At 36.6% G+C, this 288,358-nt stretch overlaps 2 protein-coding genes and 1 long non-coding RNA gene across 6 annotated transcripts; 1 reads left to right on the forward strand and 2 right to left on the reverse strand.

Annotated features, from left to right (window-relative positions):
- The first annotated feature begins 62,609 nt into the window (after positions 1-62,609).
- On the forward strand, positions 62,610-163,941 carry LOC132679257 (uncharacterized). The gene is made up of 3 exons (XR_009610047.2): positions 62,610-62,805; positions 63,784-63,850; positions 163,864-163,941. It is a non-coding gene; the product is annotated as an uncharacterized LOC132679257 (long non-coding RNA).
- POLR1F (RNA polymerase I subunit F) lies at positions 138,171-168,829 on the reverse strand. The gene is made up of 4 exons (XM_060632665.3): positions 168,530-168,829; positions 142,731-142,872; positions 139,539-139,747; positions 138,171-138,646 (listed from the first exon to the last, which is right to left on the reverse strand). Exons 1-4 carry the CDS (start codon positions 168,781-168,783, stop codon positions 138,250-138,252), a joined length of 1,002 nt encoding a protein of 333 aa, XP_060488648.1. The 5' UTR covers positions 168,784-168,829; the 3' UTR covers positions 138,171-138,249.
- A 13,940-nt stretch (positions 168,830-182,769) lies between these two features.
- Positions 182,770-232,760, reverse strand: TMEM196 (transmembrane protein 196). 4 transcript variants are annotated; one of them, XM_060632667.3, is made up of 5 exons: positions 232,614-232,760; positions 191,867-191,923; positions 187,546-187,800; positions 186,307-186,380; positions 182,770-183,153 (listed from the first exon to the last, which is right to left on the reverse strand). In XM_060632667.3, exons 1-5 carry the CDS (start codon positions 232,758-232,760, stop codon positions 183,147-183,149), a joined length of 540 nt encoding a protein of 179 aa, XP_060488650.1. In that variant the 3' UTR covers positions 182,770-183,146. The 4 variants fall into 4 exon arrangements, with proteins under 4 accessions (XP_060488650.1, XP_060488649.1, XP_060488652.1 ...); XM_060632666.3 differs by having other exon boundaries at positions 232,596-232,760; XM_060632669.3 differs by lacking the exon at positions 186,307-186,380.
- Positions 232,761-288,358: the final 55,598 nt, after the last annotated feature.

The raw sequence follows: 288,358 nt of genomic DNA on the forward strand, positions 1-288,358 counted from the left end.
ACTGAAAGAGGCAGTTGGGTGTGCAGAGGACTGGTAATTTGGAATGCTTTAACTGGGCTTTAAAAGGTGAGCCACATATCAATCACACTTGCTAAGTTATGAGTGTGGTGCCTTCATGATACTGCAGGTGTATGCTCAGGGAATTAAATAAACAATCCTTTAATTGAACAGGTCCAAGATTAGTGCCAACAGCAAGGGACACAATCTTACTCAACAGCAGGATTTCGATTACCAAGGTAGAAGCAGACGTATCTGGTGGTCTTTGCAGCCACCTGTAGTTATGCTCTATTAGCGCACATAGTGTTGGCTTTTTCTTTCTTTTCTTTTATTATTTTTTAAAGGTTTTATTTCAGTATACTTAACATACAGTGTTATATTAATTTCAGGTGTACAATATGGTGATTCAACAGTTCTATACACTACTCAGTGCTCATTATGATAAGTGTACTCTTTATTTCCCATCACGTATTTCATGCATCCCCCACCCAGCTCCCCTCTGGTAACCATCAGTTTGTTCTCTATTGTTAAGAGTCTGTTTCTTGGTTTGTCTCTCTCTCTCTTTTATCCTCCCTTTGTTCATTTATTTTATTTTTAAGTTCCACATATAAGTGAAATTGTATTTGTCTTTCTTTGACTTATTTTGCTTATACACCCTAGCTCCATCTATGTTGTTGCAAATTGAAAGATGTCATTACTTTTTAAGGCTGAATAATTTTACATTGTGTATATATACCATATCTTCTTTATCCATTCATCAGTCAATGGACATTTGGGCAGCTTCCAATTCTTGGCTGTTGTAAATAATGCTGCAATAAACATAGGGGTGCGTATATCCCTTTGAATTCATGTTTTTGTATATTGGGGTAAATACCCAGTAGTGCCATTACTGGAATATAGGGTAGTTCTACCTTTAACTTTTGAGGAACCTCTATACTATTTTCTACAGTGGCTGCACCAGTTTGCATTCCCACCAGCAGTGTCTAAGGGTCTCTTTTTTCCACATCCTTGGAGTATTGGCCTTTTCTAGTTAGAAATTTTATTTTGTGACTTAAACTCATGAAGTCTTCTATTCTGATTTGTGGAGAACAATGTTAGAAAGGAGAGAAGAAGGGAAGGGGAGCAAAAAGAGAAGAAGACAGAGGATGATGAGTAAGAGGAGTAAGAAAATGAGAAGGAAAAAAGTAAACAAAACAGCCTATACAATGAAAGAATCTATGTATCAAGAAATATACATTCAAATATAACATAGAACGTGACAGTATCAATTACATCAATAAATGCATTTGGATTAACACATCTATTAAAAGATTAAGACTCTTGGGGTTCCTGGGTGACTCAGTCGGTTGTGTCCAACTTCAGCTCAGGTCATGATCTTGCGGTCGGTGGGTTCGAGCCCTGCGTCGGTCTCTGTGCTGACAACTCAGAGCTTGGAGCCTGTTTCAGATTCTGTGTCTCCCTCTCTCTCTGACCCTCCCCGTTCATGCTCTGTCTCTCTCTGTCTCAAAAATAAATAAACGTTAAAAAAATATTAAGACTCTTGGTTGTCCAAAAATCAGCATTTAACACTATGCTTATATGAAAGACACACATAAACCAGAGATTAGATAGACTTAAAATAGAGAACAATAATGTATTAGGCATATGTATGTGAATTGAGGTAGAGCTCACTAAATTGATAACTGTATAGAATTCAGTACAAAGAAATGAAAAGGCACAAAGAAGGACATTAAAAAAATTTTTTTAATGTTTATTTTTGAGACAGGGAGACAGAGCACTAGTGGGGGAGGGAGAGAGAAAGAGGGAGACACAGAATCCAAAGCAGGCTCCAGGCTTTGAGCTGTCAGCACAGAGAGCCCCATGTGGGGCTTAAACCCATGAACTGTGAGATAATGACCTGAGCTAAAGTCGGACGCTTAACCAACTAAGCCACCCAGGAGCACCCAAAGAAGAACATTTTTAATGCCTAGGCTTCAGTTCAAAATGAAGAGAAAATAGAAATATTTATCTAACAATATCCTAGCAAATCTCGTTAAGCAGAAACAAAAGAAGATATACTGAAAAACACACAAATACACTAATAAAGGAAGATTTTTAATAAATCACTCTTTCAAAGGCAGATTTAAAAAAAAAATTTTTTTTTGACAGAAAGAGAAAGAGATAGAGTGTGAGTGGGGGAGGGGAAGAGAAAGAGGGAGACACAGAATCTGAAGCAGGCTCCAGGCTCCAAGCTGTCAGCACACAGCCCAACATGGGGTTCGGGCCCATGAACTGTGAGATCATGACCTGAGCCGAAGTCAGACACTTAATCGACTGAGCCACCCAGGCGCCCCTCAAAGGCAGATAAAGTGGACCAAAAAAAGGTATTGAAGACCTAAGCAACAAAATCAGTAAGATGATTCTATAGATAAATATAAATACTGAACCTGTTAATAGAGAATATATCCTATTCTCACTAAAACCTCAACAAATTTGAAAATAATAGAAATAACACAAATGTGTTCTGACTATAAAACAATAAATCTACAAATTATTAATAGAGGATTTTAACTTGCTTCACCTGGATATGGAAAGAAAAACACATTGTCAATTCTTAAAGGATTTCTAAGTCAATATTTGAAAAACAAGTGATGAAAATATGACATTAGAATTTGGGAAATATAGCTAAAATAATTATCAGTGAAAAATTATTATTTGAGATAACTATGTCAATAAAAATGATGAAAGAAAATGAATAATTAAACTCCTACTTCAATATCTAGAAAAATAATAACTGAACCAAAAGAAAGTGCAAATATGTAATAAAGGTAAAAACAGAAGTTAGCAAGTTAGAAAATGAATAAAAAACAGAAAAACAACAAAATATAAAAACCATTCACAAACTAAGAGGGAAAAAACCCCAAATACAAAAAATTAGCAATCACAAAAGAGACATAATTATCAAAAGAGAGTTAATTCATACCATATCTTCCTTATCCATTGGTCTATTGAAGGACACTTAGGTTGCTTCCATATTTTGGCTTTTGTAAATAAACCTGCAATAAACATAGATGTACATCTATCTATTCAGATTAGTGTTTTAGGTTTTTTTTTGGGGGGGGGGCGGTGGTAAACATCCAGTAATGGAATTATTGGATTATATAATATTTCTGTTTTTAGTTTTTGAAGAACCTCCATACTGTTTTCCACAGTGACTATGCCAATTTACATTCCCAACAACAGTACACAAAGGTTCCTTTCCCTGCACATTATTTCTAACAATTGTTATTTCTTGTCTTATTGATTTTAGCCATTCTGACAGGTATAAGGTAATATCTCACACATACATGCAAACAATGAAATATTATACAGCCATTAAAAAGCTTGAGATCTTGCCACTTGTGATTCTATGGGTGGATCTACAGGGTATTATGCCAAGTGAAATGATTCAAACTGAGAAAGGCAAATACTATATGACTTCACTCTTGTGTAATCTAAAAAGCAAAACAGATGAATAAACAAAAAGCAGAATGAGACCTATAAATACAGAGAATAAACTGATGATTGCTGGAGGGAAGGGGGTTGGGGAATGGACAAAATGGGTGAAGGGGAGAAGAAGATTCAGGCTTCCATTTATGGAATGAATAAATCATGGGTATAAAAGGCACAACGTAAAGAATATAGTAAATGATACTGTAACAGCATTACATGGTGATAAACGGTAGCTACAGTTGTGGTGAACATAGGGTAATGTATAGAGAAATGGAATCACATGTTGTGTACCTGAAACTCATATAACATTTTGTGTCAACTCCACTGAAATATTTTTTTAAAAGAGAGTTAAATAAATATTAAGAGACCTCTTTGTGTAACTCTATTTGAAAATCCAGATAAATTGACATTTTTCAGATATATCAAAATCAACCCCTGTAGAGTTAGCCATTCTAAAATACATCAATGAAATGGAAGAAATAGAGAACATATTTAAACAGTCCACACAATGAAAATACCAGACCCATGTGGTTTCCCTGGAGAATTATACAAAACTTTAAGCCTTCAGATACTCTCAATGCTACTAAACAATTTCAGAGCACAGGAAGAGAAGAAATGCTTTCAAATTAATTTCATGAAGCAAATATCATATCAATCAAACCTGATAATGAAAAAAATGAAAACAATATGCCAATGTTGCTTATGCATATCAATGCAAAGAGTCTTAAATGGTAATAAAGTTTAACAGCATTTCAAAAAGTAGTATGTCATGACCAAATAGAATTTATTTTAGAAGTTAACAGGTGGCTCAGTATTAGGAAATCCATCAATATAATCAATTATATGATCATCTCCAAATATGAAGAAAAGGCATGTAAATAATTTATCCATTCACATCTTCATGAACACATGGTTGTTTTCAGCACTTGGGTGAATAATGATGTAATGAATATGGGACTACAGATATCTCTGCAGGTCAGTGATTTAATTTCCTTTGGGTATATACCCCCAAGTGGGATTCCTGCTTCATAGGGTGATTCTATTTGTTGTTTTTTTTGGTAGCTGCCATACTGTTTTCCATAGTGCCTGCACATTCCCACCAGTGGTGTTCCCAACAAGGGATTCCTTTTATCCCCACTCTCACCAACACTTGTAATCTCTTGCCTTTTGATAATAAACATCCTAAGAGGTGAAGAGCTAGCTTATTGTGGTTTTGGTTTCCATTCCCCTGACGAGTAGTGAACTTGAACACTTTTTCATATATCTGTTGGCCATTTGTATGTCTTCTTTGGAAAAATGTCTATTCAGCTTCTTTACCATTTTTAAATCAGGTTACCTGATTTGTTTGTTTGTTTGCTATTGCATCATATGAGTTCCTTAGATATTTTGGAGATTAACCCTTTATTAGATATATGGTTTGCAAATAATCCGTAGGTTGTCTTTTCACTTTGATGATTAACTCCTTTGCTGTATAGAAGCTTTTTAGTTTGATGTGGTCCAGTGTATTTATTTATGTTTTTGTTGCCTTTACTTTTGGTGTCATATCTCAAAGATCATTGCTAATACCAAATGTGGATGAGTTTTCTCCCTATGTTTCCTAGTTAAGAGTTTTTAATCCATATTGAGTCCATTTGACTTTATGATATAAGGTTCCAGTTTCATTCTTTCACATGTATGTCCAGTTTTCTCAACACCATTTGTTGAGGAGGCTATCCTTTCCCTATTGTGTGTTATTGGTGCCTTTGTCAGAAATTAGTTGATTGCATATGCATGGGTTTAATTTTTGGGCTCCCTATTGTGTTGTAGTGATGTATTTGTCTTTTTTTTTTTAAATGACAGTACCATACTGTTTTGAATACCAAAGCTTTGAAATGTATTTGAAATCAGGAAATATGATCCCTCCAGCTTTTTTCTTCTTTCTCAAGACTGCTTTGACTATTTGAGGTCTTTTGCAGTTGTTTACACATGAATTTTAGCTTTTTTTTTTCTTTCTGTGAAAATCACCATTGGAATTTGGGGAATTGCGCTAGATCTGTACATTGCTTTGGGTAGTATGCACATTTTAATATTAACTCTTCTCATTCATGAGCAAGAGATATTTTTCTGTTTGTTTGCATCTCCTTCAGTCTTTCATCCGTGTCTTAGTTTTACATATGTAAATTTAGAATATGCTATAGGTAGCAACACAAATCCTAAGGGAGAAGAGTAAACTTGTTAATAAGTGCTGCCAGAATAAATGAACAGCCTTGTAGAGAAAGACACAATTGGATTTATTCTTTATTTCATATGTCAAGGTCAATATGATATGGATTAGAAATATAAATTTAAGGAACAGACCCATACAAGCAATAGAAAATTAAATCATGGGAAAATTCCCCTATATTCCAGGTATGCAGAAAACTTTCCCAACTATCACTAGAATTCATTGATATAAAGGGAAAATGTGATATATTGGAATACATAAAAATTTTTTTCATTGAGAAAAACAGGAAGTATAATAAAATACACATGTCAAACTGTTGAAAATATTTTCAAATAAACTTACAGGCTCTATTAGTTTCTTATTATTGATGTAACAAATCATCGCAAAATTAATGGCATAAAACAATATAAATGTATTATAGTTCTGGAGGTCAGAATTCTAAAATGGTCTTCACTGGATGGCTTTATTTCTTTGGGATACCATAGGAGAGAATCCATCCTCTTGTCTTTTCCAGATTCTAGAGGCCATCAGCATTCCTTGGTTTATGACCCTTTCCTTTCCTTCATCTTCAAAAAGCAGCAGTATAGCTGCTTTCGTTATGCATTTTCAATTTTTAAACTATGTCTGTTACAACAGCTCCTGGGCATCTTTATAAAAAATAAATACAATGACCTATTTTTCTAAATCAACAAAACTTTGAAAGCTCTTAAAGCTTTGTCTACAAATGAAGCATGATGTTTAGAAATATAGCATGGACTTTTTCGTGGCACGTTCTATGTAATTACTTTACCTTGTGTCTACACAGGCTCGACCAGGGCTAGAAATTAGGGGTAAAGAAGGCCCTACATTCAGTTACAGAAAACTTATCTGACCATTTATTTCAGTTGCAACTGCTATTTTGAATTCTTGAAAGGAAATGTACTAGCCAAATTTTCTTGTCTTGGTCTCTTGATGGGAAGGAGTACTGAATATTTTGAATGATGTTACAATTTTCATAGCTGTAAGTCTGTACTATGGAATGAACCATATAAAGTTTATTACTATAAATGTAAATATAATTTTATAAAAAGCACAGGCTATTCCATTCTCTAACTGCCATAATTAATCCCTTAGTTTGGTTTGGCCAAGGGGAAGTTTTCTACCTTGGTCCCTTAGATCTTTTTTTTTTTTCATCATCCTCATTTTGCACAATTCAATGATTGTGTTCTACACCTCAGTCTTTGTTGGAATCATAATTTTAATTTTTTTATTAATCACAGAACAGCCAATTACTTTTTGTACAGTAGGTCAGGGTAAGACATATGTCAACCAAAATATTTATAATTATATTGCTTTCACCATTAGTATTGTTCTAAAACTTCCCTTGCACATGCCCGCACATGCAAGAACTATGGGTCTCTCGAGCGCATGCTACGCAAAAGCCTTTCCTCTCTGAACTCTCTTTGCGCTGAGTAGTGATGCTGAGACTAATAATATGGACTGTTTCGTTTTTATTTTTTGTAAAAAAAGGTGATAAAATATATTGAGTACTTTTTAAAAAGATTCCTCCATTGTTCAGAAGTTTTTGATTCTATATGACTTTCAAATGCCTCTGTTAGTCAAATGCTGAGAGTTTTATGTATTAGATTCTGCAATACGAACTTGTATGGGTGCCAAAGAACTGACTAAAATATGCTTATATATGTACATATTCAAAATTCCTTTTGCTAGTGAAGTATTCTTCCAAACCTTAGTGGGAATAAGTATTTATGAGAGTTCAGATTTAAGATCAACACATAACTCATCAGAGTATAATATGCAAAATCAAATTAGAAATAGAGTAAAATTTGGCCTTCAAGGCTTTGCTTCTGCATAATTTAGTGGATAAACTTATCTAAAGAAGAGTTTCATTGAAGGAGGGTACATCAGGTGAGGGTTTTGTTTTGTTCTGTTTTGTTTTTTTGGCTATGAATAAAAAGGGGTAGTCAGACAGACAAATGTCAGATCTTCAAGCCAGAAAGTCCAGGGGAGAAAAGAGTCTTTGCAAATGGACTTTATGCTTTCTGTACTCATTCACAAAGCCAACATGTGGTGCAAAATGAAGGAAACTGTAGACAGTGAACTTTGGTATTCTACCCTGTTGAGATGAATGCAACACCCTATCTTCTCAGTAAAATTAACTCATTAACATTCAGATTTTCAGTAGTTATATTTCTCATTTCAAATTTAAAATTTCTCTTTGGGTATTATCTTGACAGCAAAAAAATATATCCGGATGTTGTAGACTTGATTACTCTTGTTCATGTGACAATTTTTCTCTTCCAAATTAATAAATGACCATTTTACTTTGATATAGGTCTCTCTTGAATTGCTGAAATTGAGTATACCCCCAAAGAGGCAGATATAGTATATATGTGCTGATAAAATCAAGACGTAGGACTTTGTTAAATTCAGTCAACAAAAATTTATTGAGTGCATACCACATATCACATTGTTCTAAGTGCTTAGGACATATCAGAAAACAAAGCAGACAAAATTCCTACCCTCAGATTCTAGCTCAGACTCTAGCAGTAATCTGTGAACATCTGTGAGGTGTCCTACTGACAGTTTGCTATTCTTTCTTCTGCTGGGCTGGCTTAAACCTAATTACAATATCTGCCTTTCAAGTGAGTAACATTTATACTAGATAACTCCAGGAGGAAGTGTGTCATCTCTCTCTCATTTTAAGAAATACTTTATTATAAGGCACTTAAAACATTCTTTTTCTCACAAAGTTTGCAGTTTTCTCATTTCCAGGAAACATTTTTTCTTGGAAATTCAAATTCCCTACCCATACATTCTGAATCCTTATCTCTTTCTAATCAGAACCATCATCTCTCTGTGGGATTAAATGTTCAGCTGTGAAAGCATTGTTGAATTCTTCCTCTCTATCTATTTAAGTGATAAATTGGCTCTTAATGCAGCAATATTCCTCTGAAAATTCACTTTGGATTTTTGTGCAAAAATAAAGCATAGCTTTCAATGGAAAAAAATAATTATTTCCTAGATTTTATACACATAGGGAACTCTCTTTATGGCCAAGAAGTATTAGATGAATTCATCCATGGCTGTGATATGTGATGTATCAGTCTCTTGAAAGGCATCAGCAAGTATTTCCATCAAAAGCGTCTCCAGTGCAGATCTCCATTTAGCACAAAATCCTTCCACAAAGTCAGCAACTTACTAATTATATTACATGATATTTTAGAACTGAGACACACTGATTAAACATATTTTTTAAAAAAGCTGAGAGTTGGACAATTGACCTCATGTATATCTGTGTATTTATGAAAAAGTTCCAGAAAAGTAGCAATATGGTTGTGCTTTTATATTTAGTGTCAGCCTTTTCTTTTTCCATGTCCTGCCCATTTTTTCCTTTAAGTCTTTCTGTGGTCTTCTCTGTCTTACACATCTTTAATATACTACTTCAGACCTTTCTCATCATGGGACTAGTGCACTGCAACAGTTTGCCTAACTCACTGTTATTCAAATGGCTGATAGAATGTAATAAGTAAGTATAGAAATTGAACTTAAGCATTTAGAAGCTATTATAGCATTTGGATGTTTTTGAGAATTCTAAGCATGCAATGATTGGATATGTCTCATTGAATAGGTTGTGGACAATTTAGGTGTTGTTGAACTCTTTATGGTGAGTGGCATGTGACACAACTTGAATACTAGTGATGTGTAGTATGACCACATATTGGTCTGCAACCTACTGGAAATTAAAAACAAAACAAAAAACTCGTGAAGCAAAAATGGTTGGAAAAGGACTCACCTAATTGCTTGCTCTGTCTTCCTCTTCTGCTCAAGAACTTACGAATGGCTCGCAGTAAAGCCCTAGCCCTTGTCATGTCACTCAAGATCTTCCATTATCTTTTCCTTTCTCCAGTCTATCCATTCATCACTCTCTCTCTCTCTCTGTCTTTGACACACACACACACACACACACACACACACACACACACACACACACTGTAAGCAACAGAAATGCCAAGTTGCTTGTGTGCCATGGGAGGCCATATGTTGTTTACACTTTTATGTCTTTGCTTAAACATGTGTCTCCTCTGGTATGAAACCTTCCCTGAATACACAGACTGGTTTTATTGTACTCTTCTCTCCTTGTGTAATTCTCAGAATATACACTTATGATCAAGCATACCCCACTGAAGCAGCACTGTTTGTCTCCTCTCAAGAAGGTGAGCTTTTTCAGAAGATGTTATGTCCTATTCCTTAATATTAAACCCCTGTCTGTCAAAATAGACATTCAATGCAAGAGTGTTAGGTTGATGAATGATTAATGTGTATTAGGCAAGAGTCAAGATTCCTGGGTTTGAGCTCTCCATCTGTAGTAGGCATAAATGCTTCATTGGGTAGACTTGCAAGTTTATTTTTCTTTTCAGGAACATTTCACAGACAAGAAATTGGACACAGTGATTTTTAGTATCACGTCAATAAAATTTGAGTCTCTGTTTTTTGAGAATTCTGTACTGTATACACTTTCAAACCATAAAAATATTTTATTCTTTATTCTTTCTTCAGACCTCCCCTAATCCCTCAGACCTGCAGAACCATTTAGCAAGTGGAGAAATCTTCAGTTATTGTTATAGAAGCCTTTCAATCATATTAACTCTACTTTTCAGCATCGTTGTTTTCCCCTGAAGAGTTCATCTTATCCATACACTCAATTCAAAGTAAAAATGAATTATTAATGAAATTCCTTTCCAAATGAACATTGCAGGAATTTGGATAAGCTCGAAAAATATTGGAAATTTTACAATCCTTTTTGTTTTAAAAGCCACACAGGTAGTAAACCTATATTAGACTTTTAATAGAAATTCTAGCAGTTTGAGGGGCAGTGAAATATATACATATAAAATAAAAAGGCTTCCACATAGATATATAAAGTTATATAAGTGATAGACCAATTAAAATTATAAATGTGTTGGGAGTAATGCAGCAGACCACCCCCCTTTTTAACCTCATCTCCCTTCACCGCACACACACACACTCAGAGACACCCTTCCCTACCAATGACCACCCAGACACGGTAATGGTTACCTAAGGGTAATTCAGTAACATGACACATTCAAGTACTTTGGGTCACACACAGTGTGAGATCATTATTCAATACCCTTATACATTAAATCTTTAAAACACTCCTTGGATTTGATCCAAGAATTATCTCATCAACACCTAACACCCCAGCCACAGATAAAGAAGCAGGGGGGTGGAATATCACACCGAAACATGAAGAAGACTTCCTAACTATTCAGTGACCACAGTTAGCCCCTAGTCCACACACTTGGTGAGTCCTCACATACCTCAGGAGCCCAGCCACTGCACATGTGCACACATCTCCACGAAGGACTTTCAGCCCGTGATAGGTGGTGGAAACGGAATGTGGGACGAGTGAGTATGAAAGGAGAATGAGATGAGAGGAAGCAATTGAGAGAACGCCCAGAGCCACTTGTGAGCAAAAGGGCCAGGATGAAGAAGGCAGAGCAGGCCTGCTTGTTAATACAGGTAGCTGGGTTTTTTTGAGAAGGAAAATAGAAAGGATTCTTGTTAAGCCTTTCAAGATCTAGAGGTCCACAAAAGCAGATTTACCTTAGAAGATATTTAGCCATAAGAATGTTACCAATAGGAGAGAAGCAAAATTTTTGGCAGGCTCAAAGCGTGTGTGTTGCTCTTTCTTTAAAGAAATACTCTTCTTCTTCAAAGGATATAGACTTAACTTTTTACTTAAATAACTCTAGACTAGTGAGGAAAAAAAATCACTTATAAACTAGAAAGAGTTTTGAAAGATGATCTATTGTTATGACTGGTATTCTTTTAATTCTTTTATGACTTTCAATGATGTACTTACATTTTTATGGCTTTTAGGAATATTTGTTAACTGTTGGTGACTGAGAACCGGGGCTAAAATGACAGACAAGATGACTCACCTTGATGTCTTTTATAGTTTGCTGAGAAATATGGGCAAAAAAGCAATCACAGTAAACTGTTACAAGTGTTATGATAGCAAGGTAGTAAGTGTTGTGAAAGGTGTAGCAGGAACTCCTGACTCAGTCTAAGGGTGACAGGAAAATTAAAATAAGTGACATTTTTTTTCTCAAATAATGGAGGATGAATAGGAGTCCACCCTGTGATAAATGAGAAAAAATGTTTTCTTTTATTTTCTTTTTTCTTTTTTTTAAGTTTATTTATTTATTTTGAGAGAGAGAGAGAGCGAGCAGGGATGGGTAGAGGGAGAGAGAGGATCCCAAGCAGGCTCTGCGCTACCAGCTTACAGCCCGATGTGGAGCTCAAATTCACCAACTGTGAGATCATGACCCAAGCTGATCATGGGTCAGCTTAACTGACTGAGCCACCCAGTGGCTGAGCCACCTTAACTGACTGAGCCACCCAGTGCCCCATTTTTTTTATTTTTAAAAGGTAACTGACTAAAGACAAGAAGAAAGAAAGGATGCATGGGAGAGAAAACACATACACATGTGAAAGACGTTTATTTATCATTGCTAGTATATAGATGGCAAGATGGGGAGTTGTGTAAGGTGAGCCTTGAGAGGAAGGCAAAGAAGCTGATCAAGTCAAAGAAGCCGTTAACCATATAATTTATCATGTTAACTGGGATACTTTTGAGAATGAGAGAGGACACTATTAGTAATTATGCCAGGACATAGACATGACTGTACACATATGATCTTTTAATTGAAAAGATGTAGAAAAGGGGCACCTGGGTGGCTCAGTCAGTTCAGCGTCTGACTTCAGCTCAGGTCATGATCTCACAATTCATGCGTGCAAGCCCCGTGTTGGGTCCTGTGCTGACAGCTCTGGGTCTGGAGCCTACTTCAGATCTGTCTCCCTCTCTCTCCCTGCTCCTCCCCCACTTGTGTGTGCACACACATGTGCACACTCTCTCTCTTTCAAAAAATAAATAAGTAAACATTGAAATTTTTTAAAGAAGAAAAAGCTGTAGAAAGAATTTTAAGAAGGATGGCATGCTGACATTGCATTTTTAAATATTCAATATTAATGTAGAATGGTTTGGGAGTAATAAGGATGGGCATAGGGAGACCAACTCAGAAGTTGTCAGATTAACTAGGATGATTGATGATCATGACCTGAACCAGGATAATTTTGGTCACTAGGAGTGGAGTAGATACACCTTGATTTAGGGGAAGTATAATCAACAAAATTTACTGGAATCAAAATGGTGAAGGGAGTGGGCTGAAGAAGAAGTAGAGATCCAGAATTATTTCCAAATTATGACTTCAGCTACTGAGTCCATGGTGATGACTTTTATCAAGATAAGGAACATTATAGGTGTACCCTGATTTGAGGAGATGGCATTAGAAGGTGTTTAGTTTGTATCCTATTGAGTTTGAGGGGCCTGGGAAATTTTTAGTTCTAAACTATCCAGTAGACAGATTTGTACATCAGGAGATATAAAAGCAGGGTTCACTGACAGATGTAGTTCTTTTAAAGAAGAGAATGTAAAGGAGATAAAAAGACCATGGACCAAGTTGTGTTCTTCAACATTTAATAGTCGAGTATAAAAAAGAATGATTGGCCAAAGAGGCTGAGAAAGAGAAACCAAGGAGATAGGAGACTGCAAACTTCTGAATGAGATGTCAAGGAAAATAAGAGTTGAAAGTAAAATAAGTATACAACGAATTCAATCACAAATAGATCATAGACTTGCCATGTGTTTTATCTCTTTCTTTTTTTATCTTTTGCTATATTTTAGCATATAGACTGTTTATTTGATTTCTTTTGCATTGACTTGTCCGAAATCTGTTGTGATTTTAATTCTATTAATGATAACCTAAGCATTATATGAAGATGTACGTAACCTCTAATTATGTAATTTAAAAAGACGTAATAATTTTAACCCTATTTTGTAAACAAACATTACAACTCTTTTGCTCACATTTCTTCTTTCTTCCTGATTTTTCCCCTTGATTTAACCTAGAATTGCAGATCCTATATATCTGCTTTCTAAATTATCTACTATTAATATTTCTCCTTTCTCTTTGCATTCTATTTTGATGGTATGATGACAGTTACTCAGACATCAGATCAAATTCTCTTTCACAAATAATTATTTCACTTCCGTTTGCCTTCTGGAATCTGACAGATCTAGATATAAATACCAGCTCGAGCTTATATTAATAGTATGAGCTTAAGCTGGTGTTTTTTGAAAATGGAAAATTTCTGGCACAAGTTAGTGTTCAGAATGTGTTTATTTTCTCCCTTTCACTTTATTTCTGATCTTTAGCTTTCTGTAATATTCACTGTCCATTTCTACTGTGACTCCCCAATTTTGGGTTTCTGCTCCTGATTGAGTCATTTGACCACATAGAAGACTTTGGCAGGATAAAAGTACTATATTAGTGCATTTTCCAAAACCTTGTAAATCTGAGGATGTCTTTATAACATAATAAAATCATTGGGTCATAATCCTCTCCACTGTCAAATCTTTAAAGATATTTTTTCATTGCTGTATGGAATTTTATTGTCACAAAACAGAAATATGAGACTGGTTTGATTTTGCTTCTTTGAAAGTAACCTCTTTTCTTCTTTCTGGACGCTAGCAGACTTCTTTAATCTTGAAATTTAATGTTTTTACAGTTTGTGTGTGTGTGTGTGTGTGTGTGTGTGTGTGTGTATGTGTGCGCGCGCGCATGCACTATTAAACTTCATACCCTGGTTTTGCTTGAACAGTTTTGCCATCTCTAGGGCTTCAAGTCAGATCTTTTTGTGATCTGGATATTTTTCTTTACCCATACAGTAGATTGTTGTTTCTAACCTATTTGTGTTGTTTTCAGAATCATCTATAACTTCGTGTAGCCACACCCTAGCTATTTTGTGTAGCCACACTCTAAGCCTAGCATGGGTGATGGTCCAGTGAGGCTGAAGAAAAGACTCAGAGACAGTGATCCAGACATATGTTTGTTGGGGGAACTTACATTCAGGGAGTCCAGGAGCGCTGATTGGACATAGCATTCACTGCTGGAATCTACATGCAGCAAGCTCTTATAGTGCCTTAGCCTACAGCTATGGGTAGCCCTGCCCCTCCTTACAAGGCCAGTGTTCCAAGGAGATCAAGGTCTGCAATTGGAATACTCTTGTTACAAGGAGGAAGTTCTGGGTTGGCCACCCCCAGAGCTGCTGACTTTGAATGCGGAACAGTGTGTTCTACACATTCTCCTCAATGGGAATATAGAAGGAGGATGGGATCTCTATATTCTCAAAATAGTGATTAACAGGGACATTCAGGGTGTGTGTGCAGAACTAGCTATCCAGCAGGTACCATACAGTTTTATAACCTGGATTTTTATGTTTTGCTTTCTATTAGTTTACTTTCCATTATATTCTATTTCTTTATGTAATTTGTTCTCATTTTGGTAGTCTTCCCAGATTTTGCCTTCTTTATTGATGCTTATTTGGAAATATTGTGCAATTATTATTATTTCCAAATGTCATTTCATCTTCTACTTTTTAAAATTTCATTGATCTTTTTAGTGATGAAGAGGAGAAAGAATAGTTTCTAAGTTTTCTATGAAGTATGAGACAAGATATCTGCTGAGAATGAAGGTAGGCAAGCATAAACAGAGGATTTGAGATTAGAGAAGTAGTGATATAGTTCTAGAGGAGAATGGAAAGGAAATTAACCAAGACAAGAAAAAGAAGATCCGGGAAAAACAGTACATTTGGCTAAAATTGAGAACAGTAAATTTGTGGTTTCTGCCCTCAGGGAACATAAAATCCATTTGTGGAAAATGAGAAGTATCAGACCATCACAACCCAAACAGTGTACCCTGATACATAACTATGAATAAGCAATACAGATAAATTGATGGCTCTTTTTTCCCTTTTATGTTAATTAGACATTCCCAAATATACAAGAGAAACATTTTCTTCCTCTTCTATCAAAAAATGTCAAAAGAATAACAAGCATGATCACTGGATCTTCCACTTTTGGGCAAATGTTTTTGTTTTTTTTTAATAAATTTACTGTTCATGTGGGGCTGAGAAATACCTAAGTTTATTTAATTTCTTACATATTTTGTTTTAGTATTTTAAAAAAAAAAAAAACGTCTATTTATTTTAGACACAGATGGGAGAGAGGGTGAATCTTAAACAGGCTCTCCCCTTAGTGTGGAGCTTGACACAGGGCTAGATCCCATGACCCTGGGATCATGACTTGAGCCAAAATCAACAGTTGGATACTCAACTGACTGAGCCACCCAGACTCAGTATGTATATATATACACACAGTTGACCTTTGAATAACGTGAGTTTGAATTGTGTGGGTCCACTTATATGTGAATTTTTTTAAATGTGGTATAATACCGTAAATATGTTTTCTCTTCCTCATGATTTTCTGAATAACATCTTTTTCTCTAGCTTACTTTATTGTAAGAATACAGTATATAATACATATAACAAACAAAATATGTGTTAATCAACTGTTTATGCTACAGGTAAGGTGTCTGGTCAACAGTGGGATATTAGTAGTTAAGTTTTAGGGGAGTAAGAAGTTAAATGTGAATTTTTAATTGTTTAAGGGGTTATTACTCCTGACCCCATGTTGTTCCAGGGTCAACTGTGTGTGTGTGTGTGTGTGTGTGTGTGTGTGTAAAGAGAAGAAATCTACTCTCTTTCCTTATAAGGACATTAATGCTGTCAGGTCATGGGTTCACCTAATGACCTCGTTTAAGTTTAATTACTTCCTTAGAGTCTCCATCTCCAGACACAGCCATCTTCCTGGATGTTAGGTCTTCGACATATGAATTTTAGGGAGGCACAAACATTCAGTACGTAACACCATCCATGGGATGGAATTACTGTAAAAACATTTTAGCTTTATTTAAAAGTAGTCCCCCTCCAAATGCACCATTTTGGAGCTATTTAAATAACTTCTAAATATTTTAAGAGTCACAGTTTCAAGCAGTGTTAGCCTTTCCTGGTGCTCAGGACCTCTTTGAAACTGACTTGAGTCTCAACTTTATCCTACCCCCTTCCCATGATTGGCCAGGGAGGTGGTAGAGGGGGAGGTACAGGGTGAAAATCCAAGATTACATGGTACAAGTGGCTCCCTCTAATCCTTTTAAATGACCAAAAACTATCCTCTGGGTAGGCCAAAAACTAGTTTACAAGATCTGAATCCTTTTCCCAAAAATATCCATTATGATTTCAGTTAGAATAAAGGTATTTCATCTGAAGCACTCTCATCTTTGAATAAGTATTCAATCTTGTTAGGTTCCTTGGAGAATGCAACCACCTTTTTCCTAAGGATGATCTTTACTAGATTTTACATGCTTGAAACATTTAACCTTGCTACTTGCCTTATGCCTTTGCTTTCTGAGTGTTATATCAAATAGTCATCCTAATGTGTAAGTAAATGCATACTTCTGTTTCACCTGAAATAATTTTAGCAAAACTGCCATGAGTCTTGACAGTTTTTATAACTCAATTGTTACCGATGTTGCTACTAACAAATTATCCTAATATTCCAATTGTCACCAAAACCCAATTAATTGAATAGCACTTTTTTTTCACTTTCCCAGTTATATATCTGAGAGAGTTTTCTATTCATGCAGTTTTTTGAGGTGAGGAAGTAATTTACTGGACAGTTTTATATTTTCATTTGTTTAATTCAATTTAAGACAAAACATATTTTTGGAATGGATTATTGCAAAGCAATTGTGTCAAAAATAAAGTATCTAATAACCTCTTCACCGCCTATGCAACAGCTCACTATTAAAACATTTGTCCAGGGTATTAATATGACATACAGATTGATGTTTATTGCTCCAGAGTAAAAAGCCCTGCCTGTTGTTTTTCCAGAAACTCTGTTTCGTCTCAATCCACGCTTGGATTTGCTCTCCAATATGATTTCCATTCCTTGGGTCCAGGCCTCCTAGATACCCCATCCATGATCCGCCCACTTCTTGTCTTATACACATCAAACAATGCAGGAATCGTTGGAGTATATTATTTTTAAAAACAGGTCTGGTACTTTCTTGGCTCTTTTGTAACTGTTATTATTGGAATTTTTACAATTTTATGGAATTCAATGGGACCCTACAATTTCCATGAGTGTAGGATTTCTTCTTTCCTGTGTTTTTATGCCACAAAACTGAGTTTCAAAGAGAAACACGAGAAACACTCTTCTTTCTGCAAGGACTAAAAGGGCCTCAGCAAATTCCTAATCTAATTAACATCTTTAACAACTCAGACAATAAATTGAGTGCAACTGTTCTTGAAGCTCTGTGCCACCTTGTTAAGCTCCTTTCTGAGACTGCTATAAATCAAAGGAGAAATGCTAGGGTCATTGCACATGTTTGTTGCTTGTTCCAATGTGAAAGGCTGATTGCTTTACCAACTGCTCATTTAGACTGGATATTTTTTTAGACGTGTTTAGCATTTCAGGTTTGGAAAAGAGGCCCCTCTGAATGCACAGGATTATACGTTGGCTCCAGTTCCTTAGACCAAAACCGAATAACTTCATTACTTAATATAGATTATGCACATTTTTCAAAGAGAATAATGGACAAATTAAAACATGGAAAAAGGGACACACAACCACCCTTCACTACTTGATCAGAAATGATGGCATGCCATTGAACTTCTATAATTCCTTTTTTATCATGAATTCCTGTGGAGATTTTGTTGGAAACTGAGTTCACTCTGTGGTTGCGATAATGGCATCTCTCTAAAAGCACTGTGTTATCATTAATATTAAGTCAATGTTTTATTTCAAACTGGACCTTTATACAACTGAGATGTGGATAGAAAGGCAAGTATTATTTTATCATTTGAATGTAAATTTAGTCTGTTTGAGCACATCCCATCTGTCAGATATCTGAGTATCGTTGTGGACTTTTCTCAGTGAGTTTTTGCCCCTGTCCAGTTCACTCATAGAGTACCTGTATAGACCACAATATATACATGACCAACACCCTGGGATTTTAACAATGTCTTTTTTTTTAAAGCAAGGTTTTTTAGGAACCTCAAATTAAAGAATCCCTCAAGGACAGATCTTGACTGGGTATAAAACGAAAGAAGACTAATTATTTTAATGTTTAATTCAAAAAGAGTTTTAATTATTGTCACACAATATTCAACTGTCAAGTCATGTTAAAATTAAAAAGACTAGAGAATTGTACTTCACTGTGTCAATAAAATAACAAGGAAAGCCTTCTGGTCTATTCACAGAAGGGGAAATAATATAATAAAGAAAAAATTAAAAAAACATCTTAGCTCATTAGTTACTAAGAAAAGATGAATAATAATACCCATGAACAATCATTTAATACCTATTTATTATAAAAATATATATATAGTAATACACACTGCCAGTAAAGTTGGTGCTTTCATATACTGTTAATGGTATTAACAAGGGACATAATTTTTTGGAAACTGATTTCACAATATATAAAATTAATACTAATATGCATAAATCCCATAAATGATTATCTGTCAAAATAGAGATATTTGGAAACATTATTTATAATTACCAAAAATTGATAATGTGACAGGGTCCAATGGTAACCAAACTGTTAGTTAAATTATGACACATCAACTACATGCATTTCATTCAACAAATTAGGTGATGGTTATAATGTCATACACCTGTGTGGAAAAAAAGCTTATTGAACTAATATAAGTGGAGAAAAAAGCAGGGTGAAATTTTGTGCACACTATAATTACAGATATTTATAAATATACATATAAAAAGAGGGGAAATAATACTCTTAAATAATGGTAGCTGCTGTTTGTGGGTAGTGTTTTATGGACATTTTTCCTTTCTCCTTTCCAAACTTTTTAGTAATATGGTTATAGAATATTATTTTATGGTATTTTTTTAAAAGCATGGTAAATTTTTTTAGCCATTATTTGTAGATAGTAAACAAAGCCTCAATGCAAACAACTATTTGGGAAATGGCCTCTGCCCAGCTTCCCAATATTCAGTAAGGAGGCATTTATTGCTGAACTACAGTGAGGGAGAGAAAAATATCAAAGATAAAAGAGGCCAAGAGTACCTGCACTTCGGAAGTTGGTAATGTGTCAGGAAAGTAAATTGTGAATAATTTCTGGGATTTGACAGATTGACCCAATTGTCTGTTTCCACATCTTCCAGAAGGAGGTTAGAAAAGCTTTTGTAAAAATTTATTTTCACGAAGTGTCTTGTAGTGTATGGATTGAAATTTGTGGAAAGTCTGATTCTTAAAATGATGGGAAAGTCATCCAAGAGGCGGGCTGACAAAGACCACAGCTGAGTTTTTGTTTTTGTTTTTTGTTTATTTCAGGGTAATATCACGGACCTTCCAAATTAGCATTTTCCCTTCGGGGTTAGACTTGAGACATGGCACCATCAACATCTGTGTTGTCCAGATGAGTTTCTTGTTTATTGATCAGTTTTGATGCAGGGTTATTTCTGTATTTAAGGATAGCAGTTATCTGCAGTTTCAGGAGAAAGCCTGGGATTTGCTCTCCCAGATGCATCATATCTCTAGGTTATAGGAACAACTTGGAGAGTTTAGCCACTCAAGGGGGAATAAAGGATTAAGCTTGACTTTCTTTATGGAATCAACATTTGGTTGAATATTTGTTGTTTGCAGTCATGCATGACTACCTAAATGAACAAAGTGAATGCATAATTGAATCACATTTTTATTCTCCTTATGGGCTGTCTAATTTTTCAAAACACATTTTTTCTAGGTGTTAGTGGGGAGGCTTGAAGTACTGTTTTCATCACACTTTTAAGGGCAAGATGGATGGTCTGACCAATGTGAAGATCCGGTTCTCGGAAGTGCGAGGTACTTTATTTCTGTACCAAATGAGAGATCAACCGATGATCTGTTTCAAGGAGATCCCTCCTTTCCCAAACAGGAGGGCTAATGCTTCTGTGGAAGTATTTTTTACTTACACACAGTATCTCTGACCTTCTAAATCAGAACAACAGGTAAACCAGATTGATTCTTCAGTTTCTCAGCTAGATAAATACTATTTAAAGCTGAGAGTTTGGAGGCAAAAGCTACGAGGATCCTTAAGAACTGGAGAGGTAAGGTGGTCGGCCTCACCGGAGACTGAATTTACCAGTGGCCAGGGGCAACTGGTGAGACTGACGGCTTCTCACACTGGGAGGACCTAGGGAATCTTCATCTGAATAACAAGTTATATGCAAGAACTGGGTTAGGCCTAAAGGGTTGTTTAGTTTTTGAAGAGAAAGACTGAGAAATTTAGTCTTTACAAAACTACCTCTGTGGAGCACTAAGAGTTTTTACCTATATTTGTCTATAGTTTTTGTCATGAACTACTCTTCTGTGTCACGTGGACACAATCAAATGACACTGTGATTTCCTTTTCCTCATGGTTCCTTTCACAGCTACAGACAGATATCATGAGAGTCATGAATTTGTGCGACTCCTTAATTTAATGGTCTCCTTACCACCTCAAAGCAGTAGTTGTCCTGAAAGAAACTTCTCTCCCCTCTTCTCAAGAGTGTGAAGTGCTTGGTTTTTTTTTCTAACTTACAGTTTTTCAATTTAGAATTCTTATTTTAATGGCCCTTAATTCCTTATTTATGCTGGGTTTCCCTGTACAGCATTTTACATTGTTAAAAAAAAAAAAAGTCATCTAGTTGTGTTAGTCTCACTTGCTTTCCTTCAGGCTATCTTTATTATACTTTGCTGGACCTGTTTAAAACCTTTTATGCCTTTATTAATCAGGCCACTTTCCACCTTGGATTTGTGATTTCTAACTTGTCTATTTAGGTGAGAGGATTCAATATCCCTGATATCATTTTACCAATAAAAACCTCAATTGGGGCTTTGATTGCTTTTGTGCAAGAAAAATTATAGGAGCAAACAATTTTGTTTCTTCTTGCTCTCATTAGTATGTTTAATGGTTAACCTCAAAGAAATAGCAAAATAAAGGTAGTAGTTTAAAAAAAAACAGATGCAATTGAATCTTTTTACCTATCCACCGTTATTTATTTATTTTTTTTCTGCAGCCACCTTGTTCATCTATTTCTTTAACACAAACTGTTGTGCTTAACACGTGATAGGTTCTCAATAAATGTAGTGGATTGGAATGAAATAAATCTATCTGCGTATTATTGATATGTAAAAACATGTACTAATTTTCAGAAGATAAATCAAGATTTTCAGATTTTCCTTCTCAAATTATACTCAAACATGTGATCTAATGAGATTCTGGGACTGCAGTCAACAATGAATTTGGTTGTAAAATATATAATACATTGGTCATCACTAAGCAAATTGCTCAGACACTAAATCATTTATAAATATACACAGCAACAACTGTGTTTATCTCTTGTTTCCATGAATTGGTCATGCAAACAAAAGATCTGCCTGCACTGTTTTGTTTCTTAACATACAAACTTGAAGTCTTGAGTCTTCCAATTATGCCTAATGGGAGTTCTTAAAACTTATAAGGTCCATGAGTAAATTGTCAAAAATCTAATCTAGTAAAGACCTAAAATAGCTATGTTTTAAAAGATTGGATTGTCCAGACACACACACACACACACACACACACACACACACGCTCATATTCTACTATTCCATTTATACAAAATGTCTACAGAAGTTAGAGACACAGAAAGTAGACTAGTGGTTGCCTGGGGCTGTGGGTAGGGACAGGAATTAACTATAAACGGGCACAGGGATCTTATTAGGGGAGTGGAAATGTTTTACAACAGTATCATGATGATGGTTACATAACTTGGCAAATTTACGAAAGTTTTTCACATACACATTTGCAAAGAATGGCTTGATTAAAATGTTTTCAAATATGTTATTTCAGTGATTGTGCGATAAAATATACTCTGTTTAAGCTTCTTATATAATTTATAATTTTCTTTTTATCCATACAGTATGATAGAAACAAGTTCTGGACATATGCTATGGCTTCCTACATACATTTGGGGATACACAACTTATCCTCCAATTTTAACCACTTTACCAGAATACTCAGAAAATGACAGTGACCCAGATATTCTCTGGAAGGAGATGTAAAATATGCTGGCACACCATTCATGTTTATCTTTATCACAGCTCTATATCCCCAGAACCTACTGTAGTGTAGTGTAATGGTATATGTTTGTAAATATCTTTTGAATGAATAAATGGAGAACTGTATGAATGTATAGTTCCACAACAAAGTTGCTGATTCTATAGCAGAATATCCTATAAATGTGGGAGGCTGTTTTAAGTAATTCACAACCTGCTATTTGTTTTGGTACTTTACAGTTGCTTAAGGTTAACACAAATATTTTCAACCAAACATCGCTTTATCGGTATGCTACTATTATGAAATATTATTTTCTTTACCTCTCAACTATTGGCTATTCCCCCCCATGGTAGAGGGTTAAAAATAAGCACAATGTTCCATAAACTTGCTAGAGTACAATGAAAAACCATTTTACAATCATAGAAATCACAGGTAATTGCATGTTCTGGTTTATTCATAAAACTATGTTGGAAAGACCTACTTACAATTCAACTTCTGGCAGTGGATCTTTTCAAGTAACAAAATCAATAAAAGTCAGGGTGCATTAAGGAATTTATGGATCAAACAGAAGCCTTTTGGCATAAAAAATAAATTAATTCTTTATAACCTGAGTTTGACTTATGATAGTCAATGCTATTGAATTAAAATGATATATTTAACTCAGTCACAGAGTGATAATTTCATAGTTCCTTTCTTTCCGCCAGCTCTTCCTGCATAGGTGTTAGAGGTAATTAACTGCCATTTTCCCCAGTAACTCAGAAACTGCAGTGAATCAAAAACCTCTTCAAGAGTGATTGTAGAAATGGCAACACTTAGTTTACTATGTAGCTCATCCTTATGCCAGTTGTTTACTATTGGGAGCAGTTACCCCAGAGTTTATTGCACATAACTATTAGACAGTTGGTCTCTCTCACTGGATACCAACTTTAAATGCACTGATGCACATACACATACATACATCTGTGCCCCTACGTATACCCACATACAAACATGAATCTACATTGACACACCAAGAAGCTACATAGTATTTATGGCAATTGTAGTTGTAAGTATGATTGATTAAAATTTCAGTGTTATGTTCAAACTAAGAGCCACTGCTTTCGAACAGAAAATTGTTTTTCCTTGCTCCATCCTTTAAAAATGGATATCCTGTGGGAAAATTATGGTTCAGATTCATACATGGCCATAGGTCAATAATAACAAAGAATTCATCTCTCATTTTATGTATGGTACTGTGGAGAAAACTTAGGGATAATCATAATTAGTAGTTAGTGACTCAGAGATACTCAAACTTGTACCTGTCTCACAGCTGAGATCTCTAGTAAGTACACCTATCACAATGAATCCATTTGAAAGTTTACTTCTGGAAGTATTTCCATAATTGGAAGCTCCGTGCTCAGCTCATTAGCATACTGTCTGGGCAGGCTTCTAGGAAACAGTTGGTAGTTGCTTTCTGTACCTTTGATCCTGTGGCAGAGGTAAAGAGTCTCTGAAACCAAGATCCAGCCTCCCATTTGCAATCAAAGCCTGCCCTGGAGGCCAAATGTGTGTAGTTCAGCTGCCAGAACCACAGAGGACTTGCCATGTGTTTTTCACCTTGGCAATTGCTATCAGCAGAGTTTCCACTGGGTGCTGTGCTTTCATTTAAGAGGTTGATGATAAGGGACTGTACTACTACCGTGACCAAAGTCACCACATCCCTAAGCAGGGCTTTCTTATGGCAGAGGAACTCCAGCACGATAGAATGTGTTCCTCCTTCTGCCCCTGATGGACTGAAGTATACCTGGGAGAGCATGTCAAGCCCAGAAGACAACTTTTCAACACATTGCATTTTTAGGACCTGGAGAAATCATTAGTTAAATTACTGCATTGAGATAGTGTCTGTCTTCCCCAGTACAGTGGATGTTCCAGGAGGATAAGGGACATTTTTTTTCTTTTTGTTTGCTAGAGTATACACAAGAGTCTTTAGCATAGTGCTTAGTACATGTAGGAAGTTGATACTTACTGAAATTTTTAAACAAATTTTGTAAGATACATTCATGTGAATAGTCACATAACTGACATTGTTGTTACAAACTCTTTCCCTGTTATTATTCTTGAATCCCACTCACGTGAAAAGAGCCTGATGACTGCTATGTAGATTTGGTGGTATTTTTATTCTCAACAATTACCAACCTGTTTCTGGAACTTTTAAAATAGTGTCTCTAACGAAGGCCTATTTCCAAAGTGGTTTATCTGTTGCACTCAGTGTGAAAGCATTTCTTCTTTCTGAGATCATTGGGGGCAGTTAAGACCTAACTTTTGTTCAACATACCTGTGAGTCCTCGGCTTTAGTTCTATGCATTTTCAGTTACCTAACCACTTGAGACTGATGTCAGCCATATCTCAGTTTATACTTTAGAGTAAGCACCCCATGCCTGCAGTTTGCAGGAGCCGGAACTCTCTGAAGCACCGTGTTCACATAGAGTAGTGGTCCTTATTTTCCTCTCTGAGTGGTCCCTGGCTAAAATGGAAAAATTTATCACAATGTGAGCATCAGGTCTAGGATGCGCATTCCCTCATGGGAACAGATTTCTACTTGTCTTGACTTCTGCCCAGGTGAACATTGGCCCTCAATCTGAAGATTGTTAGTCTGAGGATTTATTTGGCACTTGTGAAATACTGACAGGGTCCCCTGCACTGAATAAAACATAGGAGGCAACATGCTTTACTTTCCCACTGGCTTAGTGTTGAGGTAATTATGGTTCTGGGTTTTGTGCATGTTTGGAATTTAAAACTGTTGCTTTGTCAGTGTGTTGATTTTATGGTCAGTCTCAAGAGTAAGTAGATTTCAAAAACATAGCCAGTTAAGAGGAGAGTTGGCTGACTGTTAGATAGAAGTATCTGGATAATAGTAGTATGTGTCCCACAAGATGGTTCTGAAAGGAGAGCTATAATTGACTTAAGCCAGTTTTTGCTGCCTGTTCTTTTAAACATGTGGTTGGAAAGCCTCTTCTGGTCTCTTAGCTCAAATGCTCAAACATATTCTGTAACAGTCATGCAGCCCTAGTCCAACACAAAGAAAGTATTGTACTTCATCACTTGCCTGGGTTTTTCTACAAGATCAAAAGTGAAAGCTATTTCCATTTGAATTGGAAATATGCGGTAAACGTTTTCTTGATATAACTTTAAAGATTTCTCTGTGCATTGTGAGGAAGGAAAAAAGCAAAATTGGATTGTATCCCCTTAAGGCTGAAAAAAATGGAACAAGAATTTTTTTTTTTTCTGGTAATGTCACAGGCTAATATCAAAAATACTATCAAGCTGTTCTACTGCATAAGGGACAGTACTTAGAGATGGGAAATAGGATTTAGGAATATAGTTAAATCTTATAGACTGAGAGTTTGTGGTACTTTCAACAAGGGTTTGGGTTAAGTTTAACTTAGAGTGATTTATAAAAGAAAGAGTTAAAAAATCACCTCATTAGGTAAAGACATTTTCAGAGGGTGTTTATGTGATGTAAGAGGAAGTGACTCTAACGTCTCTTAAATGTGTTAGAAGTGCCATTTTCATAACAGCAATTCATATGAAAAAGCCAAATATTCCTAATAAGGAATTAATTAAACTTTTGTTGTACAATTAGAATTTGTGACTAAACAAAAGTAACAGAAACCATTGTTTTACCTCAAAGTGTTGTGTAAATGATTATTAGCACCAGCACTTTGCATCTTCTGTCTTGCACACCTTTGCTTCCCCTGTTGATTTACAGCTCCCAGCAACAACCCCAGGCATAAGATGAGGGCCATCTCCCTGGTGTAGTCATTTCTTTTTTATTATAGTGGGCTCAGAGTATGCCGATCGGCCATTAGGAAAGGAGAGCAGAGAAGGAGTCATGAGGATTTACAACTGCATTATTCTGCCATCTCCCTCATAGATTTAGGACCAGTTGGATGGTCAGATCTGCATCTGAGAGAGTCCCGGGAGGTTGACCACTGTTGCTACAGGTAGGGATCCAGTGAGAGAGAAAAAGGACACGACTACGGAGATGAATATGGAGGGCTCAGATCCAAGGAAGCCATCTAGATACCTGGGAATCCTCAGTGTGTATCCCTGACATGGGCAGCAGAGTAAAGGAGGCAGAGAAGTTGCTGAGAGAAAATAAGAAAGGGCTGGATCTGGTGCTTGGAAAGAGGTAGGCTCACAGCATTTGCAGAGGGAAGAACAGAGTGAGCCAGACACATTCAGAGCTGGGAGAGGCCACCATAGGGCCTATGCCTCGACCTAAACCTTTTATTCATCTTGGCCTAGGATCCATGTCCATTTTGAAGGAGGCCAGGGGTAAAGTCCTGCAGGGTCATGTGCCTGGGCACATTTGGTTGGGCCCAAATAGAGTAGAAAGTCAGGGAAAGCTGCCCCCTCTACTAGAACAGAGCAGCTCAAAGCAGTACATTTTTTTTTTGCTCCTGATGTGCAGAGGAGAACCTGTAGGCAGGAGCTGGTCCATAATTCTCTGTTCTACTGAGGACATAGTATTAGGGGCTAGGCTTTCTGAAGTTCCTCACTTGAAGAGCATGCAGTGGAATGTAGGACAGATGTACCCGGGAAAATATTGTACTGTTGTTTATGGCTGAGGACCTAGCAAAGGGCTTTTCAGTGAAGACAGGCAAAGTATTGCTCTTTGGGCTCTGATTGGCCTCATGAATAGTCTTCTGTAAGTGCTATAAACTCATCAGCATCTGTAGATATTGGCACCTGCTCTTCCTTATACCCCTGTGCATGAAATTCTTGAAAATTGCTTTGACAGTGTGGAATTTATCCTCTTCACATCAAGAAGAACCTCTTGAATATTTTCAAAAAAGTCCCATTTTTTTTTTAGATGTGGATTTCTTCGTTAATCCAAGGATGAAGGAGTTGGCCTGCAAGGGACAGGACAATGTGAAGGCACCTTGAAAGACTTCAAGCTGCTTCCTTGAGTGATTCTCAGGGATCTGCTTTCCATCGACAGGGTCCAGGCCAGGCAATATCACAGGGATGTGAGATGATGTAATCTCAACCTGAGCAGAGCAGAGATTCAGCCTCCTCCTAGGTTTTAATGTTATCATTAATTGTGGTGACAGGTTAGGAAGCTCCACCAGGCCTAAATGTTGTTGAGGCTCCATATATGGGAAGCTACTGAGAATACACAGGAGCAGGCTTTAATGGTATAAGTAATGTTCTGTAAGACTTTCTCTGATGACTCAGGGACATAAAATGCACTGATTATACCCTGATGTAGGTACTGGTGTAGGTACCTTGATACCCTGATGTAGGTACTTGGTGTCCATGAGGTCACCATGAACACCTTTGCAGAGACAGAGAGCTCCCAGGAATAATGGGACAGGCTCCACCATTCCCAGAGGCTGATCTAGATTGGAGCTGGGGAGGATGACTGAGGTTGGGACCGTGTGTTTGGAGAACTCAGTAAAACGACTTGGAGGGTATGGTTAACTGAGGGTCCTCTTTTCGCCCTAGTATTTTCAGCCTGAATTGTCACTTCCACTGTTATTTAAAACCAAGGGGTCTTTTAATAGGGGATTCTCTCTCAAGCATTTGCCTGTGACAGGGTGAACAATTTAGCTCATCTCTGTGTTGAAAATCAAAATCTGAGATTCTCAACCTTAGGGACAGAACTGGAGGAATATATATGTGATGAGACCTAATCGAGTATTCCAGTGTCAGACCAATGCCCATGGCTTGTTTGAAATCTAAATCAGAAGCACATTCCAAGAATCAGAAATTTTGTTAAGAAATATAAAGTGGAAAGGCAATATAGCACAGGGATTAAGGGCAGGGGCTCTGAAAGTGAAGTACCAGGGTTTTAATCCCAGATCCAAAATTTAAAATTGTGGTATCTTCAAATTAGATAGCCATGCTGTGCCTCAGTTGCTTTTTCTGTAAAAATGAGGACAATAGTAACATATCCATATCCACATATCCACAAAGTTGAACACATTATTTGACTTTTTCACTCTGAGTTCAAGTCTGAATCTAAGAACCTTGGGCTCTAGATGTAACACTAGACTCCTGGGTACATCTACAAGTCTATGTAAAGGCAGAGGGAATAAAGTGAGATACCAACCTAAGTGACACCAGTGTGTATCCTCTTATACCAGTTATTTATGAAATGAAGTGGTTCTGCATTTGGGGAGGGCTCTTTGAACTCAACAGGAAGGGTCCAGTGTTTAGTCTTCATGGAATTCTATATTGTCTGGGTTTTCCACCTCTCTGTTGGAATGTTATGCTGTTGTCTATTACTTAACCAAAATGTTTTTGCCAAACCCAGATCATTTGGAAAATAAAAGCAACGCTCCAGACAGATATTAAGACAGGAGTTTTCCAACTGGTTTTGAAAGGAAGAACTACGTTTCACTTTACATTTCTCAGAGGGCTCAAATAATGCATTTGTGGGGTGGGGAGGTGGGGATAGAGGGTTATTTGGTGGGAGAGGAACCGATGAGGAAAATTGATAGTAGTGTTGTCCCCAAGATGGTGGGAAGGTGGATGTAGGAGGAGATTTAAAGGGAGAGGTTCAGGGGCACCTGGGTGCCCCAGTCACTTAAGAGTCCAACTCTTGATTTTGTTCAAGTCATGATTTTGAGATTCATGAGTTTGAGCCCATCGTTGGGCTCCATGCTGACAGTGCAGAGCTGATTGGGATTTTTTCTCTCTCTGTCTCTCTCTCTGCCCCTCCCCTAATTGAGCTCTCTCTCTGTGTCTCTCAAAATAAATAAATAAGCTTTTAAAAAATACTAAAAAAGAAAAAAAAGGAGAGATTCAGAAGAGGTCCCATTCCATCAACACTGGAAATCTTGGTAGCTTTTTCAGGAGTTGAATGGGAAATGAAAAGTGGGGAGTGGCAGTATCACTTAGCCTGGAAAATTGCTATTAGATTTCTGTCCATTGGAAGGGCAGACATTCTTTGTCAAAGGTGTGCCCTACATTCCTAAGTCAGAGCACACTAGATGAAATTAATTATTTGAGTCAGTGAGAGTTGAGACCTTTGGGTAGTGGGTAGAATGTCATATGGATTTACCAATCTGAGGTTTATTCACTTATCTTTGATTTATTGTTTAGTGTTGTATAATTAAATTCTAAGAGCCTCTGAGTGTAGAGAAATGGAGGCACGTGAAGTCTGGAACCTAGAAGTATTGTGCATTATTGTTGTATTTCTATAGGTATAGTTTTATTTTAAATGTGGCAGAAAAGCTTGCTACTCGTTCATTTTCCTAAGGTGAGTCTTTGTAAAGTGAAGACCCCTTTCTAATGCCAGTGAAGCTAGATTCCAATATTATGGCTTTTTACATGAGAAGTTCTTAAAATGGGTTTCTAAGCTAGTGATTCTAAATAATTCTGCCGTCTAAACTGACTGTCTAAATAAAATATTCATAACCCAAGCCAATGGATCAATAATGATAAAAAAACAAACAAACAACAACAGAGGTCCCAAACTGGTGACCCTGTGGACCTATCCAGTTTTATAAAGTTTTTAAATAGTTGTGACTTTTAAAGAAATAAGATTTCCCTGAAAATCCAGTTCTCAGCTCCTTTTGAAGGATCTCTAAAAGCTAAAGTTGAACACATTCCTCAGTGGCAGCAAGGATTCTTAGCCTTCACTGCAGTGTCCCTGACCCACTTCACTTTTCTCATCCACCTTGTCTAGACCCTGATGGCACTTGAATCCGAGACATCTGACTTGGGATTATCTTCATGATACTTACCAAAAGGATATTTTTAAAACATAAGCTGAAGAGTCAAAAGTAAGTGAAGTACTGATGCATGCTACAAAATGGATGAGCCTTGAAAACATTATGCTATGTAAAAGAAGCGATAAAAGACAAAAAATGAAACCTAACTAAATAAAAATAAATAGAATAAAACATGTGAAACAAGACACTTTTCAGAAGCAGGAATCTTCAGGAAATTCTCTCTTCCCTTTAAGCTTTTCTTTCACTGTTCTCATCACTTAATGTGAGATTTTGAGAAGGGGATTTTGCCTTTGGCATCAGACCCCAAACTTAATGACAGACAAGCAGATGAGATAGTACTGACTGAAAGTATGTGCGTAGATATTTCTTATGGTGTTCAGCCTTCCTAACTGTTGCTTTTGTCTTGTTGCAGCAGTGACTGTTTGCCAGCTGGCAGGGCCATACCACATATGAACAACCACATATGAACTACAAGAGGTAGTTCTTGTGGTGGCTGTGTTGGGAAAGCTTATGCACAGCAACTCCAGAGAAACAATCATGTCTGTGCTTTAAGTAATCAACTACTTTGTTACGCTGTACTTGCTTCCAGAATGTTTAATCCGAAGTTGTGGAATCCAATTATTTTATATAAGACAGATAAGACGACCAAGACTGCAGAATGGTTAAGTGTTCAGGGTAATACAACTAGAAATAAAAATTGAATAGTCAATTCAGATGAATGAGTGGTTTGAATAATATGGATTTTTGCTTTTGTTTCCCTCCTGCCATTCCCCCTACCCACCCTCCTCCTTCTTCTTAGTCTTCCTCTCTCCCTCTCTCTCTCTCTCTTCTCTCGCTCCCTTTCCCTCTCTCTCTCTCTCTCTCTCTCTCTCTGGCATTTAATGGTTATTGTTAATCAACTTGTGTCCATACTCTTCCATGAACTGAGGGAGAATGGTTAAACTAGCCTAATGATTATCTGGAAATTAATCTTTGATTAGAAGATTTAGAAAAATGATGTAGTCTTTCTTACAGTCTTAAAAGACTATGTCTTTAAAATAAAAGCTTCTGATTAAGTACATTGTCCTTCTATTTCTAAGTAACAATCATTTAGAAACAATTCATGAGCTAGAGGATTATATAAAATTTTGGGAAACATATATTGTATATATTGATGATGATAAAAATTAAGTGTAGAAATAGTTATGGAAAAATTGAATAATTTAGTGGAAAAACAGAAACCTATATCATGCAAATTATTCACAAATTAAATACATAAAAGATACTTTAGGAAAGAATATGCAGTTTCTTCCTTTTACAAATATGCAATTTTTCTGAGTTCTCATTTTTTCAAACTTGACTATAGTGCTTTAGAATTCTTAAGACCTAGGCACATACATTTTGTCATTTTATTTTTACAACCTTCTGTAAAAAGACCAAGAAATTATTGTTCCCATTTTAGAGGTGCAGAAACTGAATCTGAATGAGATGTTTGAATCCCTTTCTGGAGGTCACACAACCAATTAGCAGTGGAGCCAGCTGTGGAACTCTTTATTCTGCCTTTCAGTCCAGAACTCTTTCCACTGCATTACCCAGGCCTTCAATTTGCAGTAGAATCTTTTCCAAAGTAACACAGAAATTAAATGTCTAGTCCCAAAGGTGCTACAATGCTAAAATATGAGATGTGATTTAAATTAATTGTCACGTTCTGTGGTAAAGAAAAGAAAATATTATTCAAGTCTAACCTTCGAGACGAATTCATATGAATTCAGCCAAATACTTGGAGAAAATTCCACAAAACTATTCCATGGAAGGTGAATCAAATTTAGCCAAAACCATCAGCAATGTCCTACTACTGTTTAAAGTAGAAGCCATTCCCTTGTGGTACTGCTTTGTATGCCGTTTCTCAGAATATATTTTTGTATCATCCTGACATGTGGAGAAATTGCTAAGCTCTTTCTAGATACTTCCACTTTTTAATTGCTTGAGCAAATGGATAAAAACAAGTTTTGCAGCAGTCAGACTAACAGTCTCCTTGGATTTCCTGGTTCTCATGTCTTTTATGGATTGACTGGTAAAAACTGAGCAGTGAATATAAAAAGTATTGCAGCTATTCTATTTTTTAAGATCTTAAGACCTATGTTGTCTAGTAGAACGGGTAGAAGTTTGTCCTCAAGATCAGATGGTTTCCAATTTTCCATTGTTCAGCCCTGTGGATAAATTGCTTCATCTCCTTAAGCCTCATTCATTCATTTATTCATTTCAAAATATTTGTCGACTCCATAACAAATGCTGTGAAACATGTTACAGGCCAAAGATATGTCAGTAAACAATGAAGACAAAGATTCCTGTCCTCATGGGGCTTTTATTTTAGTGACTCAGTATCATTGACTGTAAAATGGGGATAATTCTATTTTCTCCATTCAATAATTCCTGGGGTATTATAAAATTAGCCCTGGCCTAGAAGTGTACCTGTGCACATTAGGTGATCTAGTCTTTGCCTTAAACAGGTTGGAGAACGGATTTAATGAATAACAGTTTCAATTCCAATATACCCTCCTATGTAATTAAGCTGTGATCCTTAGTGGAAGTGAAAATAAATGACAAAAAAACAAATAGGACCGAGCAAAGGGAAACATATCAAAAATGAAAAATGCTAATTTATCATACACCTCTCTCTAATTTCTTTAACTTTTTATTTTGAAATAATTTCCAACTTTAGAAAACTTTCAAAAATAGTACAGAGGGTTTTAGTATACCCTTCACCTTCTGTGATTTAGTATACCCTTCACCTTCACAAGATTCCAGTAATGTTAATACCTTGAATAACTATGATACAACTGGCAAAACCAAGCAATTAACACCGGTAAAGTGCATTAATTTAACCACAGAGTGTAGAGTACAGCCCAGTTTTTGATCTTTGTTTTTTATGGGGGTTTGTGTTTGTTTGGTTTGTTGTTTTTGTTGTTTTGCAAATATTCTTTTGTTCCAGGCTCACATCCAGGATATTGCGCTGCATTTAGTTGTCCTGCTTCCTGAGTCTGTTGTCTCTTGTCTGTTTCTGTCTGTGTCAGTTCATTAGCCTTTCCTTGTGCCTCATGCGCTTGACATATTTGAAGAACACTGGTCAGGTAGAATGTCCCTAAATTTGGTTTTGTTTGATGTTTTTTCTCATGGTCAGATTGAGACTAGTTTGGCAAGAATAGCATGGAAGTCATGTGGTTTTTTCGGTCTACAATATGAGGGGCTTCAAGATGTCTTAGTACTGGTGACGTTAACCTTGATCCTTTGGTTAAGGTGATTTGTGCTAGGCATTATCTTTGTAATTAATAAATATCTTGTGGGTGGGGCACCTGGGTGGCTCAGTGGGTTGAGTGTCCAACTTTAGCTCAGGTCATAATCTCATGGTTAGTGAGTTCAAGCCCTGCATCAGGCTCACTGCTGTCAGTATGGAGCCTGCTTCAGATCCTCTGCCCCACCCCACATCCCCCATCCCTCCCCTGCTCATGCTCTCTCTCAAAAATAAATAAACCTTTAAAATATATAGATAGATAAATAAATATGCATATATCTTGGGGAAGATACTTTGAGACTATGCAAATATCCTGTTTCTCCCCAAGACTTTGTTCAGTAATCTAGGCATGCATTGGTAGATTTTGCTTGCAATAGTTTTTATTGTGTTCTAATAGAGATATTTCTATTTGCTTCATGCCTTATGCATTTATAATTGTTATTTTTCCATAAGGAAGAGCTATCTCTTCTCTTTCATTTGTTTTTTCAACTTTCACGGACTTGTGGATCTTTGTTTTATACCAAGGCTCTAATTCAATAATATTTTATTTATTTTTTACTCAAATTGTTCCATTTGTGACCATTAGGGACTTTTTTTGGCTTAACCCCTGTGTCCTTTCCACATGTGCTCAACCAGCTCTGAAAACTTCCTTACTTTCCAGCACAACAAGATGCCTCTCTTTACCTTTAAGGAGAGGCTGTCAGACCCTTTGAGAACATACCCTGTGTAAGGCTTTTATATCTTTTTAAAATGCTAAAACCAGAAAAAGATTATCCTTCAAGACTCTGTCCAGCAATAGTAATGTCAATGGATGTCATTGCTCCAACACTGTGCCAAGACTTAACTGTTTTCAGACTAAACTAGTCATATTAAAGAATCTGTTTTTCTCTATTCCCCTATTTATATAAAGGTGATGGTTTAAGTACATCAATATACTATTGAAATGACTTCTAAACTCTCTTCTCCTCCCTGGCTTGGTGATGGTATCACAGCATACAATGTGCAGTGATGTGTATTTTGGTACATAAAATGAATGAGGAGAATTTTATTCACTTGACATTACTCACCAACACTCCTTAGTTCTGCTGGATCTAGGAGTGTGGGGTCAAGCCAAATTAAATGCTGTTTCCAGAAATCTTTTAGGTGGACTTGTTGGCTCTGTTTTACATTTTTAAGAAAATGAGAAAAACACACCCACTCTGTAGAAGGGAGGCTTTAGTGTAATTTGTCTGTAGTGTCTATCTTCTAGAACTAAGGTTAGCAAACTATGGCCCTTGGGCCAACTTAAGTTAGTTGCCTGGTTTTGTTTGTTTGTTTGTTGTTTGTTGTTTTTATTTTTTGTCACCTACAAGTTGTTACATTCTCAAGTAGCTGGATTTTATAGTTATATGAATCCCTACATAATATCCTCAGTTTTTTTTCTCTTGGCCCTCAAATCTTTCCTGACCTCTGTTCTAGAAGTCATTCCTCTTGGCTTTGCACATGCTCTCCCCTCTGCCAAAAACAGTCTTCTCTACTTTGCCCACTTGACTGATTCCGACTTGTCCTTTGAATCTCAACTCCAGGATTCTCTATCCTGTAATCCTTCCCTACCCTACCATGTAGAGTTAGGTGTCTGTCTTTGGATTACCCATACTATGAGCCAGTAGTATTAGGGCACACCTCTTCTCTAATTCAGTAGTGTGCTGGGGCTGATAGGAACCAATTGTCTACATATTTTCCCAGCTTCATATTCAGTCACATCATACTGGTATCTTGAAATTGACCATGCTGGGAGTATTTACACTATGGAAACTGGCAAACTTCACAAACCAGTAATTTCCTCTCCCTGCTGCCCTCCAGAGAGCAAGGTGGTTAACTTTACTAGCACTCTACTACTTATCACAATGGTTTTTGTGTGCTTGGTTTTGGTTTGTTTCTTTTTTTTTTTCTTTTATTTTTTTGACTTTGCCATTGGAATCGGAGCTACTTAAGGATTAAGTCTGAATTTCATTCATCTTTCAGAGTGCCTTATATACAGTGGGCTATTCATGCTTTTTGAATTAATGAAAAAACGAATTAGTGAAAGTTGTGTACATAAGAGAAAAACTTTTTTCCATGATCATTTCTAAATCTAAGGAATAAGTTAATGCAGTGGCCTAAAACTAATGTACATCAAAGATGTTTGCTCAAAGTAACCACTTTCAGACCCTCAATAAAAAGTAAAGAATGGGAAAAGTTAGGGAATAGAAAGTGACTGGATAATAAGATAATAGAATTTCCCAATTGAAAGCATTCTTAAAAATCTTAAGTTCCACAATGCCGGTGGCATTCTGGAATAAGTCTTGAGGCTTTTTGATTCATGTCCCAGGCTCTTTCCACTACACTAGACGCCAGCAATTAGACCAGATTTGTCAAAAGGGAACCCCCATCTCCTACATCCATATTTTCTTTATTCTTATGTTGACCTCCACTTAATCTCTCCTTCCATTCTTTAACTTACAAAAATAGGCTGGTAGAGAGAGAAGGCTCTTGCAGAGAGTCTGCAATAATGCTAAAACTAGGAAACTAGATTCCTTTCTCCCCTACAATTATTGGTGGAAAATGGAAAATGGATGAGAGAGAAAGCAAGGAAAAAAAGTCTTTGTAAAAATTAAACATGCAGAAATGTAATAGCCTACATTCACATTCTGGGGCATCATAACTTCAAAAATCTCACTTCTTCTGAACAGTGGGCCCTTAACTTGGTACAAAAATAATGCACGTATACCAAGATGCATTCTATATTACTCAGGGTTCTAGGTTCTTTTAGTTTGTCTCTATGGCTTCTAAATCAGGAAAAAAATGAACGTATTTCAAAGGGCAAAGTGATTCCCTGCACATCCTAGTCAACTCCTTTCTGGGATTCCTAGGGTCCAGGTGATACTTCAGTTCAATGACTATGAATGTAAAATCAGTTCTCTAATGTCTTCTTCCTGTTTCTTTCAAATGAAACTAAGAGGGGCGCCTGGGTGGCTCAGTCAGTTAAGTGGTCGACTTCGGCTCAGGTCCTGATCTTGCGGCCCATGAGTTTGAGCCCCACATCAGGCTCTGTGCTGACAGCTTGGAGCATGGAGCCTGCTTCAGATTCTGTGTCTCCCTCTCTCTCTCTGCCCCTTCCCCATTCGCGCTCTGTCTTTCAAAAATGAATAAATGTTAAAAAAATTAGAAAAAAACAAAGCTAAGAAAATATTTCATGGGTATAATATGGTACATGTACTTTAAAGTAGAGAAAGTGAGGCACATAAATTATATCCTGTCACAATTATCCTTGGTTACAGAGGCAAACCTAAAGGGAAGAGGCTATTTCTAAAAATTAAAGATTCCTGAAAAGGCAGTAGAAGAAACTGGAAATCAGTGTTCCTATGCCCAAACTCAGTATTAGTCCTTCAACAAAGGTTTTATGGACATACAATTGTTTCTCACTGTGTTTCGTGCAAAAAAACTTTACAGAATTTGAAATTCTTGTTTTATAAATACAATAGATCTATCATATATATATATATATATATATATATATATATATATATATATATATCACACAGTCTGCTCCTTCACCTTTGTTGAAGGATTGAGTTTAGACATAGGAACACTGATTTCCAGTTTCTTCTACTGCCTTTTCAGGAATCTTTAATTTATAGAAATAGCCTCTTCCCTTTAGGTTTGCCTCTATGACCAAGGATAATTGTGACAGGACATAATTTATGCGCCTCACTTTCTCTACTTTAAAGTACCTGTACTATATTACACCCATGAAAGTGGGTGAGAGTACCAGAAAGGTACTCTCTTATTCTCCCCACCATTGAGAATCATTGCAAATGATCAGTTGGCCTGTGGTGAGTAATCATTTTTCATTGCCTCATTGCATTCAAAATAATAAAGCCAAATGCGTAGATTGTCTTTATGTTTGCATGACTTATTCAGTATTACAGAAAGCAGCTGGAATATGAATTGTTCAGGGTTAAAGTAAATTGCTTTCCAGTTTTAAGTACAGAATCTTTTTCATAGTCCCAATACTCATAAGTGCTACTAAAACTATTTCACAAGTGCAGTCCCAAAATCTTCAAGCAGTTCAATAGTCCATGCTGTCTCAAAGCAAAAGAGAGAAAGTCCAAGTGATGATGTTGCCAAGGCAAGAGGGTTGTATTTGGCTCCTCTACTTGAAGGACAATCTAGCTACTGTGAAAAGCCTGGGAATTTGACTTCTGTTATAATTGGATCAGATCTTTCCAGCAGCTCCTTCAAGGGGATATTAGTTTCATATGGAACCTGTAGTTCTTCCAATTTGAGGCTTTGATCGTACAAATAAATGTTGAAGTGCTGATTCTGATCCTGTCATGCTAGTAGAATTTGTGACTGGATTCGTATTTAACTGTATAAAAGACACAAGGGAGTGGGCAAATAACTAAGTGGGCCATTTACTTAGGAGGCATGGTGCTGGTCTGAAGATGATGAAAAGATTATCTACGTTTAAGGTTTTCAGGAGATTTGCTTTTATTGCTAAATTAATAACCACCCTGTATTATCATAAAATGTGAAGTTGCTACAGACATATGAGCAATCAGACTGCAGATTTCTTAGGAAATGTTCTGTAGTGTTAACAACATTTTGGAGATATCTCTGCCATCGTTATTCTTAATTCACCATGTGGTTAAAGATGATGCATCTGAAAAGTATGTGGAATCTTCTTTCAAAATGTATTATTTTTGATGACTATGCTACTGGATATAAGCATCCCACTAAGGATATATTCAAAATTAAATATGACATGTCACTTTTTTTAAAAATAAGCTTTTTTTTATTATAGAGTACTTTTAGATTTATAGAAATGTTGTGAAGATAGCAGCTTTTATACACCCAGTTTCCCCTATTGTTAACATCTTACATTAGTATGATACTTTTGCTACAACCAATTAATCAGTAGGATTCATTATTATTAACCGAGGTCCATATGTCATTCACATTTTTCTTAGATTTTATCTAATGTCCTTTTTCTGTACCAGAATACCATCCAGGATACCGTATTAGTTTTCATGTCTCCTTAGTCTCCTCTTGGCTCTGACAGTTTCCCAGACTTTCCCTGTTTTTGATGGGCTTGATGGTTTAGAGGAGTATTGGTAAGGTGTTGTGTGGAATATCCCTCATTTGGTTTATGTGATGTCTCTTGTGATCAGACTGGAGTTAAGGATTTTTGGGAGGAGGACTGCAAAGGTAAGCCTAGCTAGATGAAGGAGTATATGTCACATTTCTCCATTGTAAAGTTACTTTTCCCCCTCTCTATTCATACTGTACTCTTTGGAAGGAAGTCACCAAATGCAACCTACACATAAGGAGTGGATAATTATGATCCACCCCTTTGGGTGGGAGTGTAACATAAAGTATTTGGAATTTTTCTGCAGAGGAGATTTGTCTATTCTTTCTCATTCATTTCTCTATTCAGTCATTTGTTTCTATCACTAGAAATATTTAGTGGATATTTACTTTATTGCCAATACAGTATTATTTATTTTGTGGCTCAAATTGTGTCAGCTTTGGCCATTGGGAGCTCTTTTGTCTCTTGGACATACCTCCTCTCCTCCCAACTCAACATTATTTTCTTCTGTTCCAGTGTTTTCTTACACTACAAGATCTGTGGATACAAGCTCATCTTGTATATTACATGACTGAGTCCTAGAATCAGCCATTTGGGATTTAAATATCAAAATCAAATTTTAGTCAAGAATTTAACAGTCTGTGACCATTTCTTATCTTCATTGCTCATCTATGTAAACTGTGTTAGTAATGAAAATAGAATCTTCTATTTGGTTGCTAATAGGTTATTTCAGAAATGCAAGTGACTTGGTGGCTTTTAAAATTATAATTAAAGATGTATTACTCTAATCACCTCTGTTCAAACTTGAAGGGCATTAAGTTAAATATGTCTAATTTGACTAACTTAATGAAATATCATCTGATCAAATCATGGCCTTAAGAAATCATTCTTGGCTGAGAGAGGAGAGTCAAATTACTGTATGGAATATTTAGCAATGTGCCTCCTGGCACAAAAGGCTCGCTGTTCTGAAAAAGAAGAGTTCCAAAACAATGATCAAGCAACTGCTAACTAAGATTTAAGAATATGGCAGAGGAAAAAAAAAAAGGAAGAAAAAAAAGGAAAGAAAGAAAGAAACAAAGAAAGGAAGGAAGGAACGAAGGAAGGAAGAAAGGAAGGAAGAAAGAGGAAGAGAGAAAGAAAGAAAGAAAGTCAAGACTTCGTTCAAGGCTGTGAACTCATTCATTACTTGATTGAAAATACAAAACTAAAACTAAAAATAATATTCTGAAATTTCACTTGAGAATACATTAATAGAAGAATCCTAAACAGTTCTAAAGAAATAAAAGAGAAAGTTTTGTATCCATTTAAAATTCAATTTAAAAGAAAAAAAATGTTTTTTTTAATTATGATACACTACAATCTTGGGGTGACAGGCAGAAGGAGGGAATGTTGGGGAAGAAGCCATAAACAGAAAATCCCTTTTACTCACTTCTCTTCAATGTAGTCCTGTGGGCTTTCTTTAGAACATTAGGTACTAGTCATTAATTTCTGCTGGTAGTCCCATGTGGGTGAATCATCTCCTGGGAACACACTTGTCATGGTTTAAAAGAAGGTATTTGGTGCTTGTTAAGATTCTTTAACGTTCTTTCTGTTTTACTGGTTTTCTTTTAAAGGTCAGCTTCCTTTATACCTTTAGAATTTTGTTATGCTAGACTCTGTCATAGCTGTAGCACTTATGTTTTCATTTGAAGGGCTGAGTCAGCAGCATCATTATAAGAAACTACTGTCTTTTCCCCAATTCTTCCTTTTGAATATTTTTTTAAGGAACAATAAGTTAACTAAATCAATTATTTTTTTTACTCTTTTTCAGTAAAATCTGTTCCATTTTTTTAGTTATTTAAAATAAGTTTGTTATTTAGTGTGTGTTTTTAATTCTGACTTCCTCTCATGTAATGTAACAGCTTGAGCCAAAGAGAACACTTTATTTTTTGAAAATGTTTTAGTATTTTATAGAACAAGAAGAATTCATTGGCTAGAGACCATCTGTGGAATACTATCCAAAATCTACTGACAGCTTTTACTTTTCATTATCTATTCTTCCATGCCGCTACCCATTTATTCATCCATCTACCTGCTGTCTCTCAAAAATCCTATGTGGATTATTACACTAATGAAATGCCAAGTAGTACACTTGTTATGCAATTCCCTTATAAGTGGAACAAGAAGCTTACTTTCTAATGGGAGGCTGCAGAAGCATTTTTCCAAAAGGTAGAAGTATTATATACCAGATGAGTGTTAAAAAAAATTAAATACTACAGACAGGTGAAATCATAGAGTTTTTCTTGAAATGGCAACAGTTTTATCAGGCCATACATAAAAGCATAAAGTGGCATTTGAGCTGATCAAATACCATTGATTGAAAGAGTGGGTTGGATATTAAAAGGGTGAGAAAGAAGAATGGATTTAGGAATGAATGCATTCATTCATATATTTAGAAAGTGTCCCATAAATATTTGAGTACAAGGCACTTTGCTAGTCTGAGGCACAAAGTAAGAGCATTATTTGAGGAAAAGCTGATGATCCAGCTTCTACAAAGAATCAGATTTGTGTTAGAGTGCAATCTGCGACTAGAATTAGAAGTTGGGGACTGGTCATGTAAGAAGTTGAATGCCAGAGCCAAGAGGAATCCAAACATTAATTAGTGGATTTAATTGATTCGAGCAAGAGACGATGGCGAGTCCTCCACTTCAAAGAGGGATGAAGGAATTGGGGATATCAGGGGTTTTTTATGAAAATATTTATGAGAGTTGCTGTAGAAAATAGGTAGGAAATTAATAAGAGAAGAATAAGAGATTCCTTAGCATTTAGTAGAGATCTGGTAATATCTATTTCTCTTTGAAACAAGGAGTCCAGTTTTATCCATTCCTAGCCATATAATGGAAGCAGAGAAAATAAAGAGTGAAAGTGGCTTAAAGTTGAAGAGTGGTAGGCGTAGAAAAAAATGAAGATCAGCTTTAGAAATTCAACAAGGTGATTATGGGAAGAAAAGGTAGGTGGGCTCAAGGAGCTTACAATTTTAATAAGGTGGTGGTTTTTGAGAGAGAGAGAGTCTTATAGATGTGTATGGTATGTTGTGATGGTTAATTTTATGTACCAACTTCACTAGGTTATGATGCCCAGATGTTTGGTCAAACAGTAGTCTAAATTCTGTGGAGACGTATTTTTAGATATGACTAACATTTAAGTCCGTTAACTTTAAGTAAAGCAGATTACCCTCCATATTGTGGACAGGCCTCATCTAATCAATTGAAAGCCTTAAGACAAAATAACTAAGGTCCCCTAAGGAAGAGGGAATTCTGCCTCTAGATTGCCTTCAGACTTGAGATGCAACATTTACTCTCCCTGGATCTTCAGTCTGCTGCCCTCTGTAGCTTTTGGACTTGCCAGCACCACAGTTGACAGAGCAATTTCTTAAATTTCTCTTTCTCCCTCTTTTTTTCTGTCTCTCCTTGTGTGTGTATCTCTGTATAAACATACACAAACACACAGAGAGACCCACAAAATGCATACACATGTGTATATATGTATATCCTGTTGGTTTCGTTTCTCTGGAGAACCCTAATACAGGGTTACACATACATTTCCCAGTTCTGACTGTGGAGGAGACCTAAAAACAATCCAGTAGGAAGAAGCATTGTTAGCACTTACATCTTGGTTTCTAATTATTCTCCAGTAACAGGTACTGGGTCCTTGGGAAAATGGCTGATTCCAGGATTGAAGCTTGGAAAATATGAGATGAGCCTGGAAAATCTTGCAGTGCGAGAATATGAGTGATCTAAAAATAGATCGGGGATGGGCATGTTGAAAGGACGCATGAACAACCTGAGAGAATCTACCATGGCTAGATTTGGGATGATTTGAGCAACAAAATTCATAGAATAAAATAGGAATCCATGAGTATATACTGATATAAATGAATACATGAATAAAGAAATGGGAAAAGGGTCTTCCATTAAACAGAGCTCCAACTAATAAGTGTAGAAGGAAAGATGGAAATATAAAATCACAATTGGCATAGCAATCATTTTTGCCAGAAAGAATCAATGGTTTCTAAAATAATGAGTGTAAGTGTAATAAAAACAGGATATTTGAATAGTCTCAGTTTCTTCTACAGAATACTTACCAATTACAAATGGAAAAAAAGAAAGAAAGAAAATGTTACAGTTTCAGGTGAAACTTTACAGGTACAGGTGAAGAACTGTTGAAGGTTAACATCACCAGTAATGATATTTGGAGGCTTCAGATGTTTCCTGATACTATACACTAAGAAGCTGCAACATCATTTCTGTGGGATTTTTAACAATAATGCATATGGATTTTTTTCAGATGTATTGAGGTATAATTTTCATAAATAACTTATGTTAGTCTTTAGGCTTACACATATTCATGTTATAGTAAACTTACATGCTGTGCAATCATCAGGATCTAAGTTTAGGACATTTCTATTACCACAAAATACTACCTCATGAGAAGCAGCAGTTAATCCTCGCTCCGATCCCAGCTCCAAGCAACAACTGGTCTGCTTTTTGTCCTTATAGTTTTGCTTTTTCTAGAAACGTTATATATGTAGGATCATATATTATGTCTCCCGTATCTGGTTTCTTTCACCTAGAATTACAGCTTTAGATGTGCTGTGTCTTTTGTAGTTTGTTTCTTTTTATTGCTGACTAACATCTCATTATATGGATATCCCAGATTTTCTTATTCATTCACCAACTGAAGGACATTTCGTTTGAATCATTATTGTGCAAAACTGATTCTGTAAACATTCACATGCACGTATTTGTATGAAAATAGGTTTTCATTTTTCCTGAAAATACCTAGAAGTGGAAATGCTGCAAATATATGTAAGCAATTGCTAATCTGTCTTCCACAGTTGCTGTTATTTTAAATTCCCCCCAGCAATCTCTGAGAGTTCCAGTTGCTCCACATCCTTACCAGTACAGGTATTGTCAGGTGTTTGTTTGTTTTGTTTTGTTTTTTGTTGTTGTTTTGTTTTTCTTTTAATTAAGGCATTCTAGTAGATGTATAGCAGTATCTCATTTTGGAATTAGTGTGCATTTCCCTAATAACAAATGATGCTTAGCATCTTTTCATGTACTTACTTGTTTTATGTATCCTCATTGGGGAAATTATCTGTTAAAATATTTTCCCATGGGGCGCCTGGGTGGCGCAGTCGGTTAAGCGTCCGACTTCAGCCAGGTCACGATCTCGCGGTCCGTGAGTTCGAGCCCCGCGTCAGGCTCTGGGCTGATGGCTCGGAGCCTGGAGCCTGTTTCCGATTCTGTGTCTCCCTCTCTCTCTGCCCCTCCCCCGCTCATGCTCTGTCTCTCTCTGTCCCAAAAATAAATAAAAAAAAAAAAAAAAAATATTTTCCCAAATTTGTATTGGTTGAGATTCTTTTTCATGTTTTTATTACTTTTTATTTTTTTTTTGTTTACCTTCTTATTATTGAGTTATATGATTTTTTAAAATATATTCTGGATAGAATCCTTCATCAGGTATATATCTTTAAATACTTTCTCCTAGTACAGGGCTTGCCTTTTTGTTTTCTTAACAGTGCCTTTTGAAGAACAAAAGTTTGTAATTTTAGTGGAGTCCAATTTATAAAGCCTTTTTTCTTTATTGCCTTATGTTCTTTTTTGTCATAAGAAATATTTGTTGAATCAAATTCAAAAAGATTTTCTCCTCTTTTCTTCTAGAAATTATATCTGCTTAGTTATTATCTTACATCTATGATCCATTTCAAGTTTATCTCTGTGTATCATATCAGCTAATAATAGAGGACCATTTACCCATATACAAATATCCAATTGTTCCATCACTATTTGTTTAAAAAAAATGATTTCTGTTGAATTACCTTGGCACTTTGTATGATAATGGTATTCTTTCTCCCTTAAATGCTTCATAGAATTCTACATTGATATCTTCTGCGCCTTGGGTTTTGTTTTACATTTCTGAGGGTTGTTGGGTTTTTAAAATAATAATAATAATAAATAGACTACATTTTTAGTACTGTTTTACATTTATAGAAAAATTGAGCAGATAATACAGTTTCATATACCCAGCCCTATTCCTCACAGCAATCCCCAAGGCAAAGTTTCCCTGTACTTGCCATCTTGCATTCGTGAAGTCCATTGGTTATAATTAGCAAACCAATACGGACATGTCATTATTAACTAAACTCCATATTTTATATTAAGATCAATCTTTGTATTGTGAAGACACAAGTGCATAATATGAAATTTGACAAATGCATAACAACATAAATTTGCCATTAGAGTTTTATATAGGATAATTTAACCACCCTAAAAATCACCTGTGCTCCACCTAGTTCTCTCTTACCTCCCTCCCTGTTAACTGCGACCACCACTGATCTAAAAAGATCTGTAAACCTGATCATGTGTTTTTTTTAGAAAAGACAGTAATAATTGTCTCTATAATTTTGTCTTTTCCAAAATGCCATATAATTGAAATCATACAACTTTTAGTATTTTTAGACTGGCTTCTTTCATTTAGCAATATGAACTTAAATTTATTATATTTCTTTTTATGGCTTGACAACTCATTTCTTTTTATTGCTGAACAATATTCCATTTTACAAATACACTGTGGTCTGTTTATCCATTCACCTATCGTACAGCATCTTGATCGCTTTTAGTTTTTAGTCATTAGGACTAAAACTGCTATAAACATTTTAGTGCAGGCTTCTGTGTGCACATAAATTTTTAACTCAACTAGGTAAATACATAGCAGCATAGTTATTAGCAAGACTATGTTTACCTGCGTAAGAAATTGTCTTTTTTTTTTTTAAGTAGCTTCACATCCATCATAGAGCCCCATGCAGGGGTGAACTCATGACCCTGAGATCAAAACCTGAGCCTGACGCTTAACTGACAGCCACTTAGGCACCCGTCAACTGTGTGCTAAAGCAGTGGTACCATTTTGCATTCCCACCAGCAATGAATGAGCATTCCTACTGCTCAGCATACTCACAAGCATTTGTTATTATCAGTGTTTTGGATTTTAGTTATTCCAATAAATGTGTAGTAGTATCTCACTATTAGTTTAATTTGCAGTGGTTTTTTAAATTTATTTTGACAGAGAGAGAGCAGGGGGAGGGAACACAGAGAGAGAGGGGGAGAGAGAATCCCAAGTCCACTCCGCACTGTCACCCCCACATGGGGCTCAAACCCTTGAACCGCCAGATCATGACCTGAGCCAAAATCAAGAGTCAGTCCCTTAAATGACTGAGCCACCCAAGTGCCCCTTAATTTGCAGTTTCTTAATGACATGTGATATGGAACATCTTTTCATGTGCTTATCTGCCTTCTTTGCTGAGGTTTATTCAGATATTTTCTCCCTTTGTATTGGGTTGGTTGTTTATATATTGTTATATATTGTTGGGTTTTAAGAGGTCTTATGTATTTTGTATACAAGTCCTTTATCTAATATATATTTTGCAAATGCTTTCACCAGGTATGTGACTTATGTCTTCATTCTCCTAACAGTGAGCAAAAGCTTTAAGGTTAAGAAAATCCAACATACCAAAAGTTTCTTCCATAGACAGTGCTTTTTGTATCTAAAAATTCATCACCAAACCCATGGTCACTTGGATTTTTTCCTGTTATCTTCCAGAAGTTTTATAGTTTCACATTTTATATTTCAGTTTAAGATCCATTTGAGTTAATTTTTTCAAAATATTTATGTCTCTACCTATATGTTTTTTTCATATGGATGTGCAACTATTCCAGCACCATTTGTTAAAAGACTGTTCTTTATGGGATTGCCTTTGCTCCGTTGTATGTGCCTGTTCCTGGGTTTTCTGTCCATTTCATTCATCTATTTGTCTAGTATTTAACAAATACCACACCTCCTTGATTACTGTAGCTTTATAGTAATTCTTGAAGTAGGTGGTGTCAGTCTTCTGACTTTATTCTCCTGCATTATGTTAGCTACCCTGGATCTATTTTCTTTAGAATGTGTTTGTCGGTATCCACAGAATAACTTGGGGTTTTGATTGGGATTGCATTAAATCTGTAGATCATGTTGGGAAGAATTAGCTTCTTAACATTTCTATCTATAATAAATATTTCTAGACTATTTCTCCATTTATTTAAATCTTTCATTAAGTTTCCAAGTTTTTCTCGGAATAGATTGTTTTTCTCACATAGATTGTGTATATAACTCATGTTTTTCTCATACAGATTGTATATATAATTCATTAGATGTATACATAAGTATTTCATATTTTTGGTGCTAATGTAAATGGAATTATGTTTTTTTTCAACTTTTTTTTTTTTTTTTTTTTTTTTTTGGGACAGAGAGAGAGACAGAGCATGAACGGGGGAGGGGCAGAGAGAGAGGGAGACACAGAATCGGAAGCAGGCTCCAGGCTCCGAGCCATCAGCCCAGAGCCTGACGCGGGGCTCGAACTCACGGACCGCGAGATCGTGACCTGGCTGAAGTCGGACGCTTAACCGACTGCGCCACCCAGGCGCCCCATTGGAATTATGTTTTTATTTCAAATTCTAGTTGTTCACTGATAGTATACAGGGGGGAGCCATTGACTTCTGTATATTAACCTTTCTCCCTCCTCTTGAATGAGTCCACCAACTTTGCCAATAAAGCTGCTAATATTTGCCATCAGCTTTGAACAGAGTCGGCTCTCGGCTGCCACCCATAAAGCTGCAGATTTTGCTCTCTGAGCTAGAGTAGTGGAGTAAGGTGGGATTGGGAACATCCCTACACAAGGCTACAGAATTGCCATTGGTTTTCCCCATTGTAGCAGTAATTTTTAAAGAGTAAACACATTGCATTTTGTTGTGTCTTTGATCACTTTGAAGTACCTGAAATACTTCATTTTTTTTTCTGTTTTATCCAGTTTTATAGTTGCTTTCTGTGGTGGATAATTGGTTCATCTCCTCACACAGATATTATTAAAAGTCCACAACCTGAATTTAATTCTGAGGAAATATCAGACAAGTCCAAATATCATCCCTCCTGCCTTAAATACACTTGATACCCCAAAATGATGTTAGTTGACTTCTTCCAAAATAAAGAACAAGTCTAATACCTCCACATGAAGCAGAAATGTTAAAATAAAATAAGTTTTCTAATGATACTTATATTCAGTGATATTTCTTGTACAAACAGAGGAGAAGGGATGACAGCATAGACTGGGAACCAGATAAGATGTTGGGAAATTTGACACGAACTAATCTAGCCCATAGAATTACCAGATCATATATGATGGCAGTATTTTCCATGATTTCATAAATAAGCACTGAATGCCCTAGCAGAGAAATTAAGTAGTTTCTAGATCTTCATAATCTGTTTCTGATGATGTTGGAATGATTTTTGGGAAATGCAGCTTTATCCAAACTTACCCATCACACTTTGTATCTCGCCTTGAGGAAATATAATATCTATTTGGTCTCTGATGACTCTAACTCATTAGATTTAGCTGTGTCACTTAGGCAACTGGCTTAGGGAATTGCCTTGTATAACAAAACGTGGAAGCCATAAAAACAAAAAGCCTAATTCTTTCTGCCAAACAAGCACCGGGACTAGGAAAGCCTAATAATTTCCTATAGAATTTTCTTGGAAATGGAGGATAAGGAGTTCTGATTAAATCCACATTTGATATAGCTGCCTAGAAATAGCATGTAAATCCCACAAGGCTTCCAAGGAACAGAAGCTGTCCTCACACATTTCAGTTAATCACTAAATTAAGTGGCCATATGCAAATCAAAGGACTAAATAATAGCAGCAAAGAACCATTCACAAATTCAAAAATTACAATTTATTTCTGCAAGAAGTTTCTATTAAGTCCACTAGTCACAAAGAATAAATAAATATGAGCTTGAACTTTGCAGGTATATTTGATTTTATACTTGAAGTCCATAATAATGTCTGGGATCACCTATTTGGACACTGATACGAACAACTGACTACATATGTTTGTTTGTGTGTACATTTGTTAGTGCTAATCTTTGGTAATAACCTTAGATGCATGTGTGATTACTGATTCTTACAAATGTATGTGTTGTTGATATTTTGATTCTTCTTTACTTTCCTTGGTATGCTACATGGATTCCATAGCTCACTATTATAGACCCTCACTGGCAAATTTCCTCAATTCACTACCTTTTTCTCCCTCGGTCACACTTGACTGTCCATAATCCAATCCTGAATGGGCCCAAACATCCATTTTCCATATACTGAATGTGTACATCTGGGCAATGATGGAAATGATCACACATCTTGCAGGTTGGTGTCACTTGCCAATTTATGGCCACAATCTCAAATGGGTATGTAACTGCAATGTTTTCAAGTAAGCTCATTCTCTTACTATACTACCATGCTAATATTGCACCTTTCCTTCCATCCTCCTACCATTCTCACATATACCTGGTGTCTTTTACCCATATTAATGATCTTTCCTCAAAATTATGTTCCACTCAAAGCATCCTTATCTTATTTGATATGGCAACTCCTTCTTGTCAGTTATCAGGCTAATAACTTTGTGGTCACCCTTGACTCCCCTCCTCTCACACTCTGTCTCTGGTGCATCAGCAGGTCCTCTTTATTCAAAAGAGTTTCAGAATCTAAGCACTTCTCAACTCCTCCACTGTTGCCTGTATGATCTGATCTATAATCTTGATTATTGCAATATCTTCCCAATAGGTCATGAACCTTGGTTTAATTGTCTTGGCTCTAGTTGCCATGAATTAAAATAATGTCTTCCCCATAGTAGATACTCAATAAGTATTTGATAAATTAAAAAAGTTTGATTGAATGATGCATCAAAATTCAAACATAATTTGAAATTATGATCTCTCAGCAGAAATTGACACTCTTTTATTTTCTCTGTCAACAGGTTTCCAAAATTCCTCCAGGCAGTCTATGTTCTCATTACTTTCTACTTTGCATGTTATTTCTTCAACCCAGCTTCAAGTGTCAGAGATCCTCTTGACTCAGGACCAGTTTCCTTGTCTTTTCTTTCCATATTCTCTTATCCTCATGACAGACTTCTCATCCCTACAGCATCAGCTTAAGTGTCATTCAAAGAAGGTTTCTCTTGATGACCCTCAGTCTCTCTCTCCTCCTTCCATTTTCTATTATCCTGATTGTCTCCCTATAACTTATTTTATTCATTTGACCCTTCATATTTTTCTCTGAAATCACACTTTGAATCAGTTTTGAAGATTAAGTCAGATATGTGTATAATCTCTTAAATTTTCTCATAATTTGTTGAAAATTGTTACACTGTAGTAGAACACAGCCATAATTATTTAGAAACTTCTCTCTGAAAGTATGGACAATCTACATATTCAATGCAATCCCTATCAAAGTAACACCAGCATTCTTCACAGAGCTAGAACAAATAATCCTAAAATTTGTATGGAACCAGAAAAGACCCTGAATAGCCAAAGCAATCTTGAAAAAGAAAACCAAAGAAGGAGGCATCACAATTCCGGACTACAAAGCCGTAATCATCAAGACAGTGTGGTACTGACACAAGAACAGACAGTCAGATCAATGGAACAGAATAGAGAACCCAGAAATGGACCCACAAACGTATGGCCAACTAATCTTTGACAAAGCAGGAAAGAATATCCAATGGAATAAAGACAGTCTCTTCAGCAAGTGGTGCTGGGAAAACTGGACAGCGACATGCAGAAGAATAAACCTGGACCACTTTCTTACACCATACGTGAAAATAAACTCGAAACGGATGAAAGACCTAAATGTAAGACAGGAAGTCATCAAAATCCTCGAGGAGAAAGCAGGCAAAAACCTCTTTGATCTTGCCCACAGCAACTTCTTACTCAACACATCTCGGGAGGCAAAGGAAACAAAAGCAAAAATGAACTACTGGGACCTCATCAAAATAAAAAGCTTCTGCACCGTGAAGGAAACAATCAGCAAAACTAAAAGGCAACCGACAGAATGGGAGAAGATATTTGCAAAGGACAATATTCTTTTTAAAAATTTTTTAATGTTTATTTATTTTTGTGAAGAGACCGAGTGTGAGCAGGGCAGGAGCAGAGAGAGAGAGAGACACAGAATGCAAAACAGGCTCCAGGCTCTGATTTGTTTGCACAGAGCCTGTTGCAGGGCTTCAAACCATGAGCCGGGAGATCATGACCTGAGCCGAAGTTGGATGCTGAACGGACTGAGCCACCCAGGTGCCCCTGGATAATGTTCTTTTTCATTCATTTTGCATGCAGTGAAAAAGTTGCCAAGGATAGAGGAAAAGAAGTGTTATTTTTCAAAGTGCATGTTTTTATTACTTCCCACTTGTTCTGAAAATTATATTTCACCAAAGCATCTTAAAAATATTTATTCATAGAAATTTCAATCAAGGTAAATATAAACATGTATACTGTTGTTACCAACCACTGTTATTTTCATGACACAGATGAAGCACAACATACATAGTAGCTAATTGCTCTATTGTTTTTAGAAGGCATGTGACAGGCTCGCCATCCCTTGTGCATTTCCCATTTAGTCCATGCAGCACCATCATGAACACATTAGAGCCATGGAATAGAGAGAAACAATCTGCCTCCAAATGCTCTTCAGGATTCTCAACCAAGTTTGTAGTTCATGGCCAGTTTGAACATAAAATGACTGAGCCATAGTTAACAGTGTAAGTTGATTCCAATAACAACAGTCTGTATGCACTAAAAAGAGACATAGGAAGTGGCCTGGGTAATTTGTGGCACTGTCACTCTTTCTCCATTTTCTTTTAAACCTGATAAACTCCTTGTTGAAATTATGGAAACTAAAAAGGCAGGAAGCAGAAATGAAAGTCACTAATTATGAATAAGAGATAAATAACACCTAAAATAGGAAGGAAAGCTGGGTTTATCACAGAAAATTGTTTGGGAGGGTACCAGACTTAGATATATTCACATTCTTGTAATTCAGCACTTAACTTTGTGCAATATATTCAGTCACCAGTATATATTATACTCAAATGCATTATCAAATTATAAACTGAATGATCAGAATAATAGTTAAAAGCATGTCTTTCTCCCGAGTCCATGTGGCAGGCTTCAAATATTTTGAAAATAAAAAAAAATAATTACATGATTTTTGAAAACCCCAGTTCTTTAAAAAGAATATAGGCTTGCAGATAGCAAAATATAATCCATTATAATATAATAGCTATTCAAGATACTATTAATTTTCTCAATATCTTTGGTCTTCATTTTTCTATTGAAATATGGTAATAACAAAGTGTAATCCACAGAGCTATTATGAAAAACCAACTTTGTGACATGTACAAATAGCAATAGTACAAGTATCAATTTTTAAATAAATTTTCCTAATTGACATACATTGATTCTAAAGTCTGTCACATATATCAATTTCTGGATTATTCAGTTATATTACCATTTCCCCTCATTGTCTGAGACATTAATACAATGATGTGTGTGAACTTAGCTCTCCCATTTTAGTGATTTGTAAATTTTAGCAATTAAAGTAACTGATGTTGATCCAGTGTTCCATTATTCCTATTTTCCTAGTTCTCTGGAAGATATTTCGAATCCTTGTAAAAATCCCAGTGATGTGATCATTAATTTGATTATTTTCAAAAATATATGAAGTCTTTAATTGACACTTTTTAATTGCTGTGCCAAGCTTGAGGCAAACTGAAGAGGAAATAAATTATAAAGGAGATAAATAATTGATTCAACTTTTGAGTTAAAAAAATGTTTAGTTTGTAAAACAGCCAGACCGCAGCCACCGTTATTAACACCACTACTTGGTAGCTGAGCAGCATTTTTAAAAGTATATAGTGCCTTAGACTGATGCTTTTCAAATTCAATGTGCATATATAACATCTGGGAGTTTGTTACAATGCAGATTCCAATTAAGTAGGTGTAGACCAGGAGCTGAGAATCTGCTTTTCTAAGCTCCTGAGTGATGCCATAATTTGGGGCTTCAAATTACACTGATTTGCAAGGATTTGGAACCCTTTGCCTGTGGAATGAAATCTGAGCACAAAAGGAAATCATACAATTGAACTTCATTTATCATTTAAAAAAGATTTGGACCATGCAAAAACATCATCTCTAAGAAGACTTTATGTTTTTAGAAGTCAAAGGAAAGAATGAATAGATACATATGGAATAAACTTATCCAGTATATTGGAAGTAATGTAGGATTTGATGCCAGAGATCTGGCTTTGAATTCATCTGGGCCACTCACTAATTGTGTGATCCTAGACAAAACTACCTAAATAACTGTGATTCTCAGTTTACTTATTCATAAAATAAATTCAATAACAACATACTTGTGAGATTGTTATGAGCATTACATGAGAAAACATGATGAAAAATAAAAGTATTTGTTTCTCTTTTTCAACATACATTGCTTTTTTTAAAAAAGTTATTTATATTTTACACTATATATTACACTTCATGTTAGCACTACTTACAATATGAATATGCCAAACGTTTTTCTATTTTAAATAATTATATAAATGTTAATCATGTCATTGTAAATACTAAATAATGTCCATTTTATTTAATGGTGTCTTTGAAAGAAATCAAAAGATGTAGTTATGTAATTATTCCCATGCTAGTGGACAAGTATCTTTTTATAACACAATGACTGAAACACACTATCAAAAAATTATGAATTGTCTATTTGTACACATGTACACAAAATGAGAAGACCTGAATTCAAGGCTCAGCTCAGCTATTAATTTATGTTTCCTTGGGAAAGCCACTTAATTTCTATGGATCTTGGTTTCCTACTCTAAAAAATCATACTGGATTACAACTAAAATCTCTTCCATCTCTAAGATTCTAATTTCCATGCTATTAAAGTTCCTGCAGCTTTGCTGGCTAAAAGTTTAACCACATGTATGTATACACCATGGCACAATGGTGAGACTATTCTTTGAACAGTCAAGTATAAAATCAGCTCTTTAAATTCAACACTCACCACATGAATATATTTATATTCAGTTGTCTTTGATGTTGATAATATCACTTATATGAATCTCAGCAGTGACTGGTTGAATGTATGACTCTTGATTTAAGCTCAGGTCATGATTTCAGGGTCGTGAGATCGATCCCCAGGTCGTACTCCATGCTGGACGTGGAGCCTGCTTGAGTCTCTCTTTCTCTCCTTCTGCCCCACCCCCGCTCATGCTTGCTCCCTCTCTAAAAATAAAAATAATAAAACATTAGAATAAAATCAAATAACAAATATTGTTGAGTATTTGATAGCTACTTTTCCAGGCTTTTTTTTTTTTTAAACAAAACTTGAGTTGTTAAATCCTCATTATAACCTTGTGAAGTAGGTGCTTTTATTATCTTCATTTTACAGTTGAGGAAACTAAGGCACAGGGAGATTAACTTGCCATGGTCACACATGTTTTTGATACCCATGACTTGGCTCTGGAGGTCACATTCTTTCTTTTTTTTAATTTTTTTTAACATTTTATTTATTTTTGAGAGGCAGACAGAGCATGAGTGGGGGAGGGGCAGAGAGAGAGGGAGACACAGAATCCGAAGCAGGCCCCAGGCTCTGAGCTGTCAGCACAGAGCTGATGCGAGGCTCGAACCCACAAACTGCGAGATCATGACCTGAACCAAAGTTGGAGGCTTAACCAACTGAGCCACCCAGACGCCCCTGGAGCTCACATTCTTAACCAGTATGATAAGCAACCTGTGTCACCATAACCATAAGTGTTTCTTAATTCATAATTTATTTAGTCTGTCAGGTAGGAGCATTGAATCAACTTTTTATTAGTTGATTTATGTATATGAGGATCCCATAAAATCATTCAGTCAACCACGTTAAAGATTGCCCTCCCTAACATTTTAACCAAGCGTATTATTTTGTATCAGTATCCTGTGTAGTCACTCATTTGACAGACTTTTGGTACCTGTTTTACCCCACCACCCATTGCCCTCGCTGCACTATTCTTCCCTCAGGTAAGAGAAAAACACGCTTAAGGGACCCTAGAAATTAAGATCATCAGAAAGTAACTCATTCTTTTTTTGTAGCACATTGGAAACTGTTAAAGGAGAGGGGTTTTCTTCTGGGTAGTATTGCAACACATTATGCAGTTTCTAGGGAAAATAGCTCACTGCATTTTTTTGGTGACAAGTCAAGTACATATAAATTCAAGTCCAGGTTAAGTAGTTATGCTTTTTGAAGATTTTATATCTGGTGTGGTCTGCTCAGTGTCACCAGGTTTCCACAGCAATATAGCTGTAACATTCCTTCTGAGAGAACTTGCATCGGGCACATTGGAGCAGATTTATGTCATCGACCCCCTCAAGGTATTAATCATTCTTTGAGGTCATTTTCAGCTATCAAAGTAAGTGCATTAGAAAAAATTGCAAAGACTGCTTTCAAGCTAAAACTGTTTTGGGGGTGGAAAACAAAAGTTGAAAATTCACAAAACAAATTTCTTGGCAGAGAGAGTATGAAGATTGGGATTCAAATGAGAGCGTTGCCATTCATTAGCACACTTACAAAAGTTTGTCTTATGAAACCCAGAACACACTTAGAGGAAAATAAACAGATTTATCAACCTACTTACAATTTTATGAGGTACAATGTTGAAAAGTTTCCACTGTCTGTGTGAAATCCTGACAAGATAACTCAGGCATGGCTTGACTGATGTGACTTTTCTGTCTGGTGCTGGAAAACGTATCAACAGCCAGATACACTTCTCATTTGAGACCAGGCCATGTTCTAAAGAACTGTTTATATTTTGAAGATTTTATCTTTGTAGAAGTCAGACAACAAGTTTTGGTACATGTATGGGAGCTGGTTGTTACCTACCTATATATCTGTAGTCAAACTGAGGAGAGTGCTGACATTCAGTCAGGACTATTTCATTGTCAACTGCCTCAGACTTAGCTGACAGAGGAATTTCATCTCCATGGAAAAGCCCAGAGATCTAAACTATATCTGAATCTGGACTTGCAGTGTAGGGAGAAGACGCAGATATTTAAAGGTGATGTAAAATGTATATAGATTATAATGAGTCCATGGAAAACAGACTCATAAAGAGTCTATTTGTATGTGCATATGAGTGAGTATTTTGCACTTATGTGTGCGTAATGTCATTAAGAACTAGATATAGAACTTTAAAAAGGAACCACCAACTGAAAGCATCTTTTCCAAACCATTCTCTCCCACCACTCTCCTCTCCAGCCCTAAGTGAGATCTTATAGCTTGAGAATTTTCTAAGCACAATTGATTCCAAAGCTCACATAAGAGGGAGAGGGTTGGCATCCTTGGTGAAGCTGTTCACTTTAGGGCAATAATGCCTGGCTTCTGAAACAGACATTTAAGATGATTGGGGATGCAATCCAACTATTTTGAAGCAATTGTGTTCTTGATGTTTCTTGTTTTCCAACAGCAGTAGTTTGAACAATAGGCTTTTTTTTCTACTCTAAAAATATTTAAGGGTAGTTTATTCTACACTTCCTTGAAACATTCGCTAGTGTCTTAAAGTCTTAAGGAGATTTTGTCCAACCTTTTGAGGCCTACCCAATTTATAAGCATAGTATAATATATCTCAAAAAAAAAAAAAAAGATTCAGGCAGTAAAAGAGGGAGTTGAATACTTTTAGGAACTGCAATTCCTTTTTAGTAACAACAAATGTTGACTAGATTTTGTAGGTTGAAGAGCGATTTAATGAATAATTTCCCAAGTCTGCCTGGGAGTTTACATGTCTTCTTCCTGGCCTTAACCAACCCCTTATCCCACAAAACTTCTGTCCAAATGTCTAGTATCTCATCTCACACTCTTTAGACATAATGCTTTATTTGTCCATTTTCTCCCATGTATATAAAAATCCAACATAAGACTTTAAATCAACAATTATATAAGAACATATTTGTTAGATTCAGTCCCTATTAGGTAATGTACCAGGCAACCCTTAGGTCAAATGAGAAATGATGAAATCTATTAAGTATAGCCTTGGTTACTCCAATATCACAGTGGTGGGATTACATAGGAGAGAAGGAACATTCCAGACAGGAAGATAACTCAACTTCAAGCCTCTATTTCCCACTGACTGACAATCATGACTATCTCCTACTACCTCAAACATTCTCTACAACTGCATTTATATCAATGTAGAAGGGAACACTTGGGTTAAAATCACAACATAGTTTGAAGAGGTCTGTCTCTTTAGACTTAGCCTAACTGTTGTCCAGAATGCTGATTTGGTTTCTCACCGGCTTCTATAGACTGAATGTTCATGTCCCTCCGGAATTCATGTGTTAAATCCTGATACCTAATATGAGAGTATTAGGACATGGGGCCTTTGGGAGGTGATTAGAGCATGAGGGTAGGACCCTCGTGAATGGGATTGGTGTCCTTCTAAAACAGGCTTCAGAGAGCTCTCTTGCCCTCTTTTCATCATGTGAGGTTTCAGTGACAAGGCAGCCAGCTGTGAACCAGGAAGTTGGCTCTCACCAGATATGAGGTCTGCCAGGGCCTTGATCTTGGACTTTCCAGCCTCCAAAAGTATGAGAAATCAATTTTTCTTGTTTCTAAGCCACACAGTCTATGGTATCCTGTTATCAATCCAAATGAACTAACACTCTGGCTTGTGGCCTACTTTTATTATCTGAAGTGTTCAGTAGTAGCTCTCTTTGATGTTTGAAGAAGGTGATATAGTACTTCATAATTGTGTGTGTGTGTGCGGCGGGGAGGAGATATGAGTGTTCCAAATCTAATCATGTAATAGCTATCATTTGATTTCTGCAGAGTCTTTTCTTTATGATAGATAGGAGAAGCAGAGTAATAAAATCCATAGAAAATTAGACTGTCATTTTTTAGCAAATAATGTACTTTTAAAAATCTATGATAACACGAAAAGGCATCACCAATTTACTAACATCTTTTTTAAAAGTCTACTTTTAAAAAGTCCACCACAAAGGTACACATCAATTAGAAAAAATGCATTAAACTACAGAAATGTTAAAATGTGAAAATAAGTATTGCTTATAATTATACAAATACAGTAGTTTTTCTCTTTTTCCTTTATGTATCAAATTACTTTACCAGACACATTATTAAAATCTACTGATTCATAAATACTTGACTGCCACCCATTTATGGTATAACAATACTTTATTATACTGGGTGGTCAGTCGTACAAAAACTTAGAGAAGAGAGTTCTAAAATGGAAAATAATTGTGCTCTCCCTCTATCTAAACTTGTTCTTGGAACAGTTCTGCTTTGAGAACTATAATAATGCTAAGGTTCACGAACCTTCTCTCTGTCTCCTCAGAAACTTATCCAGATCAGCATTTCCCCATCTTTCATGGAATAAAAGGTGGGGATATGGTCAGTTTTTCTGAGACATGTTGCCAAAACTGTAAGGTTATATCAACAATAGAGTGGATATAAGAATGAACCATCCTTTCTAGTAAGCTGGGAGGAAAAGAGACCCAGTTTCATTTAGAGGATTGCTTTGAACATTTTCTCCGTGTTCTGAAGTGACCTAAAGTGCTTCTACTGCCACACCCAGTCCCACAAGGATTTTAATTGGCATGCCTGATAATATTGTCTTAAATTTTGTAGGGAAGGCCTCCCACCACTAACTGTTTCTATAGAGCATTATTGAACTCTTGGGGAATTTTTCCTCCAAAGAAAGCATGGAATTCCTCTCCAAAATATTTATTTCTCTAGGACTCCAAATGGAAGTGTCTGGAATAAAAGAGATTGAGAATGAGAGAGCAAGAGAGCAGGAGAAAGACGGGGAGTGGAGGAAGGAAGGAGAGAGAAAGGGATTCTTGGCAGATTATTCTTGGAGTTTTGCACATTTGCATTCAGTTGAGAATATATTTGACTTTTGCCAAGTGAGATTTGGAAGATGCTAACAAAAAACTTCAGAAGTGTGACTGAAACGTCTACTGATCACTTTCCCTATCTTTGGAAATATACTTATTTTCAAATTACCCAATAATAAGGAAGTAAATGGCTTTTTTTTTTTTTTTTGCTGTTTGTTATCTAATAAGTGGGCATCATTGAACCTAAAATCATCTTTTTTTCTCAAACTTTTCGGTTGCATCTAAACTCCAGGCTGCAATAAGAGACAACTCACCATTTTGATTCTGCCAAGATTCTTTTTTTAAAATAGTAATTTTCCAAAGGAACACCCAAATTAAAGTCTAAGGTGTCCAGAATAACTGAGCCACGTCAAGATGAGATGTCCTCTGTTCTGCCATTCAGATGGATGACATACTACCTGTAAGTCTACCTTTACCAAAAGAAACTAATCTATATTTCTTTTAATTAGCTTGTTCTTATGTAAAACTTCACTGTTGGATACTTTTAGGGAATAGATATAATTCTTATTATATCCTTCAAATGATCTCGAATGACCCACATCCTTTGTTATGCCTCCTACGGAGATAATCAACAAAGAGTCAATTTTGGCTGATAGACACTGATGCCAGGGAGACCAATCAAAATGAAGACCAGAGTCAAGATCCTTATTCCTTTCCTGCCATCACTTCCAAAGTAGCCTTTTTCATGCATCCAGGTAATGCTTGGGCTCTCAATCCAAGATTAAAAACATCTGCTAGAGGACTTGTCAAACAGTCTTGGAACACTTAGTCGAATTCACAGGAACTCCATCTGGGACTGGTGATACTTACTTCTTTCATATCTTTAATTGTTTCTAGCACCTCCATAGATCAAAGTTCTCTCCATAATCCTTTCTTTCCATCATAGCATATTTACCTATTTTATATCAAAATATATAATCTTTACCATCTGGTTTCATAGAGGAATATAAATCTTTATCAAAGTAGATTAACATTAAGTAACTTTTTTTTTCTGGCTCTGTGTGCCTGTATTTCTTTCTTATGTGCAAATTTAAGAAAATCATCCTCTCTTCCATGTTAGACTTTAAACGTAGAAACAAGATTCCTGGGCTTTTCTAACCATGGAGTATTTTTACATGTTGCCTTGTGCTTGAATTTAGAAGTTCAAAGGAAGTCAGTGTTTTGTTATCTTTCATCTTCTGTAATAGAATGATATATATTGCTCTTATAACACATATCACATGATCTTGATTATAATTTTGCACATTAGCAAGTCTACACCATGTCACAAAACTATAAACATCAAAAAGACATCATTAGTTTTTAACAGTTTTTAGTATTTGGTTCAGTGACTAGTTCATAGTAAGTACTCAGTAAATTATTATATTAATATTACAATAAATTATTATGTTATTATGTAATCAGTATTACATTAAAATGTTGATTTTCATGTTAAAATGGAAATAGTAAATCACCTAAATGATGTAAAGTCTTAAATAATAGAATACTAAAATTATTACACATATATAGAAATATCATGTAATGATCTGATTCATACAGCTCCTAGAAAACATTACCTCTCTCTTATACTCTGTTCCTACAATACTTCATATTTTCCTGCTATTTGTCTAATGTACTCTTTTGTCTTTCACACAATGTAGTAGCTTTTTGCTTCTACTCACCCCACACTTTCTATCATGCACACTGTCTAGGTTTTTAATATAAGTAACACATTATTTACAAGAGATTAAAGTAGATGGTTAAATCTTAAAACATTTGTGCTGTTCATTTCTTTTCTATAGCTAAATATTATTTTTTATTTCAAGTTGCTGATTGGCTGTCAGTGAGTCACTCTTGAAAACACAGAATTCTCATTCATTACTATCAGTAAGATAAATTCACATTCTAATTCCCAACACTGAAAAGTAGGCATGGACTGAAGAAACACTCTTAAGTGAGATCTTACTATAAAAAGTTTTTTGGAATTTGGTAGACTTAGTCTTTTTATCCATTTTGGATAGTTACTAATTCTCTAATCCTAGTGTTAAGGGTAACATCTCAATCATGTTACTCTTATCCAGGACTAAATAAATGTTTCTTTCTAAGGCAAAGATCTCTTCCAGAGAGCACACCATAAATTCTAAATATGCCTCATCTTCTTCTATTACATATGCCACTGAAAATTATGAAAAATGAGCTAATTTTAAGACACAGTTCTGAAAAGATAGCATTTCTTATAAAAGCATCTATGCTATTGAACTTCAAAGAGTGAAATATTGTAGAAGGAAATGTCAAGGCAGTGTTGGGGAAATCTGTAGAGAGGAAAGAAAAGAAATATCTAAGATCATGTGAATATGTCAATTTTTATTGAAATTATAGCTCAAGAAACTTGAGGATTTTGCTGTAATGTCATATTTACATTGATAAAGTGGAACATTTATGTTTGGACATTTACAAACACATAGTTATCTAAAAAATAAAAATAATTTTAAAATATTTACGATGGTACTCTTTTAACCCTGAATTAATTGTGGCTGTGTAAAGTGCCTCGCAAAAGAGAAGGAGCCTTAAAGTGGGAATCCAAAGACATGTTTTAATTCAATATCTGGTACTAACTAGATAATATGATCATAGACAATATATTTAATTTCTCTGGTACTCATATGTAAAATTAAAGGAGTGGACTATATGATTTTTAAAGTTCCTTCAAATATTGAAATCATACGATCCAATATAGAAAACATTTAGATAATAATCTACCCAAGCCAAATGTCATATAAAACTCTGTCATGTCACTCCCACCCTCACCTGTAAAAGCTGAGTGAGGAACCTAAAATTCACCTTTATGAGGTTGTAACGAGGCATCCCAATACTCCCCCAACTAGTGATGCCAGGGAAAGCCAAGTAGAGAGCTGGACTTTCATCCATGCTGGCCCGTAATAAGCCTTCATTCTAACCCTCAGTGTCAGTGGAGACCAACTGTTTAACCTGGACTTCCACCCCTACCCAGAAGGTGGGATGCCCAGAAGGAATCCCTTCCCCTCTTTCTTGGGTAGCGTCAGAAGAGCCCTAGTGGAAAGTCAGGACTTTCACAATAGCTAAGCCCATGCAGCAGTAATGAGGAGCTTTGTTTCTTGTGTCAGTGGAGGACAGGTGGGAAATTGGATTTAACCACCACCTAACAATATTGCTGAACTGCTACCCCTATCCCCACCAGAACGGTGTCAGAGAAAGCTAGCTAAAACAGAAGATTTAAATAAGATCCAGAGTCTCAAAACATAATGCAAAAATGGCCTGGTTATAATAGAAATTCATTCATCAAATCAAGAACCAGGAAGATGCAAAGAAATAATCAAAAGATAACACCACGGTGACCTAGATGTTAGTATTATAGGACAAGTACCTTAAAAGAGCCATTATAAAAATGCCTCAGTGAGCAACTAAAAACATGCTTGAAACAAGTGAAAAATTAGAAAGTCTTAGCAAGTAATCGATTATGTAAAGAAGAACCAAATGGAAATTTTATGACTGAAAAATACAATGACCAAAATTAAAAAGCTCAAAGACATAGGGAAATAGGTTCTACTTACATAAATGGGTTAGAAAAAAGCTTAAGGAGGAAAGCCGCCACCAGGGGGCGAAAGTACCCGAGGTTAGCTAGCGAGATCTTGTAATGAGATCAAGAGTAACTCGTATCACCTGCAGGAAATTACCTACCATCTGGCGCCAATGTACCTTGATCACAAACTCCACTTGCGTCCCAGACCCTTTGCTTACACTCAAAAGTTAATGATTACTGTCTGACTGTTTTCTTCACGTTCACCACAAGGGTAATATCTTGTGAGCTCAATAAAAACGGAGACGAAACCCCTGTTCGAGGCTCTTGTCTCCTCCCAGACATTAGTCTTTTTCGTTTTAAGTTTGCGTCCACTCTTTTTCTGGAGAGAACCCCAGACTCATAATCTGTGACAGGTGGTGATCCGAACGTGATAGAAGGCAACGTGAAGGCGAAGTGATTGGAAGAAAAGCCAACGTGGCTAAAAAGCAGAGGTAACTCAGGGATGGCAGAATGCCGTGGAATGACTGGAGCTCTAAAGAAGAAAAGGTGCACAATCTCTTCTGACGAGGTAAGAGAAAAGCGAAACTCTTAGGATTTGCTGCCGTAGAGCTTTTGAGAGAATCATTATGGGATATTCCTTGTCCCCAGGGCAGAAACAATACATTGGTAAAGCAGTCCTTAAATTATTAATGACTATCCAGCAACACTGCCCTTGGTTTCCTGAGCAAGGAAACTTCGACCTACACATTTGGGAACAAATAGGTAAAACACTAAGGGCACGCCAGACAGAAGGCACCAATGTACCGCCTGAGGTTATTTTTATATGGCCTATTGTCCCTAGACCATTCTCTCCCTGAGTGAGGATGTTTATGAAGATACAGGCCCATGCAAAGTAAATAAAGTTTTCAAGGAACCCAAGCCTCCTTATTACCAGCCAACCCCTTTAGCACACCTCCTTCCAGAGAACGCCAACTCCCCCCTTTGTCATTGGGAAAAATCTAACCTTTAAAGCAACAAGATTCACTCTGAAGATTTCCTTACCCCCATGCTACAACCTATTAAGAATGCCCTTATGCAGGGTGCCTGGGTGGCTCAGTCAGTTAAGTATCTGACTTAACCTTAGGCCATGATCTTACAGCTCATGGGTTCGAACCCTGTGTGGGACTCTGCTGACAGCTGGGAGCCGGGAGCCTGCTTGGGATTCTGTGTCTTCTTCCTCTCTTTCTCAAAAATCTTAAAGAAAAACAACAGCAAAAAGAATGCCCTCACGATGTTTACAGACCCCTCGGGGAAAACTCACAAGGCTTCTTGCCTTTGGAAAACTGGGAAAATATATTTTACACTAGACTGGGCTCTACCCAACATTCAGAACTGTGAACCATATTATTAGCTATAGAAATGCTTAAACCCTTAAACATTGCCTCTAACGTGTCAAGGAGCAAAGACCACCCCTTGAGATTTGCAGATGATTTCCTTATTTTAAAGAAGAAAAGCAAATATCAGGCCATCCCTATAATAATAATACTCTCAATTCATTGCTTTCCAGTCTAGCTTGTGGTGTAGAAGAGAAAAACAAGAATTCAGCAGACTTCAGAGAACTGTACCTAACTCAGGTAAGCCAACTAGAACATGTTATATGTTTGAATGCCATCTTTCTTGTATGATGAGAAACATTCAGTCAAACAGTTCTTTTCAAAGTAATCCATATGGGGTGCCTGGGTGGCTCAGTCGGTTAAGTGCCTGACTTCGGATCAGGTCATGATGTCATGGTTTGTGATTTTGAACCCTAAGTCTCTGTGCTAACAGCTCAGAGCCTGGAGCCTGCTTCTTAATCTGTGTCTCCCTCTTTCTCTGCCCTTCCCTTGTTCATGCTCTCTCTCTCTGTCTCTCTCTCTGTCTCTCTCTCTCTCTGTCTCTCTCAAAAAAAAATAAGTAAAACCTTAAAACAATTTGCAAAACAATCCTTATGAAATTTATAAATTTGTCCATTCTTATTTGGTTTATATAGATTACAGTTCTCTGCATATTATTATGTATAAACTGATTATCATCGTCAAAACAGTCCTCTGTGTCCACTCACCAGAACACTGCCTTCATAGAAACTTTCTGTGGTACCTTGTTACAGTACAAATTGTCTTTATCTTTATATCATTCCTCAGAGCATGCCTCTCTCATTTTCCCACTTCATGTAATACCTTGGGTATCTTTATCATTGCAAGCCTATTATTCTAACTCCTAATTATCTGGATCATAACATTTGGATTCCCTGAGTATATGTTTTTACGTATTATTAGTAACATGTATATTATGTGTTTTTTTTAACATTTATTTTTGAGAGACAGAGTGAGACAGAACATAACTGGGGGAGGGGCAGAGAGAGGCAGAGACAGAGACCCTGAGCTGTCAGCACAGAGCCTGATGTGGGGCTTGAACTCAGGAACCGTGAGATCATGACCTGAGCCGAAGTCAGACGCTTAACCGACAGAGCCACCCAGGCGCCCCATGTTATGTTAATAACATCAGCCAACTTGCTTCCTTCCCTCATTCCTCTCCCCCCTCACCTTCCCTCTTTCCTTCCTCACTCTCCCTCCTTTTCATCCTTCCTCCTTTTTTCCTGTCTTCTTTCCTTTATTCCTTCTTTCTTTTCTGTGACATGTTCATATGTCTTCTTGGACCCAAGTTTATACCATGTAAAACCTTTCTCCATCATAACTTCCTCATTTCAAAGATATTTCAGCATGAATCTGTAGACTACACTTCAGATTACAGAGTAAACAAAAGTGTCTAAAACTTGATAATCAGGTGCTGCTGATTGTGTTAGACTCTCCTTCATATCTGCATTCTTTGTTACCACATGTTCAGAGGTTCAAGGTTCAAGACTGAATTTTTATGGCAACGAGGATCTGTGTGTGTGTTTTTCTTTTCATTTTGGAATTGGCTGGTAGAAGATTTACTGGTGAGAACACCAACTTAGATAAAATAAAAATCAACCCAGGGGGCCGTATATCACATGTTTGGAGACTGAATGTTAACACTTTGGCAATTTCTTGCCCCTGCCCAAGTACTATTATACTCTTTTGAGTGCTTTTATTAACTATTTCTCCATTTTCCTTTTTGCTACTATTCAGATTCATCCCTGTTCTGATTATAAATAAAATAGGTTGCTTCTTGACATATGTAATTACTCAGACTGCAACCTGAGAAGGAATTTCTTTCAAGAGGAATCAGATGTATCTCAACTAATGAGTCATTAAGTTTCATGTCTTTTGCCAAGTACACATTACCTTTTATTCAGTATGATGTACTGAATCCAGAAACTTCCCTGAATGCCAAAATACTGTTTGTCTGCCTCCATACTCTGTCTCCGGGGATCCACACAGTTGTTGCCTCACCTCAGCTCTGATCCACATGCCTGCTATTTCCATCCCAGCCATCTCTGTGAGCTGCCAATCACCGTGCATTTGGCCATAAGTCTTGGGCCTTTTGAGTTTGTACAGCTAAATATCCAGAGACTGGGCTCACTCCACCCAACACTTTTGGATTTTGATTCCGGCATTATTTTTCACACAGACTTCCAGAAAAGAAGAGTGGCTTTACCAAATCCCCTTGCCACCTGGCTCTTTCAACTTCTCTTTCGCATTTTCCCAGCCACAGTGTAGCAGCCAACCTAAGGGGAGGTAGCAAAATATCCTTGGGGGTGCATTGAGTTTCACAATAAATTTGTGCTGCCTGACTGCTGGTTAGGGGCCTTATTTACTGAAAATTTCACAATTTTGCATTCGTTTCTAAGCCCTCTTAAGAAGAGCTTTAGAATTTCAGTGGTCGAGATGATAGAATGATGACAGGTTGGCATGAAGTAGCCTTTGCCAGTTGAATAAAAAGCTTAAGGACTTTGGAGAAATTATCTAGGAATAGCCAGACATCACTTCCTTTGGGAAATCTGAGTAGTTCAGTTGAATGACTATGAACTACTGAAGGTAGCCTGTTTGCTTCTCACAGTGGCATTCTTTTTTTCTTCTCAAAGTTTGGAGTGAAAAGTCTTTGGAATTAGCAGATTACTGAGTTTCATTACCTCACTTTTGATGATGCTTATTGATGGGATATGAAAATACCAGTCAATTTGACCAAAAATATTTTTTAAAAATACCACTTGATCATTGATAATTTGTCTCTTGTGCCTCATGAATTAATAACAGGAGCGCCTGGGGTGCCTGGGTGGCTCGGTCGGTTAAGCAGCCAACTTAGGCTCAGGTCATGATCTCACGGTCCATGGGTTCAAGCCCCGCGTCGGGCTCTGTGCTGACTGCTCAGAGCCTGGAGCCTGTTTCAGATTCTGTGTCTCCCTCTCTCTCTGCCCCTCCCCTGTTCATGCTCTGCCTCTGTCTCAAAAATAAATAAACGTTAAAAAATTAAAATAACAGGAGCGCCTGAGTGGCTCAGTTGATCGAGAGTTCAAGTCTTGGTTTCGGCTCATGTCAGATTCTGCTCCAGAGTCTCTGTCTCTATCTCTGCCCCTCCCCTGCTCACATGCGCTCATGCACTTTCTCTATCTCTCTCTCTCTCTCCCTCCCTCCCTCCCTCCCTCCCTCCCTCTCTCTCTCTCTCTCAAAATAAATAGTAAAATAATAATAATAATAATAATTAATTTCTTGACTCCATCCCTCTAAAATGGGAAACCTAGTGTTAAAACTGTTACCATTCATGTAGAGGGTAGTTTTGCTGCCTATTTAACAGGTGTTTAAATCATCACAGATACCAAATGGAATTAGCCTTGAAACATCCTCTCCTTACAAGCTAAGAAATCAGAATTACAGGACACTACTCTCAGTGGTACACATTTGACACAATTTTCTCATCTTCATCTGGACCAAAATATACTCTGCATTTTTTCTTGTGGATACAGGAAGCTAAGGCTGCAGACTATCTCAAGATGACATCTGGAAGGTTTCTGAGTATTGATGGAGTTGTCATAGGGTTCTAGTATTTGGCTCTCAGGTTTTTGTGTCCAGGATTTCAGGATACCCATTCTACAGAGAGATCTTGAGAAAGTTGGAAGTGATTATATATGTACCAGAAATACATTTGTAAGTAAATTTCAGGTATATGTATTTATCTTGGAACATCTTTCCAATAATAAAAAAGATCATTTCTACCATACAAGATACCCCACTTCTAATATCAAAGCATTTAGAAGTCAAATAAGCAAGCAGAAATCAAGCAATGTGAGATCATACAAAAGGGCTAGAGTGGAATTGAAGGCTTCTTCATTAAGCCCTTTGAGCACTGTTGATCCCCAGATTACTTCCTTCTGAGGACAGAATATGTTACTTGAATATTCCATACAGATTCATTTTCCCTCACACACTCATTTATTCTCTGACTCTCTTGTTCTTTGTCTTTTTTTTCTTCATTTCTAAAATTGTTCTTAAAGCCACTCATATGATTTTTTTTTCCCTCTGGCAATCTCTCTTTGTCTCCTTTTCCATTATAACTGCTTTTCCTTTTCATTGCAATAACACCTTTCTTCATCTCAACATACTTTAATACTATGCAACAACTCACAAGAGTATAGATTTTTTAAAAAGATTAATACTATTGATAAAACTAGATATATTTTTTTTTTTGCCTTAAAGAATTTTGAACAAGGAGTCCTATCCATTCATGGTGTACACATTCTATTTAGCTTTTCTCAAAATTGCTGAAATTTTCTTTGGGAGTCCATCTGTCTTTTAGGATTTTAACCTTATACGTCTAAACATATCTCCCCAAATGACTCTTTCACAAGAGTCATTGAATTTAGAAGAGTCAATGAAACCACATGGGAGAATAAACTGCCTTTGGCTCCCTGAGCCATGACCAACAATTATATCAAAGAAGGATTAGATTAGAGGGACAATGTAGTGTGCCGTTCAGAAAGTTGGGTTCTCTTGGCAGAGATTTGGATTTGAACTACAGTTCCACTGTGGAACTAGGGTCAGTTCCTTCTCTTAGCTTTAGTTTTCTAATCTGTAAAAGGTGGAAAGCTTTAGTTTTCTTCTCTATAGAAAGCTCTCTCTCCCTGTCTCACACCACCACTAGGGTTGCTATAAGGCTTCAATGAGAAAAACTGAAATGCTGACCACAGTGCTTGGCAAGAGCCTGGTCATCAATAAGTGTTGGCCAACATGTTAACATCTGAATCGGGTAAGGATGCTGGGATGAATTATCTGCTACCAACTCAGCATCGTAACTACACCTTTCTAATGTCTGGGAAATTGAATTCCCCAAACTCTCCTTCCTTATTGCAAACTGGGTAAGATTTCCCTTTTCCCTTTGAGAGGAAGTTGCATGATGTTTAGACAGCAGAAGAGAAGTTAAATATATTACTGTATGGATGTGGTGGCGGCCAGACTTGTAGGCAGGCATGAGAATCACGGCAGCTTTTCAGTGAGCACATAAGAGCTACCCATATCATTATTTTAGATGGCAGAGGTCTTTACCAATTTCCCGGACTTTGCAGCTTCAGTGCCCTTGATTTTCCATGGCAACTCTCTGATCTTCTCTTCCCTGATCCTCCATCATTTATACAAAATGTAATTTCTAAGTAAACCTTTTGTTTTTGGAAGAGTTATACCAGTGGGTCTGTTTTCCTGACTGATCCCAGGCTAATGGAGCTGGCTCTGGTCAGATTCAGGGAGATGGTGGAAAGTGGGACTCACCTGAATCAGGACCACTGCCCCTGTACTCCTTTGAGAAGGCTTATTTATAGATTCTTTGAATAACATTATTCTTTCCCATTAGACTGTGGCATCAAGTCTAGTGATTGGTGCATAGTAAGAACACAGTAAATATTTCTTGAAAGCTGGCCTGTATGTATGACTGCTTCTGTTTGACCACTCCTTCCGCTTCTTCTCAAGTGTGTTCTTTCCTCCTGTTCGATCACTGTGTGGTTGAATAAGAACCACAATATTAGAGTCACATTTCATTATTCCTTGTTCATTGTTCATATCACATCTAATCAAAATTTTTCTAGAGTTTTTCAAGTGGAAACTGACAGAAGGGTCTCTTACTGTATTATAATAGATTGGAAGCCACCAGGAACTGTTGTTTCACTAGTATGATGTTCATCTGGGAGAAAGAAATGTGTATGGAAATAGGAGACACGTGGAATGGTGACAGGATCTTGTCAGTTTTCAAATCCCCCAGCTGCCTAGCTGAAGATGGCATATTCCTCATATACAGTTTGGTTGTGAAGGACGACACATCACCTTTCTTGTCTGAGCAAGTGTGGATTGAGTTTCTGTCATTGTGCCAAACGATCTATCTGCTTATATCCTAATAATTTTGTCATGCACTCACTCCTGCCTTCACCTTTGGCTATGCTCTCCTCCATTTTGGGGAAGAGAGAAATGATAGAGTTGAGTTAGAAAAGAAACTATGGACACCAGTAAAGAGAAGCAGGAAGAGTATTCCTGAGTGGTCTTTAAAGACCAAGCTATGAGAGAACAAAATTAAGATTAATTTTTTATAGATTTTTATATATCTTATAGATTTCTTAAAATGTTTATTTTATTTATTTTGAGAGAGAGAGCATGAGCATGGGAGGGGCAGAGAGAGAAGGAGAGAGTGCATCCCACGCAGGCTTCACACCATCAGCTCAGAGCCCAACATGGGGCTCAGTCTCACAAACTGCGAGATCGTGACCTGAGCCAATCAATACCAAGAGCTGGAGGCTTAATTGACTGAACCACCTGAGTGCCCCAAGATTTTTTTAAGTTTACAAATAAATGCATTCTGTTCTGGCAAAAATAACCAAACCAAAAGCTAGTGTTAGCACAGCCATTCACTTTCCCATTGTGATAGTTACTCAATAACTGTCTATGCTAACTTAATAACTCCATCAAATCACATGCTTGCCATGTTCTATCACATATTTTCTACTGACTAGCCATTATACTTCACTAATCTATAATCTCTAGCAAATCACAGATCATATTTTGTCTGCACATTTCCAATATTCAGCATATTGCTTACCCCACAGTAGGTGATGAGTAATTTTACACTGAATGAATGAAATGTATTTACACAAAGTAGATAACAAAGCAATATCTCTGTCTTGACACACTTTTTTACAAAGATCAACCAGCACATTCATTCAAAGAAAGGTACACATTATAGTTTTATGTGGAATGTGGACAGTTTTTTGACATTTTGTTTATATGGAAAAAAATATATATACATGTGTGTATGATGTAAATACATATAATTTCCATGCATCACCTCAAAATGTTTTCTACATTTTAGAGTGAAAAAAATTGGAAATACTCTGAGGTAATTCTTTGGTGTCTCTTCCCTATCTTTCTCCCTCTCTTTCTTAGTACCAGATCATATTATATAGGTGCTGTAGATAGTAAGATCTACAAACATTCAGTACTTCCCTAAGACAGATGCTGGAGTCTAGTGGTAGAGAGTAGAGATATTCACACTGAAAACTACCTATCCTCTAACATGCTTAGAGTTATTAGAGATAAATATTATTTTATCATCAAATGACCAAAGGTTCCAATAGCAATAGTGAGTTTGTGACTTACGGTAAAATTGACTAAGTTTTCAGCCGTCAAAATATTGAAAGATGGTATAAAAATTAAACATCTTAATGTGGAAAAGAATACCTAGAGTAAATGCTCTGGAATGAGAATAATGATAATAATGTCTAATGTTTGTAGAGCTTACTGCATGCCATGAACTCTGATAAATATATTACATATCATATCTATATTACTTTAGATCTATGATAGTCACATGAGGTAGATAAGTTATTGTCTCTTTTGCAAATAAAGAAAATTATGCTAAAAGTTGATAATTAGCTTTCCCAAGATACTGTCACTAACATGTGGTACAGCCAACATTCAAGGCCAAAGGTGTCGATCTGGAGAGCCAGGATTCTTTTATAAAACCAAGAGGCAATGTTCAAAAATATACATGACAAAGAAAAATCACACTGTTAGCATTGATAATATGGACCCTAAGAAGCTGTGTTGAACAGAGTGTAGAAACCTAGTGATGGAGATCTGCATTTAGGAGAGTTGAGAATGAAGTTTAAGTATATTAGGGAAGATTGTAGTAGTTAAAGGCAAAGGCTCACAATGTCAGAAGTGGACAAGTCGTCAATATTTAACTAAAGTATGGCATAAATACACTATTATAGAATGGATGATGATCTTCATCAAGTCACTGCAGAGTTTTCAAAGGTTAGATTAAAAATATTTTTATCCACTTTGAAATATTTACAAATGTCTAAGATAAATAAATTAGAAATCTACAGACTAGCAACAAGGTTTCTCCTAGACACAGAGACTCCATTTAAGCTCTAAGGACTGAAAGTCTGGAAGAGATAGTTCATTGAGGAAAATTAGAGTTTTCTTATCAAAGACAGTGATACTGGGCAGGAAAACTAAGAGCAGATAATTACTTCATGTAGCATTTGGAATTACAGATGTCTGAATTTTGTCTACAGTATTTAGCTGGAATTTCAACTTGACGCATGCTCCTCAAGGGCCTTGACTCCACTACTTTTTTCTTTAGTCCCTTGACTTTGCATGTGCCTTGTCACTGCTGGCTGTAGACTCAGCCTTCATATAAGAGGTCAGGTGTCATGGTACCAGACTGGGCATCATCCATTCCAGGCAGGATTCCTTTTCTTTGATTTGGCTAACTCCTCAAATATCAACTGAATTTGTTCTAAATCAAGAGTAAGTGACTGTAGGACCCATTCAGTTCTCAAATGCTGTTACTCTTCCGTGGTCCTCATTCCTTAAGTTGTAAAATTCCTTTCCTTTAGCACTTCTCCCCACAACCATCCTGAGTTGGTACTTCCTTTTCCTAACATAATAGCATGTGAACTTGTGATCTCTGGTAAGTAAGTTTTATTATGGTTAAAACATTTACTTACTTGAACATTTATATGTCAGCCCAGTTCTGAATTATTTAAGTGCTATGAACATTGTACACTGTGACAAATATGTATTAAAGCCTCTGTATATGGTTGTTTAATTGACTAGAAGCTGCCAAGCCACTTCACTCTTGCAGAGGAGAAAAATCTGTCTCTACGAATGGTTTTTATCATTAGAAATCCATTAGTACAGTTTTTTTTTTTTAATTTTTTGTTAACGTTTATTTATTTTTCAGACAGAGAGAGACACAGCATGAATGGGGGAGGGGCAGAGAGAGAGGGAGACACAGAATCGGAAGCAGGCTCCAGGCTCTGAGCCATCAGCCCGGGGCTCGACGCGGGGCTCGACCCCGCGGACCGTGAGATCGTGACCTGAGCCGAAGTCGGACGCTTAACCGACTGAGCCACCCAGGCGCCCCTCCATTTGTACAGTTTTACAGAGGAGTACATTGGAATGAAGGTCAGCTGGGATTCTTGTCTAGAATCCTCTGATTCTAAATCTAATTTTCTTCCATCTATATAACATAACTATTTTCTATAAAATGTATGCTTGAAGTTAGCAGTCCAGGGGCGCCTGGATGCCTCAGTCAGTTGAGCATCTGACTTCGGCTCAGGTCATGATTTCGCAGCTCTTGAGTTTGAGCCCCGCATGGGACTCTGTGCTGACAGCTCAGAGCCTGGAGCCTGCTTTGGGTTCTGTGTTTCCTTCTCTCTCTGCCTCTCCCCTCCTTGCTCGTTCTCTCTCTCTCGCTCGCTCTCTCAAAAAGAAATAAATATTTTAAAAAATTAAAAAAAAAAGAAACGAACAGTCCTGTGAGCTGATTGTTCTTCCAAATGCCTATCCATTTATTCACCTTTCGTGTTGTGTACATACTGTGTGTTAGGCCCTATGCTGGGCATATGCGATATAAAAAAAGAAGCCAGTGATTGCTCTAAGCTGGCTTATGAGGCTGTGCTAGGGTACATGAGGGCAACAAAATAGCATTAACAATCTAGTGTGAGGAGTAAAATGATGAGCGAGGATATAATGTAGGAAATACAATTAGAAGCATTTAATCCAGACCAAATGGGACAAGAAAAGTTTTTTTAGGTAATGATAAAGCTAAGGTTTACAGAGCATAGAAGCCAGTCAGACACAGAAGGAAAGAAAGGACATTTTAGGCAAGTGAAGCAGCATACACAAAAGCAAAAAGAAATGAAGATGCCTGACCCCTTTGGAGAATAGCAAATGGTTCAGCTTGGCTGGGACCAGAGACAAAGAGAAGACTCTACATAAGAATTCTTCTTTTGTAAAATAATAAATAGGTTTACATTATACTTAAAAGGGTCCTGCAATTAATCACAAAGTGAAAAAATGGTTTAAAAAAAGGGTGTGACAATAATATAAAACCTGAAAGAACAGGATCAATCTCAGAAGGAAGGAAAATGAGAGAGAAGCGATGAAAATATCTTGACCTTTGGTTGCTGGGAAGCAGAGGAAGGTCTCTCTGTGGTCCCCCCAGCACAAATCAAGTCAGCCAAGGTGAAAGTCACCTGAAGAAACAGACATAAGTCACTGTGTGCGTTTATTTTCCCTACCACAATCCAGAAGGAGGACCAAATCAATTCAGAATCTGTGGCTTTGCCTGCATGAGTGATAGCAGGTCGTTTTCAGTGGGCCAAGTCCGGCCCTGTATTTATTCAGAGCTGAAATGTAGTGAGGGAACAGCAAGTTGGTTGACTTCCAGAATTATGAAATAAAACATTTGGCCACAAAATTAACAAAATGAACAAATGTCTTTTGAGGTTTGTTGTGGTAGCTGCATTTTGCATCAGGCCTACTTTGGGATGTATAGGATTTTCCTCTTCTACATCAATTTGCCTCAGCCAATAAAAATCATTAATGTCAGAATATATACAATATTGTGTATTATGAAATCCTCAGTCTTTTCCCTGAACTACAAGAGAAATCGATATGTGGGTCACTGTAAAGGAGATTTGCTTTCAACACTGGTCATCTCGCCAGGTAGGTAAGTCTCTAAAATTTTTTTAATTCCCCAAAGCCAATATTAATACACACTCTGAAGTTCTGTTCGCTTAAATCTTTCATGTTCCTCTGTCAGCTGAGGTTGAAATTGGCTACACAGCTAGACTTAATTAGGTTGTATTCTCTTAGCTCTGGATTTTATTACTATTCAATAAATGCCTGATAAAATGGGACGGGCCCACTCCCTCTATCAAAATCTTAAACTTGGAAAGGATTACATCAAGTCATCTTCAGTATTCTTTGTATTCTGTTGTGAATTCTAAAACATAACTCTAAAACACAATTTTTAATAGGACAATAAGTTACCATTTTATAATAGTGAAAGCAACTTCTTTTATTATAGTAGAAATATCATTGTGCTTAAGATCAGAAAACCAATTTTTTTCTCCTATATCTGGAACCAACTACACCCTTGATGCTGAACAAGTCAAACCTTCCCATTCCTCAAATTCTTCCCGTGTAAAATAAGGTATATGGACTAGGTAGCCTCTACGATTCTCTCCTATGATTCACTGAATATTTAAACAAACATAGTTCATTCAAGGCTTCTATTAAAAAATCTGGAGACAAAACATCTATTACATGATATTCACAGCATCAAATCACTTTGAATGGGTTTCATAGTCATTCTAATAATGATAGCCAGTAATATCATGATACAACATTTATCAAATGTCTACATGCTCACATCACCATACTAGACTCTAAGATATTCCAAATAAACTAAACAGATGCGGTCCTGGCTGGACTCGTAGGAGCACAATAGATAAAAAGGGAAAATGGTTTCCCACATGAAACTGCTCCCTCAAAGGAACCATTCTTCAAGCTTTTCCTTCAACATGATTCATGATGTGTAGTATTCTGTTCACTTCCAGGTTAAGAATGAATAACTAAGAACAGAGCTGACAAATTAAGTCAGTCAGTGCCACCTGCAGTTGGAACATTGACATAAATCCTACCACTTTTTATAGGTAAATTTAATGGAAACTTTTCAGAAGAAAATCAATGAAACTATCAAATATTAGGTCCTTATTAGTTAAGGCTTTTAAAAGAAGAGGGGTGGGAGTATAAAATGAAAATCAGTACCTTAGTGCATTTATACTCTAGGTGAGAAGATAGTATGTATGACTACAAATTAAAATTCACTCCAAAAATTTGTCACCATTTTTAATAGTAATGGAAGCTTACACCCATAGAAATACATATCCGTGAACAGAGGACCTAATGATTGGCATGAACAGAAAATGATCTGTGACCTGAATATAGGATAACTGCTATGAGCTTTCTAAAACTCCTCTGTGGCTTGAGTGAGGAACAAACGTGGGATATCTTTGCATTTATTGTTGTCTTCTTCAAACTCTTTCATCAGTGTCTTATTATCTTAGTATAGTTTAGTGTAGTGGTCTTTTGCCGGCTGGTTAAATTCATTCATAAGTATGCTTGTTGGTGTTATTATAAATGAAATTGTTTTCTTAATTTCAGATAGTTCATTGATAGTATATAGAAATGCTGCTTAATTTTTTATACTGATTTTGTGTCTTGCAATACAAATAAGTTTATTGGTTCTAGCAGTTTTTTGGTGGAGTCTTGAGGATTTTTTATAAAAAAAATAAGATACCATGTTGTATGCAAACAAAAATGATTTTGCTTCTTCCTTTCTGATTTGCATGACTTTTATTTCTCTTTACTTTTTTTTCTTGTTTAAAAGTGGTGAGAGTAGGTACTCTTGTGTTGTTACTGATCTTAGAGAAAAAGCTGTCAGCACTTAAACATTGAGTATGATGTTAGCTGTGTGCGTATCATATATGGGCTTTATTACGTTGAGGTACATTTCCTCTTACCCAGTTAAGAGTTTTTAATCATGAAAGGATGTTGAATTTTTGTAAATGCTTTTTATGTACCTATTTAGGTGATCATGAGGTTTTTATTGTTTATTAAGGTGGTATATCACATTTATCGATTTGCATATGTTTAATCATTTTTTAGGACCAAGAATAAATTCCTCTTGATCATGGTGTATTGATCCTTTTAATTTGCCATTGAATTTAATTTGCTAAATTTTTTTTTGAAGATTATTGCATCTATGTTCATCAAGGATATTCACCTGTAATTTTGATTTCTTGTAGTGTCCTTGTGTGGCTTTAGTATCAGGGTAATGCTAGTCTCACAAAGTGAGTTTGGAAGTGTTTCCTCCTCTTTATTTTTTTTTTTAAAGGGTTTGAGAAGCATTAGTATCTATTTTTAAGCGTTTGGTAGAATTGCTAGTGAAGCCATCTGGTCCCATGCTTTGTATGATGAGAGGTATTAAATTATGAATTAAATCTCCTTAACAATAACTTAGCTATAGAGATTTTCTGTTTGTTCCTTAGTCTTGGTAGGTTATATGCTTCTTGGAATTTATTACTTTCTTCTAGACTGTCCAATTTTTTCTTAAACTTGTCCATAGTAGCCTCTTATCTTTCATATTGGTGTCAGTTGTAATGTCTTCTTTTAATTTATCATTTTGTTTATTTCTGTCCTCTTTTTTTTTTTGCATGAGTATAGCTAAAAGTATGTCAATTTTGTTTATCTTAAAAAAAAATCACTGGTTTCCTTGATTTTTTTTTTTCTGTTGTCTTTCTAGTCTCTACTTCATTTATTTCAGCTTTTTATTATGTCCTGCTAAGTTTGGGTTTAGTTTGTTCTGTTTCATTTGCTTGAGGTATAAAGTTAGTTTGTATATTTGAGATTTTTCTTTTTTCTTAATGTAATCATTTATTGCCATAAACTTTCCTTTTGTAAGGATGCAGTTTTTGCTGCATCCCATAGGATTTGGTATGCTGTGTTTTTGTTTTTGTTTCAACATATTTTCTGATAGCTCTTTTGATTTCTTCTTTGACCCATTGGTTGTTCAGGAATGTGTTGTTTGATTTCTACATTTTTGTTGAATTTTTCAGGTTTCCTTCTTTATTGATTTCTAGTTTCATGTCATTGTGATCAGAAAGTATGCTTGACATGGAGTGCCTGAGTGGCTCAGTTGGTTAAGTGTCCGACTTTGGCTCAGGTCCTGATCTCAAGCTCTTGAGTTCAAGCCCTGCATCAAGCTCTGTGCTAACATCTCAGAGCTTAGAGCCTGCTTCAGATTCTGTGTCTCCCTCTCTCTCTGCCCTCCCCCTGCTCAAGCTTTCTCTAAAATGTTAAAAAAACATTTTTTTAAAGAAAACATGCTTGATGTGATTTCAATATTCTATTTTTTAAGACCTGCTTTGTGGTGGAACATATGATCTGTTCTGGAGAATGTTCTTTGTGTATATGAGAAGAACATGTATTTTGCTGTGTGAGGGTGGCATGTTCTGTATGTGTCTGATAGCTCCATCTTGTCTAGCGTGTTTTTCATGTTTGCTGTTACTTATTAGTTTTATCTATGACTGATCAAGTATTGGGAAAATTGAATATCCACATGCAAAAGAATGAAACTGGACCCTTTCATTCAAAAGAATGAAACTGAAACCTTACACAAAAAATAACCCAAAGTTTATTAAGGACTTTAATATAAGACCTGAAACCAAGAAACTCCTAAAAGAAAACAGGGGAAAAGTTACTGACATTGGTCTTGGCAATAATTTATTGGCTATGACACTAAAAGCCCAAGAAACAAAAGCAGGAATAGACAAATAGAACAACAACAAACTAAAAAGCTCTCTACAAAAATGAAAATCATCAACAAAATGAAAAGGCAACTTACTGAGTGGTATAAAATAATTTCAAACCATATATGTGATAAGAGGTTATCATCCAAAATATAAAAGGACCTCCTACAAGTCAATTGTAAGAAAAGAAGCACAAAACACAAATAACCCAGTTTAAAAATAGAAGAACCTGAATATACATTTTTCAAAAGAAGGCATAAAAATGCTCAACAGAGCTATGAAAGGTGCTCAGCATCATTAATCATTAGGGAAATGCAAATTAAAACCACAAAGAGAAATTACCTCACATCTATCAGAATGGCTATCACCAAAAAAAGAGAGAGATAACCAGTGTAACAAGTGTTGGTGAGGATATGGAGGAAAGGGAATCCATGTGCACAATTGATGGGTTGATGTAGCCACCATGTTAAAAAGCATGGAGGTTCCTCGAATTTTTTTAAAGCAAAACTTCCATATCTCTATACCAGCAATCTCACATCTGGGTATATTCCAAAAAGATATGAAATCAGGGTCTTCAGGACATCTCTGCATGCCTATGTTCATTGCAGCATTATTCACAATAGCTAAAACATAAAAGCAACCTAAATGTCCATTAACAAAAGAATGGATAAAAAAAAAACGTGGTAGATGCTTACAATGCAATATTATTCACTCTTTAAAAAAGGAAAATTTGCCATTTGTGACAACATGGATAAACCTGGAGGATGCTATACTAAGTGAAATAAGCCAGTCACAGAAGGTTAAATAATACATGATACCACTTATATAAGGAATCTAAAATAGACTCCTAGACACAGAATAGAATAATAGATGCCTATGTCTGTGGGGAGGGGGAACAAAGAAATATTAGCCCAAGTGTGGAAAATTTTAGTTATACAAGAAAAGTCCTAGAGATCTATTGTACAGCATATTGCCTGTAGTTAATGATACTGTATTATATACTTTATCATTTGCCAAGAAAGCATATTTTATGTATTCTTACCACAAAAAAGTCTACATGATACATGATTTTTCTAATGTTTTATTTATTTATTTCTGAGAGACAGAGACAGAGTACGAGTGGGGAAGGGGCAGAGAGAAAGGGAGACCCAAAATCTGAAGCAGGCTCCAGTCTCTGAGCTGTCAGCACAGAGCCCAATGCGGTACTTGAACCCACAAACCTTGAGATCATGACAGAACCAAAGCCAAACACTTAACGAACTGAGTTTAAGGATAGTCTGTAAAGACAGAACAGATCAGTAGTTATAAAAGGCTGGCATTGTGAAGAGGGTTGACTACAAGGAGCACAAGTGATTATTTGGTGGGGAGAGAACTGTTTTATATCTTGATTATGGTGGTAGTTAATATTATTGTATACATTTAACAAAACTCATAGAATTGTATTCCACAAAGGGTGATTTTCATTGTCTAAAAATTCTTTCTCAGTAAACAATACACCCACACACACACACGTGTGTGTGTGTGTGTGTATGTATATATATGTATATATATAGACACATATATATGAAATATATACATATATACATATATTCCATATATGGAAATGAAGAGGGAGTCAAAATGGTTTACTAGGGAAATAACCAGCAAACAGAACGAAGGCAGTATTGGAGGAGATGAGGAACAAAAATATATAAGACACAAAGAAAACAAGTATAATATCATATCATCAAAACTGAATCAGGAAGAAATAGAAAATCTAAACAGACTTATAACAAAAATGAATCAGTAAGTAATCAAAAACCTTAAAACAAAGAAAAGAACATAATCAGATGACCTCACTGATTAAAGCTACCAAACGTGGAGAAAACTTAACACCAATTCTAACGAAAATGTTCAAAAAAAAAGAAAAAAGGAACACTTCCTAACATTCTATCAGGCTAGCATTATGCTGATACCAAAGCCAGACAACAACACTACAAAAACAAAGGAAAAACAATAGATCGATAACCCTTATTAAAATAAATGCAAAAGTCCTCAACAAAATACTAGCAAACCAAATCCAACACCACATTAAAATATTTATACACCATGGTCATCTGCGATTTACCCCAGGAATGCAGCAGTGGTTTGCCACAAGAAAATCAGTCAATGAAATGCAGCACATTAATAGAACAAAGGAATAACAACAAAAATGGTCATCTCAAAAAATTGTTGACCAGATCCAACAACCTTTCATAATAAAAACACTCAGAAAACTAGGAATAGAAAGGAAATTTCACAACATAATAAGTGACACTCACAAAAAAAAAAAAAAATCCACAACTATTCTTACACACAATGGTGAATGACTGAAAGCTTTCTCCCTAAGATCAGGAGTAAGACAAGGATGCCTTCTTTCACCAATGCTATTGAACATTGTATTGAAAGTCCTAGCAAGAGTAATTAGGCAAAAAAAAAAAAAAAAAAAGAAAAGAAAAAAAATAGAAAGTATCCAAATAGAAAGGAAGAAATAAAACTATCTCTATTTGCAGATGATGAGATTCAACATATAGAAAATCCTAAAGAATCAAAACCAAAAACCAAAACCCTACTGGGACTAATAAACAAAATCAGCAAAATTACAGGTTACAAAGTCGACATGAAAAAAAGATGTTGTGTTTCTTACACCAGTAATAAACAACCTGAAATAAAGAAAACAATTCTATTTACAGTAGCATTCAAAAGAATAAAATATCTAGGAATAAATTTAACCAAGAAATTAAAAGACTCGCATGCTAAGAACTATAGAACACAGCTGAAAAAAAATTGAAAGACCTAAATAAATGGAAAAATATTCTGTGCACATGGATTGGAAGACTTAATATTTTTAAGATGGCAAAGTAATCTACAGACTTGAAACAGTTCCTATCAAAATTCCATTTCCCTTTTTTGCAGAAATGGAGAACCTGGTCCAAAAATTCACATGGAATTTTAAGAGGCTGCAGGTAGCCCAAACAACATCAAAAGAAAGAAACAAAGTTGAAGGATTCACATTTCCTGGTTTCAAAATTTATTACAAAGAGTATTCAAAACAGTGTGGTATTTGCATAAGGATACAAATTTTGACAAATGGAATAGAATTAGAACTCAGAAATAAACCCAAACATTTATGGACAATTGATTTTTGACAAGGGTGCCAAGACCATTCAATGGGGAAAGAATAGTTCTTTATTTTTTTTAATGTTTATTTTTGAGTGAGAGAGAGCCTGTGCATGCAAGCATGCGTGCCCATGGGGGAGGGGTAGAGGGGAAGGGAGACAGAGGCTCTGACGTTGACTCTGCACTGACAGCAGAGAGCCTGATGTGGGGCTTGAACACCAGAACTATGAGATCATGACCTGAGCCAAAGTCAGACACTCAATTGACTGAGCCACCCAGGTGCCCCAAGAATAGTTCTTTAACATATGTAACATAACATGCTAAGACAACTGGGTAGCCATATGCAAAAGAATTAAGTTGGATTCCTATAGGTTCAACAGAAAGGATTACTCAAGACTCCACAAGTCAAGAGAGATGAGAGGGAGGCTAAGAGAAGTCTCCCCAAGGTGCTCTCAAGCTCCCGTATTTATTAGGCATATATTCTAGGGAAAACATTGTGCCATATGTCCATGGCTACATGCCAGTAAAAACATATAGAAAGCATGGGAAAAAAACCAAGGTGTTCCCAAGACTACAAAAGAGTAGTTGCCTAAAGCAGGGTGGAGAACAAAATAAGATATTCCATAAATACCTGGTCTAAGGAATTCCTGAGCACAGGCAGGACCTAACTCCTAAATACACATTAACTAGATACCGGTTAGCTGTTTTGAACATAGCCAGAAAGCAGTGTAATGTGTTTACTATAATCTCCTTCATCAGGACATAGCTATTGTTTTCCCACAGGTTCCTATCTCACTTCATACAAAAAAAAAAAACCAACAACTCCAGGGTGCCTGGGTGAGTCAGTGGGTTGAGTGTCCCATTCTTGACTTTGGCTCAAGTCATGATCCCAAGGTCATGGAATCATGCCCTGTGTCAGGCTCTGTGCTGGTTGTGGAGCCTGCTTGAGATTCTCTCTCTCTCAAAAAATAAATAAATAAAAAATAACTGCAAATGGATCAATAAATCTAAGAACTAAAACTATAAAACTATTAGAAGAAAAAAACAGCTAATTCTTGATGACCTCATGATTGGCAATGGATCCTCAGATTTGACAGAGAAAACACAAGCAACAAAAGAAAAAAAAAAGACAAGTTGGACTTCATAAACATTAAAAATCTGTGCATCAAGTGATATTAGGAAAATGAAAGGAAACCTACAGAATGGGAGAAGACATTTGCCAATCATATATCCGATAAAAGTTTAATATCCAGAATATATAAAGAACCACTAAACTTCTACAACACTGAGTCTAATAAATGAACAAAGTACTTGAATAGATATTTCCCCAAGGAAGATATACAGATGGTCAATAGCACATAAAAAATAGTCTCAACGTGATTAGTTATTAGGTAAATGCAAATCAAAGCCACAATGAGTTAGCACTTCACAACTACTAAGATGGCTGTAATTTTTTTTCTTAAGGAAGACAACAAATATTGGCAAGGATGTGAGGAGATTGGAACCCTCATACATTGTTGGTGAAAATGTAAAATGGTCAGTTTGGCAGTTCCTCAAAAAGCTCAACATAGCATTATCATGTAACTCAGCAATTCCGCTTCTAAATATATACATAAAAGAATGGAAAACAGGAATTCAGACTGATTCTTTGATACCAGTGTTCATTGTAGCATTTTTCACAGTAGCCAAAAGGTGGGAACAACTCAAGTGCCCATCGATGGGAATAAATATAATACGGTATATACATGCAATGGAATCTTATTCAGCCATAAAAAAGAATGATATTCTGATACATGCCATAATGTACGTGAGTCTTGAAAACATTATGCTAAGTAAAAGAAGCCAGACGCAAAATGTCACGTATTATATGATGCATTTTATATGAAATATCCATAATAGGCAAATCCATAGAGACAGCACATTAGTGATTGCCCAGGGGCAGAAAGAACAGAGAATGGAGAATGACTACTTGATGGGTGCAGGGTGTTCTGAGGTGATAAAAAGTTTTGAAACTGGGAAAGAAGGTAGTTGCACATTCTGAATGCACTAAATGACAATGAATTGTACACTACTTTAAAATGGGTAATTGTATTTTCGTTTAGTTTACTTCAATAAAAAAATAAGTTGTTAGGCTAAACATATAAATGGTTGGTTTGTTACCATGCAACAATTACAAGAAGAAAAACAACTTTTGAGTTCTGAGATAATCACTTTAAATGTCATCTTTCTCTTTCCAAATTTGTATTTGTCTTCCATTACTGCCTTAACCTTGGCTCTGTGTATGGGCTGAGGATGATGTGGGGGCTACAGAAAGTATCCTTTTCCTTGTTTATTTGCTTTATCCAATGCTCAAAAGTTGGAATATTTTGAAGAGATAGATAAGTCTGGGTGGGGGTTCTGAAGCATTTTGGTGTGAGTCATGAGCAGCACTCAAGAGGTCTTCGGGAGATGTGAGATGTGAACCACTTGGTGCTACTTAAACATGCTTTCTTTATTTTCATGCATAATTGTCATTTGATCTGTGTTGCTGCCCAATCATAGCTCCTGTCATTAATCTATTCGGTAACAAACAAGAGAAATAAGGCAGATGTCATAGAGATATAATTTCATGACTGCCAAATACATAAAAATCCATAAGGTCCAAGTAGCCTTAGCTTCGAGGGATATTATCTGTGTTTGCTCTGAGTCAAAAGCAGCATTGAGTAATTGAAAGGAGACTGCTGTATCCCAGCTAGGAATTATTTAATGTCAGTAAACAGACTTTGTTTCAGTAAGCCAAATCTTTCACATGATAATCCTGAAGCAATTTAGTAGCACAACCATATTTACAAAATAATGGAATATAATTCAATAAATATTTTTCAATATAAATTATGTTATCACAATTAATATGTGCGTAAAATAAAATGAAAAAAATTAATACATGTATACAAAATACAAATAAAGCGGTAGACTATGTCATGACTTCTGCTTTTGAAGAAAAAACACAGTTGCATGAAAATTAGATACCATCTCAAGACACTGTGTCATAAAGTCTTCACAGGATTGGAATAGATTGTTTTGCTTTTCTCTGGGGGTCATTGAATGAAATATTTGTTTAATGTTTGTTTTTCATTATACCTGAATAGTAATTCAGATTATTCCTATAGTTTTCAAAATTTTAGTACCCCAAAATTTCAGCATTCACCAAAGCCCTACCTCACTATTGATCAATGTATGTAATAGAATTAATCTAGTTAGAAGTGCATCGGGTAAAAAGGTCTCATATTTAAAGCAATACTCCACCCTGTGGTAGAATATGAAAAATGCATAGAAATTTTTTCAAGAACTAAGAAATGATTGCAAAATTGTTGACTCAGAAGCAGGCCTTTTTTCTTTCTTTTGACTTTTTCTGTTTGAGAAAATGCTAGAAGGTTTATACGTATTTTAAATAATCATTTCTCAAGTAATAATTACACAAAAGCAAAATTTCCATTTAATTTGGAGCAAACAGACCTTTGAAAAGAAAAAAACACCATATTGACCTATTTTAATATTCATATGTTGCTAAAAATACATTTGAAATATAAGATAGAAGTGCTAGGTTGGTTATCTGTAATAAAAAAACAAGACAGACTTTTTAGAATCTCAGAAAAGTCAAAAATTAAAAACTAAAATTAATATATGTATGCATATGCCTATATAAATGATTTATAAATTATAGTTACACCATAAGAAAAAGCACATTTAATAGGAGCATTGTTTATGGTAAAAAGAAAGCCAGTGTTTAAAAAAAATTGGCAAAATATTATCCTGAAATCTCAATAGCCAATACAGTTTTTAACTTAAAATCAGGTGATCTTAATCATTTTGAAGTTTAATAGAGGTATTTGAGTAAAAGTATTGATATTTTTAAGGGCGCACTTCTTTAATATAGCAAATTTTTTCTGTCTTTGCTTTTTAAGGGAGAAAATCTCTAAGTGTAAAGAAATTGATGTTTCAAAGAGCCGGCATTAATTGTGGGCCAACCATTGCCAGCCAATTGACCAAGTCCTTTTCTTACACTATCCCTAAACCTATAGTTTTCCTAAAACATAAATCTTATTGTCCCCATTTGAGAGATGAAGAAACAGGTTCAGAATTAAGTAATCTGCCCAAAGATTTGGGCCTAATTCTGCCACATTTCAAGCCCCTACCCTCCTTGAATAATTTTTCTGTTTGGCAAGGCCAGGGTAAAGTGGTTCATTTATAAAACAAAACAGATTTCACAAATTATGTGAAAAGGGCTCATTTTTTTTCTTACAAACCATGAGATACAGGATTAAGTTTATATAAAATAAATGAGTATAACATACTGCTATTGTAAAAGAAATTTTTAAAAGCTTTAAAGACAATGTCCGAGTCTGTATATGCCTGTATATATAAGTTCACATTGCAAGAGTTAGAAGACAAAATATCACTTTAGGTTAGGATAAATTAGTCTTCTATTAAAATGTAAAGTCTGTTTTTAAGTATCCTTATGAAAACAAAGGTGAACAAATTGAGGAAGTCCAACAGGAAGTATTCATGGGCTGAAAATACTTGATTACTATAGTCTGAGTTAGCAGTCTGTCGCTCAGCTAATCCAAATGGAATATCCTGAAAGCACTTAAGAGGAAAAGCTTAAGGGTGGAGACATAACTTTACTTAGGGAATAAGCTAACAACATATTTATCAGAATTTTCAAGCATATCAAAATTATCATATGGAGTGAAGGATAGCTCTCCTTTGGGGAAAGCATCATGATTCCTTGATTTCCCCCAATGTGGTTATTTTTGGAAAACTGAAAGAATTGTGCTTTGAAGATGTTCTAAACAGTTAGTAAGAAAAAAAATCCAAATTTACTTGTCATCTCTGTTTTAAAATGGCTTTCCAGGCAGGAAGAGTCTACTTAGAAATGAGGAAGCTACAATCAGCAATCTTGGAGCCTTCTCAGTCTTTAAAGAACTGGTGACCAAACCTTCTTTTAATTAACAATTCATTAATATAAAATACAATAGGAATGATATTTTATTAGGAAAACTATCCATACCCACAAGCCACTTGGATTTATAACATCAAAATCAACCCTTAAAATTCCTACTAAAGGAAAATGTAAATGTCATTTTGTAAGAGTTCAAATTAAATATAAGAAGTTGATTGAATTGTTTTGAAAGATGTTTTTTTAACTCGAGTGAATATTCTCCAAAATCTAGATAAATTTACAACTACATTGCACTATTTTAGAAGTGATTTCAGAGCTTGGACCCATAAAATTAAGTAGTAGACTTTAACAACATATCTTTGAGCACACATGGTGGAGAAAACGTTTACAAAAAGGGGGAGAAACTACACAATTTTATATATTTTATACGCAAACACAAACATGTATTCCTTCTCTCACTGAGAGAATTTCTATGATATGAAAAGAGAAACAATAAAACTTTTAAGGAGAGGATATTGAATTCTGCTTCCAACCATAGCATTTTTATAACACTAATGTTTTTATTAAGTAATTTGAAATGGACTTTTTTTAGTACACAGCCTTGAGTTTTAATACATAGAAAGATTTATGTAAATAACTCTACAATCCAAACACAGAAAAGTTCCATAACCCCCCTGCCTAAAACATATCTTGCTATTTGTAGTCAAGCTATCTCCTCATGGCTCAATCTGGCAACCACTGACCCTGTCCTTTTTTCTATAGTTTCACCTTTTTCAAAATGTCATATAAATAAAAGCACACAATATGTAACTATTTCATACTGCTCTCATTTACTCAACACACTGCCATTGACATTTCTCTGTATTGTTGCATGTATTGATGATTCATTCCTTTTTATGGCTGAGTAGTTACCACTGTAGAAATGGACTGCAGTTGGTTTGATTGACTTGCTTCTGAGGTACAGTTGGACTATTTTCAGTTCTTTGTACTTATGGTAGAGCTGCTATAAATATTCATGTACTATTTTTTAACATAAAAGTTTTCTTCTTAATTTTTAAATTCCAGTATAATTAATATATAGTGTTTTATTTGTTTCAAGTGTACAATACAGCAGTTCAACAATTCTATGCATTACTCGGCGCATAGAAATATCATAGTAACAGTAATCTTCATCCCCTTTACTTCACCCATCCCACCCCACCTCCCTTTTGGTAACCACTAGTTTGTTCTCCGTGTTTAAGAGTCTGTTTTTTTGTTTCTCTTTTTTTCTTTGTTCTTTTGTTTCTTAAATTCCACATATGAGTGAAGCCATATGGTATTTCTTTCTGAGTGACTAATTGACTTACTTCACTTAGTGTTAAACCCCCTAGATCCGCCCATGTTGTTGAAAATGGCAAGATTTAATTCTTTATAATGGCTGAGTAATATTATATTATCGATTCATGTATCAGTGTATACTTGGGCTTCTTCCATAATTTGGGTATTGTAAACAATGCTATAATAAACATAGGGGAGCATATATCTTTTTAAATTATTGTTTTCTTATTCTTTGGGTAAATACCCGGTAGTAAAATTACTAGATCATACAGTAATTCTATTTCTAATTTTTTGAGGAACTTCCATACTGTTTTCCACAGTGGTTACACCAGTTTGCATTCCTACCAACAGTGCACAAGAGTGCACTTTTTTTTTTGAACGCATCCTTGCCAACATTTGTTGTGTTTTTTTACATAGCCATTCTGACAGGTATGAAGTAATATTTTGCTATGGTTTAGTTTGATGATGAGTTATGTTGAACATCTTTTTCATGTGTCTGTGGGCCATCTGTATATGTACTTTGGAGAAATATCTGTTCATGTATTCTGCCCATTTTTATTTGGATTATTTTCTTTTTTGGTGTTGAGTTGTGTAAGTTTTTTTTCTTTAATTTTGGATATTAACCCCTTACCATATTCATCATTTGCAAATATCATCTCCTATTTGATAGGTTGTCTTTTTATTTTGCTGGTTGTTTCATTTGCTGTGCACAAGCTGTTAATTTTGATGTAGTCCCAGTAGTTTATTTTTGCTTTTGTTTCCCTTGCCTCAGGAGACATATCAAGAAAGATGTCTATATGGCTGATGCCAGAGAAATTGCTGATCTCTTTTCTATGATTTTTATGGTTTCAGGTCTCACATTTGGGTTTTTAATCCATTTTGAGTTTACTTTTGTATATGGTGTAAGAAAGTGATATAGTTTCATTGCATATAGTTGTCCAGTTTTTCCAGCATCATTTGTTGAAGAGATTGCCTTCCCTATTGCATCTTCTTAGCTCTTTGTAGTAGATTAATTGACCATATAAGTGAGGGTTTATGTATGGGATCTCTATTGTATTCTAATGACATATAAGTCTATTTTTATTCCAGTACCATACTATTTTAATTACTACAGCTTTGTAATAGATCTTAAAAACTGAGATTGAGATACTTCCAACTTTGTTCTTCTTTTTCAAGATTGCTTTGGCTGTTCAGGGTCTTTTGTGGTTCCATACAAATTTTAAGATTATTTTTTCTACTTCTGTGGAAAAGACTGTTGGTAATTTTTTAAGTGTTTGTTTATTTTGAGAGAGAGTACATGCAGAAGGAAGGAGAGAGAGTGAGAGGAGAGAGAGAGTCCCAAGCAGGCTCCACATGGTCAGTGCAAGGCCTGATGCAGGGCTTGATCCCACAGACCATGAGATCATGACTTGAGCCTAAATCAAAAGTCAGACACTTAATCAACTGAGCCACCCAGGTGCCCCAAGACTGTTGGTATTTTGATAGCGATTGCATTAAGTCTATGGATTACTTTGGGTATCATGAACATTTTAACAATATTCTCCCACTCCACGGGCATGGAATATCTTTACATTTGTTTGTGTCATCTTCAAATTCTTTCATAAATGTTTCATAGTTTTCAGAGTGTAGTCCTTTCAATTCCTTGCTTAAGTTTATTCTTAGGCATTTTTGGTGCAATTTTAAATGGGATTGTTTTCTTAATTTCTTTTTCTGCTACTTCATTATTAGTGTATAGAAAAGCAACAAATTTATGTGCATGGATTTTGTGTCCTGCAACCTTACTGTATTCATTTATCAGTTCTAGTAATTGTTTGGTGTTGTCTTTAGAGTTGACCATATATAGTATAAGGTCATCTGCAAATAGTGAAAGTTTTACATCTTCCTTACCAATTGTGGTGTCTTTTATTTCTTTCTGTTGTCTGAAATCTGTGGCTAGGACTTAAGGTACTTACTACACTGAATAAAAGTGGTGAAAGTAGACATCCTTGTTTTCTTCCTGATCTTAAGGGAAAAGCTCTTGCTTTTCACCATTGAGTATGAAGTTAACTGTGGGTTTTTCATATATGACCCTTATTATGTTGAGGTGTGTTGCCTGTAAACCTACTTTGCTGAGGGTTTTTATCATGAATTGATGATGTGTGTTGTCACATGTTTTCTTGCATATATTGAAATGATGATATGGTTTTTATTCTCTCTCTCTTTGACGTGACCTTTCACATTGATTTGTGAATATTGAACCATCTCAGGAATAAATCCTACTTAATCATGGTGAATGATTTTTTAATGTATTGTGAATTCAGTTTGCTAATATTTTGTTGAGGATTTTTGCATTTATGTTCTTAGCGATATTGGACTGCAGTTCTCTTTTTTTTTTTTGTAGTGCATTTATCTAGTTTTGTATCAGATAAATGCAGCCCTCATAGAATGATTTGGAAGCTTTCTTTCCTCTTCTACATTTTGGAATAATTTGAGAAAAATGGGTTAACTCTTCTTTAAATGTTTGGTACAATTCACTTGTAAAGCTGTCTGGTCCTGGACTTTTGTTTATTGTGAATTTTAAAATTTTGACTCAATTTCATTGCCAATAATCAGTCTATTCTATTTCTATTTCTATTTATTCCTGAATCACTTTTGGGAGGTTATATGTTTCTAGGAATTTATCCATTTCTGCTAGATTTTCTAATTTGTTGGCATGTAATTTTTCATAATATTCTCAATAACCCTTTGTATTTCTGTAGTGTTGTTATTTCTCCTCTTTCATTTCTGATTGTATTTATTTCAGTCATTTTTTTTTTGGATGAGTTTGGCTAGTTTATCAATTTTGTTGATCCTTTCAAAGGACCAGTTCCCGGTTTCATTGATGCATTCTATTGATGATTTTTTTTTTTTTTTTTTTTTTTTTTTTTTTTTTTTTGCTTCTATTTCATTTGTTTCTGCTCTAATCTTTATCATTTTCTTCATGCTACAGTTTTGGTTTTGGTTTTGGTTTTGTTTGTTCTTCTTATTTAGCTCCTTTAGGTGTAATGTTAGGTTGTTTATTTGAGATTTTTTTGCTTCTTGATGTAGGCCTGTATTGCTATAAACTTCCCTTTTAAAACTGCTTTTGCTGCATCCCAAAAATTTTGGACCATTCGGTTTTCATTTTCATTTGTGTCTTTCATCTATATTTGTACTTTTAATTTCCTCTTGATGTCTTAGATGACCCAGTCATAGTTTGGTAACATGTTATTTAACCTCCATGTATTTGTGTTCTTTCCAGATTTTTTCTTGTGGTGGATTTCTAGTTCATAGTGCTGTGGCTGGAAAAGATGCATGGTGTGATTATATTTTTTAATTTTTTGAGACTTCTTTTGTAGCCTAACATGTGATCTGTTCTGCAGAATGTGCCCTGTGGACTTGAAAATAATGTGCATTCTGACATTTTAGGGTGGAATGTTTTGACTTTATCTGTTAGATCCATTTGGTCCAATTTTCATGCAAAACCACTGTTTCCTTGTTGATTTTCTGTTTGGATGATCTATCCATTGATGTTAGTGAAGTGTTAAAGTCCCCTACTATTATTGTATTACTATTGACTACTTCCTTTATGTTTGTTATTAGTTGCTTTATGTATTCAGATGCTTCCATGTTGGGCGCATAATCATTTATAATTCTTGGGGCACCTGGTTGGCTCAGTTGGTTAAGTGTTCGACTTCAGCTTAGGTCATGATCTCACAGTCCCTGGGTACAAGCCCAGCATTGGGCTCTGTGCTGACAGCTCAGAGTCTGGAGCTTGCTTCACATTCTGTGTCTCCCTCTCTCTCTCTGCCCCTCTCCCACTTGTGCTCTGTCTCTATCTCTCAAAAATAAACATTAAAAATTATTTAAAAAGATTTATAAGTCATACATCTTTTTGGATTCTTCCCTTAATGATTATACAGTGTCCTTTGTCTCTTGTTACTATCTTTGTATTAAAGTCTATTTTGTCCCATATGAATGCTACCCATGCTTTCTTTTCACTTCATTTGCATAATAAATGCTTTCCATCCCTTTACTTTTAGTCTGATTGTGTTTTTTGGTCTGAAATGAGTCTCATGGAGTCAATATATGGATAGGTCTTGCTTTTTTAAACATTCCATCACCCTTTGTCTTTTGATTGGAGCATTTAGACTATTTTCACTCAAAGTAGTTATTGACAGGTATGTACTTATAGCCATTATTTTGCTTGTTTGATGATTGTTTTATACTTGTCTCTGTTCCTTATTTCTCCTGGTCTCTTCTCTCACAGTTGCTAGTTTTCTTTAGAGGTATACTTGTATACTTTCTCTTTATTTTTTGCGTATCTATTATTGGTTTTTGATTTATGGTTGCTATTAGGTTTATATGTCTTATGCATATAGTGGTCTGTATTAAGTAGATGGTTGCTTAAATTTGAACCTATTGTAGAAGAACTAAATTTTTATTCTTCTCCCCCCATGTTTTAGGTAACACATTCTTTTATTTTGTGAATCCCTTGACTGATTTTTATAGATGTACTTATTCTTACTGCTTTTGTGTTGCCTATTTTTCTTACTCCAGCCATAGTCTTTCCTTTCCACGCACAGAATCCCTTTTAACATTACATGTAAGGCTTGTCTGGTGGCCATGAATTCCTTTAACTTTTGTATGTATGAGAAACTATTTATTCTTCTATTCTGAATGACAGCCTTGCTGCATAGAGTATTTTCGGTTGCAGGGTTTTTTTTTCTTTCAGCACTTTTAATATATCATTCACTCCATTTTGGCCTGCAGTTTATCCTTGGGTTGATTTTGTTTGGGGAATCTTGAGCCTCCTGAACCTGGATTCCTGTATCCTTCCCTAGATTCAGGAAGTTTTCAGCTATTATGTTTTTAGATAAATTCTATGCCTCCTTTTCCCTCTCTTCTCCTTCTGGGATCCTTATAATGCAAATGTTACTATGTTTGATGGTGGCACTGAGATCCCTTAATCTATTCTCATTTTTATTAATGTTTCTTCTTTCTCCTCTTCAGCTTGTTTGTTTTCCATTACTGTTCTCCAGGTCTCTGATCAATTCTTCTGCTTTCTCTAGTCTACTATTTATTCTCATTTATTTTTAACTTCATTTATTGAGTTCTTCATCTCTCTTTTTTATGTTTTCTATCTCTTTTCAGGGTCTAGCTGAGATCTTCCACTTTTATCAAGTTCAGTGAGTTTCTTTATGACCATTAATTTAAATTCTCTATTGGTTATATTACTTATCTTTGTTTCATTTAGCTCTGCTGCTGTGATTTTGTCCTGTGTTTTCATTTGGGACATATTCCTCTGTCTCCTCATTTTGTCTCTCTGTGTCTGTTTCTCTGTGTTAGGAAAGTCAGCTATGTCTTCTCTTGAAAGCAGTGGCCTTATGAAAAAGAGGTCCTGGAGTAACCTGCAGAGCAATGTCCCCTGTTCACCATAATCTGGCACTTAAGGGGTACATCTCCTTTATGTATTGTGTGCACACTAGTGTTGTTGCTTAGCCATGCTTTCCTTCAGTCCAGTTGTCTGCAATGGCTCTTTTTGCCTATTGTAGGCAGAGTTTTGTCCCTGTGTTGTTATTGGGCCAGTCTTGGCTGCCTTGGGCTTGAGTTGGGTGAGACCAAGAATTTGCTAGAGATGTGGTTTCACAGAATTGCAGGGTACTCTCCCTCTGTTGTCCTTGAGAAACCTTCAATGGTGGACATTGCCTACAATAAACCAGATGTCTGCCCCCAGTGCACTGATGAAGTTCAGTGGAACTGGTGTGTGTGTGGTTATCTTCCCCTTTTCTTGGGGCAAGAGTTACTTTGGAGTGGTTCTGACTCCTTTTGGTGCTGCTTGTACACTGCCATGCTTATGGTATTGCTTTGGATAAACACCTGCAGAAGGCATGTTGGAGGGCGTGGGTTCACAGAACATGGGGGCAAACCAAGCAGTGTTAGCAAGGATTGCTCTGGGCTCTTTGTGAAAGGGACCTGGAGCAGCTTTAGTGAACTTCTGAGGACAGGTTGGAAGAGGTGGTTCCACAGAAAAGTGGTGGGCGGGGGCATGGTGTTAGCCAACTAGGTGGAGAGTGGACACACTATGCTGGTTCCTATAGGTGTCTGTGTATCTAGGCTGGAGGGCAGGGTAGGGAAATGGCACCTTCCAGTTCTTTGGTTCTTGGAGAAGTGTCCCAAAGATCCCTGCCCCTCCTGCCCATGCTCTAAGATTAGTAAACAAATCTCCCTCCCATATACGCCTGAGTTTTCAGACTCCTCCTTCTGTGCTGTATCTCAGTAGGGATGTTGTTAATACTGTCTCTCTCTTTAAGGGTGGTGACTCAGTTTTCTATTGCTCTACAGCTCTCCCAGAGCCAAGCCCACTGATTTTTAAAGTTCCTGGTGTTAAACCCCTCTAATTATAAGAACTCACTAAATTGAGCCCCTCTGGTTTTCAAAGGCAAATATGAGGACTTATCTTCCCAGTGTGGGTCACCTGTGCCTGGGGTGACTGGTGTGAGGTTTGCTCCTTTCCCTTCTCTCTGCCTGTGGTTTTCCTCCCTCCCACGGACAATCTCACCGTCAGTTTAGTTCCTGACAGTATCTCTGTCCAATTTACCCTTTCCATGCAGCCTTTTCTCTACATCTCTATATTTCTTAGCTGTGGAGTCTGTTCTACCACTCTTTAGGTCATTTTCTGGGTTTATTTATACAGATGTGAGTGTTATTTAGGTGTATCAATGGGAGAAAGTAAGCTTAGGGTCCTCCCACTCTGCCACTTTCCCCAGAAGTCTCTAACACAAAAGTTTTAATATTTCTAGGATAAAAACTAGGAATTGGATTACTGAGTCATATTTTGAATGCATTTTTAAGTTTAGAGGAAACTGACCATCTGTTTTCTAGAGTAGCTATACATTTTTTATTTTTACCAGCAATCTATGAGATATTTAGTTGTTCTGAATCCTTCCTAGCATTGTCAATTTGTTTTATTTTACATTGCTTGTTTATTTTAGCTATTCTAATAGGTGTGTTTTAGCAGTTCATTGTGCACAAAGTTGGCGTTTCCCCACACTAATACAATGTTGAATATCTTTTTCATATGCTAATTTGCCATTCCTATATCTCCTTTGGTGAAATGTCTGTTCAAAATATTTGCCCCTTTCCCTTTTTAATGGATTTTTAAAAAATTTTCTGTTGAGTTTGAGAGTTCCTTATATATTTAGGATATAAATCCTTTGGTGGTTATATAATTTGAAAATAGAACCAATCTTCATTATTTGCAGATTCTATGTCTGCACATTTGATTACTTGCCAAAATTTATTTGTATCTCTCATATCACTACATACCATCTAGCTATGGTCATTCACAGACATCCACAGAATGGTCAAAACTTTTAATTGCCTGACATGCATGTTCCCAGCTGAATTTGAATATGGCCAGACCCTTCCTTCTTATTTCAGCTATAAAAAAAGGGTTTCTTTCTTGGTCTATTTAGTGCCACATTTTAACATTTTGTCTCTTTTGTTGGTAATTTCACTGTTTAGAATAGCCCCCATTCATTGTGATGAAGTCTATCTAATGTTCCTTAGCATAAGAAAGTTGTGATGTGTGTTATGGAGAAAATATGTATGTTAGATAAAATTCACTCTAGAAAGAGTTATAGTGCCATTGGCCATGAGTTTAGTGTTAATGACTCAAAAATATTTATTGAATAAGATGTATTTAAAGAGAAACATACATAGAATAAGGGTATATATTAATCAGTCAATGAAAATATTGTGACCAGAGACTCATAGCAAACTAATTCTGTATTTCCTCTAGGAATAATTTGTTTAGTATTCATTAATTCAGTGTTCATAGTACTTTATAGAGAAAACTACTGTGAATAATGAGAATCACCTGTACTTTCTTCCAGTTTGTAGTTTGTCTTGTCCATTCTGTCATTAGTATCTTTAACGAAGCAAAAGTTTTAAATTTTTATAAGATTTAATTTACATTGTTTTCTTTATGGATCATATTTATACATATATTTAAAGTTTAAAACCAAAGACAAAATCTTTAAAGTAACTGAAGAGAAATTAAAAAAAACAAAATTTCACCTGTAGATAATGACAATAATTACAATGGTCTTCTCATCAAAAACCATGCAAGCAGGAAGAAATTGGTGTGAAATAAAGTGTTAAGAGAAAAAACACCACCAACCTAGGACTCTGTATCCAGCAAGGTTGTCTTCAAAAGTGTAGAAGATATAAAGAATTTCTCAAACAAAAATTGAGAGGATTCATCAAAAACAGACCCATTCTGTAAGACAGGTTGTAAGGAGTTGTTCAGGAAATAGAAAAATTATATAGGACAAACACTGAATTTGCATAGGAAAGAACATTGAAGAAATAAATGAGTAATATAAAATGTTTTATATTTGATTGGAGCAGTAACTACTTTCTTAAATAAGAATATTTTTTGATGTTTATTTTTGAGACAGAGAGAGAGAGAGAGAAAGAGAGAGAGCAAGAGTGCAGGAGGGACAGAGTATCCAAAGTGGGCTCTGTGCCGACAGCAGCCTGATGCAGGGCTCAGACTCCTGAACCACGAGATCATGACCCAAGCTGAAGTCTGCTGCTCATCCGACTGAGCCACCCAAGGGCCCCTCTTAAATAAGAATATTAATAATATACTGGCTGGTTAGAGCATAAGTCAGAAGATTAACAAAACATCTAAAGGAATGAGAGCAAACTAGGACTACCTGCATGACACAAGAAGTATAGTTACTTGACAGCAGACATAGATTAGTTAACAATTTATATTGCAAATACTACAGAAATCACTAATTTTATTTAAAAGGTATAATTGATACTTTAAGAGAAGATATAGAGGTTTCATATGAAATAATTAAAACTGGACAAGGCAGAAAATATAAATTTAAAAAAGGAACAAATGCAGTGAATAAACAGATGATCTAAATATGCCAACTAAAAGAGGCATATTGTCAGAGTGAATAAACAACAAGAACCAATTTTATGCTATCTATAAGAAACAATGATAAAGATATATTTTCTTCTCTATATGCAATGGAAATACCAATCAGAAGAAACTGAGAGTGGATATATTAATATCAAAAAAACTTCAGAACAAAGAAAATTATCAGAGCCAAAAAGGGAGTTCGTATATTGACCAAAGCATCAATTCACCAAGAAAGTATAGCAAGCCTAAATATGTATGTAACAAACAATAGAGCTACAAAACATGTGAAGTCAAAATTGATAGAACTAAAAAGGAAAACAGACAAATCCCTATTTATAACTGGAGTCTTCAACACCCCTCCCTCAATAATTAATAGCACAACTAGACAGACATCAGCAAGATTAGAGGCACTCAACAATATCCTCAACCAACAGAGATTAATAACATTTATAGAACACTCTCCCCAACAAGACAATACATTTTTTTTTCAAGTGGCCATGGCACATGTATCAAGATAAACAATAGCATGAGATAGAAAAAAATACAGATAGGTTTAAAGAAAAGGAAAGGAGAAAGGCACATCATGCTACCACTAATCAGAAGAAAATGAAAGTAGCTCTGCGAATTTTAGACAGCACAGAGAGACTTCAGAACAAGGTCAGTCATCAGGAAAAAAGAAGGATATTAAATAAAGGAGTCAATGCCCTAAAAAGAGATAACAATCCTAAACATGTGCACCAAACAAAAGATCTTCAGTATAAATGAAGGAAACTGAGAGGAGAAATAAATAAATCCACTGTTATAGTTGGAAGTTTCAATATCCCTCCATCATCGACAGATAAATCAGAGGCAGAAAATCAATATAAATTTAGATGTCCTAAACAACACTATCGATCAACTTGATCTAACTGACATTTATAAAACATTCCATCAAACAACAACAGAATACACATTCTTCTCAAAATCACACGAACCTTCACAAAGATAGACCACATGATGGACCATTAAACAACTACGAATAATCAACAGTTCAAAAGGAAGCCTCAAGAAAAGTCAAAAATAGAAAAAATATTTGACATCTAGTAATGAATGGATAAAGAAGATGGGTGTGTATATATAATACACCATATACAATGGAGTATTAATCGGTAATCAAAAAGAATGAAATGTTGCCATTTGCAACAATGTGGATGGAACTAGAATGTATTATGCTAAGAAATAAGTCAGAGAAAGACAAATATCTTATGATTTCACTAATCTGTAGAATTTAAGAAACAAAACAGATGAACACAGGGGAAAGGAAAAAAAATGGAATAAGAGAAAGAGAGAGAGGGAAGCAAACCATAAGAACTGTTAAATACTGAGAACAAACTGAGGGTTGCTGGAGGGAAGGTGGTGGGGGATGGGCTAAATGGGTGATGGACATTAAAGAGGGCACTTGTTGGGATAAGCACTGGGTGTTATATGTAAGTGATGAATCACTAAATTCTATTCCTGAAACCTATACTACACTATATGTTAACTAACTTGAATTTAAATTAAAAAAAAAAAAGAATACTTTGAATTACTGAAGTAGAAAATATGACCTTTTAAAATGGGTGGGATGCAGTGAATACAGTGCTTGGAGGGAAATTTATAGCATTAATCACTTATACCCCAAAAGAAGAAAGATCTAAAATCAATCTAAGCATCCACCTCAGAGAAATAAAGAAAGAAGAATGATTTAAGACTAAATTAAACAGAAGAAAATAAAGAACAAAAATTAGAGCAGAAATCAATGAAATTGACAAATAAAAAGAGAAAAGTCAATGAAAACAAAAGCTGATTCCTTAATATAACCAATAAAATTAGTAAACCTCTAATGAAGAAAAAAAAGACCCAAATTATCAATATTAGAAATAAAAGAATGGTCATTACTATTAACCTCATGGGTATTAAAATTATAATAAAGAAATACTATGAACAACTCTACAAATTTGTCGACAAATTTGTAGTTTAAGTGAATAGTTTAAATGAACAAATTACTTGAAAAACACAAACTAAGGAAACTCACTCAAGGAGAGATAACTGTAATAGCCCTAAACATATTTCTGAAAATTAATAATTAATAACCTTCAAAAGGAAAACACCAAAGCCACTTTGCTTCACTGGTGGATTTTATCAAACATTTAAGGAGCAAAAAGTACTAATTTTCCATAATATTTTCAGAAAAAAACAGAGGGCAAACTTCTTAATTTATTCTATGAGGCCAATATTACTCTATTTCAAAAACCACATAAAGACATTAAATGATAGAAAAACTACAGGCTGATGTATCTCATGAACATAGAAATAAAAATATTCAACCAAACATTATCAAATTGAATTCAGTAATATAAAAAAATTATACACCATGACCAAATGGGATTTATTAAACATATGCAAGATTGTCTCAACATTCAAAATTCAATTAATGTAGTCTGCCTTATCGAAAGGCTGAATAAAAACTATAGCATATTAATTGATGGAGGGCAAAGCATTTGAAAACATCTGCTGATTCATGATAAAAACTTTCAACAAACTAAGAGTAGAGGAATTTTCCTAACTTAGTAAAAATATCTAATACCTTTTTGAAACAGGCTTGAAAGAGGTTTATTCTATAAAAATCTAACACCATAGCTATTGGTAAAAGACTGGATGCTTTTGCCCAGGAGTTGGAAAAAGACAAGGATGTCATTTCATACCATTTATATTCAACATCACACTAGAATCCCTATTTAATGCAATAAAGGAAGAAAGGGAAATACGAATATGCATATTAAAATGCATATTAAATGGAAATACAAAGTGTGCATATTAAAAGGAACAAAGAAAAAATGTTTCTAATTGCACATGAAATCATGGTCTGTGTAGGAAAACCAATGAACTTACACAATAATTCCTATGACAAATGAGTGAATACAGAATACAAAGTCAATATACAAAAGTCACAGAATACAGAGTCAATATACAAGTCAATTTCTTATCTATATACCATCAATGAACAAATGGAAGTTAAAATTAAATATTATATTTATACAGCACCAAAAATGAAACACTTAGGTATAAATCTATCAAATTATGAATAGCATCTGCATGCAGAAACCACAAACCACTGAAGGAAGAAACTGAAGATCTAAATAAATTGAGAGATATTTTATGCTTACAGATTTGAAAATGCAATGTAACTAGGATGTGAATCTTCTCAACTTGATCTTTAGAATTAATGGAATCCCAACAAAATTCTCAGCACATTATTTTGAAGATATGGACAATCTTTCACTAAAGTCTTTGTGGAAAGGCAAATGACCTAGAATAGTGAATACAGTATTGAAAAACAAGAACAAAGTTTGCAAACTCACACTACTCAATTTTGTGACATATGGCAAAGCTCCAGAAATTAAGACAACAAGGTATCATTGAAAGAATACATACATAGATGGAAGATAATGGAACATAACAGAGAGCCCCAAAGAGATGCATGCCTATTGAGTCAACTGATTTTTGGCCAAGGTGTGAGGCAATTCAAAGGGGAAAAAATAATTTTTTCAACAAATGGTGCTGAAATAATTAGATGTTCATAAGTAAAAAAATACATACCTAATCACAGACTTTACACCTTACATAAAATTAACTCAAAATAGAACATAGAAGCATCAAATACAAAATTATGATTCCTATAGGAGAAATTAAAGGAAAAACTATTTGAGTTTCAATTTGGTGATGAAATTTCAGACGTATTACCAAAAACATCATGAAAGAGAAAGTGTTGGATTTTTTAAAGCTAAAATTTCTACTTTTTGATAAACACTTGGGAATGAAAATAAGAACCACAGATTGAGAAAAAAATATATTTGCAAAACATATATGTAATCAAGGAATTTTATCTGTATGCAAAGGCAAACAACAAAATTCCAAAACCTTAAAACTCAACAATAAGGAAATAAAACCTCTCAATTAACAAATTGGCCAAAATAAAAGCAGACACCTCTCCAAATATATATATACAAATGGCAGCTAAGTGCATGAAAAAAATGCTAAATTTATTTATCATACGACTGGAAGTTTGTACCCTTCAGCCACCATGGTAACTACACTGAATAATACTGTGTTATATATTTGAAAGTTGTTAAGAGAGTAAATCTTAAAAGTTCTCATCACAAGAAGAAAAAATTCTATGTGTGATGTTAGATGTTAACCATCCTTATTGTGGTAATTATTTTGGAATATATCTAAATATCAACCATTAAGTTGTACATCTAAATCTAATACAATATGTCAATTCTATCTCAGTAAAAAATGATGCTCAACATCATCTGTCGGTAGGGAAATTACAAATTAAAACAAGATGAGATACCACTACATAACTATTAGAATGACTAAAACAAAACAAAACAAAAACCCGATGTTACTAACTGCTGGAGAGGATGCAAAGCAACAGGAACTCTTATTCACTGCTGATGTGAATGTAAATTCAAATAGCTATTTTGGAAGACAGTTTGGAAGTTTCTTGAAAAATTAAAAATAGTCTTATCATAAAACCCAGCAATTGCTTTCCTAGGAATTTACTCAACTGGTTTGAAATGTTGTAGCAGCATAATTGCCAAAAATGGAAGCAAGCAAGGTGTCCTTTAAAGGGTGAAAGGATAAACAAACTGATGTATCCATACAGGGGTGAATATTAAATGTATGTTGTTAAATGAAAGAAACCAGGGTATGTATTGTCTAATTCCAGTTATGTGGCTTTCAAGAAAAGGCAAAATTATAGAGATGGCATAAAGATCTGAGGTTTAGTGGTAGGGGGAGGGTTGAATACAACACTCACGGGGGAGTGTATCTATTTTATATGATACCATAATGGTGGATACATGAAACTATGTGGAAACTCAAAGAACTTTACGGCAAAAATGGAGAAATTCATGCATATTTGTTTAAAAATTCATCTGGGAGTTCAGAGGGGTCCTAAGGTAGAATGCAGAATGTGACAAAACAATCTAAGTATTACAAATACATGAAACAACTTCACGGAAGGGAGTGGAGGGAAAAGTGCTGACCTATGTGACTTTGACAGTGAGATGAGCCTGTAACATTACATACAGATGAAGCTACACATAAGCACAATACTCTGGTTGATAAAGTTGTTTTCCACAGGAATGTCAGTTAACAACTCTGAAAATACTATATATGCTATATCTGTATGCAGAAATTGAACAATTAAATGTACAGTGATTCAGGTTTCTCGTTGGAGAGGGAGGGTATAAAGCAAGGGAGAGGGTTAGAATCATGGTGATAGGTTAGAGTTGGAGACATGAGTAAGAACCCATGTTTACCCTAATATAGTACAGACGTAAGTATTTGTAGACACATACACCTCTGTGGGTTAGTATACACACATGTGTTTCCTGGATGTGTCACCTGAGAAGGCCTAAATGGAACAACAGCCCAGCAGCAGTGAGCACACCTGGCACCCAGGTCCTGGTTTCTAATACCATTCTGTAATAAGTAAAAGAAATGAAAGCACCTCAATGGCCAAAGCTAGAATACTTTAACAACAAAATAATTAAAGGAATATAGAATTACAAACCGAAGTATTAAATCAATCTCCATAAGTCCATATTGTCGTAATTAATGATTAAGTAAATAAATAGAGAATAGATTTCCTCTGCAGAAGAATTTGAAATAAGAATTACACCCTTTTTTTTGAAAAAAAAATTTTTTTAATGTTTATTTATTTTTGAGACAGGGAGAGACAGAGCATGAATGGGGGAGGGGCAGAGAGAGAGGGAGACACAGAATCTGAAACAGGCTCCAGGCTCTGAGCTGTCAGCACAGAGCCCTACGCGGGGCTCAAAATCACGGACCGCGAGATCATGACCTGAGCTGAATTCAGATGCTTAACCGACTGAGCCACCCAGGCGCCCCAAGAATTACACCTTTAAAGATGTGGAGCAATTAGAAAAGTCCTAATCGAAAGGGACACATGCACCCTGATGTTTATAGCAGCATTATTTACAATGACCACATTATGGAAACAGCCCATGTGCATGGATGGATGAATGGATAAAGAAGATGTGGTATATATATACAACGGAATTTTACTCAGCCATAAAGAAGAATGAAATCTTGCCATTTGCAACAACATGACTGAAGCTGGAAAGTATTATGCTAAATGAAATGAGTCAGAGAAAGACAAATACCATATGATTTCACTAGTGGAATTTTTGAAAAAATACTTATTTTTGAGGGAGAGAGAGACAGAGGGAGAGTGGTGGGAGGGCAGAAAGAGGAAACAGAATCTGAAGCAGGCTCCAGGTTCTGAACTGGCAGCACAGAGCCTGACATGGGACTTGAACTCACGAACTGCAACATCATGACCTGAGCCAAAGTCTGACGCTTAACTGACTGAGCCATGCAGGTACCCCTCGGGTGGAATTTAGGAAACAAAACAAATGAGCAAAGGAACAAAAAGGAGAGAGACACAGTGAGAAACAGACTCTTAACTAGAAAGAACAAACTGATGGTTTCCAAAGGAGAAGTGGTTGAGGGGATGGGTTAAATAGGTGATGGGGATTACTGAGTGCACTTGTGATGTGCTCCATTTGTTGTATGGACGTGTTGAATCGCTATACTGTACACCTGAAACTAATATTATACTATGCTAACTAATTGGAATTTAAATAAAAGATTTAAAAAAAGAGGTGGAGTATAACTCCCTATTCTTTAAATGTGAGCTGTATGTAATTTAGACTTCCGTCTTAAGAGAAAAGTTGGAAAGCAGGAGCAGGCTGGGGTGAGAGAGAGAGAGAGAGAGAGAGAGAGAAGTCCCTTTACAGTGGAGAACCTTAAAAAACACCATGTCAGGTGATGAAGGTCAATATCAACAGTGGTAAGTGGTGTTGATAGTATGTACCCTTGACATGATAAGAACAGTACTTTACCCCTTCTTCACAAAAAATCCATAATTCTGGTCTAATCATGAGAAACATATCGGAAAAGTCCTGAGGGATATTTTAGAAAATACCTGACTAGTACTGCTCAAAACTGTCAATGTCATTAAAAATAAGGAAACTGTAAAAAAAACTTCACAATCAAGAGGAGACTAATGGACATGATGATTATCCCAAATGGAATACTGGAACAGAAAAAGAGTGTTAGGTAAAAACTAAGAAAATCTGAATAAAGTATGGATTTTTAGTTAATAATATGTCACTACTGGTTCATTAATTGTGACAAATGTGCCATACTAATGCCAAGTGTTAATTGTAGTAGAGAGTGGATTTGGGTACACTGGAAGGCTCTATTATCTTTACAACTTTGCTGTAAATCTGAATCTGTTCTAAAATAAAATGTTCATTAATTAAAAAAAAAAACGGGGACACCTGGATGACTTAGTCAGTAAAGCATCCAGCTCTTGATTTCAACTCAGGCCATGATCTCCTGGTTTATGGGTTCAAACCCCACATCAGGTATGTCTCTGACAGTACACAGAGCCTGCTTGGAATTCTCTTTCTCCTTTCTCTGCCCCTTCCTCCACGCACACATGCACTTTCTCCCCCTGCCCCCCCCATATATATCTGTATCTGTCTATCCCTATCTATCTATCTATCTATCTATCTATCTCTCTCTCTCTCCCCCAAAATAAACTTTAAAAAAATTAAAAAAAAACTTTTTATTTATTTTTTTTAATTTTTTTTACTCTAAAGATTTATTTATTTATTTTTTTATTAAGCCATTGTGTTTTATTTTATTTTATTTTTTTTAATATATGAAATTTATTGTCAAATTGGTTTCCATACAACACCCAGTGCTCATCCCAAAAGGTGCCCTCCTCAATCCCCAAAGGTGCCCTCCTCAATACCCATCAATCCTCAGTTTGTTCTCAGTTTTTAACAGTCTCTTATGCTTTGGCTCTCTCCCACTCTAACCTCTTTTTTTTTTTTTTTCCTTCCCCTCCCCCATGGGTTTCTGTTAAGTTTCTCAGGATCCACATAAGAGTGAAACCATATGGTATCTGTCTTTCTCTGTATGGCTTATTTCACTTAGCATCACACTCTCCAGTTCCATCCACGTGGCTACAAAAGGCCATATTTCATTCTTTCTCATTGCCACGTAGTATTCCATTGTGTATATAAACCACAATTTCTTTATCCATTCATCAGTTGATGGACATTTAGGCTCTTTCCATAATTTGGCTATTGTTGAGAGTGCTGCTATAAACATTGGGGTACAAGTGCCCCTATGCATCAGTACTCCTGTATCCCTTGGATAAATTCCTAGCAGTGCTATTGCTGGGTCATAGGGTAGGTCTATTTTTTTTTTTTAATTTTTTTTTCAACGTTTTTTATTTATTTTTGGGACAGAGAGAGACAGAGCATGAACGGGGGAGGGGCAGAGAGAGAGGGAGACACAGAATCGGAAACAGGCTCCAGGCTCTGAGCTGTCAGCACAGAGCCTGACGCGGGGCTCAAACTCACGGACCGCGAGATCGTGACCTGGCTGAAGTCGGATGCTTAACCAACTGCGCCACCCAGGCGCCCGGGTGGTCTATTTTTAATTTTCTGAGGAACCTCCACACTGCTTTCCAGAGCGGCTGCACCAATTTGCATTCCCACCAACAGTGCAAGAGGGTTCCCGTTTCTCCACATCCTCTCCAGCATCTATAGTCTCCTGATTTGTTCATTTTGGCCACTCTGACTGGCGTGAGGTGATATCTGAGTGTGGTTTTGATTTGTATTTCCCTGATAAGGAGCGACATTGAACATCTTTTCTTGTGCCTGTTGGCCATCCGGATGTCTTCTTTAGAGAAGTGTCTATTCATGTTTTCTGCCCATTTCTTCACTGGGTTATTTGTTTTTCAGGTGTGGAGTTTGGTGAGCTCTTTATAGATTTTGGATACTAGCCCTTTGTCCGATATGTCATTTGCAAATATCTTTTCCCATTCCGTTGGTTGCCTTTTAGTTTTGTTGGTTGTTTCCTTTGCTGTGCAGAAGCTTTTTATCTTCATAAGGTCCCAGTAATTCACTTTTGCTTTTAATTCCCTTGCCTTTGGGGATGTGCCGAGTAAGAGATTGCTACGGCTGAGGTCAGAGAGGTCTTTTCCTGCTTTCTCCTCTAAGGTTTTGATGGTTTCCTGTCTCACATTCAGGTCCTTTATCCATTTTGAGTTTATTTTTGTGAATGGTGTGAGAAAGTGGTCTAGTTTCAACCTTCTGCATGTTGCTGTCCAGTTCTCCCAGCACCATTTGTTAAAGAGACTGTCTTTTTTCCATTGGATGTTCTTCCCTGCTTTGTCAAAGATGAGTTGGCCATACATTTGTGGGTCTAGTTCTGGGGTTTCTATTCTATTCCACTGGTCTATGTGTCTGTTTTTGTGCCAATACCATGCTGTCTTGATGATGACAGCTTTGTAGTAGAAGCTAAAGTCTGGGATTGTGATGCCTCCTGCTTTGGTCTTCTTCTTCAAAATTACTTTGGCTATTCGGGGCCTTTTGTGGTTCCATATGAATTTTAGGATTGCTTGTTCTGGCTTCGAGAAGAATGCTGGTGCAATTTTGATTGGGATTGCATTGAATGTGTAGATAGCTTTGGGTAGTATTGACATTTTGACAATATTTATTCTTCCAATCCATGAGCAAGGAATGTCTTTCCATTTCTTTATATCTTCTTCAATTACCTTCATAAGCTTTCTATAGTTTTCAGCATACAGATCTTTTACATCTTTGGTTAGATTTATCCCTAGGTATTTTATGCTTCTTGGTGCAATTGTGAATAGGATCAGTTTCTTTATTTGTCTTTCTGTTGCTTCATTGTTAGTGTATAAGAATGCAACTGATTTCTGTACATTGATTTTGTATCCTGCAACTTTGCTGAATTCATGTATCAGTTCTAGCAGACTTCTGGTGGAGTCTATCGGATTTTCCATGTATAATATCATGTCGTCTGCAAAAAGCGAAAGCTTGACTTCATCTTTGCCAATTTTGATGCCTTTGATTTCCTTTTGTTGTCTGATTGCTGATGCTAGAACTTCCAGCACTATGTTAAACAGCAGCGGTGAGAGTGGGCATCCCTGTTGTGTTCCTGATCTCAGGGAAAAAGCTCTCAGTTTTTCCCCGTTGAGGATGATGTTAGCTGTGGGCTTTTCATAAATGGCTTTTATGATGTTTAAGTATGTTCCTTCTATCCCGACTTTCTCAAGGGTTTTTATTAAGAATGTTGAACCAGCCCTGCATCCCAGGAATGAATCCCACTTGATCATGGTGAATAATTCTTTTTATATGCCGTTGAATTCGATTTGCTAGTATCTTATTGAGAATTTTTGCATCCATATTCATCAGGGATATTGGCCTGTAGTTCTCTTGTTTTACTGGGTCTCTGTCTGGTTTAGGAATCAAAGTCATACTGGCTTCATAGAATGAGTCTGGAAGTTTTCCTTCCCTTTCTATTTCTTGGAATAGCTTGAGAAGGATAGGTATTATCTCTGCTTTAAACGTCTGGTAGAACTCCCCTGGGAAGCCATCTGGTCCTGGACTCTTATTTGTTGGGAGATTTTTGATAACCGATTCAATTTCTTCGCTGGTTATGGGTCTGTTCAAGCTTTCTATTTCCTCCTGATTGAGTTTTGGAAGAGTGTGGGTGTTTAGAAATTTGTCCATTTCTTCCAGGTTGTCCAACTTGTTGGCATATAATTTTTCATAGTATTCCCTGATAACTGTTTGTATCCTTGAGGGATTGGTTGTAATAATTCCATTTTCATTCATGATTTTATCTATTTGGGTCATCTCCCTTTTCTTTTTGAGAAGCCTGGCTAGAGGTTTATCAATTTTGTTTATTTTTTCAAAAAACCAACTCTTGGTTTCGTTGATCTGCTCTACAGTTTTTTTAGATTCTATATTGTTTATTTCTGCTCTGATCTTTATTATTTCTCTTCTTCTGCTGGGTTTAGGCTGCCTTTGCTGTTCTGCTTCTATTTCCTTTAGGTGTGCTGTTAGATTTTGTATTTGGGATTTTTCTTGTTTCTTGAGATAGGCCTGGATTGCAATGTATTTTCCTCTCAGGACTGCCTTCGCTGCGTCCCGAAGCGTTTGGATTGTTGTATTTTCATTTTCGTTTGTTTCCATATATTTTTTAATTTCTTCTCTAATTGCCTGGTTGACCCACTCATTCGTTAGTAGGGTGTTCTTTAACCTCCATGCTTTTGGAGGTTTTCCAGACTTTTTTCCTGTGGTTGATTTCAAGCTTCATAGCATTGTGGTCTGAAAGTATGGTCTGAAAGTATGGTCTGAAAGCATGGTATAATTTCAATTCTTGTAAACTTATGAAGGGCTGTTTTGTCACCCAGTATATGATCTATCTTGGAGAATGTTCCATGTGCACTCGAGAAGAAAGTGTATTCTGTTGCTTTGGGATGCAGAGTTCTAAATATATCTGTCAAGTCCATCTGATCCAATGTAATATTCAGGGCCCTTGTTTCTTTATTGACCGTGTGTCTAGATGATCTATCCATTGTTGTAAGTGGGGTGTTAAAGTCCCCTGCAATTACCACATTCTTATCAATAAGGTTGCCTATGTTTATGAGTAATTGTTTTATATATTTGGGGGCTCTGGTATTCGGCGCATAGACATTTATAATTGTTAGCTCCTCCTGATGGATAGACCCTGTAATTATTATATAATGCCCTTCTTCATCTCTTGTTACAGCCTTTAATTTAAAGTCTAGTTTGTCTGATATAAGTATGGCTTTCTTTTGGCTTCCAGTAGCATGATAAATAGTTCTCCATCCCCTCACTCTCAATCTAAAGGTGTCCTCAGGTCTAAAATGAGTCTCTTGTAGACAGCAAATAGATGGGTCTTGTTTTTTTATCCATTCTGATACCCTATGTCTTTTGGTTGGCGCATTTAATCCATTTACATTCAGTGTTATTATAGAAAGATACGGGTTTAGAGTCATTGTGATGTCTGTATGTTATATGTTTGTAGTGATGTCTCTGGTACTTTGTCTCACAGGATCCCCCTTAGGATCTCTTGTAGGGTTGGTTTAGTGGTGACAAATTCCTTCAGTTTTTGTTTGTTTGGGAAGACCTTTATCTCTCCTTCTATTCTAAATGACAGACATGCTGGATAAAGGATTCTCGGCTGCATATTTTTTCTGTTTAGCACACTGAAGATATCGTGCCAATCTTTTCTGGCCTGCCAAGTTTCAAAAGAGAGATCAGTCACAAGTCTTATAGGTCTCCCTTTATATGTGAGGGCACGTTTATCCCTTGCTGCTTTCAGAATTTTCTCTTTATCCTTGTATTTTGCCAGTTTCACTATGATATGTCGTGCAGAAGATCTATTCAAGGTACGTCTGAAGGGAGTTCTCTGTGCCTCTTGGATTTCAATGGCTTTTTCCTTCCCCAGTTCAGGGAAGTTCTCAGCTATAATTTCTTCAAGTACCCCTTCAGCACCTTTCCCTCTCTCTTCCTCCTCTGGGATACCAATTATGCGTAGATTATTTCTTTTTAGTGTATCACTTAGTTCTCTAATTTTCCCCTCATACTCCTGGATTTTTTTATCTCTCTTTCACCTTCCTCTTTTTCCATAACTTTATCTTCTAGTTCACCTATTCTCTCCTCTGCCTCTTCAAGCCGAGCTGTCGTTGTTTCCATTTTGTTTTGCATTTCATTTAAAGCGCTTTTCAGCTCCTGGTGACTGTTCCTTAGTCCCTTGATCTCTGTAGCAAGAGATTCTCTGCTGTCCTCTATACTGTTTTCAAGCCCAGCGATTAATTTTATGACTATTATTCTAAATTCACTTTCTTTTATATTATTTAAATCCTTTTTGATCAGTTCATTAGCTGTTGTTATTTCCTAGAGATTCTTCTGAGGGGAATTCTTCCGTTTGGTCATTTTGGATAGTCCCTGGAGTGGTGAGGACCTGCAGGGCACTTTCCCTGTGCTGTGGTGTATAACTGGAGTTGGTGGGCGGGGCCGCAGTCCGACTTGATGTCTGCCCCCAGCCTACCGCTGGGGCCACAGTCAGACTGGTGTGTGCCTTCTCTTCCCCTCTCCTAGGGGTGGGATTCACTGTGGGGTGGCGTGGCCCGTCTGGGCTACTTGCACACTGCCAGGCTTGTGGTGCTGGGGATCTGGAGTATTAGCTGGGGTGGGTAGGCAAGTTGCATGGGGGCAGGAGGGGCAGGCTTAGCTCGCTTCTCCTTCGGTGATCCACTTCAGGAGGGGCCCTGTGGCAGCGGGAGGGAGTCAGATCCGCTGCCGAAGGTTTGGCTCCGCAGAAGCACAGAGTTGGGTGTTTGCACGGAGCAAGCAAGTTCCCTGGCAGGAACTGGTTCTCTTTGGGATTTTGGCTGGGGGATGGGCGGGGGAGATGGCGCTGGCGAGCGCCTTTGTTCCCCACCAAACTGAGCTCTGTCGTCCCGGGGTTCAGCAGCTCTCCCTCCCTTTGTCCTCCAGCCTTCCCGCTTTCTGAGCAGAGCTGTTAACTTATGACCTCCCAGAAGCTAAGTCGTGCTTGCTGTCCGAACACACTCAGTCCGGCCCCTCCGCTTTTGCCAGCCAGACTCGGGGGCTCTGCTTGGCCAGGGAGCCGCCCCTCCGCCCCGGCTCCCTCCCGCCAGTCCGTGGAGCGTGCACCGCCACGCCGCCCTTCCTACCCTCTTCCGTGGGCCTCTCGTCTGCGCTTGGCTCCGGAGACTCCGTTCTGCTAATCCTCTGGCGGTTTTCTGGGTTCTTTAGGCAGGTGTAGGTGGAATCTAAGTGATCAGCAGGACGCGCGGTGAGCCCAGAGTCCTCCTACGCCGCCATCTTCCCTCTCCCCTAAATCAAAAAAAAAAACTTTTTAAATCAACTGGCCATATTCATGTGAGTCTATTTCTGGTCTCTTATTTTCCATTGATTTTGCATCTACCCCTTTAATACCATAGTCTGATTATTGTTGTGATATATTAAATATTTAAATGGGGTAGTGTCAGTTCTCTAACAATTTTTTTCCTTTTCTATTTTTTTTCTATTTATCTTATACAGAGTTTAGAATCTGTCTATAGTTTCAAAACTATTATACTAGGATTTTGATTGGGTTTACATCAAACTATAAATCAATTTGGAAACGCAAGAATTTTATTTTTTTAATGTTTATTTATTTTTGAGAGACAGCACAAGCAGGGGAGGGGCAGAGAGAGAGGGAGGCACAGAATCCAAAGCAGGTTCCAGACTCTGAGCTGTCAGCACAGAGCCCATCGTGGGGCTTGAACCCATGAACAACAAGATCATGGCCTGAGCTGAAGTCAGATGCCTAAGCAACTGAGCTACCCAGGTTCCCCAAGAGTTTAATTTTTAATTCTTCATTATTAGTGTATAGAAGTATGATTGAATTTTTTTGTGTTAGCCTTATATCCTTTAACATAGTAAACTAAAATATTACTTATTTTCTTTTTGGGATAAATATGTAGGGATTTTCAGGGTGCCTGGGTGGCTCAGTTGGTTGAGTCCGACTCTTGATTTTGACTCAGGTTATGATCCCAGAGTCATGGATCAAGCCCCAAGTCAGGCTCTGTGCTGAGCGTGAAACCTGCTTAAGATTCTCTCTCTGTCTGTCTGTCTCTCTCTCTGTCTGTCTCTCTCTCTCTCTATCCCCTCTCTCCCTGTGCCCCTCCCATGCCTGCCCTTTGTCTCTCTCCCTATCTCTCTCTCTCTTAAAATATAAAATCAATCAATTTATTTAGGGAATTTTGGTGTCAATCATGATATTTCAAATAGGGACCATTTTATTTCTTGCTTTCTAATTTGGATTGCTTTTATTTCTCTTTCTTGCATATCATTGCACTGATAAGGACTTCTAGTACTATATTGATTAGGAGTGGTCGGAATGAACATCTTTGACTTTACACAAACCTAGGAGGAAACCATTCTTTCATAGGATGTTAGCTGTGGATGTTTTCTGGATTCCATTAATCAGAAAAAAAGAAGTTCTTGTTTGCTTGCTGAGAATTTTTTTTTTTTTAATAATCAATGGATGTTGAATCTTGCCAAATGAATTTTCTGCAACAACCCACGTGCGGGTTTTCATGTGGATATAATTTTCAATTCCTTTGGGTAAATACCAAAGAGGATGAATACTGTACTGTATTGTAAAAGTATGTTTAGTTTAATAAGAAATTTTCTTTTCTAATATATGTATTCCATGCTTTAAGTTTCCCTTTAAGAATTCGTTTTACTGCATCCCACAAATTTTGACAAGCTGTTTTTGTTTTCATTTGGTTCAAGATATTTTTCAATGTCTCCTGAAATTTCTTCTATGGCCCATGGGTTATTTATAAGTGTGTTGTTTAATATATGTTTCCATATATTTTGGGATTTTTCAGTTATCTTTCTGTTACTGATTTATAGTTTAATTCCTTAGTGGTCTGAGAGCAGGCATTATATGATTTCTATTCTTTTAAATTGTTATGGTGTATTTTATGGCCCAGATTGTGGTCTAGCTTGGTGAATTTTCCTATGTAACCCTGATAAAAATGTGTATTTTGATGTTGGATGAAATAGTCTGTAGATGTCCATTGTATACAGCTGATTGATAGTGTTGTTGAGTTCAATTATGTCCTTGTTGATTTTCTGACTGTTGGGTCTGTCCCTTTCTAATAAGTTATGTTGAAGTCTCCAACTATGATAGTGAATTCATCTATTTCTCTTTGCAGTTCGATCAGTTTTTGCTTCATGTACTTTATGCACTGTGGTTAGGCACATACACATTAAGTTATATCTTCTTGGAGGAGTGACTCCTTTTTCATGTAATGTCCTTCTTTATCCCTGATAATATTCCTTGTTTAGAGTCTGCTTTGCCTAAAATTGATTTAGCTACTTCTGCTTTTTTTTTTTTTTAATTGAAGTGTAGCTGACAGACAATGTTACATTGGTTTCAGGTGTATGACATAGTGATTCAACAAGTTTGTACATTATGCCATGCTCACGGTAAGTGTAACTGTTATCTGTCACCATACAAGGTATTATAATATCACTGACTATATTCCCTATGCTGTGTCTTATTTCCATGACTTATGTATTCCATAACTAGAAGGCTATATCGCCCACTTGCTTCCACCCATTTTGCCTATCCTCCACACCCCCAGGCATCCATTTATATTTAATTAATATGTGTCTTTATATCTAAGGTGGGTTTCTTACAGACAGTTAGTTGGGTCTTGTGTTTTCATCCAGTTGGACCATCTCTTTTTTACATTTAGACCATTGAAGTTCAAAGTGATTAGTGATATAGTTGGATTTATATTGACCATATTTGTTACTGGTTTCTATTTGTTTGTCCTTGTTCTTTGTCCCTATTTTTATCTTCTATTTCTGCCTTTGGTGCTCATAACTGAGATTTTTATATGATTCCATTTTTTCTCCTTTCTTAGCCTATCAGTTAAAATTCTTTCCTTCTTTTTTTAGTGGTTACTCTAGAGTTTGCAATATACATTTACAACTAAATATAGTCCACTTCAAGTAACAGTATATACTATTTCATGAATAGTATGAATGCCTTATAACAAAATAATTCTGAATTCTACTTTTTATTCCTCGTATCACTGTTTTTATTCATTTTACCTATATAAAGGATACTTAAGTGTGTATATATACATAAACAATAACAAAATATTAGCAACAATGTATTTGATTAGGTATGCTCATGTATTACATATGTATAAAATACTTATATATACTTACAAGTTTTATATATATATATATATATATATATATATATATATATATATATACACACACACACACACACACATACATACACACACACCTGTGTGTGTGTGTATGTATGTGTGTGTGTGTGTGTGTATAACATAAGCATTCCTAATCAAGTACATTGTTGCCACTATTATTCTGTGGTTTTTAAAAAACTTTTTATTTAAATTCTAGTTAACATACAGTATAATGTTAGTTTCAGGTATATAATAGTATACAATATAGTGATTTGATACTTCCATACATCACCCGGTGCTCCCCACAAGCACATTTCTTAATCCCAATCAGCTATTTAACCCATCCCCCACCCACCCACCATCCCCCTCATTTTGTTGTCTGTAGTTAAGAGTCTGTTTTTTGGTTTGCTTCTCTTTTTCCACTTGATCATTTGTTTTGTTTCTTAAATTCCATATTTGGTTAAAATCGTATGGTATTTATCTTTCTCTGATTGACTTATTTTGCTTACTGTAATAATCAAATACATTGTTGCCATTATTATTTTGAACAAACTCTTGTCAGATCAATTAAGAATAAGTAAGTGCTCTTTATGTATATGTGAGTGTTTGGCCTATATTACTTTCCTTCTCCTCTGAAGAACTTCTTTTAACATTTCTTGCAAGGCAGGTCAACTGGAAATAAATTCCCCCAATTTTTGTTTGTCTGAGAAAGTCTTTTTGTCTCCCTCCTTCACCTTTGAAAGATAATTTCACAGAGTATAGAATTCTAATTTGGTGGTCTTATTCTCTCAACGTTTCAAATATTACCCTCCACTCTCTTCTTATTTGCATGGTTTCTGAGGAGAAATTAATGATATTCTTATATTTGGTCCTCTATAGGTAAGGTTTTTTTGTTTTTTTTTTTTTTTCCACCCCCTCTGGATTTCTTTAATTTTCTGTCATTTGAGAATGATATGCCTAGGTGTTGATTTTGGCAATTATCCTGTTTTCTGTTCTGTTACCATCCTGGATCTTTGGCTTGGTGTCTGGTATTAATTTGCATAAATTCTCAATCATTACTATTTCAAATATGTCTTTTGTTTCTTTCTTCTGTGATTTCCATTATGCATACACTACCTTTTGTAGTTGTCCCATAGTCCTTGGATACTAAGTTCTGTTTTTTTTCAGTCTTTGTACTTTTTGCCTCTCAGTTTTGGAGGTTTCTACTGAGATATCCTCAGGTTGAGATTCTTTCCTTAGCGGTGCCTAGCCTCTAATGAGCCCATCAAAGGCAACCTTCATTTCTATTATAGTATTTTTGATCTCAGCTTTTCTTTTTGGTTGTTTGTTTGGAGTTCTGTCTCTGTGCTCACATTGCCCATCTGTTTTCATATGCTGTCTACTTTATCCATTGAAAAGTCTGAGCATATTAACATAGTTTTTTTTTTTTTTTTTTAATTCCCAGTTGGGTATTTCTAACAGCCCTGGTATATCTGATTCTGATGCTTTGTCTCTTAAACTGTACGTTTTACCTTTTAGCAGGCCATGTAATTTTTTCTTGATATCTAGGCATGACGTACCAGGTAAAAGGAACTACTGTAAATATGTCTTTAGTAATGTGGTAATAGATATGGGGAGGAAGGGAAGCATTCTGTAGTCTTATGATCAGCTATCTGTTTTAGTGAGCCTGGGCCTCTGAACTGTAAACCTTATAATGTTTTCAGGGTTTTTCTTTTCTCTTCCTAGGTGGGACAGGATGACTAGAGTGGGCTGGAGTTAGGTATATTCCTTCTCTTACATGGAAGACTAGAGCTAAGTGTTGGTTAGTTTCCTTCCTATGAGTCAGTTAGGCTCTGATTATATCCCAGCAGGTTAGGGTCTCCTTAACTAGTTTCCCCTGAAGGCAGGCCTTATTAAGAAGAACAATGTGCTCTGGCCTCTTTCAAAATGGTTTCTTTCCCTTTCTGATGCCAAAAGAACAGTGGGTTTTTCATGGATGTTTACTATGGGAACATGGTCAAGCTTCTGGAGATCTTACAATATTGTGTAATCCTCCCTATGACTACCTCCCCCTGGAGTTTTTAAGTTTTAGATTTGCCCACCCTGAGCCTCCAGCAGTTCGTCAATTAGAGTTTAGGTTTTCCTCCCTGAGCACTGGTTCTTCGGGGTGGTTTCCACTTAGGAGTCTCTGCTCCGGAAAGCTGTGGCTCACTGTATTTACTTGTCAGCCTCTATGATTTGGGGGCAGGAGTTTGCCCTGTGTCCTCTCCTCTCATATGGATCCAAGAAGAATTGGTGAGTTTTTAGTCTTTTCAGCTTTTTACTTATTGTTAGGATGGAGTGGCCCCTTATATGTAGAACCTGAAATTGGAAGTCCTCCCATATGTTTATTGATTTTTAAGATTCTTTTGATTATTTAAAATTCACATAATTTATGTACATTTATGAGGAGTCAATTAATTAGAAGGATATTATGAAAAAGTAATTATATTGTAGATCTATGAACTGGAGTGGATTTCAAGGGACCATCTGCCATATGAATGATTATTTCCAATATACTAAAAGATTCAAGTATGGAGAAGTGAAGGAAAATAGGAGGGGCAGAGAAGTTGATATGATGAAAAAGAGTATCAATGGAAAGATAAGAGAAAATGAGAGGAGTTAAGAGACAAGAACAGTTAAGAAAGGTGTTATTTTTGTATCCTGGGAATTGTGAAATCAGAATGTTAATTTAAATTCTCTACAGAAGCAAAAAATTTGAAAAGTAATGGAATATATTCTTTCTAGCCCAAATAGGAGAAATTAAAGATCCCTATTCATGTTCCTTCGTCTTCACTTGCTCATAGTGAGTGAAGTGGTGGGAGGTCCCAAGCAGACTTCTCTTTCCTTGGCCTCATGCTGTTCATAAAACTGCTGACCTCATTACCTTTGAGAAAAATTATATGATGTCCTATTCATTTTGTTTCAGATCTTAAAAAATGATTAAAAAAACCACAGTTGACTTTTAATGAATAAAATCACTTCTCCTAGATGATTATCAGTTCAGTTATATTTATCATTGTGTTTTTGCCCAGTGTTTCATGTGTGGTTTTGTCCATCTTATGCTGTTATAATCAGTTTTATTTCTATCCTAATTTTTACATGTCCAAGTTATTTTAGTGATTACTGTCATCCACTTAACAGTAATTAAGTACTATTATTGACTTATTAGATTATTTTAATCTTGCATAAATCTGTCTGGTCCTTGGTTATTTCTGTTCTTCTCTGAATAACCTTCAATTTGTTAACTATATCTGTATCTTTGATATATAGCATTATAACTTTTACCATAATAGCATGGCTTTTGCTTATAATAATTATAATTTAATAAAGTAATTTTAATGTGGTAACTCCTTGAAAGCTTTTAAGGTCTTTTTCGTATTGACTTTTAGAGTTGGGCATAGTTTGCATTAGAAAAAAAATATATATATATATACATATATATATTATATATGTATATATACATATGTATACGTATACATATGTATATATACGTATATACTATATTATTGCCAAAATGTAGGTCAAAATATCTTCCTCTCCCACATTCATCATATCATAGATTTGCTACCTGAAAAACAAAAATTTAGGACTAATATTTAATAATGTTACTGACTATATTACAATGTAGTAATAAAAAGTGAGGATAATGTTTACTGTAAACACTGTTTTATCTTACAAAATAATTCCTTCATTTTTATTTCAAACATCATACAGTATTTCTCTGATATCATTTACTAATCTAATAGATGACCAGTTGATGATTAAAACTATTGTTAGACCTCCCCTTGGCCCTCCCATACATGTGTTTTATCTGTTTTTTGGTTTTGGTTTTTAAAACACTAACCTAAATCTTGCTACTGGTTGAAGAGTTTCTTAGGATCTTTGAGAAACTTATTAAATGTTTATAAAAATGTTATAGTAACTTTAAGATTTACCCCAGAAATCTTAGGCATTTTGTGAGAAAGTTAATATAGTAACTTCCTTAAGGTGAGTCTCCACCCTAAGAGAACGTTAACTGATCTGCATTATTTGGCCATCACAGTGAACAAAATTTGATTGTAGTCACACAGTCCAGAGCATGCCATTGCTTTTCAAAAGATTTTCTTTACCTCAAAAATTCCTCTCTAGGGAATGGAAGAATATGGATACCACCTGTTAATCATATTTGTAGCCCTCTGTATACTTAACATAAAACTTGCAATTAGTACCTTTAATACACTATTTTTAACGTGTTAAAAATAAAAATTACAAAATCTTTTCTCTCATTGGAGTTTTCCATCTACTTTAGTTAGTGTGTTACAAAATGGGGAAAGGAAGGGGAAAAAGATATTTACAAGGGAAGTTGTTATATTTTCAAATTACTGAAGAAATTAAGACCCATTCACATCTAGATGAGAGTTATTATAAGCCTACATATTTCCCCCAAATAATGAGTATGCTACACACTCACAAATATGACTTCACAGTGCCCAAATATGGCAGGATAGTCACTAAATTTGTCTCAAATGAGGAAGAAGGAGGAAAAGCTGACAGTCGTATCAGTTGTGGATACCTATTAGAAATCTGAGCAACTTTTTACTATAAACAATATTTTAAAGACTGCTTAAACAATGCAACAAGTTTACTTACTTAACCTAAGTCAAATCCTTACAATAACCAGTCTCTAACAATAGTAAAGGGCTCTTTGGTTGCAAGAACCAAATTTGAACCTCATAAGGGTGCAAATTAAAAGGATGTTTATCATAAAGAGGAGAATATTCTCATGGCAACCAACAGCAGGAAATGTAGGTAGGCCTTACATGAAGTAGAAATTTGGCTGGCAGCCAGTCTCTCAAACGCTACCCTTCTGGGAGTAATCTGTCTTCTCACAGAAAACCAGCTCTTTGTAATGTCCTAATTTTTGCTTTTCAGTAATTGTATCTTGCACCAGAATCCACCTGATTATTTTTCTGACATTATTTCTACTCTCCATGAATTTACAGTCTCCACTGAATATGCTGATTTTGTCTCTATTTCTATATTCCACAGTCTTCAGAAAGATACATTGATTTCAGTTTGGATCATTGTCCATCCCTGATCGAATCAACATGGCTAGAAAACAAAGACTTGCCCTTATTGGAATTGTGGGCCAGACCTGACTGCGTTAAAGAGGGTGCACATGGGAAGAGAGAAACTTCATTTCTAGTTATACTTTTTTTTTCTTTTTTGAGAGAGAGAGAGAGGGAGAGAGAGCATGTGCGTGTGTGTGCAAGAACGTGGGGAAGGGCAGAGGTAGAGATAATCTTAAGCAGGCTCCACGCCTAGCATGGATCCCCATATGGGGCCCGATCTCACGACTGTGAGATCATGACCTGAGCTGAAATCAAGAGTTGGACACTTATCCACTGAGTCACTCAGGTGCCCCCCTTTCTAGTTATACTTAAGGTGCATTTCTCTTATCACTTATTTGCAATAGGATATTAAGTTGCATATTCACCTCCTTATTCTGTTAAGTCATCTAGTTTCAATGCAAACTATCAGACTAGGTATTTTCACAGACTTTTAAGTATTATACATGTCTGTGCTTTCAAAGAAAGCATAGGCAATCATTTAAATTCACTGGAAGATAAAATACCAAAAAAAAAAAAAAAATAACATCTGGAAGCTACTACATCAATATTAAACAGAAGGAATGCTATTTGATCTTATTATGATATACAAGTTAAAAACCTATGAATATTTCTTTTGTAATTTGAAACTAAAACAGATAAGGCATATTTAATGTGACACTTAATATTTTAAATATACTTCCCAATTACAGGTCCTCATTTATCCTTGATATCATTGATATTCAAATAATTATTAAGCAAACACCATTAACTGCTTCAAAGTAATTTCTTTAGATTATTGGCCAAGATTAAGTGATGTCAAAGATGCAAAGATGTAAAAGGAAAAATTGACGGTCTCTGAACTCATCATGTGTCATCTTCAACTTGCTCACTCTGCTATAGCCACATAGGTATCCTGGGGCTAGAAAACTTTCAGAAATCTGAAACCCAGGATACCTTTCCTATCTTTAGGCCGATTCAGTGACTATGCCCCAACTCTGAAATTCTCTACTTCTGGATTCCCTCATCTTTAGATTCTAATTTCACCTTCTAATGACACTTTAATTCACTATCCTATTTAAAATTGCAATTATAATTGTTTTTTTAATTTCATTGATTGTTTTCCTCATCTCTAGTTGGTTCTTTATCTCTTTGTTAAGTGTCTCACTAGTGCCCTCTACTCTTTGCTCAAGTCCAGTGAGTATATTATGACCATTACTTTAAATTCTCTATCAGGCATATTACTTATCTCAGTTTCACTTAGGTCTCTTGATATGGTTTTGTCCTGTTCTTTCATTTGGGACATATTTATTTGTCTCTTCATTTTGTCTAATTCTTTGTGTTTCTGTGTGTTATGAAACTATGCTATATCTCTTGCTCTCAAAAATAGTGGCCTTACGAAAAAGAGGTCCTATAGTACCCTGAAATGCAATGTCCACCTGTTTACCAGAAACTGGGGCTTCGGGAGTGTCTCCTAGATGTATTGTGGGTGCCCTGTTGTGTCTGAGCCATGTTTTCCTTCAGTCCAGTTGTCCGCAGTGGCTCACTTTGCTTTTGTGGGGAGGGTTTTGTCCCTGTTGTGTTGGTGGGCCAGTCTGGGGCCACCTTAGGCTTGAGGTGAGATAGACCAAGCATTTCCCAGAGATGGAGTAGCACAGAACTGCATGGTGCTTTCCATGTGTTGTCCCTTGAGAAGCTTCATTGGTGGGCAGGACCTGCAATCAGATCAGCCCACTGCTGGAAACACATTCTGACTGGTTTGTGTGGTTACCTTTCCTTCATGTGCCTCCTCCAGGGCAGGAGTCCTGTTGGAGTAGTGGAAGCTACTTGGGGCTGTTTGCACACTGACAGGCTTGTGGACCTGGCTTGAGTGGACTCTGGCCAAGAATAGTATCAGAGGGGGGCAGATCTGCAAAGTGTGTGGGGATGCAACACACGGATTTGTACATCCATTTGCAAGCCAGTCCTCAGTGAGAGGAGACCCACTGCTGCCAGGAACCAGGACCCACAAATACAGGTCAGCAGTCAGGGTTGTGGTAGGATTTGAGTTGTCCTCTGGGAGAGGGCACACATGGTGCTGAGACTGAGGCAGGCCTGGGTGAAAGGGGTGGGTCCCCAAGCCCCAGAGGACAGGGCAGAATGTAAGCAAGTTAGACAGTGAATGTCCACAGTGCTGCTTCCTCCAGGTGGCCCTGTGTTTATATGAGGGAGCTGGGAGTAAAATGGCACCTTCTAGCTCCTTTGTTTTTGGAGGAGTCTCCCAGGATCTCTGTCCTTCTGGGGCACACTCTGACATGAGTAAATCATTCTCCATTGTGCCCCAACTGTTTTTCAAACTGCTGCTTCCATGCTATATCTCCATGGGCTGTTTGTTCTGCTGTCTCTTTAAGGGCAGGGTCTCAGCTTTCTCTGGCCCTCTGGGCTTTCCAGAGCCAAGCCCACTGATTTTTAAAATTCCAAGCTTTAAGTCCTGCTAGTTGTAAAAAAAAACAAAAAAAAAAAAAAAAAAACCAAAACAAAACAAAAACAAAACCAAAACAAAACAAACATGAAATTCAGCCTCTCTGGTTTTCAAAGCCAAATGTTAAAGGGATCTAGCTTCCTTCTGTGGGCTTCCTGGTATGATAATGTTTCTTTCTCTCCCTTCCCTGTGCCTCAGGATCCCTCCCTCCCTTAGACAGTCCCAAGGTCCTTTTTGCTCCCCACTGTGTCTCTGCCCTTCCTACCCTCTTACATGTGGCCTTTTGTCTACATTTACTTGTGGAGTTTATTCTACCAGTCTTGGGGCATTTGCTGCATTATTTATACTGATGTGAATGTTATCTAGTTGTATCCCTGGGACAAGGTGAGCTTAGGGTCCTCCTGCTCCATCATCTTCCCAGCAATGACTTCATTTGTTTTTTGAATGTGTCAGCAGTACGGGTTTTCCATATTTTGAAATAATTTGAACTCAAATGTAGAGACAGTTAACACATGAACCCACATCTAGGTGTGTGTACTTATTCTTTCTTCCCCCATCACATGTGTGTTGGTAAAATATACAGAATCTCCAACATTCAGCTGGATGAAAACAATACCTCTCTGGACTTGTCTTTAATCTGACTACACCCACAAAGGCACTTTGGCAGCCCCCTTTATTTTTTCATTTGTTTTTCTTGTGGTGTGCCAGCACCACAAGCCACAGCCTCAAGGGCAATGAACACAGAATCAAACAAATGAATGGGAAGAATAGAATAAACGCACTGTCCCAGGGATGGCTATAATTAATGAGTGATTTTAAAAATAAATGGTTTCTTTCTCTTTAAAAAAAAATTTTTTTGAAAGGAGGAAATGAATGGGCCATGTATTTCATAGATAAAATACAAACTTCCAGTACTGTATCATAATAAATTTGTAAATAAATTTGTAAATGTCTTTGCTAATCCTTCCACCACTTATGACCCCTTGTAATGACTAGGATGTTACTTTTGAGTTATAAAAACAGAACCTACATCGTCTCAAAGCTAAATGTTCCCAACTTGACTGATTCATTTAGCAATAGCCTGAGCCATCTGTTGGTAGATTCAGATACTAATAATACATGGGTTAGGATCATTCTATGACTCTTGAATGTTGCTATTTCTATCCCATGCCTTTTTCACTGAACAAAAGATGTCATTCAGTCAGGAACTCTGTGGGGAAAGAAACAATACAAAAAGAAAATTTTACCATTTCAAAATGCTTATTAAGATAAAAATATTATGTCTAGTGGGTACCAGATATAGAAGTCACCTTTTGGGATACCTGCCAGATAACAGTGATCCCATTTTGGGAGGACTTGTTTGTACAAGTCTTCACAAGTTGTAATAAATTCTCACAAGTCAGGATGGCAGGCAGCCATGTTAGTACTCCCAGCAGTGGACACCAGCTCCCACCTGGGCCGGATTCTATCCCCTGAGAATTTGCTATTGGGACTGAGGGCCAAGAATCACTCTCTGTATGGTTGGGGCTGTAAAATGTTTGTAGAGAAGGTCTGTGAGTGATCAAAACTCTTGGTACTGTGCAGTAACTTCGAATCTTTCTTGAGGTCCAGCTTCATACTTGTCTTGGAATTCCTACAGCAGTGCTGAATTCATATAACAACTCTCACTTTTCTTTAAGCTTAAGTAAATTATAGTAGGCTTCATTTACTTGGGAATAATTATAAATGATGGGCTTATGGGGAGAGAAATCTATATATTGCTTGTGAAGTTCTTGTGAATTCTTGTGAATTTTTTGCTGCAACAGAGCCTGTCAAGGTGGAAAATGTTAATTTGATGGGACAAGACAACGTGGGTCTGAAAAACAAAGCAAGAGAAAACATGTTGTTACTGGCATAGAGCTCTACAGAGAAGAGCAAAGCTGAATTGTATCATATTAAAGTAGACTTAAGTGCTTTTCTCTCCTAAGGGTAGATTACTTGGACCCTTGAAAAGAACATTAAAAAAGAACAAACAACAATTCTGCCCATTGGATCTCCTGGACTGAAAGAATACACTTGGCTCCATGGCTGTCTTTTTTATCTCTATGATAATTCAGCTGCAGTAGTTAGAGGTTACAAGGAATGGAATTAGAGTGTAATTTTTTCACTCATTCGACAAATCTGTATTTAGTGCCTCCTGTGTGATCAGCAGTGTACTATCTGAAATTCAGAGGCAATGTTTCTGCTCTCCTGGAAAGGGAGAGGGAGAAGAGAGAGAGATTTCTTGGTTTGTGGGCTGCAGACGTTCAAGAAGATGTTTCTGACTTCAGGTTGACTGGTTGTAGGCATTCAGATTATTATAACTTCTCTCCATCTCTTTGGCTCTGTTGTCCTGTTTTCCTGAAAGGTTGATTCCACATGGTCAAAATAGTTACCATCACCTTTAGAACCTAATAGCTAGGGATCTGTATTACTCAGCTCCACCACAAACAGGCACTTAAGCACAGTTAAACATGCAAGGATTTTGTTAGGGAAAATGCCTGAGAGAAAGAGAGAATTGGAGGGAACTGGGGAAGACAGGGTAAGCTGTGAATCCGCAATGCAAGTCTGACAGAGAAGGAAATAGAGAGGTAAGGAAAGTTAGGTAGAGATGTTCTAGGTTGCTGTGTATTCTAAAGGTGGCTCATAGAAGGGCAGTTAGGGAGTCCTCAAGTCAAAGCCAGTTGTTAGGGAAGTCCCGTGCCTCCCAGGAATGACTGTCTTACATTCATGCTACCATGCCATCAGTGCCAGTAGTAGAGAGCATGGCCTTGTGTAAATGTTGTATGGATTTCAGAGTGCAGCAGCTAGGGCAGTTAGCTAATAAAGCTCTCTGGGAGGTCTGTGATGTCTATTCCCAAGGAGGTTGAATGATCTCCAAGATAAGAAAACAAGCTTCTCTCCTACAGTTTCAAAATTAGTACTCCCAAAGCTCACTGGTCATTTGCTTCATCAGTTGGTTATTTTGTAAACCATAATTGCTGGGATGGGGTCACATGGAACCCCAATATTGGGTCCCATGATTTCATAACCCCATGTTAATCCATGGAGTAGAGGAGAGGTGTTTTCTGAAAGGGATATGATACAGAAAAATTAGTAGATCTCCACTAGTATCTGTGAATGTGTGCATATAATGTGTGCATATATGTGTGCATATAATGACCAAGACGTTAGCACTTTATTTGACATTTAGTTTTAAAATAAGACAAATGACATAAACAGTAAGCAACTTGAAGAAAAGTTTTCTAAAGGTGAATCCATAAAATAAAAAATATTAGTTAAGTTTGATACTAAAGTTGAGATCATGGGTGCTATAATATGAAAATATCTCTGTATGCATCTGTATATATTATATCAAACTGTAGTGATATATAGTATATGTATAAAATATATAAAGGATATAAATTTGCCTTGTCTTTTGAGAAGAAGTGATGTCAAGAGACAGTTTTCCACAGGTCTCTTGGATTTTTGCACGTCTTGTGACCAAGAGTCACTCAGCTTCTGGTCCAGACTAACTTTTCAAAGTTAGATATAGCTAAAGCCATGGAAAGTAAAAAGCGTCTTCCTTCATGTCAGAGGCCATGTTGGTTTGCTGTCCACTGTAATAATAACATCTCCCTCTGGGGCAAAGGTTGGGCAAGTGTGCCTGCAGCCATTATAAATGCTTAGAGTCCCTAAGCATAGGGTTTCTTAGCTGTAACACAAGCTTGCTTCAGGCACAACATCTATCACAGGCCCTCAGCATTGTCCTCAGGGGACTGGCAGGGCAAAAGGAACTGACAAAACAAGAAGCTCAAGCTTCTTGGTGTGCCATGAATAATAAAAGTCCCGTGTTCCTCACCTGAGAGTCTCATGCCAGCATTCCATGAAACTATGGCAAATCAACTTGTTAGCTTGCAAGTAGGTTGAAATGTCACTCCTCACTGTTCTTAACAGATTCAAGTAAAGGAATGAGATTCCAGGTATGTGATAAACTACTTGAGATATACAGCAGTACACATGACATTTAGGGTTTTAAACTGAAAGAAATCTTTAGATCATCCAGCCCCCAACAGAATGTTATCATTGTGCACCAAAAAGAACACACACTGGAGAGGTAAGCAAAATTGTTCAAAGTAACAAATTGATAAGAATCTGTTAAATTCACAATCACGTTGGCTTTATTCCACCCCCCCCCCCCCCCATGGGTTAGCCACTGTCATTTAACATGCCAGTATTAAAAGTAATAAGTAAAAATTGGGTATAAATATCTGAGAACACTAGGCACTGAGGACTGTATTCTTTCAGGATTCATATGCATGAATACTAACAGACAAAATATATCTTGTGATGCCTATAAGAATCTTCTTTAACTGGTGATCTGGCCTACGGTCTGTCAGAAAGACATTAGAATTAACAAAATACAGTGGGATGCAGAATTAGCAGGAATTTCTTTCATGTATTAGACACACTGTGTTTAGATTTCTTTCCTTCCTAATCTCATAAATCTCTAGGTAATTTTATTTACTAACACACTAATTTTAAATTATGAATCATGGTCCTCTTTCATGGATCTATTACGTTGTATTTTCAACTGTTTACAAGACAAAAATGGGGAAGGTATTTCATTCGCCCTGGTTTTCCTTTGGGTCAGTATGTACCAGAGCATTTTCTATTTATGTCAAGTGAATGTGGAACTAGTTACCTACAACTATACACACTGCAGCTTATTTGCTATTGAAGTCTTGGCTGCAAATTGGTATTTGCTGATTCTGCTTCTATTCTTAATTATTCCAATTTTATAACTTACTAAATATTTACCCTACTATAAAATTTTAAAATTCAAGTTACCAAAATAATGTAAGTAAGTGGGAACAGGTTTATCAGTCTAATGCCCGAGGAAAGGCAACTGGGCTTTAAGATGATCCAGTGTACTAAATATTTATATGAAAGAAGACAAAACATAACATGAAGTTATTTACTGCTGCCAGGACAGAGGTTTGAGAGAGAAAACAGTTTAGACCAAATATTTGAACATCTTTGTTTTTAGTAAGGAGAGCCAATAACACACTGAGTTCAACATTTATTACATTTTCCATGAATTACTCGAAAGAAATGCCAAAAAACGTCAGATCATGTACAGAGGTATCCATTACATTTTAGTTTTGTTCTCACTGAACAGTATATTAAGACTATTTTTAAAGTGATTTGTGTACTTGCAAAAAGATATATTTTCTTTTCAGTGCCTAAAGAATATTTTTAAAAAACTGACCATTGGGCTCCAAAGAAAATCTCAATTTCCAAAAGTAGAAATCAGAGCTTAACTTTGAAGGCCACAGTGCAAAAACAGCTAGAAACTTAGGTGGGGGGGGGGGGGGAGAAAAAAACTAACAATAAACATCATCAACACAGAAACTCTTAGAAATTTTAACAATGCCCGTCTACATAAATCTTGGATCAAATAATTCAGAGATACGTAGGTGTTAACGAACGGTAAGAACAGTACATATGTATCATCTCGGATACATAACGAGAGTGAAATCACAGGAAGATTTTAGGGTCAGATGCTTCCATTAAAAAAAGGATAAAGTTTGAAATTAAATAGGAGCTAAGAATCTAAGGACCCAAGAAAACAAAAAGTAGACTGAAACACAGGATTTAGAAAAGACAAAACAGAAACTGGCAAATTTGGTAAATAAAACCAGTGGTAATTTAAGAAGGCAAATAACATACACAAGACTTTGGCATATCTTGCCTCACAGAAGGCTAGTGTATAAAATTATTTTATTTTTTAAATCTTCCATCAAGACTTTTATTTTTCTGAAAGTGTGGTGAAGTTTTGGTATCCTGTGGATTTTTTTTTTTTTAATTGAAGTATAATTAACATACAGTGCTATATTAATTTCAGGTATACAATATAATGGTTTAACAATTCTATACATTACTCAGTGCTCATCATGATAAGAGTATTCTTAATCCCATTTATGTATTTCACTTATCCCCTCACCCACTTAACTCTCTGACAGCCACCAGTTCTCTGTATTTAAGAGTCTACTTTTTTTGTTTGTCCCTTTTTTTCCTGTTTGTTGTTTTGTTTCCTAAATTCCACATGAGTGAAATCATATGGTGTTTTCCCTAGTGTTTTATTTCACTTAGCATCATACCCTTTATGTTGTTGGAAATGGCAAGATCTCATTGTTTTCTAAGGATGAGTATAATTCTAATGTATGTACATACCACTTCTTTATCCATTCATATATTATTGGACACTTGGGTTGCTTCCATATTTTGGTTACTGTAAATAATACTGTAATAAACATAGGGGTGCATATATCTTTTCATATTAGTGTTTTCTTTGGATAAATACATAATAGTAGAATTACTGGATCATATGGCAATTCTATTTTTAATTATTTGAGAAATTTCCATACAGTTTCCACGGTGGCTGCACCAGTTTGCATTCCCACAATAGTGCACCAGGCTTTCTTTGTCTCCACATTCTCACCAACATTTGTTCCTTGTTTTTTATTTTCACCATTATGACCAGTGTAATACCTCACTGTGGTTTTGATTTCCATTTCCCAGATGACTAGTGATGTTGAGCATCTTTCCATGAGTCTGTTGGCCAGCCATCTGTGTCTTTGGAAAAATGTCTATTCAGGTCCTCTGCCCATTTTTTAATCAGATTTTTTTTTTCTTAGCATTGAGTGAGTTCTTTAAATATTTTGGATATTAACTCCGTATTTGTTATATTATTTGCAAATAGCTCCTCCCATGCATTAGCTTGCCTTTTTGTTTCATTGATGGCTTCTTTCACTGTGCAAAAGCCTTTCATTTTCACGTAGTCCCACTAGTTCAATTTTGCTTTGTTTCCCTTGCCTGAAGAGACATCCCTAGAAAAATGTTGATATGGCCAACATCAAAAATCACTGACTGTGTTTTCTTACAGGAGTTTTACGGCTTTAGGTCTCACATTTGAGTCATTTTTGTGTATGGTTTAAGAAAGTGGTTCAGTTTCATTTGTTCGTATGTAACTCTCCAGTTTTCTCAGCACTGTTGAAGAGACTGTCTTTTCCTCATTGTATACTCTTGGCTTCTTTGACACATATTACTTGACCATGTAAGCATGAGTTTATTACTGGGCTCCCTGTTCTGCTCTGTTGATCTAAAGGTATATTTTTATGCCAGCACTATACTGTTTTAATACACCTTTGTATATCTTGAAATCTGGGATTTTGACAACTCCAGATTCTTCTTTCTCAAGATTTCTTTGGCTGTACAGAGTCTTTTGTTATTTTATACAAATCTTAGGATTATTTGTTGTAGCTCTCTGAAAAATGTTGCATTTTGTTAGGGATTGCATTAAATCTGTAGATTGTTCTGGGTAGTATGGACATTTTAACAGGTGAAAGATTTATACGATCTGAAGAGAAACCAGAGTATTATGGACATTTTAACAATACTGGTCCTTCCAGTCCATGAGCATGGAATAGCTTGTGTCATCTTCAATTGCTTTTATGAAAATTTTATAGTTTTTGGAGTACAACTCTTTCACCTCCTGGGTTAAATTTATTCCTAGATATTGTATTATTTCGGTGCAATTGTAAATGAGATTTTAGTTTCTCTTTCTGCTACTTCACTAGTGGTATATAGACATGCAACAGATTTCTGTATATTAATTTTGTATCCTGTGACTTTACCGAATGAATTTATCAATTCTGGTAGTTTTTCACTAGAATATTTAGAATTTTCTATATAATGTATCATATAATCTGCAAGTAGTGAAAGTTTTACTTCTTCCTTGCCAGTTTGGATGCCTTTTCTTCTTATCTGAAGCTGTGGCTAGGATTTCCAGTACTGTGTTGAACAGAAATGGTTTAAATGTACATTCTTATCTTGTTCTTGATCTTAGAGGAAAAGCTCTCAGGTTTTCACCATTCAGTATGATGGTAGCTATATGTTTTTCATATATGGCCTTTATTACATTGAGGTTTGTTCTCTCTAAACTTACACTGTTGAGAGTTCTTATTAATGGATGTTGCATTTGTCAAATGATTTTTCTGCATCTATTGAGATAATCATATCGTATTTATCCTTCCTTTCCTTTTTTTTTTAAAGTTTTTATTTATTTTGAAAGGGGGAGGGGGAGGGAGGGAGGGACAGAGGGTAGAAGAGAGAGAGATTCCCAAGCAGGCTCTGCACTGTCAGCACAGAGCCTAATGTGGAGCTCGAACTTGGAAAACCACAAGATCATGACTTGAGCTGAAGTCAGACGCTTAACTGACTGAACCACCCAGGTGCCTCTATCCTTTCCTAATGTGATGTATCACATTGACTGATTTGCAATCCTGGAATAAATCCTTCTTGATTGTGGTGAATGATTTTTTTTTTTTTAATGTACTGTTGGATTTGTTTTGCTAATACTTTGTTGAGTACTTTTGATTTTGGTTATCAGAAATATTAGCCTTTTTTTTTTTTTTGAGGTGTCTTTTATCTAGTTTTGGTATCATGGTATTTATTATTGGCCTCATAGAATGAATTTGGAAGCTTTCCTTCCTCCTTTATTTTTTGGGGTGGGTTTAGAATAGGTATTAACTCTTCTTTAAATGTTTGGTACATTTCACCTGAGAAGCCATATGGTCCTGGACTTTTGCTTTCTTGGGAGTTTTTTGATTACTGATTCACTTTCATTGCTAGTAGTCCGTCTATTCAAATTTTTTTATTCCTCATTGTTTTGGAAAGTTAAATGTTTCTAAGAATGTATCCATTTCTTCTAGGTTGTCCAATTTGTTGGCATATAATTTTTCATAATAGTCTCTTATAATCCTTTGCATTTCTTTGGTGTCAGTTGCTATTTCTTCTCCTTCACTTCTGAATTTGAGCCCTCTCTCCTCTTTTTGGATAAGTCTGGCCAAAGGTTTGTTAATTTTGTTGATCTTTTCAGAGAAGGAGCTCCTGCTGTCATTGATCTTTCTACTGTTTAAGTTTCTGTGCCATTTATTTCTGCTTTAATCTTTATTATTTCCTTCCTTCTATTGGCTTTGGGCTTTGTTTATTCTTTGTTTATTCTTTACCTCTCTCTCTCATAGGTATAAGGTTAGGTTGTTGGGTCTTTTTCTTGAGGTAGGCCTATGTTCTAAACTTGCCTGTTAGAACCACTTTTGCTGCATACCAAAGGTTTTAAACAGCTGTGTTTTCATTCTCATTTGTCTTCATGTATTTTTTTTTTTCATTTCCTCTTTGATTTTGCAGTTGACTCATTCATTGTTTAGTAGCATGTTATTTAACCTCCATGCTATTCGTGTTCTTTGCAGATTATTTTCTTGTGATTGAACTCTAGTTTCATGCCACTGTGGTCAGAAAAGGTGCATGTTATCATTTGAATCTTTTAAAAATTTGCTGATAATTGTGATCTAACATGTAACCTATTCTGGAGAATGTTTCATGTGCACTTGAAAAAAAAATGTGCATTCTGTTGTTTTATTTTTTAATGTTTATTCATTCTGAGAGAGAGAGATGATGAGTAGAGGATGGGCAAAGAGAGAGGAGAGAGAATCCCAAGTAGGCTCCGTGCTGACAGCAAGGAGCCCAGCATGGGGCATCCCACAAACTGTGAGATCATGACCTGAGCCAAAATTAAGAGTTGGGCACTTAATAGATTGAGTACCCCTCTACTGTTTTAAGAATGTAATGTTCTGAATATATCTGTTAAATTCATCTGGTCCAGTTGGCATTCAAAGCTGCTGTTACCCTGTTGATTTTCTGTTTAGATCATATGTTTGTTGATTTAAGTGTGGTGTTAAAGTCCCCTATTATTATTGTATTAATGATTAGTTCCTTTATGTTTGTTACTGTTTTATTTGCTTGGGTCATCCCATATTAAGTGCATATTTACAATTATTATACCTTCCTGTTGGGTTGTCCTCTTTATTATGTTGTGTCCATTGTCTCTTATTACAGTCTTTGTTTTATTTTTTTTTTAATTTTTTTTTAAACGTTTTTATTTATTTTTGAGACAGAGAGAGACAGAGCATGAACGGGGGAGGGTCACAGAGAGAGGGAGACACAGAATCTGAAACAGGCTCCAGGCTCTGAGCTGTCAGCACAGAGCCCGACGCGGGGCTTGAACTCACGGACCGTGAGATCATGACCTGAGCCGAAGTCGGACACTCAACCAACCAAGCCACCCAGGCGCCCCTACAGCCTTTGTTTTAAAGTCTATTTTGTCTAAGTATTGCCACTGTGGCTTTCTTTTGACATCCATTTGTATGATAGATGCTTTTCCATTCCCTCTTTGAATCTGCAGGTGTCTTCAGGTATAAAATGAGTTTGCTGTAGGCAGCAAGTAGATGGGTCTTACTTTTTAATACATTGTGTCATTTTATTACCTGTTTTGTGGTGGTTTCTGAAGATTTTCTCTGAAACTTTATCTTTCTTTTATGGTTTGCTGGTTTGCTCTAGTGATATATTTGGATTTCTTTATTCTTTGCATGTGTGTTAGTGGTTATGATATATGGTTACCATTATATGTGTATATAACCTCTTCTGCATATAGCAATCCATATTAAGTTGATGGTCATTTAAGTTTAATCCCATTCTTTACTCCCCACATATTAGATACATGTTGTCATATTCCACATTCTTTTATTTTGAGACTTCCTTAACTGATTTTTTATAGAAATAAGAATTTTTACTGCTCTTGTTCCTGCCTTCATGCTGTCATTTTTGGTCTTTGCTTTCCACTCACAGTCCCCTTTAGTATTTCTTGGAGGGCTGGTTTAGTGGTCTTGAATGCCGTTAGTTTTTGTCTGAGAAACTCTTTAGGTCTCCTTGTATTCTGAATGATAGCCTTGCTGGCTAGAGTATTCTTGGCTCCAGATTTCTTCCTTTCAGCACTCTCAATATATCGTGCTAGTCCTTTATAGCTTGAAGTGTCTGCTGAAACATCCACTGATAGCCTTATGGGGTGTCTGTTGTATGTAACTCAGTCCAGTGAGTATCCTTAGGATCATTGCTTAAATACTCCCTCAGGCACATTACTTATATCTGTTTCACTTTGATCGCTGGCTGTGGCTTTATCCCGTTCTTTCACTTGGGACACATTTCTCGGTCTTCTCATTTTGCCTAAGTCTCTGTGCCTGTTTTTGTGTGTTAAGAAAGTCAGCTATGTCTCCTGTTCTTGAGGGTAATGGCCTTATGAAGAAGAGGTCCTACAGTGTCCTGCTGTGTAGTGTCTCCTGTTCCCCAGGGCCTGGTGCTTCTGAGTGTCTCCAAAGTGTGCTGTGTGTGCTCTGCTGTTTTTTCTTGGCTGCTTTATTTGTCATGCCAGTCTGCAGAGGCTGTCTTTGCCTGTTGTGGGCAGTGTTTGGTCTCTGGCCTGAATGTGGTACATTGTAACTAGGTGGACTCTGGTCTGCCAACAGAACTGAGGTCCTGCAAAACTCTTGGGTCAGGAAATGTGGTGTTGGCAGAGGTTTGGGCCAGTCCTCTGGGGGAGGGGGCCTGCCCTGCTGGGACGGAGGCATGTGTGATTGGGAAGGGCAGTTCAACCAGACCATGGGAAGGCAGGGCTTGGTGTAATCAAGTTTGGTAGCAATTGTTGGTGCTGTGCTGGTTCCCATAAGTGGCCTGTACTTATGCTGAGTGGTAGGTAGGAGAGGGAAATGGCACCTGCCAGTTTATTCTCAGAGGGATCTCTCTATTAATGCCTCTCTGGGACACACTGTGATATAAGCAAATAAACTCCCTACTGTGTGCCCCAGGTACTCTTTGGATCACTGTTTCCACACTGTAGGTCTGTGGACTGTCTGTCCTGCCTTCTCTCCAAGAGCAGTACACTGCCCTCTGGGCTCTGTCCAAGTAAAGCCACTGACCTTTAGAACTCCAGGCTTTAAGCCCTGCCTGTTGCAAGAAGTCAGGAAATTCAGCTCCCTAGAGGCTTTCCAAACGAATTGCTATGGGGCTTCCTCTTCTTGGTGTACTCCCCTGTATGCTAGTCTGTCTCCCCCACCCCTTTCCCTGTGACTGTAACTCCCTCCCCACTGCAGTGGCCACGATCCATTTCTCTTCCAAACCACATCTCTGTATGTCCTTATTTGCTACCTTCTTCGGTGAGGCCTCTTGTTGACCTTTAGTTATGGAGCCTGTTTTACCAGTCTTCAGGTCAGTTTCTGGGGTATTTATGATGATGTGATAGTTACCTAGTTGTATTCTTGGCAAGAGGTGAGCCTGGGGTCCTTTCTCTACTGCCATCTGCTCTCCTGGATTCCTTTTCTTTTTCTTTGCGCATGTGTTACAGGTTTTCAATTTTGGTTACCATTAGGTTCATAGATATCTTAGGTGTATAGCAGTCTATATTAAGTTAATGGCTAGCTTAAGTTTTAACCCATTCTAAAAGCATTTTTACTTTGATCTCTCACATTTTAGTACATGATATCATACTTTTCATCCTCTTATTTTGTGAAACACTTATTTTCATAGATGATTTTCCTGCCTAAGTGCTTTGACCTCCATTCTAGTTTTATAAGAGATTAATATACTCTTGTTTGCATTTATCTGTGAAATTTTTGCTTTCATAATTTTCTTTGATTATGGCTTTTTCTTTCCAAAGAATCCCCTTTAACATTTCTTGTAAGGCTGGTTTATTGATAAATTCCTTTAATTTTTGTTGCTCTGGGAAACGATCTGTCTATTCCAATATATAACCTTGCTGAGTAGTGTGTTTTTGGTTGCAGATTTTTTTCTTTTCAGTACTTGGAATATTTCATGGCACTCCCTAGCATCTAGAGTTTCTGCTGAAAACTTATTGCTAACTTTATGGGCTTCCCTTTGTATGTAACTTTCTCATACTGCTTTAAAATTCTTTTATCAGTACTTTTTGCCATTTTAATTACTGTCTTGGTGTGTACCTCTGATTGGGGTTCTCTGTGACTCCTGGATCCAGATGTCTGCTTTCGTCTCCAGATTAGGGAAGTTTTCAGCTATTATTTCTTCAAATTTTACTGCCTATCTCTCTCTCTTTTTCTGAGATCTTTATAATGCAAATGTATTACGCTTGATGATGTTGCCAAGATCCCTTCATCTCATTTTTTTTTTCTTTTTGTTTAGCTTGGTTGCTTTCCATTACTCTCTCTTCCGTATCACTGATCATTCTGATTCCTGTAGTCTACTATTGATTTATTCTTTCTAGTGTGTGTGTGTGTGTGTGTGTGTGTGTGTGTCTACACATCCATCTATCCATCCACCCATCTATCCATCTATCTATTCACTTCTGAGAGTCAGAAAAAGCAAGTGGAGGAGGGGCAAAGAGAGAGGGAGAAAGAGAATCCCAATGCTGTCAGCACAGAGCCCAAGGCAGGGCTCACACTCATGAACTGTGAGATCATGACCTGAACCGGTATCAAGAGTTGGATGTTTAAGTGACTGAGCCACCCTGGCACCCCTGGTCTATTTTTAATTTCAGTTATTTAGTTCATCATCTCTGGTTCCTTTTTGTGTTTTCTATATCTTTGTCAAAGCTCTCAGTGAGATCCTCCACTCTCACATCAAGTCCACTGAGTGGCTTTTTGACTATTAGGTCAAATTCTCTATTGGGAATTACGGTCTCCAATTAATTTAGCCCTTTGGCTGTGATTGTGCGCTGTTCTTTCATTTGGCTCATAGTCTCCTTTTGTCTGGTTTTAAGAATTAGGGAAGTGAGCTACATCTCCTGCTCTTGAAAGTAGTGGCCTTAGGAAGAAGAGTTCCAGGTATGCCCTATAGGGCAATACCTCCCATTCACCAGGACCAGGTGCTTCAGAGCTATTTCCTATGTGGGCTGTTTGTGCTGTACTGTTGTTGGTGACACATGTTCGCCTTCAGTCTAGTCAGTTGCAAGAGGCTACTTTGCCTGTTGGGGGTACAATGGGCAGGGTTTGGACCCTATACTGTTAAGGGGATGGTGTGGGGGTCACCATGGTCCTAGAGTTGGGTCGTATCAGTGGTCAGACCAGATGCCTACCCTCAGCTCGTCTACCAGGGCTGTAGTCCATGCATAGGCAAAGCATTCTCACTTGCTTATTCCCTTGGAGGCTTCTGTTGGTAGGTCGAGGCTTGCAGTGAGGCCCAATGCCTGCTCCCAGTCCTTCTGCTGAGGCTGCAATTCCACTGATGAGCAGGGCATTCTCTGTGCTGCCAGCTGTAAGAGCTGCTGGGTATGTGGGCACACTGGTGTGTGTGGTTATTTTCCCCTATCCCCAGGGCAGGAGTCACTTTGGAGTGGTGCCAGTTCCTACTGGGGCTGCTTGCAGGGTGTATTGGCACAGGAACTACTTTGGAGACACCTGCCAAATGGGGTGAGTTGGATGGGGAAAATATGCAGAACATGCAGATGGAGCATGAGATCTTAGTAAGATAGAGTGTGTGTGGGTTCTAACAAGTGTTTGCTATCTGACCTGGGGGTGGGGAGAAATGGTACCTGTCAAATATTTTGTTCTTGGAGGAGTCTTCTAAAGGTCCCTGCCTCTCCAGCACACCTTGAGATTAGCAAATAAATCTTCACGTATATCCTACGCACTTTTTACACTGCTGTTTCTGTGCTGTATCTCAGCCATGTTAGGAGCCTTTATGGGCAGGGACTCAGTTTCCTATGGCCCTCAGGCTCTCCTGGAGTTAAGTATGCTGATTTTTAAAGTACTCCATGTTATGCCCTGACGATTGTAAAACTCACAAAGTGCCACTGGCTTTCAAAGACACATGTTAAGGGGACTCGTCTTCCTTGTGCAGGTCCCTGGTGCCTCATGTGAGGTCTGATACTCTTGATTCTCCATGCTTGTAGGGGTCTCTCCCATTACTGGTTAAGTCTCACCAAGGGCTTGATTCCCAACCATGTTTCCACCTCTTCTACCCTTTTAGATGTGGTCTCTTCTCTACGATTAACAGTAGGAAGTCTATTCTGCTAGATTTCCGGTCATTTTCTGAATTAGCTGCACTGATGTGGTTATCTTGGTGTGAGTGTTGGGAAAGTTGAGCTTATGATCTTCCACCGTCTTCCTAGAAGTCCATGTCTATTTTTTTCTTCCACGTTTATTTATTATTAAGAGAGAGAGCATAAGCAGGGGAGGGGCAGAGAGAGAGGGAGACACAGAATCTGAAGCAGGCTCCAGGCTCTGAGCTGTCAGCACAGAGCCCAACGCAGGGCTCGAACTGACAAACCGCAAGATCATGACCTGAGCTGAAGTTGGACGCCCAACCGACTGAGCCACCCAGGCGCCCCGCCCCGTGTCTATTTTTAATTTTGAGAAACCTTCATACAATTTCCACAATGGCTGCACCAGTTTTCATTCCCAAAATAGTGCACCAGGGTTCCCTTTTCTCCACATCCTCACCAACACTTGTTGGTGTCTTTTTTTGTTTCTTGTCTTTTTTATTCTAACCAGTGTAAAGTGATGTCTCATGGTTTTGATTTGCATTTCCCTGATGATTACTGATGTTGAGCATCTTTTCATGTGTCTGTTGGCCATCTATATGTCTCCTTTGGAAAAATGTCTATTCAGGTCCTCTGCCCATTTTTTATTTATATATTTTGGATATTAACTCCTAATTAGATATAGCACTTGCAAATACCTTCTCCCATGCAGTAGCTTGCCTTGTTTTATTGATGGTTTCCTTTGCTTTACAAAAGCCTTTCATTTTCCTGTAGTCTGACTGGTTTTATTTTGCTTATTTCCCTTGCCTGAGGAGGCATCCCTAGAAAACTGTTGCTATGAACAATATCAAAAATTAGTGCCTGTGTTTTCTTCCAGAAATTTTATGGTTTTAGGTCCCAAATTTAGGTCTTTACTAAACCATCTTGAATTTTTGTATGGTATAAGACAGTGAGGACTTCAGTACTATGTTGAATAGAAGTGGTGAAAGGGGATATCCTTGTTCCTATCTTAGAGGGGAAAAAAAACCTCAATCTTTCACCAATGAGTATGATGTTAGCTGTGGGTTTTTCATAGATGGTCTTTATTATGTTGAGGTATGTAGCCTCTAAACCTACAATGTTAAAAGAGTTTTTATTATGAAATGATTTTTCTGCCTCCACTGAGAAGATCATATGGTTTTTATCCTTTCTCTTAATGTGATGTATAAGGTGACTGACTTGCATATATTGGAACACACTTACATCCCTGGAATAAATCCTTTGATTGTGGTGAATGATTTGTTTTAATGTATTAGATTTTTTTTTTTTGACAATATTTTGTTGAGAATTACCCTGACACCAAAATCATATAAAGACAATACCAAAAACAAAAAAAAAAAAACTATAGACCAGTATCTCTGATGACCCTAAATGCAAAAATCCTAAACAAAATAGCTTCACCTACAATTTTTAATCTTCTAGCCAGAAAATGAAAAAAAGCTAGATATAACATTATTTAACACACTATACCAAAAATAGAATTTCACCAATACAAAACTGAGATAATTTACATTCTTTGTACATCTTCAAAATCTTGTATTTTATACTGATAGCAGGTCAATTTGCATTAGCCATATTTTAAGGGCTCAATACCCACACTAAACTGTAGAAAAAGAAACTGGCCTGGTCCATTGTCTGGTCTTCTTAATTTAATTAAGAACAAGCGTGTGAACATATGCTACTCTCCAAACTCTGTATTCTAGTACTATAGATTGGGATCAAGATACACTTTCTGCAGAATTTATATGTTAGTAAAATTTAATAGTGTGAGACCAGTACTACATCTGATAATAAACGGCAACAAAATGGTTGCCACTTGAAATTCATTTCAACCATTCATCCATTTACAGATATTAATACAATTAACATTCAGTAGACACTCTTGTTTTTAGTACTTCCCAGGATTACTGCCTTTCTGTATTTTACTTATATATATTGTGCATGCGTGCATCTGTTTCTCCTATGACACTACATAAGGGAAGGAACTACAGTCATTATACATCTGTTCCTTAGTAGAATGTTTTACACACAGCAAAGTGGTCAGGTACTGTTCAATCAATGAATGTGGCCATGCATTGATTATCAGCCTGAACCAGCTTGTCATTTCATCAGTGTTTTCCTGTAGTTAAGACACAGTCCACATTTCGCAGTGCAATTTTCTCTTAAGAATCATTTTTAATACCTTAACCCAATTATTATAAAGTAGTTGAGAAATTTCCTACTAGTAAGAATGGCATTTACAGCTGAGGCACACATAAACAAGTATAAGAGAAGAGCCCTCTACATCAACCTCTTATACAAAAAAAAAAAACACCAGAAACAAAAACCAACATACATCCGGAAGGGAAGAACAGTGAACAATGTTTCCTACCACTGTCAATAGTGGCATGGTTCTAATGAGCTCTGGAGACTTCAGAGCTCCTTTGGCAAACCATTCTAAATTGAACCAGAGAAATCTCATAGTAGCCAGAGAAAAGAAAATCTAAAAATCTCATATAATATTATGACTGAAGGTCAAACCTACTAAAAAATACACAAGCTCAAAACCATTCGGTAATGATACAAATAACACTCTATTACAAAGTCCTTTACCAGTCTTCAGATGACAGAAATAATTTTATAATGCAAGACTTGAGAGAGGTCTTATCCTCTTATTCTGTATACAATAAAATGGCAGTTTGATAATATTGGTATTTCCTAAAGTAATTACCACTTTAGCACCAAAAATTCCTACTAATGAAATGTTTCCTGTTTTGCAGACTACTGGAATACACAAGCATTTCATATGATTCCCACATTTATTCGTCTACTGTATGTAAATCAATCTTCAAAAAACTGAGTAAAATGCACTAAAGGAATTACTTTTCCCTTTTCTTTTTAGATGAGTGTTCCAAAAGTGGGGTAAATTCAGCTTCCTCACTGTGTTTTCTTTTCTTTTTTCTCTTTTTATGGTCACTCTGGTAACCACTGGAGTCACTACCTTGGAAAACAGGATCCTGGTCCTCCTGGTGCCTTTTCTTCTTCTTCTTCTTTGGCTCTTCGTTCTGGAAGCCATTCGTATTATTAATCTGCAGGTTTGTCTCTTCTTTCACATTGGCATCTGCAAAATCTGCTAGTTCTCTGTTATCACTCTCCACTTCATATGGCTCTGGGTCTGTCTTCTTTTTCTTTTTCTTCTTCAGAGGTTTTTCTACAATTTCTTCACTGCCAGTTTCTGTTACTTCTTCAGAAACTGTAGAGCACTTGGTTTGTAAACTAAAATAACAGTTAAAAAAAAAATTACAGAGCAATAAACAAAAATAATAAAATGAGATCAAGAATATACCAAATGTTAATCTTTCTTCTAAATAATGACAGTAGTACAAGATACAGAAGTATGGCATAAATATCAAATATTCTATTCTGTTATCCCTCAGCTCATTAAAATGTCTTGGAAAAGTTAAAATTTTTCCAAAGTCCTTCCAGACTGTTTTCATACATAAAAATTACATAAAATATTTTTATCAAAATGTACCTTATAAATTTTGTTTTGATTCAAAAAAATTTGCTCACTGTGCATGAAACATCACAATACTCAGGCTTAGTAGCCAAACAACTGACGAGCGATAAAAAATACACGTGTACTGTCTGCCAAAATTAATGGAGTTTCCCATCTATGAATCCTTGTTTCAAATTATTCATTTTTTTCAAAGTTGTGAGTTAACAGTAAAAAAACAAAAAACAAAAAACCAAGGATCAGTGAAGTAGCCCTCTCTACTGGATGCAGAGTCCCATCCAGTAGCACTAGCTACATCCAACTAAGTAATTTCAATGAGCTAACAGAAAAATACAGAAATTATCTACCTGGCATAGTGACATTAATCAAATATGATTAAGCTTTCAACAGTTTCAAGCTCAAGGATCAACTTTTTAAAAAATTAACCAAACTAGAAAATAGGAAGATTGAGTTAGTAAACTCACCCATTAGCTAGAAGTGCAGACCTTTGGAATATTCAATATGCTGTCAAAGCACTTAAGATTCCAATTTACATTGACTTTATGGCATATTCTAAAAAAATTACTTTCCGAAAGAGGGGCTTATGTTCTCTAAATTCAGAATTAAACAGAAATGACTACAAAAATTAAAATAATGTGATTAGGAACTGACCTAGAGGTATTTAATTTTCCCCGAATGCAGAATACTCCAGCAGCATCTGAGTCCAAACGAAATACTTCAAATTCTAGTTCATCACCCACATTTATCTCTAGGATCTGCCACTGCTCAGCTGGCATCTGCTCAGGTTTAGGGATGGAGGCATTGAAACACCCATGTACTAAACAGCCAATGTGGCTAGAAGACACTTTATTAACTGTACCCTGGGAAGAAAGAAAAAAAGCATCAAGCTATCTAAAGAGTTAAAAGGTAAATAAAACTTTATAAGCTTCAAACTGATCTTAAAGAGAAAACATTGAAATAATGGAATAATTTCATATGGAAAAAGATTTTCAATTAAAATTTACATGTTATACTAAACCATTTTAAACACTGTAGAGTTTTTAGAAGGCTGGAACTTTGGTAAACTGCATGCATATCAATTGCCTAACTGGATAAACAACTAACTCTTCCCACCTCTAAAAAAAAAACCAAAACAACCTACCTCAGCTCCTGCTACAGGACTCCCTGGGGAGTAGATTATAACCATATTGAAACCAAGCAGAAAATACTGTTTGGTATTACCTAAATGTGAAAAGACCTCAAGGCAGGAAGCATATGTTTTTTATAACTAGGATCCACATTATATTTCCATAAACAGTCTGAATTTCAAAGCTTAAAAAGCATTGTTGGAAGGCATGGTCACTTAAGTGCCTGACTTCGGCTCAGGTCATGATTTCAAGGTTTGTGGGTTCCAGCCCCGCATCAGGCTCTGTGCTGATAACTGGGAGTCTGGAGCCTGCTTTGGATTCTGTGTCTCCATCTCTCCCTACCCTTCCCCCATTCACATTCTGTCTCTCTCAGAAATAAACATAAAAAAAATTATTTAACAATTAACTTTAGTAGGATATAATAAGCACTGTATTTGAAGACAACTTATCCTTCATCAGTAGATCTTGAGCATGGCTACTGTGAATCACAAAAACATTTTTAGAAGCTTTAAAGCTAAAAAGTATGAAGTTTATAAACAGAACTATTAAACCTCCGTAACACAAAAGTCCAGCTAAAAATGGGCAAAGCACTTAAATAGGCCTTTCTTATTGAAACACAAGAAAAATCTCACGAAGGAAAACGCAAATTAAGGAGAACCTAGTATTATCCATCAGTTTAATTAAAAGACTAACAAAACCAGATGCTGGCAAGGACACAGAGCAACTAATAGTGTTGAATGTTTAATTTTATGAAAAGCAGGCTAATTCCTCAAACACCTACCCTCTGACTTACAATACAGCTTCCAGTTCCTACCTAGGAGAAATGAAAATACACATTCACACAGCTTCATTCATAATAGCTCCAGACTGGAAACCAAAATGTCCATCAATGAAGATGAACAATCAAATTGTAATACACTCATATAACCGAATTCTATGAACAAAAAGGAATAAAATACGAATACACCATCAAACAGCATGGATGAAGTGTAAAAACATGTTGAACAAAAGAGGTCAGATTTTCATCAAAGAGTGTATAATGAAAATTTCCACTAATATAAAATGAGAAGCTTAAGCAAAACTAATGTATGATAAACAGAAGCAGAACAGTGGTTGGATCTAGAAGAGAGGACTGACCAGGAAAGGGCATGACGGTCATTCTCAAATAAAATGGTATATATGCACTTGTCAGAATTCATTGAACTGAACACTATGATCTATGCATTTTGTTGTATATAATTTAGATCTCTTATTGTATGTAAATTATACCATGTTTAAAATTAGAAATTGGAAAAAACTGCCCAGATGTATTTGAAGACTGGATCTCATTGTGGGGAATAGAGTAAAAGGAGTAATTTTATTCTTAGTTTCATACTTTCTGTACAGTATGTTATTTCCATGTTTATATCTATGGTAACTTACACAAAGCAGATGAGTTAAGTGTCGAAATTTTTTTAAGTACAAATCTGCCAACTTTAATAGTATGGAAGCTAGCTGTATAACCCAACTTTGGCAGGCCCAGGATACTATTTCTACCAGTTTAACCGACACTGTAAAAATTTTTTTAAATTAGAAATGCCTTGTAGAATTTGTCAGTGAAATTTGATCAGTATATTCATTAACAATAAAAGTTAATCTTATAAGAACCATTAATAAAAAATTTTATAGGAAGTGCTTAAAGAAAAAAACATACAAACATATGTATGAATACACACACACACCCACCAACAAATACACTCAAAACTGCTGGTAGAAGACAGTCAATTTCACATCTATCTGTATATCTAGATTGTCTTAAAAAACCTTCCCAACAGGGCCTTCATTACCATGGCACCTGATGGGTGCCCTAACCTCATTGTTCATTCACTTTCATTACATTACATTTCATTAGCCTGGTCCCACAACTATTTGAATTTTCAACTCCTATTTGAACTCCTATTTGAAACACTACTACACGGTTTGAATCTTTTAAATATTTTTTTAATGTTTATTTGAGACAGAGAGGGGGAGAGAGAGAGCGCGCGCATGAGCGGGGGGGGGGGGGGGGGGGGGTGCAGAGAGAAGAAGAATCTGAAGCAGGCCCCAGGCTCTGACCTGTCAGCACAGTCTGCCATGGGATTCGAACTCACAAACTGTGAGATCATGACCTGAGCTGCATTAGGAAGCTCAACTGACAGAGCCATCCAGGAGCCCCTAGCCCCTGTTTAAATCCTTTATAAAGAAACTATTGGTATATAACTGAGAAATAAGAAACTAGTTATTTTTTTTTTATCACTTAAGATCGTTCTGGTGCTATACAAAGAAGAGAATAAATTGTATGACACACATACTCTGCATATACAGGTGAGTTCTAGAAGAATGGAGTTTAAAAACTTACCAAGGTTGAATTGACTTTTTTTCTTTGAAAATAATTTTTAGGGGTGTCTAGGTGGCTTAGTTAAGTATCTGACTTGGGCTCACGGCATGATCTCACGGTTCATCAGTTAGAGCTCCATGTTGGGCTCTCTGCTGTCAGCGCAGAGCCTGCTTTAGATCCTTTGCCCCCCTCTCTCTGCCCCTCCCCTGCTTTCTCTTTCAAAAATAAACATTTTAGAAAATAACTTTTAGCTACCCACAATAGCAAGCCATTTACTTCTCGAGGTGTATAGTCTTAAAAATCTTCCAAATTATATCATTATACAACTATACAAAGAAAGCTTTAAATATATATACATACCATAAGCTTTTGCCCTGGCTCAGGGCAGAAAATAACAAAATCTGCTTCAATGTTTAGATGAATGTGTCCTTGATCATCATAAATATCTCCCAGCTCACCTACCACTTTGATGTTATCATATGCAATGGGGACACCTAAAAGGCTGTTTAAAAAAAAAAAAAAAAGAAAAAAAAGAAAAAATATGTTTTATCCTCTTTCAAAATAGTCCAATGTCCTGATTAAATTGGCTGAGTCCAAAAATTATACATCTCTTAAATATAAGCACACATGCCAAAATACAATAGCATTATCATTAGTCCATAATGACTTGAGTAATTCAACTTGACCAAAAGCTTCCAATATACTAAATTTAAAAGGATTATTCAACATAAGTACCCAGAAACAAAATGTCCAATTATGCATGAGCAGGTTGACCTTTCTTCTCTAATAGCTATGCACTGGAATTATAGTCATTCTCCAATGAGAGAAAGAAAAAAAAATGAAAGAAAAATGTCTCTAATTTCTGAGTATAACTGAATGAAGGCAATTTTGGTATTACCCACCATTACTAGATTTCTGTACTAGACGGCCCATAGCAAGATCAGTATTAAAGGTGAAGACCCTGAATATTAAAGCCAATGACTTATGGGAGAAAAATCCTCAAATTGTAACTGTTAATAGTAAATAGAAATGTTATTAAATACAACTACATATTTCATTTATTAGGAACTGAGTGGCTCAAGCAGTAAGGCTCTGACTCCTGACTTTGGCTCAGGTCATGATCTCAAAGTGAAGAAATCAAGCTCCACATCAGGCTCACACTGGGCATGAAGCCTGCTTAAGATTCTCTTTCCCAGTCCCTCTGTCCCTACTCTGCTTGTGCACTTGTGTATATGCATGCATGCACATGCTCATTCTCTCTCTCTCAAAAACAAAACTGATTTTGCCAATTTAGTCTACATAGTATGAAAGGATTAGGGGACAACTATTTCAAAAGGTCATTTCCAAGTACTTACGGAATTTTAACTACTAAAGAGGCAAACCTGGTGACTTCACTAGCACACCCAATACTTACTCATGAAAACTTCACTGACTCCCCAGGAAATGCTTAAATCACTCCTCTTCCACTCCTAGACGACTCCATGGCACAGCATCGCATCCTAAGCGTGCTTGATCTCGGTTTACTGACTCTAGCTCTGTGTATGTTTGCATTCCACACACTACTCAAAAACCCTTGAGAAGACAGAACACTTTGTAGAACTCTACTAAATTCCTAAAAGTATTCACATAGTATAAGAGAAAGAATTTACCCCAATAGCTGTTGCTTAATAAAACAGCCAGGAGCCACTGGAAAGGAACTTTAATAACTATCAAATCAAGAAGATCCTAAATTTAGAGATTTACTCCAGAAAGCCCTTTTTGAACTGTTAATTTCTCAATGTGTTTGCCCAAGCAGGAACTACACCATCACAGAAACCCAGAAGTCCACCAGACTTGTCAATGAGGGAATAAACCTATTTATAAATAGCTGGATACAAAATCTAATTCTAAATATATATATGTATACATATACACATACATAAATACATACATATCAGCATAAAATCATGTTTGCATGGTTTCAATATACATAAAAATTTCCAGGAAGGACACCTGGGTCAATCTGTTGGTTAAGCGTCCAACTCTTGGTTTTCACTCAGGTCATGATCTTACAGTTCTTAAGTTCAAGCCACGAGTCGGGCTCTACACTGCTGTAGACCCTACCTGGGATTCTCTCTCTGCCCCTTCCTGCTCGCTCACTCTCTCACTCAAAATAAATAAAATTAAAATTCAAGGGTAGATTATTAAGTATGGAACTTAACTGAGAAGTACTCCTTATTTCAGAAAAGCATTTTGCCATTGGAGACACTGTATGTGTTCTCTGAGTTGTCAATTCAAAACCCCTGCATCAATCTACCTTTCTAGACACATTCATGATTCTAGGTATCAGTGCATATGTCATCCAACTATTTCAGTCTTCCCAGGTAGTCATGCTTGAGTATTCTCACATGGAAGTATATTGTATTGTATTGTATTACAGCACTTACAGATTTTTGTTTTTTTTCCAAATGTGTAAGTAGCTTGTATTACCTTTAAGTTTCAATTCACAATAAAGATGTGTTTTCATGATAGTAAAGGTAGTACTGCAAAATATTTCCCATAAGAAAGAGGTATTGGGTTATGTAGGGTTCAAAATTGGTAACTAGGGAATGTAACCATAGAGCCCTAAACCCAAATAGATTTGTGTAAACCCATCAAACCCGAGAAACCCTTTATTGACATCAAATTGTTTTCCAAATAAAATACCTAAACAGTGATTACTAAACATAGGTTTTATCTACTTTTGTCTTGAGAAAGTAAATTTGGATTTGTTCATAAAGAAGTTTTATGCTTATTGAAAGACTGTACCATCAAGTGGGACTGACCTTGAGAGGGAGTGCCTCCATGGGCACAGAGAGGGGAAAGGAGAGGACCCTGCCCCAGGCACTCCAGGTTGAGGTTGCCCTGAGAAGACAAATCCCTGTAACATTTGGCTTTGAAAACCAGAGGGCCAGAAGCTTCTCCAGTTTTGTCCCCTCCCCACCTCCACAATCAGAAGGGCTTCACACCTTGAACTCTGAAAATCAACAGGCTCAATAGATTAAAAGGCAGGAGGGTAACAGAAAACTGAGTCTCTGCCCTTAAAGTACAGCACAACAAACAGCTCCACTTAGATACAGCACAGAAGCAACAGTTTGAAAAATGCCGCGGGTGTACAGGAAAGAGATTTAATGGTCTCAGAGCATGTGCTGGAGAGGCAGGGAAATCTAAGAGATTTCTCCAAGAACAAAAGAACTGATGGGTGCTATTTCCCTCCCCCACTCCCCATCCCCAGCCTAAATACACAGACACCTGTGAGAACAAGCACACTGCAATGATCACCTAACCTGCGAAAAGTGCACCCCAGCCACATACTTCCGTGAATACACTCCCTCCAACCCTCTGCCTGGGCAGAAGTTTTCCCAGGCTGCTTCAGCTCCATTCCACAGCAGCCCAGTGCAGACCCTGCTGGCACGATGTGCAGCACACCCAGCCCCCATGTTCTCCTGTAGACCTTGGATAAGCCTATCCCAAGCAGTGTGGCAAGCCTTGTGGTGTGCAAGCAGCCCCAATAAATAGGGGCGAGCACCACTCCAAAGTGACTCTTGCCCCTGAGAGAGGGAAAGTAACAGCACACCTCAGTCCAACTACAACCCCAGCAGTAGGCTGGTCAGACACCTGGCTGAACTGCAGGCCTAGCCCACCAACAAGTTTCTCTAGTGACAACATGCAGAAAGCACCCTTGAGTTTGGAGCTACCATAGCTCTGGCAAATGCCTGTTCTGGTTCACTTTAAACCCAAAGTAGCCCCAGACTGGTCCACTAAAAACACAAGGACCAAACCTTGTCCACAACAGCAAAGAGACCCATTGCAAATAACTGGAATGAAGGAAAACATGGCTCAGCCACAAAATTGGGGCACATGCAAAACACAAAGGAGACACCCCTGAAGCGCCAGGTTATGGTAAATAGGAGACACTACACTGCAGGGTATTACAAGACCTCTTGTTCATAAAGGCACTGCTTTCAAGAGCACGTGACTTCCCTAACACTCAGAAAAAGACAGACAAAATGAGAAGGAATATGTCCCAAATGAAAAAAAGGACAAGTTCAAAAGAAGAGAGCTAAACAAAAGGGAGATAAGTAATATACCTAATAAAGAAAGTAATGATCATAAAGATAATCACTGGATTTGAAATGAGTGGAGAACATCAGTCCTAATCGTAGTCCTTATCTTACACTCAAAGGAGCTATAAACAAAGGTAAAAAACATAAAAAAGAAAAGAAGTGTTGAAGTTGAAGGACTCTGAACCCCAAGAGTCTGGGAGGAAAAGAGACAGCCGGCTTCCAGGGACCCACTGGGACAACCTGAGGGGCCGTAGGTGTGTGGCTGCAAACTGGGAGAGAGAAAAGGAACAGAGAGGAGGGATCCCCTTTTGTGGAGAGACAAAAGGAAGAGAAAAAGAGAAAAGGAAGCATAGGCCTGTATCTGGACAAGAGAAAAACTTCAGTCCAGGAGAGATAAAGATCAATCTAACTGTGGGCTTTCTCTGGTCTGGGGACGGCTGCCCCTGGATCACATACCTGGGGAGGAGGGGAGCCAGCCCCAGGTTCGGTGGCTAGGTCAGGGGTGCAGTCCACAGAAGGAGAAAGCGATTCCCTCCCTGGAGTGCTGTGGGACAGGACAAAGCATGCCTGTGCCTGCCAGCCAGGGACCACATATCGCGGCGGGGGTGGGGGACGACGTGGAGCTGCTCTTCCCCAGTATGGGGCATGTGGAGCTAGGCACAGGAGTCAGTGGAGTGAGACAAACTGCCTCATTTGCACCCGTGGCACAATGAAGATGGCTCGAACAGAGTGGTCTGGGACACCCGGTACGCGACAGACAGGGTCGCCATTTTTCTCCCCACCACCACCAAGGTGGGGCCTCAAGGACCAGACAGTAGGGCCCAGCAGGGCCCATGGTGGAGGCAGGATCTGCCTATACCAAACCACGCCCCTCTGCACCTGGTAACTGCATAGCTACAGGAGAAGGATTGACAGTGAGGAAACAGACACCCTACCTCCAGACAGGCACTGCTGCATTGCCTGATTAATTCTCAGACAATTCTTATTATATACATTCTTCCTTCCTTTTCTCATTCTTATCTCTGGTTGTTAGTTTGTTTAAGCAGACATATTTAATCCATTCTCTTAATACGTGTTCCACACCTCCTTCTTTATTCTCCATTCTCTCTGCATTAAGCCTTATAGTTTCTCTGTCTGCATAACTTTCTTTTCTTTTTTCTTTTTCCCCATCCCCTTCTCTATTTCCCTTTCTTTCTCTCTGGATTAAGCCGTATAGTTTCTCTGGTCAATTTTTATTCTTTCTTTGTCCCTGCCCCTGTCATTTCTCTCTTTGTACAGGATAAGGCCTCTTCCATCAGTACTGCACCCACCCTGTTTACTTGTAGCTGGTGTTTCTGGGTTTTTTTGGTTGTTTGCCTGTTTTTGTTTTCTATTTTTTTGCTTATTTGTTTTCCTTTCCAGGGCTACTTGAACAAACAAATCAAAGCACACCTGGTGGAGGGTCCAAAACATCACTACGAGTAGGGAGATAAAGTAACCAGAGTCACAACAACAGAGAGCAAGTAACACTCTCCACAAAACACTTCCTGAAGGGCCAGGTCCTGGACAGTGTATGACCTCTCTTTAATATAGTAGTGCTCACAGGTGCAGGGGACATAACAAGCTTTTAAAACACATAAGAGACAGAAAACTAGGCAAAATGACGAAACAGAAGAATTCACAAAAGAAATTCCAGGAAAGGTAAGAGCTAAAGAAGTGATCAAAAGAGTTGTAAACAATACAACGGAACAAGAATTTAGAATAATAGTCGTAAGATTAATCGCTGGGCTTGAAAAAAGCATAGAGGACAGCAGAGAATCTACTGCCCAAGAGATCAAGGAACTAAAAATTAGTAATGATGCATTAAAAAATGCTGTAGATGAGGTGCAGAATAAAATAGAGGCAGTCATAGTGAGGATTGAAGAGGCAGAGGGGAGAATGGGTGAAATATAAGATAAAATTATGGAAAAAGAGGAAGCTGAGAAAATAAAAAAAATGCTGGATCACAAGGGGAGAATTAGAGAACTAAGTGATTCCATGAAACGGAACAATATCCATATCATAGTAGTTCCAGAAGAAGGAGAAAGAAAGGGGCCAAAGGTATACTTGAACAAATCATAGCTAAGAACCTCCCCAGTCTGGGAAAGGCACAGAGAACTCCCTCCAGAGGTAACTTGAATTGGTCTTCTGAATGACATATCATAGTGAAACTGGAAATATACAAGGATAAAGAGAGAATTCTGAAAGCAGCTAGGGATAAACGGGCCTCAACATACAAGGATAGACACATACGGGTAGTAGCAGCTCTATCTACTGAAACGTGGCAGACCAGAAAGGAGTGGCAGGAAATTTTCAATGTAATGAACAGGAAAAATATGCAGCCAAGAATCCTTTATCCAGCAAGCCTGTCATTCAGAATAGAAGGAGAGATAAAGATTTTCCCAAACAAAAACTGAAAGAATTCATCACCAATAAACCAGCCCTATAAGAGATCCTAAGGAGGATTCTGTGAGTGAAATGTTGCAAAGACCACAAAGGACAAGAGACATCACTACAAGTATGAAACCTACAGATAACCTACACAAGGACTGTAAACCCGTATCTTTCACTAATAACACTGCATGTAAATGGACTAAATGGTCCAATCAAAAGACATAGGGTATCAGAATGGATTAAAAAAACAAGACCCATCTATTTGCTGTCTACAAGAGACCCATTTTAGACCCAAGGACACCTTCAGATTAAAAGTGAGGAGATGGAGAACCATCTATCATGCTACTAGAAGTCAAAAGAAAGCTGGAGTAGCCATATTTATATCAGACAAACTAGATTTTAAACTAAAGGCTGTAACAAGAGATGAAGAAGGGCATTATGTAATAATTATGGGGTCTATCCATCAAGAAGAGCTAACAATTATAAATGTCTATGCACTGGATTTGGAAACACCCAAATATATGAAACAATTAATCACAAACATAAGCAATCTTATCGGTAAGAATGTGGTAACTGCAAGGGACTTCAATACTCCACTTACAACAATGGATAGATCATCTAGGCAGATAATCAATAAAGAAACAATGGCCCTGAACAATACACTGGACTAGATGGACTTGACAGATATATTTAGAAATTTTCATCCTAAAGGAGAATATACATTCTTCTCGAGTGCACATCGAACATTCTCCAAGACAGATCACATTTGAATCACAAAACAGCCCTCAATAAATATAAAAGAACTGAGATCATATCATGCACACTTTCAGATCACAATGCTATGAAACTTGAAATCAACCATAGGAAAAAGTTTGGAAAACCTCCAAATGCATGGAGGTTAAAGAATATCCTACTAAGGAATGAAAGGGTCAACCAGGCAATTAAAGAAGAAATTTAAAAATACGTGGAAACAAATGAAAATGAAAACACAACACTCCAAACCCTTTGGGATGCAGCAAAGGCAGTCCTAAGAGGAAAATACATTGCAATCCAGGCCTATTTCGAGAAACAAGAAATATCCCAAATACAAAATCTAACAGCACACCTAAGGAACTAGAAGCAGAACAGCAAAGACACTCCAAACTCAGCAGAAGAAGAGAAATAATAAAGATCAGAGGAGAAACACATATAGAATCCAAAAACAAACCCCAAAATAAAACAAAACAAAACAGAACAGATCAATGAAACTAAGAGTTTTTTTTTTTGAAAAAATAAAATTGATAAACCGCTAGACAGGCTTCTCAAAAAAAAAAAAAAAAAAAAAAAAAGAGAGAGAGGACCCAAATAGAAAAAATCATGAATGAAAGTGTATTTATTATAACCAATCCCTCAGAAATACAAGAAATTATCAGAGAAAACTATGAAATATTACATGCCAATAAACTGGACAACCTGGAAGAAATGGACAAATTCCTACATACTCATACACTACCAAAACTAAAATGGGAAGAAATAGAAAATTGGAACAGACCCATAACTAGTAATGAAATTGAATCAGTTATCAAAAATCTCCCAGCAAAGAAGAGTCCTGGGCCAGATGGCTTCCCATGGGGAAATCTACCAGACATTTAAAGCAGAGTTAATACCTATCCATCTCAAGGAATTCCAAAAAATAGAAACGGAAGGAAAACTTCTGGACCTATTCTACGAAGCCAGCATTACCTTGATTCCCAAACCAGACAGAGACACCACAAAAAAGGAGAATTAAAGGCCAATATCCCTGATGAACATGGATGCAAAAATTCTCAACAAGATACTAGCAAATAGAATTCAACAACATATTAAAAGGATTATTCACCACTATGAAGTGAGATTCATTCCTGGGCTGCAGGGCTGGTTCAATATTCACAAATCAGTGTGATACATCACATTCATAAAAGAAAGGATAAGAACCATATGATCATGTCAACGGATGCAGAAAAACCATTTTGACAAAACACAGCATCCTTTCTCTTTTTTTAAAAAAAAAATTTTTTTTTTTTAACATTTATTTATTTTTGAGACAGAGAGAGACAGAGCATGAACAGGGGAGGGGCAGAGAGAGAGGGAGACACAGAATCGGAAGCAGGCTCCAGGCTCTGGGCCATCACCCCAGAGCCTGACGCGGGGCTCGAACTCATGGACCGCAAGATGGTGACCTGAGCCAAAGTCGGACGCTCAACCGACTGAGCCACCCAGGCGCCCCACAGCATCCTTTCTTAATAAAAACCTTCAAGAAAGTTGGGATAGAAGGAACATACTTAAACATCATAAAAGCCATTTATGAAAAGCCCACAGCTAATATCATCCTCAATGGTGAAAAACTAAGAACTCTCCCCCAGAGATCAGGAACACGACAGGGATGTCCACTCTCACCGCTGTTGTTTAACATAGTGTTGGAAGTCCTAGCATCAGCAATCGGACAACAAAATGAAATAAAAGGGATCAAAACTGGCAAAGAAGTCAAACTTTTACTTTTCACAGATGACATGATACTCTACATGGAAAACCCAAAAGACTCCACCAAAAGACTGCTAGAACTGATACAGGAATTCAACAAAGTCACAGGGTACAAAATCAACGTATGGAAATCGGCTGCATTTTTATACACCAATAAGAAGCAACAGAAAGAGAAATCAAGAAACTGATCCCATTTACAATTGCACCAAGAACCATAAAATACCTAGGAATAAACCTAACCAAAGATGTAAAAGATCTGTATGTTGAAAACTATAGAAAGCTTATGAAGGAAACTGAATAAGATACAAAGAAATGGAAAAACATTCCATGCTCACAGATTGAAGAATAAATATTGTTAAAAGGTCAATAATACCCAAAGCAATTTACACATTCAATGCAATCCCAATAAAAATTGCACTGGTATTCTTCTCAAAGCTAGAACAAAAAATCCTAAAATTTGTACGGAACCAAAAAAGACCCCGAATAGCCAAAGTAAACCTGAAGAAGACAACCAAAGCAGGAGGCATCACAATCCCAGACTTGAGCCTCTAGTATGAAGCTGTAATCATCAAGACAGTATGGTATTGGCACAAAAAAAGATACATAGACCAATGGAATAGAATAAAGAACCCAGATTGGACCCACAGAAGTATGGCCAACTAATCTTTGACAAAGCAGCAAAGAGGATCCAATGGAAAAAAGACGGTCTTTTAGCACATAGTGCTGGGAGAACTGGAAAGCAACATGCAGAAGAATGAAACTAGACCACCTGCTTACACCATACACAAAAATAAACTCAAAATGGATCAAAGACCTAACATATGCGACAGGAAATCATCAAAACCCTGGAGGAGAAGGCAGGCAACAACCTCTTTGACCTCAGTCACAGCAGTTTCTTACTCAAGACATCTCCAAAGGCAAGGGAATTAAAAGCAAAAATGAACTATTGGGACCTCATCAAGATAAAAAGCTTCTGCACTGCAAAGAAAACAACAAAACTAAAAGGCAGTTGACAGAATGGGAAAAGATATTTGCAAATGACATATTGGATAAAGGGCTAGTATCCAAAATCTATAAAGAACTCACCAAACTCCACACCTGAAAAACAAATAATCCAGTGAAGAAGTGGGCAGAAGACATGAATAGACACTTTTCCAAAGAAGACATCCAGAAGGCCAACAGACACATGAAACGATGCTCAATGTCACTCATCACCAGGAAAATACAAATCAAAGCCACACTGAGATACCACCTCACACTGGTCAGAGTGGCTAAAATCAACAAATCAGGAAACTACAGATGCTGCCGAGGATGTGGAGAAATGGGAACCCTCTTGCACTGTTGGCAGGAATGCAAACTGGTGCAGCCGCTCTGGAAAACTGTGGAGGTTCCTCAAAAAAAATAAAAATAGCACTACCCTATGACCCAGCAATAGCACTGCTAAGAATTTACCCAAGGGATACAGGAGTGCTGATGCATCGGGGCACATGTACCCCAATGTTTATAGCAGCACTTTCAACAATAGCCAAATTATGGAAAGAACCCAAATGTCCATCAACTGATGAATGGATAAAGAAGATGTGGTTTATATACACAATGGAATACTACTTAGCAATGACAAGGAATGAAATCATGCCATTTGCAGCAACATGGATGGAAGTGGAAGTATTATGCTAAGTGAAATAAGTCAGAGAAAGACAGATACCATATGTTTTCACTCAAATGTGGATCTTGAGAAACTCAACAGAAGACCATGGGGGAAGGGAAGGGGAAAAAATAGTTACAAACAGAGAGGGAGGGAGGCAAACCATAAGAAACTCTTAATTACAGAGAATAAACTGAGGGTTGATGGGGGGTGGGGAGAGGGGAAAGTAGGTGATGGGCATTGAGGAGGGCACTTGTTGGGATGAGCACTGGGTGTTGTATGTAAGCCAATTTGACAATAAATTATACTTCAAAAAAACATAAAAAAAAACAATTAGACATGAAGAACTCAGTAACTAAAATTAAAAATACACTACAGGGAATAAATAACAGCTAGAGAAAATAGAATGGGTCAGTGATCTACAGGAAAGCATGATGGAAAGCCATCAAGATGGAACAGGAATGAAATGGATAATAAAAACTGAAAATAGATTAAAGGAACTCAGGACACTATCAAGCATAATAACATTTGCATTAATAAGGACCCCAGAAGGAGAAGTGAGACACAGGGAGCAAAAAGAAGAAGTAATAGCTGAAAACTTTCCGAATCTGGGGAAGGAAACAGACAACCAGATCCAGGAGGCAGAGAGAGCCCGTAACAAAAGCAAACCAAAGATGTCCATACCAAGACATGCAGTAATTAAAATGGCAAAAAGTAATGATAAAGAGAGAATTTAAAAAGCAGCAAGAGAAAAGAAAAGTTATACACAAGAAACTTCATAAGGCTAACAGAGGGTTTTTCAGCAGAAACCCTTTAGACCAGAAGGGAGTGGCTTGATACATTAAAAGTGCTGTTAAAAGAAAACCTGCAACAAGGATACTCTATCCAGCAAGGCTATCATTCAGAATAAAAGGAGAGATAAAGACTTTCCCAACCTAAGTGAAAGAAATTCATCACCACTAAACATAATAACAAACATAAAGGAAGTAATCAATAGTAATATAATAATACGACAATAGTAGAGGTCTTTAACACCCCACCTCCATTATCCAAACAGAAAATCAACAAGAAAACAGTGGCTCTGAATGACACATTAGAACAGATATATCTTTTGGATCTATTCAGAACATTCAATCCTGTAACAGGGAATACACATTCTTTTCAAATGCACACAGAGAGTTCTCCAAAAGAGATATGTTAGCCCACAAAACAAGACTCAAAAAATTAAAAAAGACTGAAGTCATATTATGAATCTTTTCCAACCTTAATGCTATCAAAGTAGAAATCAACCACAAGAAAAAACCTAAAAAGAACACAAATGCATGGAAACTACATAAGAGGCTACTAAACTGAATGGGTCAGCCAAGAAATCAAAGAAATCAAAAAATACATGGAGATCAATTAAAATGAAAATGCAGTGAATGAAAATAAAATGAAAATGAAATGAAAAACATTTTGGGATGTTTTTGGGATGCTGTAAAAGGTGTTCTAAGAGAGAAGTTTATAGAAATACAGGCCTACCTCAAGAAACAAGAAAAAAATCTCAAACAACCTAATCTTAAACCCAAAGGAGCCAGAAAAAAAACAAACAAAACCCCAAACTGGTAGCAGGAAGGAAATAATAAAGTTTAGGGCATAAACAAACAAAAGAGAAATTAAAAAAAAATGGAACAGATGAAACCGAGACCTGGTCATTAACAGGATCAACAAAATTGATAAACCTTTAGCCACACTCATCAAGAAAGAGACAAAAAGAGAACTCAAACAAAATCAGAATTGAAAGGGAAATACCAACATCACAGAAATACAAAAGATTTTAAGAGATTACTTAAAACTGTATGCCAACAAATTAGACAACCTAGAATAGGTAACCTCCTAGAAACATACAACTGCCCAAAACTCAACAAAGTAGAAAATTTGAACAGATTGATTACCAGCAATGAAACTGAATGAATAATCTAAAAAACTCCCAACAAACAAAAGTCCAGGACCAAATGGCTTCACAGATGAATTCTATCAAACATTTAAAGAAGACAAAAATGCAAAATCCCTCAACAAAATTATTAGCGAAGTGAATACATCAATACTTTTAAAAAATTTATTCACCATGATCAAAAGACTCAGTATTTACAAGTCAGTGTGATAACCCCATCAAAAAGAGGAAGGATAAAAATGCTATCATTTCAAATAATGCAGAAAAGGCATTTAACAAAGTGCTACATCCATGCATGAGGAAAAACCCGAACAAAGTAGGTTAGAGGGAACATACCTTAACATAACAAAGGCCATATGAGAAAAACCCACAGCTAACATCATACTTAATGGTGAAAAACCAAGAACTTTCCCACTAAGATCAGGAACAAGACAAAGATGTCTGCTATCACTACTCTGTTCTGGAAGTGCTAGCCATAGCAATCAGACAATGAAAAGAAATAAAAGGCATCCAAATTGGTAAGGAAGAGGCAAAAATTTCACCATTTGTACATGATACTATATACAGAAAACCTGAAACACTCCACCAAAAACCTACTAGAACTGATAAATGAATTCATTAAGGTCACAGTATACAAAATCAATATATAGAATCTGTTTTGTTTCCATACACTAATACTGAAGTAACATAAAGACATTAAGAAAACAATCCCACTTATGATTGCACCATAAATAATGAATAAACTAGGAATAAACATAACCAAGGAGATGAAATACCTGTACTCTGAAGACTATAAAACATTGATGAAAGGGGAGCCTGGGTGGTTCAATCAGTTAAGTGTCCAATTTTGGCTCAGGTCATAATCTCACAGTTTGTGAGTTTGAGCCCTGCACTGGGCTCTGTGCTGACAGCTCAGAGCCTGGAGCTTGCTTCGGATTCTGTCTCCCTCTCTCTCTGCCCCGCTCCTGCTCACACTTTGTTTCTATCAAAAATAAACATTAAAAAAAAATTTTTTTTTAAAAAAAACACTGATGAAAGAAATTGAACCCAACACAAGTGGAAAGACATTCCACGCTCACAGACTGAAAGAATCAATATTGTTAAAATGTCCATAGTATCCAAAGCAATCTATAAATTTAATGCAATCCCTTTCAAAATCCCAACAGAATTTTTTTACAGAACTATAACAAACAATTCTAAAATTTCTATGGAATCACAAATGACCCCAAACAACAAAAGCAATCTTGAAAAAGAAAAACACAACTGGAGGTACCACAATCCTAGATTTCAAGTTATACTACAAAACTACAGTAATCAAAACAGTATGGTAGTGGCACAAAAAAACACACATCTTGTTCCTAAGATCAAAGGAACAGAATAGATACCCTAGAAACAAACCCATAATATGGTCAATTAATCTTAAATAAAGGAGGCAAAAATATACAATGGGGAAAAAAAACAGTCTCTTCAACAAATGGTGTTGGAAAACCAGACAACTACATGTGAAACAATGAAATTGGTCCACTTTCTTAAACCATACACACAAACTCAAACTGGATTAAGGACCAAAATGTGAGACTTGAAACCATAAAAATCCTAGAGAAGTGCACAGGGAGTCATTTTTCTGGCATCAACCCTAGCAACATTTTTCTCGATATGTCTCCCAAGGCAAGGCAAACAAAAGCAAAAATAAACTACTGAGACTACATCAAACTCAAAAGCTTCTGCATTCTATATTGTTTATTTCTGCTCTGATCTTTATTATTTCTCTTCTTCTGCTGGGTTTAGGCTGTCTTTGCTGTTCTGCTTCTATTTCCTTTAGGTGGGCTGTTAGATTTTGTATTTGGGATTTTTCTCGTTTCTTGAGATAGGCCTGGATTGCAATGTATTTTCCTCTCAGGACTGCCTTCGCTGCATCCCAAAGCATTTGGATTGTTGTATTTTCATTTTCGTTTGTTTCCATATATTTTTTAACTTCTTCTCTAATTGCCTGGTTGACCCATTCATTCTTTAGTAGGGTGTTCTTTAACCTCCAAGCTTTTGGAGGTTTTCCAGACTTTTTCTTGTGGTTGATTTCAAGCTTCATAGCATTGTGGTCTGAAAGTATGCATGGTATGATCTCAATTCTTGTATACTTATGAAGGGCTGTTTTGTGACCCAGTATGTGATCTATCTTGGAGAATGTTCCATGTGCACTCGAGAGGAAAGTATCAGTCTGTTGCTTTGGGATGCAGAGTTCTAAATATATCTGTCAAGTCCATCTGATCCAATGTATCATTCAGGGCCCTTGTTTCTTTATTGACCACGTGTCTAGATAATCTATCCATTGTTGTAAGTGGGGTGTTAAAGTCCCCTGCAATGACCACATTCTTATCAATAAGGTTGCTTATGTTTGTAATTGTTTTATATATTTGGGGGCTCCCGTATTCGGCATATAGACATTTATAATTGTTAGCTCTTCCTGATGGATAGACCCTGTAATTATTATATAATGTCCTTCTTCATCTCTTGTTACAGCCTTTAATTTAAAGTCTAGTTTGTCTGATATAGGTATGGCTACTCCAGCTCTCTTTTGACTTCCAGTAGCATGATAAATAGTTCTCCATCCCCTCACTCTCAATCTGAAGGTGTCCTCAGGTCTAAAATGAGTCTCCTGTAGACAGCAAATAGATGGGTCTTGGTTTTTTATCCATTCTGATACCCTATGTCTTTTGGTTGGTGCATTTAGTCCATTTACATTCAGTGTTGTTATAGAAAGATATGAGTTTAGAGTCATTGTGATGTCTGTAGGGTTCGTGCTTGTAGCGATGTCTCTGGTACTTTGTCTCACAGGATCCCCCTTAGGATCTCTTGTAGGGCTGGTTTAGTGGTGACGAATTCCTTTAGTTTTTGTTTGTTTGGGAAGACCTTTATCTCTCCTTCTATTCTAAATGACAGATTTGCTGGACAAAGGATTCTCGGCTGCATAGTTTTTCTGTTCATCACATTGAAGATTTCCTGCCATTCCTTTCTGGCCTGCCAAGAAGTTTCAGTAGAGAGATCCGTCAGGAGTCTTATTGGTCTCCCCTTATATGTTAGAGCATGTTTATCCCTAGCTGCTTTCAGAATTTTCTCTTTATCCTTGCATTTTGCCAGTTTCATTATGATATGTCATGCAGAAGATCGATTCAAGTTACGTCTGAAGGGAGTTCTCTGTGCCTCTTGGATTTCAGTGCCTTTTTCCTCCCCCAGATCAGGGAAGTTTTCAGCTATTATTTCTTCAAGTACACCTTCAGCACCTTTCCCTCTGTCTTCCTCCTCTGGAATACCAATTATGCGTAGATTATTTCTCCTTAGTGCATCACTTAGTTCTCTAATTTTCCCCTCATACTACTGGATTTTTTTATCTTTTTCTCAGCTTCCTTTTTCCATAATTTTTTCTTCTAGTTCACCTATTCTCTCCTCTGCCTCTTCAATCTGAGCTGTGTTTGTTTCCATTTTATTTTGCAGGTCATTTATAGCATTTTTTAGCTCCTCCTGTCTGTTCCTCAGTCCCTTGATCTCTGTAGCAATAGATTCTCTGCTGTCCTCTCTAAAAAAACTGTAGAGCAGATCAATGAAACCAGAGTTGGTTTTTTGAAAAAATAAACAAAATTGATAAACCTCTAGCCAGGCTTCTCAAAAAGAAAAGAAAGATGACCCAAATAGATAAAATCATGAATGAAAATGGAATTATTACAACCAACCCCTCAGAGATACAAGCAATTATCAGGGAATACTATGAAAAATTATATTCTAACAAACTGGACAACCTGGAAGAAATGGACAAATTCCTAAACACCCACACGCTTCCAAAACTCAACCAGGAGGAAATAGAAAGCTTGAACAGACCCATAACCAGCGAAGAAATTGAATCAGTCATCAAAAATCTCCCAACAAATAAGAGTCCAGGACCAGATGGCTTCCCAGGGGAGTTCTACCAGACGTTTAAAGCAGAGATAATACCTATCCTTCTCAAGCTATTCCAAAAAATAGAAAGGGAAGGAAAACTTCCAAACTCATTCTATGAAGCCAGTATGACTTTGATTCCTAAACCAGACAGAGACCCAGTAAAAAAAGGGAACTAGAGGCCAATATCCCTGATGAATATGGAGGCAAAAATTCTCAATAAGATACCAGCAAATCGAATTCAACAGCATATAAAAAGAATTATTCACCATGATCAAGTGGGATTCGTTCCTGGGATGCAGGGCTGGTTCAATATTCGCAAATCAATCAACGTGATACATCACATTAATGAAAGAAAAGATAAGAACCATATGATCCTGTCAATTGATGCAGAAAAAGCATCTGACAAAATTCAGCATCCTTTCTTAATAAAAACCCTCGAGAAAGTCGGGATAGAAGGAACATACTTAAACATCATAAAAGCCATTTATGAAAAGCCCACAGCTAATATCATCCTCAATGGGGAAAAACTGAGAGCTTTTTCCCTGAGATCAGGAACACGACAGGGATGTCCACTCTCACCACTGTTGTTTAACATAGTGTTGGAAGTGCTACCATCAGCAATCAGACAACAAAAGGAAATCAAAGGCATCCAATTGGCAAAGATGAAGTCAAGCTTTCACTTTTTGCAGATGACATGGTATTATACAGGGAAAACCCAACAGACTGCACCAAAAGTCTGCTAGAACTGATACATGAATTCAGCAAAGTTGCAGGATACAAAATCAATGTACAGAAATCAGTTGCATTCTTATACACTAACAATGAAGCAACAGAAAGACAAATAAAGAAACTGATCCCATTCACAATTGCACCAAGAGGCATAAAATACCTAGGAATAAATCTAACCAAAGATGTAAAAGATCTGTATGCTGAAAACTATAGAAAGCTTATGAAGGAAATTGAAGAAGTTATAAAGAAATGGAAAGACATTCTGTGCTCATGGGTTGGAAGAATAAATATTGTAAAAATGTCAATACTACCCAGAGCTATCTACACATTCAATGCAATCCCAATCAAAATTGCACCAGCATTCTTCTCGAAGCTAGAACAAGCAATTCCAAAATTCATATGGAACCACAAAAGGCCCCGAATAGCCAAAGTAATTTTGAAGAAGAAGACCAAAGCAGGAGGCATCACAATCCCAGACTTTAGCCTCTACTACAAAGCTGTAATCATCAAGACAGCATGATACTGGCACAAAAACAGACACATAGACCAGTGGAATAGAATAGAAACCCCAGACCTAGACCCACAAATATATGACCAACTAATCTTTGACAAAGCAGGAAAGAATATCCAATGGAAAAAAGACAGTCTCTTTAACAAATGGTGCTGGGAGAACTGGACAGCAACATGCAGAAGAATGAAACTAGACCACTTTCTTACACCATTCACAAAAATAAACTCAAAATGGATAAAGGACCTGAATGCGAGACAGGAAACCATCAAAACCCTAGAGGAGAAAGCAGGAAAAGACCTCTCTGATCTCAGCCGTAGCAATTTCTTACTTGACACATCCCCAAAGGCAAGGGAATTAAAAGCAAAAATGAACTATTGGGACCTCCTGAAGATAAAAAGCTTCTGCACAGCAAAGGAAACAACCAACAAAACTAAAAGGCAACCAACGGAATGGGAATATATTTGCAAATGACATATCAGACAAAGGGCTAGTATCCAAAATCTATAAAGAGCTCACACCCGAAAAACAAATAATCCAGTAAAGAAATGGGCAGAAAACATGAATAGACACTTGAGAAGACATCCAGATGACCAACAGGCACATGAAAAGATGCTCAACATCACTCCTCATCAGGGAAATACAAATCAAAACCACACTCAGATATCACCTCACACCAGTCAGAGTGGCCAAAATGAACAAATCAGGAGACTATAGATGTTGGCGAGGATGTGGAGAAACGGGAACCCTCTTGCACCGTTGGTGGGAATGCAAATTGGTGCAGCCGCACTGGAAAGCAGTGTGGAGGTTCCTCAGAAAATTAAAAATAGACCTACCCTATGACCCAGCAATAGCACTGCTAGGAATTTATCCAAGGGATACAGGAGTGCTGATGCATAGGGGCACTTGTACCCCAATGTTTATAGCAGCACTCTCAACAATAGCCAAATTATGGAAAGAGCCTAAATGTCCATCAACTGATGAATGGATAAAGAAATTGTGGTTTATATACACAATGGAGTACTACGTGGCAATGAGAAAGAATGAAATATGGCCCTTTGTAGCAACGTGGATGGAACTGGAAAGTGTGATGCTAAGTAAAATAAGCCATACAGAGAAAGACAGATACCATATGTGTTCACTCTTATGTGGATCCTGAGAAACTTAACAGGAACCCATGGGGGAGGGGAAGGAAAAAAAAAAAAAAAAGGTTAGAGTGGGAGAGAGCCAAAGCATAATAGACTCTTAAAAACTGAGAATAAACTGAGGGCTGATGGGGGGTGGGAGGGAGGGGAGGGTGGGTGATGGGTACTGAAGAGGGCATCTTTTGGGATGAACACTGGGTGTTGTATGGAAACCAATTTGACAATAAATTTCATATATTAAAAAAAAAAGCTTCTGCAGAGCCAGGGAAACAATCAACAAAACTAAAGACAATCTATGGAATGGGAAAAGTTATTTGCTAATGGCATACCAGATTAAGGGTTCATATCCAAAATACATAAGGATTTATATAACTTTACATAAAAAAGACAAATAATCCAATTAAAAAATGGGAAGAAGGTATGAAGAGACATTTTTCCAAAGAAGATACAGAGATGGCCAACAGACACATAAAAATATGCTCAACATCATTCATCATCAAGGAAATGCAAATCAAACCAACAGTAGCATAACACTTCACACTTGTCATCCCGACGGCCATAATAAAAAATATAGGAAACAAGTGTTGGGAAGGATGTGGAAGAAAAGGAACCCTCACACACCTTTGTTGGAAATCAAACTGGTGCAGCCACTGTGGAAAACAGTATGGAAGTTGCTTAAAAATTTAAAAACAGAATTACCACATGATTTAGTATTTCTACCAATGGGTGTTTACCCAAAGAATACAAAAACAGTAATGTGAAAAGATACACGCACCCATGTGTTTACTGCATCATGACTGATGACAGCCAAATTACGCAAGTAGTCTGAGTGTTCACCAATAGGTGAACTGTTAAAGAAGTGGTATATATACTCAATGGAGTATTATTCTGCCATGAAAAAGAATGAAATCTTGTCACTTGCAACAACATGGATAGATCTAGAGGGGATAATGGTAAGTGAAATAAGTTAGAGAGAGACAAATACCATATGATTTCACTCATATGCAGAATTTGAGAAACAAATGAACAAAGAAGAAAAGAGACCAAAAAACAGACTCAACTACTTAGAACTGACGGTTACCACAGGGGAGGTAGGTGAAGGGGGTGGGTGAAATAGATAAAGGGAATTAAGAGTGAACTTATCAGGATGAGTATTTAGTAGTATGTAGACCTCTCAAATCACTATGGTAAACCTGAAACTAATATTGCTTACTATTTAGTTTTCACTAGAAAGTAGTTTCTAAGCATTAAGAATTCTAACAAATGTCATTAAGACTACTGGAAATAATGAAGGAAGCACTCTGTGCGCAAGGAAAATAACATGTGTTTTTGTTAAGAAAATTCTGAGAAATGGGAATACATTTTTGTTGAGGAAAAAGAAAGGAATTTGACCTAAAATGAGACTGTTAGAAAGGGAAAACTGGAGAAAATATGAATGTTAAAAAAAAAAAAAAAAAGTTGTAGAAAGTCTGTGAAAAAGGAATCTTTGCTAAAGAATGTGTGGTCAGGACAAAGACTGGAATTAATGAGTTTTAAAAATATACTGGTTCATGATTGGAGTTTGGTTTTTCTCTCTGTTGAAATGAGGATTATCCTGGAATATTGGTCTGTTTTTGACAGAAAAAAGTACAAGGTTTTTCCTTTATCTGCCCTGAAAATACAAAGTTTGCTATCAGGTCTTTACTTAATAAATTTAAATCTCATCAATACTAAAAGAGCTAAGTTCTGCTAACAACTATGTAACCTTCTGTATATGCCTTTAGAATCTCTTATTGCCACCTAGGTTAAATAAGTTTTACGTTTTTAATGATTTGTGTTTCTTCTTAAGAGTGTGCTTTAAAAAAATTTTTTTTAATCATTTATTCATTTTTGAGAGAGACAGAGAGAGAGAGAGCGCGCGCGCGCGCGCACGCGGAGAGGAGGAGGGGCAGAGAGAGAGGGAGACACAGAATCCAAAGCAGGCTCCAGGCTCTGAGCTGTGAACAGAGCCCAACACAGGGCTCGACCTCATGAACCGTGAGACCGTGACCTGAGCCAAAGTTGGACGCTTAACCAACTGAGCCACCCGGCACCCGTTTATTTTTGAGAGAGAGAGAAAGACAGAGCATGGGCAAGGGAGGGGTAGAGAGAGAGGGAGACATGGAATCCAAAGCACGCTCCAGGCTCTTAGCTGTCAGCACAGAGCCTGACGCAGGGCTTGAACTCAGGAACCTGACGGAGATCGTAACCTGAGCCAAAGTCAGACACTTAACCAACTGAGCCACCCAGGCGCACCATTCAGCATGTGCTTTAAAACTTTGATATTTTTAACAAATTTCCCAAAATTCAAATTCTAAATTAAGTCTTTTTAACTAATCAGGCTTATTTATTATGGTATGTTAAACTACATGGGAAGCATTGTCAGAAACCTTTTAAGGTTCTACTGCATAAGTGAATGCCATGAAATCCCAAAATCCCAATAATCATTACTTGTAATTCTAAGTATTGAAGTATTGTCTATCCCAGAAGTAACCAAATTTCCTTATCAACTATAATGTTCATTACACTATAATGAACTCTCATCACATCTTTAACCATGCTCATTTTTGAGTCCTTTGTTATTTACAGTTACTGTTCTGATTTGTACTCCTACAAATGTGTTTCACCTTCAAGGACATTCATAGAGAGGACTCTTGACAAACACAGGTTTGTGATACCCTTAAGATAATAAAACTAAGCCAAATAAGAATTTCTGGGAACGGGAAAACCATACTCAAACTGAACAAGAATTAATAACATGACTAAAGGAATCAAGGAAGATTATTACAGTTTTTATGACTCGTTTGAAACATCACTGATTATCTAATGTTTGCTCTTTGGGATTTTAAAAAACATTTTATCTTTTTCCCCCTACCTGATCCCTCCTGAATTCACAAACTCTTGGTGAGTATTCTTACCCTCATGGCACTTAAGTTATTTGCATAAATTCAGTAAGAATTTCTTGTAACAGGTCACCATTAGAGAAACTGATTCTATTACCATGGCTTTGACTAGAATGTCACATTTGAGAAAGACATGCATAGACTCAGATATGACCAGAAAGCTAAGGAACTAAGGTTGACTTTATGGTGCCAAGGAAGCCCCCTAGAATAACTGCCCTGGCTGGTACCATGCTTACAAGGTTCCTGGAGCCTTACGAGGTTAGGTAAGGAAGGTCACTTCCTGGCAGGCTCAGGAACCTCAGAATATTTGGGGGACCCCGAAAAGCGAGGGAGCATTTCATTTCTTTAGTTATTACAAGCGAGTCTGATGGCAAGTATTTGGTTTGGCTCTTTGCCTTGAAAGGCTTTCAAAAGCTCGATCTGAAATTCCTTATGAAAAAAAAGTTCCAGCAAAGCAGATCTGAGAGAACATGTAAGGCCAGTTACTATTCTTGCTGTACTTACAAAAATATTTGGGCCAAATTTGTGAAAAATGGACTTGTTTTACAAACATATTAGTCTTATTTTGGCTATTGTTGATGGAAATGAGGGTGATTTTGGAGAGAAAAAACTATGTTTCAGTAACATACCTCTATGGGTGTAAGATTCTAGTTCTAATTGTCCTTGCATGTTTCTTGTTTACCATACTAGCTGGATCCTGACTTCTAATGATTTCCTTGATTATTTGGATAATTTTCTGCCTGACTACTTACACACTATAGACCTGACTGAAAGCCATGAGACAACTGTTTAACTGAACTGACCTGATTTACTTCATTATGAAATGTGTAATAAGAAGCGAAGACTACACATTAGAGTTCAAAAAAAATGGCTCTATGAAGGATAAAGGGCTCAACGTAATAATACCAGGGGCTACCTGTAACTGGATGAAAGACAGTTTCACTCCTTGAATCCTGATCTATGCCCCTTTTCAGCAGGAAGTAGCTGGAGTCGTCCCTGTCACTCAAGAGTGAGGAATGATGAAAAGTCAGGCTGCCATGGAGACCAAACAGCTACTGTGTTGTTGCTAAATGAAGCTTTGCCATGTCTACTCACTTTGAAACATCTGTCCTACTGCTCCAGCCTGGCACTGTTGATGTCCCTCTGTCCCTGTTGCCTCAGGAACCGTCTCCCTCTTGTGAGCCATAACTTAAGGTCAAATTCACAATCACTTCGAGGCTGGGTCTTTGGAGAGGATCTCTTCTGCTGATACCTTCACTTGATGACTCACCTCTTTACCAAGTCACTGGGGAACTACTAAATGTTTTCTTTTATAGGTATATTAACCTCATGTGGCCATTTATATTACTGCTGTGACATAGGTATGCAAGCCAACTAACTCTCAACATCTTGCTCTTGGGCCATCATGGAAGAATGTCATGTAAAGACTGCACGGGCCATAAACATGTTGCGGGTAAAGCATACCAATGCTGACAATACTGACTCCAGGTTGGACCCTCCATCCTGTTCACGTCCAGGCCATCACCTCCCTCAGGGCTACATGTCCCGGGCCCCCTGGAGGTTTAGGTATGCCCTGACCAGAATATGGGAAGGTTTGTTGTGATCTTCCCTAAAGTTGTTTAGGTAACTAGTAGAGGTAATGTACTTTCCTCCCCGATCATTTGGAGTACATGTGGTGCCACAGGGTCTGTTAAGTGTTAAACCCTGTGACCTCACCACAGTGCCCTCTGCACATCCCTTCACACTCTATAAAATCTGTGGACTGAGGTCTAGACTTTGTGAAGAACAGCTGTGCAGCTACTTGGATCATCACCTGCCCAATCCCCTGGGGTCAGTAAGTTACCCTGAATAAAACTCTGTGTAAACTGTATGGAGTCACCTGTTTTGTTTTCTAATCTCAAAGTGCCTTCTCAGTTTAGGGGATACTTTATTGTGCATCCTCCACCTTCCAACACTCTCTTTTCCTTGTTTCTTACAAAAAGAGAAGCAAGTCCTCCTGATTCTATAGGATGGCCCCGAAATCTGTAAATCTAACCATACATAAGTGGTTGACTGACATTACAATTGTTGGTATGTTCCATGTTCTGTCCCTACTTAGAAATACACAGTTAATGTGTGCTGCTTTATCAGCACTGAGTAAGCCAGAGTCTTAACCACAGCCCACAAGTAATGGTGGGGGTGGGGGAGGAGGGTGGAGAGTGCGCAGTCTTGATCTGCTCAGAGTGCAACCTGCTCCACATAGTCACACTGTATCGTTCGGTTACAAAAATTATTGTTCAACTGGTTCCTTGTATCTCTGGTATAAGGGCTCTGACGGGAGACACTTCAGGTGGCTTCCCCCTAGCCTATCAAGTGGAGGCACTGATTGGTTACAGTAAGTGGTAAAATACATCAAACAGTTGCCTCTTCCCAGATTTTAGGACCATATTTATATCCTTAAGTCTTTCAAACCCATACTCTCTTATCATTTTTCTCTTGGACAACTGCAACAGTCTCTTAGCTGGTCTCCGTGTCTACAGTCTCACCTTCCTTAAGCCATCAGCTAATGCTACCAAGTGTGGTTTCTTGAACTGTGTGTCTGATTATGTCCCGGAGATCACAGATTCGTACTACTCTCTCCAGAGTGCACCAAGTTTCGGAGTTGGGGGGCACACTGAAAGGATGAAGTGCTAAGTCTGCTTAAGCAAACAGAAAAAGGTTAAAAAACAAAAACCTAGTAGACAGGAGGAAATAAGCAAAATGGTCATCCTGAGTTGTCCCCCAAGCTGTCTTTGCCCTCCTCTCTCCAACTGCACACAATGTCCTTCCCCTAAAATAAACCTTACTCCAATTATATAGTACTTACAATTCTCTGACCGAAGCAGTCTATTTTATATCTACTATCCATTTGTTTATGCCACACCTTTTCCCTTGAATACTACCATCACAAAGAACCTTTCTCCTATTAAGTTGTTCTCAAAAAAGGTCCTAATATCAAATTCACTACTCTTTCAGTATAACTTACTTTGTTTCTGGCAAATTTTAACACTTCATTGGATTTACCTGGCTTACATTTGTATCTTTACTAGAGATTACAGTTTCTTCAAACAGGGATCTTGGTTTTTTGTTTTGTTTTGTTTTTTTAATCCCAAGTCCCTTATGTACAAAATAGGCACAAAAGTGGGTGTAGGTGTTTGGAGTAAGCTGTACATTCTAGACCTGCTTGATTCCTTAACTTGTTCAGGATCCCTTGAGAAAGTGAACACTTGGGTACTTTGCCCAAGAAAACTGAAAGGAAATTTCCCAGAGGGGAGGAGGGAGGGTCATGAAATTCCTTAAGAGCAACAAGGAATCCCTAGGGATTCCACTCACCCTCGTTTTAGAACCCTTGCTTTCGAGACAAAGTAGTCTTTAGTAGTATTAACGTACATATGCCCCCTCCCTCAGACCCTCCACTCTTGCAACTCCAAGAGTCTCCAAGTTTCTATTGAATATATTAACTTAAATGCACCACAAAGTTTTTTTTTTCACTCCAATTAAGACTTAATAAACTGCTCTTAAAAACAAAACAGAAATATTGCTTCTCTCATCCGTGATCAGGCCCACGAGAACCCAAGGAAAATACCAGGGCCAAAATAAAAACCAGAAACTTCGTCATGGTTTACAAACAAAAGACTGTACTAATATGTACAATTTTCTACAGAATGAGAGACAATATGTTGAAGTAATGCATTCGAAACTCCCACTGTCAAATGGGAAAACACAGAACTGGCTTACCGGGTCTCCAGAGCCCTGATCTATTCTTACCCATAGACGCCAGTTCTTTTTTTTTTTTAATTTTTATTTTTTAACGTTTATTTATTTTTGAGACAGAGACACAGCATGCACGGGGGAGGGGCAGAGAGAGAGGGAGACACAGAATCGGAAGCAAGCTCCAGGCTCTGAGCCATCAGCCCAGAGCCCGATGCGGGGCTCGAACTCGCGGACCGCGAGATCGTGACCTGAGCCGAAGTCGGACGCTTAACCGACTGAGCCACCCAGGCGCCCCCATACACGCCAGTTCTAAAACAAGCTTCCCCACCGGCTCCGCCCGCACAATTCACTTCACCTTCACGCTTCCCTTCTTGTCCATGAAACGGTAAGAACAGATCCCGACTAGGGACACACTGGAAATTTCAGCTAGTTGGAAACTCCATAACATCTCGAGTATAAGCTCGAGGTGGCCGGCGCGTTCTCTCCCATTCACCCCTTTTCTGCGACGCCATCAGCACGTCCACCAGCAACGCCCCCCCTCCCCGCGCCTAAAAGAAAGGGGGGCAAGCTACGTTATGGCGTTATCCGCTCCGCGGAGGAAAACACGGAGAGACTGATACCTCTCGGAGTAGCGCAGGAGTTCCGCATCGAGCTGTTCTCGGATACCGGTGCGTTTCCTGTTAAGGTAGCGCGGCGAAAGCGCGATGTGTCTTCGGTGCGGCCCCGCCACCAGGCAGGAGTAGCGGCTATTCACCAGCGCACACGCGGCAGCGTAGGTTGGCAGCTCTAGGCAGGGCAGGACGCCGGCCGGTCCCGCCACTGGTCCCTCAGAGGCCGCCTTCGGCGGCGGAGCCTCTGAACAACCCGCAGCCATGCGGCCTGTCAGGTTTCCCGCGGCGCGCGCCGCTGACGCAGGCAAAACCGCCTATCTCCGGACGCCGGGTTTTTCCGTCATCCGCCAGCTGGCACGCCCCTAGGAAATTTCTCTCCTTCAGATGCATTACGCACTTCTGACCAGCAGAGGGCAACCGCTCTTTCGACTGGGTAGCTAGGAGCCTGAGCGAATTGGAACGTGCTCCAAGGCAGGGCTGGCAAACCTACGTTTTCACGAACGTCCTCGGTAGAGTTAGTATGTAGGTATAACAGGGATTCACGCTTTGATAATTTCCCGTAGTAACGTGGTTTGGTAAATTTTACAAGCGTGGACAGTACAGTAACAAATGTTAATATATTTAGGGAGTATATTTTCTGCAGGAAACTCAATCCTAAAAAGCAGCCCAGATGCCTCAAATACAATACATCTGAAAATAAAACCATCATCTCTCTCATCCCGCTTCTCTCTTCATTCTGTAATAACTAACTCAGGAAATCTTACCACCATTTTCCAAATGGCTCAGTCCAGCTGTCAACCTTGGAGCCTCTCTTGTACCCTCAAATATCAGATCAGCCCCAAGGCTTGTGGGGTCCAAAGAGGAAACATCAGTCTATTGGGATACTTCTCTCCGCTCTCGCTTCCAAAACTACAGAAGTGCCTGTGGATGGTCAAGAGGACACTCAGAGCACCTTCTCCGAAACGAAAATGTAACCATGACTTGTCCCCATGCATGCCCCATTTTTCTAAGGATAATACAGATTCCTTAACATGGCTCTTAAGTTACTTATAAGACCATATTAGGATCTGCTGTCAGCCCAGGAGTTAGATTTATCACACTTCCCATTTTACATTATCTGCTAGTCACCACCCATATTCATTCACTTTTAGCTTGCTCCCTCTCTTTTTCTCGGTTTCTGCTACCTGGTGGGAATACAGTAGTTTCTCTCATATGGGAAAACTCTAGCTTAGATTCTGCATTCTGTTCCTCTGCAGTTTACTACCACCTTACCTCTCCCTGCCCCCCACATAAGGATTAGTTAGGTCCCCCATCTTTGTAAATTACTACCTTCAAGCACTTGTTTTTATGTTAATTTTATGTCAGTTGCCTGTTGGCCTTCCTTCAAAGACTCCAAGCTCACTAAGGCATGAACCATGATAACTGTCTTCTTCACCACTGCAACTCCCCTATGACTCAAAATAGCCAAAGCGTAGGAAATAAATATGGGGTAGTTTTATAACCCTTTGCATGCTCGTAAGACATTTGCTTGTTTGATTTTGAAAATTGTTTTCTAGGGGCGCCTGGATGGCTCAGTCCATTGAGCGTCCAACTTCGGCTCAGGTCATGATCTCGCGGCTCATGGGTTCCAGCCCCACATCGTGCTCTGTGCTGACAGCTCAGAGCCTGGAGCCTGCTTCTGATTCTGCGTCTCCCTCTCTCTCTGCCCCAACCCACTTGCATTCTGTCTCTGTCTCTCTCAAAAATATTTAAAAAAATAAAAAAAATTGTTTTCTACTTTTTAGTTTTTTTTTTTTTTTAAGTCCTGTCTTGATTGTTGGTTGCTATCCACAATCTGCATGATTTGAAAGAGGGAGAAGGTGATCTAGCCTACACAAAAATGTTCACCATTATGGCGTTACTTTAGCAAATCCACCTGTTTCACCTACCATGCAGGGAGGAAGGAAGCAAGTACAATGAGATTCCCCGCACCTATCTCCCATCTCACACAAATCCACAAACTTTGTTTGATCAAGGGCCTATAGATAGACTGTACCTTTGTCTTTTGGTCTAAAATTTGATCAAAGTGACATGGGAAGTCAGGCATTGGTGTTCCCTGTTTCATGAAAAGCCCTGTCAAGTCAAAGTCATCAAACATGTGCTAAGAAAACCCCTTTTCTATAAGGAGAAGAGAGAAGGTTAGATGTGACTTTGACTCTATGTCCACTGACCCCAAAGAAAAAGAGAAAAATGTCCCTGCAACTATCTTTTTTTACCATTGACCTCTTCTTCTCTAACACGCACACACACTCTATATTATGTTAGTTTCTATTCCTCAAAATCAGTGAATCCCTGGAGCAATATAAATGTGCAATAATTGGTAGTTTGCTGAAATAAATTACAAACTAATTTGTGGCATATGCTCTGATTTTTATAGAAAATATGCACATTTATATGATTAGAAAAGAATCTGGATGTATAAATTCTGTGTTAGTTATCTGGAGGGTGAATTGCTTTTTAAAATTGTGTGAATTTTCACATATTATTGTAATGAGTGTGCATTGTTTTATATCTTTAAAAAGTAGAAAATCAAGCAAGGGTTCCCATTGTTGATGATTTTGGTTGTTACAAGATATACTCAATTTTTAAACAGTTTAACATAGTGCAACGCAAGGAGCCTTGGGTGATAGAGTTACACTGAGTCTGAGTCCTGGCTCTGCCGCTTACTAGATGTGTGGCATTGGGCAAGTTCTTTCTTTTTTTTAATAAAAAATCTGAAATTGTTAGAGTAGACTTTACTGAAGAAATGGAATTAGTAAGTTTGAACTATGTGTAAAGGTTTACATAAGGTAGTTTCATATAAAGGGCAATTCAGATAAAAATGCCTTTGCATCAGTTGGCTTTTGCTGCATAACAAACCATCCTCAAATTGGGTGGCTTTAATAACAATCACTAATTCAGTTCAACATTCTGTGAGTAGAAATTTGGGCTGGGCTCAGCTGGACTCACTCAAGCGTCTGTAGTCAGCAGTGGGTGGTCCATGTGTCTCATCCTCCAACAGGCTAGAGTAGCCTTGTTTGCCTGGCAGCTGTGTACTTTTTGGAGCAAGAGAGAGTGAAGGAGTGCACCAGAGAAAACATGGCCTCTTGCACAATGCAGTCCAATGCATGAAATACTTATGATCTCAAGTACTTTGTCCTTTGCCTAAGAAAGGATCCAGGGCTACTTCTATCGTATACCAGGTGTGCACGGGAAGTCCCTAAAAGTGCCCCGCTTGTCATACAGTAATAACAGTCCTGACAAGAAGAGTTTCATCTCCCTTATGCATTGATTTTATCAAATTATTAGCAGAAACGATGATTTCATCAACATCACCATGATCATCATCACCACAGCTAAACTTTATGACAAAACTGCCGGGCACTGTGGTAAGTGCCTTAAACTAATCACCAACACAGGATCTTTATGCACTTATTACCATTATTAACTATTTTTACAGATGAGGAGACTACAATCTAGGAAAGATTTTAAAATGTTGGCCCCATGAAGGTTGCAATCCTGTCTGTATTGTTAAAAGCTGAAGGCCTACTGCCTAGCACATATTTCTTGAGTGAGCAAATGAATGAGTTTTCCAAGGATACACAGCTGCTAATCAAGGAAGCTAACCCAGGCATGACTCATTCCAGGCAAAGCTCATGCTTTGAATCCCTAAAAATCCTCACTTTTCCTATACACAGGGCCAAAGATGATAAAGGAAGAAATCTTAAGAGTCAAGAAAATGGTGGCTGATTTTAGTTAGCCTCTGCCTAAAAACAAACGGTAAAGTGGGAATCAGATCAAACTGGTAAATAATACCTTTTTAACAGGCTTGGCAAGATGTCAAAGAAGCACCACTTTGGGCCAAAGTGTGAGTGCTAGCCGTCTTGCAGAAATTCAGACAATGTGGCACAGCGGGTAGGAAGGGTAGGAACCGGGTGCAAGAGTCTGCTGGTTTGGGTCTCAGTCCTGCCTCATTCACCCTGGACAACATGTCTACTCTTTTTAAACTTCAACTTCCCAGTCTGCAGTGTAGGAGTATAATGATAGGGAGAAGCTGCAAGGAGTAAATGAGATAATGACAGTGTGATACTGAACATGGTGACTGGCCTATAGTAAGTGCTTAATAATATAGGCATGTTGGAGTCCATGAGCGACACTTCAGGTATAATATGACTGGTGCAGCCTGATTAAGGCTGTAAAGCTGACTTTGTGAACAGGAGCTATGACTTCTTTGGATGAAGAGTGAGGCAGAGCCCTGGATCTAAGAGGAAAATTCATGTAACAGTATGAATAAACTGGGGAATAACTTTGTCCCATCTCCATGAATGAATTTTGTTTGTTTTGCTTTGGTGTTTCAGCTAGCATGATTAGTTTCAGCTCCTCATCAATGTACTTACCCCTTTAAACAATTTATATACATAAACATTTGATTCAGCTTAAAACAGAGTTCAAGATAATATCCTCTTAAAATATTTTACTGATAAAATTCACTGTAGATACGAACTATGTTTACTGAGATACCAATCTGCAATTTCCTTTGTCAGTAGGAAGAATAAAATAGCTTCAAACGTACTGTCTGAAATAAAAATGTGTTTTGGGAAATAAGTTTTTAGTTGTTAAATAAATTGAAAACTACAGTACTTTGGGGGAAAATGCATGTTTAAAATTTGCCTAATGAGTTTTGGAAATGAAACAAACCTAAGTCTGAACCTATACTAATAGATCAATTAGCTGTTGGTTGATGTCCAATTAGCTATTCTTGTAATTCACAAAATGTGTCAGCAGATGGCATATGTGAGCTTTAAATTTGTAAAGTTTCGCATTAGCCCAAAGTACTGCAGGAATGGCAAGAATCAAGGCAAATATCTATTGGTGGCTTGTTTTTAACCTACAATCCTTAAAAAAGGAACTGGCATAAATTTTTAACTCTGAAAGCTCTTCCTATTTGCTTATTAGATTGCTTAACTGACGGATTGTGCACTGTGCTTACACTGAGGGAAAAAAAGAAGACATTGTATTTTATTGAATTTGTTAGATTTTATATTTTGCAAACTATAGCTATTGCTGAAAATACATAGAAATGAAGTAATTCAGATGTGTCTGTCTGTAAGTTAAGACACAACTGCTTTAATAATGTTTTGTTTTATTGGTAGTGAAACCATACCCCAGAGGATTAATGAGGTTGAAACTAGCAGTTTAAAGCTTGTTTTTCAGAGAACTAATTTCCCCTAACAAGCTATTGTGTTTTTTCAGATGCTACTAACAAATTCATTAGCTGTCTCTGCAGAAACCTGGACCCAAGGTCAACTGATATGGCTCCTTACCATGATATAAGGAGTCCAAGTCCCCATCCAGTTGATAGCGGCTCTCGGCTCTTGGAGCATGCCCATAGTCCTTTCTCCTTGTCCTAAAACAATCTCCTGACATCAGGGGCTGAATCCTGCCTCCTTGCTGTCAAGTCTCCACCCCAAAGTGAACATGGGATATACGTTACATATATGTCTGCTCAGTGCACATACCCCATCTTTCTTCATGAATAGTCATAAGTTTTCCTGCCCTTTTCATCAATATGTAATCTCAATCCCCATGATTATAAAAACCTCGCTCTTTTCCCCTTCAGGTAGGAAGGTAATTGAGGCAAAACAGTATTTATAATAAAATTATCACAGTGATAAACAATTTTTGCATAACTTCTCTTATTTACAAGAGAAATAAGATTTGAGACTTGTCCTCTGGTCTCCTGGTTTGGCTGCCTCTTGAATAAACCCTTTCCTTGCTACACACCTGATGTCTCAGTGATTGGCATTGCTGTGCATCCATCAGGAAGATGGATTTGGGTTTGGTTCCAATGGCCCTGCCTGTCATCAGCATCACCTGATATATGGTTGGAAATACAAATTCTTAGGCCTCACCTTAGGCTTACTGAATTAGAGCTCTGGGGATGTAGCTCAGTAATCTGTTTACCAGGCCCTACAGGTGATTGTAATACCTGCTGAAGTTTAAGAACCAGTGCCTTGAACAAAATTTGAATTATGGGAGAGACTCTGGACTGATCATTTTTATTCAGATATAATTGACACAAATGCAGTAATAATTAACAATGTAGTTGATTATTTCTTTCATGTGAATTAGTGTTCACACACAGTAAAGTTTGCAAAATAAGGAACATAAAATAGTACACAATTTGCATAGACTCAGAGACATAGAATGCTGTTGCTTAATTGTCACACATTTCCTATACTGAATGAAAATTTGTTTATGTTCCCTACTAGACTGTACTAAAAGGGATAAATTATGGTAAATTGTGTGTTGGAACTTACCTAAGCTAACAAAATTAAGTCAAAATATGATTATTTCCAAGGAGTAGAGAACAATCTTCAGGAAGGAAGGAAAATAATTACCTATAAAGGGAATTTGTATTAACACGTGTGCATGTTCCGTGCTCTCTCAGGCATAGTTAATTCCCTGCAATTTTGTTACTGCAATAATAGTCGCAACTATTTAATTTAACAACAAACAGGATTGCCTGGGTGGTTCAGTCGGTTAAGCAGCCCACTTTGGCTCAGGTCATGATCTCGTGGTTCACGAGTTTGAGCCCAGCATTGAGCTATGTGCTGACAGTGCAGAGCCTGGAGCCTGCTTCAGATCTTGTGTTTCCGTCTCTCTCTGCCCTCCCCTGCTCCCACTCTGTCTCCCTCTCTCTTTCTCTCTCTCAAAATTAAATTAATTAATTAGTTACAAATATACACAGGCCACGTTTTCATTTGTAAATAAGAGAAGTTATGCAAAAATTGTTTATCACTGTGATAATTTTATTATAAATACTGTTTTGCCTCAATTACCTTCCTACCTGAAAGTTTTTTTTATTAATTTTTGCGTTAATTCAGAATTTCTCAATGAACACATAAACTTCTGGTTCCCATGAAGAGGCAGTGTTTATTCAACTTCCGCAGTCTAAACACAACCTGTCTTCTTGTCCATAGGCATAAACACAATTTTTACAGTTTTAATAAATGGATTATTTGTAAATCACATTAGATTCTCACTCTCTAACAATGGAATTATTTGTGTCTTTCTCCCTTGTGTGGTAACCACATACAATAATGTTCAAACATCCTCCCTGATCTTTATGCTTGGATTTTGCCTCTTGGCTGTAGTTGAGATTCTCTGATTATTACCTAAGAATATGTATTATATTTGTGTATTATAATTCAATAGGTAGATCTAGATATATACATATATAATTTAAAATATGGACTTTGATAAAAATCATACTAATTTTCAGCTCTACTTACCTGAGGTTGCAAGTATCTATCTAGGTATCAATTATTAACAGGAAGACAACTACATACCATTTGGATGAGATTCTAGTTAAAAAGGATTGGTTTAAACAGTAAAATGAGATTATACTTTCTAGCTCCATCCATGTTGTTGCAAATAACAAGATTTCATTCTTTTTTATGGTTGAATAATATCCCACTATATATATATAGTGTATGTGTGTGTATATATATATATATATATTTCATAACTTCTTTATCCAATCATCTATTTTTTACAGATATTTATTTTTAGATTTTTTTTAGATATTTATTTATTCTTGAGAGAGAGATCACAAGCAGGGCAGGGGCAGAGAGAGAGGGAGACACAGTATGTGAAGCAGGCTCTAGGCTCTGAGCTGTCAGCATAGAGCCCGATGCAGGGCTCAAACCCACAAGAGGTGAAATCATGACCTGAGCCAAAGTCGGAAGCTTAACTGACCTAGCCACCTAGGCACCCCTATCCATTCATCTATTGATACATACTTGGGTTGCTTCCATCATTTGGCTATTGTAAATAATACTTCTATAAACATGGGATTCATGTATCCCTTTGAATTAGTGTTTTTGTATTTTTTGGGTAAATACCCAATAGCACAATTAAATTAACTCCAAGATTCACACTGAAAGGGGCATTTCTGGCTGAGAAGGACCAGTGACTAATGAAAGCAACCCTTGTGTCTCACTTGCCCTTGATTCCTGCTGTCATGCACCATATCAGTGCTAGAGTCACACCTACAGTGTTAGTTCCTTGAATGAAACCTCTTCTTCCAATCTTCTTTGGCACAAGGGAATAGGTTAAGCTAGAGATTTAAAAGAAGAAAAAGATACTGCAAGAAAAGAACATATCTGATATACGACGGCAAAATTTTGTTCAGTACAAAATTAATTTTCTCTGGGGCTTACTGACTTAATCCCCCGATGAAACCCAGGAAAGGAATAATTTTGCCTCAGTTTCTCACTTCTAGCTCCCCGCCTGTCTCCAATGATCTCAAACATTTTCCAACCTTTGTATATTCAAGGTATGGAGAGCTCACGTTTTCTGTTTACTTATCTGGGATCCTTCTTTTGAATTCCATTTCCTACTGGAGCACATGTCTGTTTACCAGGTGACTAGCATTTTTGTTGAAGCTGCTTCTGTCACCACTAGCTGCTGCTGGCTGGATTTCGCTAGCTGATTCAGAAGTAGGGAGTCCTGTTAAACAAACCTGGGTGCCTTGAGTAAAGTGAGTAGCTTTCGTAGTCAGACTTGACAACTACAGAGATAAGGTTTCAGGTCCAAGTACAGGAACTAAACACTGAAATCAAAGCACTGTCACAAAACCAGAAATTTGGATCTGAAATCAAAAGAAGCAGAACAAATAAAGGGCAGTGGATCCCAGGGGTTGGAGTTGTGGTTTGTTTTATGGACTTAAGGGTGTACAAATTGCATTATTTGGTTGAATAGCTTTAAGATTCATGGGTACAACCACAAATGGCCTTATCTTTCAGGTGAAATATAAATGTCTTACCGCTTTATCCATATTTCATATTAAATAAGTTATATTAATATGATAGAGGAATATTCACATTTATAGACAATGTACATTATATAGCACTTGACCAAAGGCTACCTTTCACCTGCTGCACTACCATCCTTTCTTTTGATAGATAGCAATAGGCTAATATCACAACGATTTATGATGACTTAAAAAATATCCTCTCCAACAGTTTTTTTTAATTATAAAAGAACTAGAGCCTTTTAAAATTAAATTAAATTTAAAAATGTGTTTTGTCTCAGAGATTTGATGCAGAAGTTATTGATAAAATAAATAGAAAAGACACAGAAGTCCAGATCTCAAAAGACTTTTTAGATAGTATTGAGGGGGAGTGAACATCTAGACAGCGTAGGGCCCTTAGAGTGTATTTATATGAATAAAACTGAGTGTTACCTCCTTCCTTGGCTGGTTTACAATTAGGGACAGAGCAAGGGATGATAGAGCCCTCCACAAAGGAATCTGCCGCTTTTCTTTCCAGAGCAATGATCTTGGAGAGCCCAAGGGACATCTTCCAGTCCTCCATCGGGATGCTGTGAAATGGCATTTGAGGACCTCTATCTTAGTGAGTAGGTGAGGACAAATATCTCGATTAATTAATACAAGGAGAAGTCATGAGTCCTGATTCCTTGAGGCTAATCAAACACTTGATGCACATTTGACAAGATCTTAGGATTTTCTGTGGAGCTTCAGACAACTTCTAGAGTCTCTCTGGCAATTTTCAGTAACAAAATACATAATGGTTTTTGGGGTGGGGCTTGTAATGTATTGTGTGGCTAAGAGAGTAGAGCCCTTGGGTGTTAATGAAGAAAAAACTCTGAAATCAAAAGTCACTAGTTGATGTGAAGGAAAGTAAAGATGGATCCTAGTTGTTAAAGACTTCCAGTTAAATGAAGGCTATATGCCTATAACTAGTTAATGTAGATAATATCAAACTATTAAAATTTTAAATACATTTGTTCAGATCTATGGTTTGACTTTTTACAATATGTTCCTGTATATTTACATTCCTGGTAAAAAACCTTTTGTATTCAGTAAATAATTTTCCTGGAAAAAAGAGGAAAAAAACCCCTTTTGTATAATTTTACTAGGCATCCACATTTCCAGAAATTTCTGAATTGGTTTCCTCTGCTCTGAGTAACTCACAACCTGTGATTTATGGTTTTGGAATAACTGAATTTCTTGGCTGTCATATACTTTGAATTAAAAAATATTACATATGTTTCCAGAAAATGATTTAAGGGAGACAAGAGTGAAGTGATGCCAAGTTCTGAAACTTTATTTGGAAACTGTGTTCTAACCAAATGGTACTTAAGATGCTCTCTCTGAATTTCTAGAACGTGTTTGCTATATCATCTTTGAAAATGTAGACTTGGACATACGGTTTCTGAACATGCCACTTTTGAGCCAAGTCAGTAAAAAAGTGGAGGGCAGCATATTTTTCTCACCTTCCCAAGCATAAGAAATGCAGAATTTTTCATTGACGCATGGTAATAGGCTGAATAAATTTCTTCAAAAATGGGAGTTACGCATCTCATTTTACCTGTTAAACATAAAATATTTAGTTATTTAGTGGAATCTTTCATGAACAGATTTAAACATGAAATCTCTATAGCAACTTTTAGACTTTATAATGGGTTTGGCCTACTATATATGTGTGTGTGTGTGTGTATACTGTATATATACTGTATATATATATATGTGTGTACACACACACATACATACATATATATATACTGTATATATATATGGCAGTTTTTTTCAGTCCATGGATTTAACTGGTCCATCAACTTCAAATTCCATGGAGACTTTACTGATTCTTTTCACACATTTTATTATGATAATTGGCTGACTGAGGGTTGGGGACAGTTCCCCTCTGTGTGCTTTTTTTTTTTTTTTAATTTTTTTTTTTTAACGTTTATTTATTTTTGAGACAGAGAGAGACAGAGCATGAACAGGGGAGGGGCAGAGAGAGAGGGAGACACAGAATCAGAAGGAGGCTCCGGGCTCTGAGCCATCAGCCCAGAGCCCAACACGGGGCTCGAACTCACGGACCGTGAGATCGTGACCTGAGCTGAAGTCGGATGCCTAACCAACTGAGCCACCCAGGCGCCCCTTTTTTTTTCTTTCTTTTTTTTTTTAATTTTTTTTTTAACGTTTATTTATTTTTGAGACAGAGCCTCTGTGTGCTTTTGATTAGCATTGTCCAATAGAACTTTCTGAGAAATATTCTATAACTGTTGTTCATATGTGGCTATTCAAGCACTTTGAATGTGGTTAGTTCAACTGAGAAACTGAACATTTAATTTTTTTTGATTAATTTATACATATATTTAATCACACGTGCTTAGATTAGTGGCTACTCTATTAGATAATATAGGTAGAGCTTAGAACAGTGAACTTATGATCCTGAGCAATTCAAGTCTACATTTGTAAGTAGCATTAACATTGGCTGCTCTGGATTGTATTAAAGGGTTTTCCTCACTGGTTCTAAATTAGGGGGCAATATTACCTGCCAAAGAGGCGAAAATTTGTTAGGACATTTTTGGTTATTACAACTGACATTTAGTGGATGGGGACCAGAGATGCTTAATGACCTGAAATGCATAGGACAGTCTGTACAATGAATTACTGTCTACCCCAAATACCAGTAGCAACCTTTTGACAAACACAGGTCAGCAGAGTTCTCTGAATATTATGGTTTCATTTGTGAGATCCCCTACAACTTCAGTCCTATTTATAGCTAAATCTGTCTCTTATAATGTGTATCTTATTAACTCCTGCCTCCTCCAGACCTCACTTTCTTAGGTGCATCTTGTCCTGTATCTTCAACCACTCCCTCTCTATATTTCAACAGACTTCAGTGTCTCCTATCTCATAAAATAGCTTTTCTGAATACCGTATCCACTACTGGGACTCTTGCTGCCTCTTCGTGCACAGCATCCTGTCCCCTGCCAATCTCAGAACCTATTGGGAGAAACTACTTTTTCATGATGAAAAGAAAGTTCACACCATATGTAGTTTCAAAGCACACCATTTTATTACATAGACATATCCATAGAGTCATCATACCATGTTCCACTTCTAAACGATTGTATATATATGTGTGTATGTGTGTTTATACATAGATGCACATATATGTTTAAAATTTTCCGGAGTCCACTTTTATTCTTTTATGCTTCTAATAACTGCATCTTTTTGTAGCTAGTCTCTATAGCACACCACCACACTAGTTTCACATATTTTTTTCCTAACTTACTTTCTCCCAAGGGTAGGCTCATACTAAAACTGTAATGCAGTCACTTAAAATGTTCTAGTTCATAGCTCAATTTATTGTGAAAATTAAATTTTCAGGTACTTGAACAATGTCTTCCTAACTTCCCCTGTTTAATTCAGAAAGAATCGCTATAAATCACAAATAAATCCCTCTAAATAACTGAGCCCTGAAAATACTGGGTTAAAATAACTACATTTAAAGACATATCTATACTTGGTTATATACACTGTAGACTATGTGGATAATTGTAATGATAGCATCTCTTCGTAACTCTATATCAAAGCAATGAGATGCTTACTTTTGTCCTTTGATGGGTGATTTCATAGATTATTTCAAAAGGCATTAAAACATCTTACTGGTGTATTATAACTCTGTATTATACAAACACGTCTACAAAGAAATGCCACCTAAAATTAGAGTCAGTGGTTATTCCTTCAGTACAAAACTACATCCTTGTGTAAATTCAGTAGAGCCAGATATATACAAAATATCTGCATTGTATAGTTTATATTTTCAGTGACAATGATTATGCCTGTTTGTGGCATCAATAGAACAGTGATAATGTTGATTCACTATTGAGGTTGCATTTATGGGCAACTTTTGTAATGTGCTGGATAAAGAAGTTATTCATATGAGTTAGAAGACTTCAAACACTACACCAACCATAGTTCAGTTATTTCTTTTGATTATATACAGCCAGAATTTTCTTATGAGTTGACTTAAATGGGGCAGGTGATGATCATGTTGCTCTAAAACTAAAATACCTTCATATTTCCATTAACTGGAATTATTATTTTGTTATAATTAAAACCCATATTTTGTTTCTAAATTATAACATGTTCTCATCCTGAACATTAAAGGTTGAATTTACCTATGGCTCAATAAGTAACTCATAAAAATGACTTGAAAACTGACTAGCTTTGGGGAAAAAATAAAAGTATACAATACAGTGAGAATATTACATTTTTAAAATCTATTACCAGAGGTTTTATTCTCATAAATATGTCAAAGACTATGCTATTTTCTTGCCTATTCATTTTGTCATAGATTTCTATTTTAACATTCCATTATGGAAGATTTAAATCTAGTTATATAAATGTAGGCCTATTTCCTTCTACAAAGAACTCTTTCAGGTTCTTTGAATAAAAGTATTTTTAAAAATGGTCTGTATTGTTTCATGTAAATTATAAAGTTAAAAGAAACTAAATTAAGTTCTACCAAAGCTAATTATAACTTTACCTTTTGGGCATACATCATCGGGGCTGTAAGGTATTGAAATATAAGTATCATGAATAATCACAAGTCATTATGTTTATATTTATAAGTGTGGAAGTATGTGATTTAAAGTTGTTATGTTTATAAATCAGTATTTATCACTGTTATTACATAAATACCCTAATAGTAAAATAGCCAAATAAGTAATCTATCTTTATACTACCCTATTCAGATATCTCAACTCCATAAATGTCAGTCACAATGAAATTTACACAGAGCAGACATAATAAAAAGAATAAAAATGAACAAATTTAATAGAAATCAAATGTGTGATTTTGTGGGCATAGAAAAGCCTTGAAAAATTGCTTTCCCATATCTTTGGGGATAGAATCTTGATAATATCCCAACAGTATTATAATTTCTTTTTGACTACCTATTTACATTCATGAATGCTATAAATATATGCTGTATATATTTTCTATATTTACAGTATATGTACACACACACACACACTTTATTTTATTCTTAGGCTCATTCATGAACATGCAGATCAATCTGCACGGTGTAATGAAAGCATATTTATTTTCCTTAAATGATGTTCATTTATAATTTTTCACTCTTGTGCAAAAATGCAAAAATATCATACAGATTAGCATTGTCTCTCTCTAAAAAAATTCTTGTTTATGTTTTCATTTTTTTTATCATTTACAAATAAATTATGAAATATAGTTCATTCACAAATTGGAAATAATTATAATGTTTTTACAACAAGGCATTGCTGAGGTTTTGAATTGTGGTATTCTTGAAGCCATTGTCTTTCAAAACAAAGACATCAGTAGGTTATTGTTACTTCTTGATATTTGTACTTTTGATTATTTATATGAAATATATCATTACAAATCTAACACTCATGCTAGTCAAATAGTGGTTTTGTAGAATATGAATCTGCTTATTCCTCTTTTTTTTTTTTTCCTGAAAAGTCTTTACAACAATCTGGAAATTCTGCTAAAATTACTGCATTACTGAAGGCTTCACCCAATAAAAAAGCTGAAGAAATAAATGAGGCAAAACTGTGGGAGAATAATTACAGTGGGTGCTCAAGAGAGATAACAGCAAATGCAAGAACTGTTTTAATTTTATCTCCTAGTCCTTTGGTATTTCCTTTCCTCATGAAAATCCTAAAAAATGTTCAGTTCTTTAAAACATTGATTATACTCTTCCATTAAATATCAGTTGTGGTCCTCCATTGCTCATGTTGTCTGTCATTTCCTGTTAGAAAAAAATAAGATGAATTAGTTAAAGTTTACTTCCAGAGTAAGATACTGATTTGGTTAATGAATTTCCAAAACAAATTTCAAGCCACTGAACAACTTGTTGAGTTTTAGAGAAGGACAAGGATTGATATTGTTGTTGCATTTGAGAAAATGAAATTTCATGGCATCTTGGAGCACATGAAAATGCTGAAATGATAGTCTGTTAGACCAAAGTCTTCTACACACAAAAACAGTTTAATCTGTCCCCAGTGCCCTGAGTCTCTCCTTTTGTTCCTCAACTTTATTTTGGAAATACCTCACCTAGAAACTAGATGATTAAGCCTGTGCACATTGCATATTGCATAGGCTTCTCTGCTGAGCATATCAACAAAGTGCCAACATATTCTAGGGGTTACCTTATTCTATAGAAAAATTGGTGGCCTTTTAGGCCCACAAGGCAATCATTGCTTATATGTAATGGTGGGTTACTAATAAATCACAATAATTGGTTTTCATGACACTATCAATGCTACAGTGAAAAAAAAAAACAACCAACCAAACAGTAAAACCTCAACATGTTTTTTAAGGGATCAATTACTAAGATGTTAATAAGGAAAACTACATGGAAGGCAAACGAAATTTAGATATAAAGGATGAACTAACATAAGTTCCATTTGCAATTTTAGAAAATGTTAATTTAAAAAAAAATTAGATGTTTCGAATTCATATGTTTATTGAACAGTAAAATCTTCCCTAAACATTAAAGAAATATGAGGAGATATGAAGCCCATTCCCATTTATAATATTAGTACACCATATTATAAAGAATATTTAGGCAAAAAATATCTAAAATAATTTTACACTTGAACAAGCCTATTTGCAAAATATATAGTAAATAAAATTCAAATCAAAATTATTTGCTCATTTATCTCAAGCCCATCAGTTTATATCTAATTGCTATTTGGGTGAATTGAAATTCACCATTTAAATTCACCTTTTAAGTACATTAAAAGTTAATGTACTTGCTTTTGTAAACTTTAGAAATTCTTCCAAATATTTATTTGAAAAGTAAAAAGGTATCCATGACTTATTCTGAATCTCTTCTCTTTGAAAATTCAATATAGGGATGAAATAGAATAAAGATTCATGCTTCTTGTATTGGGTGGTTTGGAAAGTTATTTAGGAGGATACAGGAAGGACCGGAAGGTAGGAACTGACCTGGTTTTTAGAACTTTGCTTTTGAAAATTTTGTTGTCTTTTAAAGATTTGGTAGAGTTCCTTCCAAGAAAATTCTGAGAAAAGAGACAATATGCATTGGAGACTTAACCTCTTCTACATCAAGATTTGTCTCTCTTTGCAAAGTGCCTGGCTCCTTCCAGGCCCTAGGGAGTTGTCTTAACCTGGGTATCCAATGTGCCTCCTCAGTAAGGTGCCAGGGAATTACAAGGTAATAAGCCTAGAAACTCAAACTCTTTGGAGGTAAAGACTGAGGGAAAGTGAAGGTCCTTTGGTGCCAGCAACCTGCTTTGGTGGCCTGGCGATGGTTCAGTCTATCTGAGTGGATGGCTTTGCTAGACATGTACATGGTACAAGTAAGTGTGGAAATGCGGTGGAATTGTTGCCCTGAGGTTAAGTTTATAGATAAGAAGCCTGATTTGAGGCTTCATTCATGAACTCACTGTGGGTGGCGAGATAAGATAGAAATGATTCTTCAAAAATGATCTGTAACAGAATTTACTCATTCAGCTTTCTCTATTCCTTCTATTAGTACAAAAACAATTTCCTAATGAATTTATAGAAGTAAGATTCTTAGGTACTTGTTCTCTTAAAGTGAATTTGCATTCAAAAAGTTGCTTCAGGGGCACCTAAGTCAGTTAAAGGGCCAAATCCTGGTTTTGGTTCAGGTCATGATCTCATGGTTTGTGAGATCAAGTTCCATGTCAGACTCCATGCTGACAGCACAGAGCCTGCTTGGAATTCTCTCTCTCCCACTCTCTCTGCCCCTCCCCTGCTCAGGTATGCACATTCTCTCTCTAAAAATAAATCAAATTTTTAAAAAATTGGCTTAAAACCCATAAAAATTAATCTAATGTATAATATTTTATTTCAGGGTGAAGAAAAAATCCAGCGTTTAAAAATCTTACAAAAGAATGGAGTTTTTTCTAACTAAATTCATACTAGTATGGACAAAGTAAAATCACTGATAAGAGAATACAGCATAAATTAGGTTTAAAAAAAATTTTTTTTAACATTTATTTATTTTTGAGACACAGAGAGATAGAGCATGAACAGGGGAGGGTCAGAGAGAGGGAGACACAGAATCCGAAACAGGCTCCAGGCTCTGAGCTGTCAGCACAGAGCCCGACGCGGGGCTCGAACTCACAGCCCTCACGGACCGCGAGATCATGACCTGAGCCGAAGTCGGCCGCTCAACCGACTGAGCCACCCAGGTGCCCCTAGGTTTTAAATGTATTAGCATCTTCAGTTTATTTGCAAATAGGCATGTCCAACTTAACACAAAGAATATACTCTAAATTTGGGCAGGATCAAATGGGACTATTTGCAAATGGATAAACTTTCTGCAATGGGGCCAAAGTATCTGTGTAGCTTTCTACATTTCCAATTATATTGCTTAATCAAGGCAAGAATGGTGGGTGACTACGTTATTTTTAGCAACCAAAAATACAGGAAATAAATTTGAAATGTATCGCATCAGATAATTTTATGAAAAGATGGATTTCATACAGCATTTTTACTCTATTAGTGTCAAACTTAGGTTACCTGCTCATGTAGTTTTGGCACAAGGGAGATATAGTTTGTCTTTATCAGAGTCACCTATTATTAAAAACAAAACTCTGGTCTGTGAATGATGGTATTGAGTCAGAATCATGATGTAGCAGAAAATAAAGAAGTCATGAATCATCCAAACAGAAATGTGTTTGGATGCTTATAGGAGGCTGAATATTTTAAATACTCAACCAAGTTTCAAGCTGCAAGACTCTGCCATGTAGGTTCATGTTGCGTCCTCAAAGTAGTTCTCATGAAAGCAATACTTTGAGGAACAACAGACATTACAGCAGACTGATCTGCTGACATCATGGCTTCCTAGAAGAGGCGTTGCTTCCTGCAGTGACATTACAACATGGTAACTCCCTAAAAATCAGCGTACCTTGTAGGTAACTCTGGTGTCGGGGGCACCACCGGGCAGCTGGGCAAGTCGGTTATTTCAATAGCCCTCAATCTCTAATATAAATATAACAATCATATAATAAATATTGCACATATACACAAAACAAACTAAAGCACACTAGTATACAAATAGAGAACAAAAGAGCCACTATCCAAATATATAATGATAATCTATTTTTAACAACCCATTTCTTTAAATTACCAGTCCTGCTATTTGTACTATAAAATTCTTTTCAAGAACATGTATACATCTGTTTAAAATTGCTTTTTCCATGGAACAATTTAAGAATGAATATCCAATATCTACTCCCCTTATTGCAATGTATCGACTGCATACAAAATGGAAATGCATAAAACTATAGAATATTTTTTTCTTCAAGATAACATTATAAAGGAATATGCAGTAGTAACTCTTGCTACTCTTTCTTCTATCCTGTGATCATGCAGTTTTATTTCCATGATACCAAGTGAAATACGATGTGGCCATTATCTTAGCAAGTTTATTTTACAGATCTTTTATCTTTTCCTTCAGAGGTTGAGTAACAGGAACTGAATTAAGAAATATGTGCAAAATGTAACAGAAACACAGACAGCTCACTATTTGTGCTTTAAGCAATAAGTGTTGTTTCCGGTATAAATGGGTTTCATGAAACAATTATGCAAGAATATTACTTAAAATACAGGCAAAGCTACCCAAATATGCATGAAGTTTAGATGAGAATTTAGTGAAGCTTTATGTGGATTGTAATACGGGCACTGATAGGCAAGGCTTTTTGTGGCCTTATTAAAAGGTCCTTTTATGCTCGAAAATCTAATTTACATAATCAAATGCATCTACTTACAAGCACAAGAGGTGAGCTAGAAAGGGGAATTCATCAGATTTCTGAAACTGGCATTATTGAGTTGCAAGTGTATTTAGTTTATGTGCTTTTCCTCAGTACAATACATACAAATCCATATTTATAAGGCATTCAATATTTTATGAAATGCTATTTTAGGAACGGTGTTTTTATATAGATAGCTATGAAATTGAAAATAGGTGTACCCAAAATAGCAGAGAAAAAAATAATAAAAATTTTCTACTCCTAGTCCAATAGGGCCAAACTTTTATAAAATCCCAATTCCTCAAATTCTCATCTAAGCTGCAAATTGGTTCACCAAGGTTTGACGACAGTCTTCATCCCACGCTCGCAGTGAGCAGAAAAGGTACAAAACTCACTTTCTCGGCCATTTCATGAGAGTGGTGCAGCGAATGCTCCCTTTCAGAGAACATCCTCCTCTGCTCGTAGCTGGCTAGTCGACACGTGAGCCAGGAAGACAGGGTGCAGCCACCAATCCCAATGCACGCGAGAGACATGGAGGCGAGATGCAGAGGATAGAGGGAAGAGGTCTTCTTCGTCACTGCCCGCAGGAACTGAAAGTTCAGGATGCCCCCAATGAGTCCACAGATGCAGCAGGCAGAAAAAAGGATCATCTGATAGGAAGAAGGAAGAGAGTGTCAAAGATGAGGAAGCAAAGCCAACCTAACACAGCGCCCCATCCTGCCGCACTTCCCGGAAGACTGAGCTACAATAAAGAGAAAGTGCTTTGGGTCTTAGAGGACGAGAGCCATAGTTTCACCAAGTTCCTATGCAACCCAACTCAGGGAAGAGAGTGAAGACCAGTGTTTCAGAATTAATAGCTGACTGTGTAAAGGCCGGGGATATATCTTTTTGAAAACCCTGAAGTAAGCAAAATTTGTCTTCAAGGTCGATTCAGATTTAAGTATTTACTATCTATCATGTGCTAGGAACTTGAGCAGGTATCATCTCAATTAACCCACCCAGCAAACCTCTGAGAGAAATCGTGATATATACTTAGGAAAATGGTGAACAGGCAAAACTCAAGGTTAGGTAGGGACTGAATCCAGATTTTCTGACTCTAAATCCAGTTTCACTATGTTAATCCCCCTAAAATATCCAAATATCTTCTCATTGAATTGTCATTAGTTCCAACAAACTTCAAATGTTTATACTGCTCTAGCTAAGTGAGCTTAGAGAATGTAGTTAACCTGTTTTCTTCATTTATATGTGTTTCATCGTGTATCTGTTTCCCCCATAGGATAGGTTAGGGACTCCCTGTGAACTGGTCCTTTATACTGCAAATCTTTTTTAAATCTGTGGCACCACAATGAAGAATACACAATATACATTCCAAAAATACTATCTGGTTGTTTTGGGGAAACATAGGATGTGGCTTTACTTTTGATCTCATTATTGGTTTGATTTGGGTCTCTATAAAGAGAGCTGGTGGGGGTGGATGGTATTCAACCTAAATGTTACATAAATATGTAACTGAATATTGAATATTCCAAAAGCTTCAACGTGGGGTTTTTTTTGTTTGTTTGTTTTTGTATTTGTATTCTCTAAGTTCCCCTATGGGCTTCCTTTATACTTTAGAGTGCGATACTAATATAATTATTTACACTTATTTCCATTTTTGTCCAGAACACAGTCTCTACTCCAGTTGCCTCTCTTGCCAATCATATAGCTTGTTCATTCCCGCCTCAGTGATATTTCCCATTTCCTGGAAATTAGTTTGCTTTTTTCTTGGATTGCCAGATGGAAGACTCAAATCTAGCCTTACCTTCTTCAGAAAGCCTTCCTGGATTTACTGACTTCCTTTGGCATAATTCCATAGGACAAACAGTTATTTAACTTAATTTAGCATTTAATTTTACATTATTAGGAATCGTTTGCTGTCGACAATTAGTTGACTTTAGCGAGCATTTATTGAGTACCTGGCATCTGTTAGGCCCTGAGTGAGGCAGCTGTTGGCATTACAAAAAATAATAGCTCATAGTTGTTGTCCTTGAGTACACAGCAGTCTTGTGTGAGAGAAGATCCAACATTTCAACATGGCATAGCAGATATTAAGAAAGAGGGATGAATTGGTTGCCCTTAGAGTAGGATGGAGGAGAATTTAGCATAACCAAGGGTTTCAGACAAGGCTTCCTGATAACATGTCATCTAAACTAAGTGCATGCCACTCCCAGAAAAGGGTAAGGCCGTGGATGTATGAAATAGCATAATGAAATAGAATGGTGGGCAGAAAGAATACCAAGTAGTTCGTTTTGTTTCTCTCACTTAATTCAGCATCCTAATTGTGTCCATCTCACAATATTTATTACCAAGCCTAAAAATCCAATGATGGGTGACTGTATCTTTTTATAGTTAATTAAATATAATACTGAATATCAATTACCAAATAACTGAATCATCCAAAGTGGGAACCTGTAGCTCCTAGTTTCACATAGAATCAATATACTACCTTTTAAAGGATATTCAGGTGGCATGCAGTTTCTTGGGAAATATTTTGGTGTTTACATATTCTCAGAAAACATGGAAAGATGTGACATTCAGAAAACATGGAAAGATGTGATGAACTACTATTAAGAAAGTTAATGACAAATTATTTGGCTATCATAAGAACACAATGTATCTCTCCTAATATTATTCTTATTCATTCTTTAAAGGCATGCTACTTCATTTAACATATGCAAACAGAACATTCTCACCTAGGTATTAAAATGTTAAAATCTATACCCACATTTAAAACCATATATGAGGTTTGAATTTCACCAGACTACAGAATTTAGACTCTAGAGATACTTGGAGTGGAGAAATTACCATGCACTTTGAAGGGTGAGAATCCTTGATAGCTAAATGTCATCAATGGGAATGTCAGAGGGTGAAAGAAGTTAAAGTGAATGGTAGTTTCTAAAAAGTTTAGCACTTATGATTTTTTTCTTTTATAACTCTTAAGAGAATTAGAAAGACAGAAAAAAGACACTAGTGCCTTTAAAAAAATCTCTTCCCTCCCCTTCTCCTATGACTGAATATTTGTGTTCCTCTAAATACAAATGTTGAAGCCTAAACCCCAATACTGTGGTATTTGCAGATGTGATTTTTGGAAGACAATTAGGTCAGGAGAATAGAGCCCTCATAAACGGGGTCAGTGCCTTTGTAAGAGAGACTTTTAGAGACCTCTCTTTTTCCTTTTGCCACATGAGATCACAGTCAAAAATTTGCAACCTGGAAGAGAACCTTACCAGAACCCAACTACACAGGGACCCTAATCGAGGTCCAGCCTCCAGCAATGTGCGAAATGAATTTCTGTTGTTGATAAGCCACCCAGTATATCCTTTTTTGTTAATAGCCCAAATGGATGAAGACATCTCCCTTGCCTTCCCTTACCCCTCTTCCTTTTCTCCTTCTCTGCCTCTCCCTGTTTTCCCCTCCCTCTCTCATTCTTTCCTTGCCTTTCTTTCCTTCCTTCCTTCCTCCCTCCCTCCCTCCCTCCCTCCCTCCCTTCCTTCCTTCCTTCCTCTCTTTCCCTCTCTCTCCCTCTCTCTCTCTTTCTTCTAAGTTCTAAGAAATTGTTCTTATATGACTATAAAGACAGTAGTAAAATAAAAGCATACAAAGAATGAAGGCCAAGTCTAAAAAGTGATGGAAGAATCATAGATGAAAATTAAGAGCCTCCAAAAATTTGTTTGTAAAGGTTTCCCTTTATATGATTTTAAAAAATTATACCTCGTATGTCTAAAGCAATGGGTGCTTCATTTTTTTTTTGTCACAGTAGAATTTTCACAAAAAAAGATATGATTGAAAAAGTAGTTAAACAAAAATAGCTGCAATACTCCTATCCCTGTCCTCCTCAGATAACTGGCCTCCCCCTGGAAAACTCTTTTTAGGCTCAAAGCCCACTTTGTAAGGTCCAAGCATAGTATTAATTTTTCCAACTTAGAAAGGTCTATGATCTTTCCCATTGCACATGATAAAATAAACAACACTGTTTCTTTCTTTTGAACTCTCAAAAAAACATCATGGAGGGATGTGGGGAATCCACACTTCAGCATATAGAAATTGTCCTCCAGCCATTATCAGAGTTAACTGGGTGAATGTCTTACAACCTGGAAAGTCGTGATAGTACCGTAAAACATCTGAAAACACTTACAATTACATTCACAGTAATAAAATAAAATTAAATAAAAAAATCATTGGGAATTAACTGTAACTATAACAACACAGCTGTTTTGCTGCATTGCAAAATTAACTTCACAGTCAAAGCCAGTAATCTGTAGGCCCAGTTCCACATTTAAACAGTTAAATTTCCCATGAACTCAAGCCATGTCTTTTTTAGCTTACTGAAGGATTCATGTGTGTCTGTGAGTCTATAAACTGGAAAAGTGGAGATTGTCAACCACACCAGTCATTATGGGTTGCATATTCATGCATTTAAAGAGTATATCAAAGCTTTTCTTTCTTTTTCTTTTGTCATAGTCTGTAATAATCTTGATGGGTTTTGTTTTGTTTTTTGTTGTTGGGGTTTTTTTTTGTTTTTTTGCAAATGAAAAAGCCAGTATTTATTTGTCAGTCTTCTTTTCATCCTAAATGAGTAACATTCACTATGTGAAAGTTGGCTTCTCATCATTTCCATTTTTGGGTTCCAACATTTCAAATACGTCAATGCACGATACAAACAAGGCAGAAACTTACGACAAGTCCAGATTTTTTTTTGGCGCACAATATTCCACATATGCCACAAAGAAGAAACTGAAAAGGAAAAGAATAACAATTATTCCACATTCAAAGATAAGAAGACCTCTAGTTTTTAGCTTATAGCTCACTCATGACACTTGTTCCAGGGAAGCTTGAAAATGTTATATTCCCATCAAAAGCTGGAAAGAAAAATGCCTCATTCTAGAATAGTAAGAGATAAAAATGCAAACTTCAATGAAAATTTGTTCTTTGTAAGGTTGATATAAGTAATTGTGGGACTTGAGCAAACCAGAATCAGTTTTACACCAGGCAAAATTAGGAAGTAAATAAATTTAGCGTTTTGTTATTCCTGTTTTCTTTCACTGTCTTCTTATCCCTTTCTATTTTCTCAGGGAGAGAAGTGGTATGATACATTCATTCATAATAGATTTCTAAGCAATTAGAAATCATTGAGCTTTACTACAGGTAGTGAATCTCACACAAATAAAAAATAAGGCATCAGACAGGGAGATGTTTTTCTTTAGAGACATTCTTTGTATCTCTCAAACTATGTCAGTAAAATGGTAACTTCCTTCCTCATTCTATCAGAAATACTGTCCTTGTGGGTATGTTGGAAGAACTCAAGGAGAATATTGGTGGCATGTAATTTCTTGTAAATGAGCATATTGGTGACATAATTGCTTTGCAAAAGCAGCTGCATGAAATCGTCTACCAGTGACACACTATTAGACATTTTGGTTATTGGAAAACAGCAAATCATTTAAATTGTTTAAAAATATTTAGAGCCATTTCAAGATATATTTACACATACATCTGGCTAGAATAAAACCATATAAATAAAATAATACATTCATTAATAAATAATAAGCCTGCTAAGGGCTTTCAGACTAGCAAAGAAAGCTTTGAATGCTGTTAAGGTTTTCCTTCTGATTTTCTTTTACATTTTTCTATCTCAAGCCTGAACTAATAACATAAGTGGTTTTAAATGAGTGTTTCACACAGGGGTAGATTTTTAAATATACACATAAAAATATTCTACTAATTATCTGAAATCAATCATATGCTTGTGAGAAACACCAACAAAATTTGATAAAGAAATAATGAGTAAGGGAAGTTTCCCTTTTCAGGGAACTTTCTATATAGGGGAACAAAATGATTATAAAGCAGGCAATGATGCAGCAAGACAGATCAGGGAACACAAGGATATGCTATAATTTGCTTCTTATATAGATTATCTTTCAAATTAATGGGAAAAAGATCAAGATCCAATGGGATTAGGATAGTTCATTAACTGTCCTTAACATCATACACCAAAATGTCTAGGAAATGGTTTGAATATTTAAGTGTATAAAAAAAAGTATAGTAACATTTAACAAAGTCAAATATTTATGTAATTTTGGAGGAGAGGGAAAGATTCACTAAACATAACAGCAAAGTCACAGACCAAAAGGGAAAATACTTATAAATATTAATACATAAAATTATATTTTTGATAGTAAAAAAATAACATATCTCTCAAAGGCATAAAACAGATTGGGATTATATTTAGAAAGCGTATGAAAGACAAAGGGTTAATATACTATATAAATTGAGCTAATAAAATAATTTTAATACCATAAAATCATGAGAAGATAAAAGCTCAGAACTTCATAAAACTTAAATACTTGTATACTTTTCAGAAATTTTAAAAAGCTACTTTTGAGTAACCATTTGTCACCCCCGTTTGTGTCCTGGGTCTAGATGAACTTGTCCTCATGTGGACTCTTTCTAAGTGATGACCCCATCTCACGTCTATCAAGGCTGGCTCAAGCCATTCCAGATTTGGACTAGTTCTGTACCTCTCAGTGCTTCCAAGCTTCAGTTCAAAGCCTCAACATGCCCTTTTCCTTGCTTGCCTGACTAACCCATTACTCACCCTGAAAGTCCATTCACCCAGAACTCATTCTTGAAATAATATGAAAGCAGTGGAGTTTTGTGTTCCTTGGATCTCTTCTGAAATCTATAAACATTGCCATTATTTATTCACAGCCAAGCCTGAGGGGACCTCAGGAGCTTAGGCAGAGCTCTCCATCCCAGCAACTTGGTTAGAAGATCTGGGTGGCACGAGTGCCTGGGTGGTTCAGTAGGTTAAGTGTCAGACTTCGGCTCCGGTCCTGATCTCACAGTTCCTGAGTTTGAGCCCCGCATCAAGGTCTGTGCTGACAGCTCAGAGCCTGGAGCCTGCTTTGGATTCTGTGTCTCCCTTTCTCTCTGCCCCTCCCACATTCACAATTGGTCTATCTCTTTCTATCTCAAAAATAAACATTAAAAACATTTTTTTAAAGAAGATCCAGGTGGCAATAAAATCGCTTCCTTCTATCGTCCACTAAGAAAAGGAAGTTCAGGGCTGGGGAGGGGAAAGGTAGAGTTATGAGGTGAGCCAAACAATATTTTCCACTCTCAATCAGGGGTGGAGTGTAAATACTTCTCAATAGTCACATCTGTCAGGGTATCCAAAATTCACATTCCCTGGAGGAAACCTGGAATCTGAGGGAAAAAACTAACCCATGTAATGGGCAGTATATAAAAATCATGGAATTTCTAAGGAGGATTTAAAGGATTTTAGCTGAAATTTAGCCATCACAGTTTGTAAAAAGTATAAAGGAAGCACAAAAAAAGCAGTATATGATCTTTTATTTCACTGGCTATCTGCACTCCAAGTCAGAGCACTGGAAGGGATCTTAAAAGATGACTTAATTCAGCCCTTGCAGTTTGCATGTCGGGGAATTAGAGGTCTAGACAGGCTTAGCAACTTGCTCAATGTCACTCATCAAGGTCACAAATCACACTTGTAATATTCTTAACTTCTTTAAGTTAATTTCTAAAAATGGAATGCTTTTCAAAAGGATTTTTCAGTGCTAGTACGTGTACATTATGTCCAACCAGAAGTGTTCAATGAACATCTGGTCATCTATAATGCTTGTTTCTCCCTGCCATTGTTAATTTTTGGTGTAATAAAAATGATCTCAAGATGAATCAATTGTATTACAGTCCAAAGTTAAGTGTACCTTATTATACAGAGAATTTGTTATTTTTCAAAATACTGTTTGTGCTCAATAGAACTTTATTAAGAATGCAAAGCACTTGTCCGACATGAAACGAGTGAAAAAATAGTTTTATTAAAAAAAGTAAAAATGATGGCTGGAAACATATCTAAATTAGATATGAAATTTTACGTGAGAAAATATAATTTTATTTCTGAGAAGATGGGCTGTTTAAATCTAGGGAGAATCATTTGCTTTGCTCTTACTATGAAATTACATAAATGAAGTGATCTACTGATAGGAAGTGCCACTATGTAATGAAACCAGTTAGCCCTCCAAAGGGAATTCATTTGATTCCAATTTAGATTACATTTAATAGATAACTAGAGTTGTGACTCACTGTAGGATAAAATGGAGCAATTATGGAAATAGCATCCTATATTTTGAGTGGACTTTCTTAATGGAATGCCCATGGAGGCTTGTGCTTCTGCTTAAGATGTAGAAAGAACAACGATGCCATTTCCACTTAAACAATAAGAGAAAGCAGAAAACTATAGATTGATAACTTTGAAAGCCCATCAGAATGTCGAGGTCCAGGGCAGTGGAATAACTGCAATTAAAGAGGTAGAAGGCCCTCGAAGAAAACTCTGGATACACAAACTGTGCCATTTGTTACAGAGATAGGAGGAGGGGACATGGATTGTCACGTAAGTAGGTGTGGGGAGAGGGAGGTTGGTGGTGCCAAGTTCTGTTCTGTCCTTAGGCCTTCTTATGAAGCAAATGCTTTGAGCCCCTAGCAAAGGGGTAGCAAAGCCTATCATTTCCAGGGTATATGCAAATGTGGATGGCAACTGTAACTACAGGAAAAGTAGAAAAAGATATCTGCACCAAAGATAACTAACAGCCTAAAAGAATATTAAGATAAAAATACAAGATTTTGAAAAAAAGAACATTTGAACTTTGAGCTGTATGTATAGTCAAACTCCATTCCCACAAGAGATTACAAAAAAGACAGGAGTATTTGGGCAAAAGTACTGTGGTGGGCTGAATTATGGCTCTCCAAAGATATGTGTGTCCTACTCCCCAGAATCCATGAATGTTATCTTGTATGGAAAAAAAAAAAAAAAAAAAAAAAAGCCTTTGCAGATGTGATTAAATGAAGAATCTGAAGATGAGGAGATTATTGGGGATTGTCCAAGTGGGCCCTAAATGTAATCCCAAGAGTCACTGAGGAGGAAGACAAGAAGGCCAAAAGAGAAAGAAGGCTTGGAGAAGACACAAAGAGGCACAGAGAAAGAGATCTGAAGAGGCCATACTGCTGGCTTTGAAAGGTGAGGAAGAAGGCCCTGAGGCCAGGATGTAGGCAGCCTCTGTGAGCTGGAAACCGATTCTCCCAGTGGCCTCCAGAAGGAATCTAGTCCCATAGACTTATTTTAGATTTCTGACCTCCAGAACTGAAAGAGAATAGATTTCGGTTGCTTTAAGCCCCTAAGTTTGTGGCAATTTTTTCAGCAGCACTAGGAAAGTAATACAGGCTCCAAAACATTATTCCACATGAGACATCCTATAAGAATTACTAGCCGTTGTTTAGGAAAACAAACAGGGAAAGACATGAGATAAGAAAGGAATGTAGTAGAAAAAGCACAAAAAAACCCCAGTAAATCTTTTAGGTTGAAAAGTATTGGTTGGAAAAATTAATATCTGTTTACAATGAGTATCCCAGGTGATTTGGGTGTAAGAGATGGTGAGGTGGGGGTAAAGATGTGAGTAGTGGTTCTAAAACTCTGTTATCCTTTAGCAGAATAACAGAGGAACTAACGAGTTTTAGATATTGACAGATAAGTACAACTTTAAATTTGTGCATTACAATATAGCGACTGAGAAAATAAAAATAAAGAGAAAAATACAATTTGACAATAAAGATTGAACCAGTAGATGTCAGGGAAATTTTTTTAAAAATGAAAGGAAATAAAGCGAAACTATAAAATAAGTTGGTATAAATAATTTCAATAGTGTAAGCAATCAGACTAAATGTGAATGTGTCCAATTTTCCTAATAAGAGGGAAAATAGAAGGGAAAAAACAGTCTACGAGGTAAAGAAAGAAAGGGGTTGTTAAAAGATCCCTAAAATGAATAAATGATTGAAAACTTCTTTATTCCTTCTGCTTTTCTCTGTCTCTGTTTCTCTCTCAGCATTGACCTAAATGCTGGTTAATGAATTCTTTATTAGTATTTCTTTCTGTCCAAGAAAGCTTATTTTACTTTTAAGAGTAAAAAAGGCTACTGTAGAATTTCTCAATTTTAAACTACATAATGGAAAATGTTGAAACCATGGTTGTAATGGAAGCAGACAAAAACAGTGGCCAGAACAAGCAAGCATTGGGTGATGAGATTATGAAAGATGGCCAATATTGTTTTAAGACAGCTTATTAAAGTTTTTGCCGCGTAACACTTAACCACCTCAGATGAAACAATTTTCACTGAAATTCATTAGCCATTACAGAAGATATACATACTATAAAGTAGAAATGACACTACTTTTTCCCCCTTAGGGTAATGAGCTGAACCAAAAATTGAACTTAATACTTTGATACCATTAGTGATTTATGAGTTTTGCCAAAATTGACATTTCTTTAAAATACATAGAAAAATTGCCAGGAAAACGACGTTAAATGTTGTGGGGATGGATTTAAAAGAAATCTATTTCTGGTTAAATAGTGTATTTCTCCTTGTACATGGATCAAAAGTTTGATAATTTACTTTTCTACCACCAGTTCTTGAATATTTTTATTCTACTTCAATCACCTATTAAAGCATGATAACTGGAGTCTCTTCAAGGATTATTTTGTAATTTAGCACACAAAATGCTAGTGTGCCAACATAGTGCATATTTTTCCTGATACTGTGACGATATGATTGTGATTTTCTTATATGATACTCTGGCTAGACCCATCAGGATGAGTGGTTTTATTCTCAGTTAAATATAATGAATCATAAACCACCGCATATTAAAATAGATGCAGCTTCAATGACCACCATATTTCATTTTTACTCAGAAAAAAATTTTTACTTGTACATATTCATAATAGTGGCTGAAATAAAGCTTTTGTGTTGCAAAGCATTTTGCTACTCTCTCAATTCTCTAGCAAAAAATGTATTGAAAAAGGGAAGTTTGCTTCATGATGGGCAAGTCAATGAAGAAAAGAAATTATGAAGCAAAGAAACAGTTTTGAACTGCATGCTACATAAAAATGGAATTGAATGTGCTGTTTCATTTGCCATTACTGGTACTGTTGGGGTGAGGGAATCATCTATTTTTATATCCAACCTTGCCATAACTCCTCAGACAAAGCTCTGCTGTTGCGATCAAGTTTCTGGATAATATGATGGAATTTCAAACTGCTTGAATGGATTAGTAGATGGATGGATGAATGTATCACAGTATTAATCAAATTTAGCGAATTCCAAGACACATAACTGGGTGCAATTAGTCTTTTCACTGAATCAAATCCAATTAACTTCTTTTTTGTTTTTCTAGAACACTCATGATTGGTCAGATTAGGGTAATTCTCTTCTCAATGGTGGCATTTGAAAATAATTGGGATGGCGTTGACCTTTTAAATGTCACAATCATAGCTTTGTGGGTTTCAAAAGTTTCCTTCTCAAACCTCAGATGTCCTTGAGATGTCAGCATCAGCGGACCTTTTTCTACACAAAAGTCACTGAAAAAGATATTACCTTGACACTGAGTGGTAATTGCCAGTAGATCCTTTTTATTTATTTTTTTTTTTTATTTTTTATTTTTTTATTTATTTTTGGGACAGAGAGAGACAGAGCATGAACGGGGGAGGGGCAGAGAGAGAGGGAGACACAGAATCGGAATCAGGCTCCAGGCTCTGAGCCATCAGCCCAGAGCCTGACGCGGGGCTCGAACTCACGGACGCGAGATCGTGACCTGGCTGAAGTCGGACGCTTAACCGACTGCGCCACCCAGGCGCCCCAGTAGATCCTTTTTAAATGTGAGAAGTAACTTCCCAAACTAGAAAGGGTTGTATTCTTTTTAAATTTTGTATTGATGTATAATTGACATATAACACTGTATTAGTTTGCGCTCTTAATTATGTTGGACGGAACACGATTTGGGAAAGGGCCCTAGGAGTATACATTCCAGCTGTTGACTTATTTTCTCTCAATAGACACAGTGTAGGTGTTTCCCCTTGGTGAAACTAGAAATTGAGCAGTGTGTCTACACTCTCAGCTGAATGTTATTACCTACTATTGGCTAGTCTGTTCTGTAAATGACTCTGAGTGATTATAGGGCAACCTCCCCTTTAAATATCCTTTTTTTAAATGTTTTCTTATATTTATTTTTGAGAGAGAGAGAGAGAGAAAGAGAGAGAATGGGGGAGGGTCAGAGAGAGAGGGAGACTGAGGATCCAAAACGGGCTCTGCACTGATAGCAGCGAGCCTGATGTGGGACTCTGACTCAGGAACTGTGAGATCATGACCTGAGCTGAAACCAACAGTTGGAGGCTAAATGACTGAACCACCAAGGCATCCTCCCACCCACCCTCACCCTGCCACCTTTAAAGACTCTTTATGCAGACAGCATCTCTTGATGCACACATATTCCAGTAAGATTCTCAAATTTACTCCTGGAAGAAATCAGATACTTCTCATTTAGACAAGATCAAATAATGTAAAAAACAGTCAGCAGGTATCACAGAAAAGCTTCAGGACATTAAAAAATTAGAATATAATTTTTTTAACCATGGGATCAAGTGGTTTGTTACTTTGGAGTTCTTTCAAGCCCTCAGGGTACTATAGCTGGCAAGCCTTGCTGTCTGAAAACAGAGATTCTAAAGGAAGGAGAGTAGTTCCTCATTTTATGATTAGAAGAAATGGCCTGTCCTGGAAGGACTATGATCAGAGGTAGGTAACTACCATCTTCGTGTGTTCCCTTAGAGAATACTATGGTAGGCAGAGAAGGATCCCTAAAAACAACTTCATCCAACTTCAGACCTTAGGTCACAATTATAGCAATCCCGACCTTAGGGATCCTCCTTGAAATCCTTTGTAGGATCTCAAAGTGAAGGGATCTCTTCCCATTTGAGGACATATGTTTCACACGATAATTCAATCTGAATATGTATCCATCATGTCGTAAGATTTGCCCTAACACTGTTAAGATTTAGGCAGAGAATAAAAGCTACCCATGCTATCTCCCTTTTTGTTCTGCCAGGATAATCTTTGACAATACACTTTTGGCTGCTTTAATGATTTGACCTACTTTGGCTCAAATGATCTTAGATATAAACACTGACAAGAATTTTTTAAACCATGGCATCTGTAAACCATTTTTAACAGAGTGACATGGGGATACTTGTCATAAATGCAGAGTTATGGGCCCCCATTGAATCAATTTTTGGTGGCATGGGATCCAAGACTCTGCATCTTGGATAAATTCCAGGGTAACTGCTTTGCTCCTTATAGTTTGAGAACTTTAGCTATAGAACCGAGGACTGATTTAATTCTCTGGTTTGACTTAGGTGAGCTGGCCCTGCCAGGAACTGGCTGGATGTGGGACCTTAGCATGGGAGTAGTAGCCCTGAAGGGAGCAGCAATGGATGGATGTCTAATATCAGACTTCGAAGACTCCCTAGGCTTATATGATGAACCAAGCTTATTCTCTTTCCTGAAGGATTTAATACAGAGTATTTGTCTCTTAATTCCCAGGTATTAAGACAGTTATCAGAAGCCTTACAGCAGAAGTAAAGGGGTTTTGTTCAGGCATATCTCCATCAACCATGGTGGGTGGGGTGGGGAAGGAAATTGATGTTGCTTTCTTGGGATCTTATCTTAGACATTCTGTACCTTTGCAAGGCAAGTTTTAAGTGGCTTATCTTTGCCAGGTACATTTCCCCCATCAAAGAAGGGAGGCTGTTAAGGTCTTCAAGCGCCCCGCCCCCCCCCCCCCCCCCATTTTCCCTTGGTGATAAATCACTTCTGGTTATCAGAACACCCAGACTGAAGCAAAGGTGGGGCTATCAGTGCTCCATATAGAGCCTCTAAGAAATGGCAGAACTGTTTCTTTAAAGGGCATTAACAAAAGGAAAGTTTTCTTGCCCAACTTTTCTGTTCATTGTTTTCTGTCTACTCTCTTTTTTAAAAATTTTTTTTAATGTTTATTTTTGAGAGATAAAGACAGAGCATGAGTGGGGAAGGGGCAGAGAGAGAGAGGGAGGCACAGAATCCGAAACCGGCTCCAGGCTCGGAGCTGACAGCAGAGAGCCTGACATGGGGCTCGAACTCGGAAACAACGAGATCATGACCTGAGCTGAAGTCGGTAGCTCAGCCGACCGAGCCACCCAGGTGCCCCTCTGTCTACCCTCTTTTAAGAGAATCTGGAATCCTGATTAGGGTCTTGCAAAATAAGTACAGAGAAGAATTTTACTCCCACTCTGTGGTTCAGCATTACAGTTTATATTATTTAGCCAGGTTTCTGTGTCTGCTACAGTTCTCATAATGAATATTTTGGATCAGGTAGGAAATTATAATTTTCTTCCTAAATATATTTATACCAGAGCCTGTCAGTATACATAATTGGACTGTGAAAACCATTAGGTTGGAAAGAGTAAACTAGAATAAGATGTTTCCAAACTCCATGGGCAATCAAAGTTGCGGAGCACTATTTATAACACACCTGAAATTTACTAAGGGTGAAGTTTCCTTTGTCTCCATTTACCAATTTAGTTAACTTCAAACTGGTTTCAAATGATGGCAAATGTGCATTATATCTTTCCTATAACTTGGTTCAGTTTTATTGCCAGAGAGCCCTAAAACCTTGACAAGGTAAATAGACTTGTAAGTCAATTCTCAAAAGAGATCATTAACAAATGTACAAAATTGAGAACTGATCAAAAATTTCTCATTGCCTTAAAACATCTAAAATAAGATCTTTAAAGAACTTGAATTAGGCTGTTAAGACTATCAGATTCTGGGAAGTGAATCTGGAGAGTGAGATTTTTGAGGACTAAAGTCTGGAAGAAATCATTGTAATTGAAGTGCAATAATGGTGTAGAAGATTTATAAACTTAAGTTAACAAAGGACCCAGGGAAGATGCCGAGTTTCTGAATTGTTTCAGAATAGCTCTGAATGGTGGTTTCTGAGTCTCAATGATTTATGTTATTAATGTGATGGCTTTCAGCTTTCTTTGGATAAAGAAGATTAGCCTAAGATAATTTTGAGCCCTCCTTCCAGCCTCCCACTGATTCATTTCTTCATTGCTCAGCAACTATATTATCCTGGTGAAGTTGTATAGACACTTACCTGTCTTTGTAGTATTATAACGTGATACTATAGTGAATAGAAAATAAGTTAAACATTCGGTAGAGGCAGACAAGAGGTGATGGCTCTTAAGCAAAAAGATGAAGCCTGACAGATTTTCTATTTCCTGGAGTTAAGGTGTGCTTTTACTGAAAAACCCACAAAGATTACAGGAAGAAATAATAATGTAGCAAAAAGAAATAATTTCGGAACATCAAAAGACACACTTGGGTAATGGGTTTTGGAAAAAATATTAAACACTGCACTCTCCATCAATATCCTTCAGCACAAAGATTATTTGCCTTACTGGAAGAAAGTTTACAAGATATCTTAGCAGATGGACCTTTACCCTCATCTTCCAGTCCTTTTAGTTTGGTTCCTGTTAAAGGACCCCACATGGCAATACTTTCTCAAGTATTCTGTTGGGATAAATTCTCAAATTTCCAAAGTTTACTTTTTCAAAAGTTCACAACGCTTACTATTTGGGTTCTCTCTTCCAATATTTCTGGGAAGTCTAAAAAAACAGTCTTTAATATTTCCACTTTGTGGGTAGAAGAATTAAGAAGCCAAAAAAAAAAATCATACAGCAAGTCAGGGGCAGGAGTTCAACCAGAGCTGAACATTGGGGTTTCCAATTCATTGCTTATTGTGCATTATCCCCCATTTCATGTTAGCTCTAAGTATATTAGAAACACTTGTCAAAAATATTCTTTTTTAAAGTTTATTTACGTTTATTTACTTTGAAAGAGAGAGAGTGAGACAGCGAGCAAGCTGGGAGTGGCAGAGAGAGAGAGAGTTCCAAGCAGGCTCCACACCGCCAGCGCAGCGCCTGATGTGGGGCTCAAACTCACAAACTGGGAGATCATGACCTGAGCTGAACTCCAGCCGGAGGCTTAACAGACTGAACCACCCAGGCACCCCCAAAGATAGCCTTTTTAATACACAAGTCATAAAATGTTCCTAATGAAAAGCCTGTGAGAGAAATCTCCCTGGTGGGAAGGACGGGTATACAAGAATGACTATCACCTTAGTTTTAACTTTCCTCTGGAATCTGTTTTCTTGTTTTTATTAAAAAAAATTTTTTTTTTTACATTTATTTATTTTTGATAGAGTCAGAGCACAAGTGGGGAGGGGCAGAGTGAGAAGGAGACACAGAATCTGAAGCAGGCTCCAGGCTTCGAGATGTCAGCACAGAGCCCCACGCAGGGTTCAAACTCACAAACCGCGAAATCATGACTGGAGCGGAAGTCAGACGCTTAACCGACTAAGCCACCCAGGCACCCGTTTTCTCTTTTTCCTATAGTCACTATCATATTTGGCCTCAGGTTCCCAGCTGTATCTCGAACCCAGTGTGGATAAAACCTAAAGTAAGGTAAACCTCTATCTCCTCAAGACAACTAAAACAAGCTGACATTTACAAAAGGACTTGATAAAAAACCAAGAGGTACAAGAGCAAAACTGACAGAGAAATTGTAAGATGCAGGGCAATGGTCCCCTCCTGATGCATATCTCATCTAATATGCATGCCTGTGCCATCCCACATCCCGTCTGAAGGACCCAGGATTGCGGATTCTAAGAGGATGCCAAACCTAAGAAACAATGTGTAAGGGGCCACTCCGGGTTCTTCTGCTCCCAGTTAAAATTACTTTTTTGAGTATTATGTGAGTTGATTTGATAAAAATGGTGATTCTTTTGCATTTCATTCTCTTTTCTATCCAGATTTTTTTTGATGAAATAACTCAGAGAACCTTTATTTTTATTTATTTTAAAGTGCTAAGACCATAAAAATGCCTGTCTATGAGATTACCTGATTCAAACATAAGTGCTTCTGGTTCTGTGGGATGTGTGTACTCATAGGGTGAAATGAGGACTAGCCAAAATTCTCTTCATTGATGTATCTGGGAAATGGGGGCAGTTTAAAATGTTGCTGATTATTTCTGGATTTAAATGTTATAATGAAGAATAATGGATAGGAGTTATATGGAGTGAGATTTTCACTCATGACCAAGTACATTTTTCTCATGTCCACAAAGTAGCTTTGGACTTCCTCACAACATTAATGAGGTCCCTTTGGAAATGTATGGACAGTGACTGAGTGACCACCTCTTAGGGTGCAGAGAACAAGTTGATATAAGTCTCATGAGGGACTGAAGTAGGATTCTATGAAATATACTGACATTCTGAATGAGATTAATTTACCACATGACTACAAGATCACTTTAAAAAAAAAAAAATTGGCATCCAGGGACAAAAGTGGCTCTGTGCAGTCTCTCTCTCTGATGAAACAGAAGACATTTCAGGCTCCTCTGTGTCCTGGGCTATTTATCGTAGTGACCATAAATTAGCCAAGACAATGTATAAATGTATGGTTAATTGACACCACTGAATATAGAATGCTGGTTAACGGTTTACTGTAACTGCAGAAACAGCCATGTTATTTTTACCTTTCTTTTTATTTAAGGTTAATAATAGATGACTCTTTATGGTTCCTAGTGTATAAAATTATAACTGGCATCCACATACAGATTTTCTGGTTTAGGCCACTTTCCAAAACATCAGTTAATTTATGTTCTTTAGAGCACTGCGGGAGTTAGGGGACTTTATCACTCCGCCTAGAACCTCAGCAGGAAGGAACTATGGCCAGAACTAGATTTAGAACTCAGGAGTGACATAATCAAGATGGTGCCATAGGTTGTTCCTTACTTTGTTCCCCCTCACGAGAAGAACAACTAACAACCGTTCAAGGACACCACTGGAAAAAACCCTGGAACATGGGGTTGGGACTGAAGCACCCCCTGTACCACAAAGACCAAGGCACACGGCCCTCGAAGAGTAAGAGAAGCAGCTACTCATTGACCACATTGCCCCTCCCCCAGGCCAGCGCCTTACCGTGCAGTGAGGTCTCCCCTGAGCCTCTTGCCCCTCCAGTGAGAAAAGAGAACCCGAGAGGGACAACCACCCCCACCAGCATTGTGGGTCATTCTGTGGGAGCCCCTACTCTGGCCTCACACCATGGTGACTGCAGGGGAATCTACAAAACTCAACCACTGGGGAAGCGACTGTGACAGAGAAGGCAGGGTAGGGACTTGCAACCACCAGCACACAGATAGATCTCAGCAGACGAGTTCACACCCTCAGTGCCCAAGGAGTAATCCCAACCAGCAGCTCTGTACATCTCTAGAACCGAGTGAGGGGTACACTCCGATGGGGGAACTCAGCAGGGGGCATATAAGCCTGATTCAGACATTCATTCGAGGAGTTTTCCTGGCCTGAGAGCCTAGTTTGCGCAGGCCCAGGCAAAGAGTTGAATCAGAGCACTGCCTGCTATGGAGAGTGTCTTCTGGCCCCATCTGACCAGAAGGGCTGGTAACAACAAAGCATTGGTAAAGCTCAGGGGCCCTCAAGCAGAGAGTGGGCAGGCAGAGCTGACCACCCCAGAGCAAAGCCAGTACCAGGTGTGGAACCCAAAGTTAGTGGAAGAAAGGAGGTAATAGAGATTAGAACAGAAGTGCATGCAGTCGAGAACAGAAAAGCAATAGAAAAGATGAACCAAACTAAGTGTTGGTTCTTTGAAAAGATAAACAAAATAGACAAACCCTTAGCTAGGCTAACCAAAGAAAAAAGAGAAAGGACCCAAACCAACAAATTATAAATGAAAAGAAGAGACATTACAACTGATATCTAAAAAGACCCCAGGGGCACCTAGGTGGCTCAATCTGCTAAGTGACTGACCCTTGATTTTGGCTCAGGTCATGATCCCTGGTTTGTGAGATCCAGCCCCATGTCATTAGGGAAATGCAAATTAAAACCATAATCAGATATCACCTCATGCCTGTTAGAATAGCCCATTATCAAAAAGATAAGAGATAACATTTATTGAGCACTTGCCAGGCTCTGGGCTAAACATTTTACATACATCACCTAATTTAATTCACATCTTCAGCTGAGAAAACTGATCCTCACACAATTTTTTCATACCACACAGCTGGCATTTGGCAGAACTGGTATTCAAACACTGGCCTTTCAAACTTTAGAGAATGAACTAACTTCATATTTTCCAATAATAATTTTATCCCAACTTTTTCAGTATTCAGTGCTGTATATTTCCAGTGCTGCGTTTTAAAGGATGCTCCAGGACAAAGATCCAAATAAGCCCTAAGTTTTCTCTTTGACAGGTGGATATTTTGGTAGTGTGGTAATAGAAATCCAAGGTAATTTGCCATTTAATGATGATCAGATCTTGGATGGTTATGATGCAAATGGGAAGGGATGAAATAAATTCAGATCCACAGGTAATTACTAAATTGTGATAAGGGAGCTTTTCCCCCAAAGGCTACTGGTTTCTAGTCTCTAAAGAGGTATTTTCCTACCACTTGGTGGCAGTAGCTACCAATGAATTCACAGTGTTGTTTTTCAATTGAATTTAAGTAGTGGTCTTTAATTCCTATTTGGGAGTAGTTTTCTCCTTTCAGTTCATTAACCTTTTCATGTAATACATTTATTTTCCAATAAATATATTTATTGTTATTATTATTATTAATTATTGTGTTGGGCATCATTCAGTTCCTTGGATTTCCCTTTAGAATGAAGATCATACATAATGAAAATAGAAAATTTCCAGTTTCCTCCATTCAACCTTATAGCTTCAGAGGTGTTCACTGTGTAGCTGACCAAAATAGGCTAATGACAGAGCTCAGAAATAACAGGATGGCTTATCAAACCATGAATAGAAGGGAACATATAATCAATCAGTATTAACTTTGTATGTGTTCATAATAATAAAGAAACTTCAAGCATGTTTTCTCAGTCCACATGTACAGTTCACTTTACAGAAGAATAAAGTGAGGTTCAGAGAAGTGTAAGTGATCTTATCCAGCATACACTTGAATGGAGTATACAGCTAACAAATGGCAGAAGCAGAATTCAAATCCAGATCAGTCTGACACAAAAGCATGTGCATTCTCCACTGTCTCATGCTGCCTTTCTGACAAGGGTATTATTATTCTACGGGAGAAAGCGGTCACAAAAGACTTCTAATTTTGAGGCTCAAAAGGGAGTATCAAAATTCTAAGGATGTTCCACTCTCCAACGTAGAGAAAAGAAGAAATGAGTTTATGGTGATACAGAATGCATTTTGTTTGGTTTTAAAGTCAGGTAGAAAGTTGGAATCATCTACTAAACGAGCTAAGGCAAATCTTTTTTTGGGGAGGTTTAGACAATATCAGTCTTAAATAATTCTATGGAACCATCTAAAAGCAAAAGACAGGATTAAGGTACTAAAATTTAGGACTTAAATGTACATTTTGTTTTAGGATGTGTTAGGCCATGATGAAATCCTTATAACACTATTTTAACAAAACAGCAGAATACAACACTATGCATATTTTTTCTTATATTGTAAAAATTATTATTTTCATACATGTAAAGCTAAGGCAATAATATCACCATGTAAATAGTGATTACCTCTGAGTGGTGGGATCACTGGTCATTTTAACATAATTTTTGCAGTTTTGTATTTTCCCAGTTCTCTGAGGTAAACTTATATAAAATAACAGGATGTTTCATTTAATCTTTCCATAACTCTGTTCTGATCACATCACACCGTATCATATTGGTCTACGGCTTTAGCATTTAGAAGAGTTAATGAATATAACAAGATGGAAAATAAGTCAGCCGAGGCAACCTTCTTAAAAGTGAAGGAAGACCTACTCATAAAATATGCTATGGAAAGAGCTCATCAAAATATTTTCCTTGCTGGCTTTTAAATTCCCACCATGTGAATGATTTATTTGAATTAAGTCACAGAATCCCCAAAAGGCATCCATTTAAAATCCATCCTTTGACTTGGGTGGGTTTTACACACACAAAAAATTGATATCTATGTGGGGAAAACATGATTTTTCTATTTTATGTGTATGTGAGAACCTTTGATAATAATCCAATGCAATGCTAAACGTCTTAGAAATTACTGTTTCAGTGAAAGGGAAGGTCAAGGCTTTTTGTGAGTTAGTCTTATATTCATTAACAGCTCCTCCAGATTCCTCTCTACCATTAATCGTCTTTCTTCCAAATACACAACATTCACAAACACTTCTGCTTACTGGGGCTAAGCTCAGTCTGTGGAAACTAGAATGTTAGTGATTCATAATGTGCCCAACATCAATGTATTATTTGCATTTCTTACTTGATAATAATCTTTACAGTTCAGGATCAGTCTCTTCCATTAAGAGAGGCAGGCTTTTTCACCTTTAAATAATTCTGATTGCCAGAAATTTCTTTCTTTCAGTAAGCCTGAAGCCTTTGTCCCTGTGATATACACCCATTGCCCATTTTATGACAAACACACCGTCAACCCTGTGTGTTCTCTAGGCAAACATGCCCTGGTTTCTCAGTCTTCTTTGTGATTGCTCTCTTGTAAATGTTCTGTTGTCTTTCTCTCTGTGTCTCTTTAAGGAAAAAAAAAAAAAAAAGTCAGCCATGGAATTGCCTGGTAAGCAAATCAATAAATTGGCAGACCTTCTTCTTTTAGTCAGGAGATTTCTTTCTAGTAAATTTCCAGTTCATTGATGTTCCTAATCATTATTAAGTCTGGCTTATAACACTTGCCCTCCCTAGAGGTATTTGTATTTCACAAGAATTAACACATATCTATCTTTACCTATGGAGATTTTCTGTCTGGTGGGAGGTAGTTTTAAGCAGTGGCCCTCTGCTGTTCTTTATCAATTCCAGGCCATTTTCTACTCTCAAAAAGTACAACAGTGAGTAAAATATATTGGCTCTACAATGTTTAGAAGTCTATAAACAAACACCATCCATTATCCAATTCCTTTCCTTTACAAATAGTTCTATAATTTATGGAACTCAATAGAAATGACATCATTCCCTCAGAAATAAAGTGAGGCTTGTACAATTTGTAACCAAAATGCAGCTTTAGAATCTATGAATGAGAAACAATCATGTTTTATATCTTTTTGTTTTTTATTTACTTATTTTAATTAATTAATTAATTAATTAATTAATTTTCATATTTATTTATTTGTTTTGAGAGAGAGAGAGCACACATGAACAGGAGAGGGGAAGAGGGAGGAGGCAGAGAATCCCAAGCAGGCTCTGCTCTCTCAGCCCAAAGCCAACATGGGGCTTGAACTCAGGAACCATGACATCATGATCTGAGCCAAAATCAAGAGTCAGATGCTGAACTGAATGAGTGACCCAGGTGCCTTGTATTATGTCTTTTTAAAATATGTTTTTTAGGCGTGCCTCAGGGGCTCAATGAGTTGAGCATCTGACTCTGACTCTTGATTTTGGCTCAGCTCATGATCTCAAGGGTGCAGAATGGAGCCCCAAGTGGTGCTCTACACTGAGCATGGAGCCTGCTTAGGATTCTCTCTCTCTCTCTCTCTCTCTCTCTCTCTCTCTGCCTCCCTCTGCCCCTCTCCCCCCGTTCAAGGGTGCTCTCACTCTATAAATAAATAAATAAATAAATAAATAAATAAATAAATAAATAATTTTTTGAAGATTACAATTTCCCAATGTGCTTTTTCTAGAATAGTGTTTTGTTTCCAAAGTTATCTGTGAGGAGTAGCTATAACAGTCAGAACATGCTGAGGACAATAGTCAAAACTGTAATACAATTTTAAGTTTTACCCTGATTTCTTGGGAAACAATAAGGAAAGCATCTGCTTAGATGAAGAAGATATCATGGTTATATTGTTTTTTGATGCAGAAATAGGAAGTAGGTTGGCATGATTTTTCTACCATTAAATGGTATGAAGAGGAAACACATATATTGGGAGAGAAAAATAATCCCTTTGCCCTTACAAGATATAGCATGATGGTCGTACAAATGAGATTATAAACAGGAAGAAGGTATCTGCAACAGCTTTCCATATTGTACTGCTGGGTCCTCTGAATCATTAGAGGAGTTATATGTATGTGTCAGGACATTTCTTGCTCTGGGAAAAGCTTGGTTGACGGGTATTGTCCACTAGGGCCTGGAATATAGAATCAGCGCTATTCTTTACAGCCAGAGCTTAAAACAAATGGATGGAATAGAGTATAATGACTAAGAGTACAGACTTTGGAGTAAAGAAAACATGGGCTTTAAATCTGGCTATGCCACAAAGTAGTGGGACTCATAGCAGCTATTTAAATTCTCTGAATCTCAACTTCCCCATCTATAAAATGGGCATACTACTACAAATATCCTCAAACTTATCTTACAGTGCTATTAAAAGGATTGATGAGACAATATTTATGATGTATTTGGTATAATTTTTACGACCCAATAAACCGTAAATAAGTGGAGTTATTAACAAAATTATATAATATTTTTTAGCATCTGATGAGTACAGACTAGTGTCTGAATTCCTGAGAGGAATTATACAAAATATTTCAGATATTGATTGTTTATTTTCCTCATTCACAGAATCTTGCATTATGGCAAAACTGTGTATATTTGCTCATGTTTCCTCCTTCATGGAGGTGGATTGTCCCATATGAAATCAATATTTACTCAGGAATGTGGACACTATTATTCTCTCCAACTTCCAGCCGTGATATGCTGAGCAGCAGTTAACAAGATTTTTAGGCTTATAAGTGGATTACCTTTTAGAAAGTAATTATCAAATGTATTAATTTCTACTTGATACCAATGAAGTCTTCTAAGTCTTGCCAATAATACTTGCCCTGAATGTGATATTTCAAAACAAAACGTCATTTCCAAAGTGGGTCCATGTTCTAAGAGATCAGAGAATAACACAGGATGTTGGTCATCATGAAAGCTTTGTCTGCACAGCCAGCTGCATGGAAGTCAACAAAAGAGATCCAGCAGGGTACTATACTCACAAATGAATTTCAAGTCTGCTTCCATTCATCACTTTCCTGTTTCTATCACTCTTACTACTATTTTCTTAAAACTCGGAGGCACTTTTGATTCCCCTCCCCTTTCTGTATCACTCCTATCAATCCAATTACTGTGAGCCATTAATTCTACATCCACAGTAAATCTCTTATTTCATCCAAGCCCTCAACAGCCCTCCCCTGGATTATTTATCTATGAGCTTTCTAGAGAGGGTCTCTCTCTGCCTTCTGTTTCTCTAATGTCATTTGAAGTTCATCCTAAGCATGATTTTTAATACCTCACTTCTTCATACACTTTTTTTTAATGACTCAACAAATATCTTGGCCTGCCATCAGACTCTAAATGGATGGTTTCAATCTAATTTGCAAACTAGTCTCCTGCTGATATCCTACAGCCAAAGGGACTTAGTAATCATTGCACACACTCAGCTTATCTTTCCCTAAATCCACTTCTCTATTTGCAAAACTTTGTTATTATTCTTACCTATTCGGCAGAGCCCATCTTAAGTTTTCTGACCAGATGTGATTTCATCTTTTTTTTCTGATTTCTCATAATACCAAATGTACATCTTTTTATTTTGACTCTAGTCATTTTTATGTTTATTACCTGTATCACTAGACATGAAGCTTTTTAAGGAAGAGACTATTTTTTCATATTTATAACTACCACCACCCTACTCCCAACCAGAATATTTAGAATGCTCCCTGGTGTATGTATAGTACATACTTATTAAATTGTTGGAATGGAAGAGGAAGGTCTTTGGTCATGGTACTTATCAGTCAATAGGTTCTCTATAATTACTTGTTGTATAAAGTAATACATGCAGTTTTTATTCCCATAATTTATAAAATTGCTCAACGATTATCAATGACACCCTACTGATTATTTCTTTATTTTGAAATAGTCTCCTAACAGGATTCCACGGGACTCAGCTCTCCCCTATTTTTTAAAAATGGTATTTATTTATTTTTGAGAGTGAGATAGAGAGTGAGCAGCAGACAGGCAGAGAGAGAGGGAGCCAGAATCCCAAGCAGGCTCCACACTGTCAGTGCGGAGCCCTGTGTGGGCCTGAACTCAGGAACCGTGAGATCATCACCTGAGCCAAAACCAAGAGTCAGATGCTTAACTAACTGAGCCACTCAGGTGCTCCTATCTCTCTCTTTTTTAAATGTTTATTCATTTTTGAGAGAGAGAGAGAGAGGGCATGAACTTGGGAGGGGGAGAGAGAGAGAGAGAGAGAGAGAGAGAGAGATGGAGACAGAGATTCCGAAGTGGGCTCTTCACTGACAGCAGCAAGCCCAGCTGAGAGCTTGAATTCACAAACCCAACTGTGAGAACATGCCCTGAACAGAAGTCAGACACTCGAGTGACTGAGCCACCCAGGCACGCCGGCACTCAACTCTCCTTATTTTCCCATTCTTTTCCATCTATCAGTCCTCAGTCTCTGTTACTGGGTTCCCTTTTCCCTATCTTACTATAAGCTGGTATTCCTGAAGTGTCAGTCTCTTCTCATCTAAACTCTTTGCAGCTTTAACTATTACTTCTCTGCCAACAACTTCTCACATGTATAGATTGAGAACTGGCCTCTATCTGAAACAGTTCCAACTATATTTTTTACAAAGATGCCCTCCCAAAATTTCAAACTACACATTTTTATCTTTCTGTATTCACTTCTACAGTATCAGTGATCTTATGTGGTGGTTGAATGCCATTATTTGGTCTTCAGAATTTATTTACCCATCTTCTAGCAATTATACCTCATTTTTCTGCTGAGGAAGGCATCTATCCCTCACTCTCAGTCATGGGTTTCTCACCCCACAAAGCTCTGTAAACCAACTTTAATGAATTAGGATGTTCTGTCCCCTTTGTCATAGTGATTGCTTCAGAAATGACCACAAGATACAAGTAAGGCCAATCAGAGGGAAAAGAATGAATTCTAGAAATTTTATTCCATCATTCAGAGAAACAGACTGTCTTTTCCACTGCCCTATGTATGGTGATGATATGACCTGAGAAATAGTAGGGGCTACACTGTAAAAACTAAGAATGACATCAACCAGGGGTGCCTGTGTGCCTCAGTCAGTTAAGCTTCCAACTCTTAGTTTTGGCTCAAGTCATGATCTGAGGGTCATGAAATCGAGCCCTGTGTCAGGCCACACTGAGCATGGAGTCTGCTTGGGATTCTCTCTCTCCCTCTTTCTCTTCCCCACCCCCACTCATCTCTCTCTCTCTCTCTCTCTCGCTCTCTCTCACTCTTGCTCTCACTCTTTCTTTCAAAAAAAAAAAAAAAAAGAATGAATTCAACCAGAAGAATAGACACTAAGATGCTTCATAAAAATACTTTACCCTTCAGAGTGCCCAAATCATTCCCTGAAAATATTGTGAAAATATTCTCTTGAGAATCCTGTCATCATCCCCCTGGAGATATCCTTCTCCAAAATTTCTCACTTCTGGAAATAACACAGCCATCCACTGAGTTCTCATTCTTGACATCTGGGACTCCTTATTGACACCTGTTTCATACCCTCAGGTATGTCAGTGAACCACACAGTATTCGGTTTGTCCTCAGAAATATATCTGCTCTGTTCACTCTCATTGTTTCCACTCTATTCCAAACCTCATCAGTGTAAGAGCAAAAGCTTCCAAATTGTTCTTTCCATCCTTACCTTCATCAAACTCACTCTTCTCTGAACTTGCTATGTCCACATTTTAACTCTTTCAATTTTATCCCATTGCCTTTAAGAAAAAAAATCAAAATCTTGACATGGTCAATAAAGTGTTTCATAATCTGCCTTCTTCTACAGTCTCAGCCTTCACTGATTTCTCTCTTAACTTCTTGGAACTCATCAAATTCCTTCCCCCTCAGGGACTTGACATCTGATATTTCCATAGCCTGAAATAGTCCTATTCTTCTCTGACTGGCTAACTATCATTCCTGAATTAAATATTACCTAAATATTATTGCATAAATATTACTTCCTCATGAAAGCCCCCCCCCCCCCCTTAACTTTCTGGACTAAGTTTCCATTTTAAACTCTTATCGCATCCTGACTTTTCCCTTTATAGCGTTATAATTAAATGCTTAGTTGTATATTTATTTGTTTAATGTTTGTATCCCTACCATAGATTGTGTCTTGAAGGCAGGAACATTATCTTCTTGTTCTTTATAGTATCACCAGAATATAATACAGAGTGTATCAAAAGTTGATGGATGAATATTTCATGAATAAATGCATCAAAGAGGCACAACTTGTCTAAACTTAATTTGTTTTCTTGCCCTACAAACATGCCTCTGTTTTTGCTTTTCTGAGCTCAGTATACTTTTACTCTCTTTAACCTGGGCAGAAAGTCAGCCTTAATTTCAAATCTCTTCCACTGTCATTTTTCATAGCCTGTTTCTCACCAGATTCTTGTTGAATCTGCCTCCATAAAGTTTCTCACATATGCCCTTTAACATCCATTTGCATTCAAGTTAGTTTTCTTCTGATTCTAAATTTTAACCTGAAAGATGTACATAATCCCCATGGCTCTAATTCTTCACACCGCTGCCTAGGTGATTATTCCTAAAAAACAATGGCTCATGTTACTCCTGTCTTTCAAAACCTTTAAAACATTCTTAGTACCTGTCCATTTTTTTTAAAGTTTATTTATTTATTTATTTATTTATTTATTTATTTATTTATTTATTTATTTATTTATTTTGAGAGAGACAGAGATAGCATGCCTGGGGGAGGAGCAGAGAGAGAGGGAGAGAGAGAATCCCAAGCAGGCTCTGCACAGTTAGAGCAGAGGCCGACGTGGGGCTTGAACTTAGGAAACCTTGAGACCAAGACCTGAGCTGAGACTGAGTCGGAGACTTAACTGACCAAGCCACACAGACGCCCAGTACCTGTTCATTTCTTTAAAGACATATAGTTCAAAGTCCATAGCATACTACTCAAGTTCCTTACAGTTAGGTCAGACCTACCACTTTACACTCTCTTTTTCTGCACATTGTGTGTTCTGAAACCAATGTTCTCTTTTCCATTCTCAAGCTTTCCATGCATCATGTCTCCGCCAACTTGGAATGCCCTTCTTTCCTCGCTTCCCATCAAGCCCTCCCTACTTTATTTTTCCATACTTGCCACCAAAGTCACATCCTCCATGAAGTCATCTGTCTCCCTTTTTACTTTCCTTTGTGCATCCACAGGATGTTCATACACTACATTCTGTATTTAACTACGTTTATTTGGATTTAGGAGGAGGCACTATAATTTAGTGATAGAATGTCTTCTCCAGAGTCAAGTGGCTGAATTTGAATCATGGTTTCATCATTTTCAATTCGTGCAACTTTGAGAAAGTTACTTAAATGATTTGCCACAGCTTTCTCTTTAATTGGATGCATAAGAGAACATACTTCATAGAATTGCTGTAAATAATTAGATAAAATAATTGGTGCAAAGCACTTAGAAGAATTCAAGTGCTCGATATCTGTTATTGTTTGCATACATATGTGTCACCAGCTATAAAGCTCTTGGATCCAAAGCACAGATAATTATCTCTCTCCAAATTCTCAGCAAAGTGCTTCATTTAAACTAAGACCAGTAATTATCTGTCAAATTGATTAATTGCAAAGTTCTAGGGTCCTGTATACCTTAAGGCTTTGTATTACCATAACTGCTTTAATAAGATCCTGTTAAAGGTCCTATTGAAGGAGCAAATATTCAGGAAAGCAAGGAAAAGGGAGGGGAAATTATTAGAATTTTTAAAAGAGAGGAAATTATGTGAAAACATTATCAATAATATTGTAATTGCAACTGTAAACAGGAGAATACACAAAGGAATCTTGTACAAACAAGACTTATGAGAAATGACAGTAGAGTTTGATATGTGTTGTTACCAAAGTGCAGCTTTTGATGGAATTGTTTTCTGTAGTCATGGGCTAAAAGGCTATGACCATGCACTATTGAGAAAAATGTTCTGTACTTTATAACAGAACCCCTAGGCTCCCATTCAGTCTTCCTTTGTCATTTGACTATATTAGACAAGTCAACTGAATTCTCTGGGGCTTGATCTTTAAAAGGAGAGAGTTGGACTGTATGGGATTCATGAGTTCCTCCCTGCACTGGTATTCTCTGATCCCTAATCTAAGTGGCCCTGTTTTACCCCACTCATTTTTAGCAGACATTTCTCCAGTATTTATGAGGTATTTCTTGAGTATCTACTATGGCACTATCACAGCTCTCTGACACTGAATATATCGTTTATAATAAATGTTATTCTTCATTCATTTTATACAAATGAGGAGACTAATACTAATACCACCTGATTATGGAATTAAAAGAAACAATCCAGTGAAAGTGCTTGCCTTGTTATGGTATGTGGCAGGTGCCAATAAATGTTTATATTCTCCTTCTAATTGGAAAATTTTTTTCTTACACATCAAGATCCAGTATAAATATTGTTTATTTGTGAAGTCTTTTCAATCCTTGCATGTACTCCTAGTCAGAACCTAACAAAATATATTATATTCAAGTCTATTATAACACTGATGCGCTGATAATATTTTATGGTAATTATTCACTACGTATCTGTCACTCCCGAAGGCTCTGAACTCCTAGTCAGGTATTACATATTTTTTACCTTTAAAACTTTGGCACTAACATAGGACCTCATAGTTACAAAAAGTTCAACGAAAACTCATTGGCGAATGGATAAATGAATGACTGAATTTCCAGTTAGTAGGAGAGGGAGGTGGGGAAAACCTCTCCTCTCTCAAAACACTTTTGGTATTTGCCAAATGATACCTGAAATCCCCTTAATGAAAAGTCAGACAAAGATTTGGATTTCACCATTTAAAAAAGAAAGGCTGAAAGGCTTATGTCGTGGGGGAAGGTAACTTGGGTGTCCATTTTGGGAAATACTGTACCAGAACACTTAGCATACTGTTTCTACCAGCCAACTAAGTCAATTTAGCCTTCTAGTCCACTAATAGCTCAAATAGTCTTAAAGGTTTTCCTCATCTATAGTTCATGTCTTAGGTAAACAAAGCATGAAGATTTTCCTGATGAGCTAATTACTTCTTTTGATAAGAAAAATGTTTCTAGATTAGAGAAATTAGAAAAACAACATAAGGCACAGATTCGAGTCATATACACAACGTCGCATTTTCTGATAGTCACATTAAAAAAGAAAAAGCTGAAAAGTTGAATATATTTTATTCAACTCAATATATTCACGCTGCTATCATTTCTACATGAAGTCAACAATGAAAAGTTTGAAATAGGGGGGTGGGAGGGAGGGGAGGGTGGGTGATGGGTATTGAGGAGGGCACCTTTTGGGATGAGCACTGGGTGTTGTATGGAAACCAATTTGACAATAAATTTCATATATTAAAAAAAAAAAAGAAAGACAAAAAAAAGTTTGAAATATGTTGCAGTCCTTTTTGCCATACTCAGTCCTTGAAATCCAAATGTGCATTTTATACTTTTAGCACATCTCAACTCAGATCAGCTACATTTAAAGTGTTCAATAGCCATATGTGGCTAATGACTACTCTAGTTGTACAAATCTAGATGACACCTGATTTTAATTACAGTCACAAGCCAAAGAAAAAAGTTCCCCCTACAAATATCACCCAGGAGATACGATGCTTTCCTAAACTAGTTCATTTCAGTTATGTGTGAGCTCTAGAGACAATTTAATTTCTATTGGCCCGGTTTCCCTGATAATTCAATGGGTGATGTCTGCCAAATTTGTATTTTTTAACTTATCAGGTACTTTCCCCTTGATATTTCCTAAACTCCTTATGTATCCCTCTAAGACTATTTTGAAGGTCTGAAGACCTAAGATGTTTGGTGATACCCCTTGGCTACAGCAAAATCATGAGTTAAAGTTATACCTCTTTATCCAAAACAAAAACAAAAACAAAAACAAAAACAAAAACAAAACCTGTTCCTTTGAGGAAATCATTTACTTTATAAGTGACTGGGGTATAAATAAGAATACTTATTATCTTTTATAATGATATTTTAATTTATTAACATTGCAGTGGAAAACTCAGCTTACCCTAACACTAGTAAATACACTCTGCTGTATCTATAGCCAAGGATACATTTGTGAAAAAGTGCACCTTTTTAAAATGTGGCCCTTTTAAAGTCATCTATCTTTATAAAATATTTTGATAATTTTTAAGACAGTATTGGATAAAGGCACAATGCATATACACATATTTGTTCCTAGCCACTTTAGGCCAATTGTATACTAAATCTGACTCTTAATTTTGATTTCTTTATGTTTGAATTAAGAAGAAAACCCTCAGACAGAAAATATTCAGAATTATATGACTTTGACATTCCCTATCCAAGCTCTTTGAATGTGTATAGATTGATAAATGAACTTTGGAATCTCTTTTTTAGAGGCTTCTTGAAAGCAATTCACTTACTTACCTAAATTGATCACTAGCTCTTGTGGGTTTGGAAAATTTGCTAACCTCTAAAAATTCACTACAATTTCCCTGTTGCTTTGGAAAAGCACCACAGAGAACATGCCATAATTTCTGTAAAAAGCTGTTTTCTTGAAACCCCCAACTGGGGGGAGACCTCTAAAATGTGTTAAAATACTTACATCTTCGTGATAGTTTAGCAATGCCAATAATTTGAGATCATTCCTGTTCAGTTTGAGACGGTAAACAAATAACTGCATTTTCTTTTCGCTTCAGCATTTATCTTAAGGATTACTCAATATTTTGAGGCATCTATGAAAACTGGGTTAGACTAAGTATTAGATGAACTGCCCTCTTGTCCTGGTTCTATAGTTAGCCAGCAGTGTTAACTCTCAGGGCTTTAGTTTACTTATCTATAAAAGGATGAATTTGGAATAAATTACTTCTATGTCTCTATACAGTTTATGTTGTGTGACTTAATTATAATTCTCAACTGATAGGGAGAGGAAACATTTTAATGGCATTCTCTTCTTTACCCCTATAGCCATGACAGACCTCAGATGAGACAGAGAACACAGAAGCCATCAAGGCTCCTCTCACCATTTGCCATTCAGTGTGATAAACTGCATCTTCAGTCATATTCATCTTGCTCTTCTTTTTTTTAAATACACAAAAATACAATGTATCAACACAAGACCTGCACTTCATCTCTACATTAAATCACCCTTTGTCTACTCAGACTTTCTCTCCCTTTCTGCCTACTCCATTATTTACCTCAGCACACAGAAGTGTTCCAAAATCTCCCTTAAAATCAAAAACCTTCCTTGACTCCAAATCCTTTCACATTAATTGCTCTCTCTCTCTACACAGACCCCTTCACCACCACTACACTTACTATTTCTGTATTCTTGCTTCCCATTATTTCTTTAGCATACTTCACACTGGAGTATGTGTCCTTTACTTCAACTGCTTTTGCTAAGGTCACCAATGACTTCCATGTTACAGGAAGGTCATGATCGTGTAAGATGTAAGAGCATCTTACAAGGAAGCTCTTTCCTTTGGGCTTCTCTAACACCACACTTTCTTGGTTTTCCATACATTTCTCTGGTCACAACTTCTCAGTCTCTCTTTCTTACCTTCATATTAATATCCAGCTTCTGAATTTCAGAGGAACTAAGGGCTTTGTTTTGGGTAATTTCAACCAGTAACATGGCTTTAAATACCTTTAAATGTATTTAATGCATTTATAGACTGTTCCCATGTTTAGATTTCACCACAGTCCTATGTTCTGAACTCTAGACCCATCTAATAGTCCACAGCATGTCTCTGTCTCACAGGTACCTCTAACAGATCACAAATAAATTCTTGATCTGTCCACATCCTATGCAATTATATCCTAGACACACACACACACACACACACACACACACACACACACACACAGTTTTCCCTTTTCTAATCATTAATTCTCAAAAGAGTAAATGGGATCCTACCAGTTGCTCAGTCCCCAAATCTGAGACTTGTTCTTTTGTTTTTTAATTATTGCTATTATTTCTTTTATTTTAGATAGAGAAAGAGAGAGAAAGTGAAAGCAGGGGAGACAGGCAGAGGGAGAGGGAGAGAGACAAAGAGAGAGAAAGAGAGAGATTGGATCTCAGGCAGGCTCAATGCTCAGCATGGAGCCCCACACAGGGCTTGATCTCATGACCCTAGGATCATGACCTGAACTGAAATCAAGAGTCAGACACTCAACCGGCTAAGCCACCCAGGCGCCCCATCATTCTTAATGCTTTATTCAACAATGACATCTAATCAAACACTAAGTCTTGTCAACTCTGTATCTCAAATATCTGTGCTTCCTCCATTTTATTTCAATATTTCACTGTCATCCATGTAACCATAATATCATAAATGTCAGTAGCGTCCTAACTAGACTTGTAACTTCTTAACTTGTCTGACTCAAATATATTTTATAAACTGAAGCCCCAAATGAGCTTCTTTAAATGTAAATATAATCTTGTCACTTTTATGTTTAAAACCTTTCCATTACTTTTAATAGTCTCCTATTATAATTAAGGAAAAATCAAGACATTGCAAATTGTGTATAAAGCCTTAAGTGATTTTTTTCCTTTTTGCCTCTTTACCTCACTGAGTGCATTCTATCTCCTTCTGCTCATTTGCCATAAATCCAGTCACCCTGGCCTTCTTTCAGTTTTTCAAATACATCAAACCTTTCCTATTTGAGGGTCTTTATCCATTCTGTTCCCTCTAGTTGGAACAGTGTTCTTCCCCTGTTTCATCCGGGTAATGCCTCATCATCCTTCAGAAAATACTGCTTCCTTGAGATGTTTTAGATGTTTGTGCATTATTTGTTCATTGTATATATATAATATAATATATAATATATAATATATATATTATATATATATATAATATATATATAATATAATATATAATATATAATATTATATTATATTATATATCTCTATCTATATGTCTGTCTCTATCTATCTATCTATCTATCAGCTTCAGAAGATCAGGAATCATGATTATTGTATTCACTGCTAGATCCTCAGAACCTAACTCAGACTGTAAAATGCTGTAGCTGTAGAATCAATATTTGTTGACAAAATCTTATAGGAAAGAGAACTAAGGAGAATAAGCATCTGGCATAAGAATTGGAATGGGAACCTGACTCTTCTGATTTGTTTTAGCTCTTTCTCCATGCTACATTGTCATTCCTCTTCTTGACTCATCCCAACCCAGTGGGATGAGCTCAGGCCCATTAAATGTCTTTACCATTGATCTCAACATGGAATGGTCCCCATCTCCATATCCCTAACCCCTAGGGGTCCTTGCCCCTGAGCTATGCTATCCCACAACCCAGCTCCCTGGGATTTGTCTGCCTTTATTAGATTTACAAATCTCCTTAATGACCTCTGCTTTCCCCTCTCCCAATTCTTTTGCATTTTTAGCATAATGTTCATCTTTAAAATAAATCACTTTTCCACTTTCCTATTTATATTTCTTTCTTTTCTTAGTCCATGGAAAACCCTGCTAATTATGCAGTGTTATTTTTTCCCTTAAGCTAGAACTAATTTCTTATTTTCCACCCCAAAACAGAGCACTGAAAAAAGCAAAGCACATAGATCCATATACCATGTTTCTTTCACTCCAGAAAATTATGAAATTTTCAATATTTCAAAAATTCAACTGGAAAAGGATAAGTGTACATTTTTATCAAGAAAGTCATGACCTCTCACAAATATGATCACCTTTACAAAAAATAAAATACCAAAGGAATAAAATGTACAACAGATATGTTGTTGTGCTAAACAGTTCTCCATTAGCATCAGGCCATCTTGGTGGCTTAGCAGGTAGCATGGGGCAAGAGGCAACTACAGTGAAAAAATAAATTGAACCAAAAGCACTCAAGGGAGACATGGAAAGAAAACCCCCACAGTGATAAAAAGGGATGCACAGCAGGCAGTGAGGTAAACCTTTTTCAGAGACTGTAAAGTAACTGAATGAAACCAACAATCACAAGAATGAATTTCAGAAGAAATCATCAAACATAGCACGTAGCTGATTGGCATGTCAAACTTTTCTAGATGAATCCAAGTCCAAAAACCTCAGAAATTCTGACTGCCCCTGGACCCAAATCCCTCAATGTATAGAAAGAATCAGCCTTGATTCTCAGAACACCATTCCCTCACATCTCCCTTTCAGTGTTCATGGAACTCAGTCTTTCTTGTATTTAATGCATTATGCATTGTGTTCTATTCCAATTCTGCTTTGTGATAGTTTTTCTTTTTAAAAAATAATCTGTTGACTATTTTGAGTATGCTGAGTAAATAAGGCTTTTGATGTTAGAGCTGTTTCTTCTCCAAAAGCAGCAAGAAAATTATAAATTTTGGTAGGAGGGACTGAATTTGCAGTACTACACATTTAGGTGTCAATCACCCAAATAATTGTTAGGTATAGTCATTACTCATGTTAATCCTTAAAATGGAACAAAATAAAACTATCTCATATATAGCAGTAACAAAATTGAAAAGTTTATCTTCTGAGTCCAAATTTTTGTTATTTTAGCCATTACAATAAATAAATGAATTTCAAAATTCAAACACATAAAAATTTAAGATAATTATTTCTGGAGGGAAGTACAAGAAGTTGTCATCAATATTGAACACCCAGGTATGGAAACATTGTCAATAACATTCTGTTTATTAAAGCAGCTTAAACTTTATATATATATATATATATATATATATATATACACACACACATATATATACATATATGTATACATATATGTATATATATATGTATGTATGTGTATATATATATATATATATATTATATAGGGCCTCTCTATGACCTATGTCGTGATGACAATTTAGTAAGTATTTGTATATAGCTTAAGGTAATTTTACATTAATGTGGGCTATCCTAGTTTGCATAATTTTTGTTCATATTTTTATGTTTAAGATTTCTTCATGTCATTTTCGAGTAAGATTAACATAGATGCTGTAATGTATTTGGACAACACTCAAATATAATGTCCATAACTTGATACATGTGGAAAACACAACAAAATTTAAAATGTAGAAGATACATTTGGTGAAGATGAAACAACAACAACAAAAAATACTTCCTTGGCTACGTGCCAGCTTTGAGTCTGTGATTTGTGACCTGTTCTCACAGAATTGAAAATAGCTAGGGACTCCAGGGGACTAGAGGGTAGAAGTTATGTTCTTCCCAAGAATTGTCAACACCATAGAAGAATGTCCACCCAACATGCCTGGCAGTTTCTGAAACCCAGCCAGTTATGGAAATAAGTTGCAGCTCATAGAGGATCACAGCATTGTGAACTTGTACCCAAGTCGGGTTACTAGCAGCCTAAACGCAGCATATAGTGCATATCAGTGACAATTATCAACTTCCTTGTATGAATTTCTTATCTTTTAATCTCCCCTGCATACGCATATGAGCACATGCATGTGTTCACACACACACACACACACACACACACACACACACACACACACACATACATTATCTCTTCAGGTGATTTAGATCACTAAATCCTAAATCTGCTAGGTACTCATTCCTTAGGTGAAGAAACTCATCCTGCTGAGATAAATGGTCTAACACAGCAGTTGGAATTCTTAGGCAATGCAGCATATTCGAAATATAAGCTGCCAGTGTTACTATTATTAATGTGACTGTTATTTTTATTAATTCTTCAGAGCAAACAATGTAGGAAAATAGTCAGCAGGAAACAAGTAGAGAAAGAGATAAGAATTCCAACAGCCTAGCCAAAAATAATGATAAACTCAAATACATGATCTCTATTTGGGAGAACACACAAAAATTATCCCAATGTTGACCTAGATAATATTCCTGGGACCCTGGAAAGTGAACTCTAAATCACAACTATTAATGTTTGGAATTGGTTATGAAAAGCACATATTTTCTAAGAGAGGGTATATGACCTAAATGTTACCAAGCCTTGAGTCCAAGATCAATTTCATCAATGGCCTTACAAAAAGCTACCCTTCAGAAATGTATAAAAATAAAATTTCTATTAACACAAAAATAGAAACCACGTACAGAAAATTGATTTTCCAGACATACAGCAATAGCATGCAGTCATTGTTGTGGGCTCATCATAGTTATTAAATACTTAACATGTATCAAGCCCTTTATATAAGTATTCATTTTAATTTTTTGAACTCCATAAGATAGGTATTAGTATTGCTATTTTACAGATAACTTAGCTGATAGCTCAGGGAGATAATGTGACTTACTCAAACTTAAGCTAACAAATGTTAGAGCTAGAATGTGAACCCAAGTCTTAATGCCTCCAAATCTATTTTCATTTCTTAATGTAATGCTGATGTTTCCAATTAAATAAGTGAACTCTTATATGTCAGGCAGCTGTAAGAATTATTGAACATCTTACAAATGCACCATCAACAGGAAAGCCACTTGAAGTGGGTTTACGTTTGTGATGGTAGATTTACACTTCCCTCAAGTCTCAAGAGTTCCCTCACATCTTTCTTCTGATACAGGATACATGTCTTGGAATCAAGAGCTGGTGTTTTGCCTTGAAATGAGCACCAATGCCCGGTCCAACTGCTTTGGCCTCATGATCATCAAGTTCTAACCAGCAAAGCTCACCAAATTTAGTTAGGAATCAAGGGCAGATTAGTCTTACCATTCTTTCAGGACCCTTTTAAAGCTGGTCTTATCGTATCTGGATGAGGTCTTATCGTATCTGGATCTTCACTTGCCAGTTATTATGTGAACATCTCTTTGCTTTAACAAGTCTAGTCTCCTCAATCCTCCACAAACTCTCCATTTTATCGTCCCTTTCATGACTTTACACATGTTAATAGTTCTGCTTAGCACATCTTCTTTTTCTCCTCTGCCCACTGGAAACCTGCCCAATCTCCAAGGCCTGGATAAAGAGCTCCCCCCACAAGGGAGTCAACCCTGATCCCTCACTGATAACTCACATTTTGAACTACGTTTAAATATGGTTTGTATATTCCTGACTTGCTTTCATAATATGTAATGATCATTTGAGATGCATAATTTCAGTTTCCTTTTTAAGGCTAAAGCCTAAGCTCTAAAGGTAAGAACAATTTGGTCTAATATTTCACATTCTTCTGGGAATATGGAAGTTGTGCTTGTTCATCAGTTGACTATGTCAGTCTCTTCTGGGAAACAGGTACAAACAGTGATGGGGACTTGATCTTTATGCCATTCTGCCTGACTCATATATTCAGGGATGGGAGCAAATAATGAGATCAGACCTCAGTGAATGACTTTTTCATGACAATTTCCCATGTTCCACACAATGCAATAGAAAAAGTGCAGATTTTAAAATGAGACTGTCCATCTTTAAATACTAACTCAGCTGATTAAATAAAAGTGGATTCTAGGTCCTTTCCCCTATATAAATTTTATATAATACTACATTCTTCACAACGTTGTTGATATTAGAAATAATAATGTACATAAAAACATCTGGAACACAGTTAACTATTAATAAATCATATCTTGTATTACTTCTACAAGACAAATAGCTCAAGGCACCCTGTCTCCCAAAATGGTCTTCTTAGCCACTAATATTTTCTTTTTTTGTCTTGACCACATAATTTTGTCCAATATTTAATAATAAATCATGAACTAATGGAGCTTATAATTTCTTCTCAGGAATCTTGATACTGGTGCTAAAAACCATGAGCCCTAATTAATAAGAATCATTGTTGAAATCTAGGTATTTCATTGATGCATCTATTAATACTACAACATGTAATAAATATTGCTTCAAAAGCAAAACCATAAAAACCTCCAAGATACTATGTATCTTTTTTTAAGTTTATTTATTTTGAGAAAGACAGAGTGCAAGCAAGGGAGGGGCAGAAAGAGGGGGGACAGAGAATCTGAAGCAAGGTCTGCTCTGACAGCGCAGAGGCCGATGCGGGGCTCGAACTCATGAGATCATGACTTGAGCCAAAGTCAGATGCTTAGCCTGAGCCACTGAGGTGTCCCAATACTATGTGTCTTTATTAGAAGTATTAATTTGTACTTTTATTTTGACTAACGATAAGAACGTATATAGTTTTATATGTTTTCAAGGACTTTGATTTATGACATAAATAATGGTTCCTACATCCTCACTGTTTGACTTGTCTGACTTAGATAATTGTCTAATTTATCTTATTACTGAATATTTTTATGATAGAATTTTTACCATTCTCTTTACCCCCAAAAGAAAAACAGAGAGAGAGAGAGAGAGAGAGAGAGAGAGAGAGAGAGAGAGAGAGAGAAGCACCTTACTGCTGTTTCCCCACTCAGTTTTAAGCTGAATATTTTACATGACCTGTCTAATGCAGATATTTTGGTACACTTTTGTAGTTGATAATGTACCTTGTGAATTAAATCAAAAGGTAACTGGACACATACCATATATGAAAAAAAACAAAAGGTGAGTCAAACTAAAATTGATCAACGGTGTTGAAGAAATGTTGAGACCCAGTGTAGTACTGGTGTTATCTAGGTCCCAGGCAGTCCTAGGATAGTATAAGGGCAGTTTAAGAAAGAAGCAATTTATGCTCACTGAGCACTTATTCTATGCCAATGTTGGTATTGACGGTAATCCATGAAACTGGTACCGGCATTTCTCTCCTTGACTTCATAAAGAAACAGAAGTTATCCAGTGCCACAGTTATAGTGAGTAGGATATATGAATCCAACCTGTCATTCAATTTGACTATAGTATATATAGCTTGGATCTGCATTCACAAGAAAAGTTGCATGGTTTTCGATATAACAGAAAAAAGTACTCACACAATTTCTTCTGTCTCCTAGAAATATACTCAATGAAAATATATACTGCCACCCACTTATTCTGGAATTGTCCATTTAGCATGTTGAAATAAACATCTACCTGCAGAGTGACCACCTGGTAATTTTACTAAATTACTAAGACAGTAAAGTCAAATATTATTTAAGACTCTGAGCTTATTTATCGAATGTCATTTGAATGAATATATATATATATATATATATATATATATATATATATATATATATATATAGTGTAGTAGTAAAATGAAAATCTGTTTACTTCATAAGTAAATGACCCAACATTACTTGAACATAAAATTTTTGGGGTTTTTCCCCCTCCAGTAGTTGTGTACACACACTTTCACCAAAATGTATTCTAGTTCTTATAGAATTTTAAAGATAAGCATTTCAGGTTGGATGGGTGGGTTATGCCATCAACCAATAAAATTAAATATTATCTGAGGGCTAATATAGAAAGTTAAATCTCTTGGCCACATTTGAAGCATGTATTGGATGATCTGGTTAATAACCATGTCAATACAAGAAAACCAACTTGAACACTTTAGGCAAAATCATCCAAATGAAAGGGTTTGACTTTATTCAAATCATGTTTGTATCAAGGAAACTGTCCACAAAAAGGTGACTGATGCAATTATTATCAATTATCCCCTAATATTCCTATGCCAAAGTCTTCAAGATAGTTATACTCTCGGATCAGGGCCAAAATCCTGAGACATAATTTGTCACAGGCCCTAGATAAAAATTTAAGCACATGTCACTTTATGAGGATGAAATATAGACTAAAGCAAAATACTTCATCAGATAATGACAAAAGTCACCATTTTTCTTCTATTATACCATTATCAATCAATACCAGAAATAGACATTTTATTTATGTTTCATTTGACACATAGTATGGTTCCTTGAATAATAACTACACTTCCTAGTAGTTTGACTTATCCAACTTCTTTAATTGCCAATATCTAATGGCCCTAACCCCAGTAGATAAAAGTGGCACTTGACAATAATCGTATACATCAAATAAGGAAGAGATTCTTTGCCTGGGCTTTACAGAGTCCATGAATGGGCTTCACTACATCCAAAACTTAATCAAAATTGATCTACATGTTCAAACAATACTATTTATATGTGGAGCAATGCCTGTGAGATTACACCCTAAATTTATAATGGTGGCTAATTTTGATGAGTTGAAAGAGAATATCAGCTTTGATTCTTTTTTTAACCCTTTGATATGAGAATATGTATGAATTACTTGTGTAATTAAAATTAATTCCAAAGTTGGTTTTAAATGTATATTTGTAATTTTTATGAAGGTGGGGCAGAGCTTTCATCTCATGCTCAGATATACAAATCTCTTATGTTATATATTTTGAAGCTGGAGAAAATTGATATATTACCTGATTAGAGACACATTAGCTTCAAATTTTGTGCATTTGAAGTAACTTCAAATGTTTCAGATTTATTTCTCCTTATTGTTTTATTTTTCCTTAAATGAATTGGACAGATTTAAAAATTAAAAATAACACTTTGAGGCAGATATCATTTTATATATAGCACCTCCCTTACATTGCTAATGTAGGATTAATTTCAACACAAACTTCCAATTGGCTGAGTTGTTGCAATGGTAAATCAGGAGTCCACATAACAGGTGGCCTTGATTATGCTATAAATTTTACCCACCTAAAGTATCAGATTTATTATCTGGAGAAAGTTATAATATACAAGTCAAGTATTGTCCAGAAAAATAAGCAAAGTCATTCAAACTTTTAATTATTTTAAGGTAAAAATTTTTTTGAATATTTAAAAGACTGTGGGCTAAACAAGGCTTAGAAAAGTTTCTTTTAATACTTTTGATTTATAGAATGAGTATTAGATATAGATGGATGGAATTTAGCATGCTATATCTCAAATACAACTTAGCACTAGATGTTGTTCTGGACACAACCATCTGAATCTCTACATTTTCAAGTGCCAACCTAGCGCAGCAAAATAAAATTCTCTTGGAACCATGAATCTGTGTAGTACTAAATACAGTCCATTTCCATTACAGATTCATTATTGATGGGGAAATATAACTATCATACAGCAACTTGGAAACATAGCCCTGTCTATTGAACTCTGTCAATAAATTTTACACGTCAATTATATTTCACATGACTGTCTTTTCCAAAGCAGTTTACTCAAGAGTTCATTCATAGTTATCTAGCAGTAATGTCTTCTTTCAACAAGGTTACTATATCAGCTATAACAGATGAACAAGAAGAAGCAAAAATCCTATAAGGGATTTATAACTTTCTTTCTGTATGAAATTATAGCGAAATAATTTTTTTTCCTGCTTATTGGCCACATCTTTAAACCGATGACAGGAACCTGATCACCCTTTGCTTCATTATAAAACAGTGACTAGAAATATAAGCATCCATCCCCTGGGTTTCTAAGACTTCTATTTTACTATTTAATTTTTAAATCACATTTTGAAAAATTTGCATATTTGGGTTCAAAGATCAAAATAGTTGCCTGAATTCTTAGTGTACTTGACTAGATAAAAAGCTTATGTCAGAGTCCATATATAAAAAAATAATTCCTTCACAGTACAGTTTTATTTCTATTGATTTCTAAAATTTAATTCAGACATCTTGTAATAATGACAATAATGTATTGAAAAAAACTTCATGGCACCAATCAAAGCACACTCTGATTATAGACTGTGGTTATTGTGACAGGTTAATTATTGTAAAATCCCAGCTAGTGTTTATAACTAACACATAGTTTTAATTCATAAAATACCAAAGAGATTAATAATTTTTTTAATCTAGTTTTTCTCTGCTTCTCCTTGAATCTCTTTGGGAAGTATGAATTGGTATTATTATTATTATTATTATTATTATTATTAAAAATATGAGGCAATAAATCTATTGCCTTAGACTGGCACACAGCCTCGCATGGTCTGGCCCCAACCACTCTTTCCATCCTTATCTTCGTTTCACACATAAGCCCCAGAAAAATAGAAGAGCCTATTCTTTCTGGAACATAACACATCCCATCCCAGTTTGTGCCTTCGTCCATGCTGTCTGAAAGGCTTTCCTTTCTTATGCCCTTCTGCCAGTTTGTGCACCCAGTATTAGTGGCTTGCATTTATTCAGTGCTCACTACACACCATATATTTACTAAGAGCATTATTTCATTTATGCCTTTTAACAGCCCTGTTTTACAGAATATGAGAACTGTGGATGTTAACTCGATAATAAATGACAGATCCGCACCCAGGCAGACTTTGGAGTCCACTCTGTGATGCATTACTTAACACTGTGATACATAAATTACAAGTCCCAATAAGCTTCCAAGATCAAGAGAAAAGTAATTGTTATCCCATGGATATTTCACTGACCACCGCATACTCTCACCCTTATATCTGCCCCTATATCTCTCTGAGGTCAAACTTTAATTTCTCACCATTGATAAAGTTAGTGATATACTCATCTTGTCTGCTTTACTAGTTATTCTGACTTATCTTAATAATCTTTGTATTAAATAGTAAAATGCACATGGTTAGCCCTCTATAAATACTGGTTATATGAATTCATCATTGACAGAAATAAGAGATAATTGAGATTATATCACAAATGACCTCTGAAAAACAATTTAAAAAATCAATTTAGGAAGTCTATAATTTAATAAATAATGATCAAAACTGAGTATTTCTTCAAAGATTTGATTTTTTAACTTGAGTTTATAAAAGTGATCCCAAAAGGGACTTATTGGGGCATTCCTGTTTCAATCCATTCATTCAATCACATGTATTTTTTAAAAAATTTATTGAATCAGACAATAGAATTTAGAACTGTTGTTTGAGCACCCTAGGTGAATTTTGGTTACTCTAAAGAGCCAGTTAAAGATGGAAATAATTCTTTATGATGACTATATGTATATTATATATAAATAATTATTTTATTTGCTTTTTACTGGGCAGATTCAAAACTTTCATTTTTGGTAACAAATACATATGTTGGCTCATTTAGATAATGGTACGTTGTCTGGGAAGAGAAAAAAATAATCTATTTTCCTTATGTGATGCCAAGCAAAAGTAACCATTCTTTTAATTCTTAAAGATAAAGTGGATGCTTTAATTCTACTTAGAGACAACCTATGTTTATTCATCCAATTTCTCAAAATTAAGAGGGGAAGTGATTTGAAGAGTATTTGAGGATTCTCCTTCATAAGTCATCAAAAGGTCACATTTTGCCCCATTTGTTTTAAATGTTGATATTATATTCAATTTTGATAGTTGTCTGATAGAAGTTTTAAAGTCTGACTAATTCTGTTTAAATAGTGATAACTACAACTCTCAAAATAATCACTATTACATATAAGATGTAAAGTTCTCAAATTTAAGATTTGCCTTTTAGCCTTTCATACTTAAGTTTAAAATGTATATGGATAAAATTTACATAATAAAGAAAAAAGTAATTATTTGGAGATGATAGTAAGTTACTGAATTCAGAACAAGGATTTTTGGAAACATTCAGTGGTAGAATTGAGTACCATTTTTACTTTTCCTTTTAACTTCTGCAGTTTAAAAACATTTGCTTCACTTTGAAAAATTAAAAAATAAAAACTAATTTTCCACAGCACAACTGTACTGGTTTTAGGAATGCTGGAAGGTCTCTCAAATCTGAATTACTTTGAAACGATTTTTCTTAAACAAATAGTCTTTTTTCTTCTTCATTGACTTAAAACAAAAATACTCAAGCCATGATTGTTAATAACACCTACTGATCATCAGTGACAGAACAACATCCTATTAAATTATCTTGAAAACTGGAATCAAGCTAGAAACCAAGAAGGATATAGCGTCTATATACTCAAAGGAGAAGAAAAAAAATGATTTTTCACAATCAGGGCCACACTAGGAATAGTGCTGAGTTATTTTATTGGTCTTTGGTGGAAGGGAAGACTCTCTAAAGCTTTCCTGGAGATTCCACCCACAGTAAACAAGAAGGTCATTGGGTCTGACATCTGACCTAGAGGAAATTATGACATTCTCTCTGAGCATTAGGTACTCTTTAAGCCGAGTTATTCTCCAATTAGAATGTAGTTACATATCCTACCATTTATTGTTTAACTTATTGCCTGGAACTTACAGAAGAGTTTTTAGATGTGAAGTATCAGAAAGCTAGCAAAGAAAAATTAAGAGCAGTGTTTTCTGGGATAAAATATTCCTTTTACACGCATACCACATTTCTCTTTCTCTTCTATCAGTGTTGCCTTTAGTCGGACACTGTTGCCCAGAAATACATGCATCAATCTACCCTTGCTTGTTCCTGATACACGAAATGATGTAACACTTTCATTTTGATATTCCTTGTAAAAGAAACAGGCTAAGTGAGTCTGCCCTTGACAGGTGTGACTCCCTAATCAGCACTATTAGGCAGCCTTTTGCAGATTCAGCCAGGGGAAACTGCTGAACCCCCCTAACCACCACCACCACTTTAAACAAAGCCACTTAATTTGGTCTTAAGCAAGGTGAGGGGGAAAAAGCCAGTTAGTAAATAAAGGGACAAACATAAAGAGGAATAATCTGCCAACAAGAACCTACATGCAAGCCAGAGATTTATGATTTTCTTCCCCAGGGAGGGAGTGACTAACGCACGCACACTGACCATCACCGTAAAGAGGTAAAGAGAGAGTGAAATGGCTCAACGTACACACACCCCGCTCCATACCGGGGACGAGTCTCCGAGCTGCGGCTTGTGCTCTCGGAGGGCCAGGCTGAAGCTGACCGCCCCCACGGCCACGCTGGACACCCCCAGCCCTATCTCCAGCACAGAGAGCACCAAGAGGCTCCCAATAATCTGGCCGCTGGTGCACATCCTTCCTCGGTCATCATTCCTTCCAGATCAGAGAGGGAAACCAACCATCCACCTTCTTTCTTCCACTATCCTCCTTACCCCTTCCGCCCCCTACCAGACCCCAAAACTTTTCTTTCTTCACCAGCGAAGCATTCTCCACAAGGACTAGATTTCCAGAACCGGAGACCCTCTTCCCTGACCGGGCCAGAGGCAAGAGTCGCTCCGCCCCCTGGCACGTTCTGACAGAGATCGTCGGATTTTCCCGGGTTCGGTGGTCGGGGTCAGGAGAGGAGAGTGTACCCGCAGAAGGGCTTTCAGGAAGGAGCCAGAAACCTGGCGGAGCCAGGAGTAAGGAGCCCTGCTCGAGAGGCGCTGTCCAGAGTTCTGCCGCGTCCCAAGTCTCCGCAGGAAACCTGCTTCCTTCGTAGCCTCCCAGACCCTTCAGGCTTCCCTTTCTTTCCTTGCCAAGGAGATGAGCCTTGCTTCCCAGAGATCCAAAGCGGAACTGTTCAGAGCTTCTCTCTCCCTCTCGCTCTCGTCTCCTCTCCTTTGTTTTCGTGGTAACACAAAGTGCTTCTGCGAGTCCCTCGGTCCCCAGGCTGAGCGGGCGGATATATTCAGCACCACGCTCCTCGTAGTTGCTGTGTCGCCAGAAAAAGCGACCTTGTCTGATGGCCTTTTTCCGTCTGGGTTTCTTCTCCCTCCTCGTCGTCCTCTTCCTCCCCCTGCCTCTTGCTCTGATTCTCTTTCATTTCAGTGACCTCATTGGGATTTGAGAGGTTGATGGAGGAGGGAAAAGCCTGATCTATTTGTGGGTCTAGAACCAATACTCTTGGCTGGCTCCTGATCGGCCCCCCCTGGGGACCCTAACCACAATGATCCTCGCGATCCCTGCCTTCGCATCTCCCCTGCTTGCTCCCTTGGGGTTTGTATCCAGATGGAAGGGGAGGGATGCCTACGTCAACGCGGAGCTCATTCTGTGTAAAACTTTCTTTTGCGTATACACGGGGTAGGGTGGGGGCACAGTGGGCAAAGAAATAGAAAGGCAGAGAGAGCCGAAGGGATGGAGAAAGGCCAGACTCCTAAATTCACTAGGACCCCTATGGACTTTCACCCAGGAATTCCACACTCTAAAGAGCTAGACTCAAGCCTGCTCATAGGGAGCGTCAACTCTCCTTTGTTTCCACAAGTCCCTTGCGTGTTGGTGGCGGAGGTGTGGAGACGCAATGGGCCGAACACACTTTAGTGGGGATGTTGGTGGTCCTTCTTCTTCAGCAGACCCTTGCTCTTATCCAGTAGCACTGCTATCCGTTTGGGATGCATCGCCAGATTTGAGCATGACTAGGACCCTGTGTTCACACTGAAATTCAAGACATGTGTACATTTAAGTATTACGTTGGAAAGGGCATTATTAAAAACAAAAATCTGGCTCTTTGAACAACTGACAGTTGTCAGAGTCATCAGGGCAGGAGCCAACCCTAGCTTAGGTGTTTTTGTGTTATAATCTGATGCACATGTTGTTGTAGAAGTATGGAAATCACTGTGTCTGTTTCCCATTTTCATATCTCTGATTTTACTTCACGAAAAATCACAAGGCATCTCATCAGGGAGACTCAGGAAACAGGGAGATGAGAAGGTGTTTTTGGGATGTGGGCCATCTTTCTCAAAAACTGAGTTTCACAGTTGGAGATAGATTAGAGGAAAATAAAAGAAAGGAGAGGGGCTTCTGGGTGACTCAGTCTGTTAAGCATCAGACTTTGGCTCAGGTCATGATCTCAGAGTTCCTGGGCCCAAACTCCATGTTGGGCTCTGTGCTGACAGGTCAGAGCCTGGAGCCTGCTTCAAAATCTGTGTCTCCCTCTCTCTTTGCCTCTCTCCCACTTGCATTCCGTCTCTCAAAAATAAATAAGCATTAAAAAATTAAAAAAAAAAAAAAAAAAAAAAAAGAGGAGGATTGAGTGAGGATATACTAGACCAAACCAGGGCATCTTGTCCTCTGCATACACACAGACTAATGCAATGTAGGCATCTCTCTGATTAGAAGTTTCTTTTTTTAAAGCCCTAATGCTGAGATCACTAAAGCTGAGTGATACATATTGTATAGCCTAAGTGTCAATTTCAGTTTTCTCTTAAATTTGATTTGGGGCTTATTTAATCGTTTAAACTAAACTATTAAATTATCAAATGATTATAATTTACTTTCTTTATGATGTGTTTATATTCCACATTTAAAAAGAATTGAGTCCTCTCACCTTAAAAAATATAAAAGCAGGAAGGAAGAATTATAAGTTATTAGGCCTTTAATAGTCCTCAGTTATTGTGATATTTGGAAAACAACTCAAACATTTATGTTGATTAATTAGTGAATTCATTTTCCACGTCTTGAAAACTCAGTCCACCAAACAGCCAGTTGTTAGAATCCTTCAAGTATTTTTTGGTTTTAATGAGGCACAGTTTATTTTATTTAAATCTTGTAGAAATCATCTAAATGATCCAATTTGTATGTATAAATAATGAACTATCTAGGTTGCCGAGCTTTGGTTTGTCTTTAGTCACTCCTTTTCTTTTCTTTTTTTTTTTTAATTCTTCCCCCATTTGAAAGAGAATAACAAACTAGAGTAACTGTTCAAATAGATTGGTCAATACAGACATACAGGAAGGAGTGTGACTTAAGGAAGGGAAATTAATTTTGTAGAGGACATACAAGTAGTGTTAACAATAGATAGATTTCAGAAAGAGAAAGAAATAAGTAAATCATATATTATGGTTGTATTATTTCTGAATGCGATGCCTAGAAATATGTTCACTTAAATGCCCCCACAGCTTAATCATATGCCTGAATATAATCAATCTTGATTGATCCTAGATAACTGGTGCATAACTCATAACTTTTAAAAATCAAATGTATACAGAAGAAATTAAATCTATCTTCACTTATCAGTGACTACCAATGAATTACACTTACTTATACAGAAATATTTAGAGGAATAAAATAAAACCAATAATTATACATAGAGGAAATTATGTTTTATGTTTAAAAACATGAGAATCAATGCTGTTAGAACTTTCAAAAGAATACTGCATGTTCTGGGAGCAAAGTAATTTTACATGCCCCTTTAAATGATGTAAAGTTCCCCCAAAGTAAACAAAAGGACCACTAAAATTTATTCTTAATCATAGAAATCATAACAAAAATGGATTCAAATTGGCATCTTTTATGTCTCAAAACTGGTTTTTAGAGAAAGAATTATAGGATGAAACTGCAAATCAAATTAAAACTAAACACATACATAAATAAATAAAGTGCATTGCTATCCAAATACCAGTGGCTCTACAGTTAGAGGGTTTAATTTTTAAATCATGGACAACAAAGGAGCTATTCATGAGATCCAGTGATACATGGCTCAATACTTGTACATCTTTAACAAGAGTCATAGTATAAAAAAATCTCAAGTTTGCCACCTGCTGGTTTATAAATGACACAATGAATATGAGTGTATAGGTAACCTGAAATAATTCATATTAAACTTATCGGCTAATCAGAAAAAAATCCTTCATAACTGATTTCTTTAAGGACCTAAGTTCTGCCAATAAGCATTTAAGAGTTCTGGGATACTCATGCACCCATCTTCCCAAATAAGACTCATAGAAATTTTAAAATATGGACAAAGGAAAATCCAAAAGTTGTTAAACAAATACCACCTGTCTTAGTATAATGAAGTAAGCTGATGAAACAAGCAAGTCAGTCACCAGTACTGGTTAGTAACTGAAAAGGTCAAAATTTTAAACATTAATTCTGAAATCTGATTTCAAGTGTTCAAGCTACTATAAGCTAAATTTGTATGGTGACTGAATGACTAATTTAGTATAAAAATTAAAGAAAAGAAAAATCACAAAATCATTACCAACCATTTGGCAGTTTTTAAATGTTACAAGTACATTTAATATCTTAATACTCTTGTCAGTGTGCTTAGAAATGATTATGCCTAAAGACTTAGGTAGGATTTGATAATGTGATTCTGGTAAAAAGGGAAAAAAGAAAACAATATTTTGAAGATTTTTTAAATTTAAATATCAAGAAGTGAAGATAATTAAAACTAAATTTATCTTTTTTGTTTGTTTGTTTTGTTTTCTGGTGATAGATCTTAGAAGTCATTACCTAATAATATTGTTAGTGCTTATGAAAATTAGAGAAAGTATGGTACTTAGTACTGTATTTATCACAATTTCTCATTTATATCTGAAATATCCTTTGACTATTAATGACTTTTAAACATGTATAAAAATAACCCCAAATGATGTATTTATAGTGATTTCTACCTTTAATAAAAAATATGGGTATTTCTACTCCCGGCCATGATGGAGTAAATGGGACTGGATTTACTCTCTTACTATATACAATGTATTCAAATAAACTGTTCAGATACTGTGTGACAGACAGAGCACCATTGTAATCTCTGGGTGAGGAGAAATAAAAGCAAGGTTTTCTCTCCTGGTCTTTTGACTATAGGCACTTAACAGATTGTGTTACAAGAAAAGAAATACTAAACAGAGCATGGTAGTCTTACCGAATTTCTGGGACGAAGAACAGAGTTTTGGGAGGTTGAGGTAGCAACATTTTCAGGACAGAATATTAGAGAGGAGGGTCTTTTCAGGAGAAAGAGATCTCTACAGGGATCCCTTGAGTGTGTGCTTAAATTCTTAGCCCCACAATCATGAGGTGCAACTTCACAAGACTAGAAACAGAATGACTAGAGAGCTAAAATCTGAGGCTTACAAGATGTCTGGGAAGGTTAAGGTTCAAAAGCAGCAAAAAATTGTCCTTGTTGAACACTCAGCCTTCAGTGGAAAACTGAGGTGGGGCACTCATAGGTAGGAGGGCTAACCTATGCCTGGAGTAAAGGCAACTACATCTGAATGAAATACTGAAATACTTCAGAACAGGCCTCTCAACTATCAGTCTCTTCAGTAAGTAACTTAACAAAGTCTAACACATCTTGGGGCACCTGGGTGGCTCATTCAGTTAAGCATCTGACTTTGGCTCAGGTCATGATCTCACAGTTCTGGAGTTCAAACCCTGCATTGGGCTCTGTGCTGACAGCTCAGAGCCTGGAGCCTGCTTCACATTCTGTGTCTCCCTCTGTCTCTCTGCCCCTCCCCTGCTCATGCTCTGTCTGTCTCTCAAAAATGAATAAACATTAAAAAAAAATTAAAAAAGAAAGTCTAACACATCTTAATGAAAATTACCAACCATTACTCAACAGTGTAAAAATCACAGTATACCCTAACAAATTAATATCTTAAATATGAAAAAAACTGGAAAATGTGATCTATAACTGGGATATCAGAGATGATGGAATTAGATAATACTTTAAAACCTCTGTTACACATATTAGAAATATATTCAAAGGTGAAGAGGAAAACAATGTGAAACAATATGAATTATAGACATAACAGGCAATAAAATATAATTTCTGTAGATGGAAAATTGTATATCTGAAATCAAAAACAGTAATTTGAGAATAATAGCAGATTAGACACTAAAGAAGAAAAGATCAGTGAACATTAAGATGCAACAATAGAGGGGCGCCTGGGTGGCTCAGTCGGTTAAGCATCCGACTTTGGCTCAGGTCATGATCTCACGGTCCGTGAGTTCGAGCCCTGCGTTGGGCTCTGTGCTGACAGCTCAGAGCCTGGAGCCTGTTTCAGATTCTGTGTCTCTCTCTCTCTGACCCTCCCCTGTTCATGCTCTGTCTCTCTCTGTCTCAAAAATAAATAAAAAAAAAAAACGTTAAAAAAAGATGCAACAATAGAAATTAGAATTACAGCAAAAAAAAAAAAAAAAAAAAAACCAAAAACAAAAAACAAAAAACCCCACCCCAAACCCACAATACAAATTAAATCACAGAGAGAAAAAAAGACTGAGAGAAAAAAATAGAGACTCATTGACCTACAAGACAATTGAAGAAGTGAGGCATGGATATAATATAAATTATAAAAGAGGAAGATAAAAAATTTGACGTAATAATGGCATATTGTTTTCCAAATGTGGTGAAAACTACAAACGCACATACCCAAGAAGCTCAATAAACTGCAAACAGGATAAACACACAAGGTACATCACAACCAAATTGCTGGAAACCCGTGATAAGGATTAAACATTAAAAGCAGCCAGAGGAAAAATGACACATTACATACAGAAGAAAAGAAGAAGGAATTTCAGACTTCTCACCTAAAATTACTGAATCCAGAGGACAAATGAATGACATTTTGAAGCAATGAAATGTAAAAACAAACAAAAAACTCTATTAATCTAGAATCATAGGCACAGAAAAATGCCTTAAAAACCAAACAGAAAACGATTTCTTTCAGACAAAAAACTAAGAGAATTTACTTAGACATAAGATCTTCATCAAAATGAATATTAAAAGAAATATTCTTAGGGTGCCTGGGTGACTCAGTGTGTTAAGCATCTCATTCTTCGTTTCAGCTCATGTCAGGATCTCAGGGTTCATGAGATCAAGTCTTAAGTAGCATTCTGCCCTGCTAGAACTGGCCCTGCTTGGGATTCTCACTCTTCCTGTCTCTGTCCCTCCCCCACTGTGCCTATATGTGTGTGTGTGTGTGTACACATTCACGTGCTCTCTCTCTCAAAATAAATAAACTTAAAAAAAAGAAAAGAAATATTCTTCAAGCAGAATTAAAATATGGGCCTATAAAAGGAACACTGACCATAATATATTGGTAACTGGAAACAATGTTTTTGGACTTGGAGACCAAAGATTCTGCAATTGAGACCAGAGATACCATGCAAGGTACAAAGTTTGCAATTCTAGCAAAGCCAAGATGATGAATAGCTAAAACAAAAGAGAAAGCCAAAATTCTTGCAACCAGAAAGACACAGGTTTCATACCCATTTCTTTTTTATTTTTATTTTGTTAAGATTTTATTTAAAGTCCAGTTAGTTAACACAGTTTAATATTAGTTTCAGGTGTACAATATAGTGATTCAGCACCTCCATACAACACCTGGTGCTCATCACAAATGTACCCTTATTTCCATATTTCGTCCATCTCCCAACTCATTTCCCCTCTGATAACCTTCAGTTTGCTCTCTATAGTTAATAGTCTGTTTCTTGATTTGTCTCTTTTTTTTCCTCTTTGCTCATTTGTTTTGTTTCTTAAATTCCACAAATGACTGAAATCATATGGTATTTGTCTTCCTCTGACTGACTTATTTCACTTAGCATAATGCCCTTTAGCTCCATCCATGTTGTTGCAAATGGCAAGATCTCATTCTTGAAAACTTTTTTATGGCTGAGTAATATTTCATTGTATATAACACCACTTCTTCATTATCCATTCATCTATCAATGGACACTTGGGCTGTTTCCATAGTTTGGCTGTTGTAGACGATGTTGCTATAAACATTGGGGTGCATGTATCCCTTTGAATTAGTATTCTTGTATCCTTTGGGTAAATACGTACTAGTGCCATTGCTGGACTGTAGGGTATTTATATTTTTAACTTCTTATAGACACTCCATACTATTTTCCAGGGTGGCTGTGCCAATTGGCCTTTCTATCAATAGTGCAAGAGAGTTGCTTTTTTCCACATCCTCACCAACACCTGTTGTTTCTTGTGTTGTTGATTTTAGCCATTCTGATAGGTGTGAGGTGATATCTCATTGTAGCTGTGATTTGCATTCCCCTGATGATGAGTGATGTTGACTATCTTTTCATGCCTCTACTGCCCATTTTTAAATATTCTTTGGAGAAATATGTGTTCATATATTCTGCCCATTTTTAAATTGGATTATTTGTTTTTCGGGTGTTGAGTCTTGTAAGTCCTTTATAAATAAATAACCTAACCATACACCTAAAGGAGATAGAAAAAGAAGAACAAAACCTAAAGCCACTAAAAGGAAGGAAATAATAAAGATTAAAGCAGAAATAAATGACACAGAAACTAAAAAACAATAGAACAGATCAATGAAACCTGGAGCTAGTTCTTTGGAAAAATTAATAAAATTGATAAACCTCTAGCCAGACTTATCAAAAGAGAAAGGACCAAATAAAATCACAAATGAAAGAGGAGAAATCACAACCAGCACCAGAGAAATAAAAACAGTTATAAGAAAACAATATGAAAAACTATATGCCAACAAATTGGACAACATGGAAGAAATGCATAAATTCCTAGAAACATATAAACTACCAAAACTGAAATAGGAAGAAATACAAAACCTGAACAGACTGATAACCAGCAAATAATTCGAATCAGTAATCAAAAAACTCCAAGAAACAAGCATCCAAGGCCAGATGGCCTCACAGGTGAATTCTACCAAACATTTAAAGAAGAGTTAATACCTATTTCTTCTCAAACTACATGCATTTGTAATTTCTGACCCTCTCTTACACTTAAAAAATTAGTGCTAAGATATAATGTTATGTATTTCTCAACTGAACAATCATTCACATCATTACTTCAGAACCAAAGAAATTGTTAAGAACAAGCTCTTAGGTTACATTACCAAATATGAAAAGTAGATTAGCACATAATGGTAGAATTGACAGGGCCATGAGAATACTTGTTAGATTTCATCTTATGTTTAGATCCTTTCTACTATACTCCTGACCTCTTCAACTCATCCAGTGACCCAGAACAGACTGCATTTTAAAAAGTCTGCATAATAAATCAACATCTGTCTTCTGGACTAACAAAAAACAAGTAAAGACTATTTTTATTGTCATGATCATGCAAATATTTTACAATTTTCATGCCTTGTGTCACATCGAAAATTTATGGGAGAAATTTCCAAGTCCCTTCAAGATCAGGTACAGGTCACTGATACTAGGGAGTCTTAACTTGTCCCTGCTTCTCTAATATAAAAATACTTACACTGTGTAAAGTACAACAGGTGTGTTCCAATGAGAACCATGTACTAGAGGATAATTTTCTCTGTGGTTCTATATTTTTTTGTAAATGTACCCTATAACAATTTTGGCCATTTTTGATCACACTCTGAACCCTGATACAAGGCTGAGTTTTCAACCAATGAAAACTGCATAGTACTTGTCCTATGGATTGTCCTCTGTCTCCAGTCTTGTACTCATAGAGGGGTTTTTTTTTGTTGTTGTTTTTTGGGTTTTTTTGTTTTTTGTTTTTTGGGTTTTTTTTAACCTAAGGGCTGGTTGATTCATTTATCTCTATCTAATTTCATCTTGTTGGCTTTTGCCCCTCATTGTTTCCTGCTGAGATCTTTTTGGATGTTCTTTCTGTCATCCTCTGCACTATCTATTCCTTAAAGAATTATGCATCATTTGCCCCCAAGCAGTGGGCCTATTCTGGCCTCATTCTTCTTCTTCTTAACATTTCTAAAAATGTCATTTTTATTGTCTTTGGCATTTTTAACAAGCTTCTGCTCATTTATGCTTCTTACTTTTCTGTCTCTGTATTTCCAGATTCCTGCTACTCTAAGGTTTTATCATCATGTACATGTCCCAACTTTCAGCTTTTTCTATTTCCCTCAAAATACATGCTTATCTGATTATTTCTTGGACAGGTACAAGATTCAATTATTTTTACCATTTTATTTTCCCTCAAATGGGGAATTTGTTGTTATAATAATAATTTTAGTTTTAAGAGATTCCTGTCCAGTTCAGCTATCTTACAACTATAGTATTTGGCTAGGGGCTTATGTTACATATAGTAGAAATTTGGGTGTATATCTCACTATGTCGAAGTTTGTTTCCCCTATTTTGAATTGACACTAACTTATAAACTCACTGAACAAACACTTAGAAATTATCTGTTGAACAAATATATGAACAATTAAAATAAAGAGTTGATGAAAGATGGAGAGATGTTATTTTTCCAAGACTTTATCCACAACTTCTTCAACTGATATTTACAAAAAAATCAAATCAGCATAGTGATTCCTCTCCTTGTTTCCTTCACTGACCTATTTAAAAATAAAATGAAAAAGGCAAATAATAACCTGGAAAAATGTGAAACAATAATAACAGTTTTATTCTTAACATATAAAAAGCTATTTCAAACTAAAAAGAAAACAACTTGATTGTAAAGATCACAATCACAGGCAATTTTCATATGTAAACAAATATAACAAATGACTAGTTATTATTTTAAAAAATGATAATTCATATTGGGGTGAAGTTAAATATTTATTTTCATAAATACTGTGGAAATCTCCATGGGTACAATATTTTATTTTATTTTATTTTTTAAATTTTTTTTCAATATATGAAATTTATTGTCAAATTGGTTTCCATACAACACCCAGTGCTCATCCCAAAAGGTGCCCTTCTCAATACCCATCCCCCACCCTCCCCTCCCTCCCACCCCCCATCAACCCTCAGTTTGTTCTCAGTTTTTAACAGTCTCTTATGCTTTGGCTCTCTCCCACTCTAACCTCTTTTTTTTTTTTCCTTCCCCTCCCCCATGGGTTTCTGTTAAGTTTCTCAGGATCCACATAAGAGTGAACACATATGGTATCTGTCTTTCTCTGTATGGCTTATTTCACTTAGCATCACACTGTCCAGTTCCATCCACATTGCTACAAAGGGCCATATTTCATTCTTTCTCATTGCCATGTAGTACTCCATTGTGTATATAAACCCCAATTTCTTTATCCATTCATCAGTTGATGGACATTTAGGCTCTTTCCATAATTTGGCTATTGTTGAGAGTGCTGCTATAAACATTGGGGTACAAGTGCCCCTATGCATCAGCACTCCTGTATCCCTTGGGTAAATTCCTAGCAGTGCTATTGCTGGGTCATAGGGTAGGTGTATTTTTAATTTTTTGAGGAACCTCCACACTGTTTTCCAGAGTGGCTGCACCAATTTGCATTATGGGTACAAGATTTTAAAGCGATACCCAGCAATATTTATCAGGAGTATTAAAAATGCTAATATATTTTGACTCAGTAATTTAACTTATGCATTTTTATTCTAATAAAATATTCATTGATGATCAAAAGGATGACATATAAAAATGTTCATAACAGTATAATTTTTAGGAAAAAAGTTAAAATCAGCCTAATTCTCCAATTAAAAGCTAAAATTATAAGAAAGAATTGTAAAGTTATAAAACAGAATAATCTATAGTCATTAAAATTATATTTTAAAATTATATACTATTTAGCAATAAATATGACTTGAAATTATACTTTAAAAATCATATAAGTAAAGAAAAAAATCCTAATTTTCTTTAAAAGTATGAATGTAAAAAACACTGTAAGGAATTATACATTTTATTAGTGCTCTAAGTGGTGATTATGTTTTTTATTCTCTCCTTTATACTTTCTGTACTTTTCAATTTGTGAACAAAATCTTGTATTAATTTTTAATCAGAAAAAGTTATACAATGAGAAACAGAAACTAAAAAGAACAGCAGTGTGAGGTTGCTTAATGTGGGTGGGAAAACACCTATGAATCTCAAAACCTCCATAGAGTATTATTATATTTAAATTTAATTTAAAATTTTAAGTTATGATAATGCTTGGAAATTAAAGTTGTGTAAAATATTCCCAGCTTAAGAAGCCAGGGGAATAAATCATAAATTTAAAAATAATTTTTTTAATCAGAAATCTTTAAGCTTTAAAAAAAATACATTCTTATGCCTTTAAATCATAAGGGAATATGGAAAATCCAATGAGAAGAGTTTATTCCTCCAGTGATAGGCCATAACTGTAGTAGATCAGAGGCCATAACTGTAGTAGATTATATGCCACAGGAGCTGAATAAGTATAAGGTTTCTGAGATTTCAAGGGAAACTCTTTTTGTTCAGCTAACTCTATATTCTCTCAACTTGTATGCCAATTGTTGGGAATAAATAAGAAACATCAGAAGTTCTGTTCACTTTTTCAGGCCACTGAGACACAAATAAAATTAGTACTTTATTTCACTTCCTGCATCTTCAATCAGTAAATCGTGAAGAATAAAAGCAGCTTTTACATTTTATTGGTAACTTAGGAATGTTCTTTGTTTGGAACTCTGTACACAGCCAACAGCAGTTAAAAATTTTAGGTTTACTGATTGGGCAGTTGCATTGCCATAAAAGTAGAATATTTAAAGAAGTAGGTCAAACTTTATTCTGAAGAGCGTGAGTTAGGAAGAGAACTATTACATAATATCAAAAATAAGTTAGATAATATTATTCTTCTCAATTACTGTAATTTGTTTACTCTCACCCATACACCAGAACTTGACTATGTGTGGGCTCAGACCCTGAAAACATTTTCTGAGCAGGGCAGGGTAATACTAATTCATGAGATAATACTAAAGATGAATAATAGCTAGTATCCATGGAGTGCTTATTGTGCATCAGACACTCTTTTAGCTGCTGGGAATAGCCCATAAATAAGACAGAATATCTGCCCTAACCAGTTTACACTCTGTGGGGGATTCAGACAACAAACAAGTCAACAAATGATTATATAATTTCAGATAGTGAAATAAATTGTTAAGGTATGGGAATGAAGTGCTGAATGGGTATGTTAGGTAGTGTCCAGAATGGGACACATGGTCAGAGAAACCTGGATGAAGGAGTGTGTGAACCTGAGGAAGAACTGGGGAAAAAAGCACAGTAGGCAAAGGGCAGAATGTTTCTGGAATGGCTAAAGCCCAGTGAGTTAGGTGGAAAGTAATTGGAAATGAGAATGAAGATGTGGCCAGTCACTAGATTATTTAAAACTGCTTGACCATGGTAATATTTTGTACTTAATTCTAAGTTGATAGATTAGAAGCTTTTGAGAAGGGAAGTAACATGAAATGACTTATATTTTAATAAAATCTATTTCTGAATCTGCTAACTCCAGATGCAATCCACTGAGGGATGGGGCGGGAATGAAAGAAGTAGAAGTCTATTACAGCTCTAAAAATGAAGGCTGGAACTAGAGAGGTAGTGCTGTAGCTGGTGAGATGGACATTTTGACAATATTGTGCAAAGGAGAAATCTGAATTTAAAAAGCTAGATCATTCAAGGGGGTGCCTAGCTGTTTCAGTCAGTGGGACATGCAACCCTTGATCTTGGGGTTGGGAGTTCAAGCCCCATGTTGGGTGTAGATATTACTTTAAAAAATCAAATTAAAAAAAAATAGAGCATTCAACTGTAATCTTATAGTGCTGTTGCTCCTTACCTTCATCACCTCCCGTACCCACCAATGGATATGTGTCACCGCTGGATGAAATCTGCAATCACTGCAGGCAGCATAGTACTCAGTATCCTCCAGTATTTGTGGGTATGGTATGTGATACTGAGTATTGCCAAGGAGGTACTCTATCTTTTGGGCATCTACTTCAGTAGTCAGGTGCAAACATACTCCATGAATAAAGTGGCTAATGAAATAACCCTAAGGATTACTGGTGCCAAGGATTACTGAAGCAGCACAATGTGACAGAGTTAGTGGAATGGGGGATAGATGGCCAGATGGAAGCTTCCAGAGAGTGTAGCCTTAGGTAGTAGTATCTTTACGCTTATTTGAAACATTTTTTTGGTGACACCTGTGCCCTTTTAGTGCCACGTAGGCCACTTGCAAGCAGTTTTGCAATTACAGATGGTTATCAGGAAACACTTGATATAAAAATATCTACTTGAACTTGAGGAACATTCACATTACTATAAGAAATTTCAGAAGAAATAATGTTAAAATGTTTGTGTTTTAAATATTATTTATGATGATTTGTAGTAATGACTGAAAATTATTATCAACTACTGATCCAAAAATAGTTTCTTGTCAAGAATTTGAAAAGACCATTTTAGCAAAGTTTTGATTAGGGATGATGTATCCCATTAATGGGAAAAATTTTAATATAGTCTTTTGTTAGAATATATTTGGAAAAAATATGAATTAAAAAGGTATTATTTTATCTGATATTTTATATGGTTTTAATCATAATCAGGCCATCTAAAGAAAATGTAATGATTTTTTAAATCAAACCCCATTGGGATGTCCCCAAATTCCCTCCCTTTTTTCCCCAGTGGACCATACATCTTCCATTATCTTCTCTATGTGCCATGATTTGAGAAAGGTCAGGAAGCTCAGAAAATACTGTACCCTAGGAAGGAACAGTTAAGAACATGGAGATACTTCAGATGCTCATGTCTAAATAAATTAAGAGCTGATCTTGTCCTGTTGCTTCTTAGGATCATTCAGGAAGCATAAGGGATAATATCTCTTCTTTCAGTAGAACAAATTCATCTTGAGACTTCCTCTGCTCCAGGAGAAAGCCAAAAGCTTTGTTTTAGTAGAAGAAAAGAATTGGAAGGCCTTTGGTAGAGTTGAAGGAAAGGTTAGGGAGGACCGCATTTCCCAGGATTCAGGGACAGTGGAGGAGGTAATATCCCTGTGAGTGATGAAATCTGGTCCCTATGCTAATGCAGGGCCTTGGGAGGTGGAGCTGTTACATGTAGAGTTGTTATATGTGATCGCTGGTACAGGAAGAACCCTTGGAAATATCAAAAAGTCCTAGTTGCTGAGAGGAGATGAATGGATACTCTAAGTAGTCAAAGAATAGTCTTAAAATGGATCACATGGATTTATGCCACACTTTCCCAACCAAGGTTCTGCAAAACAATTAAGCTTTTTTTTTTTTAAGAAATGAGTTATTTTTTTTTTTAATTTTTTTTAAACGTTTATTTATTTTTGAGACAGAGAGATACAGAGCATGAACGGGGGCGGGGCAGAGAGAGAGGGAAACACAGAATGGGAAGCAGGCGCCAGGCTCTGAGCCATCAGCCCAGAGCCCGACGCGGGGCTCGAACTCACGGGCCCTGAGATCGTGACTTGAGCTGAAGTCGGACGCTTAACCGACTGAGCCACCCAGGTGCCCCAACAATTAAGCTTAACAGGAAATGAATATTTTGCCAATTTTACAAAGGATGGTTTATAGGTAGTACCATTTTAGGAACATAGGAGAAAAGATAATTCATTATATATAATGAATGTCTTAGGGCAGTAGGGCTTAACTCTTATGGAACCCCTGGTTGAGAAGGGATGATCTGGACAATAACTTTCTCAGGAAAGACCATGATGGATCAAGGACAAAATTATTTTCCAACTTTTTGGATTGTGTATGATCTCTTGAACTCTTATACAACAATTCTTGGGTGGGAAAAATATCTCCCTGACCCTCCATCATATTGACTTTTATTAGAAACTCTGAAAACAGTAATTTAAGTTAAAGAATTTGAATTAAAAAAAAAACAATGTGATGTTTCTTATTACATATATTTTTTGAGGAGAATGTTTATGCCAATTTTATGTAATAGATAATTATAAACCAGAAGACAGCAAAAGAGAGAACAAATGCTAATTTCATGAGAATTTAATCATCCTGTAAGGTACAACTTAGTCGAAGATTCTTATCACTTATAGAAGAGAATTGAGAAGAACCTGGAAAAACAGATTTCTTCTGTGAGGAAAAGTGGTATCTCAGCAAAATAGTAACTTGTCCATTTCATCAAGTATGGTTTTGTTTATTGTTCTATATCATCAGTGATACTAACAAAATATTTGGTAAATAGAGTTGGTGGAATCAGATATTCTCATTGTAATTTCATTTCTACATAGGAAATCTAACACTGTACTATGTTTTGAACTTCAAAGAACTTTAAGGGATCAGGGAAGATAAAATGATTGATTTCTAAATATACAAGGATTGAACTTATTCGGTAGCACTTAAATACTCTATCAGAGTCTCAATTCAGTATAGTGCCAATAATTGGATTTGGCATGACATAATGATTTGTTCCCTTTATGTTTAAATACTAAGCCTAATTTAGGTATGGCCATTTTCCTCTAAGTTCAATCTTTTCATCATTTGTTCAAAAAAAATATTTACTGCCTGCCTGCAAAACACTGTTTTATGAACAGAAAACCTCTTTTTTTCAGTCAAAATTTTTAAAATATCAATTGTTTTAATGACATTACAGAGACACATTAATGTATTTTATGAAACAGACCTTTTATCTTTCTTATCCACCCACTAAGAGACAAATAATTGGTAACAAGACAAGCTAAAAATAAAGAAAAATATATATCCGAAGTTAGTTACTTCTTAGTATATTTTAAAATGAGATTAATTTCTGTGTTTTGGATGCTAAACCAAACCAACATCTTGTCAGAAAAGCATTACTCCCTATAACTCACCCTCTGGCTGCTTAGACTGCGTTTGTTTGCACCGTCTTGAGAAATGGAGCTCACATTGCCTCTCTTAAATGAGTATTCCATAGTTGAATTGTTGTTACTCTCAGGAGACCTTTCTTTCTGGTGTTTAACCTAAATTGTTATTTTTAAAAAATAGATATACCTTCTTACACTAGACTATGATCATTTGTCCTTATTTTAGAATTTATACATTTCCCATATCTATGAGCTATTATTTTCATTCTCACTGACAAAGCAAAATGAGCATTTTTAACCTATCATCTTTCTTTTTTTTCTTTTTCTCAAAGGCATGGAACTTCATGGACTCTTTTACCACTTCCTAGGCTTCTACCACTTGGTCTATTGCTGGAGGCTCTTGAGCTGCCAAACATTAAAAAAAAAGTAGTTTTCCAGGTGCAATCTTAACACAGTCATATGGAAAGTGATAATAATCCTCTCACCATGGCACGCTGCCCAAAATAGCTATTGGCATCCTTTGACACTGTGAGGAAGCAAATTTTATATTAACTTATTTCACTTTACATCTACTTGGCAGTCATGCCATGTGACACAAGTTCATAGATAGAAGACCCCCCTGATGACTGAGTTTGAGGTAATCCTACTCTAGCTAGAGAATATACAAAGTAATTGAAAATGAGTAACACATCACTCATTTCTCCACATCCGTGATACTGACAATTCAGTGGTCCGAAACCCATTACACAAGTACAGTCAGTGGTGATTAAGTTCTTTTGTGATGGTTTTACATACTTTGATTTTATTTAATCCTTACAATAACTCTGTGATATATTGTAGTTGGGTAAACTCAGTTTCAGAAGTTAAGTAGCTCAGGCTCTTAGAGCTAATTACTGACAGCTTCCCTACACACAATGACCTTTACATGATGTTTGGGTTTTTTGTTTTTGTTTTTGTTTTGAATGTGAACAGATCAGCTGCATTGCAGCCTGGATTTATTTTTGAGTAGAAAAAAAGAACAGAAGGTGGATAAACTGGTAAGAGCTGCAAAAAGGAAATGAAAAACAAACCCACAAACAAAAAACCCCACATGTAGTGTCTGCACACACAGGTTTACATAATGCTCCTTCAGGGTTTTTCCTTTCGAGGAGAAGTGTAATATACAAACAGAAAAGTGCATGTAAGTGTTCAGATTGATGGGGTTTTGCAAATCAAACACATTCATGTAACCAGCACCCAGACCAAGAGCCTTAGACACTCTCCATGCCCACTTTTAGTAACTATCCACCCCACCACACTCCAAGATTAACCAGGATCGTGAGTTCTAACAACACATATTTTTGCCTGCTTTTGTATTTTATATCAGTGAAATTATATATCATAGTCTTTTATATTTGGCTTAACTTAACATTATGCCTATAAAATCCATATGTATTGTCACATGTAGCTCTATATTATTATTCTAATTGCTGTTTGCTATTCCAAAAAACATAAGTATACCACAATTTATTTATCCACTCTACTTTTCACAGGCATTTAGGTATTATAAACAGTACTATTATGAGCATTCTAGTATATGCCATTTGGTGAAATATGTACATATTTCAGATACATACACACACACTCCTCCTGGGAACAGAACTGCTGAGACACAGGTTGTACAAATATTCAACTGGTAAATACTGTCCAATAGGCTTCCAAAATGATTCTACCAGTGCCAATCATTTATTATTATTACTTAATAATCACTATTACTGATTATTTCTTCAGTTATGACTCCTACTATCACCATTATTATTCCTTGAATAATGATTATGAGCCAGGCACTGTGTTAAGTACTATATGTGTGTGTGTGTGTGTGTGTGTGTGTGTATGTATATTCATGTGATATATAGAATACATAATTTATAATGTATGTAATACAAATATAAACATATGCAATATATAAGCACTATATATAAATAGCAACAATAATACAGTATACTCCTTGAGGTTGGAGTATATCTTCTTCTTTGAAAGTGGTATACCTTCAAAAATTCTTTGAAATTATTCTGCATAAGAAATTTGTCTTTTCTCCCTATTTATCCATTATTCAATCATTCGTTTATATCAGTCTAAAATTATTGATATTTATTTTATACTTTGGGTTATAATACAACATGACTTAATTTGCTCAAATTGTTCTCCCTTTGGCTATTAAGAACTCTTTCACTGATTCCAGCCTTAGTTGTAAAATCAGCCATCTATCCAGGGATGTATGGAGTATGGTATGGTATTAGAAACCAAGTTCTGGATACTTGATGTTTAGTTGATACTGGGATGTTGTTACTTGTAGGCCCTTTTGGCTGACAGCAAAAAAAGTATGGTATTTATACAAACTAGCATATATACACATTTATAAATATTTCTGTACATAGCCTTCAATGTTTATGTTAATCTAAATATCAGTGCATACTGATATTTAATTCTAATCTATTCCCACGTAGATCATTTTAGGATTCTCCCGATCCTTGTTCATAAATTCGTATAACAACAGTGAAAAACATGACTCTCACCATCCACCATCTATTTACTTAATTGTTCAGTTCGAGTATATACCTATAGCAATATCAGAAATATTAACCAGTACTCCTGTGGGAATTAACTTTATCAAAGCAAACTTTATGTGCAGTTCCTCTTCCCCCTATTTTTAGAGAATCCACTCACTTTGAAATTACCTAAGTCAGCACCTTCTCCCACCCTACCTTAAGTGGGGTTGTTTCCTATATTTGTAATACAGTTAGATTTTCTTGTCACAAACTGCATTTCTTTCTGGGATCCCCAATACCCTAAATGATTTTTATAATGTTTACAAACATAGTTAGCTCTCTTTGCGATAAGGTTCTGTGGGTTTTGATCAATTCACAATATCATGTATCTACCATCAGAGTATCATACAGAATAGTTTTACTGCTCCCAACAAACCCGTGTGTTTCATTTATTCATTAGTCCCCCCAAACCTATAGCTAACACTGATCTAGTAACTGCCTCTATAATTTGCCTTTTCCAGAATATCATATAATTATAATCATTTAATGATATAATGATAAAGCCTCTCAGACTGGCTTCTTTCATTTCACGGTCTGCATTTATTTTATTTTATTTTTTTTCTTATTTAATGTTCTATAATTTTTTTTTATTTTTTTATTTTTTAATATATGAAATTTACTGTCAAATTGGTTTCCATACAACACCCAGTGCTCATCCCAAAAGGTGCCCTCCTCAATACCCATCACCCACCCTGCCCTCCCTCCCACCCTGCCCTCCCTCCCACCCCCCATCAACCCTCAGTTCTCAGTTTTTAACAGTCTCTTATGCTTTGGCTCTCTCCCACTCTAACCTCTTTTTTTTTTTTTTTTTTTTCCTTCCCCTCCCCCATGAGTTTCTGTTATGTTTCTCAGGATCCACATAAGAGTGAAACCATATGGTATCTGTCTTTCTCTGTATGGCTTATTTCACTTAGCATCACACTCTCCAGTTCCATCCATGTTGCTACAAAAGGCCATATTTCATTTTTTCTCATTGCCACGTACTGATGCATAGGGGCACCTGTACCCCAATGTTTATAGTGGCACTCTCAACAATAGCCAAATTATGGAAAGAGCCTAAATGTCCATCAACTGATGAATGGATAAAGAAATTGTGGTTTATATACACAATGGAATACTACGTGGCAATGAGAAAAAACGGTCTGCATTTAAAATTAAACTATGTCTTTTCATGGCTTGACAGCTGATTTCTTTTATCACCAAATAACATTCCGTTATGTGAAAATTCCAGCTTGTTTATCTATTCACCTATTGGAGGTTGCATCTATCTTTTGCCACTCATAAGCAACACAGTTGTAAACATATATGTGCAGGCTTTTGTGTAGACATAAGATTCTGAATCACTTGAATCTTCAAATCAGTTGAGGCTTTCAGGCCATGTTCATGGACTATCTTTTCATTTATTTATATCCATTATTTTTTTATTTTTTATTTTTTTTAACGTTTATTTATTTTTGAGACATAGAGAGACAGAGCATGAACAGGGGAGGGTCAGAGAGAGAGGGAGACACAGAATCTGAAACAGGCTCCAGGCTCTGAGCAGTCAGCACAGAGCCCGACGCGGGGCTTGAACTCACGGACCACGAGATCATGACCTGAGCTGAAGTCGGACGCTTAACCGACTGAGCCACCCAGGCGCCCCTATCCATTATTTTTTTTTATTAGAGTTGTACAGTTTTCTGCAGCTCTGATCACAGGTAGATCTATGAACTCAACAGTGACTTCAGGAAAATGTCTCTCTGCATTTGACTTCTGTGTTCTTCTGTATTGGCTCTATTCTCATCTTGGCTCTCTCTAAACAATAACCTTAGAAAATTCACTTATTTTCTATGGGTTTAGCAATATCAGGAGAAACTGAAGTCTTTTCCAAGTGGTGAAAGTTTAGGGTGGGACTCTTGAGCCCCTTCTGTATCCGGTGCCCATTCTGAACCAGTCACAGTTACTCTAACTGGTCAATGAACTTAGGGGATGAGGTCAGTCTCATCACAACCACACAGACTGAGTGAGAGGAGACTGGTTCTCCAAAGGAAAATTGAAGTTACCAGAAATGGAGTAGGTATTTTTAATACTGGTCCAAGCAAGACTCTGCTACAGTGATGAAGTGTGACATCCAGTCACAATGTAATCATGCATCATTTTGATAGTAAAGAGATTTTGATGATGCCATATAAAGCAGAAATTAATGCTGAAAGCAGTTACTATGCTGGTTGACAATAAACAACTAGTTTGGCAGATTTCTATTCTTGGTTCAATTATCATTATAAAATATGGTCTTAGATTTCTATCTGCTCATGATTAATTCTGATTCATAACCCAGCCTTTCCTAACAATTTGCCTTTAGAAATTTCCCAATAGAAATCTTGAGAAATTAGCATTAGCTAATCTGAAGAGCATGAAGTCTAGATGAAGGAAGTATAGCCAATTTATATAATGAGGCTCTAACTTATTCAACTATAAAAGACTACACAAAATTTGGGCTCTTGAATTGTTAAGAATATGATTTATATATATCATTGGCAAATATCTTCTCCCATTTTGAAGGTTGCCTTTAAATTTGTTGATTGTTACCTTCACTGTGCAGAAGATTTTAACCTTGATTAAGTCCCAATAGTTTATTTTTGCTTTTGTTTCCTTTGCCTCCTGAGACGTATCAAGAAGAAGCTCTGGCTGATGTTAAAGAGGTTGCTGCCTGTGCTCTCCTCTAGGGTTTTGATAGTTTCCTATCTCACATAGATCTTTCATACATCTTGAATTTATTTTTGTGTATAGCTTAAGAAACTGATCCAGTTTTATTCTTTTGCATGTTGCTGTCCAATTTTCCCAACATCATTTGTTGAAGACACTGTATTTTTTCTATTGGATATTCTTTCCTGCTTTGTTGAAGATTAGTTGACCATATGGTTGTGGGTCCATTTCTGGGGTTTCTCTTCTGTTCCATTGATCTATGTGTCTGTTTTTTTGGCAATACTGTACTTTCTTGATCACTACTGCTTTAAAATATAACTTGAAGTCTGGAACTGTGATACCTCCAGCTTTTCTTTTCTTTTTCAGGATTGCTTTGGCTATTCAGACTCTTTTGTGGTTCCATACAAATTGTAGGATTATTTGCTCTAGCTCTCTGAAAACTGCTGGTGGTATTTTGATAGAGATTGCATGAAATGTGTAGATTGCTTTGGGTAGTATGGACATTTTAACAATATTTGTACTTCTAATCCATGAGCATGGAATGTTTTCCATTTTTTGTGTGTCATCTTCAATTTCTTTCATCAATGTTTTATAGTTTTCATAGTACAGATCTTGTAAATGACACATCTGATAAAGGGTTAGTATCCAAAATCTATAAAGAACTTATCAAACTCAACACCCAAAAAGCAAATAATCCAGTTAAGAAATGGGTAGAAGACATGAATAGCATTTTTCCAAAAAAGACATACAGATGGCTAACAGACACATGAGAAGATGCTCAACATCACTCATCATCAGGGAAATATAATTCAAAACTTCAATGTAGTATCACCTCACACCTGTCAGTATGTCTAAAATCAACAACACAGGAAACAACAGATGTTGGCAAAGATGCAGAGAAAGGGAACCCTCTTACACTACTGGTGGGAATGCTAACTGGTGCAGTCACTCTGGAGAACAGTATGGAGTTTCCTCAAAAAGTTAAAGATAGAACTACCCTATGATCTAGCAATTGTGCTGTTAGGTATTTACCTGAAGCACAAAAAAAAATACCGATTCAAAGTGATACCTGCACCCCAATGTTTATAGCATCATTATCAACAATAGCAAAATTATGAAAAAAGCCTAAATGTCCATCAACTAATGAATGGATAAAGCAGATGTGGTATACACACACACACACACACACACACACACACACACACACGCACACACAACCAATGGAATGTTATTCAGCTATAAAAAATAATGAAATCTTTCCACTTGCAATGACGTGGAAGGAGCTAGAGTGTACAATGCTAAGCAAAATAATTCAGATAAATACAAATGTAGGATTTCCCTCATATGTTGAATTTAAGACACAAAACAGATGAACATAGGATGACAAAGAGAGAGGCAAACCATAAAGCAGACTCTTAACTTTGGGGAACAAACAGAGAGTTGCTGGAAGGGATATAAGAAAGGGATGGGTTTAATGGGTGAGGGGTGTTAAGGAGGGCACTTGTGATGAGCACTGGGTATTGTATGTAAGAGATGAATCACTAAATTCTACACCTGAAACTAATATTACACTGTATGTTAAATAACTGGAATATTTTAGAAGTTCATTTTATTTTTTATTTTTGAGAGAGAGAGAGAGAGAGAGCAGGGAAGGGCAGAGAGAGAAGGAGAGAAAGAAAATCCCAAGAAGGCTCTGCACCAGCAGCACTGAGCCCAATGTGGGGTTCAAACCCCCAAATGAGATCATGATCTGAGCCAAAACCCAGAGTCAGATGCTCAACGAAATGAGCCACCCAGGTGCTCCTAACTGGAATTTAAATAAAAACCTGAAACTACCAAAAAATATGGTTTAGATCTGGATTTCATTGTAAACATCCACATTTACATTCATTATACATAATGAATTATTATGTATACATATGTATGTAATACATAATTATTATTCTTGTAGAGTAGATGGGGTCAGAGAGTTTTTTATAGTTGTGATATAATTGGTATATAACATTGTACAACATAGTGATTTGATATTTGTATGTATTGTAAAATGATTTTCACAATAAGTTTAGTTAACATCCATCTCTACACATAGTAACAATGCTTTTTTGTACTGTGATGAGAACTTCTAACATCTACTTTGTTGGCAACTTTCAAATATACAATACACTATTGTTAATTAACTATAGTCATCATACTGTATGTTACATCCCAGGACTTATTTCCGTTATAACTAGACATTTGTATCTTCTGATCACCTTCACCATATTTCCCATCCCCAACCCTCCAGCCTCCACCTCTTGTAACCACCAATCTGTTCTCTGCATCTGTGAGGTTTTTGTTTTTGTTTTGTTTCATTTTTTTAGAGTCTACATATAAGAGAGGTCACGCAGTATTTGTCTTTCTCTGTCTTACTTATTTTACTACACATATTTTTTAAAACAAACTTTGCTTAAGCTATTCTTTTAGAGGAAGCATGGGTGAGAATGATTTCTCCTTCATAAGTGATCATAGAGTTCCTATGTGTAGTAGGAGAAAGAGTAGTTAATTAATATCTAATCAAAGTAATGTTACTACATATTAAGATAGCAGATATGGATAAATTAGAAATACTATACCAAATGAATGAACAAGTTCATTTTAGAAATATCAATACAAATGTTTTCTGTGTGTGGCAGAATCCCTGGAGCATAGGCAAAGTCAATAGAGAAGGAGGCACACATTTAAAAATAGCTCTCATAAAATGTGAATTAGTCAAGCAAAGAAATATCACATTATTTGTTGAGCTGAACTTTGCATGGTAAACATTTCATCACTCATTTTATTCCCTTCACTCTCATTGTGCTTCTCCAGTATCCTGAGGAGGGAGAACACATTGAACATGCTATTTTTATAACAGTCCACAAAGTAATAAGCAGGTTACTGAACAGTTTACAAATCAGCAGTGATCTGAAATGGAACACACACATTATTTGTTCCCTTGGCATTATTTCAACTCTTTGTCCATACTGATATTTCATATTTAGAAACATAATAATAATGTATCCTGACAGGTGCAAAGAATGGAAAAATGATTCTTTTCACTCTTCAAATATTTTCCTGGATACAGGCTTGAGCCTTATGCTTGGATAGATAACAATCCTATTCTGTTGTCACTATCAACAATATAACTTCTTTCCATCGTCTGGAAAGCCATATTTCTAGGAGGCTATTATTTTGGGGTCTACAGAGGCCATGGCCTTGCTCTCAGCTACTTGTTGACTATGATGAATTTCAGGAATAGATCCAGGACATATCATAGGGGACAGCAGACATTAAAAATCGCCCATTTAAGGAAGCATTTGGATATTGAAATGAAGTATTTCACTATTTCTCAAATCAGGTGGTGGTTAAAGGTATATTTCAGCTCACTATTCTTGCTTCTTCCTCAATGAAACATGAGCCATTAAGTCTTTGTTTCACTCCATTTATGGATGCTTTAAAATGCAGCAAAATGGATTGTTAATAATTTAAAAATTATTTTTAAACACCTGAAGTGGAAAGTTTGTGTCTATGCTTCCTAAGGGAGATTATTTATCATATCCAGTCACTTTAACCTCAGCATTCACTCAATCACATCCTTTTAATTCAGTGAACAGAAGGCACTCTGCTGAGATAAATGACACATGGTTCTTTCACTTATAATGTGGAGAATAAAAAAGACATATATACAATTAATTATAACATAAGGTAGAATAGAGTGCTGCACAATTTTTATTTATCTGTCCAGTTTGAGCCTTACAAAAATCATTTCAGTAGAGAACCTCAAAATCCAGGTGTCTACCTTGATATCTCTCTCCTTTCCTTCATAAGAACAAGAACAAAGTCTATCGTTCTCTTGTTCCCCTCAATGTATTTGGAATATATTGGCTATTCCGTGTATACATATTGAATAATTGAATGAATAAATGTGTATAAAATAATTCAATAAAGGATAAAAATGACAGATTTATCTGGGGGTAGAGGTGATGAGAAGTAGAGGAAGCTCATGTGGTTTCTCACCTGGTTTCCCAGATTTCTAGTTTTGGCAACTAGATGGGTATTAACAGTAGGCTTTAGGGGAGGGGTGATATACAGTTTTGGAAATGTGGAAGGGAAGAGGAAATAATGCCATCGAGACATTCAAGATTAAATAAACAATAAAGAGAAACACAGGTATGGATCTCAAAAGACAGTATGGTACAGATGTAGATTTGGGAAAAGTCACAGGTGTGAATTAAAAGTATGAAGCAAGCAAAGAATATACTTAAGAATAGATCCTTTGAGAATGATACTATAAAGGCTGGGAATTATGAGAATAGCAGGTTTTTCAATGCAATTCCACTGCAGATTTAATTTTATAAGACATAGGGTCCTGATTCTTATACAAAGATATTTTGATCTGACTTTTCCTCAAAGTTTCAGATATATAAGCATGATGAAAATCAGCCACAAATGCAACGTTTAGACAAGGGGAGCAGAAAACAGAATTTAGAATAGGTTAATAAAAAAGAATTACAAAGAAAAATATATTGCTCTTCTATTCATCTTGGAACTGAGATTTTCTTTTTACTTTGAACCATTTCTTTAGATCAGTACATTTGAGAAGAGGCTGAAGAAACATTGAAGGAAGAAAACCAATGCAGAGGCCATGAGGAATGAAGGATAGTATCCAGGATCATACCTGCTCTGTGTCAGCAGCTATGAGGCCCTAGACACATATTAATTTAGTCCTGATAAATGTCTAAAAAATAGATGTTGTGATCACTGTTTCCACGGGAGAAAACAGACTCTGAGAGGTAAGGGATTACTTGAGGGTGTGTGGTTCTAAGCAGGGAGCATGAAACAGATCTCTTTGAATTCTGCCCACTATTCCTTGAATGAATCTTTCAAGAGTCAGAATCTGTTATGAGAATTAAGTACATAAAAGATGAGAGATGCAGTCAACCAGGAAATTTGTTTGGATAAAGGTACTGTTTATCAATTCCAGTGAGGTACCGACGAGAGGTATATTTCAGTTTGTCTGTATCAGAGCCTCCATTCTCTTTGCTTATGGTGGAGCTTGATGTTTGGTGGTCTCTTCTTATTGGTTGCTGCCATGTCATAGTTACTAAGCATTTTGAATGTTTCCTCTAGGAACCATTAATATCATGTAAGGTACTGAATCTGGAGCAATTAATCATGGTAAATGTATAAAAGAGTCATGTTATATACAGAGGAAAAAAAAGAAGAAAAGAGAAATTTTGTCTGAGATCTCTTTTATGGGAATTCAAATGAAAGAATTGATCGGAAGATATAATATAGACTAATATAGTTTATAGGCCTTTTATGCAAGAAACACCAGAGATAGAATTTACTGCATTTTCAATTATTATCGTTAGTAGACTATGCTCATATTGGAGTCAAAGTATCCTGTGTTCAAACCTTATCTTTTAACATGCTAGTTATAAGACAAAGAGTGATTTTGTCTCTCAGATCATCAGTTTCATCATGTGTAAAATTAGTATAGTAATACTACACATGTAGACTTGTTATGAGAATTAAATGATATATTTTAATAGGCTTGTATAATGTCTGGGATATTACAGACACTCAATGAATCATACTTTTATTATATTATTACTAGTTGAAATTATTTTTTTGAAAGACAGAAATTTTGGCATGGACATATAAACAAATTCCTCTTACAGGAGAAGAAATGTCAAATAATCGAAGGTGATACATTCTTGTTTTAGTAAACTAAGAGACTGGAAATGAAAGCAAAGGGTTATGCAAATACCCCAGGTCCATTCCAAAGCTGGCTTGCAAAGTATTAATCTTTCGAGTCCTTTTGAAGAGGACTGGTACATCTTTAACCAAGAACTGATTTTTTTCCTGATTTGAGCTAGTGTATTCTTGCACACTCTTAAAGGTAGCTCTCAAATTCATTATATGATTTAAATTTTAGTCAATGTTCCAGAATAAAAGAACTGCACTTATGCTTTTCAAAATCCTCTAAAGACTGAACCCAATCTGTATTTCCAAACATCGTCTACTATTGCATTTCAGTCATTCTATGCTCTAAATCAACTGAATTACTTTCTCTTTTCTATCTACATACCATGCTTTCCCACTTTAATTCTTTTGCTTGAAGTTGTTGCTTTTCCCTACCATAACTTCCTCATAATCTCTGTCTGTATCTACCCATACTGACAGGCGCTGCTCAAGAACCCTGATCTGGAAAGTCTTCCTGCAAGCAGAACTAATCCTTCCTGCTCTAAATTATTTTAATACTTTGCCTTTAATCCCTCTGATGACATTTGTCACCTTCTTCATTAGATTATATTTAGGTATGTTTAGCTTCTCTGTAAGACATTATTAGTACCTAGACAAGAAATGTACCTTATTCAGTTTTGTACTCTTACAGTGCCTGACATAGTGCCTGGATGCAATACAGGAAATAAAAAATGGAAGAAATAATTTATCTAGGTTTCATTGTATATACTGTATCATTACCATTTTAACTTTATTTCTAGGATTCTGAGGTCACCTGTGTCCCTCAGGACATGCAAGAAATGTGGACTCTCTCCTTTTGGAGAGTCTATGCAATTTCTATGCCATAGAATCTTAAAGAGACATCTTGACTTTGCAACTATCACCTGAGTTAAATACATATTGAGGGATTTTCAAGCCCTTGATACTTTGCTATTGCCTTATGTTCTCTCAAATTTGGTTTCCTGTTTTATAACGTTAGGAGTAAGATTTTTCTCAGTATTATAAGAAGTAACTTACAAATAATTTTGCAAATCCTAAGTTCTTTTAAACTGTTTTCTTCCAAGTGTTAAAATTTCCTGTACTGCTTTCTCTTCTTCACACATATTTCAGGGTTCTTTGATAAAAATAGGATGTTTGAATATGTTATAAATTTGTTTAAAGACCAATCCTTGTGTATTTCAAGTAGACTAGTAATTACACTCATACAAGTAACTTACACTTTTACATTTAATATGTTGATCTGAAAATGTATGAAGATTATAAAAATAATCATACTAGCACATATTTTATATTGAATAACATTACATATTACATATTTTCATTTATATAGTAGTTTGTTTTATTTAAGACAGAATTGTATTTGTTGCTATTTTTATGGTGGGTGTATAACTTATACACTATTACTAAATGAGAAGAGGCACCTTTTATAAAATTTAAACTGATGCTTAAAATGAGCTATTTCACTACACGCCTATCAGAATGGCCCAAATTGAGAACACTAACAATACCAAATGTTGGCAAGAATGTGGAGCATCAGGAACTCTCATTCATTGCTGGTAGGAATGGAAAAAAGTACAGGCACTTTGGAAGGCACTTTAGTGGTTGCCTACAAGATTATATATACTCTTGCCATATGATCCAGCAATCGTGCTTCTTGGTATTTACCCAATGGTGATGAAAACTGATGTCTACACAAAAGTCTGCATATGGATGCCTATATCAGCTTTATTCATAATTGCCAACACTTGAAATCAGCCAAAATGTCCTTCAGTAGGTGAATGGATACATAAACTTCAGCATATGCAAACAATGAGATATTATTCAGCAATGAGAAGAAATGAGCAATCAAGCCATAAACAGACCTTAAAGGTATTATGCTAAGTAAAGTAAGTCAGACAGAGAAAGACACTCTATGATCCCACTTACATGTGGAATCTAAAAAAAAAAAAAAAAAAAAGCTACACTTACAGAAACAGAGAGTAGAATGGTGATTACTGGGAGCTGGCAGTGGGGGGAGGCAAGGGATCAAAGGGTACAAACTTCCAGCTACAAGATGAATAATTTCTGGGGATCTAGTGTACAGTATGGTGGTCCTAGTTAACAATATTATATACTTTAAGGTTGCTAAGAGGGTCCATCTGAGATATTCTCATCACGAAAAAGTTGTAATTATGTGAGGTGATGGATGTGTTCACTAAATTTATTGCTGTAATGTAATTTAATGTAATTAAATTAATGTAATTTAATGTAATTAAATTAATGTAATGTAATGTAAAATTATTTAATCATTTTGCAATATACACATATATCAAATAGTCATGTTGTACACCTTAAACAGAATGTTATATATCGATTATATATCAATAAGACTGGAAAGATTTTTATTTTTTTTATTTTTTTAATGTTTTATTTATTTTTGAGACGCAGAGAGACAGAGCATGAGCAGGGGAGGGGTAGAGAGAGAGGGAGACACAGAATCTGAAGCAGGCTCCAGGCTCTGAGCTGTCAGCACAGAGCCCCATGCGGGGCTTGAACTCACAAACCGCGAGATCATGACCTGAGCCAAAGTCGGATGCTTAACCCACTGAGCCACCCAGGTGCCCCTGGTAACATTTTTAAATACAAGAAAAATGAAGTAGGAAGTAAAGATACTCAGGACTAGAGAAGTAAACAGAGGTGAGATCATGAAGGCCCTTAGACCTCAGTACTTACTCTCTCTAGTTGGTTAAAGTGGTTCAAGAGCAAGAGTGACAAGATGAGATTTCCAATTAGAGAGTTTGCTGGGATTGTGGTTAATTTTGAAAGATTATATTGGATGCCAGTGGGTCATTTAGAAGGATACTATGGAAACCCTGGGGAGAGAAATTGGTTTCCTGGATGAGGAGAATATCGTTGGGAATGGAAGGGGGGAATGGGTGTTTATGGTTAGGAGTTAGAATCAATGTATTTTGGAAACTGTTGAAGTGTGGAATGAAGGAGAAGAAAGAATTAAATAAAATGCCTATGTCAGTGTCTTGATCACTGTAAATTTAAGTACAGGATTGGCTGGTTTGGGACATACAGAGTTTGCGTTGTTATGGAACATTCAAGCAACTCGATTAATGGAGAGCTAGGTAGTCAGAACTACATCTGGGTGGGGAAGGTGTGGGGCTTTTGATTGGGAGTTAGATCAATGGTAACTGAAGACTAATAATAGGAGAAATGTCCAATGAGAGAAGAAGGCCCTAGCTGAAAAGAATCTAGAGAAGCGGCAATATACAATGAGCTGGCAGAGGAATCAGGGACTATGGTGAATATTGAGCAATAGTAGCCAGGAATTTAAGGAAAGGAAAACCAAGAGGATATGATGCAATTGTAGAAAAGATAAAAAAGTACTTCAAGAAGAATAGAGTGGGCATCAGTTAATTATTGAAGTTTAAATAAAATACATTCTTCAAGGTATACATTATATGTGGTACCTTATTTATTAAAATCTACTACCAGTAAGAACATAGGTAATTATAACAATGGTACATTACTATCATTATTTTTATTATCAATACCATTATATTATTATTAAGTCTTATTAGAGATATTTTATTTTTAACTGTTTTATAATTTCAATTTTATAAACATATTTTTGTTCATTTATCCCCTTGAGGTAGAATGAACACTCTTTTATAACTGAACTAAAACTGATAATCATGCACACTTCAAAATCCAAGTAGTAATATTCAGTTATTAACTAATAATTATCTGAAGATGACTATGGTGACACTTAAAGTTTTTTTAATTAAAAACATTTTTTAATGTTTATCCATTTTTTGAGAGAGAGCACGCGCGCTTGCGCCTGAGTGGGGGAGAGGCAGAGAGAGAGGGAGACACAGAATCCAAAGCAGGCTCCAGACTCTGAGCTGTCAGCACAGAGTCCAACTCAGGGCTTGAACCCAAGAACTGTGAGATCATGACTTCAACAGAAGTCAGACGCTTAACCGAGCCCCCCAGGTGCCCCTTAAATTTTTAAATCAAATAGTTACTGTTACATAATTTAAATTTAGCTAGCTGATGTTCTTAGAATGTGTTATATTGTCTATGTCATGATTTATTTTAAAACGCTTCTAAATAAACAGTATGCTGACTGATTTACTTGAATCCAAAACCAAGGAGTAATTTTTAGTGACTAAATTATACCAATTAGGAGTCAATACTCTGGAGGTGGCTCTTTAAACTTTTTTTTTTTAATGTTTATTTATATTTGAGAAAGAGAGACACAGAGTGAGAGTGGGGGAGGGTCAGAGAGACAGAGACACAGAATCTGAAGCAGGCTCAAGGCTCTGAGCTGTCAGGACAGAGCCCAATGTGGGGCTCAAACTCACAAATGGTGAGATCGGACCTGAGTTGAAGTCGGACGCTTAACTGACTAAGTCACCCTGGAGGTGACTCTTCAAACTTTATTAACATCAAGATCAAAATTGTTACCAGGAGTAGGTTAATTAGCATAAAGGATGCTGGAAAAAATGCAAGATTTGTTGTTAGCCATAAAATTCTATGAAATATAAAAGCTTTATTTTTTAACTAAGGAATGGAATAAGCTGATGTAACTTTTTAATGTTCAAAGTTGATATTCTAAAACACCTCTAGACATAAACAAACTTGCTTATTTTCTGTGTAAACAAAGCACACAAATATTTTTAGAGGTCACTGACTTAATATTCTTTAGAGGGAATAATTAAAAATCAATTTCAGATTATGACTTTGTTGATTTCAGTGATAGTATAATTTAAAATGATAACTGAATTTATCCATTTTTACAAGTACATATCCCAAAAATACATTAAAAAGTATAAACTTTCCAATTTGGATGAAGGACTGTTTGCATTTTAGAGTGTTCACCACATGGTTTTTAATCTTGAAGATCAACAGGGATATCTGATAAAATTTTGGATTTAAAAAACCAAGATCCTTCATCCTTCTCTGTCTCTGATCTTTTACTGTCATACTAAGGAACCTATAGATGTTTAGCCCTTGGGAATAAGCAAGAGAAGAGTAGGTGTAAAGAATCAGTCTTGATGAGTAAAGGGAATTAAGTAGAAGAAAACATTACTCTCACAACCCAAATTATCTGACTTCCAACAGAATTCCATATTAACCATCCTAGAAACTTCCAGAGAAAGCTATTACACATTCAGTGTTTTATAATCCTCAGTGTCAAGATTTTTTTTTCTACATCTAATGCAAATGCTTAACTGACAAAATCCTTAGAGCTGCTTCTTTTTTTTCTACCTCCAGGCAACGTGCTATCCTCAGGAGGATGACACATACTTAGAAGTTATTATTTAGCTGCTCCCCTGCTTGTTATTCAATGGATGCTCATAGTAATCTAACTCATACCAGCTCGGAAACTCCAAATCAGGGGTGGGAGAGCTGAGGAAGAAGGCTGGACAGAGAGCAGATAGCAAAAATCACAGACCACAAGAGTCCATGTAGGGATGACAAGCCAAGTGTGGACGTTTTTTGGCAGAGAAGGAAAAGGCAACCAGAAGCTAGCCAGAAATAGCATACCCTAGAATATAACATAAGTGACAACACTGTGGATTTCTTAGAAAGATAAACTTGTAACAGTTCATAGATGCAAGCAAATTTTGCCTTTGAAGGTTGTTAACGAGTGAGACCATGCATTTATTGGAATGTTGGTGTGACTGCCCAAGACTATTTTGGAATTTTTTTTGGAAAAGCCTTCAGAACCTTTGGTATACTCATCTAGCTCTCCCTAATGTAAGAAGATTTCCAGCCATTAACGGAATATTTACTAAAGTATATAGTTTCCCATTAAACTACCTCAGAATCACCTAATATAGCTAGTTAAATAGGAATTTCTTGGGTTAGGGCCCACGGTTTGCATTTTTGCAGATTTTTAATGTTTTCATTAAACCATTGTATTAAAAGATGATTTGGTAAACATACAGAATTCTGTGGGGCCAAATCTGGTGACTGTGCACAGTTATACAAATGTGGACCAGGGATACATAGGATTATAAAGGAAAGAAATGGATTTTCTCATGTTACTTGTCAACTACGTTAGACTTTTCCAGAAGAAAATTTCCAAATGTTTTGAGAAACACTGTAATGGTGACATTGAAAACTTTGAAGACCTTTGAAAATATATAATATGTGATATGTCTATTTTAAAATGGGCCATTTATTTTATTCTTTCAAATTTTTATTTAAATTCTAGTTAGTTAACATGTAGTGTAGTATTGGTTTCAGGAGTGGAATTTAGTGATTCATCATTCACATATAACGCTCAGTGTTCATCACAACAAGTGTGTTCCTTATACCCATCACCCATTTAACCCATACCCTGCCTACCCCGCATCCAGCAACCCTCATTTTTTTCTCTATTGCTAGGAGACTCTGACACTGTCTCCCTCTCTTTTTTTTTCTTCCTTCTCCTATGTTCCTCTGTTTTGTTTCTTAAATTCCACATGAGTGAAATCCTATGGTATCTGTCTTTCTCTGACTGACTTTATTTTGCTTAGTGTAATACACTCTAGCTCCATCCACGTTGCTGCAAATGGCAAGATTTCATTCTTTTGATGGTTGAGTAATATTCCATTGGGTATATGTGTATATGGTGTGTGTGTGTGTATGTAGATGTGCATGAATATATATATATACATATGTATGTATATATGTATGTATATATACCACATCTTCTTTATCCATTCATCAGCTAATGGAAATTTGGTCTCCTCCCATAACTTGGCTATTGTTGATAATGCTACTATAAACAGTGGGTGCATGTGCCCCTTCAAATGAGTATTTTTATATCCTTTGGGTAAATACCTAGTAGTACAATTGCTGGATCATAGGGTAGTTCTACTTTTAACTTTTTGAGGAAACTCCATACTGTTTTCCAGAGTAGTTGCACCAGTTTTCATTCCCTAAAAAGGTGCCATTTAAAAATAGTAATACCTTGCAGTAAATTATTTTAAGACTTTTTAAACCCTTGCCTGTATATTATTATAATATAAAAATATCATGCTTCTCGCCCAGGAGATTTTGAAGTATCCCCTTGTGAAGGTGATAGAACATGTTTTGTTGAGCATTACTGTTTGCATTCAAAAGATCAAGAATTACTTTTTCCAAAATTATAATAATTTAATTAGAATGTACTTTACTGAACAGGCTACCCATGCTGCCCTTCAATGTTCTGATGCTTCCTTGAAGAGAGTAATTTTTTCCCAATCGAGAACATTATCATACAGAGAATGTAGGAGGGAAACTGGAAAGTAAATACTTATTTTTATATACACTTTTTTTTTCCAGGCAAGTGTTGTTAGTAAACTCAAACACCCATTAGGTTCACTCTTCCTGCCCAGCCCCTGGGAGGTGCTGTTTAGTCAGAATTTTTCACGTCTACTATGATCAAATTTATAAGATGATTATTTAATTTTCTTTTCATTTTATTAAAGAATTCATACATTAAAGACAATGATACAATCTACCTCCTCCTACTAAATTAAAGGTGTTGTCACGTAAGCAGTAGCCACAGGCAGGTGTTTCTCCCCATTATGCGAAAAGATAGTGGCAAAAAGTCAGTGAACACAATTTTCAAAAATTACCTTTTAGCAGTATTTTCCCAGGTGGCTGCTAAATCTTAAATATCCATGTTCAGCTCAGGTTCCATCTTGGCATAAGCAGTGAAGAAATTTAATGACATCCAGGTGTGGAGATGGTTGCTACTCGCCTGGGAATTGGAGACGTTCTTAGCCAGTCTGAAAATCAGTTTCAGAATTCCATATATTTGCATTTACTCCTTTCTCTTCAGCACAATAAATAGTTATGCTGTGCTAAGGAAACTTTGCTAACATCTAATTTAAGAAGAGTTGGTAAATGGTATTCACAGAATGGACAATATAAATGGAAATCTTAATGAGATGGCAGCAGATCTCAGAGAGCAAGTTTGCTGAAGACTCCAAGTTCCCTCATTGGGACTTAGATGCTTAGACTTGGACACTTGGGGAAAACCCTCACACCATGGATGTGCTGAGTATGGATGGAATCACCTGTGTCTCATCAAGGTCTGACCAACTTAGCTGAACTTGGGGCATGTTAATAATGAGAAGTTAGAGTTCTCAATTTAGTCTTTGGTATTATCGCTATTTGTATTGACTGATCTTCAATCTTCTCTAGACATACTTCATAATACTGAGTTTCTTTTTTTTTTTCAATATATGAAATTTATTGTCAAATTGGTTTCCATACAACACCCAGTGCTCATCCCAAAAGGTGCCCTCCTCAATACCCTCCCTCCCCTCCCTCCCAGCCCCCTCCCCTCCCTCCCCTCACTCCCCCCCCCCATCAACCCTCAGTTTCTTTTTTTTTTTTTTTTAAATTTTTTTTCAACGTTTTTTATTTATTTTTGGCACAGAGAGAGACAGAGCATGAACGGGGGAGGGGCAGAGAGAGAGGGAGACACAGAATCGGAAACAGGCTCCAGGCTCTGAGCCATCAGCCCAGAGCCTGACGCGGGGCTCGAACTCACAGACCGCGAGATCGTGACCTGGCTGAAGTCGGACGCTTAGCCAACTGCGCCACCCAGGCGCCCCCAACCCTCAGTTTGTTCTCAGTTTTTAACAGTCTCTTATGCTTTGGCTCTCTCCCACTCTAACCTCTTTTTTTTTTTTTTCCTTCCCCTCCCCCATGGGTTTCTGTTAAGTTTCTCAGGATCCACATAAGAGTGAAAACATATGGTATCTGTCTTTCTCTGTATGGCTTATTTCACTTAGCATCACACTTTCCAGTTCCATCCACGTTGCTACAAAGGGCCATATTTCATTCTTTCTCATTGCCACGTAGTATTCCATTGTGTATATAAACCACAATTTCTTTATCCATTCATCAGTTGATGGACATTTAGGCTCTTTCCATAATTTGGCTATTGTTGAGAGTGCTGCTATAAACATTGGGGTACAAGTGCCCCTATGCATCAGTACTCCTGTATCCCTTGGGTAAATTCCTAGCAGTGCTATTGCTGGGTCATAGGGTAGGTCTATTTTTAATTTTCTGAGGAACCTCCACACTGCTTTCCAGAACGGCTGCACCAATTTGCATTCCCACCAACAGTGCAAGAGGGTTCCTGTTTCTCCACATCCTCGCCAGCATCTATAGTCTCCTGATTTGTTCATTTTGGCCACTCTGACTGGCATGAGGTGATATCTGAGTGTGGTTTTGATTTGTATTTCCCTGATGAGGAGCGACGTTGAGCATCTTTTCATGTGCCTGTTGGCCATCCGGATGTCTTCTTTAGAGAAGTGTCTATTCATGTTTTCTGCCCATTTCTTCACTGGATTATTTGTTTTTCGGGTGTGGAGTTTGGTGAGCTCTTTATAGATTTTGGATACTAGCCCTTTGTCCGATATGTCATTTGCAAATATCTTTTTCCATTCCGTTGGTTGCCTTTTAGTTTTGTTGGTTGTTTCCTTTGCTGTGCAGAAGCTTTTTAACTTCATAAGGTCCCAGTAGTTCATTTTTGCTTTTAATTCCCTTGCCTTTGGGGATGTGTCGAGTAAGAGATTGCTACGGCTGAGGTCAGAGAGGTCTTTTCCTGCTTTCTCCTCTAGGGTTTTGATGGTTTCCTGTCTCACATTCAGGTCCTTTATCCATTTTGAGTTTATTTTTGTGAATGGTGTAAGAAAGTGGTCTAGTTTCAACCTTCTGCATGTTGCTGTCCAGGTCTCCCAGCACCATTTGTTAAAGAGACTGTCTTTTTTCCATTGGATGTTCTTTCCTGCTTTGTCAAAGATGAGTTGGCCATACGTTTGTGGGTCTAGTTCTGGGGTTTCTATTCTATTCCACTGGTCTATGTGTCTGTTTTTGTGCCAATACCATGCTGTCTTGATGATGACAGCTTTGTAGTAGAAGCTAAAGTCTGGGATTGTGATGCCTCCTGCTTTGGTCTTCCTCTTCAAAACTACTTTGGCTATTCGGGGCCTTTTGTGGTTCCATATGAATTTTAGGATTGCTTGTTCTAGTTTCGAGAAGAATGCTGGTGCAATTTTGATTGGGATTACATTGAATGTGTAGATAGCTTTGGGTAGTATTGACATTTTGACAATATTTATTCTTCCAATCCATGAGCAGGGAAGGTCTTTCCATTTCTTTATATCGTCTTCAATTACCTTCATAAGCTTTCTATAGTTTTCAGCATACAGATCTTTTACATCTTTGGTTAGATTTATTCCTAGGTATTTTATGCCTCTTGGTGCAATTGTGAATGGGATCAGTTTCTTTATTTGTCTTTCTGTTGCTTCATTGTTAGTGTATAAGAATGCAACTGATTTCTGTACATTGATTTTGTATCCTGCAACTTTGCTGAATTCATGTATCAGTTCTAGCAGACTTTTGGTGGAGTCTGTTGGGTTTTCCATGTATAATACCATGTCATCTGCAAAAAGTGAAAGCTTGACTTCATCTTTGCCAATTGGATGCCTTTGATTTCCTTTTGTTGTCTGATTGCTGATGGTAGCACTTCCAACACTATGTTAAACAACAGTGGTGAGAGTGGACATCCCTGTCGTGTTCCTGATCTCAGGGAAAAAGCTCTCAGTTTTTCCCCATTGAGGATGATATTAGCTGTGGGCTTTTCATAAATGGCTTTTATGATGTTTAAGTATGTTCCTTCTATCCCGACTTTCTCGAGGGTTTTTATTAAGAAAGGATGCTGAATTTTGTCAGATGCTTTTTCTGCATCAATTGACAGGATCATATGGTTCTTATCTTTTCTTTCATTAATGTGATGTATCACGTTGATTGATTTGCGAATATTGAACCAGCCCTGCATCCCAGGAACGAATCCCACTTGATCATGGTGAATAATTCTTTTTATATGCTGTTGAATTCGATTTGCTAGTATCTTATTGAGAATTTTTGCCTCCATATTCATCAGGGATATTGGCCTCTAGTTCCCTTTTTTTACTGGGTCTCTGTCTGGTTTAGGAATCAAAGTCATACTGGCTTCATAGAATGAGTTTGGAAGTTTTCCTTCCCTTTCTATTTTTTGGAATAGCTTGAGAAGGATAGGTATTATCTCTGCTTTAAACGTCTGGTAGAACTCCCCTGGGAAGCCATCTGGTCCTGGACTCTTATTTGTTGGGAGATTTTTGATGGCTGACTCAATTTCCTCGCTGGTTATGGGTCTGTTCAAGCTTTCTACTTCCTTCTGATTGAGTTTTGGAAGTGTGTGGGTGTTTAGGAATTTGTCCATTTCTTCCAGGTTGTCCAGTTTGTTGGCATATAATTTTTCATAGTATTCCCTAAAAATTGCTTGTATCTCTGAGGGATTGGTTGTAATAATTCCATTTTCATTCATGGTTTTATCTATTTGGGTCATCTCCCTTTTCTTTTTGAGAAGCCTGGCTAGAGGTTTGTCAATTTTGTTTATCTTTTCAAAAAACCAACTCTTGGGGCGCCTGGGTGGCGCAGTCGGTTAAGCGTCCGACTTCAGCCAGGTCACGATCTCGCGGTCCGTGAGTTCGAGCCCCGCGTCAGGCTCTGGGCTGATGGCTCGGAGCCTGGAGCCTGTTTCCGATTCTGTGTCTCCCTCTCTCTCTGCTCCTCCCCCGTTCATGCTCTGTCTCTCTCTGTCCCAAAAATAAAAAACGTTGAAAAAAAAAAAATTAAAAAAAAAAAAAACCAACTCTTGGTTTCGTTCATCTGCTCTACAGTTTTTTTAGATTCTATATTGTTTATTTCTGCTCTGATCTTTATTATTTCTCTTCTTCTGCTGGGTTTAGGCTGTCTTTGCTGTTCTGCTTCTATTTCCTTTAGGTGTGCTGTTAGATTTTGTATTTGGGATTTTTCTTGTTTCTTGAGATAGGCCTGGATTGCAATGTACTTTCCTCTCAGGACTGTCTTCGCTGCATCCCAAAGCGTTTGGATTGTTGTATTTTCATTTTCGTTTGTTTCCATATATTTTTTTAACTTCTTCTCTAATTGTCTGGTTGACCCATTCATTCTTTAGTAGGGTGTTCTTTAACCTCCATGCTTTTGGAGGTTTTCCAGACTTTTTCCTGTGGTTGATTTCAAGCTTCATAGCATTGTGGTCTGAAAGTATGCATGGTATGATTTCAATTCTTGTATACTTATGAAGGGCTGTTTTGTGACCCAGTATGTGGTCTATCTTGGAGAATGTTCCATGTGCACCTGAGAAGAAAGTATATTCTGTTGCTTTGGGATGCAGAGTTCTAAATATATCTGTCAAGTCCATCTGATCCAATGTACCATTCAGGGCCCTTGTTTCTTTATTGACCACGTGTCTAGATGATCTATCCATTTCTGTAAGTGGAGTGTTAAAGTCCCCTGCAATGACCACATTCTTATCAATAAGGTTGCTTATGTTTGTAATTGTTTTATATATTTGGGGGCTCCCGTATTCGGCATATAGACATTTATAATTGTTAGCTCTTCCTGATGGATAGACCCTCCTGTGATTATTATATAATGCCCTTTTTCATCTCTTGTTACAGCCTTTAATTTAAAGTCTAGTTTGTCTGATATAAGTATGGCTACTCCAGCTTTCTTTTGACTTCCAGTGACATGATAAATAGTTCTCCATCCCCTCACTCTCAATCTGAAGGTGTCCTCAGGTCTAAAATGAGTGTCTTGTAGACAGCAAATAGATGGGTCTTGTTTTTTTATCCATTCTGATACCCTATGTATTTTGGTTGGCGCATTTAGTCCATTTACATTCAGTGTTATTATAGAAAGATATGGGTTTAGAGTCATTGTGATGTCCGTAGGTTTCATGCTTGTAGCGATGTCTCTGGTACTTTGTCTCACAGGATCCCCCTTAGGATTTCTTGTAGGGCTGGTTTAGTGGTGACGAATTCCTTCAGTTTTTGTTTGTTTGGGAAGACCTTTATCTCTCCTTCTATTCTGAATGACAGATTTGCTGGGTAAAGGATTCTCGGCTGCATATTTTTTCTGTTCATCACATTGAAGATCTCCTGCCATTCCTTTCTGGCCTGCCAAGTTTCAGTAGACAGATCGGTCACGAGTCTTATAGGTCTCCCTTTATATGTTAGAGCACGTTAATCTCTAGCTGCTTTCAGAATTTTCTCTTTATCCTTGTATTTTGCCAGTTTCACTATGATATGTCGTGCAGAAGATCGATTCAAGTTACGTCTGAAGGGAGTTTTCTGTGCCTCTTGGATTTCAATGCCTTTTTCCTTCCCCAGATCAGGGAAGTTCTCAGCTATTATTTCTTCAAGTACACCTTCAGCACCTTTCCCTCTCTCTTCCTCATCTGGAATACCAATTGTGTGTATATTATTTCTCTTTAGTGCATCACTTAGTTCTCTAATTTTCCCCTCATACTCCTGGATTTTTTTATCTCTCTTTTTCTCAGCCTCTTCTTTTTCCATAATTTTATCTTCTAGTTCACCTATTCTCTCCTCTGCCTCTTTAATCCGAGCCGTGGTTGTCTCCATTTTATTTTGCAGCTCATTGATAACATTTTTTAGCTCCTCCTGGCTGTTCCTTAGTCCCTTGATCTCTGTAGCAATAGATTCTCTGCTGTCCTTTATACTGTTTTCAAGCCCAGCGATTAATTTTATGACTGTTATTCTAAATTCACTTTCTGTTATATTGTTTAAATCATTTTTGATCGTTTCATTAGCTGTCGTTATTTCCTGGAGATTCTTCTGAGAGGAATTCTTCCGTGTGGTCATTTTGGATAGTCCCTGGAGTGGTGCGGAACTGCGGGGCACTTCCCCTGTGCTGTCTCGAATAACTTGCGTTGGTGGGCGGGGCCACAGTCAGACCTGATGTCTGCCCCCAGCCCACCACTGGGGCCACAGTCAGACTGGTGTGTGCCTTCTCTTCCCCTCTCCTAGAGGCAGGATTCACTGTGGGGTGGCTGGCCCGTCTGGGCTACTTGCACAGTGCCAGGCTTGTGGTGCTGGGGATCTGGCGTATTAGCTGGGGTGGGTAGGCAAGGTGCACGGGGGCAGGAGGGGTTGGCTTAGCTCACTTCTCCTTTGGTGATCCACTTCAGGAGGGGCCCTGTGGTGGCGGGAGGGAGTCAGACCCCCTGCCCCAGGGGTGGCTCCGCAGAAGCACAGCGTCGGGTGTTTGCCCGGAGTAAGCAAGTTCACTGGTAGGAACCAGTTCCCTTTGGGATTTTGGCTGGGGGATAGGCGAGGGAGATGGCGCTGGCGAGAGCCTTTGTTCCCTGCCAAACTGAGCTCTGTAGTCCCGGGGCTCAGCAACTCTCCCTCCCATTGTCCTCCAGCCTTCCCGCTTTCTGAGCAGAGCTGTTAACTTATGACCTCCCAGATGCTAAGTCCCGCTTGCTGTGGGAACACACTCCGTCAGGCCCCTCGGCTTTTGCCAGCCAGACTCGGGGGCTCTGCTTGGCCGGCGGGCCGCCCTTCCGCCCAGGCTCCCTCCCACCAGTCCGTGGAGCGCGCACCACCTCACTGCCCTTCCTACCCTCTTCCGTGGCCTGTAGTCTTCGCTTGGCTCTGGAGACTCTGTTCTGCTAATATCTGGCAGTTTTCTGGGTTATTTAGTCAGGTGTAGGTGGAATCTAAGTGATCAGCAGGACGCGCGGTGAGCGCAGCATCCTCCTATGCCGCCATCTCCGACCTGTTTTCCATAATACTGAGTTTCTTACAGTAGTTTAGTTGAAGCAATACTTTCTCCTAAGTTATTTTTGTGTTTGTTTTGATGGGCTTAATAATTCAATTGTATATTATAACAGAAAGCATCTAAGTAATGGATCAAATCCTTTTTTTCGGTTGTTGTTATAAAATAGAAAGCCTCTACCCTACTCACCCCATAAAAAATAGAAATGAAAGCCACAATCAAAGGTGTCATTGCTATCCATGAGGTTTCAGCTTTAAGTCAGAAACGTATTTCTAAATAAGACAGTGACTGGTGTCATTCAATTGGTTTGCATTTCATAGGGAAAAGTCAGCTCCTTAGTTTCTAACTGTATTACTGTTTCCTTAATACCTTAGCAATAATGTTCTTGTTTTCTCTAATGGGGCAGTTTAAGTATGCAAACTATCACCTCATTACTTCTAGAGGATGGGAACTCTGGGTAGATGCTGAGCAAAGACCCTTTCCATTCTATCTTGTTTCTCATAAGCTAAAATGTACAAGCTTTAAGGGTATTGAGGGGGGAAGAATGACTTACATCATTTAGGACAGTAAGGGGTTTAGGCCCTCTCTCTCCAGGGTTACTGCAAAACCCCATACCCTGAGACTATTATATATCTAACTGATTTGTGTGTGAGTGTGTCTGGGGGTGAGTTATGGCTCTTATTCTTTGCATGAGCAGGGAATGGAGATTGTAAAGAAGGCTTTGTTTCATTGGAGATGTATTTCTTCATAGTGGTTTTGAAGCTCCCTAAATTATTCTTACTGCGTTATTTCTTGAAAGTAGGAAAAAATTAAAATTTATTTAAGGCTTGAAGTGAGACTCTAAAGCTGTACATTTTTCTCACTGAAGTTTTTAAGATGATACATATATAACCCATTACCATAATTTTCACTAATATAACATCCAAATGACTTCTTTATGTATCATTAGCAATATCTGAATACAACAAGATCATGAATCAAGAGAAAATGCCATTTTCTTCTCCTCCAGGGCCATTGGACTATAACCTCTTCCCCTACTAAGGTACCTGACTTTGCTTGACCTGGAATCACTCTCCCGTAGGCACTCTGTGGGCTAATAACATTATAGATATCTTATCAAAAATATTTGTAAATCATACATCTGATAAAGGACCTGTATCCCAAGTATACAAAGAACTCTTAAAACTCAAAAACAAATAACCCAATTAAAGATGTAAACAAATATATCACCAAAGGAGATAAATATGTATGGGTACATAAACATAAATATATGTGTATACATACATGTATAGTGTATATATATAAGCATATTTCCTTATAATAAATTATATGTGATTTATTATATGTAATTCATATACACATAGTCATATATTACATAATTTATTGTAAGGTATTATGGTACATATGATCATAAAGTCTGAGGATCCCAAGATCTGCAGTAGGCAAGTTAGACACTCAAGACAGTAAAAGTTTAAGTCTGAGGCCAAACGCCTAAGAACTGGGGGAACCACTGGTATAAGTTTCTGTCTGAGAGTTGGTAGACTCAAGATCCAAGAAGAGCCCATGCAATAAAGGGATGTGGTTCCTGATGACTGCACTGTGGATTCCAGCAGGATGACTGCCAGTAAGCTGCTGGAAAAAAATGTACTGTGTCTGATATTCTAGTGGTGGCTACATGACATCGTGCATTTGTCAAAACTCATAGAAATTTATGGCAAAAAAAAGTGTACCTTGGTGCAAAAAAAATTTGTTTTAAATAATATTTAGGATATCAAGGGATCTCAGGATGGCATACAGATGTGATTTTTAAAATCTAATTCTATTACAGTATATAACAACCTCAATGAAGGGGTAGGAGAAAAGTTGATGACTTAAGCAACTTTGGAAATGAATGAAGACTATAAGACTTCATTTTGTATCATCCATATATACTGTGTACAAGCACTGTTCTCAAGTAAATAAAAGTTGTTTCCCATGGAGGGTACAGGTTAGTGAATATAAAACAATTCAGAAACAACCCATATATTCCTGTTTCCCTTATATCTGCTATTCTTTTTGTTTTGTTTCGTTTTTTTTTCCCTGTAACACAATTTTCTAGAACACTGGATTATTTATTTATTTATTTATTTATTTATTTATTATGCTAATTGTCCATTGTTTCCCCCATTTGAATGTGAGCTCTACAGAGTTGGGCATCTAAGGTCTAGATCACAGCAGATTCTCAATAAATTTTGTTGAATCATTTTTAATTGAACTGAACATCCTTTGTTAAATACCAATGTAAAGTCCACTGGAGACGGCACCACAAAAAAATGTTTAATGTGATGACTTCTGTGCCAGCTCGCCTAGAGATGAATCCTATCTCCAACACAAACTTGCTCTATGACCCTGGGAAAGCTACTTAAAATTCAGCTAGGGCAACTGTCATGGCAGACGGTTTAAAAGCAGGATCACCCATCTCTTAATCCTCCCACGTATATACTTAAATTTCATTTTCTTCTCTACCAGTAATTTTAGTGCTATTAAAGCCCATATTGAAGCAGATAGGGAGAAAAAAACCTTTTATCATAGAGTTTAAAGATGTATGTCTCTAAAGAATTTTAAAAAATTGATTTTATTTATAATAAAAAGTACATAGACAGCCTGAAGTCCTTTAATGTGAAAGAAATAATATTCTAGTTGACTTTGTCTACATCAGAGCTTAGGCACAGTAGTCTTGTAGTGTTTCTACAGGAACAGTATAATGAGTAGATCAGTTGGCAAGGTTATTTGTTGAGTAAGTTTTCAAACTGAAATTTTTGGTTTTCTGATTCACCATAGATACAGAGCACCAATAGTATTGTGGAAATAGCAGGTTATTCTAACACTTGGGCCAATCTGGTAGTGATTATCATTGATTAGAATAAGGGAAATAAAATACCAAATTCTAATGAGTAAAGTGGTAGGAGAAAATGATTGATCCTCTATTAACCACTAAGTTCTGAAATTGAATGACAAAGGTTTTATCAAATGTACTTAAAATACCTTCTTTCTCTCTAAATGATAATAAAAAATATATGTCTAAGAAAGGGACTAAAACTAGTTCAAAAGAGTAGAATAGCATTAAGTATTTTTCAAACACCTAGGACAATTAAGCATATTAAGTACAAACAGTAGCTAAATTTCTGAGTTTAAACAATAGAAATAATGTTATCTATTGCCTGAGCCTGAATAATAAAATAACCCAACCAAATAATACAGAGAATAAATAAGCCTATGTGTGAATACAGGACCATATGATAAATCTCCATAACAAAACTTGACAGAAAGAGAAGAATTTCAGTAAAATATCAATTCATAATCAAATTGTTGTTTCCTTTCACAGGTGACTCAGTGTTGCTATCATTAATAGTACCAAAATGGTCTTGACATCATTTGCAACCACACGTTTTTCTTCTAACTTTCCAAAACCCTTGCCCTCTCTGACCAGCCCAACCATAACAGTAGCTTAACACAAGATAATTCCAATGGCCATTTAATGCAAATAATAATCCTGAATGATTTTGGCTTCATTAGAATGACCCATGATGCCATCGTTTCTTGGGGGGTTGTTAACTAACAGTATGCCAAAGAGGAGCCACACTACAATCCAAATTCCTCAAATTTCCTGAGTGATCTGTATAATTATTTCCCAGATGGTAAGACAGGATCTGGAAGTACAAAAATGAGTGCTACGTTCTATCTCCCTTAGGTTGTCCGCAGTCCTGTAAAGGAAACAAACTGTCCACAGTCTAGTAAAAGAAAATAAATAATAACAATTCAAGGTGATACATACCAATAAGATTATGTGCAATCAATTTTACAGAGTGGAGATTGTGTTTAGCAAGTCAGAAAGTCATGAAATCTTCAAAGAAAAACTTAACTATGTTTTTGACAATAAGAGTTTTATAGCCATCAAACTGAGCATAGGCATGCAAGAGAATAAACAGCATTGACAAGGCATAGGAGGGATATTCAGGGACCTACCAAGTGTTTTGATATTTCTAGAACACAAGGCCAGAGATACGGTCAATGTCAAGATTCATATTTTTTGGCACACTACAAAAACATTATCTGGCTGGAAATTAGTCACCGAAGGCATGTGAACTTGAGGGGGAGAAGAGCAGATTGGGATCAGATAATCATTTCAGAGAGCACACTCTGGCAGCAGTGTCCATGATACACCTTATGGAAGTGAGACTGAAAGCAGATGAGTTAGTGGCTGCTGTAATGGGAAGTGACAGACGACGAGTATTTGGACTAAAGTAAGGAAAGTGCAGATGGAGAGAGCAGAAAATTTGAAATCAATTTATGAAATTAAAGTGACAGGACTTGGTGATTAATCGGCTATTGGGGTGGATTACAAACGAAGGAGAAAGGACTCTCAGGGACTTTGTGTACTGTAAGGAATTGCCTTCAACTGCTATTAACAAATACCAGAATTAACAGTGGTTAAAATAAGTATCACTTTCTCTCTTCAGTGAGGCAAGTGTGAAGGTGAGCACTGTAGGACAAGATGATAGCAACACAGGTTAATGGAGACCTAGGCTCCTTTGATCTGCTGCTCCACCATCTGTTTTTCTTCTTCATTAGAATTTACGTTGTCCAAGATAGTTGCTGGAGGTGAACACTGTTATCATACCCAGGCAGGAGCAGGAAGTGAAAGAACCAAAATGAGCACAACTCAGCCTTTTCTCTCCTTTTTAAAAAGTCTATAGAATCTCCATCTAACAACTTGCACATATTTCTCTTTAGCCAAAACTTAGGAACATGGTCACATCTGACAGGAGGGTGATTGGGAAGTGTTGTATTTTATCTGAACACTTTGCCACTCTGAATACTTAATGTTGGGTTACTAACCAAAAAGTAGATATTAGATAAACAATTACTTTTTTATGAGTACCTTGTAACCAACAAGAAATGTATACTAACAGAAAATGAGGTGTGAGATAGAGAATAGGGAAGGGGAGTTAATGTGTTTACTTTTGAATATATTGAATATGGTATACTGTTGATCTTAAGGAATATACAATCGATATCAGTCAGGTGTACAAATGTCCAACAGACAATCCAACTATTGGTTTAAAAGGAAAAGTAGAGTTAGCTATATTGACTTGAGAGTCATCTATGGTATGAAAATTCGAAAGATAAGCCAGAATTCCTGCTCTCATCAACAGTATTAAAGCTGAAGACAGAGAGAAATTGTGATGATGGAGTCAGGTATAATAATCACATTCAAGTACATTTTTACACCTCCTCGGAAGATTGTGTGTGTGTGTGTGTGTGTGTGTGTGTGTGTGTGTGTGTGTGTATGTTTGAAGGTTCATAAGGAACATGTAGAATATTCTCAAATATAAACCAGGCCAAGGTCAGTAATGGCTTCTGATCTTAGGAAGGCATCATCATCATGATCTTGGATAAAACAAGATGCCTCCAGAGGCAGCTTTTTTTAAGTTGCATTATTACTCTAGATTAATGAGAGACAGATACTCTTTCTACCTTTTCTTATCTAAATAAAGATTCCTGAAGTGCCTGAAGCCAAGCTCTAGGCACTGGACTGAAGAAAAGGAAGGTCAAAAAGGAGTCTATGTTACTTGGTAAATATGACTCGTCTCACACCTTGTTATCAATTAGCATGGAAATGAAAATAAGTAGCCTATTACCTTGACATCCACATTCTTGTCAGAAACTTTTTCAAATCTATGGCATCTAACAAGAAAGCAGAGTTATGTCTCTGGCATGTGCAGAATTCCTCATTTTTTGATTATCTCACTATTTCAGAGTCAAAGCACTCTTTTCTCTAAGTTGCATAGATGAATATATTGTACATTTACTTTTATATCTTATGAAAGGCCAAGCCTATAATTATAGAGATGATTTTTCCAATGTGGAAACTGTAAGACATAAGCCTAAAAACAGGTTTGGTAGAGTGTGCTCTTTATGGAATACTAAGCTTTGTATTATTTGAAAACTTTATAATAAAAATGATTTCATGTAATACATGTTAATTTTGATAAGCAACTCCATTAGGCTAACTACAGTTTTGTTCTTTTTATAATAATGTCCTATTTTCAAGTACTTTTTTTTATACTTTGCTTATTTTCTATAAATAAGACTGGTGTAATGAGTCTCAGATATAAAGGTCAAAACTTGTTTAGGCTGGTTCTTAGATTAAAATCAGTTTCTTAAAAAAGTTTGGATTTATCTGCAAGCTAAATTTGGTCTTATTGGCTTATCACATTTTGGAACTACAAGGAATGTTGATTTTAAATATTTTATTTCTCTGGAAATGATACCTCTCTGTTCTAGGATTAAAATTCAAAAGTGCTCAGTTATTGACACTGGACCTAGTGTTAGTTTTCAGTCATCATTTAACTCCCTGTGGATGAGTTAATAAAAGGGTGTGTGTGTGTGTGTCTGTGTCTGTGTAAATTCCATAACTTGGGAATTCAAAACATAATTACATTTTTCCAGTTTTACAAGGTAAACGTATTCCTTTGCTTACTTTCTATTCCATTTACCGTGGACTTTAATAACACTGAACAAACTGGCTATCCTTTAAAACATCAGTGTAATCCTCTCATACTGGTAACTGGGTTTCACCAATCTTTTTAATAATATAATCTCTTTGGTAACATCATACTCTAAGCTTTAAAGATGCAGTATTTAAGGAATTAAATGGAAACCCACCATAAAATCCCTGATACAATTTGTAACAGTAGTGTGCTCTAATCACTATATAATTTCCTAAGTAAATTCTTTCTAATCCTCAGGACCATATTTCTAAATCCTCAGGACTGTGCCTTTTGGAAAGGAATACTTTATTTCTTATTAAAAAGCTTCTCAAGAGCTTTTCCTCAAATAGATGGTCAGGTTCGATAAAATAGAAAAGGTTAAGAGAAAAAAATATTATTGTACTTATCAGCTATGAGCCCATGTGTTTTTCCTTCAGAAAATTTCAGTGAAACATTTTTTCACATTCTCAAATATATATAGTTATCTTCACATAGTTTATTAAAAATAAACCTATGTGATAATAAAATAAGTCTCAAAATTCAGTATAATTTTAAACTTCACTTGAATAGAGTGTTTAGTTTAATTTTGCTGATTAATCCCATGCCACCCTTTGGTCTCAAACCTTGGGATTAAATTTACCAGCAGATGTATTGCTTTCTTGTCATAGTAAGAAAGAGAAAATATTAAACATAATTAAGTTTCTTAACTAATTAAGGACTTCATAGTGTCACTATGTTATAGCTTTATGTAGTTACTTTCATAGTATAGCTCTCCATATGTGTAAATGAAGATGATGCAAGAAAGGGACAGGTAAACTGTCATTCCATCTATATAAACCTGCATTTCTTTTCTGAAACTCTTGTCCTTTTACTTTTGTCCCTTGACCTAAAATTAAAAGTAAAAAAAAAAAAAAACATTGTGATAAAATTCTTTGGTCATTGAGTTTGAAGACATTGCATGTATGTCTGTAAATGAAATAATAGTATATACTTTGTATGTCTATAGTTCCAGAGAGATTACATACTTGGATTAATGGGAAAATGTCTGCTCTTCTTCTACTGAGTTTCATCTTAATGACTGTTTCTTTGCTTTACTATGATGGAATATTAACAACATTTGTTGACCTATTTCTGTGTTATTTTTACCATTATCAAGGTTCATCACCCTTCAGGTAGTGTTACCAGTAGTTTCTGTATTTCAAGCCTTTTCTGAAGTTATCAGAAATGTTGCCTACTTGACTTTGAATGTCCAGAGTTTTGCCTTGTTATATTGAAAAGACTCAAGGAGAAATTAGCTGGTCACATATAATAACATACTATGCTGTAGATAAGGGAAAATCCATGTGCATAAATGCAAAACTTTTACACAAAAGATAGCTCCTAGAAGGACTAATTTGCTGAAAGAGAAAGCAGCCCAAGAAAAACTGTCAGCTGAGTAGAGCCATTGGTTTCATTGCAAAAAATTTTTTATACTGTGCCTGCTGCTATAATTGGAAGTGAGAACTATCAGGGTTTAGAATTTTCCTCCTGACAGATGCCTTCTTGACATCCACGTTCATTTCACCTGAACTACATGCTTTTGCTTCTGTTGCTGCAATCCTCACAAATAGATTTAAAACAATCCATCTTTCACCAGGCCTCAGATATGATTCTTCAAAATATTTTGAGCAAAAAGGGCATCATGTTTTGCTTTTATTTTCACTAGAATATAAAATATATTTTTTGAAGTCATTTAGTTAGGTAAATAGTTCCAGGTTTTGCTTGTTTGTTGGGTTTTGGGTTTTTTAATATATGTTTTCAGAGACTTCCAGTTCTTTTCAATCAATTACTCTTCCAATTATGCAGTCTCCTCATTACAAGATCATCACAAGGGGGAAACAATCTGATCCTGTTAGAATCTACATATTGAAAATAGGGAGGCCCATCCTGAGTAAAGGCGATTTTTCCTGCATAAGAAGTACATATTTCAAGCCTTTTGTGAATGAAACCATAGACATGAGAAGATGAAATCAGTTTCCTTTCTGAGCTTAGTCAGTAATCATGTAATCAAGCAGTTTTCATATTGTTAATTCATGCCTGAAAGAAAACAACACCTTGAAAGAATACTGTGTGTTGGGTATACAGCAAGACTGTGCAGACATTTTCTGAGAGTTCATCAGAAGAATGAATCTAAGACTTTATAGTACTAAATCATTTCCAACTTTTCACCCAGGGCACAGAAAGAAAAAAGTCAAGTCATTAACCAACAAATGTTTGAAGTTAGAGTTGATGAAAATGTCAAGAATTTTAAGTGGTCTCTGGTGTGGTTTTCAAGTTGAGATTTTAATTTTATTTCACACTCAACTTTCCTCCTTCCTAAATCTTCAATGGCTAATTATATAAATATGAAATAAAAGAATAACTATTATATTTGAAAATGTAAAAGACTATTAATTTAAATTTTGAATGCCTGGAATAAGATAAAATATTAGTTATAAGGATGATTAATATTAAAATATAATTGCAATGAACTAGAAAATTGTGAATACAGATACAAAATATGAATCTCTTTTCTTGCAAAGGATTTATCTAGTCTGCCATGATGTTTTTAAGATTTGCTCTTAATGGCCCTATATTGGTGTAATGATTTTCTTTTACTGGACACTGGTAAACATTTTAGAATACTTCTGCTCTCTCAGAAAATAATAGAAGTAGAGTTACAGATTTTAGTTTTTTAATATGGCTTTTTAATTTAATTTTTAAATTTTTTGTGGGTCTCTGTAGAGACCCATGCTCTAGGATCCATAGAATTGATATAATTCTGGATGACCTCAAATATAATGCTGTGCTTGTAGGCTAAGGATTACAAAGATAACAGACGAGAGTTTTATCTTTGACTCCATTATTTAATGGAATTGACTGGGCTGAAGTGTGATAGGAAGAGGAAATAGTGAAATGACACTGGAGAGATTTTGTAATATCAAGGCTTTAAAAATGTTTTCCTGCCTTTCCTTCATGGAATAGAAATTACCATGTAGTCAGTGAAAACTCTTATGAGTCTTCAAACCTCCTTGACCTTTTCTGGTGTACAATGTCATTCAACTCCAAGCAGTCATGGCTACATGGGAGATGACCTTGAGACAGACAAGAGAAAAAAATGAGAGACAGAAATTGTGAGCAATTATTGCCAAGGTTTCATGGAGATGATCTTAACCCCACCTAATATCATGGGGATTGTCTTAGTCCTAGAAGAGGAATGACCATCTACATTAACTGGATAGTCAGGAATGCTAGTCAGAGAAGGCAGGATTCTTCAGTCTACCATAGCAAGTATCCTCCTACTTCTTAGTTGCCCCAACTAGCTACTCTGTCTCTGCACCTCACAAGCAATACAAACCACCAAGTAAAACTAGAGAAAGGATAAACTTTCCTATTTCCCTTTTGGCAAGAACAACCCTTCCACAGAAACCCACATAATATTTAATGGGTACTTACATGACAGTAACAGGATTGCAGAATTTTCTTTGTGAAAATTACAAAAGGAATGGGAAAAAAGATTGAACTTATCATTTTAAATGGATCTGGGGTGCCTGGGTGGCTCAGTCAGTTAAGCATCCGACTTCGGCTCAGGACATGATCTCACAGTTCATGGGTTAGAGAGCCCCACCTCAGGCTCTGTGCTGACAACTCAGAGCCTGGAGCCCACTTCAGATTCTGTCTCCCTCTCTCTCTGCGCCTCCCCCACTCATACTCTGTCTCTCTCTCTTCTTCAAAAATAAATAAACATTAAAAACAAATTTAAATGGACCTGATCCAGCTGGCCATTCAAGAGTTGATAGCCTCTGGAGATTGGAGTTGAGTATACTGTATGATATCTGGTTATCAGGTAGTCTGCTAAAATGAAAGTAAGTTTACACAAAATTTGCCAAATGAACCACATGTCCTATCAGAAAGATACAAAAATAGTCATATGACATGTTCTTGCAAACTTGGAGATGAATGTATTCTCTATCCTCAAGCACACTGATGAGGACCTTGCCTGAGAAATTCACTCAAAATTCACTCAAACACACCTGACAGCAAAATCAGTCTGGTTTGTAGTTGAATTTGACCACACAGTCCTCTTTGTAACATAGACCATGGACCATGTAGAGTTTGGAATATTGTGTGTTACTCCAAAGGCGTTCAGCACCTGGGCATACTGGATATTTACAAGTTGTCCATGCCAGAGATGTGCTACCATTCTGGTGAACCCCATATCTTGAGTGTCACTAAAATTCATCAAACTGGGGCACCTGGGTGGCTCAGTTGGTTGAGCGTCCGACTTTGGCTCAGGTCATGATCTCACAGTTTGTGGGTTGGAACCCTACATTGGGCTCTGTGCTGAAAGCTTAGAGCCTGGAGCCTGCTTCCGATTCTGTTTCTCCCTCTCTCTCTGCCCCTCCCCCGCTCATGCTCTGTCTCTCTCTCTCTCTCCTTCAAAAATAAATAAAAACATTAACAAAAATTTAAAAATAAATAAATAAATAAATAAAATTCACCAAACTAATTTCCAACCATCTTTACGTTAATGTTCCCTCTGGTGTACAGTTATTTAAAACCCCTTGATGGTGAAGCCATGGGCTTAGCTGCTTCAAACACTAACTACCCATGCCTTAAGCGTGAACTAAAGTTAGTTAATCCACACATTATTCTACTTTTTTGCCACAGGACTTTAAAATAAGTTACCAATGTAATATTTATGCAAACATTTTTACAGTACAGAAGAAAGGAAGCTTATTCTGAGTAATCAAATGAAATAAATCAAAAGAAGGGAGAAATTAATAATTTGCAACATACAATATCAGGGATACTCAAGGGTACATTAAATCTATCAGAGTGCATACCTTGAGATCAAGAAACAGTGCCTAGCTAAAAAAATAAAATTATTGAATTTAAATGTGCAATGGAGACCTGGAAAAACTGATAAGATACTATGAAAATTAAGCCAATGAATTAGGACAGTTAAAAGAATTCTCCCAGAACACAGCAGAAAAGGGGAAAGAGATAAATTAAAGAAAAAAGAAATAAAAAACTTGAGGGACTCAAAATACATGTAATATGAAATGCAGAACATGAAAACAGAGTAGTTTCTACTATTTAGGCAATCCAAAATTGCCAACTGAATATTTATCCAAGTTATTTATGCTTATAATTAAACTCAAGAAGTTTAATTTTAATACAGAATTTGAATAGTGACTGTCATTCTAGATCTGTATTATCCAACATGGTAGCCACATACCAGTATTGAGCACTTGAAATACATCTAATACAAACTGAGATCTAACTGGGACGTGTAGGTAGCTCAGTCAGTTTGGCATCTGACTTAGGCTCAGGTCATGATCTCACAGTTCACCAGTTCGAGCCCGTGTCAGGCTCTGTACTGACAGCTCAGAGTCTGGAGCCTGCTTTGGATTCTGTGTCTCCCTCTCTCTCTGCCCCTCCCCTGCTCATGCTCTGTCTCTCTTAGAAATTAATAAACATTAAAAAAAATTAAAAAAGCAAACTGAGATGTACTGTAAATGAAAAATTTATGTTGATTTTGTAGACTATGAAAATAATATGAAATATCTAATTAAAATTTTTAACATTTTTTACATGATGAAATGATCATATGTTTGATATGCAGAGTTAACATATATTACTAAAATGTATTCTTGTTTCTTTTTACTTTTTTAATATATCTGTCCAAAAATATTTTTATTGGACAGTACTGCTCTAGACAATACTAACTTGCCTTGGAAACATTTTATTGCTCTTATTTAGAATTACTTTCAAAGCCCTGGGGCACATTCCTGGGAAAACTTTAGAAGCAAATTTCACTTGAATGTGGACCAGATCTTGGAAAACAGTCAAAAGTCATTTTGAAGTAAGCCTGTTAAATGAGGTGGTGATAAAAGTGGGTAACACATGAGGAATCAAAAACAAAGTTTAGCAACTAAATATTGAATCTTCTAATTTTGTGTGACTCATAAATTGGATTTTAGTACATCTCGTTAGAAAATTTCTTTTTCTATAAAATTAGAAGTTCTTAGTAACCTATTTCGAAGACTTCTGAAGCCCTCTTATAATTGTAAATAACTGCCCTTTACCCTTAATGTTATAAGATTGTGGAATTGGTTTTGGAATCTGCAGAAATACCTAAAGAATTATATTTTAGCCATGTTCGAATCCACTGATGGTACCATTCACACTAGGAACAGAGACTTTAACCATCATAAGACAAGCCCACTAAGGCGCATTTCCTGTTTTTTCTTTCCCTTTTGTGTGTTATCACTGGGCCCTCTCTTTGTAAATAAAATAAAAGTTTACATACTCCCACACTATACTTATTCATCCCTAAGAAGACCCTTTAGATTTCATGAAATAGTTCCTTCACTTTCCCTTTTGTTTTTTTCAACTATAAAAGATATTTCTTTGCATTTGATTTAGTGAGCCTAGTTATACTATTCTCTTACATTTTGATAAGTGTTCATCCAATGACATTAACTATAAACACTTCCATAAGAACTGAAAAATAATAAAATTGTTTTAATTGGTATTTAGAGAAAATCTTTCAAAGCTAGTGAATAGATTTATAAAGGTAATAAATCTTTTGGTCTTTTTCCATGTGGTTCTGGCAGAGTTTGCAATAGGAAAATAAATAAAATTCTTCCACTGCAAATGTATCTGTTATGTCTCTGAGCAGGAATGTGCTTTTTAATAAAACACTGAGTGTGCATATGCTGTTTTAGTCAAATAACCTAAGGGTGAAAATACATATTCAGTCATAACCTCAAATGCTCTGAAGTTTTCCCTTCCATTTTCAATGAACTCTCCTACCATCATGTTTTTTTTTCAAGGACTCTAGGAAAAATGCTGTATTCTTCAGATACTCTGTGTATGGTGTATGTGTTTTTGGCTGGTGCAAAGTATTTTCATATGGCCTCTAATGGATAACACAAAGCCTGTCCACACTGAATAAAAATGATTAAAGCCATTTGTTAATGAATAAATTTATTAAACATTAAATAAGCTTTGATTCTGGGCATAGTAACAGGCTTTTTACCTATGATTCAAGATTCTCCAATCTTAAAAATAAACGTCAGTTCTATCTCAAAGTGATAATTAAGCAAGTTGGAAAAACAATTCTTAGAACAGAGTAGGATCTCACAAATTATTTGTTGAATAAATGAACCATTGAACTATGTTGTAATAATAGAAACAACTAATGTTTATTAAGTGCCTGTTCTATGCCAGACCCTATAAG

This window comes from Panthera onca, chromosome A2 (assembly GCF_046562875.1).
Source record: "Panthera onca isolate mPanOnc1 chromosome A2, mPanOnc1 haplotype 2, whole genome shotgun sequence".
Taxonomy (NCBI): domain Eukaryota; kingdom Metazoa; phylum Chordata; class Mammalia; order Carnivora; family Felidae; genus Panthera; species Panthera onca.

Bases quoted from the DNA above. Each gene is read 5' to 3' on its own strand.
- POLR1F (XM_060632665.3), bottom strand. From the start codon at position 168,783: ATGGCTGCGGGTTGTTCAGAGGCTCCGCCGCCGAAGGCGGCCTCTGAG. The intron at 142,873-168,529 runs GTATCAGTCTCT...TTTTTTAAACAG, and splicing joins CTCCTGCGCTACTCCGAGAG to CCTTTTAGGTGTCCCCATTG. The intron at 139,748-142,730 runs GTATGTATATAT...CTTTCTTCCCAG, and splicing joins AGCCAGGGCAAAAGCTTATG to GGTACAGTTAATAAAGTGTC.
- TMEM196 (XM_060632666.3), bottom strand. From the start codon at position 232,760: ATGTGCACCAGCGGCCAGATTATTGGGAGCCTCTTGGTGCTCTCTGTG. The intron at 191,924-232,595 runs GTACGTTGAGCC...TTTCCTTTTCAG, and splicing joins CGGTATGGAGCGGGGTGTGT to TTTCTTCTTTGTGGCATATG. The intron at 186,381-187,545 runs GTGAGTTTTGTA...TATTTATATTAG, and splicing joins CTCATGAAATGGCCGAGAAA to AGATTGAGGGCTATTGAAAT.